This window comes from Antechinus flavipes, chromosome 2, assembly GCF_016432865.1.
Source record: "Antechinus flavipes isolate AdamAnt ecotype Samford, QLD, Australia chromosome 2, AdamAnt_v2, whole genome shotgun sequence".
NCBI lineage: Eukaryota > Metazoa > Chordata > Mammalia > Dasyuromorphia > Dasyuridae > Antechinus > Antechinus flavipes.
In genome coordinates this window covers 610,562,700-610,851,057 of record NC_067399.1, presented here as the reverse complement: position 1 = coordinate 610,851,057, position 288,358 = coordinate 610,562,700, and the positions used below count along the sequence as shown (strand labels likewise).

The window sequence follows — 288,358 nt, the reverse complement described above, 5'->3', positions numbered from 1 at the left end:
GTTGGGTCTTCAATTTTTCAGTTTTGGAAACTCAGTTTTATTTATTTGCCCAGGGATAATCAGATTCTGGAGAAACAAATTTCTACTAATCAAGTTTGGTAAATCATAATTTGAAAAATACTATTGCCAGCTAAAATATTCACTTTTATGGGTCAACTCAAAACTAAGCTAACATTGCTGAAATAGAACCTGAATAAAAAGAAGGGATATTAATATGATCAAGTCAGGACAACCTGATGCACCCTTATCTACTCTATGTCTATACCTGCCAGTATTCCATTTGAGATTACTCAAATTGTCAAGTCAAAGCACTTTTTCCCACCTTGCATCAGATAGGTAAATATTTAGAAATATTTACTTTCTAGTTCTCCTTGTCATTAAAATTCTGCCAATTTACAGTAGCCCTGGCAGCTTGCATCTGCACAGGGGTAGATATTCCCTCAGGTTCTGAGGTTCACCTTAGGGTGAAATTGCTTCTAAAACTGTAGCTCCTAAGAGTTTACCAGTGTGCTTCCTTAAATAAGCAGTAAATGCTTTATAGAAAAAGCATTTCCTCAAGTGATATGGCAAAATTGATAGTTAGAAAATATTTCCACCAACTTAGGGTGAACTCTCCCCAAAACATGCAGAGTCAGTAAGATAAGGAGAAGTGGCCATGAGCTTAGAATACAAGAGCAGTGAGGCACGTGTGAGGGAAATAGACATGGTCAAGACAACACAACTCTGGAACATCAGGACTTCAACGTCCTTTATATGTCCTTTATATTTCTCTTCTCACAAGAAGTTCACTTTGAGGTGAGTGTTGGTGAGGAATGAGTGACATCTCATTGCCCAGCTCTGTTTGCTCCTTGCAAGCAATGGATCATTTAGCTACATCTGGGCTGAACCACATAGCTTGTTCATTCACTGGTCACTTTGACCCTGGACAGCTGAGAGGGTCACTCTGCTCTTGGACAGCTCCTCAAACAGTGGTTGTGCTGTGATTTCCTTGGGTATCCCAGACAAATCCTTAGCCTGTGGGCTGTAAGCAAGGTATAACATCTCTGCCAAAAGGAGAAATCTGATAGGTTCTTTGTCACCTCCAGAATTTGGTTTGGCTGGGTATTATAGTATTAATGTGCTTTTCCAGCAAGGACATTAACCCTTCTCCTAAAAGGGGCAGATGTCCCCTTTCTGTAATTCAGTCCTGAAGCTTGTCATTTCCAGGGAGGAGGTGGGAGAGGCCTAGTTACAGTTCTTTCTGGCTCAGAAGTGGTTTTCCTCAGCTCAGGATCCTACCCTTAATTTTGGCAATCAGCCAGTTACACTTCTCAGATTCCTATTGGGGTATTTTACAGATTAGTAATTGGGGACAACAGTACAGATGCTTCCTTAACATTGTAAAAGGCATCCCCTTTATATTTCAATATGTCTAATTTTTGCCTCAGATTTTGTAAAGTTCTAATGGGACATTTCTTATAAGAGTATTTATCTCTATTTATGATTTTCCGGATTACAATTTATTCTACTTTATTTATCTTTTAAACTCATCTTTATGAGTTCAAATCTAGACTCAGATACTATATATGACTTTGGCAAAGTCACTTAACCCTGTTTGACTCATTTTCTTTATGTGGTAAATGAGCTGGAGAGGAAAATGGCAAACTATCCCAAAATCTTTGTTTAAAAAACCCAAATGTGGGGTCACAAAGAGTTGGACATGATTGAGATGACTGAAATGACTGAATAACAATTTCTTTTTAGATGGTTTGCTTTCTGAGTCCTTAATTTGCTTAGTAAGCTATCTCCAAATAACAATGGAAGGATGGTTCTTGCAGATTTCCAGTCTCTTGGCATAATGAATAAAATACTGCCCTTGGAGACAAAACTTGGTTTGAAATCCAGATTTTAACACTTGCTAACTCTGTGGTAAGAGCAGTTATTTATCCTCTCTGGGCCTCAGTTTTCTTATCTTTAAAAATCAGAGGTAATAATACTGTCACTACCCATTGTTCAGGGTTGTTGTGAAAGAAGCACTTTATCAGACTGAAAATCCCCTAGGAAGCTAAGTTGTTATTATTACATGGTGTTATTATAGGTATATTCTTTTTAGGAGGGAATTTTTAAAGTTTATTCTTCAAATTTATTTTTCAAGGTTTATTATATCTTTTGGCCACTTTTCCCCACCACAGAACAATTTCAAAAACCAGAGCCAAACCCTCAAAACAAATATTCAAAATCCAGCAAAAAAATTTTCATATTGACTATGTCCAAATGTGAATGTTTCATTCTGTATTTTAAGTTCCCCAACTTTCTTCATTCTTGTTAGCATTTATAGAATCATATAGTTACATTTGAAAGACAGGAAGAAAGGGAAGGGAATAAGTATTTACCAAGTTTCTACTATGTGCCAGACACATGCTAAGTACTTCAAAAATATTATTTCTGATAATATTTATTATATATAATATATAATATTTATTATTTGGTAGTAAATAAGTATTTACTTAGTTTCTACTGTGTACCAGACACATTCTAAGTACTTCACAAAAATCTCATTTGATCTTTATAACAACTCTGAGAAGTAGCTTCTGCTATTGTTACCATTTTACAATTGAGGAAACTGAGGCAGACAGTGGTGAAGTAACTTGTTTTACTAAGTGTCTAGGGCCAGATTTGAATTCTGGTTTTCCTGATTCTAGCCCCTGTACTCTAGTCACTGTGCCACTGATTTAGCTAGATTTAGATCTGAAATGGAACACAAAGTGAGCTAACCCAAATTTTTCTTTTATACATGAGGCATTAAGGCCAAGAGTGGTTAAGTGACTTGCCCAAGATCACATAGTAAGGTAAGAAACAGCTCTTCTGACTCCAAATCTAAATTTTTTGGGGCAGCAATTGGGATTAAGTGACTTGCCCAGCATCACACAGCTAGGAAGTGTTAAGTGTCTGAGGCTATATTTGAACTCAGATCCTTCTGACTCCAGGATTGGGGCTCCATCTGCTGGGCCATCTAGCTGCCCCTCTAGAACTCTTTTTAACATACCATACTTCTGGACTTGTCCCTTTTTCTTGAATTTGCTTCTGGGGTATGCAGTGTTTGAAGATCTGTGCATCTCTCCACATGACTGCAGTGTCTCCGGAGTCTTTGAGCATAAATATTTAACAATAATGACTGCAATAAGGAATAGAAGGAACAAATTGAACTGAGAAGATACTCCAGAACTCCTGAGAGGGCAGGGATTAGGAAGCCTTCTCAACTCCTCAAATCCAACTTCTCTGATCTCCTCCTTTCCTGAATGCAAAGAACATATTGAAGGCTAGTCCTTTGGAATTCTAGGGCTATTATCTGCAGCCATGTCTCAGTTACTTTTTGGCTTGGCAAGAGCCATAGCTTGATTGCTCCTATGACCCTTCCAGGTGCATGAATGTAGGTTTGGCTGTCTCTCTGTATAAACGTGTTGTGTAATTCCCCAAGGAGTACTCTAAAGGGATACGGTTACCACACATGCTCTCTCTTCTCCACTGCCGAGATGCCTCTGAGCAGATGGATGTGTACAAAATTTTTTTACACTTCACCCCCACACAAGTTTCAGTATTGTGAAAGAGGATGTCTGGCATCCACTGAATTTATCAAGATATTCTCAGCATTGGACATCATGTATTTTATTATGAGGGTAAAGTAATAATAATAATTTACATTTATAGAGTGTTTTGAGATTGTCCTTACAACAACCCCAAGTTGTTGTAACCCAAGAAATAAGTTACATGAGTGTTATTATTCCTATTTTGTGAGAAATGAGAAAAGACTGGGAAATGAGTAAACTGAGGCCCTGGCTAAACTACTGACCTGAGGGTCATATAGCTAATAAGTGTCTGAACTGAGATTCAAGCCTATATTATCCTAACTTCAAGTCTAATATCTAAGGACAAAGGAATGATCACAGACTGTTACTGAGGGAAATTTATGGATTCTGCTGACCATTTCAAATGTGGTTGAGCTATTCAAATTTCAGATTCTTTCTAAATTAATCTAAATTTTTATATGCTATTATGTATTGATCTGAGGATAGTGGGGTAGAGAGAATATTATCTCTATTCAATAATCAAAATAGTTATTGTGACTAAAATTTAACACTGGACTCTGAAAGTATTAATTCTGGTGATCTCAGGAAGATTATGTACCTCTCTGTATGACCTGAGTTCCCTTATCTGTAAGATAAACAGATTAGACAAGATGACCTTGAAGGCCTTTTTTAGCCTTAAATCTATGATCCTGTGATTTTTCTGCCATCTCAGTTGTCTAGTACCTTAAAGCAATCATGTTATTGATTTCAATAGTGTGATAAACTGGAAAGAGCAAAGATTAGAGTGTCAGGAAGTCTATGTTCTAGATCTGTTATCACTTGCTATATTACCATGGGCTAATCACTCTATGCATCTGAACCTTAGTTTTCTTCTCTGAAAAACTGTGGGCTAGTTACTAGATGATTTCTAACATCCTTTCCAACTCTGTGAGTCAAAGTTCTGTGTTCTATTAGAAAACATTTCTAGTACATAAAACTTTAGTACAAAATGTGTCAAATGTGTGTGGGTGTGTGCATGAGCCAACAGAAAGAGCCAATTCAGAGCCCCGTCATGCTGTCTTCTAAGAGACATGGAAGGGGGTGTATTTTTCAAGCTTTGTGGTGAAAACAAGTGCAAATATAACTTCATGATAAATGGAGAAGGAACAGTTTTTGCAATTGGTCTTGATAAGAATATTAAGCTTATTCTCAATGCAGAGGACAGACCTTGTGAATTCTAGCTCCATTTGGTATAGTAAAAAGCCATTACCACTGAACATCAGCATATCAAATCCTGCTTGAATATCCTCAACTTAAACCTGCATAAAATGCTATTCTTCAAAGGGTTACTCACATTTACACTCTATAAATGATATTTCCACTCCCTCCCACTACCCTACTGGTGATCTTTTCTCTCTGAAATTACTTTCTATTAACACTAGATATGTCTTGTATGTATAATACTCTGCATATGATCTCCCTGATTAAAATGTGAACTCCTAACTGGTATATGCAATGATCCATGTTCTTGGGATCTAACAGCTGATGTTGTTAGATGGCTTAGGTTTGGGAGTTTTAGGACTAAAGCCAATGAGGAGTTCACACTGGGTCCAGTGCCAAGATGTTGGTACTGGAAGGCTTACACAACATTATGCATCATCTACTGTATCCCTTTATGGGAAGGGCAGAGATTTTTGTGGTTCCAAGTCACATTCAGCTCATGAGGAAGGTGAGAAATGGGTCATGAAGAGAAATTGCCTTAGTAGCTGCACCCCTGACCAGCTGTTGGGAAATGAAACTTGTCTAATATTAATACAATGTTGGACCAAAGAAAAAAAAGATGAATTCAATGTGGTTTATTAAAGCTACCTCTCCCTCACTCTATTTTGTTTGATTTTCACAGGCTACCTATAACAAATCATAGTGGGTAATGGGATATCCTACAGAAAAGCTAAGTCAGGAAAAACCTGTTTACAAATGAGTTTCTAAGATTTCCCTCTGCAATTTCAACCTCAAGGTGAGTAGGACAAAAGATTGCTGACACTGCCCTTGCTTGATGAAGATCAGTCAGAAATTAAAATATGTTCTGAAGAAGACAGGAAAATGATTGAAGGATGTCAGTTTTATTCCCTTTGGGACATGGGGCCATAGAATCAGTCAGTGGTAGCAAGCACTTAGGGAAATGTCTAATTTTAAAACAAGGTGACATCAGTTTAAATATTTTAAAACAGGATATGTCTGAGAAGACAACTTAAAATGTACATAGAAAACGTTGCAGTTACTATTTGTTAATAATGGATGAGAATGGAAAAATATATCTTGTCAAATGTCAAACATGATTCAGGGAAACTCTTTCAGGTTGACTTGGTTCACTTTGGTAAGAAGCAATAAATTTTAAAAATACTTAAGTCTTTAGCACAAATTCTTAAATGTGGTCCTGATGCCAGAAATCTGCGAGATGAAAGGTACAGCTTTACCTTGAGCCCCTAATAAGAAACTTGAGAAAACCTTTGTACTAGAAACCGTGTCAGTTGGTATATTTCAGTAGATCAAGATAACAGTGTGGTGAAGTGGAAAGAATGCTAGATTTAAATCAGAGAAACTGGGTTTCAATTCTGACTAACTATTTATTACTGATGGGATTGTGGGCAAGTTGTCTTGGAGCTTCAGTTTGCTTAATTGTAAACAGAGGAGGTTGAACTAGTTGATCTCTGTATTAATATCCCAACTCTATATGTGTGATGTTAACCTATTACCAGTGTGCCCTTGGCCAACACCCTTTGGCCTTAATATCCTTATCTATAAAACAAAGTGGTTGCACCTCTAACCTCTGTTCTAGCTCTAAATTCATGATCACAGAAGCATATAATATTATAAGTGAAAAAAAAACTCTTGGTCATTATCTAATCCAACCAAAAAGGTTCATTGTAAGAAGTTTACTTGCCCAAGATCACATGGCATGTTAATGATGGAGCAGAAGCTAGAATCTAGGCGTTTGAGTCCACTGGAACCCCGTGTTTGTACTGTGCACTAAGAAAAATCAACACAATTTTCATATTCTGTAACAGGTAAGTCACAGTAGTCTAACAAATTAGGACATCCCTTGTACCTTTCTCTATTGGTATAAAAATCATTCAAGAGACTGATACTTCACCTAAAAAGGGGGTCTTTTTCAGGCAAGTTATCACTTTGTTTTATAGTTAACATCATAGATATAGAGTTGGATATTGAGCTCAGAGGCCAACTAATTCAACCTCCTTCTTTTACAGTTGAGGAAACAGACCCAAAGACAATGGACTTGGCCACAGTAATAAGTAACATAATCAGAATTGAAACCCAGTTTCTCTAATTTTAAAATAAGAGTTCTATGGGTCTTAGTTTCCCAACAGTAATAAGGCCCTTTCCTGCAACTTTTTGCTTGTAGTACAGTATTGAAACTTAGTAGGATAATACTAAAAGTAGATATTATTGAAATATTGGTCCTGTGGACACTGAGAAGTTCACAGATAGTATGTACATAGTAGGGGCTCTTCTGGAGAGAAGAGGAGAAATCGCTGAATTTCAGATTTGGAAGGGTTGAATACTGGAAAATGTACCAATAAATAGATGGCTATCTATTCTTTGCTTAAAGGCCTCTTAGAGGGAAAATCTATCATGTCCTTAGGTAGCCAGTCCTATTTTGGGATGAGCCTGATTATTAAGAATTACTATTTCATTAATCATTAAGAATGATTTTTTATCACAAGAAGCCCAAGTTTAACTCTTTATAATTTGAACTATTGCCTCTAATTCTTCCCTCTGGGAACAAACTAAACAAATCTAATCTTACTTGCACAAGACAGCCCTTCAAATACTTATTCATTCTGCATCTTCTTTTCTCCAGGATAAAAATCCCTTTCATTGGAACTTTATACACCATGATCTCAAGGTTCTTTACCATCTTGGTTGAATCTCTTCTGGATGCTCTTCAGTTGTTTGATTTCCTTCCTAAACTGTGGCATCCAGAGCAAGGTATAATGGAATGACCCTATTCCTGAAAGTTGTGCCTCTTATGATGCAATACAAGACTGCATTAAATTTTTCAGTTGCCAAATCAGTCTTATTTCACATTAAGTCTGCAAGTCCACTAAAATCTTCAGATTTTTTCCCCAGACAAATTGCCATGTATCATGTATTCTTATCCCTGAATTGTACTTGTGAAGTCAATTTTTTTTTGAAGTGCAAGTCTATCACTTTAAAATTATTCCTATTAAATTTCATATTATTAGAACTGTCCCAGTGTTTTTAGACTTGAGATCTCTCTGTCTCAATATGTCTAATTGATAATAAATCAAACACTAGAACTCACTAGTTCTTTTTTTGCTACTCTTGAAATAAGACTGCTTGAGATATTCTTCAGCAAGTAAATCAAGAGAGCTTAAAAAGTCACACCATCCCTTGGTTTCTTAATGTCTCCCTTGCCTTTTATTGCATTATGTAAGAAGTACCGTCCAATAGTTTGATCACATCTGAGAGTATTTTGTTCATCTCTAACTAACAAATGTTAGTCCTGGAAAAGCCTTATTGTCTCATTGAGTCCAATCTCATTTTATAGGTGGAAAAGCTGAAGTTGAGAGACAGAAAGTAATTAGCCAAATAGAGCTCTTTTCCATCCAATACATTTAGGTGTGTCTCTAAGATTTGTATCATAGGCAAATTTCACAGTTGTTACTAGATAATGCCTAGTTTCAGGTGTTTTAGAAACAAGAGACAGAGCCAATGATGCAGAGAGATAAACCTGACTCTTATTCTTTACTGCTGCTGAGAGTTACAAGAACATACTGGGGAGAAAGTAAACTCCTGGTGCCATTCCTTTTCTAGGGAGTTTACTTAAAGCAATATTGAGTCAAGAGAAGAGTACAGTTCCTTTAAAAGATGGAAGCCTACAAATGAGGGGAATAGAGTTATCTTGTCTATTCATAAATTTGTCTGTGATTCTTTTGTGTGACATATTTTCTTTCAGATCAAATAAAACTTGTCTTGTATTAGGCATATTGTCAGCCTGAGCAACTGTCTGGGAATTGAGGACTTCTTTTACATATCTTGCAAAGAATTAGAGACAAGCTGTTATTTCTTAGGCAGAGCTTCAGGGTAAAACAAGCTGAATTCCAGTATTTTCTCCTTTTGGTTTTTTGGTAAAGTTTGCCACTCTAGATTCAAGTTTGTCTATTTTGCTGATTATTTCTGCTATTCAGAATTTAAATTCGATTTTACAATTCTTAGTTCCCTTTTAAAACCTTCAGACATTTGGAAATTCAGAAGATTCTTGTTTTATTGTTTGTAGATTCATTTCCTCAACTTGTTTAATTGATCTGAACTTGTTTAGCTGAACTACATATTCACTTCTGTTATTAACATTTTCCTTGTTAGTCATCTGCATATGTCTTTTTAACTGAGTTTCCTTCCTCCTGAATCTTTAGTAATTTAGTGATTTTTGTTTTTTATATTCCACTCTCCTATCATTCATTTTCTTACTCATTCCCCTTAAAAACTATTAGCCTGATGTCTGAAACTCAAAGCCAATGTCACATTCTAGCAGTTCCCCGGATAAACTCTGTTGCAGTGCAATTCCAGAGCAAACTTCTCTGCCTTTTGGTTTTTCATTGCATAGGGAATAGGGGTGAGAAGTGGGGAAGGGCAGGATTGAGTTCTGCTCTAAGTACTGGGGTCAATTGTGCAGTATAGCTATGGGGGAAGAAGTGCTGAGTGAGTGATTCAGGATTTAGAGATTTACTTTCTCCACTGTTGTAATTGCCCATGTGGTTATGAAAATAAAGATATATTGTACAACTATGTATTGGAGGTAAATGTAAGCACTAAATACAACTAGTTATGGCAGGTCTGGACTCTCAAAAAGAACAGAAATTATAGAAATGACTAAAAGTTGCGACAAGAACACCAAAGAAAGGATTTTAAATATTACTACAGGCTCTTTGGGAGAGTGTAAGTAAGGTACTAAGAGATGTATTTGGGAAATAGAAAAAAAATTGCTTCATTGAATTAGCTACCTTATACTGTGAAGTCTTCCAAGATTCACAAAGAGAGTTCCAGAATATGGAATATAGCCAATGTGTGCCTTGAAGCTTCCTGTTATAACTTGTCAGGACAGAGAATTTCTAACTGGAAGTATAATATAGAAGGTGTTCAGAAATTAATCAGATTAAAGGACAAAGCCTTTGTTCTGGAACTGATGATGTTTCCTTGCTCACCTATGTACATTCCGGTTGATACCGCTTTTGAGGATTTGTTATAGTATTGATGATTTCTCTTGATGTGAAATAAACCCTCTTTGTCCCTTCATGCTTCTTCATGATTTATTTATTGTTATAATATTATTTATTATCTAGGTCACCTTCTGTGGTCCTTTACTATTAGAGATAGCCCAACCTGCCTTCCTACCTGGAAGCATTTTTGGTATCAGCTGAATCAGGGCTTGTATTATATATTACAAGCTTTGTTCTTCTGTAGCTTGTGACATTGAACTCTAAACAACCTAGAGCTATTCTTAAGTTATTGATAACCCATGTTGCTATTTTTATCTTAGAGCTCAATATTAATACCAGAAACACCTGATAAAATATAGCCCTACGGCATGAATATTTCTTCAACATGGCACTGATTTAATGTTTCATTCATTCATTCAACACATTTTTTTTGAGCAACTGCTATGTGAGAGACACTAGAATCTCCATAAATCTTGTAAATAATTACATTTGGAATGTGAAAGAGAAAATGTAAACATTTTATTTGGCAGTTGTTTCTGAACACATGAATAAATAAACAGAAAAGTACATATTAATATTTCTTCTCATAATAACAGATGCCATTGCACACATATTTACACATTGTCAAGGCAAAGACCAGTTAAACAATTTAAATCTGTCATGTAAAAGGTAACTTCCAACACCACTAGACCTGACAGTTAAAGATGAAGATACTGGTAATGCTTGGCTCTAGCAATCTCGACTTTTGAAAGGCATTCATTTGGAAGTATGATTAGAGAAGTCACCATGCATTTAGCTCATCCTGTCCACTTAACTGGAGAGAGTTTTTGACTGCAGCCACAGAGCTGAATATGTCATGCGCTTAAATCAACTATGACATGTGTGTAGATCTGTGTACGTCCCTTAAAACTGGAAGCAAAGAGAAAATTATGCTTATTAATAGATACATGAGTAAAGGATCTTGGTGCCTGTATATTTAACTCTTGAAATTTCACAAACTTTGCTTTCTCTGCATCCCAGTTATACACTTGAGTGAAGGAATAATCACTTCCAAGAATTGCATATTGGTAATTATTTATCTGAAGAGGTTGGAATACCATGGATCCTCGGGATGGCATCCTTTGTACATCCACAAATGAAGATCCTCCCCATTTCATTACTTTGGAATCACCGATGAATCTTGTCAGACAGATATACACATCACCTTTGACTGTGAAGTGCTTCACTGCGTACACATCTTCCATGTTAGGGATGTCAGTTTGATTAGCAAATAATTTTGTGCTTTTGTTCCATTGGTAGATTACAGGACGTTGGGAACTACTGGATAGAATTAAATGAGGTGTTCTGACTGTTTGAGGTGTCCTGGCTATTTCCAGGTATTCCACATCAGTATCTCTGTACCACTGGTGTAATGACTGATGAGAGTAAAATCCATTCCCATTCCACTTGTAAACCGTAGTGAAACCGGCTTTTGAACTGTCAGCAACCACAAAGTACCAGTTGTTTTCAATCTTGAAGGTTTCAATATCATTTGGCTTTCGGATTTTGAGGATTTCAATATCCTGAATTTTTATGAATTTGTTTGCAAAACTGTCTCTCTTATAAATGTGAGACCCTCCAAACAGCTGGGCCACAATAACATAGAGTTGAGTTTCAATGACTATAGGCTTGCATACTACAGTAGATGTTCCTGGGGAAAAGATAAATAAAGGATTAGTACTGTCTTTGGAACCAAGGGATAGATGAACTTTGCCTCTATAGCTATGACCAAATAAGATGTGACTGGGAGACTTTGTTAGCCTTATTTTCCATGCTCTATCACTATAGCACTATATCAGTGGGACCTAAAGCTCTCAGTCCTGCCACACAAAAGGCCCTTTTGTTAACAAACAAGTCTTTCCATCACATCCAATTTGTACAAACACAGATATGGTGGGAGCTTTAGTCTTCTGTATTTTGAAGAGAGAGAATGGCTAAAAGCTGTATTCCAAGAAGTTACCTACATTCCTGTTGCTATTTGTTTGTTCATTTATTGATTGATAGGTTTTTATTTCAATCATTAGAAGCATGACTCATGTTGAAATATGAGTTCATCTGTCAATCTCATAACCTGTCATTCAATTTAAGTGCCTAAAACATCAGTGAATGGCTTCTAGAGTCACACTAAAAGTTCCAATCAATTAGATGGGTCTATAATCACTGCAAAATAGCTACTCAAGATTTAGTCTAGTCTCCTGGGCAATAGTAGTAATTTCCAACCTTTTTGTGAGGATGAAGTTTCCATTTACCTCAAACTGAACTTCCTGGCTTAATCTCATTACATGGAATATTCTATAGGATAGTTCTTCATGGACTCTTCTATAGCTGCATAGATTTACAGCTTAGGAAAAAACCTAGTGAGAACTGCTTAGAACCCTTCTAGAGTCTACTTCTAGAATCCTACTAGTGTCTCTATAGAGAGAAAACTACATATAGAGTTAGTCTCATATTCATAAGGAGAAGTTAGTTAGAGGGACATACAGCTAGTTTCCTTAAGAAAAGAAAAGAAGGAACTTATGGGAAATATCCAAGTTAAAGAAAGATCACTTAAAATGAGACATTAATGAATTGTTGGAGTTGTGAATTGATTCAACCATTCTTTAGAGCAATGTGGAACTATGTCCAAAGTGCTATAAAATCATAGCCTTTGATCTAGCAATACCATTACTAGGTCTGTATCCAAAAGAGATAAAAACAAACAGGAAAAGTGCCTTTACATACAAAAATATTTATGGCTCTTTTTGGGGGGCAAAGAATTAAAAATTGAATGAATGAAATCCTATCAATTGGGGGATGGCTGAACAAATTGTGCTATGTGATTATGATAGAATATTACTGTGCTATAAGAAATGATGGGCAGGATGTTCCCAGAAAAATCTGGAAAGACTTACATGAGCAAAGGGAAATGTACTGTGTACAAACTAACAGCAATATTCTAAGGTGATCAGCTATACATGACTTAGCTATTCTCAGCAATACAATGGTCCAAGACAACTTTGATGGACTTATTGAAAAATACTATCCATCCCCAGAGAAAGAACTGATGGTGTCTGAATACAGATTTTTAAACTTTGTTTTTCTTTATGGTTTTTTTGGAGGTATGTTTTCTTTTACAACATGACTACTAGAGAAATGTTTTGCATGACTATACATGTATAACCTATATCAGTTTACTTGGCTTTTCAATGAAAGGGCTGGAAAGGGAGGGTGAGAGCCAAATTTGGAACTCAAAGTTTTAAAAATGAAAAATTAAAAATTATTTTTACAATGTTATTACCCATAAAGAACTACCCTAAGCCCCTAGGACAGTCCCATAGGCACTCAAAGCTGTATGGGGATTTGGGGAAGAGCAACAAGCCAATTGATTTGGGGATTAGCATGCCCATGACTGTGCAACTTGCTTCAGGTGGCTGGAGCCAGAGAGATTTAGATACTCCTAGAAACAGAAAAGAAAATAGAACCTTTGGAAGAGTATTTAAGCACATTCCAGTGAAATCATACATACAATAAAATTCAGTGAAAGCTTCTTGATGGCAAATAGTATTTAAATTTCTTCCTTTGCATTCCCCAACTCTTAGCATAATGCCTGGCACAGAGTAGTTGCTTAAAATAATATGCACTGAACTAAATCGAATTGAACTGGACTTAGGTATCTAAATATGCTGTTCGAAATATGGGAAAACTTAACATACCTGTAATGTTGTCATAATTCCTGAAGGTTTTTTCTACATGATCCCATTCAAGAAAAATGCATTTTCCAGTAAAAGGCTGAGCAATAACTACATACTCATCATTCATATAAGTAAAAGTGTCTATGGACAGAGATTGGTAGGGCAGGAGTTGAGATGTTGCAAATTCTGCAAAAATATATAAATAGGGTTGTAAGTAAAGGCCTGGGAAAGTTATTAATTCTGCAGAACAAAGAAGCACAAGTGGAAATATATTTATTTATTTTAAAGGAATGCATTTAATTGGTAATCTTATTTTTTCCTTTAAACTAAATGGAGAATATCAGTTGGTCTTCAATTCAGGAGCAAAGACTTCGAGTCCCAATTCTGCTACTAATGGACCTTGAGCCAGTCATTTAAATCTTTGAGCTGCAGTTTCTTCATCTATAAAAAAGAGAGAACCTGACTCCTAGAATTATAGTGAGAATTAAATGAATGGTAAAACTCCTTAAAAGCATGTAGAAACCTCAATTATCATTATTATTTTTGATTAAAAATTTGTTTATTTAACTTTCACCTTAGGGGGAAAAACCAACCCCTGTCTGGAAAAAAAATGTGGCCTTGGTATTTATCTGATGAGATGTGATGATTTCAGATATATTACCTGTAATAATGCAATCAAAATCCTTTGAGGACAGGCTACGGATTTTGCGCTTCTTATATTCTGGTGGATTTTCACAATAGATTTCTTCAACTGTTGCATTGGTGGTATCTAGCCATTCCACTAACCATTTAAGTTTGCAGTCACAATTGAATGAATTTCCTCTTAGGTCTCTGAAAAACAAATTTCAGTTGCAGTTGCTGTACCAGAACACTACCTCCATTGGGATTAATTATACTTCTACTCAGGACTTGCACAGGATATCTCTATCCTGGGTTAGTTAGATCTTTCACTTGGCCTGAGAGGCAGTGAATAAAGGTCTGGCCCTGGTTACAGGAACCTGGATTCAGGTCCTACTTCTGATACATTCTGACTCTGGGCAAATCATTTAGCATTTTACTACCTCCAAGGAACTCTCCAAGACTAAGTCATAGCCCAGTTACCAATTTACATTAATAGTGAGAATTTCCTTGCCATGAACCCTTTAAACTGATGAAATCAAACATTCAGAAACAAATAATCAAAATTAACCTGGATGTTACTGAATCTCTTTGAACTTGATTCTCTCCTTCTGGGCTCAAAATGCATGAATGGAATCCCCTGAGCTATTGTTTGGGGAGTACAGCCTTCCTTCTTGATTATATGTAACCCTCCCATTATATTGTTAAAGAATGTAACAAATATCGTTGCACATTGTTACATGATTTATTTGTTAATTCTTTTTTCTTTGTTCTCTTTGGTCTTGTAGATATACACATTTAATCATGTCATGAGGCAATGTAGTCTTACGGTCTAATGGGAATTTTCTTCCACACAACTGCCCTGCTAATGAAGCGATAGGATAGCTCAGGTTTTTTTCAATTATATAACAGAATCTTATATGTAGTTCCAGTCGTTTGAATTTATGGTATATCTAGATCACTTTTGGCTCAGAGATCACATTTAAGTTTTTAAAATCTTATCTATCTTTCACAGCAAAACTCAAAAATCTACCTTTTTGTGAGGTCTCAACTGATTAGCCCAGCTAAAAGTGATCTTTCATTCTCTGAGCACCCATGACATGTTGTCAGCTGCCCTCATAGGGTACTACCTCTTATCCTATTTATTTGTGTTTATATCTTATTTCTCTTGCTCAACTGTAAATTAAAAGAGGGAAAGAAATGTGTCTTATTCATATTTTTACCCTCACAATCCTAGTCCACAGGGGCTATTGACCTTTTTTCTGTCATAGACCATTTTGACAATCTGGTAAAAACTTAGGGACTCCTCAAAATAGTGATTTTAAATGCATAATATATATAATGCATTTAAAATCACTATTTTTATATATAAAATTACAAAGGAAGCCAATGATACTGAAATATAGTTTTCACAATATTAATAAGATTAAGTGTATTATGTTCATGGTTACTGAAAGGCTGTGCCAATGGCACACCAGTAAGACATAGGCACTGGGAACAGAGCAAGAGTACTTAACCTGTGTCCAAGCTCTGGAAGTTCTGGAAGGTCCCATCAAGCTTCCGAGATATTTAGTTCAGATTTAGCAACAGACTGTATTATAGTCTGTCTTCTGAGGACCACCCAAGCTAAATTTGCAAAGATTCATCCAAGCATCAGAGAAGGAATTTTTTAAACAGTCACTCATGTAGACATGAAGAGTTTATGAGCTGTGTTGGGGCGGAAATATCCACAATAATGAGGCAGTGGGTCCTTAAAGTATTCTTGGCAATATTCTGTATATTAAATGATTTTTTAAGGGAAAGAGAAAAGGAAGTAGACCCCTCAAGATGGGAATGTGGGGATGGGGCTAAAATAAACATGGTATAAGCCATACATGAAAGTGGGAAACAAAATAAGCATGTTGTATAGTGGAAAGAACACTGACTTGGGAATTAGAAAAATCTGATTTTGAATTCTACTTTATGACAATTTCTAATGATATGATCCTGGGGAAATGTTTTAACTTATTTACCCTATTTTCTCAGCTTTAAAAGGAAAGGGTTAGAATTCAGTGATCTCTAAGCTCTCAATCTATGATCCTATGATCCTAGGTCTGGAGATGAAGTAGACAGCAAGGTCAGGACTGGATTTCCAGACTGAATGTTTCTAAACACACACATATATCTATCTGTATATCTGTATATGTATATATGTATGTAAATATGTTCTGATGATTTCCATTGCTGATTAATATGATTAGATTAGGTTCAGTTTGCAGGTCAAAATATGATCCTTCCCTTTGGATTACATTTAAAATTTTTTTGCTTCATATAACTTGACAATTTCTAAATCATTTGTAATTTTGAGGTATTGTAAAAAGTGCCTTCCCATAGAATTTAGAATGCCACAATTATTTTCATTATTATAGTATAATCATTTAAACATTATTTCTGGCAGAGCCAAGATGTTAGAAAAAAACTAACTAGCAGCTAAAATCTCCATGTTAGTAGGAAGAGGTTCTGATGAACCCCCTGCTCCAAATAATTCTTTCATAAATATTATTTTTTTCACTGGTAACATCAAAATCAAATATACTAGTTTAGAGTATTGATCACAAAAAAGGCTAGGTTGGTCAGTTGTGGTCTAGAGAATAAAAGATTAGTTCAATTTTTCTGAGGCCTTAGCACTTAGGAGCTAAACAAGGTACTCTGGTACCTCTTTATTGCAGCTATTCCATAATGAAGCAAATATTCACAGTACCTTCCCCCTTTCCCCAAGACTAACTCAAGCTTTGGGCTAGTCCCAAAGATATAAGCCTAAATTATAGTGACCCCATGAGATCTCATTCATCACCTTACTCATTCCTAGTCAGACAACTTGATTTCAAACTTTCACTTGGATCTGTTCCAGGGTTAGACAGAATATTTAAATTTATCCAGACTCCCAGGTCCAGCATGTGAATCAGTTTCCAACTATTAAACTATCTCTAACACCAACCCAGCCTTCTAAAAATTCTGTGGTTCAGAGGTAGCCTGATTGGGATCAATATGAACCAGAGTTAATTACAATAACCTAAATGTTTGGACCAAAATCTTAGAGATGACTTAGGACTGAAGCAGACCTAAGAATAGTAACAGTAGAAAGGGATTAATGTGGGTGTTGTCACTAGCTTGCCAATACATTATTAGTAAATTTATGATGAAATGTCTTACCACTATATTTAGTGAAGTAAAAATTGGTTTCATATTCTAAAGGTCTTGAGTAATCTCAGAAGATCATAGAGTCATAGTATTTTTAAGTAGATTATTATGGCCTCAGATACTGTTATGCTCGTTTTAATATTATGTTTTATTTATATTGCAAAAATTAATATTTTTTACTGAATTCCAATACTTCAGAAACTACACCTTTTGTCATTATTATTATTATTATTATTTAAAGTTTTATCTTCTTAGTGCAAAAGCTTCTTATTCTGAAGTTTTGTTTTGTTTTAAAAACAAGGTCCAGGATAGAATTCTTTGTCTAGAGTTTAAGTCAAATTGCTGAGATTTTCTTCTAAACAGAAAGTTACTTTCTCCTCAACCCCTCCCTCCACAACTATTTTTACATCAAATAACTGGTAGCTTTAGCTTTTCCTCACAAAGATATCAGTTTCCCAAAATCCCTTAAGTTTTTTCTGTCCATCTTTTTGGATCTCTCATGAGGGAGAAAAAAAAATCTTTATTTTAGACCAGCTGAATTCATTCCTTTATAGGTTTACTAAATTAAAAGAATGCTTTTATGTTATATATTCAGAGTTCCTGGCAATAAGGAACATTAATACTATGGAGTATTCCTTCAAAAAAAAAGTCAGACTAAACACTGTAGTACAACACAAATGCCATTATGTAAACCATCAGTCGCTAATTCTCTCATTATTGTTTTAAAATTAGTAATTGCTGATGTCTTACACATTTGTTAAAGAGTCCAGGCCTTTGAAAATATCTTTGGGGAGTGTTTGGAGATTGTTGTTTGCAAGACTCCTGGGGGAAAAAAGAAAAAATTCCAATCAGGTTGAATAAATGCAATATTCAAATGATATATCATTATAAAGATGAAATGCTATGAATGCAAAAAGTCTATTATGATCATTATCATATTAATTTTTTCCATTATTCATATGTTGATTTGCAATAGATCTTTCCTGCTATGATAAATCTACTATTGCATTTTCAATTCCTGCCCTCTTTATTTCACCAGACTCACCATTTCTAGCACTTATGTAAGATGGTAGAAAACGATTATTGGATATGATCATCCTATAGAAAAAAGAATAATAATAATAACAATAATAATGATAGCTAGCATTTATGTAGCATTTTAAGGTTTATAATACTTTATAAATATTATCTCATTTGATCTCTACAGTATCTCTGGAAGATGGTTTCTATTACTATCCCCATTTTATAGATGAGGAAGATAGAAGTTGTAACTAGCTGAAAGTCACACAGCTAATAAATGGCTAAGCTCAATTTGAACTCAGGTTTTTCTAACTCCAGTTCCAGGCATCTATTCACTATGTCACCTCAAATATGATATAGATTTGAATATAAGAATATATTCCTGGAACAAATTCCATGATCTCATTTTGAGATTCTTGAGTGTTTTCTAGTATAGCTCTTTCTGAAATTATAAATACCTACCTTTTGAGTATCCCTACCTAGATTATTTTGTCTCCATATGTAGAAAATTAACTTCTGGAAATTAAGAGAACAGAAATGGAAATATCCATTCTAAAAACAGTCCATCCCAACAAATTGTTGTGAATTTAGTAGGAACTGATGAAATGCCTCAAGATAAGAAAGCAGTTTAGGCTGGAAGAGGGCAATGTGAGAATTCTCTGGACTGGTATCAATACCTGTTTACAAGTACAGGAAATTATCTAACCCAAGATCTTTTTCATACCACTTTTATTCTTTTAAAAATTTAATTTTATATTTGAAATGATTAATTATTAATTTCTCCTCCCTCCAAGGCAATCCAAATAAACTGGATAGAAAACCATCTGAATCCAGAAAAAAGAATTATGGAGATTGAATGTAAATCAATACATGCAATGTGCACTTCTTTTTTCTGTTTTTTTTTTTCCCTCTTCCATGGTTTTTCCCTTTTTTTCCCCTGATTTTTCTCTCCCAACATGATTCATAAAGCAATGTAAATTTAAAAATTCAAAGAAAAAAATCAAGCCAAAAAACATTTCTCTTCCCCACCTTGCTCCACTCCTGCTAGAGGAAAAAAAAAACAATAACAACCTGGTAATAAAATAAATATAATCAAAGCAAATTCTCATCTTGCCATGACCAAACGCATCTCATTCTGCATGTTAGTTTATCACCTCTCTATCAGGAGGATACCACCTCCTTTTTTCTTCCTTGAAGCTTCTGAATATCTTATCTAAGATAATCATTCTTTTTATGAATTCAATTACTTATATTAGATAATTTCTTCTCACATTTATTGAACCTATGTCCTCCTTCTCTTGTCATAAGGAAAAATATCTGATTTTCTTTCCATTTGTGAACCCACTCCTTCAAAAACCCTCATCATGACTGTTAAATAAAGAATGCTTATAAGATATCTATATCAAGGCAAAGAAAGTGAAAAATTCTGAGGAGAAGCTGGACAGGACAAAGAACTAAAGTTTGCCCTTGAAAATGGCCTGAAGTTCCCTGTGTAATATCCATAAAAATCTTATTTCCTTATCTTCTTCTAAATAAATCTTTTCTATCATGTATCAACACACAAATAAACAAAATTGTTGCTTATTCAGGCTTACAATTTAATTTTAGTTGCATCACTATTATTTTCTATAAATTTTTTTTCAGTAGGCTTTTTGGGCTACCTACCCACCTACTATTTATAATGTTATTTTTAGGAGAAAATAATTCTCTGAGCTTCAAACAACTACTTTATAGACAAACCAAGAACACAACTCATTTCTAAGTTGGAGATTGACTGCACCTGTCAAAGTAATACTAGATCACCTATCCATTCTGAAAACAGTCCCAATAAATTGCCTTAACTTTAATAGCCATTGATAAAATGCCTACTAAATGAATAACTGCATGAAGGTTTTTCTACAAGTTAAAAAAGTGTTGGGTTTGAAAAAAAATCATTTTCTTAATATGCATGCATGCTTTGGAATAAACAGATTTTCTTGGAGTTTTGATCAAGGGTGGTGGATTTAGCTATTGTCCTTTGCTGTTTAGAAATTGCTGGAACTCCATATGAAGGCATTTATCTAGCTAAGACAAGACAAAAAGGACCTAGATATATATGATCTCTGTGGAAGACAGGTAGGTGCCTACAGAATATTGAGTGTAGCAAGTTGAGAGAACTCTACTAAAAATATCTCCATTGTTATTAAAACGTTTAGCATTAAAATTGTACAGTCTGACCCTGGACGTTCTCAGCCCCCCATGGATTTTTTTCACTTTGGTTTGCATACTTTTTTTTTTTTTTTGCTCCAGAAACTTTTTGCTTCTGGCCCTTCACCTCCATAACCTATATCCTAGGTAGCACCTTGGGGTCTTTTCCATAATGCTTCTTTCTGATCCCCTACCTTACACAGGGCTTTCTCATTGCAGCTGGAAGGCTACTATTAGCAACATGATACTCCCCTCGTCTTAGTCTATGACTTCTTCTGCTCCTGCGTAGGGCTGAAAGAATAGTATAGATATTAATACTATGTGGGCAGCAATTTATTGGGTTTTCTCCAGCCAGGGATCACCAAGGTATCCCACATAAACCATAACTGGTAATCTGGAGGCAACTAGCTGTTGTGATCATTTTTTACATAGGTTCAAACCCTCATACTGGGAAATATCAATATAACAAGTCAGTCTTAGGCTTAAAGAGGGAGATGTGAGAATTCCCTGAACAGGACTTGCAAAAATACTAAGACCTATAAAAGTTCTAGGTTTCTGAGATTCAAGATAGAGAATCATCAAGAACAAAATTACTATGGACATTATGCCCAACTGATGGGAAACATGAACCCCCTACTGTGGCCTTTTGCTATTCTTAAGATAAAACATTTTTTGCCCTTCCAGCAAAAACTGTGAATGTAAAAAGATCCAATCACTGTTCTGACCTCACTTGAGACACCTGATATTTGAAAAAGAGTCTAATGGATATGGTATCTTATTTACTCATCTAGATTTTCCAACTCCGTCTCTGTTAGGCCATTAGAAAGTCAAATACTCAAACTGCATTATCTCAGCTCCTTGAAGAAATACCTTCACTAAGTTGTCATTTAATGTTCTGCCATCTGCTCTTCTAAGCAGTCCAGTCAATATAAAACCCTTGGTGCTGAACAGCATTTCTTCAGCTTTTGTGAAATTGGGTTGAAGACATTATTCATTATGCTAGCTATTTGGTATCCTTTGTTCTAAGACCCGTTCCTCCTTTAAGAAAACATTTGCCTCTGAAGATGAGTTTTCATGCTTTCTCTTGTCAGAAAGCAAAAATGATGTAAATCAATGTTTTTTATTTTGCCTTAGCTGCCAGAAAACTTTATGATAATCCATCATTCTGATGTTATATTCTGCTAAACTAAAGATCCTGAAGAAATCTATCTCTTCAGTTTCCTTTCCACTTATCTTTAAAAGCTTTATGCTATGCTGTATTTAAGTTGATAAGCAGCTTAAAACCATTTTGGATGTGGATGAAACCTTCTAAATATTTCCATTTTTTCTTATTAAATACATTAAAAAGTGATCTGCACTTTGGAATAAGTTAGGCACTTGTGGCAGCTGCACTAATGGTTTCAGCTCATGAAATTACCATTAATAAATAATCATTTCAGTACATTAAGCAGTATCCTAGCAACCCAAGACAGTTAACATAGCTTCCAAAGGTATCTAACCAGTACATTAAACAGTATCCTAGCAACCTAAGACAGTTAATGTAGCTTTGAAAGGTGTCTAACTCTCTAGCAGGGAGGAATTTACATACTGTGAGATTTCATCTCATAGACTTTAAATCAACAAGTATTATAGAATAGTCTCTTAAGTGCTTAACTGGAGGTTAAATTCTGTAGAGCACACAAAGAAGCACCAGGAAAGCTATATACATATAAAGAATTAAATAATAAATACCAAACAGGATTTCATTTCATTTCCAAATGAACAGTACTCACAAAAATGAAGATCGGTAATTCCATGAGTCTCACACTGAGAGAGTCACTCCTTTTTTATCCAATTAAAATAAAATACTATAGGGAGAGGTGATGCTATAAAACTTATTTTCATGGGAAGAGTTTTGTTAGGTTTTTATTGAGAGGAGGGGAGAGAATACTAGGGCTTCTGGATGCTTGAGAAAGAGGAAAATGGGAAAAGGGCACTGCTGAGAGGCAGAAGTTTGCTAATTTCATAATTTTGTTAACTTTTTCTTAAACTTAACAAAACCAGGTAAAATGATCATTTCCAAAATCATTGTACAGAAAAATATGAAGATGAAATATATTATGTATCACTTGCTTTTTAAAAAAATATATAGAAATTCAACATATCACTCTTTTTTCTGTTAAAATTTATCTAGTATTTTATTTTTCTCTACTTACATGTAAAAAATTCTTTTAGCATTTGTTTTTAAAATTCTGAGTTCCAAATTCTCTCCCATACTTCTTTCCTACCCCCCTTCATTGAGAAGGCAAGAAATTTGATACAAGTTATACATGTGTAGTCATGCAAGACATATTTCCATATTAGTCATGTTGTGAAACAAAACATAGACCAGAAAAAAAAACCTCAAGAAAAATAAAGTAAACAAAATGTGCTTTAATCTGTATTCAAACATCATAAGTTCTTTCTCTGGGGATGGATAGCATTTTTCATCATAAGTCCTTCAGAGTTATTTTATTCTATTGTTGAGAATAGTTAAGTCATTCAGAGCTGACCATCTTACAATATTGTTGTTGCTTTGAACACAGTCCATTTCACTTTTCATAAACTCATGTTAAGTCTTTCCAGGTTTTCTTATAGCACAATAGTAACCTATCACAATTACATAGTACAATTTGTTTAGACATTCCTAAATTGATGGGCATCCTCCCAATTTCCAAAATTCTCTGTCACTAGAAAAGAGCTGCTATAAATATTTCTGAAAATATAGATCCTTTTCCCTTTTGTTTTTTATCTCTTTGGGGATTCAGAACAAGTAATGGCATTGCTGGATGAAAGGGTATACAAAGTTTTATAGATCTTTGTGCTTTAAGGAATGGTCCTATCAGTTCACAACTCCACCAATAATGCATTAATTGTTGCCTCATTCCCTCCAACATTTATCATTCTCCTTTTCTGTCCTATTAGCCAATCTAAGATGTATGAGGGTGTACCTCAGAATCATTTCAATTTGCATGCCTCCAATAAATAGTGATTTAGTGGCCATAGATTGCCATATGAAAACTATACCTATCTCTTGATCATTTATCAATTGGGGAATGGCACCAATTTTTATGAATTTGACTCAGTTCTCTGTATATTTAAGAAACTTTTATCAGAGAAACTTGCTTCAAGTGTTTTTTTTTTTTTTTTGGTAATTATTATTGTTTAATGTATTTCCCTGTATCCTATGATTGTTAATTTTATTTTCTCTCTCCTTTCACCCTGACTTTCATCAAAAGTGCTTTGATTCTGACTACTACTTCTCCCACTCTGAATCTCCCTTCTGTTACCCACTCTTCTTTTAGCTCCCTCTGCTGCTACTTTCCTGCAAAGAAAGATAAATTTCTATATCCAATTGAATGTATATATTATTCCCTCTTTGAGCTAATTATGATGAGATTATTCACTCTCCCTCCAACCTCCTCCATCTTTCCCTCCATTGTAAAAGTTTTTTCTTGCCTCTTTTATGTGAGATAATTTACCCGATTCTACCTTTCCTTTTCCTGTCTCCTAGAGCATTACTCTTTCTCACCTCTAAATTTGATGCTCTAAAGCACTATTGATTAGAGAAATGCAAATTAAAATGACTTCAAAGTACCACCTCACACCTCTTAGATTGATTAAGACAATAGTAAAAGATAATGATAAATGCTGAAGGGCATGTGAGAAAACTAGGGACACTAATACATTGTTGGGGGAATGGTGAAATGATCCAACCATTCTGGAGATCAATAACTATGCCCCAAAATCTATCAAACTGTGCACTTCCTTTGATCCAACAGTATCTCTATAGAATCTTATCCCAAAGAAATCATAAAAGTGGAGAAAGAACTCACATGTGCAAGAATGTTTGTAGCAGTTCTTTTTGTGTTGGCAAAGAATAGGAAAATGAGTATATGCCTATCGATTGGGGAATAGCTGTATAAATTATGGTATATTAAAGTAATGGAATATTATTGTTTTATAAAAAAATGATGATTAGGCTGATTTTAGAAAGGTCTAGAAAGATTTATATGAACTGATGCTGAGCAAAACAAGCATAAATAGGAAACTATTGTACACAGCAACAGCAAGATTGTACAATGATCAATTATGATGGACTTGATTCTTCTCAGAAGTTCAGTGATCCAAGACAATCTTAATAAACTTTGGATGGAAAATGCCATCCAAATACAGAAGGAGAACCATGGACACTGAATGTAGATCAACACATGCTAGGTTCACTTTTTTCCCTTTTTCTTCTGTTTTTTTTTTTTCTCTCTCTCATGGCTTTTCCCTTTTGTTTTTATTTTTCTCTCCTAACATGATTCATGAGGAAATATGTAAAAACATGAATATACATATATAACAAAAAAGTTGTTTCTACATGTAACTGGGGAAAATAAAAAATTTTTAAATAAAAAAATTTACAAATGATTTTCATTTCTAATGTTTTTCTTGAGTCTTGTATTTGAAAGTCATATTTCCTATTCAGCTCTGGTCTTTTCATCAAGAATGTTCAAAAGTCCTCTATTTCATTGAATATTCATTTCCCCCCAGAAGGCTTCTCCTCAGTTTTTCTGGGTAGGTGTTGCATGATTATAAACCTAGTTCCTTTGCCTTCTGGAATATTATATTCTAAACCTTTTAATCCTTTAAGGTAGAAGCTGCTAAATTTTGTGTTATCCTTACTGTAGCTCCACAATACTCGAATTTTTTTTTTGTTTTGATTTGCAATATTCTCTTCTTAACCTGGGAGCTCTGGGATTTGGGTATAATTATCCTGGAAGTTTTCATTTTGAGATCTCTTTCAGGAAATGATAAGTGAATACTTTCCATTTTTATTTTACCCTCTGGTTCTAAGATATTTGGATAATTTCTTTGAAAAGATGACATCTGGCTCTTTTTAAAATTATGGCTTTAAGGTAGTCTAAGAATGTTTAAATGAGCTCTCCTTGATCTATTTTCCAGGTCAGTTGTTTTTCCAATGGCATATTTTATATTGGTTTTTTTTTCATTCTTCTGATTTTATTTTATTTCTCAGAAAGTCATTAGCTTCCACTTGCTCAATTCTAATTTTTAAGAAATTATTTTCTTCAGGAAGCTTTTGTACTTTCTTTTCTATCTAGCCATTTTTACTACTTAAGGAGTTTTGTCTTCAATAAATTTTTGTGCCCCTTTTCCCATCTGCCCATTTGTTTTTCTAGGTATTTTTCTCCCCATTGGCTTTTTGTACCTCTTTTACCATGTAGCCTAGTCTGCTTTTTAAAGTGTTATTTTCTTTAGTATTTTTGTGTATCTCCTTTACCAAGCTATTGACTTGCTTTTTACTATTTTCTTGAACCACTCTCATTTCTCTTCCCAATTTTTCCTTTACTTCTCTTGCTTGATTTTCAAAATCCTTTTTGAGCTTTTCCATGGCCTGAGACCAATTCACATTTTTCTTGGAGACTTTAAATGTTGGACCTTTGACTTTTTTATCTTCTTCTGAGTTTGTGTTTTGATCTTCCTTGTCAACATAGTAACTTTCTATTTCTATGATTAGAATACTTTTCTGATTTTATTTTTTCCTTCATTTTCCCAGTTTATTTCTTGACTTTTAACTCTTTGTTAAAATAGGGTTCTGCTTCCAGGGTAAAGGGCATACTGTCCCAAGTTTCAGGGGATTTGTGCAGCTGTTTTCAGGGATATTTTTAGGGACCTGTAAGTTTTCAGTTTTTCTAAAGTGGTATGATTTAATGAAGGATGTGTTTATTACTCTCCTGGCCTGTGCTCTGGTCTGTTAATGATCACAAGTATTCTTTTCTGCTATGGAACTGTGAACAATATGGCAAAACAATAAAGTCCTGCCTTCAGTGAGACCCCTATAATCTTCTTTTGATCTGTTGTCCTACTCTCTTACCATCTAGGGGCTAAAAGCTCCAGAAACAGCTGTTGCATCTGTGGCTGATTCAATTGGCTTCCAAGGTGTGTTCCTAGTTTGCAATGCCTGCATTTTCAAGGATTTTGAAAATCAAGCAAGAGAAGTAAAGGAAAAAATGGGAAGAGAAATGAGAGTGGTTCAAGAAAATAGTAAAAAGCAAGTCAATAGCTTGGTAAAGGAGATACACAAAAATACTAAAGAAAATGACACTTTAAAAAGCAGACTAGGCTACATGGTAAAAGAGGTACAAAAAGCCAATGGGGAGAAAAATACCTAGAAAAACAAATGGGCAGATGGGAAAAGGGGCACAAAAATTTATTGAAGACAAACAGGTCTGTACTGGTTTGGCCTGTGTGTTGGACTGTGTTCCACTATCACCCAGACAGACCTTTCCTGACAACCTTCTAAGTTGTCTTTGGCTGGAAAATTATTTCACTCCATCCTTTCGTGGGATTCTGCTGCTTCAAGGATTGTTTTACAGAATTATTTAAAGGTGTTCAGAGGGGTTTGGAGGCAACTCAAGTGTCACTGTCTTTTCTCTGCCATCTTGGCTCTACTTCTCAACATGTAACTTTCAAAGTTGTGCTGTTTATTTTTTTGTCTTTCCTTCTGTTCTCTTCCTTCCTTCCTTCCTTCTTTTCTTCCTTCCTTCCTTCTTTCTTTCCTTTCTTATCTCTCACTATTTTTTGGTATGTTACCCTATTCCCACCTACTGTCTCTCCTTTGTGTTCCTCCTACTCACCTTGGGAAAAGAAGAATGAAAAACAAAATTCTCTGTAACAGATATTCAATTGAGCAAAACAAATTCTCACATTAGCCATGTCTGAAAAATTTTCTAAGACTGCATCTTGAGTCAACCATCTATTGGTCAGAATGTAAATACCATGCTGGAATCTGGAATTGTAGTTTAACTCATAATTTTGTCCAATCTTTCAGAGATACTATGGATAGTTCCTAGGGTTGGGTATTCAGTAGGTGCTCATTATCTACAAATTGACTAACAGATTGTTTGAACCGCCAAGGAATCCAGGAGAGATAAATCACAGAAACACAGGAGGTTCCAGAAAGAACCTTAAAGATTATCTAATCCAATCCTTTCATTTTGCAGAAGAGCCTAAGGTCCAGAGAAGTGAGATAACTTTCATAGACTCAAACACTGAATTAGTAGGAGATCCGGGACTGACTTTTTTAGGATGGTGTAATTAGCGTCACATGGCCTCCAAAGTGAATTAATATTGCCTCTATTTCTTTTCATAAAATCATAAATAAAGAGATGGAAGAAACCTTAGAAATCATTTAGTTCAGCCATGCAATTTTACAAATATTGAAGTGAAGCCAAAAAGACTAATTAATATTTTTAGTAATAATTACCAAGTCACACAAGTAGTTAGTAGAAGATCTGGGATTTGAACTCAGGAGCTATGATTTTAAATCTAGGTCTCATTCCATTGTTCCACATACAACCCCCTCCCTTGCCTCTTTCCCTATACTCTATAGATCAGTTGCTGCATCCAGGGCCATCTCCAGTCATCCTGATCTATATTTGGCCACTGGACCAGAGAGTTTTGGAGGAGAAAGTGAGGCTGGTGACTTTGTACAGCCCTTTGTCACTTAAACCCAATTCATGAGCAAATCATGACACCACTTCCCTGAAGTCATGATTATTTTGAGAACAAAGAATAAACAACAAAGACAACAAACCTCCTCCCTTACCTCTTGTCCTATCTCCATAAATCAGTTGCTATATAAAATAATCTTCTGTCCTTTCCCTATTTTAGCCCTTATAGATAAAGCTATTATATTTCTAGGCAGCCTGTGTAGATTAAGTGTATAGAACAAGCCAGCTTCTAAGCCTGCTCCACATCCTGAGAGAGTAGAGAGTGGCTCTTTTGGGTCATTTATGATTCAGTCTCACCATTTTCCTAATAGAGATTGCTAACTTTTGTATAGCTGTTAGCATCTATTTTAGGAACATGGCGGTATTTTTTACATGTTCAGAGTTTTGTTTAATTCAGTGACATGTCTAAGTTAGTTTGTTTAAATAAATTGAGCAAATAATAATTTAAAAAATGATTCACTCTCCCTTGTTCTCTCTGTTTTAGAACTGCTAGGCCAAATAAAAAGATGCTCTTTTCTGCCTTAAATTGCTCTTGGTGTCCAAGATGGAGAGACCCAGTTATGAATTACAAAGCATGTTGTCATGAAGGAAAAAATGCTGTACCAAAAATGCTGTCCCAGCTCTATTGCTTCCTAAGTTATCTTGGGCAAATGCTTTCATCTCTCTGGACTTGAGTTACCTCATCTATAAACCAAAAGAAAAGGACTAAGTGACCTGTAAGTTCCCTTAAGCTCCAGAAAAACCTAGAGTGTTCGGTGAGTTCTTATTCAAAATAAATTGATGATTATACAAGATTATAATTGATTAATTATCAATTAGTATATTACAATTTAGAAAGCATATATATCAACTTAGCTTGTACCTGGCTATTCTAAAGGAACAATACACTTTGCTTGTGACTGCTGTTAATATCATATGAGCTCTAAAGCAGTACCATATGAAACATGTTTATCTGACAAAAGGATGTACTATAAATTAAAATGTAAGTTCCTCATGGGTAGGGCTAAATCACTTTTGTGTTTGCGTTTCTGGTGCTTGCACAGTAGTTGGCATAAAGTTAATATTTAATAAAAGCCTGTTGATTGAAAGATACAAAACGAGGACTGTCTCTAGATTGGACATTTGATTATTTTGTTTATTTAAGACTTAAATTCATTGTTGGAGTAGAACTGCCAAATATCCACAGACAGATAGCCTTTGCTTTCAAATAGGAGTCAGGGTAATTCCTTCTATTTTAGTATTTTCTTTGTTTACATGAGAAAAAAACATCATCCAGATCTGAAAATGGGACCAGCTGTATCCCTTTCCCCACCCCCAGAACAGAACAGACCAGCTCAAATGGTACGGTTTCCCAAAATGTACTGTCAGGGCTATTGGGTTCTGTTGTTAAGAAAGTACCGCCCACAACCATATGTGCAGGCCTGTTCTTCCCTGCATTGTAGATCCAATTTTTTGTCGTCCTCATTTTTATCTCACAGAATCAGTATTTCTTAAAGAGCAATCTTTCAAAATTCCAAAACATTTTTAAAATGCATAACCTCTCTAAGTTATCATTTTGATATTAGAGCAGCAGAAATGGTTATTAAAATCCTCATTTGAAAAAAAATAAAAGACTCGAGCAGGTTCTTTGCAGGTAGCTATTTATATTCAGCTCTGTTTAAGTTCACACAGCATGTCGTAGTAGATAGAAGCCTGGACTTGGAGTCAGAAAGGATGTTCCTGTCTTGCTTCTGCCTTATACTAAAAATAGTTGCTCCCAGGCAAGTCTCTAAAACCATCAGTTACAAATACAACCTGCATCTGTGGAGAGCATTTTCTCACTGGGGAGGTCCCCACATAGATTAAAATCATAGATGAGGAGAAGATGGGGAGAAGGAGAAGAATATGGCCAAATGGAAAGAACTGTGGACTTAGGGTCATAACACCTATGTTTTAATCCTAGTTCTGACACTTAGTTGGGTAAATCATCTTAACTCTCTGAGGCTGTTTCTTGATCTATAAAATGGAAATAATCATCTTTACATTTTACCCCCTTTTCCTCACCCAGGGCTGTTGTGTGGCTCAAATAAAGTAATATATACCTCTCAGATTATCTAAGAGACAGAAAAAGATAATGATGAATGTTGGAGAGGATGAGAGAAAACTGGGACACTGCTACATTGTTGGTGGAACTGTGAATGGATCCAACAATTCTGGAGAGCAATTTGGAACTATGCTCAAAAAAGTTATCAAACTGTGCATACCCCTTGATCCAACAGTGTTACTACTGGGCCTATGTCCCAAAGAGATCTTAAAGGAGAGAAAGGAACTCACATGTGCAAAAATGTTTGTGGCAGCCCTGTTTGTAGTGGCAAGAAACTGGATATTGACTGGATGCTCATCAGCTGGAGAATGGCTAAATAAATTATGGTGTATGAATGTTGTGGAATATTATTGTTCTATAAGAAATGATCAGCGGGATGATTTCAGAGAGGCCTAGAGAGACTTACATGAACTGATGCTAAGTGAAATGAGCAGAACCAGGAGATGATTATACATGGTAACAACAAGACTATATGATGATAAATATGATCAATTCTGACGGACATGGATCTCTTCAACAACGAGAGGATTCAAACCAGTTCCAATTGTTCAGTGATGAAGAGAGCCATCTATACACAGAGAGAGGACTGTGGGAACTGAGTATAAACCACAACATAGCATTTTCACTCTTTCTGTTATTGTTTGCTTGCATTTTTGTTTTCCTTCTCAGATTTTTTTTCTTTCTTTCTAGATCCAATTTTTCTTGTGCAGCAAGATAACTGTATAAATATGTATACATATATTGGATTTAATACATATTTTAACACATTTAACATGTATTAGACTACCTGCCATCTAGGGGAAGGGGTGGGAGAAGGAAGGGAAAATTTGGAACAGAAAGTTTTGCAAGGGTCAATGTTGAAAAAATTACCCATGAATATGTTTTGTAAATAAAAAGCTATAATAAAAATGTAATAAAAAATAAAGTTATGTATGAGGTAATATATGCAAAGCATTTTGTTATCCTTAAAGCAATATATGAACATAAGCTATTAAGGGATTAACAGTGAGATAATAAGTATTTTATGAGGAAAACTTCTTATATGTCCTCTAACATTCACTGTAGTGCTAGATATGTTGTGAGGGCTCTGGAAATACTTGGAAAGTGATAAAAATTCTTCCTACACGTTACATGTAGACATATACCAACAGTAACTAATTCCAACCCAGAGTATTGCACCAAAGTCTACCCTAAGGGATAGTATGGCCTAGTAGATAGGGAATGGCTGGGAATAGCTTGGTTCAAATTCCAACTATAATGTACACTGTGCTTTAGCTCTCTAAGAAACTCTCTAAGACTATCAGTTGCAAAGAAGATGCTAACCTGCACTGGGAGAGGGAGATAGATCTATCTCTATATCATTGCATCTATATCATTTCTCTAGTTACATAGGTTGAAACTTAAATTTATAAAGAAACATAAATCAGTTCCTAAAACAAGTTGACATTGATCTTGAAATACATGATCAGAAGGAGTATAATGAAGGAACACTAAACCTGACGCCTAAAACTTCAGAAATTTCCTCATCTATAAAATGAGAGGGCTCATTTCCAAGGTCCTTTCCAGCCCTAATGCTGGAATTCTTTGATTAGTATTAAGCTTGAAGTAGAAAGCCAGGAAGGGTATTTGGGTTCCAAAATGCCAAGAGAATTCAAAATATTCTTCAGTAAGTAGGGTTTTCATGTATTGGCCTAAAGGAGAAACTGGAAAGGCATAAAAAAAAAATCTCATCTAGTTTTCAGTAAATTCTCATGAAGGCAGATTACTGGCTTGGAAAGATAAGTTAATGATCCCTTCACATTCAGAACTACCTAAAATCAGGCAAGTGGAACCAGTCCGTAGATTTATTAGCCAGTCCAAAAATGTAAAAATAAAGAACAAAGCAAAAAGCCAACTGAAATCTCTCTTTAAAAGCCAGTAAGAACAAAGAATCAAACAACAAGGAAAATGCAGAATGAGAAACTGAACTGTGCTGATCTTTGAAGGTGGTTCCTTAGTGCCTTTTCTATTCCTAGAAATTCTAACTGGGAGAGGGAGGGTCTCTAGGTTAGCAAGCAGCTGTTGATAACCTTTCAAAAGTCTTTACATGCAGTTTTTTTTAAAGGCATGATCATTCTCATCAATTAGTAACTGTGTTTCTAGCCCAAGATAATACAGTGTAAGTTAAATTCAAAGCTAGAATGTCCAGCTCATTTGATTTTCCTGATGACTAGACTCAGTTACTTTTCTTCCTTTTTAATTAAATCATCACCAGTGATTTAATATCCTCAGGTATGTACATGCAAGTGTTGTATACAGTACATGGTAACTGAGATCTGGAGTCTTTGCCCTTCTCTCCCTCCTGCCATCTTCTGAATCAAGCTCAGTGGCAGCAATATGCTGATGATAAACTTAGTATCAGCTTACTAGTAATGGAACTTAAAAGTGCAGAAGGAGACACAATTTGCAGGACTACCCTTATTTGTATAATATTCTGTCCCTAACTGGTGGCAGGTGTCATTGCTGACACTTGCTCTGCTGTCCCTTATTTCCAAGACTAAAGTGCTGATACAAATGACCTTACTCTATTAAATGATTCCAAATAATAAAACTAATGAGAAATTATACTGCTAGAAGGACCTCTCCTAAAGCCCAGAACAAAACTCTGAATTTTGGCCAAATTTATGTTTAATTCCAATCTCTTTTAGTATTTCACCCCTTATTTCTATTTGCCATAGAAATGCCAATACCCTGACTGTCCTTGTAGAACTGATTTCTTCCCTCTACCTTCTGGTCCCCTCAACAGGGCACCCCTACCTTTTCATCTCTCATTTGGCCTCATTTTGGCCAAAAGAAAATCAACCAAACTCCTTAGCCTAATCCTCTAACCAGCTTCATTTTGTCCTACTCCCCTCCATGTGTATTATTGTTTCAGCCACACTGGACTGCAGTCATCCTATGCTGTCCCACCTCCATGCCTTCATTCATGCTTCTCCTTATAGAGGAAATGCTCTCTGCATGTTCAACCTCCCCTTGAAATTCCCCCCATCCTTCAAAGCTTAACTCGAGCATCCTATCCTGATTGTCCTAATAAGTAATAATCCTTCATCCTTTGGACCTTGCATAGTGCTTGATATATTTCTCTTGAGTAATTTTGTATTTTACTTATTTGTATCCTTCTAAATTTTCAGAAATTTAAACCAGAAAGAACTTTAGAAACTATCTAATTCAACCTCTTTATTTGACAGCTGAGGTAACTGGTATCCATAGAAGTTAAATAATTTACATTCGTACACAAATATGGTAACTGCAAATATAGCCTTCTTTCAACTCCCTGTATTCCTCTATAAGACCTGGAGATTAATTGGCAAGGAGAACTGCGTTTTATTTAACCTTTTATGAATTTAATTGAATCTTACCTAGTGCTTAGCACAGTTCTCAATACATAACAAATGCTTAACAAATATTTATTGAAGTTTTTATTTCCTACTGTAACTTATCTGCAGAGCAGCCTGATGGCACAATGGATAGAGTATTATCTCTGGAATGAAGAGCACCCAAGTTCAAATCCAACCTCAGATATTTATTTGCTGTGTAATCCTAGGCAAGTCACCAAACTTATTTGCCCTGTGTCTCATTCACTCAAAGCTATATCTGTCTTCTAAGGAATCAGAGAGTCACAGAATATTAGATCTGGAAGATATTTTTGATATCCTCTAAATCAATCCCAGGAAATAAACCCAGAAGGGCAAAATAGCTAACCAGAGTCATACAGCTAGCTAAAATGAGATTATGTTATAAAGAGAAGAAGTCTTTGTCCTACTTTGGGTTCCTACCATGAGATAATTGTAAAGACTCCTTTTTCTCCAATAACCATGGCAAAGTCCTAGTTTCCCAACATGCTACCACTGCTCATGTTATATAGCCGCCTTTCTTCTACTCACTGCCCTCACTGCTGCTTCCAAAGAAACCCGGGCTCCCTTTGGCCACAGAACTGAGCATCCCAGTCTCCAACCAGGTGGCTGTGCTAATATTGAATAACAGAAGGCAGAACCACTGGTGGGTGAATGTACCCTATCAGGATTTGGTCTTCTCCCAGAAAAGCTCATTGTGAACTAGTACTATCCGGGGAGTACAGAAAATTGGGACAACTGTTCCGTGTCCTGGCTGTAGGGCTGGGTAGTGACTCAGGAAAGCAACCAGTGCGGGGGTGAGGGAGTGGCAAATCAATGACAGAGAGATATGTGCCGAGATAGTTCTAAAAAAAAATGACTTATACTTGAACTGCAACTTCTCTCAACACTAAGGCAAAAGAATAAATGTGTAGATTAGTGAGGGAAACACTTAGCATGGAAAACAGGAATCCTGGGGTTCTAGTGCCAGCTGTCCAATACATCATCACTATGTGACCTTTCTATTGATCTGAGTTTTGTCACCATGGATTAGAATATCTATGAGGTTCCTTCTAGCCATAACAATCTATGATTCTGCAATTGCCTTCCCCTCCCATAGTCTTTTCATGACTCTTCCCCTTCCAAGAGATCCCTTAAAGAATTCTAGCGATTTGGGAAAAATACTTTGTCAATCTAGTTCATCATATTTTAGTCTGCATGAAATATGTGTCGAGAATAAAGGAAATTTGTTTAATCTCTTCTTTGGGATTTAAAAAAGGCAATTCTTGCTTCAGGGGAGAATTAAACTAGGTTATTTCTTGATTTTCTTCCTACTCTAAGGTTAAATTTGTAATCTCCTTGAGGTCAGGAATTGTGTTTTATTATCTGAGCACATGGGACACATATTTGGAGATGGTAGCAGCTCCACAATGTTTGTTAAATAAAATGGAATTATATTTCACAAAAAGTTGGGGAGTTGGAGGATGAGTAGAGTCTCATCTTATATACTACTCTCTACCTTGCCTTACCATTAGATGGATAGCCTTTGTCATGATACAAATTTATTATTCATTTTGATAATAATAATAATAAAGGAATAGACATGTACAATGTTGACAGGTACAAGTGGCTGATTTTGATGTGTTGTAAATAACCATTATCAATGCTCTTTAGTGAAGAGGGTTGAAAAAGAATCCCTTCTCATTTGTGAAGGGAAGCCTGGGTAAAGGGCTGAGGAGGAAGAGGAGAAACATCCAGAGCCTGTCCTCCATGTAGGCAGAGTGAATGGGAACCTCCACAGTGATCTTGACTCATGTACTCACCATGGGGCTTCAGATTCACCCCCTACCCAGTCACTCTCTAATTAGGTTATGAGCTCCTGGAGAGCAGGAACTATCTTGTATTTTTGTCCTATTTGTTGAATAAATAGTTGGCTCTTGTTAAATACTTGTTGAGTTAGATTGAATGTGTTCCCAGTTAAGGTCATAAAATTCCATCCATTCAAGGCTGTAGTCTTTTTAAAGAATTTGGGACACTGCTTCATTTATTAAGGGATGTTCAGGGCCCAGCTGGAGCCATCCCCAGCTTTCCCCTTCATGTCTCCCCAACCCTCCATTCCCACTACCATAGTGAGCAAAGGCAGGAGACACTACGGAGCAGTGTGAAGATTCTCTAGCCTCCATTGTTAGTCAGTTATTTCCAGAATAGCAGTTGAGTTCTTGACATTTTCAGAGTGCAACAAGACTTTTTCTTTGTACTGAATCAGACTAGGGAAAGAAATATATATATATATGTTTAAAACATAAATCTATGTATCTAAAATATATTTACATATATTATAGATATATCTAATATATATTATACATAATATATATTTTATATATTATATATTTATATTTTTATATTATATAAATATATATTTTATAAATATATTATGTATTTATATATAAATATTATATGTTTATATTTATATATATAATATTATATATTATATATAATATATTTCTAAAAATATCATTAATGGCTTCCAGTATTACTGCTTCATTTATCATCAGCTTGCTTAGTTATTCTCAGACCAATAGCTAAGGTACAAAGATTACATGTGACTCATAGTTCTATCTAGGGTCCCATTTAATTCAATCAGAAATAATTAATAAGTATCTACTGTGTACAAGGTACTAACTAGGTGTTAGAGATAAAAATTATAATTAGCATTTATATAGCACATTAAGGTATTACAAACATTATCTCATTTGATCCTCAAACAACCCTGAGAGGTAGTCACTATTATTTTCCTATTTTATTGAAGGAAACTGAGGCAGAAGAAGTTAACTGATATGTCTAGGGACACAGCTGGTATACCCCGAGGCTGGATTTTAATTCAGGTCTTCTTGACTCCATGCCAAGCACTCTCTTCACTGAGCCATCTAACTGCCTCAAGAAATTCTATTTACTCTCAAGAATTATATATTGTTTGCATTAGTAAAGAATTCATAAATGATGACCTTGTTAGCATTTTTACTTTTAAATATTGTTTTTGAATTTATCTCAAAATATAAACTTTTAACATGTTGGGTCTTAAGTTATTTTTTTTCTGCTTGGGTTCCTAGATTCTTCCTGAAGAGATAATTGGCCATAATAATAATAATAATAATAATATAATAATAATAAATCAATAGACAAGATCAGGAAGACTTGAATCTGAAACCTGATTCTGACATTTTCCAGATGTGTGACTATGGGCAAGTCATTTAATCTAAGCATCAATTTTCTCATTTCTAAAAAGAGGACAATGGCCAGAGGACTTACCTAACAGATTGTGATGATCAAAGGAAAACACTGGATGGAAAGCATTTTGCTTTAAAGCAGTATAAGAATATCATCTCTCATTAGTGTCTGTACATGAGGAGACTGGACCAGCCCATCTATAAGGTCCTTCTTTGCTCTAAAACCCTGTATTCCAGAATGAAGTTCAAGGATTATGTGACTTAATAATTAATTCACTTAGGAAGTATTTGTGAGGGAGGTTTCATTACAAATTCTACTCAGGACAAGTTGTTTGGCATTGTTCAGAAAAAACAACCATGAAGACGAATTGATTTTGTACTTTTCCAACCTCGTATTTACTTGTCATATAGACATGTGCTGAAGCTACATTTTTATATGAGTTGATACCAAGTTCAGGTTTACACAAATAGGAGAATAATGATGAAATCAAAGATTTAAACAGTCCTCAATCATCCATCCTTTTGGAGATGGGCAGTGATTTTGGCAACCCAAAATAATTTTTTTCCTCATGATTTCTTTATAAGATACTGCTTTCCAGATCACATTTTAGGCTTATATTCAAAGTATTAATTTTTAATCACTTGAGAACACACCATTGGATGCATGATAGATGTAAGGGAAGATAGGGGATGGATCAGATTTTAAAATAACTCATAATTTCCTGGATGATCCCTACACAAATAATCAAGAGTTGACTGAATATTCAATCAGCAAGAAGAAGAAGAGGTAACATACAACCTCTGTACTTACAGGTGGATTAAAGACTTTAGGCCCCGAAAACTATGTCTTGAGATTGACTTGATGTTGTTGTTTTCTATGAATCTGCAACAGGTTATAACTTTTTAGTCAAACAACGACAGCAGCTGGGAAGCTCGTGTACTGAATTGTGAGGAGAAACCCAAGAGGCTCACTTACAGGTACTCAAGGTGAGGAAGGCCAATGAACGCGTCATCGCTGATTACATCAAAGGAATTTGATGTGAACAACCTGCAGAGAAGAAATATGGCTTGAAATTTGTAACCGAAAGTGGCAACAATCACCAGGTTCTCTGCCTCCAATTCCTGTTCTGGGGGAAGCTCAGTATGGAAAACACCTGCTGGCTGCCTAATATGATGTGTTCCTTTGGGTAATTTCTGAAGCTGTAACCTCAAATTGTCTAGCTATAAAAAGCTTGGAGCACATGTGCTGATCCATCTTCCTACCATCACACACACACACACACACACACACACACACACACACACACACACCACTGTGTGTCTCTGTCTCTGTGTCTCTATCTGTCTCTGTCCATCTGTTTCTGTATCTCTCTGTCTCTATTTCTGTCTGCCTGCCTATCTCTGTCTCTGTTACTCTCTGTCTCTGTCTAGCTCTCTGTTTCTGTCTCTCTATGTCTCCATCTCTGTCTCTGTGTGTGTATCTTTCTCTGAGTGTCTCTGTCTCTATCTCTCTGTATCTGTCTTTTTCTGTTTATCTCTGTCTCTTCCTCCTTCTCCTCCCTTCCCCCTCCTCTTCTCTGTCTTTCACACACACACACACACACACACACACACACGCCACACACACACATTTGATAGCCTTTAATGCATAGAGACATTTATCCTTATGCTTAAAAGTTACAGTTAAAGTTATATTTGAGGCAAGCAAGACCAGTCAAAGAGCAAAACCAATATCTTCGAGGAGAAAATTATTCCAGAAATTCCTCTGCTTGGGATTTCCAACAAGCAGAGCAACATCTGACCAGTCAGTGGGGTACCTGACCAATTGGCCAGGAATGAACCAGTAAGGTCGCATGTTAAGTGGTGAGGTGAGAAGATAAGTAGCCAAGCCATCTGCACCAGTTAAATAAGGAATAATTAAACATTTTTGAGAGGGAAGTCAAGTACAAAATGCAGGATAAAGCAAAAACCATAAGTCCATTTTCTTCTTAAACAATGCAAGCAATACTGGCATTTTGACAAACTGACATCCACATTCAGAATCAGCAGGAAACATTTTAAAAGCCTCTTATGAAATGTAATATACACTGTCAACCACAATACAATGGTGAGCTCTTCAAAGACTATTTCAGATATTCTGAAGTGAAAACTTGAAGTAAAAAAGGGGCTATTTTTGCATAGTAATAGTATTAATCTGGAATAAGCTACATGGCATAAAAATAAAGAGCAGACCTCCAAATCAAGACGCTCTGGATTCAAATCCCACTTCTGACATATACTGGCTGTGTAGCACTAGATGAGTCACTTAACTTTTCAACACTCTGAACTTCTTATGACTGCCTCTAAATTGTTCAACAAGTGCCTCTCTATGTGGAGAGGGAATTTCCTCATTAGTAGTTCCTTAGCAATTAAGTTACAGTTTCTTTAAAAAATAATAAGTCACATTTCTATGTTGGTTTAAGTTTTATAGAGGACTTTCCATACAACACTATGAGTTAAGAACTTAGTAAGTTTCTGGAACTTATACCCCTAAAAATGATATAGGCTGAAAATACAGCTTCAAAAAAATTTTAGTTAAACTAATAGATGATCTGATGGTTTCAAATAGAAGCGAGAACATTTGGGGAGCGTCAACCTTTGAGGCAATTATTAAGAAAGACAATAATAATCTTCCCCAGGATGTTCTTGGGTGTCCTTACTGGAAATAGGATGTGATTGGAGTGAACTGTGGGTCTTTTTCTTTCTGTCAATTCTTATGTCAAATTAATTAGCTCAGTTAGTAGAGCTTTAGGTTCAGAGTTGTGACTGAGTCTCAGTTTCCTTCTCTGTAAAACTGAGAGATGTGCCACATGATCTCCTAATGTTTCTCTAGCTCTAAGATTCTGTGATGCTTATGTCCTTTCCTTAAAGTGTTTTGATTAATCTTCCAGCTTCCCTCCCCTGCCATCTGGTCCCCATCTACTTTTCCCCATGGTTTTAAGTCCAAGGGCTCCATCATTATCTGAAAAAGAAATAAACACAAAAGAACAACAACAGGGCAATGAAGCATTTCTAGTGGGTTATGGGGTAAGACTGAGAACATTTCAATAAACCATAAATTCTTATTAGTGGCTTGAGGGGCTCCACCCTCATGAGAGTATGGGGGTGGAGAGTGGCCTAAATGAGTATAATGATACTAGACCCTAAAAAGAGAAAACGATTGGATTCCTAGCTGAAGACTAGGAACAGTGGCCAGTCTCTACAAGCTCTTTGATTTGTCTGTCACCTTAATTTAGCCAATAGTGGAGGCTTAAGGGTGGATACACTTGGGATTATAAATTCAGGACAAGGGAGAAAGAACATTTTGGAGAAGCATTTGTAGGAGGAAGGTCAGATTTAGGAATCTTTCTTGGCCATGCCTATATGTCAATAGTTGTCAAGGGTTGAACCAACTGAAAGATGTTCCAGAGACTGAGCAGAGCTGGAGATGGGCAAGAAAAGGTGAGCTGTTTTAGCTGGAATCAGATCAAAAAAGTTCTAGGGCAGGGGAAAGGAGAGAACAAACTCAGAGGAGACAGAACTTTGGAAACAGATAAGGAATGCTCATTTCTTGTTGGGATTTTGGTGGGGATGGGCAAATATACTAAAAGCTTTCAGTATCCTTAGCCAGTGGGCTAAGGGTGAAGTGATGCAAAATGACAGAGCCAGGCAGCTGAGAAAAAAAGTATTTGCCTAAGAGCAGACTTCTGTGTGCCATATTGAAACCTGGGGCAGCAAAATTACAGAAGTCTATGAAGGGCAACCAAATTTCATCATCAGGGAATTAAACTTGAGTTACCATAGAACCCAAGAATCATTTAAAGAGTGACATTGATAAATTGGAGAATGTACAGAGAAGGGAATTCAGGATGGCTAAAGTCATGTTATAAGAGGAAAAGCATGGAGCCATTTTACCACCGAAGAAAAGATGTAGTAGTGATCTTGGCCAAATTTAAATGGGGGAGGATTAGAGGTACTCATTCTCAAAATTCTTAAGTGCTATCATATAATGTATGATTCCCCAAATGAGAAAATTAGAAACGTTGGGGAGTAAATATAACAGAATTTGTCTCAGCCTAAAGAAGAATTCCCATATCATTACAGCTATCTAAAAATGGAACTGGTTGTCTAATGAGATAGTGAGTTTTCCATCATTAGAGATGTCCAAGGAGAAGCTGAATGATTGACTCTTTATCCAGTTATTTTTTGGAAAGAGCATTAATTAACTGGGGAAGATGACCATCAATTTATAGGAGTCATTCCAAGATGAGAGGTTCTATGAATCTAATTTGGTTCATAATTCGATCATTACTGTTACAAATACTACAGGGAAACAGTGGCAATATAAACACTTCCCAGAAACAATGAAACAATGAACAAAATCTGTTTTCTCTTTTAGTGTTTTCATCCCCCTTATCACAAAGCAGAGATTTTAATCATTTGGAATTCTCTAACACAAATACCCTATCCCTTCCAGTGTCTGAAAAGGGGCTTTGTTTCCTCCTGGTTCCATTTGACAACTGGAGAGGGCCATTCCTTACTCTTTGGAAGGGAGGAGGGTAAATTGATTTGGGCCATTTATTTAGCAGCTTATTTAACAGCCTTAAAGTAGAGCTCTCTGGCTATTAGGGGTATCTCTTCTCAGAGAATTCTTAGCATTAGACTGATGTAGTCTCTCTTAGCTTTACAGTATCATTCTAGCATTGTCATTCCTTCCTTTCTTTAACTCAGATTTCCTTCTTGCCTGATCTAATGGAAAGAACCTCGGATTGGGATGTAAGAGGCTGGATTCAGATATCAACTCTATCTAGTGACAGACAAATGACAATCTCTCTGGGTCTCAATTTACTTATCAGTAATTCATGAACTAGACTGAAGTTTTAAAATCTTATGACCTAAAGGAGATTTTAGGCAGGAGGGTTTGAGGTAGAGTTATAAATGTCATTAGTTAACAGAGAAACAAGATTAAACTATAAAACCTTTGTGAACTGTTAGCTGTTTTCACCTAAAACTGTACCCTTTTACTACTTTGTATAATTTGATTCTTTAAAATGTTTCTGAGTCATTTCCCCTTAAATATGTAAAAAGTTGATATGCTGTTATCAGAAAGCAGGGGAAAGGACAGAATGAATAAAACTGTGCTCTATTCTCTAGTGGGGGGATAAGATTTAGGGGAACAAGGCAAAGTGATTACATAAATTTTTTTTGGTCTACTTCCCCCTGGTTTTTTGTTGAATGTAATTTTCATTGCATCGTGGTCTGAAAAGGATGCATTTACTATTTCTGCCTTACTGCATTTGAGTTTGAGGTTTTTATGTCCTAATATATGGTCAATTTTTGTGTAGGTTCCATGAACTGCTGAAAAGAAAGTGTATTCCGTGATTACATAAATTTGAAACCTGCAGAGAACATTAATGAGCCAAGACCTGGCTTGCTGATATATGAGGGTGGGAAAGAAGAGGAAGATAGTTTACAAAGTACAAGAAATGCCTCTACCCCTGTGGCAACATAAACAGTAGCCCCTGTTTTAGCTTCAAAGTTGTGAGGGGAAAAATTGAAAGGATTTTTTTGGGGGTGAATTTATTATTAATAATTTCTCATTTTACATGATAAAATTTCATTGTTTCAGGTGACCAGGATTTCATCAGTGTGAGACTGCTTCCTCTGGCACAGATTACAATCTCTCTATGCCTTTGCAGACAGTTCTTTGTAAGTGTCACTGAAAGTATTCTTCATCCATGGCAAAGAGCCACGGGGATAGCTCTACCAGGTTTTCCCAAGTTAGAAAGACTAAGTACAAGCTCAATATCTGTTCTCTAAAGACTATCCCAGTTAAAATCTTAGTTCATGGTTTAAGAAAATGGCAAGACTGCTCACCAGTGACTGACATCAAAGTGTTCCATTGTAACCATCTCTAATAGCTTTCTGTAGTTGGGGACCTTTGGTCTTTCTGATGTTGACACATTCTCCAGTGGTCAAGATGGAGGAGGAAAAGATAAAGACACGCATGGAAACTGTTCCCAATCCTGCTATTGTGCAAAATTGCCCAAGAGTATGTCAGTAATTTCAAATCAGACATTCCAAGTTGCCAGAGTAAACAGCTCCCATTACGTGTTCTACTTCTGCCCAATCAGTTCTCAAAAAAACTGACAGATTGGATATCTGTGGGCAGAATTTGACCTAAATATTTACACGATAATAAAACAAACATTACATTCAAGTCTTGGGAGATTATATGGATGATGTCCACTGGATAAAGAAGCAAGAAGCATGACAGTCTTTAAACTCTACATTTGGAGTTAAGAAATACTCACAAGTTATATATCTACAGCATTTGATGTTGTACACTATGAAAACAAATTCAAGGTCTCTCTATCTTGCCCAAGCTGGAAGTTTTGTAGCCATACACAGGGCCAATTCTAATATAAGTCATCATAGAAGATTTAACTCATTTTATGTTTCTGATCTTGGCTATATTGTCACTCTTTAGGGAACATGGCCCCTAGAGGCTCCCCAAATTGGTGTGGACTTAGTTTAGCTTTACTTGGTTCAGAAGTCTTGAGTTCAAGAGAACGACCAGCTTTAACCTTTTCAGCAACAGAGACTACAGGCCTATATTAACCATGTCTAGCCATTCTGTACATTTTCTAAATAATATTTTATATATTATCCTCTGTAGACATAAAGAGTACAGTATATAAATTTACATAAATTGAATAAAATTATTGTTCATTTTTAGTTATCTTCTTTCAAGATATTCTAAAGCTCTTCAAAACCTGGTTCCAACCCACCTTTCCAAGCTTATAGATCACTCTCTTCCACTTGCTCTATACTTCAATCAAACTGGACTTCTTGCTGTATCTCACACATAGCATTCATGGCCTATCTCCTGTGCCTTTCTTCTGCTTCTTAGAATCCATAGTTTCCTCCAAAATTTAGCACAAGCCCACCATCCTCTCCGTGAGACCGCTTCCTAATTCCCTTAGTTGCTGATGTCTCCCCCTTGAAATTTGGACTGTACTTGTATAAGTACATCCCATTTCCCCTCACTGGATGCAAGTTCCTTGAGAACTGGGAAGTTTTATTTTTGTCTTTGTATCCCAAGCAGCTAGAAATGTGCCTGGTACATAGTGAGTACTTATGGAATTTTTTTTTTGTTGTTCAGTCATTTTCAGTCATGTCCAATTCTCCATGATCCCATTTAGAGTTTTCTTGGCAGAGATACTGGAGAATTTTGCTGTTTCTTTCTCCAGTTCATTTTATAGATGGGGAAACTGAGGCAAATGGGATAAAGTGACTTGCACAATTAATCACACCGTTAGTAAGTCTGAAAGATTTAAAACTCAGGGATTCCTGACTTCAGGCTTAGCATTTTATTCACTGTATCACCTACCTGTCCCTCTGCCACAGAGAGGATACTTAATATATATGCCTGTTGATTGATATAACAAGGGCCTGTTGTAATACATATTATTACAATATATGGATTTAGAAATATGTCAGATCATGACTTTCAAATATAATGATATCAAAAAAGCTTGATCTAACATTGTTGACATTACCAAAACATTTTGGTATTGTCATCTGACATCTATATCCTCATATATTTCTATTCTATACTAATACTATACAAATGAGCTTCCTTTTCTAACTCACAGAGCAAAAAATTATTTTTGTAATGCTACAAAGACAAGTCTCAATGGGTTGCTATAGATTCTGAACTCCAAGAGAACAGGGACTATCTTCTCTTTTTATCTGTGCACTTAATATAGTATCTGATGCATAGTAAACATTTAAATGTTTTCTGGCTGACTATAAGAATAGAGATAGAATTTTTGTTCTATGCTCTAAAGGAGCATAGAGTTCTATGCTCTGCTAAAGTATTTTGACTGAGGAAAAATTCAGAATAGTTCAGAGCTGAGGTGGCTGGGTGAGGAGTGAGAAAATTAATGGGCAAAGAAAGGACTGGAAGACAGAGAGGTCAGAGATCTGTCCAGCATAGAGGCCAATTTAGGATGGAGGAGTAGTTAGAGAGTTCCATCCAGTTCTAGGCCAGGATCAAAGGTAAGGGAAACTTTGTGGAGGAATTCAGAGCTGTTTCAGAAAATCGTGTTTTCACTAAATGTATGGGTTCTTTTAAAAATATATAAGCTGTAGAAATAAGAGTAGTGAGTTTTGATATGCCACAGCTCCTCTGCCTACCCTTCTCTAAAGTCAAATGGAAGATTAAATTGCTCCTTCTAGCCCCTCTTTTTCATTGCTGTCATCCTTTAAAAGCTAATAGATGTTCACACTGTGCCAAGCAATGCACTAGAATGTCAAAACCTTGAGCTGTCATCCAGAAGATGATGTTTTATTAAGGGAACATAGGTTTAAAAAAAAGATGAGCTTTTAAGTCACTCCCCCTTCCACATTTTTCTAATTTACTTAGATATAAGCTTTTGGAAATCATGAGTTATATTTTTGAATATTCTCTACTTGATTCATGTCTTGACTAATGAATCAATCTGAAGAATTGGCACTGCTGTATATATAATTCACCAAAATAGCTCCTTTTCCTTCAATTATCTAGTTTATTTTAGGCAAGAGAAGGTTTTGTGTCACTTACCACTTCACTTTGCTAGAATAGGTCTTAAATAATTAGTCATAAGCTCCATTTCATAATCAGCAAGCTATTGAGATCTTGTTTTTATAGGACCATCATATCTACTACCTATTAATATATATACATTATATATATATACATATATGTGTATGATGTTTGTATGAGAGAGACAGAGAAAAACAGTCAGAGAGAGAGAGAGAGAGAGAGAGAGAGAGAGAGAGAGAGAGAGAGAGAGAGAGAGAAAGAGAGAGAGAATGACCTCATGCATATGTATCAGATCATTCCATTGGCCAATGAATCACCTGAACTTGTTCTAGATATCACTGGAAGGTGCTTCCTAGAGAAGAAAGGAATGACTTATGCATCTGTTTTTCCATTGATTATATTCCTTCAAATACCTAATTCCTTCTACTTCTACAATTTTGTTTTTGTTTTCTGGGTTTTTTTTTTTTTTTTTTTTTGCAACTCATCAATAAACATGTATTAAGAACTTATGTGTCAGATACTGTTCTAAGAGTTAGAGATGTAAAGAAAAGCAAAAATAGTTCCTGTTCTTAAAGAGTTCACAATTCAAGAAGAGAAACAATATACCAACAATTATGTACAAACAAGGTAGAGATAGGATAAATTGGAGGTAATCTGATAAGGAAGTATTAGTATTCAGGAGGACCAGAAAAGGCTTCTGGTAGAAGAGATTTGGATTGATGTGAAGAAAGTCAAAGCAAATCAGGAAGGGAAGATGAGGAAAGAAAGATTTCCAGACACTGGAAAAGCCAATAAAATTGCAAAATGTTGGGAGAGGGAATGTCTTTTAGTAGAAATAGCAAAGAAATTCTTTAAGGCTTATAAACAATGTGACATTCATTTGCTATGTATCTAGTGGCCAAATAAATCTCACAGGTATTAATATTATTTAGCTCTGTTCTCTCTTTGCATTTAAAGAATGGAATTAAACTAAATGATAATTAACAATGGAATAGCAATTCACTTATATGTCAATGTTAAAACAAGCACATTTTAAGTAAATGTGTTATATGAATCATTAAAAAAATTAAAAATATGTATTCAATCCATTTAAATATTAAAACATGAAACAACACATAACAAAATTATTTTACACATTAGAAAAAATTGTCATTGAAAAATATAGTTTTCTTTGTAATTTGGCCAGGAAAACAAATATAATGTAACTTTATATATCTAGACCACAAATTATAAACTTGAGGTCCACAAATTGGCAAGGAATTCATGGAAAGAGTTTAGAGGAACCATGAACTTAAATGAGAAAAAAAATCATTATTTTTACTCACTTCTAACTGAAATTCGTTATTTGCTTTAATCATTTATAGCCATTAATCTTAGAAGGGGCAACTAGGGTGGCACAGTGGATAGGCCACCAGACCTGGAGTCAGAAAGACCTGAGTTCAAATCCAGCCTTAGATCTTACTAGTTATGTAATCCTGAACAAATTATTTGATCCTGTTTACCTCAGTTTTTCATCTGTAAAATGAGCTGGAGAAGAAAATGGCAAATCACTCTAGTATTTTTGCCAAGAAAACTCCAAATATGGTCATGGAGAATTAAACATGACTGAAAACACTCAACAACAATTCTAAGAAAGGATTTATTGAGTTCACTAGACTTCAAGAAGGGTCCATGACACAAAATTGGTAAAGAAACCCTGATCTAAATCTAGAACAATTCAGACCAACCTTAATCCTGCTCTATAATTATCCAAAAGTCTAGCAAAGAATATAGTGACCTAGCTCTCATGAAATCACATATAATATATCAATACCAACAAAACATTTTAAATGTTTGCTGGGACATGGGCATATCTGTTCTATGGAATAAGGTTTATGATGATATCTATTAAGATTTACTCTGTATTTGTAAAGTAGGAGTGTAAAATAATGAGACTGAATTTCTAGTGAATAGACCAGAACTTAAGCATCTAAGTATTGTCTCCAACTTTAGGAAAACGTGATACTATTCCAAAGTTTCTGCCTTTATTCAGAACATTTTTGGAATTGTTATTTGGAAATTTCATTCAAAGCCTTTGGAACATTCTTTCTTATCCCTTCCATGCTGGCAAATATCTATATTTTGAAGGAGAAAATAATTTTTGCAAGTATCAAAATTCATTCTAAAGTTGACTCATTAGGTTGGCAAATATCTATGGAGTATTTGTGTGTGTGTATGTGTGTGTGTGTGTGTGTGTGTGTGTGTGTGTGTGTTTATGAAAATGAGGTATAGATATTGAGGTTCTTTATCTCATGAGTTGGAAATTTCCAAAAAGAAATTTTTATTTCAATTGTATTTTATTTTTTCAAATACTTGTAAATATAGTTTCTAGTATTCTTTTTTGTAAGACTGTGTTCCAGATTTTTCTCCCTCCCTCTCTTCTCTCCTCCTTCCCAAGACCATAACCAATCTGATATTGTATAATCCTTTTTAAACACATAAAAATTATTTTAAGGGGAAAAATTTCATTACTTTAAGTCATAGTAAAACATTTTGTACAATATCTTATATGTAAATAATCAAGAGAATTAGCCCTTCTTCCATAGGTCACAGTTTCTGTGTGAAATGACATTGAAGAGAGGCTGGGTCAGCTTTCATACCTGTTCTATTTTCTGTAAATTATAATATACAGTTCTCTTTGAAAAGTGTCTTCTCATGTTCTATCCAATGGCTACAATTTTGCTGCTGTGGACGTGGATTAATAATATTGATTATTGAAAATAATAAATATAACTATAATATTGATTATTGAAATGAAGGAGAATGAATTGAAGTAAGAAAAACATGTAAATTGAGATATATTAAGTAAATTGTAAAGAACCACAGTATAGATTTATACGAGTGAGAGAGAGAGAGAGAAAGAAAGTATATGTGTAGAGAAGTAGAAGTAAGAGGAAAGGGAAAGATTATACAGGGGGAGGCAATAAGGTTAGAACATAACTTTTAGTCTTTTGTCAAACTTTGATTTAGAATCTGTCCTATAGGATATTATAAAGTACTCTTTTACTATTCCAAATCTTACAAAATGCTTAATATCCCCCAGAGCTACACTTCTGTGAAAGTTGGCAAATAAATAACTTGGAACCTTGCTCTTAGAAAAAAAAAAGATGAAGGATTCTTAAGTGTTTGTATTAGAGCAAAACATCAGAGCTAGATCTCAGCTATGGAGAAGGATGATCAGTTTAGTTGTTTTGATTAAAGACAGGTGTTAAAGCATTAAGCATCAAGAGAAAGAGAAAGAGAATCTCCTGTTTATATAGTAATTTATATCTTCTAAGCATTTGGCATGAATTGGAAGGAGTGAGAGAAATGAGAAAAGTTAATGGGATTTGAAATAGTTGAATAATGGAGAGGAAGAAATTAATGAAACATAAATCAGGACCAGAGACAAATGAATTTCAGTTAGAGCTAAAACAATGAATCAAAATGATAAAATTAAGTAAATAATCAAATTTGTAAATGGAATGATAATTTTGTAGCTGAGACTAATAATTTTTTTTTTAGGTGAGCTGAGAGGAACCCTTCAAAGTGAGCATTTAGAGATTTCCAGGGTCAGCCAAGGAAAAAGTGAACCATCTCATATCAGAAGGAAAGATGAAGGAAAAAAGCAAAAATATTCTGGTTAATAATTTGGAAGAGTCAGATAGAAAGGGTCTCAAAAAGGAGAAGCAAGGGAGAATAATATCAAGTGGAAACTCTTGAAGAGTTACCAACCCAAGGAGGGTTTAGGTGGACAGACAGTCTTAAATGAAACAGTAAATTCTGTTTGGAGAAGTAACAGGAAGATGATGTGGGGGAGAAGGTAAGTAAGGTTTAAAAAAAAGATTATTATAAACCAGGGCTAGATGAGATCTAACTTCACTAGCTATTGAGAAACAGCAAAAGAAGAAAGTAGGTGTAGCCAGAAAATTCTTAAGGTCTTAGAGGGAAATGAGAAAAGTAAGAAGTAAAGAGATGGAAGCCCAGGATAAATTAGAGTTTATAAACAAAGTAGAGGCTTCATGCAGTGCCATTGGAATCCTTGAGGAAGGAAAAATTGTCATTTTTTTAATTTGGGGAAGGGGCTGCAAATTAAACATTTTAAATTAAGATATTAATTTTAGATTTAAAAATTAAGAATTGGCATACTTTTAACATAATGTTACAATTAAGTCATCAAAACTCTGAGAATCTTGGCCCCAGAACTCTTTTTTACTTTTTTCCAAGTTCAATGTATTTAGTCATTTTCCCAAATGTCAGGTGCAGAGATCATCAGGGAAATTATATTTTGCTAAAATGTACCATAAACAATGAAGTAATTTTTAAAAATTTCACAGTGAGTTGCTCTGAAAATGGCCTTATTCCTCAAATATATAGGAAACAGTGTCAAATGTATAAAAAATAAGAGACGTCCTCCAATTGATAAATAGTCAAAAAACATGAAAAAAGGCAATATTCAGAAGTCAAAACTATCTATAGTCACATGACAAACATGCACTAAATCACTTGATTAGAGAAATATAAATTAAAACAACTCTGAGGTACCACTTCACACTTGTCAGAAATGATATATGCTGGAGAGTATGAGGTAAAATACAAATACTAATAAATCGTTGGTGGAGATGTGAATTGGTCCAACCATTCTGAAGAACAATTTGAAACTATACCCAAAGGATTATAAAACTCTCTCTCTCTCTCTCTCTCTCTCTCTCTCTCTCTCTCTCTCTCTCTCTCTCTCTCTCTCTCTCTCTTTCTCTCTCTGTATATATATATATACATATATATATATACCCAACAATATCACTACCATGTCTGTATGCCAAAGAGATCAAAGGAAAGGGATCTATTTTTAAACATATATTTGTAGCAGCTCTTTTCCCCCACACTTAATAGAATTTTTTTTTCCAATTACATGAAAAAAGTTTTCAATATTCATTTCATAAGATTTTGAGTTCCAAATTTCCCCTCCTCAATCTTTCCCTCCCGAAGATGGCAAGCAATCTGATATGGGTTATATATGTATAATCTTAATAAACATATTCCACATTAGTCATGTTGTGAAAGGAGAATCATAACAAAAGGGAAAAACCACAAGAAAGAAAAAGCAAAAAAAGTTATAATAGTATGCTTCAATTTGTATTAAGACTCCTTAATTCTTTCTCTGAATATAGATAAAATTTTCTGTCATGAATCTTTTGGAATTATCTTGGATCACTGTATTGCTGAGAAGAGCCAAGTCTATCATAGTTGATCATTATGCAATGTTGCTGTTATTATGTACAATGCTCTCCTGGTATTGCTCACTTCACTCAGCATTAGTTCATCTAAGTCTTTACAGGTTTTGCTGAAATCCACCTGCACGTCATTTTTATAGCACAATAGTATTCCATTACATTCATATACCACAATTCGTTCAGCCATTCCCCAATCGATGGGTATTCACTCAATTTCCAATCCTTTGCCACCACGAAAATAACTGAGATATATATATATATAATATATATATATATATATATATATATATATATATATGTATATATATAATGTATATATATATACATTTATATATGTGGAAGTTTTTTCATTTTTATGATCTTTTTGGGAAATATGCTGAATAGTGGTATTGCTAGATCAAAGGATATGCACGGTTTTATAATTCTTTGGGAATAGTTCCAAATTGTTCTCCAGAATAGTTGAATCAGTTCACAACTTCACCAACAATGCATTAGTATTCCAATTTTCCCACACATCTCCAACATTTATCATTTTCCTTTTCTGTCATATTAGCCAATCCAATAGATATGACATGGACCTCAGAGTTGTTTTAATTTGAATTTCTCTAATCAACAGTGATTTAGAGCATTCTTTCATATGACTTTATATGACATAGGTTTAATTTCCTGAGCTGAAAATTGCCTGTTCATATCCTTTGATAATTTATCAATTGGGGAATGACTTGTATTTTTATTAACTTGACAGTTCTCTATATATTTTAGAAATGAGACTTTATTAGAAATACTGGCAGTAAAAATTGTTTCTCAGACTTCTGCTTTCCTTTTAATCTTGGTTGCATTAACTTATCCATTTTGTATATCATAATGTACTCTATTTCTTCTTTGATCACAAATTCTTCTTTTCTCCATAGATCTGATGGGTAAACTATTCATTATTCTTCTCTCCTATTTTGGCAAGTTTTTTTATGGTAGTAAAAATTTGGAAATTGAAGGAAATGGCTGAATAAACTGTGGTATGTGGTTGTGATGGAGTACAATTTTATTATGAGAAATGACGAGGGGGATGGTTTCATAAAAAAACATGGGAAGACCTGTATGAACTGATGCACAGTGAAATCAGCAGAAGCAGGAAATCATTGTACAGAGTAGCAGCAATATTTTAATGATAATCAATTGTAAAAAGCTTAGTTACTCTGATCAAAAAAAGACCCAAGAAAATTCCAAAGGATTCAAGATGAAAAAAAAAATACTGTCTACCTCCAAAAAGAGAACTAATAAATCCTGGATGCAAACTGAAGTACAATTTTCTCACTTTCTTAGTTTTTTGGCAATATGGCTAAAATAGAAATATATTTTCCATGATTTCATATGTAATTGATATCATATTGCTAGCCTTTAAGTGGCTGGAAAAGAGAGAGGGAGAGAATTTGGAACTTAAAAATTGTTTGAAAAAAATGCTAAAAATAAATGAAGAAAAGAGAAAAAAAAAGTAAGGTACTTTACCTTTGGGGTTTGGACAGTTTTTATTGCTGTTTAAAGGGGTACAAACATAAACAGTTTAGAGGGGAAATCTGCATAAAGTTCTCTTAAAGAAAAATGTTTGGAGAGCCATAATTCTGGGAAGTCCTGAGAGAAAGCATTATTCAGAAAGAAAAAAAAAAAGATTTGCTGAAGGTAAAGATAACCAAGTATCTTGTTTCTCAGCAGATAATTATGTATGATTATCATGAGGACTTTGAAATTTATACCTGGGATATGCTGATAACTTTAACTTTTACTGACTATGAGAGAATTATACATTGCCTGTTTATGATGTATATGATAGAAAGTAAATTTTGTTTTTTCACCTTAAGGTAGAGGTGAGTCATTTCACCCAAGGAGACAATAATTTGAAGCAAGAAGAGAAGAAGCAGAGTGGGTACAAGAGAAACAAAAAAGTTAGAAGCTAAAGGAATAGAGAAAGAATACAGAAATATAGGTTGTTTCTTACCCTCACCTTCCACTTTATGCACTAAGAGAGTCAGATCCAACAAAGTCTCCTGAGTAGATGGCTCATAAAAAATGGAGCTAAACTGAGAATGGAGAGCTCAGAGAGCTTAGAATCTCCTGCTGAGTTGCCTGGAGGAAGACAGACTGTTACTAGGAGTTGCTGATCAGAAAAACAATTTTACTACTGGAAAAGAGTGGAGGAAGAAGAAATTGTTGCTATCAACAGAAAGGAAAAACAAAGACTTGTCAGCATTTCCCCTCATAGCCATCTATGACTTAAAAAGCAGAAATCCCTTAGAACCCACTCAAGAGTGAAGGCATGAAAAGCTTTGCAGATTCAACATATAAGGGAACTGTTTTTGCTAAAAGAACATAATACTTTGTTAGATCCCAGTCAAAGAATAGGCTGACAAGTCTTATATATCTCTATGCTAAATTTCTGTTTAATTTTTATCTCCTCTCTCCTATAAACATTGAGTACATTGGTGGGTAAGTATGACCCAGGTTTATGAATTTACTATTATATTACAGTTATTTTTGCTTTGCATTCTGCTTGATAAATGTTTAATGATTAAGAGCCAATGATATAATGAGAGCTAGTTTGTTTAAATGGGAAGACCATTATTTGGGGCTCAAGAGGTACAGTTGGAAGTAGTAGATATATAGTTCACCTATGCCAGGGATTACCTCTAGGATCCTGAGAATGAATTGTAGCAGTTCAACAACTGCCTGTGGCAACCTCCTCTATCTTCCAAAGTCACTGTAAACTGGGCAAGGAAACCATCCCATAAAGGAAGAAAAAAGAATAGTTGGTGATTGTGTGTTATGTCCATGAGCCATACTCTTCCTACACATCCCTTGAGCCCCAAGGAATGTATCAATTAATACACCATACTTGTCACAAATTCAATAGTGAAAGCAATAATGTTAAGTACTGAGAAGAAATGAATAATAGAATCATCCTTTGCTTCCAGATGTGTAGTTATCTGCAGAATCAAAGGAGATTATAATCTAATATCCCTTAATGCCTATAGAATCCCCTGCTCCATCATATTGAGAGAGGGACATAGTCATTTCTGAACCCTTGATCCAGCGGCTAAATCATAGGGTTGAATGTTGTCTATCTAATGGAGTTCCACAGAATGAGAAAGGATAAAAAACTTTGAAGCCTCTTATCTAAGCTCTAGGGTTGTTAGAATTCCTTCAGGAAGTTTGTATTAATGTCTTCTAGCTCTGATCATAGACTCCAACTTTCCTCCCTACCCATTGTCTCTCCCTTGCATATCCCTAGAATTGATCCACTTCTCCTCTCCCTCTCTTCCAGAGGACTTCTTTCCTATTTTCTTTCTCTAAGTCTTATATAATTTCCATTTTCATGTTCAAGGGGCCATAGGATTGCCATATCTTGGAATTTTCTCCTATGAAGAAATTCCTTTGACTTGTTATTGTAGGCACTTAAAATCACAGTAGAGAGGTTACATATTACAATTAAAAAATAACAAACTTCCTTACTTTTTTTGCATGTGTTAAAAGTCATCAAAATTAACCAATAGAACTGGAAAAATCCTAAGATAAGAACTACAGATAAACAATTTTTTCAGTGCTCTACCTAAATGTTCAGGCTGTTTGTGGTCCTCATTATTGAAGATTGACAAAACAAACAAATAAAATCTTACTTTTCCTTATGGCAAATCAGAGATGCCCCTCAACTGAACAATCCGACTGATTTATTCTCTAGCTAATTCAACATCAAATCAAATTTTGTGGCTTCTCTCCTCCATCCCACCAGTACAACATCCTCAAGAATTTTCCATTCTTTCCTATTAGTTTGTACTGCATCTTAATGGTGCCCACAAATGTCCCACTGTACATTGCCCTGATCAGACCCATCTGGAAGGTTGTGTTCAGTTCTCAGCGTCACATTTACAGTAGATATTGGCACGCTGGGACATTACCAGAGCGGTGAAAACATTTCAAGCCTTGATTTTGATGAATTTGTTGGAAGGACAAGGAATGTTTACTCTGATAAAAAGAAGACTAAGGGGAGACATGATGTCTTTAAGTATTTGAAGGGCTGCCATGGAGGAAGGATTAGATTTGTTTTACTTGGCCCCCAGAAAACAGAATTAAGAGCAGGGATAAAAGATGTAGAGATGTAGATTTAAACCCCATCAAAGGAAGAACTTCCTATAGTTGCAATAATCTAGAAATAGTCTAAACTTTGTGCTGTAGTCAATTCCTGAAATTAAGTTTTTCTCAGGAAGACTCTTAACATTGAACTTTAACGTATCCTGCCTTGAGTGTTTCATTTTAGTGCAAATCTTCTGTGAAAGATCTCTGGAGTCCTATCTACATATAGGAGATAGCTGTATATAGTTGTTTTTCTATAGAAGTAGAGACTAAAGTTCATCACTGAATAGGAATCCCTTCTATGTCATATAATAGTCATCTGGCCTTTGTGTGAAGACTTTTTAAAGGAGATCCCAGTAACTTATAAGGCACACATTCTACTGTTAGAAAGTTTTTTCCTTTATGCCCAAAAAATTATCAAATTGTGCATACCCTTTGATCCAGCAGTGTTTCTATTGGGCTTATATCCCAAAGAAATACTAAAGAAGGGAAAGGGACTTGTATGTGCCAAAATGTTTGTGGCAGCCCTGTTTGTAGTGTCTAGAAACTGGAAAATGAATGGATGCCCATCAATTGGAGAATGGCTGGGTAAATTATGGTATATGAATGTTATGGAATATTATTGTTCTGTAAGAAATGACCAGCAGGATGAATACAGAGAGGCTTGGAGAGACTTACATGAACTGATGCTAAGTGAGATGAGCAGAACCAGGAGATCATTATACACTTCGACAACGATATTGTATGAGGACATATTTTGATGGAAGGGGATTTCTTTGACAAAGAGACCTGAGTTTCAATTGATAAATGACGGACAAAAGCAGCTACACCCAAAGAAAGAACACTGGGAAACGAATGTGAACTATCTGCATTTTTGTTTTTCTTCCTGGGTTATTTATACCTTCTGAATCCAATTCTCCCTATGCAACAAGAGAACTGTTCAGTTCTGCAAACATATATTGTATCTAGGATATACTGCAACATATCCAACATATAAAGGACTGCTTGCCATCTAGGGGAGGGGGTGGAGGGAGGGAGGGAAAAATAATTGGAACAGAAACGAGTGTCAATATAAAGTAATTATTAAATAAAAATTTAAAAAAAAAGAAAGTTTTTTCCTGATATTAAATCTTAATTTGCCTTTTTGCAGCTTCTACCTGGATCTAAATTCTAAATAATACAAATCTAGACACTTATCCCTCTTATAGTGTTCCTGATAATCAAAGATAATTATAGTGTTATGTAAAGTATTTTTTAGGCTAAATGTTCCCAATTCTTTCAACCATTTCTCACATGATGTAAGGTTGAGTCCCTTCTTCAACCTGGTCTCCCTTCTTGAGATCTTGTTTAGCTTATTAGAGTTCTTCCTAAAATGTGGTATCCCAAATTGAACATAATATTCCAGATGTGGTCTGGCTAAGGGAGAGTATAATAAAATTTTTATATCCCTAGTCATGGATACTTGGATATCCTTCCTAATGCAACTTAGAATAGCATTATTCATTTAGTCTACATCTTTCCATTTTTCTACAAGAATAGTATGAGCAGCTGATAAATACATTGATAGGACATCTTCGATCTAACAGTCTAATTGTTTTTGTTGAGCCATTTTTTCAGTGGTGTCTGATTCATTGTGACCCCATTTGAGGTTTTCTTGGCAAAGATCTTAAAGTGGTTTTCCATTTCCTTTTCCAATCTAGTAATATTGTCAAAAAAGTAAATGAGGTTATTCTGGCATGACTTCTTCTAAAGGAAGCTGTGCTTGCCCTTTATAGTTACTACTTCCTTTTTTAAATGTTATCCAATCATTCCTTTAGTAATAAGTTGTATAATTTTTCCAATATTCAAATCAAGATTTTTGACCTATGGTTTGTAAACTCTAATCTCTTCTCTTATTCGAAAATCATTCCTAGTGTTTGCCTTTCTCCAGTACATGCTACTCCCTTCCCTCTATGTGTGTGATATAGTGGAAAGAATACTGGGTTTGAAGTACGAAAGACCAGGATCTGAATTCCAATCCTGACACTTACTACCTTTTTGACCTTGGGCAAGACTTTGATCTCTTTAATTCTCATCTTTCCTTATCTGTAAAATGGGGCAGTTGAACTAGATAACCTGTGAGATCTCTTTCAATTATTATTCTATGTTCTTTTGAGCCCATTTTTCATAGAGCTAAAAAAAAAAAAAAAAGATTACTGGCAGTGGTTCAGGTATCCATCTGCCAAAGTCTTTCAGTAGCCAAGGATGTGGTCTATCCAGGTCTGGTTATGAACTTATCAAGCACAATTTGATACTCTCTTCTCTCCCTATTGTCTTGGATAGCAACACTCTAGGAGCCATTTTTGTTCTCTTCTTTCCAGATCAAAGATCGTTTTCCTTGAAAGAGGAAACAAATAAAATAATAATTGAGCAGCTCTTTCCTTTCTCCATCCTCCATTAGAATTACTCCATTTGTCTTGAGCAGTGGACCCATCCCTTCTTTGTTCCTTATCTTTTCTGTAATATAACTACAGACCATATATATATTTTTTATTATCCTTAGCTTACTTCTTCAATCTTAACTCATTGTGAGCATTAGCACCATTTTATATTCCTGTGGAATAGTGCTTCTCTTTTTATTTATATTCTACTATCTGTCCTCGGTTCTATTATCTGCACTCATTTTTCATCAAATCTAAGTTGGCTAGTGAGTTCCCTGGCAACCACATCTTTTTAGAAAACTTCCACTTTTCTTTCTCATCAGAACTGTTTTTCTTTTATGTTTTACCTAAGAACTCCATTCTTGACAGCTTCTCATCCTTACTGATTTTATTAATGTGGGCATTATTTCTCCTTCTTCAGGTTTACACTTAGCTTTCATCACATCATGGATGTTTTGAAGATTTTGTCATAAAACAAAAGCTATAGATGTTCTTCCATTATGGTAAGGTTTTGAACATAGCCTTGGCTATAATTAGAGTTCATTTGCTCACCTAGCTAAGTATTGAGAAGTAGGCTGCCCATTTGGTGATGGGTGCTTTGGTCATAGCAATCTATAGAACAATGAAAAATATAAAACTGTTCAAAATTCTCTGCGCTACATTTCTGTTGGGAAAATGGAAGAAAATGAGGTCTAGAATGCTGAGAATCACAGAGTTTGAGACCATTTCTAAATATTAACCCAGTTATTGATATCCTAAATGAGAAATCATTCCCAACATGCATAGTCATCTTGACATCCTCACTAAAAACAAGACGAGAAGACAAAAGAAAGATGTAGATAAATGGAAAGATGGTAAATAAGTTCTTGCAGAGGCAAATAAAGAGGGACGCTGAGGATAAAAATGAAGAGAAATTCTACAAAGGACTTGATGAAGCCCTAAATAAGTAAATCAAAATATACTTTGGTGCACAGTATTTTCCATACAAGGATGAAAACACAAAAAGCGTGGTGGAAAATATAGTTCAGAAGTAATGAGGAAGAGAGGACAACAGCTTATAGATCACACATAAGCCTTATACATTGTGAATGAGACAAAAATCAGGAGACACTATGACAGCCATCAAATAAGGTCACAAAAAATGAAATTGCTTTTATTTTACCAAGCAAGAATTGACTCATTATTGATGTGGGAGTCATTACTTATTGATCTGTCTTGTATAGTCAGCCCACTAATTTGTTAGAGAAAAAAATCAAAGTTAATTAAAAAACTAGAAGACTAGAAACAAGAGAAATCTATCACATGAAGTTAAAAATAACTCCACCTTGAACTACTTAGATACATTACCAATAATGAGAAATAAAATATGGGTAGTGGAAAACCCAACACCAATTATAAGAATTTCACGTGTAAGTTTAAGTATTATAAATCTCAATTGTTATTACATGAAGATCAAAAGAGCCTAGAAATTACCTCAGTCAATTGTGAGTACTTCCTGATAAAGTAAGAAGTAATGATAGAAAAAAAATTTAAAGAAAATTTGGGAAAATGCTCAACAAAGTCTTCTGAGGATACTTAAGGGTAAAACTTGGAAGAAAACAACAAACAATAATTAGAGAAGATTTATAAATATTTTCATAACACCATCAAAGATAGTAGAGGCACCATATTTGGACTCTAATATCTGTGTCCCAGATGCTTATTTTGATGAAATAAAAATAATCCTAAGAAAATAAAGATGGGTAAACCAATGAGACTATTCCAAGTATATACAGAGCAAGTCTGTGCTGGAAGTGACACAGTTTTGAGGGTACTGAAGAATTGATTCTTAAACTATTTGAAGGAAAAGAAAATTTTAGGGACTTGGAAAAAAATCTTAGACCTCATTATAACTAGAATTAATAACAAACAACCTATGCACATACTTTCCATTCTTAACTAAAGTTTAGTGAGAATAATCTACCCACATATTGTGGATATCTTTTTCTTTTGCAAGACAATTGGGATTAAGTGATTTGCCCATGAAGTCACATAGGTAGGAAATGTTAATTGTCTGAGGTTGTATTTGAGCTCAGATTCTCCTGATTCCAGAGCTGGTGCTTTCTCTGCTGTATAATCTAGCTGCCCCATATTGTGTGGATATTCTTAAAGAAGATATTAGAAGGATTTTCACAAGTAACATTACACATTTTTACCAGTACACAATTGACTAGAAGATGTAAAGAATAAAATATTCCATTGTGATTGTTTCTGAATTATAAAAAAGCAGGATAACAAAACTCTCCCTTAAAGGTCCTCCTCCAATAAGATGTCTCTATACATATCAAAACTATGCAAGATTCTTTTTAGAGAAGATAATCTTGTTCAATTACCCTTTGACTATTTATATCAAGCAAAGCATAAAAAGAGGGAAATGGCTGCTTGTCAAAGGTAGTTGTCACTGTCCTGGAGGAGATCCAGAGCACAGCCCAAGTTGATATCATGTTGTTGGTAAGGTCTTCCATACCATGCTTTTGTTTGCCAATAACACTGTATCAATTGCATCAAGCCCGAAATATTGTGAAGCCTTTTAAATGAGATCCATTATCATTCAAAAGCATTTGGCTTCACTATCCACACAGGAAAAACTAAATGGATGAAGAATGCATATTTTCAGACTATGTTATTCAGTTCAATGAACAATGTCTAGAGCTTATGTATCTGTATTTTTAGTCTTTGTGATTCTGTTCTTTCTTTCTATTACTTTCTGCCTCTATTTAAGTAAGAAGGAATTTGCAAAAGGATATGAACTGGGTCCAGAATTGAACAGAAAGAAGAGAGTGAGGAAATCAGCTTAGGAAATAGCAAAGCTTTTTTAATCACTACAAGCTTCTTCTTGAAACACACAGCTATTTAAAAAATACCATTATGGCAACAAGACATGGAACATTTCAGATCTCAAAGAATTGAGCACTGAGTCTAAAGTGATCATAAGCACATTGCAACACATTTCAAACCAGGAATTAGGCAGAAGTGGCTTAAGAAATGCCATCAAATGGAAGTGGATCTCTTTGATAAAGAGAACTAATTCAGTTTCAGTTGATCAAGGATGGACAGAAGCAGCTACACCCAAAGAAAGAACACTGGGAAATGAATATAAACTGCTTGCATTTTTGTTTTTCTTCCCGGGTTATTTATACCTTCTGAATCCAATTCTCCCTGTGCAACAAGAGAACTGTTCGGTTCTGCACACACATATTGTATCTAGGATATACTGTAACCTATTTAACATGTTAAGGACTGCTTGCCATCTGGGGGAGGGGGTGGAGGGAGGGAGGGGAAAAATCAGAACAGAAGTGAGTCAAGGGATAATGCTGTAAAAAATTACCCTGGCATGGGTTCTGTCAATAAAAAGTTATTTTAAAAAAAAGAAATTCCATCAAATAAAATTATGAGGGGGCCACACATGTGGTGAGAGTAAAAGATAACCAATGGAAAGTCTTCACAATGTTGAAAATTCATGAAATATACCCACCATTTTGTATAGATCTCCCCTGGAGAACTTAGCCAGGTACATGAATACCAGTTACATGGAAAGGTTGTGAGCCGTATCATTGAAGAAAATATTATTGATTATTGATCTCATTGGGGAACCTTCTACCAATATAGTTTAAGCTATAAATTTCATTCTACCTTGGAACAGATGTTCTACATGAGTTGGTATTATGAAAAAAAAGCCTAACAAAGCAAAACTTCACTTAGCATCTGATATTAAACTTTTCCAAACTTAGGCTGGTCTTCACACAAGAGATATCTATTCAGACAACAGACACCTAAGCTATTACTGATATATACTAAAGTGTTACCACTTTTAAGGAAACTCTGTTGATACAACCTATGATGACTAAGCTAGAATCATCTTCATGCCATTATGAAGCAATGAAACAGACCATTAGTGGAAGATGGGATCATGTAGAAAAGGACAAAAAAAAAAGATTGCTTCCATGTGTATGCACTAGCTATGTTTGAATTAGATGACTACTGAAAAATTTTTTAATCCCCCAATCTGCGTGACCCTCCCTATTTAATGAGTGTGGTTTAGTTCCTTTAGGGAAGTTGATACTGGATGAAAAAGGAGTAAGTGGAAATAGACTAGAAATAGTGTGAGAAAGACTCACACTAAAAAGTGTATTAAATATGGGCAGGGTTAAATGGAAACCCCATTCATTTAAAAAAAAAAAAAACTTGGGAAGCTGAGAATTACTTCTAAAGTTCATATTTTTATTTGTCATCTACTTTGAGATTATTTATCTCTGCCAATTTGTTGGTCCATTTGTAGATTCAAGAAAAGATCAAAGAGATAAATGTTTCTAGATTTTCCATGGGGACCAATTGTGCAGCCCTTATATAGCCAGAATTTCACTGTAATAAATAGAAGTTTTGCCTATTCACACCACCTCCTTTTATTTCTAGTTTTTGAAGCCTGATAATACATTCCAACCCGAGATGCACTCTGTACTTAGAGAATTCTCCTAGGAGCTGGAAGCCTTTAAGTGCATTAAAACATCTCACAAACTAATGGTGATTTAGTCACACATCACCCTCTACAAATTAGAGTTAAGTTCCAGCTACTAGTCCCTCCCTTTAGGGGATTTCAGAAAAGAAGAAAAAAAACAGCCCATATCCAAGAAGAAAAGGGGCCATATTATCATTAAAAAAAACCCCACAGTGCTCAAAATTGTGTTCACTCATGAAATCTCCTTATCCACGAGGCTTAGAGGGGGAACATATTCTCAATGATTATATTTCATCATTGACTGTCATAAAAAACATGACTATAGATAGATGAATTTGCTTGGCCAAATCTTGTTAACTACAATCTTACATGGAGACATCACTTTGAATAATTCTTGTACTGCCAATCTGTTTAATTCTCTGTTTGATCTTTCTATTATTCCCATTGGCAGATTTTTCCTTTCTCCTTTTCCAAAAGTGTGGATTTTTTTTTTTTTTTTTGCTCTTCAAAACAAACTGGCAGTCTCGGGCTCACATGATTCTTTCTCCACACATTGCCTAGAACTTAAGGAGGAACTGAGCCTATTTTCCTTGGTACTCCAGCTTGACATTTAAAAAAGACTTTCCCTTCTTGACTTCTCTACTCAAAAATGCCAGAAAGTCTGCAAAAGCATTTGGTTCCACAAGTATAAAAAAAAAATGTCAGATTGCTGTAAGAGGTGATAGAAATAGGTTGTTTCTTTCCTTCTTTCCCCCGTAGCACAATAGAGAGCAGTTAATTGCCTCTGCATCTCAATAAAGTGATTTGATGCTAGCATGCTTCTATTCACAGGATATGACATGCCACCTAATTTGTTCTGTAACCTATGCTAGCAAATTAACAGCTTTTCCTCGAATTAATTGCAAATTATAGATAATAGCTAGTATATTCCACACTTCTCATCCTGCTGACAATGTAGCCAAACATTGCTAGAGCTTTGGCTAGTATGAACTAATCAGTTGCTGTTTTATATATTGGAGGAAGTAATAACTGTCCTGCTAGTGTGCTTTCAAGATTCCAGAGGGTCTTCTTACAAGCCTCCCCCCACCTTCCACTTAATGCCTTTCTAATCAATTTTTCTCATGGCTGAAATTGCACCCTTAGCATTTTATTTATTTATTTGCTTAAGGCTTTGTTCTCTATTAAAGTGCAAATACCTCTGGGAAGAACAACCCTTTGAATCTTATCATTTATTAACACCTTAGTGAGAATGAATTGATCACATACTTTTTTTTTTTTTTTTTTTTTTTTTTTTTTTTTGCTAAGAGGGAGAAAATAGGAGAGGATTGATATTTAACAGGGAACATGGCAGAGGAAGACAAAGTTGGAGGAGGAAGAAGGAAAAGGACACTGGATCAAGAATAAATTGTGCCTACTTTGCAATGTCAAAGAGTATCAGCTCTGGTACCAATCTACCATTTTGACGCATGTCAGCGTGAGTTAGCTGAGGGCATAGAACAAGAGTTACTTGTCCTTTTGTTGTTTCTGAAATCTGAACTGCTTGTAGAAATAAGGGCTGGAATGTTCCATAGGAACTCAGAGCATGGAACACTGAAGCATGGCACATTCTCCAAGTAGGCTATTTAAAAACAAGTCACTTGGCTTCCCCCTGTGATTCTAAATAAGTGTAATTGCATTATCTGAGCAGCCACAGTAACTATTTCCATAATGTTCTACCACATCTGTGCCTTCCAAGGCTAGGTCTACACAGGAAGAAATGGACTAGAGATTTGGTAACTGGTTTATTTGATCAGTTTCAGCTGTCTATGTCACAGCTAATATCCATCAAAAATAAGGAAAAGAGAAGGTTGGACCTGGGTTGAAGCTTCTATTTTAAACTTTACCACTTGATTAACTATCCTCTTTAGGGGATTTTAGAACCATAAAATAGTACTTTAAAAATTTCCATTTCCCCACTAACAGCTTTTGGGGCAAAAGAGTAACCAGAAGCACAATTGCCAGCAGTGTAAAAAAAATCTATTATTGTTCCTAAAGAAGTAATTCTTTCATTGGATGGGAGGTGATACAAGATGACCTTCCAACTCTAAGATTCTTTGTCAAGTAAATTTGTCACTCACAGAAGGACATTAGTAGGTTGATATCTAAGCAACATCAAAACAACTAATCTGTTTAAATACTTGGGTGAAAATCTTATTCAAGCCAGGTTTTTGATAACATATAGACAAAGTGATGGGTTGGTTAATTTTTTATTTTTATTTTTTTATCTTTTATAGTGGTTAGAAGGTCCTGAGCAGATAAGCATCTAAAAACCTTAGGCATCAAAACCAATCAATGTTTTCAGGCCCAAAGCATCCCTTTTGGACTCTTCATTATCCAATTAAGCCAACTAAATTATCAGGAGTCATATGATCATAATATTTTCCTTTATTCTATACAGACAAACCCTGAGTATTATTTTAAATGCAAATTATAGAGAGGATGAGCTTAATAATGTCAGTTCCCTCCCAAATGTTACAATTCAGAATAAATAACCAGCTAAATCACTACCCAGAAAGCTGATTTCTTGGTCAAATGTCATTTTTTGAAATGTTCTCAGACATAAACTTGAATATGTTGGTCCCTGGTGGCCAACTCAAAAACACGCAGCCAAGGCAGCCAATTCTTTAAATTGCTAAAGATTGGCTAATGAGAAAAAAAAAATCCAAACCCAAACAAAAACAAAACAAAACAAAAATAAATAAAAATAAAAATAACCACCAAAAAAATAAAAACAATCCTGTCAATTGAGAATTCTTTACAATGTCTTTAATTACCCAAACAGAGGCAGGTAAAATTTGTCTTTTTTCACATAGTAAATCCCTTATAGCAACTGCGTGCTTAAATCTCCCTGAGAGTCAACATCTTGAGTACATATGTTGTCATGATTAGGTCTGTATTGACTAATTCAAGACGAAAGGGCAGAATTACCAAAAACTCAAAGTCAAAAATGAAAGTGAAATAGTGGAATGAAATTGAGAGAAATGTTGTAATGGTCAACCAACTTCAGCAATTGCCATTCAAGTCCCCTGTGGAACAGGTTAACAAATATGCCATCATCCTAGCCCCGCTGTGCATTCTGTTTCCAGTGGAAGATGACAAAACCCATATCTTTCTTATTTTGTCTATCTGTGCACATAGACAGGTTATGAAACACTTCCCTGTCTCTCTTAAAACTAATACTCAGCTTTTTAGGGACATGCAATCAATAAGATATAATAAATAATCATGATATAAATATTTCTCACAGGAGCTGCAGAGACGGTGTGAGTATAAAACTCCCTTCTAAGATTTCAGTAAAACCAGATCTCACAAAGGATCTGAAAGAAAAAGAAAAAGAAGCTTATGTTAATCTAGTTTAGCATAACAGTCGCTATATTAAAGACTATTTAATGTGACACAATACTGTTCTTTTCCAGATGAAGTCACAGGCAAGAATTCGCTACAGGTTTCTCATAACAATGAACCGAATAATCTAAAGCGGGTTTAAGATCAGCTAGGAGAGGAGGAGAATCGGGATTTTAAAATGCAGCCGGACTGTAACAAACACTGTCAGAAGGCTTGGCATGCAGGAGGAATTTTCCTCCCCAGATCATCCTTCTGTCGGCATGTACAAAATCCCCAATGCACTGGTTTATGTTTTAAGAAAAAATAACATAAATGAAAGAACAAAATGCTTACGGGCCTTACAGTGAGATAACATCAGGAGGAACGCTGCGTGGAATAGATCTGGCATTTTCACATAAAGCGTTATCTTTGGTGCAAGTACACAAGGCAGGACATTTTGGCTTCGTTGATTTCTTCCCTTCAGTCAGCAAAAGCACAGATAAAAAGCATAGGAAATAGGCAATTCTTTTCAGGGGGATGCTGGCACTGCTGGCACTTTCCATCCTTTTGATCTTTTCTGGTTCCATCCAGTTGAAAAAATATCCCCAAACATGAACAGAACGCTTCTGGATTCAGAGGGTGATTGTCTTGCTCTCAGGCCAAGTCCAGAATCCGTCCACCCTTTTCTCTTTGCCTCTGTGCCTGTTTTTAAAAACAGGGACCTGCAGCTGATTCGTGAGCTGCTTCTCACTCAGGCAGTGCACAGCTCCGAGGGAGAGACCTGTGAGGTGCTCTAAGATGGGGAGAATCCAACTGGCTGGAAGAGAAAACAGACTTGCATCACAGCGACAACACTGAGCCCCACACAGCATTGGAGGGCAAAGTGATGTAAGAGAAAATAAACAGCTTTCTGCTTTCACAGGGAGGCCCTTTAATTGTTACCAAAAATAGGGCAGCATTATGGCTTATTAGTGGGTGGGTGGGTGGGTGGGTGGGAGCAATCATTTTGCACCGAATCTCGCTGCGATCTCAGAAGAAATCTTGGGGGAATTTTCTTTCCCCAAGGCAAGCAAACTCAGAAGTGAAGCTATATTTAAAACTGACACCCGCTGGAAAATGAAGTTAGACCAAACTCTCCCCATTATTGGAAAGCCTTTTGATGTTTTCTTTATTCTACCTTAGTCGAGTTCTCCTACCAAGAAAAATAAACCCAAGGGAAATAATGATCACGAAGTATCATACATGTTTGCTGATCAATAGCAGGGGGTAAGAATGCATTATTACCGAGGAGGGGGTTGGGAGGGAGACTGGATGCATTACAGGTATGTCTCACTTTACCCAAGCAAAAGGGTTTCCTGAAAAGTTTCCTCTAAATTAGATTTTTTTTTTTTTTTGTAAATTGAATCTTGTTTTAAATGCAGGAGTGAAGCTTGCTATAGAAAAGAATCATCTGAGGAATCAGATTGTAGAAGTGAAAACTCCCTTTATGTTACAAATAAAGCACTTTCTAGAAGTGAGGTATAGTAGAAAAGGACCCGTTTTTGAGCCAGAAGATTTGGATTCGAATTAGGACTCCAATGCCATGTGACTGTGAGTCAGAACCTTCATTTCCTCATCTGTAAAACTGGGACAATGATGCTTCTTTTACCCATCTTGCTGGATTATCGTGAGTATTTTGAACACACTAGGGCTCTACTCAGCCAGTCCCCTTCACTGCCTGGGAAGACCCCGTACTCTTCTCCCATACCCCACCTACTCTCATCCTAATTCTGAGGAAAGTTCTTTATAAATCATAAAACATCCATAATAATCACCATAATAAATGACATTAAATGACTTGTCAACGGTCACATAACTGAGATTTGAATTCAGATCTTCCTGAGTCCATCCACTAAATCAAACTGCTTCTTACAAATATGAATTCATATTATTTATTTTGAAAGTGACTAAGAACTAAGAGCAAGTACCTTCTCTTTTTTGTGCCCTAATTTCCTCACTTCTAAAATGAAAAGGTTGAATTAAATGATTCCCCCAAGATAAGGTTGTTCCAGGTCTACCAACCATATAGCATAGCCATGAAAATATGTATTCAAAAGAGGGATTTTGGTTGCAAGGAGTAGCTTGAGAAAAAAGGTAGTATAGTTTTCCAAGTGCATCCAGCCTACTGTTTTCCTTTTATTCAATTTTGGATCCCATTTATAATCAGTTTCCAGCATTTGTCTAAGTTAAATGCACTATCTCAATGATTTATCTATAATTCAGCCAATAGATATCCCTCCTCTACCAGGGATTTCACTTTGGCTATGCATGGATTAATGCCCCAGTCATTTGCTTTAAGTGGCTAAAAATCTCATTAAGAAAGTCCTCTAGTGTTAGGGGCTTAATGAAATCTACAAGCAGGAAATATCCCTTTTGAGAGGGAATCTCTTTTTCACTTGTATTTTATGTAGGACATTCTCCATGATTGTACTGAATACCGTCAGTGAGCTTCTATCTCCCAGTTTTATAACTCACTTGATACTGGTAACCAGGAGATTGCTGGACCTCTCTTGGGTGCCATCTGTCAAGGAATCTTGTACAATCTTAATGTAGGTATAGGAAACACCTTACTTGAAAACCACCTCTTAAAACTGCATTTCCCCTATTGAGATAAATGCCAAAAAATAATAAACATAGTGGAGTTGTATATTCCTTATAAGAACATCTAAAGTATATTCTCTATATGCATCTATACATGTTTATTTCCTTCCCTCTCCCTTCTCTCTACACTATGGCATTAAGAACCCATGAAACTGTATTTCAGAGAATTATCTGCCAAACTCTTGCTATTCTGTTCCTATGTTTTCAACAAGGATATCCTCAAAAGTAAACCACGCTAATAAAGATGGGATAGAATAGGTAGGAGACTTTTGGTCTAGTGATTGGTGAAAAGAGTTCTGAGTGAGGAACTTCTTGTACCAACTGATGTCAGCACCTTCTCAGCAACTTTTAGCCTTAGGGAATTATCTAGGGCACTGAGAGGTTACAGGACTTGCCTCTTGTCACATAGCCAGCATGTGTCAGGGATAGAAGTACAACCCAAGTTCTATCCACTATACACTGCTGCCTCTTAAAGATTTTAAAGAGATAAGAAAAAAGGCATGTGGATCAATTGTTAGTTAATACTACCATCTTCTTCATACCTTTCAAATCTTTCTCTCTTTGAGATATCTTGAAGGTTGATCCCTGCAGGCTAATTGTCATCTTCAGTGCAGATTTTCTGTTAGGTCAAACTGTGCTTCCTAATTTTATTTTGTTGAGGGCTATTTCCATTTTTTTTCAAGTGGCACATTAGGTCCTAAGGAATTCCCAGTCGAAATGCAGCAGTTATTGTCATCTATAATGAAATAAATTGTTATGGAAATGATGGTAGATCTGTTGCACTTTATAGCTATTTGTTATTTTCCTTCCAACTTCATCTTTAAGCCTTCTCAGGATTAGCTGGCTCAGTTAACTCTCATGCCAAAATTTTTATAAGGTTCATTTTCTCTTTTTCTATTTTTCCTTGTTTTTGGAGGCAATTCTGTTCATAATCTTCCATAATCTTGTTCTAAAATGTTTTGCAAGTAAATTTGTATTCTAAACCAGTGTTGCCTTTGGCTGTTGTGTTTTTTTCAAGTGTCTCATAATCATCTTTGAGAATGGAAAAGTGGGAAGTACTACTGGTTGTGTCCCTCTCTCCTTCCAAGTTCCAATATGGGAACATATATGAGGGAGAGTGCCATGAGCATGGGCATGGGCAGATAATTCTCTGAAGTACAGCTTCATGGCTTCTTAATGCCATTTTGTAGAGAGAAGGGAGAGGTAAAGAAATAAACATTTATAGATGCATACAGAGACTATAATTTATACATTCTTATAAGGAATATACAATACCACTGTTTATTATTTTTTGGTTACACAAAAGCATTTGACTCAATAGAGGAAAGAGTTTTCCTCTTTCTTTCCTCTTTCCTGAGGAAAACACTAGTGAAGTATCTCCTAGACCTACATTAAGATTGAGAGAAGGTATACTCAAGGGGTATAGCTTGATAACTCTCAGAATGAGATCTACTGGTAGTCCTTATCTGCTGGATGAGAAATTCTTGTGTGAAAGGAATTTAGTATTGATGGAGGTATATATTTTAAAATATGTAAAAGATGAAAAGGTGGAGCCTTTTTTTGTGCCCTAATTTCCTTGCCTCTAAAATGAAAAGGTTGAATTAAATGATTCCCCCAAGATAAGGCTGTTCCAGGTCTACCAACCATATAGCATAGTCATGAAAATATGTATTCAAAAGAGGGATTTTGGCTGCAAGGAGTAGCTTGAGAAAAAAAGGTAGTACAGTTTTCCAAGTGCACCCAGCCTAATGTTTTCCTTTTATTCAATTCTGGATCCCAGAGCCTGACAATGGACTAGAATCCAGGATTCCTGACCTGTGTCAGGTTTGTGTTATATAGATAGATAGATAGATAGATATAGATATAGATATATAAAACAGTGTGCTGTTATCACTGATACACGCTACTTTAATATATTTTTATACAAAGGCAATTATATGACAAAATCCAAATTCCTTAGTTTGTCATTCAAGGCCTTTCACAAAATATCTTTAAGAAATCTTTTCTGCCTTATCTTAAAGCACCCTCTTCATATATTCTATATCACAACCAAATTACTCGCTATCCTCTAAACATATCCTACATTCTCATGCCTCTAAATGTATGCATATATATGTGTCTGTGTTTGAGACCCTTTTTTTACGATTTCCAATTAGTAAAATCCTGTCCATAAAATACCACCTTTTCCAGGAAGCCTTTTTGAATTTCTTAATTGTAAGTATTTTCTTCTTCGAATTCTTTAGAATATTGGATTTATAGCTCTTTTACAGATCTGTGGATTGCTATGATATTTGTGGATATTCTGTTTTGTATTTTATATGTCTCACTTCCTTATTCAGTAAATAACTCTTAACTTGTGTATTCTGTGCTAAGCACAGAGTAGGCAAATGTTAAATCAGATTGGATCAAATTGATGGAATTCTGGAGCTGAAATCAGGAAGACCTTGGTTGAAATCTGACTCTGAATCTTGCTAGCTTTATGATCATGGATATTATGATCCATGGACATGGACATTAGGAATTTCTTTGTCTTTTGGTTTCTCTCTCTATAAAAGGAACATTAACAAACCCTGTAGTGACTACTTTACAAGAATGTTGGAAGATTCAAATGAGATATAAGTTTGTAAAGGGCTATGAAAAATTTCAAGCACAACATCAGTTACTAATATCATAGATACTGAGACTATAAAAGGCCAAAATCAAATAGCCCTGCCTTAAAGAATTTACAGTTTAACATGTGGGATAGGATGTGCTAGATTAAGCATGATAAAATGCAGAATGTGAAAAATGCAGTGGAAAGGAGGCTTTAAGAAAATTTGTATTAGGAGATACTACGTTTGATTATGGATTACCTGAGCTAGATCTTTTGGGAAGAGAAGGATTAAAATGGGTGAAGACTCAAGTCTTTAACTAGAGGCATATTTAGTTCAACTAATACACAAGATAGGAGGAGTTATAGTAATCTAGTTTGACTAGAACGGAGGGTATGGAGAGAATAGACGTGAGGTGATACAATGGTAGGAAAGTACTTTGGACTTAAACTGGAGGGCCTTAAATGCCAAACCTAAGAGTTTGTATTTTGTCCTATGGACAATAGGGAACCATGGAAAGCTTTTGAGATGGGGAGAATGAATTGTTGTGTTACTAGGAAGGTTTTTTTGGCAGCTAGATTATTGAAGAGAGAAGACCAATTAGCACCTTTGATATTATCAAAATAATCCTCTCTCTCTCTCTCTCTCTCTCTCTCTCTCTCTCTCTCTCTCTCTCTCTCTCTCTTTCTCTCTTTCCCTCTCCCTATCTCTCTGTCTCTGTCTCTCCCTTTGTCTCTCTTTCTCTCTCCCTCTCCATATCTCTCTGTTTCTCTCTCTCTCTCTCTCTCTCTCTCTCTCTCTCTCTCTCTCTCTCTCTCTCTCTCCTTATTTCTCTGTCTCTGTCTCTGTCTTTCTCTCTCTGTCTCTCTCTTTCTTTCTCTCTCTCTCTCTCTCTCTCTCTCTCTCTCTCTCTCTCACACACACACACACACACACACACACACACACACATCACAGGGTTTCTTTTTGCAGAGCACTATAGAAATCTACTAAGTAGGAAGACTTATCTGTGAAGGGGAAAGAGAAAGGAAGGGAAAAAGCATTTATATATTGCCTACTATGGACCAAGCACTGTGCTAAGTGCTTTTTATAAATATCTCATTTGATCCTTACAACAATCCTGAAAAATAGGAGCTATTATCATTCCCATTTCACATTTGGGGAAATGGAGGCAAGCACATATATTTTGAGTGTCTGAGCCCATATTGAATTCAGGTCAATCAAAGTAATGTCTTATACTCATTATGACCACATTATGGTCCCCAGTTTTGCAAATTTCAATTCTCATGAACTCCGATGATTTAATTTGATGGGAACTCAGTAAAGATGATATGTTAACTTTATTACTTAAATTACTTTCATAATATCTTGCTATTTAGCAAGATATTATGAAAGTAATTTAATTCATAAAGGACTAAGTAACATCATAACTGTCTTTCATTATTTGAAGGCTTATCACAAAGAAGAATGAGACTGTCTGCTCAGACTCAGAGGGAAGGACTAGGGGCAGTGAGCAAAAGCTGAAAGTGTGGGCTTGACATTAGGAGGCACTTTCTAATGATTAGAGCCATCCTCAAATTAAATAGGCTGCTTTATGAGTTTGTCCTCTTACTTGAGATTTTCACCCTAAAAGGCTGGATGCCATTCCTTGGGAATGTTAAAGAAGAGACGCTTTCTGATTTTCCATCTCTGAGGCTGTGACCCAGTAACATGATCAATACCAATGGCAGATTCAAGGAAAGTGGAACAATGGAAGAATTAGACAGGCAAGAAATTGTGATCAGAAAGGGGAAATTCTGAAACTTAGAATTGGGACAGTACTCATGCTTTGTAGTCTACATATAAATGGGGCAGTGTCTCTAAATGTTACCTCAATGTGGTTAGAGCTGTGCTTGGACCAAGCCTCTCAAACTTGAACTCATTTTCAAAGAGAAATGTCTACAAATAGCCACCCTTCATGAACTGCATTAGAACGTGTCTTATGTCAGCAGCAACTAGCCCTTGGGTTTTAGACATTCCTGGTTCTGCTTTCCTCTGTTATAATTCTTTCCTACTTTCTTTTCTTTCTTTCTCTTTCCTTTGCAACTCCTTTTTTTCCTATCTTTCTTCCTCTTCTTTATCTCATTTTCTCATTCCTCTCCCACTTTTTTTCAAGTCAGAAAGCACCTGACCTTATCTTTCTGGAACCTAGTACATCTCTGCTTACTGGTGATAGGGGCAGAGGAGTATCTGTCAGAATGCCATTAATGCTGTGGCAGGAGGAAGCAAGATGAAGATGGGATGTAGGAAAGGATTTACAGAATATTAGGAAGGACTGATTCAGAGATTCAGACATGCTCCAAACAAGCATGCTCAGTTCAGAGGTACTCCAGGAGATCTGCAGTTGTGTAGACAGAGAACATCAATTGATTTAAATATTAGCCTATCTTAGGATATAAGAAAAATTTAAGGAAATAAACGTGTTATAAAGAGAGTAATGAATAGAATGTGTTCCAAAGGCCAACAGAAAGAGAGAATAGCTATTCCATGACTGAGATACCATGATCAGCTAGCATGGCCTTCCAGAGAAGGCAGACCAATCTAACTAAGAAACTATGGAAAATTCAAACATTAATATGTATCTTCAAAGCGAAGCGACATATAACTCTCCTGCTTACAGCATTTACATATTGGCCCTCAGGATGGACAAGTCTTCAAAGAGAAATTCCCTGAGGGTTTACAGGAAAATGGAAGAGATGGAAGCAGTTCTACTTTCCTAGGTGCTGTTCCTGGAAGGCAAGTAAAGGAAGGCCTGAATTCATTTAAAAAAGAAAACTACTCATTGTCCTTCTTACAGAGTACAGAATGAATGTATAATGAATGGCATTGGGCCCTTAGGTGAACTAGGTATTTCAGACTTTTTGGTCTGGCCCAAAGAAAATGAAGCTTTCCTCTCTCCTTTCCCAAATCTCTGCTGCTTCAGGTGAACAATCTGAGACTTACTGCTTCAGCATCAGAGGACCTGGATTCTAATTTTGGCTCTGGCACTCACTCTGGATAACCTTTTACAAGTCACAACTTCATAAAAGATCAGAGATCTGAGTTCTAGTCCTGACTCTGATAACTCATATTGTGAAACTAGGAAAGTCACAACCACTCCTGGTTGCAGTTTCTTGTCCTGAAAAATGATGAGGTTAAATTAGATGGCTGCTAGGGCACTTCTTGCTCAGATTGCTAATGAGATAATTCACACAAAGGTGTTAATTGATGATAGGAAACTCCAGAGTATTTTAGGTTTTAACTTTTTTTTTTTTTTTCTCAGCAGAGTGGCAATGAATCCAAAAGAATGAAACTCCATTGTAAAATTGCATTTGTCGGTAAGGGAAATATTTGAGATCAAAGGGGTATTGATGTTTCAGGCAAAGGAAACATATTAAATTACCAGAAAAAAAAGACAAGAATCAGAGCTGGAAAGAGAAGTTAGAGGGTCTAGCTGGTAAGTGATAAATAGTAGTCCCCTCCTCCTTTTCCTCATCCTAACCACATAACCACAAATGTGGCTGCTGTTCAGAAGAAGAATTTGTGTCTTGTAGAACAAGGACAAAGGAGAAAAAGAAGAGTGGACAAGTTGCTAGAAGGAATCCAGAAAGCCTTAGGCTCTGCTTTGGCTAAAAAGAGAAACTGAGGCCCAGAGAAGTAAATGTTTGACAATGACGCATAATAAGTTGGCAGAATCAGGAGCAGAAAACAGGCATCCTGGTTCCCACTTATTACCAAGGTTCTTTCTACTGATCTTTGTGGTGATGTTGATGGTGATCAGTTTACTTTTGAACCTTTGATTTCATCAGTGGAAAGAACTCCCAGTTGTAGAAACTGCCTTCCCCAATTCAGAGCTTGAACTTATCTGCAATTTGTAGTCTTTGACAATTGAATGGGGGTACTGAGCGGTAGCTTCCCATGCAGTCACATTGTCAAAGTGTGTTCCTGGCAAGATTGGAAACCAGAGTTTCCTTATTCTAAAGCTTACCCACCACTACTGACTGCCACAGAGAGCAAGGGGTCAGAGGGTCACTTCATATTGAGAAGACCCTGTATGGGAACATTAGGAACATCTTTGGGAAATTCCCGTGCATTAATCAATAACCCATTAGCTAAAACCAGCTGAAAGCTGTCCATGCTGAGTCCAGGATAAACCAGATGGTTTTTCTCTGGCAAGAATCTTGGTGAGTTCACCTCCAGGAAAGGGAAAATGTCATGCAGAACTCACTAGCAGCATTTTTGAGTTCCCCCTTTTTAAGAAATAAAATCAAATCATAGGTTTAGAACTGAAAAGTCCCCTTATTTTATAATTGAGGACAGGAAGGACTTGCCTAGGGGGCACACAGGTAAGAAGAGCAGATCTAGATTGACTCAAGGTCCTTTAACTCTAAATCTGATGCACTTCTCACTGTACTGTGATTTGCATGACGTAAATGTACTATCTCCTACGGAAATGTTTCTAAGTTATAATATGTATATGTATAATATGTAGACACACACACACACACACACACATATATATGTATGTGTCTACAAAGCTATAATGGAAAATATGTGTTCATATATATGGAAGTTATAATGTGCTATATATGGAAAAAAAGGACACTGTGATCCCCAAATCTTCTCTATAAAATATCATTTCAGCTATTTAGCAGAAAGAGATAAATGTGATCATGGTGCTGACCCTGTATCTGGCTGCCCTTTCTATACCTTTGGTTTTTGTTCAGGCAATGTCAGTGGTAACTCTTTGTTGATCTCATTTGCAGTTTTCTTGGCAAAGATACTGGGGTGGTTTGCCATTCCCTTCTCCTGCTCATTTTACAGATGAAGAAACTGAGGCAAACAGGGTTAAGTGACTTACCCAGAGTCACACAGAAAATAAGTGTCTGAGGAAGGGGAATCTTCCTGACTCTGTGTCCATGGCATCACCTACTCATCTTTTCTATAGTTAAGGGGTATATTTCAGTCAATCCACAGGCATTTATTAGGCACTTACTATATACTAGCCACTGTGCTAAACACTAGGAATACCAAGAAATGCAAAAACACGGTCTTTGCACACAAGAAACTCACATTCTAAAGGGGGAGACAACATGCAGATAACTGTGTACATACTGTTTGTTTGAAACAAAGTAATCTCGGAGGAAGGACACTAGCAGTAGGAGGTACCTGGAGAAATGTGGTGTTTTTCTTCTTTAAAATATAATAGTTCTCTCTGGGAGAAAGGTTTCTGGGGGAGGTTTTCTGGAGGCCACCTTGGTTTTCAGTTAAAAGTAATAATCACCCAAAATGTAGCCAGCTGGTAAAAATGCAAACGTTTATTTTCTCCTTCCAAAAAAGCCCAGTTAGTTTTGTTAGAGGCCTCTCTCTCTCCTTGGTTCTAAGAGCTCTTGCAGCTTGTCCTTTGCCTCTGCTTTCTTCTGCCTCCAGCCAGCACAAAGGTGGAATGGATCTCTTGTCTCCTTCACTTGGGCTCGGCTAGCTTTCTGGAGAGTTTCAGACCAGCTTGGTCTCAGTCGGGGAAGTGCAGGAGCCCAGCCACCACAGTGGTGTGAGATGAAGATGAGTCTGATTGTGCCTCTGAGAGAGTGCTTCTCCTCAATTGAACTGATGCTCCCTTTCAATCTTCAGCTGAACTCCCTTGACTGGGTTCAATGCAGCTCTATTTATGCTCCTTCGAGAGATAGGGACTGTGGGATGCGAGAGAGTGGGATTATTTCCTCCCAAAGTGCTCTCTGGCCCGAAGAGCTTCAAGGGAGGCGTGAATTCGGATATCTCATACTAAACCCTGAAATCTCCCCAACATGTGAACTCCAATGAGTACTTAAATACTTCTTGCTTATAGGAGCTCTCTAAAGGTGTGAACACAAACATTGTATCAATTAGTTCTACTTAGTACCTTGTTTCAGGTTCTGGCCCCAAACATCTCCTTGTAAGATCAGATCAATGATACTAAACCATGCTAAATTAGATAATGATTGTTTCTATCAACTCTAATGACTTAACAGTTTGTAAAGATTCCAACAGAGAAACTTTTGGCAAAAGGTGAGATTTGAGGTAAGTCTTGAAGTCAGGAATGGGAGGAGAGGAAGGAGGCATTTCAGGCTTGGGGAACAGCCACTGCAAAGACTGCAGTGGGGAAATGGAACATCCTCCAAGAGGGGCAGCCTATTGGCTGCAGGAAGCTGAAGGTCCAATTGACTCCTTACATTACAGAGAGTGCTTGAATTACAGACTACAGACGTTTCTAGGTCAGGTGCAGGTCTCTTTAGTCTGCCAGAGTCACCCCATTGTTATCCCCTGCATCTCCCCTCCTTCTCACCTGGTCTGCCCCATCCCATTCCTTGCATTTCATCACTTAGAAGCAAACACCTCAAAGTTTAATTTTATAGAAACAAAACCAAAAAAAGTAGTTTTGTGACTTACAATATGCTTCCCATTGTAACATTTGAATCTCACAATAACTCTGTGAGATAGACAGGGTGGGTGCTATTAGAACCATTCTACATATGAGGAAACTGAGGCTCCAGAAGACGGAGTGAGTCCCTCAAGATCACAGAGCTTTAAAATAGCAGGGTTGAGGCTCTAATTTTATTCTCTGAACTCTTCAGTCCACTCTTCTTCCCACTTTGTCTTTCTAGGATAATACTATGAAACAAATAGAAACACTTAGAGTAATAATTATAATAATGAGTATATAAGACAGTGTGCTAAATGCTTTACAAAAATTATTTCATTTGATCCTCATAACAACCTAGGAGGTAGATGCTATTATTATCCCCATTTTACAGATGAGGAAACAGAAGTTAAAATAACATGATATGAGTTATACAGCTAATAAGTGGATTCGAATGCAGTTTTTCTGATTCAAGGCCTAGCATTCTATCAACTATACCATCTAGGGCCTGGTTGACAAAATTATATCTCTCCCTTCCAGCTTTCTTCTTGAAGGAAATATATTCTAGTATACAATTTTATTTATTTTTTTACTCAAAATGAATTTCATCCTCTGTTTTAATAACTAACATTGTCAAATCCAGAGTAAAAGAGAGTAATTAATTTCTTCTCTAATTGCTCTTTTTTCATTACTGTTACTTTCTAACTTTCTAATAACCTCCTATACCTTTAACAAAAAAAGGAGCTAAACAAAATGGACATTGCTTATGTCTAATGGTACATGCAACATTTAGCATGCTTATTTCTACCTTTCAAATTTCCACCCTCCAACCAAGAGAAAGGAAGTATTTTTAATCATCAGGTTTTTGGAATTGAATTCTACTTGATTTATTCTGTCTTTGGCAGACTTCTGAATTCTTTCAGTGTTACTTTGCTTAATTTTGGTGTGTTGTCTTATAAATTGTTTGCCCTTTTCTGTTTACTTTGTTCTGCATGTAGTTACATAGGTCTTCTCGGTTTGTCTGAATTCCTTGTAATCATCATTACTTACATACAATAATAGTGTATCATATTAACAGATTACAATTCATTCAGATATTCCCCAATCAAAAGGCAATTACTTTATTTGTAAAGGTATATATTTTCCTCCTCAATCAATAGCAAGCATTTATTAAGCTCCTACTGTGAACTAGATACTGTGCTAAATTTGGGGGATTCAAAGAAATATAAAAACAGTACCATCCTTCAAGTAGCTCATGATCTAACAGAGGAGACAAATGAATAAGTAGGTACCTAGAAATATAGATATGTCACTTCAGACACTGTTGAGGGGCTGGGGAAAGACTACTAAATAAAATGAGAATTGAGCTGAGATATGAAGGAAGCAACCAGAGGTAAGAATGAAGAGCATTCAGAGTACAGTGATTTTTTTTATATATATTTATGGGATCTTTGTTCTCTGCCTTTGGTTTCCTTGGAATAAATACTTAGAAGTAGGATCAATGGGTCCAAATACATCTTCAAATTAGTAAATTTTCTAGTAAAATTTTGAAAAGTTCAATTTTCCATAAAGATACATTCCTAAAGGGACCCAGATAAATGAAGTATTATAGTACTTAATGCAACCAACCACACATTTCAAAACACTTGTTCTAAAACCAGTTCAAGTGGGAGATTTATTTTCCTTAGAATACTGCTAGCTTTTTGTCATTATTAGTATGTATGCTTCTCTGTTTCTCCCTAAAGAAAAACTGACAACTTTCATTTGTCTGTGTGAACCTTATTGGTTTTGGAAATGAGAAGTAAGTAATTTTTAATATGAAAATATGTTGTCTGTCTTATCCAAATTATTCCCAGCTTACCTTCCCATTATTGCCTGAAAATGTATAGTCAGAAAATATGAGCCAAATTAAATATTAGACTAAACAAACTTTAGGGAAGTTACTTTGTTGCAAAGATAATAATGAGATGGATGTAATCCAAAACTAAATAGAAAGAATTTGGAATTACTTTATGTTTTGGAAAATCTGTCACCTTACCCTTTTCCATTAGCATAAGTATTTATTTTAGTGTTTTAGGAATTTATGATTTAATCTATGTAAATGCTTACTGATGCTGCCTCAGTCCCTCTTTGTTGCTTACTTAGGAACAGGCAGCTTAATAGGTTGCCATAATGGAACAAAAATCATTCCTGGTGGCCAGTCTTGTAGTGATAAGCACTTTGAACTTAGCTAGGTTAGTTCTTGAACGATTTAAGCTAATCCATGGAGGTCTTTGCCTCCTGGTAAAATATCAATTCGTTAATAAGCAGTTGTTAAGCATTTACCAGGTGCCATGTAGTCTGCTATGTGACAGAAATACAAATATATACATGTATAAGATCCTCAGGAAGCTTGAATTTTCTTTTGTTCTTGGATGTCATTCAGTCATTTTGGTTTTTTTGTTTTGTTTTGTTTTGTTTTGTTTTGTTTTTGATTCTTCATGATTTCATTTGGTGTTTTTTGGTGAAGATACTGGAGTGGTTTGTCTTATGTGCTGTTAACATTGACTTTGATACTTAAGGTCCTTTTTATGTCTTAGTGAGATATAATAGCAGGATTTTAGAGAAGTCACAGATAACTTGTAATTATCTGTTAGAATGAATTACACATATCACCATAGAATATTTCTTATAGAACAAACCTTTTATTATTGATAACAGAAAATATCAAGTTGCCCCAAGTTTCTGCCAGGAATGATTGCAGTCATTTAAAGATTGTTTGGCTGGAACCTGGGAAACTCGGAGATCAGGAAACCGGAAAAAGGCAATGGAAGGTATTGTGGCAGTGATATAGAACAAAGAGTAACGGATGTGACAGTTTGAGTTGTAGAAACCATCAGTGACATACCAACATGTGTAATCAGCCTTCATACCATGAGGTCCCATCCAAGAACTTTTAGTCACTTCTTTAGTATATTCTAGAAAAGCCTAGCTTCTTCAAAAAGTTAATAAAAATGTATTAAACACCTAATACCAGAAGCAGTTAGATGGCATAGTAGATAGAGTTTGGGGCTTGAACTCATGAAGTTTCATCTCCCTGAGTTCAAATCTGACCTCAGACATTAGCTTTATGAGTCTGAGCAAGTCACTTAATACTCAGTTCCTCATCTATAAAATTGAACTGGAGAAGGAAATAGCAAATCATTTCGGTATCTCTGCCAAGAGAACTCCAAATGGGGTCATGGAGAGTTGTGCATAACTGAACAATTATGAACAATATTACTCACCAAGTATTATGCTAAGCACAGCAAATACAAAGAAAGGCAAAAACATTCCTTCCATCAAGAAATTAGCCTATATTCTTAAGGAGGAGACAGTATGTAAATAACTAGATATACTTTATATGTGTGTATATATACATAATTGTACATGTGGCAATGATTGCATATATTTATATACATACATACATACTATATATATATATGTTACACATATAGAATAGATGAAAGGTGATATGAGAGGGGAAGCATCTGGGAAGTTGGATTTTCTCTGAGTTTTGAAGGAAACCAGGAAAACTAAGAGGGGAAACTTCATTCCAGTTCTGGGGACAGTCAATGCAAATTCATGGAGAGAATGGGAACATCATGTTTCAGGAATTCTTAAGTAGGTGAGTGTCGTTGGATTGCGGAATATGTGGAAGAGAATGAAGTATAATGCTAGAAAAGTAGGAAGGGACCAGATTAGGAAGGTCTTTAACACAACTGAGAAGTTTTATATTGGATTCTAAATGCAATGAGGCCCAGTGGGTGGGTGGGGGGTGAAATGTTCAGACTTATGTTTTAGTGAGGAAGATGGATGGGAGAGAGGAGATACTTGAACAAGGAAGCTTATTGCAGCTGTTTAGGCAAGGAGTGATGAGGATCTGAATCAGGGTTTTGTCAGAGGCAAGTGGAGAAAAAGGGATATATATGAGAGAAGCTCTGAAGGTAGAAATGATAAGATCTAGCAATGGATTATATAAATGGAGTGAGGAAGAGTGAAGAGTCCATGATGATAGCAAAAGCAACCTGAGATGGCTGGGAGATGAACAGTAATGAGGAAAAGGAGAATGGATGATTTTTTTGGATATGTGGACTTTGAATTGTCCGTGGGACTTCCAATTCCAGATGTTCAAAGAACAGCTGGGTATATGTGACTAGCCCAAGAGAGATACTAAGGCTGGGTATATATATTTGGAAATTATTTGCACAGAGATGAGAGTAGAATCCATGAGCACTGAGGAGATTACCAAGAGAAATGGTACAGAGCCAAAACAGAAAAGGGCCAGGGCAAAGACAATTGTGAGAGATAGATGCTATTGTTATCCCCCATTTTACAGTTCAAGAAACAGGCAAAAAAAGAGACTTAAATGACTTTCCTAGGGCCACAGAGCTAGTAAATGTTTGATTTAGAGTCAGTTCTTCCTGATTATGGGTCCAGTTCTCCCTCTACTGCATCACCTTCTCCTCTTACATACTATTCTCTCTGAGCTTTCATAACACAGCTCTCTTCTGGTTCTACTTCTATCTGTCTGACCACTTATTTTCTGTCTTTTTTTGCTACTTATATACAAATCACACACTCCAGCAATAGATGTCCCCACCCCACCCCTACCCCCCAAGGAAGGAAGAAAGGAAGAGAAAGAACAAAAGAAAAATGAAAGAATGAATGAATGAAAGAAAAAGAGAGAGAGGGAGGGAGGAAGTGAAGGAGGGAAGAAGGAAGGAGGAAGGAAGAAAGAAAGAAAGAAAGAAAGGAAGGAAAGAAGGAAGGAACAAAGGAAGGAAGGAAGGAAGGAAGGAAGGAAGGAAGGAAGGAAGGAAGGAAGGAAGGAAGAAAAATTAAAGTAATAACAGCATTCTCCAGAAAAGCTAGTGTGAATAATATTTTAGGGCAACAGAACTTTTCCATAATTCCTTAAACCAAGATGCAAGAAAGGCCACTATAAACAGAGCTAGTTATTATTAACTATAGGGTATTGGTTTATATATTTAGTTGTATGTTATACTCCTTTTATCACACTTTTCTTTCCTCAGTATTTTAGTTAAAATCTGGAAATATAAAAATGCACAAGAATTTTTTTTAACATTTTCTTTGGTAGAGCTGTTTGTGTGGCTCACTCATGGCAGCTCATTAAATAATTCAACCCCTACCATCATACTATTCAGACTAGGGAAAAAAAAAGCTAAAATGGAGCTGCTCAGAAGGATGGCAATTGGAATGCTTCACACATCGGACTCATTTCAGAACCATTATCATGTTAATAGAAATGCTGCCCCCTCCCCCACACCAATACATGGCATGCTTTTAGAAGGACAGAGTTAAAAGAAAAGCGTGAAATTAATTTTAAGATCTGACTTCAAAATAAAGGCAAACAACCCAGAAGTGAATTAATATTGTGTCAAATGGGAGAAATCATTGTTTAAATTAAAATGGGAGGGAAAAAAGTCCAGGTATCTAAAACAGAGGCTGTTCTCAAAGGTAGTATATCATATATTTTTTTTTTTTTGCATTACTTTTGTAAACAGTGCCTCTTGGGATGGTAATAAAGGTATACCTGATAACCAAAAGAATACATTCTGCCATCCCATCATCCCACCATGAACAAAGTGATTTCATGTGGTTTCCTCATGCATTATACTTTGTCTAAGTAAGGTATATCCTAGACCTGCTACGTAAGTCCCTAATATGTTCTGAAAATGTTGAGGGATTCAGCTTCATCTTATAAAATGAAGACAAAGAATCGTACCAAAAAAAAGTATTTTCTGAGGAGGAGTTGAGGTAGTATGGTTCAGTAAATTGCAAGCTGGATTTGGAATAAGAGAGACTAAGGTACAAATTCCAAACTTATATTTATTACCTTTGTGACCTTAAGTAAATTATCCCTTTGGGCTTCAGTTTCCTCATCTATAGAATGAACTATTTGGAGATGACAATCACTGAGTTCCCTTGAAGTTCCAAATCTGTGAATTGAGGAGTGGAGGGAGTCTTTTCCAGTGCCAGAGTTTTATTTATTATCTACTTATTATTATTCATTATCATTCATTATCATTATCCCTAAAGGAATGTGTTAGGTCACAAGAATTAGAAGATACAAGCTGGATTTACCTAATATATTCCAGGACTGGTATAGTCATCCTGGAAATGTCTACTATTCTCAAGGACTGAGAAATGCTTGTTAGGTGAGGATGGATCATAATATATTCTCACCCCTCCCCACTTTGGCCAAATGAGTATTGGGTAAGCTCACTTGGAATCCTTTTGTCTGGTAGAGGGCTCTGATTTTATACTGTAGTATGAATAGCTTCACATGTTTACAAATATACACATGTATGTATTAAATGTGCCTACATTGTGTGTATATTTTATTGTATCCATTTACATATATGTTTGTGCATATATTTATAGATGTATATAAATATTTATATGTATGTGTGTGTGTGTGTGTGTATTTCCCCTCTGGAATCCTTCTCCACATTATGGTCACAAGTTCTAGGATTTCCCTGTGTAAAGCTAACCTTTTAGAATTATAATTCACAAGTTTTCAGTAGTCTGCTTCCCATTAATAGTCAGCCAATAGCTATGAATGGGGCAGCTAAGTGGTACAATGGATAGAAGGCTGGGACTGAAGTTAGGAATACTTATCTCCCTGGGTTCAAATCTGGTCTCAAATGCTTAATAACTGCATGACCCTGGATAAGTCACTTAATCCTGTTTGATTCCATTTCCTCTTCTGCAAAATGAGCTGGAGAAGGAATTGGTCAACCATTCTAGTACCTTTACCAAAGAAAACCACAAAGATTTGGACGAGACTAAAACGACTCAACAACAATAGATATGTCTTAGAAAAGTCATTTATTTAAGATGTCATAGGAAGAATAGTAGCTAGCTATAAAATATTCCTTTTCCCCAACTTCCATCTAAACTTGAGGTACATTAGCCCACAAATGCAGTGTCCATAGAAAAAGTGAACTTAGACCTAAAAGAAAACGTTAGTGAGGTACATATGTTGAATACAAATTTGGCAAAAATAGCACATAACTACTGGTACTCTGGGTCCTGAAAGAGCATTCTCTTTTTATAAAGTCTTCATATAATTTCCTGTGGGTAGGTTGCTCAACTTCTGCACCAGAGCCTGTTCCTTTCTATAATTCCACTTTGAATTATAAACCCATCTCTTAATTATAAGCTGACTCTCAATACTGCTATCAGGGATTCATAAAGCAGCCATTGAAGTCTAAAATGCATATAAATAGCAATTGTTTTCTGTTCTAGCCAGAAATTTTGAGGGTCTTCCTTTTAATATTTTTGTGATAGCAAATTAGTTCATCTTTTGTCTTAATCTAACCCTTTGTCATTGAATGGGTGTTGGCTTCAGACAAACTAAGATCTGAGAAAGACCTTAATTTAATTTAATTTAGAAAAGCCAAGGTTTCCCACTGCATTCTGAGCCATCTATGCCATGGATTTCCAAGACTCTGGAGAAAAGAATGAGACTTAAGACTGTCCAGCTTTGCCTTATCTAAATCTAATTCTTGAGCAAGTTAAGGCATCTTCCTTTCAATGTCATTAGTCCTCTTCAAGAATGAAAGAAGAACAATTTCTTCCTTTAGTTACTAATTATATCCACATCTGTTTGGAGCATGAATCTCTGTTTCCTGCTGGATGCAAATATCTCCTGCAGATTGAGAAGTTCCATTTCAAAGCAACATGGACAATGGGCAGTGGAGTTGGTGGGGAGGAAGAAAAACCCTTTCTTTCCCTCCCCTGAAACTATTTCAGAGTTGGGTTCCTGCTTCATTTCTGGCTTTCTGCTTGATCTAAGCAACATTACTCATAAAATCTTGGCCCCCTTCTTTATTGTGGTTGCATCTGCTTACACCTCAGTTTTCCCAGCTCTGCACAAATTTCTTATGGATTCCCTTTCTCCACTTTCTATTCATTCCATCAGAATTATGTTCCTCTTCTAGTCTGTCTCCTACACTTATTGAATTGTCACCTAAGTCACCTAAAGGATGGCTACTCATTCTTCATAGCTTGGCTTTTCTTCCATTCTGATTCAATCAAAGGACCCATTTGAATTTCAAAAAGGATCCCCCTGGCATAACTGTATTTTTACAATTATTTTAATACTTCATTATTTGGCCCCCTTTCTGTGATTAGGTTTGTAAAAAACCAAAGCCTAGCCATAAAGATAATTAATACCTTACATTTGCAGAGGGCTTTAAACTTTTCTAAGTAGTTTCACATCTTATTCTCTCCTCATGACAACAAAATGCTCACAATATTCTAGAAAAACTTGAAGACATTTGTCTGCTAGTTTATATTTATACAAAGCAACCTGTCTTTAATTAATCTCTGTGGTTCTTCTCTAAAAGCATAGAAGTCTTCCTTTTAGAAATCTGATATACTTCTCCCTGAGATGGAGTAGTCTGCCACTTAACAGTGGTCCTCAGGTCAGTGAAGCTGATTGCTATGGTTACATGGGTTCTTACATTATTTCAGATTCTGTATGGTGGAAATGTAGAAAGCATTTCTATATTCAGGTAAATGTTACTTACCCTGACTGTATCTTCTTCAAAAAGCCCAAGTTAAAAATCAATATGATGGTGCATGTATGTTTGGACAATGAAGGGTATTTTTTCCTCAAAAAACATAGCAACAAATCTAAATAAAGCAGTATTGGGTTTCTTGGCGGGGGTGGGGAGGTGATGGTGGATGAAGGATGAAGCAGGTGCTTATTTAATTGCTGCAGCTGGTAATGAACGTTTGTCTTCATTCTTCACTTCATTTCCAATTATTGGCTCTGGTATTCATTAACTTTTTATTTGACACATTTTAGGAGAGCCCAAAACAATTCCTCATTTCTTGCCCATCCTTTTAGAGGAAAATAAGGAGGCAGTACTTTGCTTTGGTATAGTTTTTGAAAATGACAAGTTAAATTATAGGCCTTTTCTCCTCTCAACAAAAAGGCTCCTTGAAAAAAAGAAAACTGACCTAGATGCAACTAGACATTTAATTGAATTCTGCCCAAATTACCATGAGCCAAATTTCAGAATCTGTTTCAAAAGACAACTTGGTAAAACTCATCCAGTTCTATATAAGTGAATGAACAAAGTAGTGAATAATTTGATTTGAGGCTATAACTTTCTAAATCCTTAAAAATATTACAGGTCCCCAAATAGATATGTTAAATAAAAATACATAAAAACAGTAAAAATAAACAATGTCATTAGTTTATTGTCCTTTTTAAGGGCTGGAGTACACTTTTTAAAACCACTTAGTTTTTAAAATGAAATCTAATTTAATTTAATAATGTTCCTAAAAATACAAATAAACAGAATATGAGGTTTATCCCCTAATAAAATTATAGAATCTGAACTTTACATTTAGATTTAAACAATAAATATATATTTATATTATATATGATAGATTTTATTTAAGAAACTCTGAAATGTTGACTATATAAGCCCCAGAACAGTATCATCCATAAACAGGAGGATATGGAGAGATTCACTGCTTGTAGGAAATCCCTCTTCCATTTGGTCTCTCTTGGACAGCCTCCATGATGGCCGCAAAAATCTTTGGCAAGCTTGCATCTTCCTGTCTTGTGCTTGCTTCATATTCATTGATTGGAAGATTGTTGAACAAAGGCATCTCTTTTGTGACATCTCTTGAGGAATCTCATAAAATTTTTGACATGTAGAGGAGGCATCTTGTTGTAGGACAATCTATAAGATGGCATTATATATATAATGCTCCAAAAGTTATCAAACTGTGCATACCCTTTGATCTACAGGGCTACCACTGGGCTTAAATCTCAAAGAAATACTAAAGAAGGAAAAGGACCCATATGTACCAAAATACATATGGTATGTTTGTGGCAGCCCTTTTTGTAGTAGCCAGAAACTGGAAATTGAATGGATACCCATCAACTGGAGAATGGTTGAGTAGATTGCGGTATATGAACATTATGGAATATTATTGTTCTATAAGAAATGACCAGCAGGATGAATACAGAGAGGCTTGGAGAGACTTACATGAACTGATGCTGAGTGAAATGAGCAGAACCAGGAGATCATTATATACCTCAACAATGATACTGTTTGAGGATGTATTCTGATGGAAGTGGATTTCTTTGACAAAGAGAAGATCTAATTCAGTTCCAATTGTTCCAATGATGGACAGAATCAGCTACACCCAGAGAAGGAACACTGGGAAATGAGTGTAAACTGTTTGCATTTTTGTTTTTCTTCCCAAGTTATTTTTACCTTCTGAATCCAATTCTTCCTCTACAATAAGAGAACTATTCGGTTCTGCACACATATATTGTATCTAGGATATACTATAACACATTTAACATGTATAAGACTGCCTGCTATCTACGGGAAGGGGTAGAGGGAGGGAAGGGAAAAGTCAGAACAGAAATGAGTGCAAAGGATAATGTTGTAAAAAAATTACCCATGCATATGTACTGTCAATAAAAAGTTATAATTTAAAAAATAAATAAAGAAATAAATATAGCCTTAGTCCATGTAAATATTGTTTAAATAAATTCTGTCTTTGTTCTGTTTAACACCATATAGCTTTCCTTATGTCTTTATAGTCTTCATATTTGTTATTTTTTAGACTAATAATATTGCTTTATATTGATCCACCAAAACATAATCATTTATTGGCTAATGTATGTTGTTTTTAGGATTTAAAAAATAAATACAATTATTTCTATATAGGTATGTCCACTTTTTTATTATAACAATGTCCCTATTATTTAATCTGAGCATTGGGTTAAAGAGTATGGACAGTTTTGTGATTTTTGCCCATAGTTCTAAATTGTTGTCCAAAAAGTTGCTAATAATTTCCATTTCCAATTAATATCCTTTACAATCTGGCTTCAACTTTTCTTTCTAGACTGATCTCTTATGTGTGAATATTGTGTGCATACTTTATTGTATCTATATACATTTATGTTTATGCATGTATATATAGATGTATGTAAGTATTTATATGTGTATATATGTGTGTGTGTATTTCCCCTCTCTGTAGAATGCTTATTTTCTAGCCAAACTGGTTTTACTTGGTACTTCCTATATAAGCTATTCCATCTCCTTCTACGTCTTTGTCCAGATTCCTTCATGCCTATAATGTACTGCCAACTGCTTCCTAGACAGTTTGAATTATATGTTCCATAGATACTTCAAACTCAACATGTCTAAAAAAGAACTCATTATCCTTCCTGCTAAAGTCATTCTTCTCTGCCTTTCCCGTTTTTGTAGAGGACATCACCATCCTTCTGGTCATAAGGGATGACAACTTTGAATTCATTCTTGATTCTGTACTATCCCTCGCTTCACATAAGTAATCAGGTGCCAAATTCATGTCATTTATATCTCTTATTCCACGTTTCCCCTTTTCCCTGGTCACCACTCTGAGTTTAGGCCCTCATCACCACATAGCTGAACTATAATAATAGCTTCCTAATTGATTCCCCTATGTCAAACCTTTCCCCTTTCCCATCCACTTTCCACATAGCTTTTTACCATTTTTGTCATACCTAGGTCTGACATTACTCGCCTGCCCAATAAATGTCAATTGTTTTCTATTCTGACTAAGATCAAATATAGACCCCTCTGTCATTTAAAGCCCTTCACGACCATAATTAACCCTACTTTTCTAGCCTCATTATACATCATTGCCCTTTGTACACTCCAAATTTTGGCCAAACTGGCCTTCTTGCTGGTCATCTCTAAACCTTTGCAAATGATATCCTTCATGTTTAGCAGATACTCTTTATCTTATCTTATCACTTTAACCTCACCAAATCATATCATGCATTTATATAATACTTTAATTAGAAACATCTCATTTTATTCTTTAACAATCCTGAGAAGCAGGTGCTATTATTATTTCCACTTAACAGTTGAGGAAACAGGTTAAGTAACTTGTCCAACGTTACACAGTTAGTTAGTGTCTGAGCCTGGATTTTGAACTCAGATCTTCCTGATCTAGACTGGGAACTCTATCCACTGTGCCACTTAGCTATCTCTGAATTCTTACTTTCTTTCAAAGCTCATTTCATGCTACATGAAGGTTTTCCGGATCTTTTAAGCTATAAATATCTTCCTTCCCATGTGACCTTAATATTACCTCATATTTGGTTTATATATATTATATATTTGAGATCATAATATACATACATACACATATACAAACATATATACATACATATTTATGTCATACCCCTCCACCTACATAATGTTTTCTTACCCAATAGAATGGGAACTCCGTGAAAGTTATTTTGCTTCTGTCTTTCTATCTCCAAAGCAATTACACATTCTACAATTCTTATCCCAACTTCTTGTAGACTGGGTACATTTTCTCTTCAGTGTTTTAAAGATACTTCTAAAGAATCAGGAAAGTATTTATAATGCTGTTGGCTTGGGTTACCATTCTATTGTGCTATCTCTAATATCAATCACCAGTTAGAGTTAGTATCTCCTATAGAGCATGGGCTAACCTAGTGATTAGTACCCCACTTTTAATTATTAATTTTAACCTGATTTTTTAACTACTATAAATTCAAGTTGGAGGAGAAAATGGTAAACCACTCCAATATGTTAGCTATGAAAACTCTAAATGAGGTCATGAATTCAGATAACAGTTGATATGACTGAGAACATTAATTTAACTACTTAACTCAGTTTTTGCAATGGGTCATTTATTGGAGTACTAAGGGAAAAACAGAAGTATTTTTTTAAATAACTCACATTTTCCCAAAATTAAAGATGATCTCTCTCTCTCTCTTCCACCTCAGTCTCTGGGTGGTTGCTACATAGTATTCATTTTACCAAATTTACTCCTAAATTCAGCCTAGGATTTTGTATGATTTGCTCCTTGACTATAGGAAGACAGTTCAGTGTCCAGAAGGACCTTGTTCTCAGCAGAATAGACACCATGAGAATGGTCAAGAATAGAGTCTAGATTCTTTATTCTGATCCAGTCTTATTCTTAGTGCAGGAGGCATGAGAGCTACCATGAGGGTGGTCAAAGATAGAATGTCTTTCTTCCAGTCTTTCTTACTCCTTATATACCTTATTGTAATTACATCATTACAGCATACAGATTATGTGTGAACTTAAGAGAAACATTACATATATATATATATATATACATATATACATATATGTATATATATATATTCATCTTATGTACTAAGTATATATGTGAACTAGAGAATCATTATCATCTCATCAATTCCACTGAGTTAACACCTTGTTTCAAATATACTTCTCCAGAGTTCCAGCCCTCTACATTTCAGCATAAATCTACTTCTGATCTCAGCTAGACAAATTCACTCATTGGCAAATTCTAGAGTGGACTCTAGTGCCCATATCTCCAAGTAGCTCAATCCTCTGATCTTTTGAGTCTCACAAAATTTTATTTGTCTCTAATTTGTGTCCACCCAAGAACAGGAAAGAATAAGGACAGAACAACAGTAGAATCTTGTATTTAAAACCACAGTCCAGGTGTGAAAATAAAGACTGAGGCCTCTAAACTCATCTGGTGACTTTTAGCATTTTATTCTTTCCTGTTCTTGGGTGGACACAAACAGACAGACAGACAGACACACACACACACACACACACAGAGTGAGAGAGAGAGAAAGAGTGTGTGGGAAAGAGAATGAGGGAAAGAGGGAGGGAAGGAAGGGAGGAGGGGAGAGAGACAGAGAAAGAGACAGAGACAGAGAGAAAGGACAGATAGAGACAGAGAAACAGGAAGGAAGGAGAGAAGAAAGGAGGGAGGGAGGGAGATAGAGATAGAAATAGAGACAGAGAGCATTTTGACCAGTTACTGCTCGACAATCCATCAAAAGGCCTCAAAATGATAGTAAGCAGACAAGAAACAATCAGAATATGGAACATTCTTCAGAGTAGAGATCAGGAACCTCTGATTTGGAGCAGGGGAGAGAGAGAGAGAGAGAGAGAGAGAGAGAGAGAGAGAGAGAGAGAGAGAGAAGGAGGAGGAGGAGGAGGAGGAGGAGGAGAAGAAGAAGAAGAAGAAGAAGAAGAAGAAGAACAAGAACAAGAACAAGAAGAACAAGAAGAACAAGAACAAGAACAAGAAGAACAAGAAGAAGAACAAGAAGAAGAAGAACAAGAACAAGAAGAAGAAGAACAAGAACAAGAAGAAAGGAGGGAGGGAGGGAGGGAGGAAAGAAAAAAGGGAGGGAGGGAGGGAGGGAGGGAGGAAGGGAGAGAGAATTTAAATAGTGGATAGATGAACAAATAGATAGACAGAAACAGCCAGAGAGACAGACAGATAGACAGATAGATGGATAGATAGAGACAGAAACAGATGAGAGAGACAAATAGATGATAAACAGAATAAAATACTCTGATATGTATATATTTATGTGCCTAGAAGAAGCTCACTAAACACACACTTGGAAAGTTCCAGCAGGCAGTGCACACTGTGCCCATTACTAAGGAATCTTCTCATTGGCCAGTTCCCCTTTATACTTAGATCTTCTAGCTCCCTTTGGTTCTCAGCTCAAATATCATTTCCTACAAAATGTCCCTTCCTGGTTTCCTAAATTGTTATTGTTCCATCCCTTCCTCCACTATTACTTTGCATTTATTTCACATGTTTTGTTTATTTATCTATGTACATGACATTCCCCTCCCCCCCCCAGTGGAATTTAAGTTCCTTGTGAACAGGATTGTTTTGTTTTTCTCTTTGACAGTCTCTGACACATAACAGGTGCTTCATAAATATTTGTTGAGTTCAACTGAATTCCCAACAAAACGTCTTAAAATTCCAGCTTCCTCATTTCATCAACATTGAATTTTATTATATTTAGTTATTTACATATATTTTATCCTGTGGAAAGTTTTCTCATTAATAAAATGTATTCCTTATTTTTCTCTCATAATGTAGTTCTTAAACCAATTTTTGCTCAGGGCACAGTGTTTGATCTGAGAAATTAAAACATATAATGTTCAAGTTGGTGACAAAGGATTTTTGAGGATTCAAGCCTCCTTATTGTCTGGGCTCTATGATTTTTCTGTTTTTTTTTCCTTTCCCCTCCTCATCCTCTACTTTCCTTTCTTGCCCAGGACCCCCTGTGAGGAATCAGCTTTACACCTACACAGATAGGACTTCTATCATGACTTACCTGAAGCCAAGATTGGAAAAACAGGCTGCAAACTGCAGCTGGAGCTGGTGGCTGGGGATTTCTAGGCACGTTCAGGCAAACTCACAGCCACACCATTTTAGAACCATTGTCTTCACAGCATGGCAGCAATTCCCGGAAAGTGTTTTCAAGAGAAATAGCACATATTGACTGTGAGTCAAATCACTTAGCCTCCTAGGGTCCCAGGCAACTCAAAAATATAAATAGCAAAGATGGTAGTGACTGAAATTGGCAAAGAAAATTTCTCCCAGGGGATGCCCTACACTCAAATTACCCAAATTCTCAGAAATATTCCTAAAATTCGTATAATGTTGCTATGTTTTTCTCTACTTTTATTTTGAATAGTATATATTATCCATGTTCACTTAATGCAGCATTTTATTACAGGTTTTAAAATGCTGTGGTTTGGCTTCAATTTTGTTTCAGTTTTCCATCTGATGTCTTACATTTTTGTTGTGAGAGAATGATGAGTAATTCCACACAATTAGAATCCATAGCTGAGAAGAGACAGGGCAAATATAGGGGGAAGGGAGGTGATGTGAAGAGGGCATCCCTCTTAAATACCAAATTACCTTGTAGGCAGTTAAGTGGTACATGGAGAAAGTGCTTAACCTGAAAATCTGAGAGTTCAAATCTGATCTTAGATACTCACTAGCTGTATACCTCAGACAAATCATTTAGGTTCTGCTTATCTTAATTTCTTCCACTGCAAAATGGGGCTAATAACAGCATTTACTTTGCAGAGTTGTTGTGAGGACCAAATAAGATATTATATGTAAAAGGCTCTTAAACAGTGCCTGACACATAGTAGACACAATATAAATGCTTATTCCTGAAAATTGAAGAGATGTACATAAAATGGGGAATGACTCAACAAGTTATGGTGTATAATTATGATCAAATATGATTATGCTATAAGAAATGGTGAGCAAGATGCTCTCAGAAAAACCTGAAAGACATATACAGATTGATGCAAAATGCAAAATGAAGGGAACAGAACCAGGAAAACATTGTACACAATAACTGCAATACCATATAATGATCCACTGTAAATGATTTAGTTTTCTCAGCAATACAAGAATTTAAGACAAAGGACTTATGATGAAAAATGCTATCCTCTTCCAGAAAAACAAAATGACAGGGTGAATGCAGTTAGCAGCATATTAGTTTTCATTTTATTTTTTTCACATTTTTTTCTTTTAGTCTGTGTCTTTTTTACAACACAACTAATATGGAAATATGGTTAACTTTTATCAAATTTCTTATTGTCTGAGGAAGTGAGAAAATTTAGAACCCAAAATTTAAGCAAAATGAATGGTAAAGGGCAGCTAAGTGATACAGTGTATAGAGTACTAGCTCTGGAATCAGTAGGAACTGAGTTCAAAGCCAGTCTCAGATACTTGACACTAACTAATTATGTGATCCTGGGCAAGTCACTTAATGCTACCTTGTCCCCCCCAAAAGGAAAAAAAAAGTAAAAGGTGTAATTGGGAAATAAAATATAATTTTTGAAAATAAATGCTTGTTCCCTTCCACTTCTTGTAGAAAACTATCAGTATGCATAATCCTGCTCTGAGTGGGTTTGATTTATTTTAGATATAAAAGAGACATTAAACCCAAAGGGAAGGTAAACTAGCAAGGAAAAATTTATGAGCTGGTTTACACTGTACTTAGTAGTAAATGAAAATAAACCATCCGAGATATGTGGAGTTTGTTCTCATAAGACTAGCAGAAGTGACAGTGGATGAAGTGTAGAATGTAGCTATAAGTTCAACAGTAGGAAGAACAATATTCCTCTTTCCCTTCCTTTGTCTTCATTCCCATAGCCACCATATATCCATATTTTTAAATGATAACTTTATTATGTTAATAATACTATGATAAGAATTACTTGAAAACACTGAAAAAATCATTTAAATAGTCAACAAAGGGGAAGTTAACAAGTAAGAAAGCATGTCAGGCTTTCACCACCTTATGCCTCCAAAGGAGGTCCTCTTCTGTCATTCTTAATTTACTTTACTTGTCAGGAATCATTTCCTTCAGACACCATTTTCTTATCATGTCACTTTCATACTTAAGCAGCTATCATGGGTCTTTATTGCTTACCATATCCAGTCTAAACTCTTTAGTTGGGAATTTAAAGTTCCCTGCCAGTGAGGTAGCAAAGGGAAAAGGTCACTGTCCTCAGAGGAGACATATGGTGTTTTTGCCCCTATCTTACCTGTATAATCGTAGTAAAATCACTTTACATCTCTTAACTTCAGTTTCCTCGTTTATAAATTGAGATTGGGCTCCATGATTTTTAAAAAATTTAATTAAAGCTTTTTAATTTTCAAAAGATATGCAAGGATAATTTTTCAACATTCATGATTTTCAGGGTCCTTTTATTTCTAAAATTCTATGCTCTTGGGCATCTAGGTGGTGTAGTAGATAGAACACCAGCCTTGAAATCAAGAGGATCTGAGTTCAAATCTGGTTTCAGATACTTATCATTAAGTGTGACCCTGGGCAAGTCACAACTCCGATTGCCTCAGCAAAATAAATAAAATAAAATTCTATGCTCCATAAACTGATCCAGGTAGGTGAATGTTATCTCAAACACAGATGCAGTTAGTAGCTTGTGGATGATACTCCAGACTGCAAGTCAGGGATATCTGAATTTAAAATCTAGCCTCAGATATTTATAACTTGTGTGACCTTGGATAAGCCGGTTAATGTTTGTCTTGGTTTTCCCATCTATAAGATGGAGGTAATAGTACCCACCACCTAGAGCTATTGTGAGGGTAAAATGAGATAAGACTAGAAGCACTTGGCACATAGGAGGTGCTAGACCCCATTATTGTTATTTGCCCCGCCCTAATCCCCTCTCTGTTTTTTTCCCCCTTTAGTGGCATCCTCTATATTCCTTCCTATATTCCTATATGCCCTTCAGGCATTTAAGTCTACTGGGTAGGCCATTCAACCAGGCTCCCAGTTTCTGCCTCTGTCTTGAGTCCATGTCTAGTCTTCTCTGCTGTAAGGAGCTGAAGGGAAGGTCACTCTTCTTGAAAATGTTCACTTCTTCAGGTGACCATCTCTGAATCTATGGCCATCTTTGGATATATGTGCCTCAGGCTCCTGGCTGGAGATAGTTCTGATGATACAGCAGATGAGGCATCAGGAGGAGACCAAGTTTCCTCCTCTTCCCACCCTACTCCCAACCCCCAGGGATCTCCTACACAAAATGTTCCAGAGCCTGGATTCCTCAACTTTCAAAATTGGAACTCAAACTGGGAATTCATCCAAGCTATTTAAAGTTCCTAGAGTTGAGGCTAGTGCATTTTCTTAGCCAATCTTGCTCCTCTCTTCTTATTTAATCAAAAGAATCACTAGAAGTAGATGCATTTTATTTACATTACTGTTGCTGTTCAGTCCTAGTGGATGTGACTCCATTTGGGATTTTCTTGGCAGAGAAAGTGCTTTTCCAGAGCTTTTCCAGCTCATTTTACAAATGAGGAACTGAGGCAAACAGGGTCAAGGGACTTATTTACCTAAGGTCACACATCTAGTAAGTGTCTGAATTCAGATTTGAACTCAGGAAAATGAGTCTTTCTGACTCCAGATTCAGCACTTTATTCATCTTAACATGGTTGTCCTTGAATCAAACAACAAAAAAATTAGAAGAAATTTTACTTACAAGAGGCAAAATAGGCAGCCACTTGAACGGCATAATTTTAGAATCTCCAAGAATATTTTTCTAACTAACTACTCAAAAACCTTTCCAACCTGTTCTCTTAGTCTGAAATTGTTTTAATGGTTGACAAAGCTTTTTGTTCCAAAATTAGAGTTTTTAAAAAAGAAAAACTGACAAATTCATTCACAATAAAGTACAAATGACTGAAAAGGCTGGTTCTGATGACAGAAAGGGGATAAAAAACTGTGAGAGCATAAATAGCAGAAAATTTTTTTCTTTACAAACTTGTATAATGGACACTTTCCCTTGAATCAATCCGTCTATTTATTTATTTATTATTTTTTACTGAGGCAGTTGGGGGTTAAGTGACTTGTCCAGGGTCACATAGCTAGGAAGTATTAAGTGTCTGAAACCAGATTTGAACTCAGGTTCTCCTGACTTCAGGGCTGGTACTCTATCCACTGTGCCACCTAGCTGCCCCTATTTATTTTATTTTTAAAATAAGTTTAATTAAGTTTATTAAGCACTTATTATTTGCCAGACACTAGTGCAAAGCACTTGGTACATAAAGACAAAACAAAAATCATCTCTGTCCTCAAATAGCTAAAATTCTAATGGGAGAACTAACATATATATAAATCAATGCCTACAAGACACATACAGAATAGCCTTAAAGTCACCAGCAACTGAAACATGCTAGCAAAAATGTAAACTAGGAAAGGCCTGGAGGAGGGGTCTCAATATCAAGTTAAATGCATGTCAGAAGAAAACTGACTTTCACACCAGTTTCTCTTCTCAATTACCCACTTTTCTTAGTGGTAGTATTATTCTTTCTGTCTCTAGACCAGAATCTTCATGATCTTTTCCTATATAACCTAGAACTTTGAAGAATAAGTTACCAAATCATGTCATTTTCTTTGCTGAAATAATTCTTGTAATTCATTCCTTTCCTCTCGGTGTCTAACACCTCATATTTGGATCATTGCCACAATCTTCTAGCTCCACTGTTTCTCTACCCCCTTCCCAACATCTTGCATTATTGATGTAAGAACAATCTTTCTAAATGATCACTTTGCAAGTCCTCCCCCTCCTCAAAACCTTTAATGGTATCCTACTATCTACAAAATAGTCTAAATCACTTCAGCTGGCATTCACCATCTGGCTCTCCTACCTAATGTATCTGCCTCTTCAACCTTATTTTTCTATTTCTCTCATTTAGCACTTAAGTGCCTACCAACTGCTTAATGTGCTTCCTACCATTGTATTTATCTTCTCAAACACGATTTCTTGGCTTCAGCCAAATTCAGTTACTTATTTTATTGTTGTTGTTTGATATCCAATCTCTATAATCCCACTTGGGGTTTTCTTGGCAAAGATACTAGACTGGCTTGCTATTTGCTTCTCAAGCTCATTTTACAGATGAGGAAACTGAGGTAAACAAAGTAAGTGTCTTGATCAGTAAATGTCTGATTTTAGTAAATATCTCAGGCCAGATATGAACTCTGGAAGAGGAGTCTTCCAGGCCCAGAACTCGCTACACTGTGACATCTAGTTGCATTTATTGTTTCCCAAATAAATCCTACACAGATCTGCAACTCTCCTCACTACCTCCACTCTTTTCTCCCACCAAATGCTCTCACTTTCTCCAGAAAGCCTTCGTAGACCTTGTCAATCCTGGGTATTCATTTTCTCCTTTGAATTCAGGAAGTAATTCTTGTCTGTAACAGTTTTTTGGCAAATGGATAACAATACAAGATAGCATATACCATCTTTTTAAGCATATGTATTGTCTATCGAATGAGATTTTAAGTCCCTAAGCAGAAATCATGGTTATTACTTCTTTGTATACTCAATGTCCATCATAATTCTGCCTAAATAGTAGATAATATTTTATTTGTTGTGCATTTAAAATGGCTAAATTTACAAAATATTCATTATATAAAATATTTATGTTTATTTATAAAATTTATAAAATATTTATTAATTTTAAAAGAAGGACTTAAAACTTTTAAGAATATCTTCTCACTTTCTCTTAGAAGTAATCAATACCCAATGACATCTTAGGTATTCTCCAGAGAGAACTTTAAAGGCTAAACTTTACAAGAAAAATTTCATAATCTATTTCAAAATGACATATTATATATATATATATATACACACACACACACATATTTGTATATAGACATCTATTTCCATATATATGGGTATACATTTATATATTTTTCCATTTCATTGTATATATCCAGAACATAGAGCCAGAATTTTAAAAAAATTATTTCTATATCCTTTAAAAAAGATATGTATATGAAAAAGTAAAAATTTTCAAAGTTTTATCTTTAGGCAAATCCCTGGCCTTTAAAGTTCACTCCAGAAAGCACCTAAGATTTTATTGGCATTTAGTTACTGCTTTTGTTCAAAGAGAAAAAGAGAGAATCTCAGTGATTTGTCTTTCTTTTAAAGTTCATTACACAATACATATGATAAAAATATGCATATTTAAAGAAAAAGGTATGAATTGAATTGAATATATGTACATACATATATATTTATAATATGTGTTTGCATACACACATATATATGTAACACAAATATGTGTGATTCCTCTCTTTCTAGGATATATTATAAAAGAGATAGTGTGGTGTATTATAAAAAAGTAGCAGAATCTCCATGTCAGAAGGGACTTCAGAAGTCCTTTCCAACTTCCTAACTTGTCTGCCCTGTGGAACCACATAAAACAATTCTGTTCCCATTTCTACGTGAAAACCTGTTAGTTGTTAAATACTTTCACTCTCTCTAAAACTTCTCTTCTCTGGACTATATTCCCCAGCCACTTTAATCAATAAATCAATAAACAAACATTTATTAGGTATTGCTATGTGCCAGGTACTGTGCTAAGCACTAGGGATACAACAGGAAAGACAACTGGTAAACAACTATATACAAAGCAAGTGAAATACAAGATAAGTAGGAAGTAATTATCAGAGGAGAGGCAATAATATTAAGAGGGGTTGGGAAGATCTTTCTTTAAAAGATGAAATTTTACTAATGTGGAGGGGAGCATTTATAAAATGCTACTGCAAGTCAGGCAGTTGACAAGTATTATCTTATTTGATCCTCATGACAACATTGGGAGGTAGGTATGATTATTATAATTATCCCCATTTTAAAGTTGAGAACCTGAGGCAAGGAGAGATTACTGACTTACCCAAGGTCACACAGCCAGCAAATGATTTCAGAAGCCCAGCTCTCCATCCACTGAGACACCTGGCTGCTTCAGATGAGACATTTGCTGAGCAAGCTGTGCTTACATTGAGCTTCAACCCACTACTTTAACAAATGCGGCGCTCTTATTTCAGGCCTTTGAAGCCGAGCAGAATAACTCAAGTCTTTGTTTAATATGATAATCCTTCAAATCTTTGAGATTAGAAATCATATTCTATCTCTACACCAAACTCCCCTCCCACAATTTCTTCAAATGATCTTTAAAAGTCCTGGTTTTAATGTCCCTCCCAATCTTCGTTGCATAATTGAATGAAAATACATTTAAATGTTTAATTAGTACTGAATTCCCGGCTGAGTGCTAAGATACAAATAAAAATGTTGATACTGTCCTTAGTCTCAAGGAGCTAATACTCTAGGGGGAAAATAGTAAAGTTTAGCTTCAAGGCAGAAGTTCTGGGTTAGAAAGGGATAGAAAGGCCTCCTCTGGCCTGTCAGTCAATGTACTTCCTATAATGTGGTACTTGATGAACGCAATTCTCATTCCACATGGGGTTTGACCAGGGCAGAGTACAGCAGTATTCTGCCACCTGCTGTGTTCTGGACACCCATACTTAATGAACCCTGATCCTACATCAGCTTTTTTTTTTTTTTTTTCTTTTCCTTCTTTTTGGCTGCAATGTGGCATTGTTGACTCATCCTGAGCTACTAAAATACTCAGATCTATTCCAGACAAACTGCTGTGCAGTCATGTCTCAATCATCTTCCAATTTGTGAAGTTGATTTTTTGGATTGGATATGTGTTTATATGTATAATACATATTTTCACAGTGCTTTAAGATTTTCAGGAAGTAAAGTTACTGGCCCCACAACTAATATTAGAGACTAGATTAAACTTTCTCCAATAATTCACCTAGTGCTTTAAGCCTTTGCAAAAGACTTTCCTCAACTTGTTTCATTATCTGAAGGATCTGCGATACCATTGATGGGTGCAATCCCTCTTCTAGTCCTGAATTATAACTCCTTTATGAGCCATTTTTCCAAATTTAAAAAGACTGGTTGAATCAAATCAAAAAGAATTTATTGACTACCTACTATGTGCTAGTCATTGTGCCTTCCGTAGGGATAAAACATACTCTTTCCTCAAGGAATTCTCAATCTAATGGGGAAGACAATAATTATGCATAAATCATATCTATGAGTGTATGTATATATATATATATATATGTATACATTTTTATATATAGACACACAAATGTATAAATATATGTATTATACATATATACACATAGCATACATATACACATTTATTAAGGATTTGCTATGCAAAAGGAAGTAAAAGATAGTCCCTGCCTCAAAGAGCTTAAAATCTGATGGGATCTGACATGCAAACAAATATATATATATATATAAAATATGCAAAACAAATTATATGCAGGAGAAATAGGAAATTATCAGAGGGAAGGCACTAGAATTACAGGGATTGGAGAAGGTTTCTTGTAAAAGATAAGATTCTACTTGGGACTTAAATGAAGCTGGGGAAGTCAGTAGGTAAAGTTGAGGAGGGAAAGAGTTCAGATATGGGGAACAACTAGAGAAAATGTACAGAGATGGAATATCTTGTTCATGGAACAGTCAGTCACTGGATCAGAATATGTTTTTGAGAGTAAAAAGACTAAAAAGGTTGAAGGGGATCAGTTATAAAGAACTTCAAATGCCAAACAGCTTTTTGTATTTGATCCTGATAGTGATAGGGAGCTACTGGAATTTGAGTAGGAAGGTGACATGATCAGGTCTTCATTTTAGGAAAATCATGTTGGTGGCTAAATAAAGCATGGCTTTTGAATTGGAGATACCAGAAGCAAGCAGAATCAGCAGCGGGCTATTACAATAGTTCAGATTACAAATAGTCCTATTTTATAATAGGGATGATGTCAGAGAGGAGAAAGCTTATTGAAGAGATGCTGCAAAGGTGAAATTGACAACTCTTGACAACAGCTTGGATGTGGAAGGTGAGAGGAGGTGAGGAATTGAGGCTGCCTTTAGTTTGTGACCCTGACAGATGGGAGGATGATATTGTTCTCTACAGTACATTAACATGGGTTCTGTAATGACTATACTATATAGTAGAACTTCCCTTCTTCACAGGGGAGCAAGGCAATAGAGTTCCATAGCAATCATTCAATTGTTATCCTGGTGATCCTTTGCAAGTGAACTCTAGCTGAATTTGATGATGGCTGTAGCTGCCTGAAGCCACAGAACCAGGCTCGTTCAAGACCTTGCTAAGGAATTTCTAAACATGTTGTTCCCTGACTTATGTCTATAGATGTCTTTTCCTTTAGCCTTCTCCCTCCTGCACAAAAGCCTTTAGACACTGTAATATCCTCTTTTCCCACCACCCTTTGAGCAACTGAAGGCTTCTTTCTCGTCTGCTCCCTTATAGGATTTTCTGTAGCACAAGCCTTTTTTCAGGCAATAAATGATTTTATGATATATTGGATTCAGTTTAATTTCCCATTCCTTTATGGGTCTGGGAGGTCATTTGTTAATAAATAATAGGGATGGTGGGAAGTGGAGTAGAAGGGTTAAATAAAAATTTGACATCTGGAATCTTTGATGGAAAGAATTCCAAACATTGGGGATAGGGAAAATTAAAGATGGGAGACACAGTGTCTGTCCTCAGATAACAGTTATATACTCCATCCTGTCAAAGCTTACATTTCACTGGCACAGCCTTTGAGAACCCAGGACTGACTCCACACCATTAAGATTTTAGTGCAATTTCTTCATAAGGATCCTATTAAATTTCATTGCCTAAGATTTGATCCAATGATCTAACATGTCAAGATTTTTTTAGATCCTAATTCTTTTATCCACTATATTAACCAACTCTCCAAGCTTGTCATTTGTAAATTTGACATTTTCTTTTTTTAATTAGCATTTTTTTAATTTTTAAAGCTTTTTATTTTCAAAACATATGCACAGATAACTGACAAAATTGACCCTTGCATAGCCTTGTGTTTCAGATTTTCTCCTCCTTTTCCCTCTCCCACTCCTAGATGGCAAGCAATCCAATATATTTTAAACATATTAAAATATATGTTAAATCCAATATATATAAATCTATTTATACAATTCTCTTGCTGCACAAGAACAATCAGATCAAAAAAGAAAGTAAATAAGTAAAAACTCAGATCTGTAGAGAAGGAAGGAATTTGTGTCCAAAGAACTGGAACTCATAATTGAACATCAGATAGATAATTTTGATTATATTAAGTTAAAAAGTTTTTGTACAAACAAAACTAATGCAGACAAGATCAGAAAGGAAGCAATAAATTGGAAAATCATTTCTTATATAGAAAAGTGACACACATTTATGGGAATTCAAGCCATTATCCAATTGATAGTCAAAGAATATGAACAATTTTCAGATGAGGAAATTAAAACCATTTCTAATCATATGAGAAAGTGCTTTAAATCACTATTGATCAGAGAAGTGCAAATTAAGAAAATTGATATACCACTACATACCTCTCATCAGCTAAGATGACAAGAAAAGATAATGAGAAATGTTGGAGGGGATGTGGGAAAAGTGGGACACTAATATGTTGTTGGCGGAACTGTGAACAAATTCAGCCATTCTGGAGAGCAATTTGGAGCAATGGTCAAAAAAGTTATCAAACTGTGCATACCCTTTGATTCAGCAGTGTTTCTACTGGGCCTACGTCCCAAAGAGATCTTAAAAGGGAAAGGGACCCATATGTGCAAGAATGTTTATGGCAGCCCTCTTTATAGTGGCCAGAAACTGGAAACTGAGTGGATGCCCATCAGTTGGGGCATGGCTGAATAAGTTATGGGATATGAATGTTATAGACAATATGTTTTCAATGCAGTCTTCTTACTAGGTGGTGGTGTCAGGAAAAGCTGAGTTCAAATCCACTCTCAGATACTTACAAGTTGCATGTCTGTAGGCAAGCCATTTAGTTTCCCGGGAGGTAAAATGGGCATGATAATAGCACCAAACATGTAACTGACATATGTACCATGTAATATAGATACTATATTTGTAATATAGCACTATACGGATGTTAGTTATTACCTAAATCAGAAGTGAAAAATAGCAGTTAAATAGGATAGCTCACAGGCTCTCCTTGGAGAGGTAAATAGAGAAGTAGGGCCCGTCATACACTTAAAAGCAAAGAAACAAAATTTGACGAAACATTTGGGGGAACGGGTGTGGGAAGGTAATAAGCATTTATTAAGCATGCACTATGTGTCAGGGGGCTGTATTAAGGGCTTTGTAAATCTCTCTCTTAGAAATGTTTTTTTTATGGGCAGCACTCATGATTAAGTGTTTGTAAATAAATCGCCAAGGCAATAATTTCAGTTTGTTGCAACAAATTGCAGATGGGGGTGATGGGCATGTCTGGCGGGAAGCAGGGATAACAGGGGGGAGAAGAAAGAGGGGAAAAGGAAGGGAGAAGGGAAAAAGAAAAGGGAGGAGAAAGGAAGGGAAAAGAAAATGGGGGAGGGGAGGAAGCCGAAGGGAGGGGTGAGAGAAAAGGAAAAGAGGAAGTGGGAGAATAAGACAATTTGTGTCTGTTTATGTAAGTCAGAGCTTGTTCTAAAACGGCTTTTCTAAGCAAAGCATCCTCTTAGGCTGTGGGCTGCTGGGTGAAGGATCACGTTTATTTCTCAGGGTTCCGGCGTTCCCGATAGGTCTAGGCCGTCCCTTCCGGCACCCTGGTTTCCGACCGGTTCCTTTAGACTGCAGGACACGGCGGCAGCCTTTTTTTGTTTTGTTTTGTGTTTTGCGGGAGCCGGGGCCGGTGCTTTTCCCTAGTGACACCAGTAGAGGAGAGGATAAGCGGAAGAAGCCCTTGAGATCCGGGGTCCGCAAGAGTGTGAGCTGGAGGGGGCGATTCCCGTGAGGCTCTGCGGCTGCCGACCATGGAACCGGCCCAGCAGCGGCTCTCTCAGGCGGTGCGTGGTCGCTGCAGCATCGGGGGCGGGGCCGGGGTGTATGAGCATAGAGGGGGACAGGGAAGCGGGGAACCGGGAAACCTGGCCGCGAGCTGCGGACCGCTGCGGGGCCCGAATCTGGAGGCTTCACCCTCCGGGCCTGGGAGGTCTTTTATCTTCCTCATAGCCTGGGGTCTCTAGAAGCCGGGACTTGACGCTGGACCCGGCCGCGGGGTTGGAAGGGAAGGCACCTGAGGAGTTGCCCGGGATTGGAGCCCCTTTCCGAAAAGTCGCCCGGCTCAAGCCGGCACTCGTCGCGGTACCGAGACCCTCGAAGTCCTGCCTGCTTTCAAGGAGCTTCCTCCGGATTGTGGCGTGGGGGCGGGGGCGGGGAGTGTCAGTGGGGTGCAAATCGAAGTGCGCACGCGCTAGGGGCAGTGACGTCATGGATGGAAAGCCGGCCTGGGTACTTCGGTGGGAGTGAGGGGACAGAGAACATCCCAGAGTCTACCTCCTAGGCTTGTTGGCAAGAAAGTGCTGTTTTAGCCAAAAACCCTTACGGTCTTCCATTCTGCCTCATTTTTTACCTACCCTTAATCATTGTTTGAGTTTTGCCTCAGTCAAACTGAGATCTATTGATCTCAGTCTCCCATTGCGTCCAGGATCTTCTCCAGTCGTTCTCAGACTCAGATAGTTCTGGAGGAGAAAGTGAGGCAGGGGGTCTTGCACAGGCCTCCCTCACTTCATTCCAATTCACTTGCATGTCATGGCATCCCCTCCCTGATTCCATGGGCCTCTTTGAAGCCAAGGACAAACAACAACAATAGCTTTATAAGCCTCAAGGTGCTATAGAAATATTAGCTATTGTTAAGAATCTAAAAAATAATTTAAATTTTGAAGATAAAATCAGATTCTACCATGGAGTCCTCCAGGAGTTAGGAGTGTAAAAAAAGCGTTGATTTTTATGCCTCAGTTACTTTTTTGTAACTTTTTCTTTTTACACTGCATTTTCCTTGAAATATAAAAACAAAGAAAAGAAAAGAAAAAAGTCCATTTCTTGAGTTTAGTTTGCCTCTTCCAACAATCAGCCTTACTAATGTCTGTTACTAGTCAAATAGCTGAGGGCATGAGGGTAAGGACCATTTTAGGGTATAAGGGTATAAGTTGCTCAGTAATTATTCATTGACTTGAGATGTGTGTATAATTAGAGCATTAACTATCATCACTGAAAGCTGAATTGAAAAAGAGCATGTCTTTGTTAAAACAACAATACATTCATGCAGTGAAGTATGTAGTTGAAAGCTGCTTTGTCATTTTGACAAAATATCACACATTCATTTAATGTTAGCATCAGCTTTTGTGAAAATAAGCAGTTCCTACATTGGTACTCATTCATCCACATATCCAATCCTATCTGCATAAAGATTCATAGATTTGTAGCTTGTTAGAACTGAAAGGGATCTTATTGATAGATCATCATGATTAGGTGTTTTGATAAAAAAAATTATGTCCATTTTAATCAAGTAAGGCGGAAGGTTCCAGAAGAAGGGTTTAAAATTTTTAAAATGGTAGGTAAAAGATTAGCTAGCACTTTAATCTTGATCATATTGGATAATATAGAAATTATTACATAGGATGATAACTATTTCACTGACTACACAATTGAAAAAAAAATAGACCAAATTGCAACTGTAGAAGTTTAAGGTAGATAATTTGGAAATTTTCTGAGTTCTAAGTAAAGGGTTACTGAAAGAGTATGTGAAAATCCCTTCTGGAGATGTTTAAAAGAACAGACTAGCTGGAGTGAAACATCCTTGAATATAAGCCTTAGTTTCTAAAGTAATCTTAAGTTTTCTGTTGTTTTTTGAAGTAAATGTCAGTAAATCACCTTAATAGTTCCTAGGGAAGATAGTAACAATAACTCTAAGTCCACCCAGCCTTGGAAGTGACGTTGTTAGAAATGATGTTTTTCTTCCTTAGGCTATTCTGCCCCAGTTTACTGTATATGACCAGAATACTGAAGCCACAAATAGTGCTGGCTGTTAGATAACAACCTGGTGGTCAGTGATAACAAGGTTATTTCTGAAACTGATGAACAACAGTAATGAGGTGCTTGAAGATGACACAAGTACAGAACAAAATTGGGCTCTACCACTTGACCTAGTGACATTTTTGGCCTAAAAACACACTTCTAGAAGGTTTCCCATGAGCTCTTCCCAGAAAACTATGGCTACTTCATCTGCATACAAAGTCAAAACCAGACCACTCCTCAACTCTATCTCTAAGCTGTAAAATTAGCATATCAGTAACATGAAGCATCTGATTTTCTCTAACTTTTCTTTATAAATTTTATCTTCTTGCTCCTGGTTCTTTGCTAGCTTGTTTTGGAATTCAGCCCGCTATAAGTGGTGTTACAATTATAATAAACTGCCTTTTGACTTTGAGATGGGGCTGAGTCTGCACTTTTTTTTTTTTTTTTTTTTTTGAGATACCTAGCTATGCTGGTTTGGAACCTGAACATTTTTGGAGTTCCCCTGAACCTCAGCAGTCTGGGCTTCAATTTCCTCATCTAAAAAACAAGAGTTAGATGTCACTAACTAGTACACAAGATCTAACCTCATCCCCAGTTGCTAGTGTTCTTTTCTGGGAATTACTTTATGCTGATTTAATTGTGTATGCTTTGTTTGCCCATTTTAAATTCCAAGTACCTATTATGATACCTGGTTGGTAGTAGATGCTGAATAAATGAATGAATGAAGACTAGCTGACTAGTGTGATCAGACCACTGATTCGGAGTTAGAGATTTAATTCCCAGCCCTGGCACTGAACGTTTCACTTTGAGCAAGTTATCCTAAACCTCATTTCCCTCTTCTATAAAATAATATTGATGAGGTCTTCAGTATTGAGTGTGGTCAGCAGAGAAAAACTGAAGAACTGACAAAATTGTTTCCCTGGGACAGGAGCGAGAAAGCACAGATAGAGATCTACTAAGGTCCTGGTAACACCTTCTGGGGAGGTTGTCCAGTAAGAAATCCAAGTTATATCAAACCCCCAAAGTCCATTCATCTATAGGGGTCTTGGGCAGCCTCACTTTGCCATGTCCTGTCCCAGTCATGTCCCTGAGGTTAAATTTTCCCTATAAATCTACTTTGGGCCCATGGCTTTGCCGCTGTTCTCCTTTGGGTCAGTCTCCTACAGCACTGTCTCATGGTGTTTTTTCTCCTTAGCACTCCCCCATGCCACTGGCCTCTCCTAACCCCACCATGCCTTATGGTGTCTCTCCTAACCCCACTTCTTATAGCTGAATAACTCCATTGGGTCACTAAGTCCCTCTCAGGATTTAGTCTGACAGCTAAGGCATGCCTCATTGTTAACATTTGTTCTCTCCATTCCCTCATTTCTTCTTTCTTTTCTCCCCTTATCATATGGCTTCCAACTTCACCAATTAACTGAAGCTATTCTTTACACAGTTACCAGTGATTTCTTTCTAAATCTGATGATCTTTTTCTTAACCATTAACTTTCCTGATCTTTCTGCAGCATTTGACATTGTTGACTCCTCTCTCCTGAATCCACATCCTTCTTTGGGTTTTTGTGGTAGTGATCTTTCTTTGTTCTCTTAATTGATAGGATATTTCCTTTCTTCTGGTGAATGGCAAATTCCACTAGAGAACTTGCCATTTCCATCATTAATTATTAAAACCCCTTTCTATGCTCTCACATCCCTATTTCATATTTACCATTCCTGGTGTCTATTGCATCCCTTCATTTTATCTGTAACCTATTCCCCTAAATCTTCCTTTTGCCAAAGAGACTGGCTATTGTGAATTCTTCACAATTCAAACTTATTCTGTAAAAATTATCTAAAGCTAAATTTTATATATTTCATTTCATGAAATTTTATTTCAGTTACTGTTTCAAATGTTAGTTCATGCTATTAAATAATCTGCAGTCAGTTCTTTGTAGTGAGGTTATAGTCAATCAATTTCTCTATTTCTTTTCAGATACATGACCATGGAAGCTATGACTCTGATTTTAGTGATGATGAAAACTATGGAGAACCTAAGAAAAGAAAAAGGTACCTAATGCTTCTCTTAAATTTTGTGCAGATTATTTGCATGCCCTCTGCAAATGATTGTATTTCTAATGAATAAAATTTCTTTAAAGTGAACTGTGATGCCTTGACTCAAATGCTGAGAAGTGTTTTGAAAAATTAGGAAAATAATGTTGGTGCTATAGGATGGATTTGTTGGCAGTGTATGTTTTTCAGAAAACAGAAGGAAAAAAGATCAAAGCTGTTAGGTCCATCTGTTGCATATATTATTCATTTATGAAATGTGCTTTGCTTAAAATTTTGTTAACTCTAAGAATTTGCCTGATCCATTTTCTTTCCTAATGCTTTGCTGAAAAATGAAAGCCAAGAGTATAAGGCCAACTTCAAATAGCAACTTGGATGAATGGACTGAGCCTTTAATTGTAATTAAGATGGGTAGAGACAATTTAGCTGATTAATTCAACTGGGCCTTTTGGGTGGCTGTACTTTGGCAAGATCACTATGTTCCAGGGTCCCTTAGCTTTTGTAGTTTGGGAAATTTGACTTTATAAATTTTTCCAGAGGTGATCAAGCTTTAAAGGACTGATTCACATTAACCAAACTCAGAAGAATCTGATTTAGATCATTAATTTATTAATGCATAATGTAAAAATATGCTTGTTCTAGTAATTGGGATCTGCGTTCTCTCTCTTATCTGTGTGTGTGTGTGTGTGTGTGTGTGTGTGTACATAGTCATACATACATACATATATATATATGTCTATGTATACATACACACACACACATACACACACAATACTCCTGATTGATATATTCACTAATAACATATTATAGCTAAAAAAGTTATTTATTGAGAATGGAATTTAAGACAAAGGGAGTGTGATGTTCTTCAAGGAGCATTTCTGTCACACTGTGGTAGCTTGGTGAATTGCTTTTTATCAGTTCAGGAATTTTCTATATAATAAAATAGCATTTATTGTCTAGAATCCTGGAGGTTTTTTTTTTTTTTTTCCTTTGGATTGTACTATTAAAACACTATAAACATTCTTTACTAGCCAACTATTGATGTTATTTCTGGTTTTACCTTAACTTATAGTTTGCCAGATTGCATCATAATGTAGTTGAAAGAGCACTAGTTTTAGATTCAGAAGACCTGGGCAGAGTTGTATTTCTGACACATCTTTGTTATGTGACCATGAGTATGTCAAATTCTTTAAACCTCAGTTTTCTCATCTATAAAATAGGGAAAGTGGTGCACACATTTATATTAGTGTTTGATATCTTTACTCTCTACCTTAAGGGGTCAATTAAAGTGCTCTGTAAATCTTAAAATACTGTTTCAAAGTGAATTACTGTTATGAATTACATTTCAGAATATTGTTTTCTTAGTAAGATTTCAGGTACATACCTTCTCAATACCTAATCAGAATTTCTTATGATATTTAATTTCTGGCAAGATTTTCACAGATAATATATCAATTTATTTAAATTATTCTTAATTTAGTCAGTTTGTTCCACTAAGAAATTATGTCATGCAATGTCAATTCACTCTCTCTATGTCTTGGTTCCTATTCTGCTGTGTACAAACATGCCCATGTCTCCTTCATTCTCAGACAGCTCTCATTAGTCCCTTCCATCTCCCCAATCTATCGTTTTTTTTTAAAACCTGTCTTTCCTTTCATAGTCAACAGTCCAGAAAAAGCTGCTGACATTTGTTGTCTCCATTCCCTCTTTTATTTTCTTCTTCTTCCCTTATCATATGGCTTCTACTTCTGACTTTCTCCTTAACCATTTTGAGTCCTTTTCTCATCTCCCAAAGGTCATCATTGACCTAATTATCAAATCTGATGGCCTTTTTTGGGTTCTTATAATCCTTTTTCTATCAGCAGCTTCTGACATAGTTGATTATTCCCTCTCCTGGATACTTTCTAATCTTTTAACTTCATTGAATCTATCATCTTTTCCTACTTTCTTTTTTCTAAAATTCTTTCTTTTTCTTTATTGGATCCTCATTGTCATTCCAAATTATTTGTGTGAATATTAAATTCTCATATCTTGAGTAATGAAAAAATTAGTTAGATTTTAACATTTCTTAACTTTCAATTGAAGTACTATATTATGTGATATATATAACATTAATATATGAAAAATATAACTAGTAATTGAAAGTAGTACAACAAGGCTCATGTCAGCAGCAAAATATCAAAATCACAAGTTAAAAACATGCCAAAACTTTATTTTTAAAAAGCTTTTTGTTTTCAAAATATATACATATTTTTTAACATTCACCCTTGCAAAGCCTTGTGTTTCAATATTTTTTCCTCCCTCCCTCAGGTGGCAAGTAATCCAATAATATATGTTAAACATGTGCAGTTCTTCTATTCATATTTCCACAATTATCATGCTGCAGAAGAAAAATCAGATCAAAAAGGGAAAAAAATGAGAAAAAACAAAAAGCAAGAACAACAACAAAACAGTGAAAACTTTCAAAGAATAGATGTTAGAATTACTAAATTGTTCACAATTTTAAAAATATTTTTGATACTGTTTATGCACTGTTCATTCTAAATGCAGCGTATTGCATATAGTACTCAAATTTGCTGAATTGGTTTTAGTTTATATATTGGTCAGTTAGTTTGTTTAAGGTGGTAATATAGAAGAAAGGAACTAAATGAAATGGAAGTAAAGAATCTGATGATTGGAAGGGACTTGGTCATCTAGTCTAGCCTCAACAAGATTCTCTTCTATAACATCCCTACCAAGGGTTGGTTCTGCCTTTGTTTGGAAATCTCTAACCCATTCTACTTATAAGCATCTTTAGTTACTGGGAAGTCCTTCCTCACATCAAGCATGTCTGAAAAAAAAAAAAAAGAAAAAGAAAAAAAAAAGCATGTCTGTCTTTTTTTTACATATCCACTCACTACTTCCTAGTTCTGATTCTGGAGCGAAGCAAAATGAATGTCTTCCCTTTTTCTCTTCATAACCTTTAGATAATCATAGACAGCTACTTTGTTCTTTTTAAGTCTATTCTTTTCTAGATGAAAAAAAGTAGTAGTTTCTTCATCTGATTCATTTATGGCATGTTCTTTTATTTTCTTGCCATTTTTGATAAAAAACAAGAAAAACTTGTTTTTATTCTAAATCTGATTGTGACTCCCTTGTTAGGAGGAACTACTTTATTTATCTTTGAGGGCTCCTATGCCTTTTTGTGTCAATAATCAGTTCCTTATAGTTTGTCAATATCAACTTGAGATTACTAATCCTTCCTGATTTCTCTTTCCATCTTTGAACAATAAAAATATTAAGGCAGGCCACAAATTTTTAGCTCCTCTGTTTTTGGTAGTGAGAAAGTTCCAGCAGATGTTTGAATAATGTAAGCCATATATCACACAATATCATGCTTTTATGCTGATTTTGTGATGTTTTCCAAACTCTTCATTGGATTTTTCCTTCTATTCACATAATATACATAGTATATCTCTGCAACAGTATCACTTTTCATTTTCCCCGTTATTGTTCCTAACCTAAATAGTTTCTACCATAAGTCTCTCTTCTGGCTAATGGATTTCTTCACAGGAGCTTATTTCATTAATATACATTATTACTTTACCTCCTTTAATTTATTCTGTTCCTTTTAAATAATTCATATTCTTGTAAAGCCATTGTCCTGAGTTCCTTTCTATCAAGTGCCTATGAGGTCAGATTTTCCTCCTTGTATTAAGATCTTAAGTTGACCTTGTTTATTACCCCATGCTTTGTGCATTTGTATTTAGACATCTGAGTCATGAATTTTCTTGCTGACCTTCTGCTTGAATATTGTCTTCTGTGAATAGCTGATCTTTTCTTTTGGTATTCCCAGAATTACAGGTTTATAGAAGTTTTTTAGGAACCTCACAATCTTAAAAACCCATACATAGAAGTAAACCTAACATGTACTTAGCCTTTCCTTGTCTTTAGCTAGTGGAGAGAACCCAGGTCCTCTAGAGGCAGCCCATTTCACTTTTGGATAGCTTAGCATGTTAGGAAGTTTTTCCTCATACCAAGTCTAAATTTACCTTGTTATAACTTCCACCCACTGGCCATCTGGGGCCAGACAGAATAAATCTAATCCCTTTTCCACATGACAATCTTTCAGGTTCTTGAAAATAGCGCTCATGTACCCCTTGAGTCTTTGTTCGCCACATTAAACATCCTCAGTTCCTTCAGTGGATCCTGATGTGGAGTGGACTTTTCATCACTCTAGTCATCTCTGAATTCTCACCATCTTAAAATGTGGTAATCGAATTAAACCAATACTACTGGACACTTTCCCTACCTTAATGCAATCCAATATTGCATTAGTTTTTTAAAAGGCTGACATATCATATTATTGAATGAATTATTAAATGAATGAGTAAAAAAAAAATTGTAACTACATACCATGTACATACTTTGCTAGGAGCTAAGGATAGCTATATGAAAGTGAAATAATTCTTGCTCTCAAGGAGCTTACATTCTAATAGGGCAACAAACACATATCAGGAAGAAATGACCAAAGAAGGCAGGGAGAGAAATCTCATCTCTGTTGACATAGGAATTGGGATTAGGGCCAAAGGGTAGTCAATTGTCACTTCCTTTTTGATAGCAGTGGTAGCACTGATTTTTTTTTTCTTTTTACTATTCTCAGAGGAAGAGATGAAAAGTGCATAAAATATACCTATTCTTTTTAACTCTTTAAACTCTACTTTCCCCAAATTTATAGTGTATGTCAGATTATGGCCTCACTTCTGTTGGCACGAATTCTGTAAACGAGTGGTCAGTTCACAGCATTTCCAGTCTGCAAGTCTATTCTTTTCTCTTGGTGAGAATCAGAACCAGAACTCTATTCTGGAATTCCCTTGTCATTTCTCTTCCTGTTTTATACCTGTTATTCTGCATGAAACTAGACTTTTCAGATCTCTGAACTATTTTTCCGTTTCCTCCCCCTTTTTAGTTTAAAGCTGGCTTTTAGAAAATAGGCTTATTTTAAGCCATGGTTTAGAAATGAAAATACTATTCTTGGACATTATCATTTTACTTTGTTCTTCACTTTTTCAGTTTTTCATGTTCCTTCTGAGTCTTCTACCTAAAAGCATCAGAAATGACTTAAAAAACCTCTCAACACAACAACTTCATATACTTCCAGAGTCTTTAGTTTTATTGACTATGACTTAAAAATTCTTAGCTTTTAAAAAGGACAAAATGTGATAAGTATCATAAGGGAGATAAAACAGTGCTTCACAGGAAGAAACAACAAATGATTAGGATATCAGGGAATGCTTCATGAAATATGTGATATGATTCATCATACAAGGTTAAACAGTCACATAAACAATTAAGAAATTCTGAAGTTTTGAGAAATTCTTTATGACAAAAATGGAATGAATTATACCTTAGTGATCAGCTTCTTTACCATGATAGGTTTTTGCACAATAGGCATCCTTTTGGTGTTGATACAGCATGGCATTATTAACAGTGAGCTGCCATACTGGAGATTTAAGCAATTATTATTTGTGTCTATTAGGCCTACTCCTACTTTGTACCTCTCATTCAGTTTCATCAGTATCCTCTCTCTACTAGACATAAATCACAAGGCAAATTTATTAATGATGAGTTCCTAGGATATAGCCAGTCTGTTGACATTGAAACAAAGTTTAACCTAGCAATCTCCTTGCCATTGACTGTATACAGAAAATGTATGATATAATACCCAAAAGCAATTGAATGGCAAATGAAATAGGGTATCCCACAAACAAGGAAGACAAAATGCTTTAAAATAATAAGACTGATATTAAAAATGTGTAGTATAACATTACCATTTACAAATAGCATATGGAGTTTCTTGGTGAACACAGTATTTGGATATGGGGAAGTTCTTTGTCTTAATAATCAATGATTTAATTGTGAATCTGTAACAAGCTCTTTAAATTTAAATATAAAAATAGTCTTCATGTGTATAATATAAAGATTACTGACAAAATTTTGTCTTCATTGTACCTGCAAATATAGTACACAGCAATCATTATCAATAAAATAATCTTTTAAAATGATGGTGGTATGTTTATAACTACAAAAAATGGGCTTTTTTTCTCTGACTTCAGTAAAAATCATCTTATATTTAAAGAGGAAAAGGAAAAGAAAATGAGTTTGTCATTTAACAAGAATTAGGGTAGACATGAACAGCTAGAGTGTTGCACAGATGTCAGGAGAAAGTGAGGAAAACTTCTGGTGCTCAGCTGGTATACAGAACTTCTTAGGGAATCTAGGGAGGACATGCACAAAAGCACTCTGGAGAAGTGGATAGAGATGGTTTTTAGTCTGTGCATGTAGAAGGATCAGAGGGATCACAGAGAGTACATGCAACTTACACAGGAAGAAAAAATTTCCTTAAAATCCTGATTATTATTACAACTGCTACTAATGAAGCCACTATCCTACTGGCTAGAAAGCCAATCCCAGAGCTAGGAAGACCAGAGTTCAAGCCCTGTTTCTAAAGTGATGGAAGCTCCCCGTGTCTAGGCCATTCTCTAATACTGTGATTTGCAGAGAAGGTGCTGGCCTGCGTTAGTAGGAGTTTTCTCATCTAGCAGTTCTCTTGTATATCACGTGCTTCCAAGGTGCTAGGGACTGAGAAGATATTTTTTGAGTATTTGAGGATATAAATAGAAGTGAAAAAGACAACCCTTGTCTTTAAGGTGTTTACATGCTAATGTGGGAAGACACACATAAAAGAGAGCTTAAAGTGGGAGTGTAGAAAAGGGGAATAACACTTTTGGAGAGCAAAAAAGCTGATCCAGAAGTAGAATGATGGCACTCTTCTTCATAATGGAAGTTTTCTGGGAGGAACACCCATGGGAAAAGGGAACTGCCCAAGCAGAAAGATGCTCCAGATTAATAACAATAGATTCTGACAACTTCCAGAGTGGGAAGGCAGCTGAGGTCTGGGCAGAGCTAGAAGGGAAAGCATAGCTGCACTTTGTCTCTCCAAATATATTATTGAGAAAATGGAATCCTAGACTGAGGCCAGTTAAATAATCTTGCCCTGATGTAATGCATCTCTATGAAAGAATTACAAATGCCCAAAGGAAGCTCATTATCCTAACATGATAGAATTTGAGAGCCAGAAGAACCTTCTAACGATTTTTATTTATCTATATGAACTCCTGTGAAGAAGGAATGTGGTAATTTTTTTTTCATTTTAGAGGGATGAAAATTCAAAATATAGAGATAGGAATTTATTATTTCAAGGTCAGTTGATTTCATTTTGGGGCCAAACATCGAACTCGTATCATATTTATTTGAAATTTAGTGCTGAATGTCCTAAAATGTTACCCAATTGATAGATATAAAATGCCATGAAAACTATTAACTAGAAACATTTATTCTTTTTTCCCTTTCTTTAATGAACTATCAATGAAGAACAATTAATGAAGACTCATTGCTCAAAAAGCCATTTCAGAAGGAAAAATACACAAAAGTAGCTCATAGGCATGTTGCAGCAGAAGAGCTGGATCGGTAAGATATCTTATTGCAAATTTTTGAGTTTATAAATTTTTTAAATGGTTTATATAATGTTTATGTAAATACAGGGGATTTTATGAAAATTTTAGAAATCTGAATGTTGTTAAAATTTATTTTAACAGGGAAGAAGCAAGAAATAGGAGATTTCATCTAATAGCTATGAATGCTGTATCCTTTTCTTTAGTAAACAGTAGAACATTGAAAAATCTTTTAATTTCTTTGTGTCAATGAAATCTTCTCCAAACATTTGGAGGTTTATTTTTCATTATTGAATATATATAGAAGTCTTTTTTGAACAAAAATTTTCCCATTTATTCTAATGGATATTTTCTGTTTTGTCACTGTCTTAACCTAAAGTTATGACAGGGACAAAAAGAACAAAACATTTCTGACGACTTAGAGAGAAATTTAAGAAATTTACCAGCTTCAATAAATTTTTCTTGCCTTTTCTACCTCATTTTGTATGATCTCTAATGAACTTTTTACTCTTGACCATTCACATTTAAGATCTCTGCAGAATCTCTGCCAGAAGGCTTTAGTTAGATCAGTTTCTGCTATGTTCCTAGGCCTGCTGTGATTTTCAGACTCTAAATAACCTCTTAAAGTTTCCTGCTCCTTATAAACATCATTGCTGACTACTGGTCAATTCATATTACTGTTGAAAATCGTGGGAGATGAAAAGAAACTGATTGAAACATGATATGGATCAGGCCAACTATTGTTCTAGCCAGGGATGGAAAAAGCCAGTGTTATTTAGATGTTTTGTTTTCCCTCTCTTCTCTTTTATTACTTCCCCTAAGTCACTTCCCACTTGCAGGAGGTGGAAGAATTGGGGAAGAGGATGAACTGATACATAAACTAATGAATGAATGAATGAATGACTGTCCATGCTTTGAGAAGTGATTCATCTATTAAAGATTTTTATTGATTTTTCCCACTGTATTATAGTACTACTTAAATGTGAGTAACTATTATTTATGAATTTTATTTTAAAAGGCTTATGCAGAAGATATTTCCATTTATGAAACTGAATGGATGACCACTGTTAGGGAGGTGTGTAGGATTTATGTTTCAGGCAAATTGTATTAGATGTCTTCTGAGTTCCTTCCTAAAGTAAAATTCTGTGACTCTAAGTTAAAGATTATAATCATATTTTAAAATTTTTAGTGAATGTTCCATCTTATTGATTTATAAGCTTTATGTATGATGTATCTTTTAAGAGCACTTTTAATGACACTATTCTGAAAACAATTTTGCTTTTGTCTATTTAAAGTAGATTTTTTAATTTTACAAACTTAAGTGATATTTTTTTTCTTTACTTCAGTTTATTTTATTGTCAGTTCCAAAGCTTCTCTCTCCCATCCTCTTCCCCTCCCTCACTCATTGAGAAAGCAGGAAGAACAAAACTTACCACAAATTTGTTTAATTACATTTCCATATTAGCTATGTCTAAAAAAAAAGGATAAATCTGCATTCTAAATCTATCTACCTTATCTGTCTGGAGGTGGATAGCATGTTTCATCCTAAGTCCTCTGGAATTAGTTCCATTGTGTTGATCAGAATTCTTAAATGTACGATTTCGTTTTTAAAATTATAGCTTATCCTTTCCAATGTTGAATTGTGCCAGGTTGGCTGAATCTTATTTTCAATATTTTTATTTCAGTAGAGTCTGAAATTCACAGTAGGCCTAGGAACATAACACAAACTGACCCAACTAAAGCCTTCTGGTACAGGTTCTACAGAGGTCTTAAATGTAAATGGTCATGAATTGGAAGTTCATTACAAACCAGACAAAATGAGATATAAAAGGCAAGAAAAACTAAATAAGGCAGCCTAACCGTCTCAGAACTAAAACTGTATTATAAAGTGGGAAATTTAGTGGATGCCCTTCAGTTGGGGAATGGCCGATATAATAATTTAAGGCATATGAATATAATAGAATATTATTATTGTATAAGAAATAATGAACAGATTGATTTCAGAAAGTCCTGGAGAGACATACATGAACTGATGCTCTGATGCTGAGTGAAGTGAGCTTCAACAAGAGACCACTGTACACAGTAGCAACAAGATTATGTGATGATTAACTCTGATGGATTTGACAATGAAGTGATTTAAGGCAATTCTAATAGACTTGGGTGGAAAGAGCTATTTACATCCAGAGAGAGAACTATGGAAACTGAGTGTAGATCAAGGCTTTTTTTTTTTGGTTGTTGCTGTTTGTTTATTTGAGTTTTTGTGTGCATCTTTTTCTCGTTTGACCTTATTTTCTTGTACTGCTTTATAATATAGTTTTAGGTCTGCTCTAGCTAAGTCATTTTTATTGCAGAGATTAATATTGAAAGCTATCTTTGCATGCATTTGGAAAAATAAAATACCATTAAATTTTTTTTTTCAAAAAGAAAGACAAAATTGAAAAGAAATGAGAAACCAAATTGCATCATTTGGTTACTGGAATGAATGGCATTTATGAAGCAGTTCTTAATGCAGTAACAAGAACTTTTAAGGGTAAAAATTCCTTAATTTTCATATTTCAGTATGAAAGACATAAGAAGCTAGTGAATGACTATATTTTATATTATGGTGGTAAAAAAGAAGATTTCAGACGTTCAGGGTAAGTATCATAATGATACATTTATGTAAATTAGAAGTATATAACTTATATGTTCTTGCTGAAGGTTATATGAATTAAAGGGATAGCATTTCTTAGTTTCATTGCTTTGAGGATGTGTTTTTATTGGTATCTATCTTGGTTCTTCAGTTCTGATAGGTGAACTTTGCTTTATCTTACTGGAGCCCAGGCCTCCTTGTCATTTCTCTGTTTGTTCCCTTATTGTGGTCCTACGCTTCTTCCATCTTCATCATACCAGAAATTTGTCTTTAGCTCTAGATTCCTAGTTCTGATAGGTAAACTCTTTGCCTTATTTTGTTGAGATCCAAATCTCCAGGCTATTTTCAGCTGTCTTCCCATTTCCCAATTAGCACATAGTAAATGCTTAATAAATGCTTTATTTCTTTCTTGATTTGTTAGTCATCATGAATGTAAAGTTTGGTATAGTGAAGATTTTATATATGCATAAAGATCTATATAATACACTACAATTTCTATTCCAGGAACAACTTTTTGGACTCCTCTTTTTTTCTCTGACTAAGTAGCATTTCACCAGAAAGTATTTACAATTGACTGTACATATCTATGATTGTAATGTCTGCTGAATGGACTCCTTGGGATAAATTCAGTGCTGATGAATCTGTGCATGTGCTTTTATTTGAAATTACATTTAAATTAAATAATTCATAAAACATCTTTTCTAGGGAAAATGACAAGACAGACTTGGATGTTATAAGAGAAAATCATAGATTCCTCTGGAATGAAGAAGATGAAATAGACATGACTTGGTAATTTTTATTGTACAGGGACACATTATGTTGAGATTCTTTGATGGTTTATTTTTAGATTTATATTGTTCCCTTGTTTGGAAAAGTACGAAGGAAAATGCAAAGAAATGATTCAAACTCTTCAACAATTTGGTTTATAAAAACTTTACTAATTTGGAATATTGAGGAAGTAATGCCCGGGAGGTAAGGTTATTATAGTAGAAAGAGGTAGGCCAGGAATGAGGAGATATGTATTCAAGTCCTAGTTCTAATTAGTCATGTAACTTTGAACAATTGTCCTCACTTTTCTTAATTATCCTCCCTGGTGAAGTGAAGGGCCACCCATGAGGGATATGCATAATAAATTAAAAGCAACAAATTACTATATAAATGGGCCAGTATTTTATTGAACCTCTTAAATGTTAAAAACACAGCCTTAAAAATGCACTGAGATCATTATTTGGGGCAAGAAAATGGTTAAAATAATATGGTTACAAGAGATGATATAGATGCAGCTTTTATAAGGTCTGAGGATTTTTATCCCAAATCACGTTAATTTCTGATGGGGAAAGCCCAGGATCTCTAGAGCTTATAGCATTATCTCAGAAAGTCCACAGCTTACAGCATTGTGTCTTTCATCGGAACAGTAGCCAGTCATGAAAGAACTACAGTAAGAGCTTTGCTTTGGCTTGTTAGGGCCTTTTGAACCTTCTCACCCCTACCCCAGATCTAGCTCCCTAGAAAATCAAAAAGATCTTTCTTTACCATCACAGTGTGCCTGTACATTCTTCGAATCAAAAAGTTAGCTTCCTTCCTTTACATGTCACCTGATGTCTTTTTGGAATCAGTATCCCATCTCTTTTATATGGGGGACACTGCTTACCAATCCAAAGCTGAATGAATTGACCTGTTGAATGGGGTTAAATAGTTAAATAATTAAATAGTGATGAACATCTTTAAAATAACATTACTTTAGTTATGGTATAATTGCTTTTGTGTTGCTCTAATAACTAGCCATCAGACCCAACTACTTCTTGAAACTTCTCCTAGGCAAAGATTAGCATATTCCTGGGATAGGGGAGTGTTTCTTGATAATTCCTGGCAATTTTATTTAAATTCTCATTTATTTGACTTGTATCTTTATGAAATAGATTTCTCAATAAGTTTCTTCTTCTGATACACTTCCATATATCTCTTTTAAATTCAGTAATTGTATTTGCTGTTTATGTTGTTTTATTTGATCTTGCTTCCAAGTAATACCTGTGGTTGAATTTCTAAAATTGTAATATGTGTATATTTCTGGCTCCAGGGAGAAGAGACTTGCAAAGAAGTACTATGATAAATTATTCAAAGAATACTGCATAGCGGATCTTAGTAGATACAAAGATAACAAGGTATAGCTCCAAAATTTACCATTATTATGAATCATTTTTCTAAAGTTGATTCTTATTTGAATAAAAGGTAAATTTTTATTTTATTAACTTTTAAAAATCCATTTTAAAATTAATCTTGGAAAATTCTGATTCTACCTAAAGTGACTTTACATTTCTGAGGATCCACATGGAACATGCAAATTATAGCAGTGGAATGTATAATGTATTTTTGAGATGGAGTACTTTCTAGTGGGATTGTATAGAAGCCTACAGCTGAATGGCTCAGGCAGTAGTTTGTTCCTGTGATGTGATTTCTTTTTTTCTTTCTCCAGTGACATTGGGAAGTAGAAGTTATTTTACAAATTAAAGTCATATGATTTCTTCTGTTGCACAGGAGCTTATTCAGATAGAATTAGCTCTTGATTCTTTGTGCTAAATAGTAATGATAGATTTTCTTCCTTATGTTACATTCTACATATAGTAATTTAAAAATTAGTTTATATTCTTTAAATTAACATTTTACTGCCAAAGAAATTTGTTAAAAATCATGTCATTTTATTATTGTTTAATTTATTTCTCTCTAACTCTCCAGAAGAGTAGTATAAGATATTCTATCAAAAGCTTTCCTGATATCTAGGAAAACTATAAGAAACTAGAGAAACCTTTCTTTGCCTCTATTAATTTTGAAATCTTTTTTTTTTTTTAATTTCTCGATGAAGACTCAATTTGATATATTTTCTAGAAATTTGTGGAGGAGTTTTGGGGGCGAACTTCCCTGATCTTTCTTACCATTCTATCATCTTCCCAAGCAATATTTTTGGAGCCTAGGTCTTTTCATTCCCCCTCAATAACTCCAAGGGCTCTCTATTCCAGAAGCAAATATGAAATTTCCTGTTTTATCTAAAGCTTTTCATAACTTAACTCCTTCCTGTCTTTCCAGTTTCCTTACATTATACTCCCCTCCACACATTCTGTGATCCAGCTCCACTGGCCTACCTGACTCTCTGTCTTCTGTCTCTGTGCCTTTTCTTGCCTATTCTCTTTGATTGGAATTCATTCTCTCCTGTCCTCTGGCTCTTAGTTTCCTTGGATTCCTTCAAGATTGAGCACAAATCTCACCTTCTACAGAAGGTTTTTCCTGGTCCCATCAGTTGTTGGTTCTTCCCTTAAGATTATCTTTTTCTTTTTCTTTCTCTCTCTCTCTCTCTCTCTCTCTCTCCCTTTCTCCCTTCCCTCCTTCCTTCCTTACTTACTTCTTTCCCTCCCTCCCTCTCTCCTTCCTTCCCTCCTTCCTTCTTTATCCTTTCTTCTTTCTTTTGATTTTTGTATCTAGTTATTTACATATCGACTCCTCTATGTAAATGGAAATTCCCTTTGGGCAAAGATCATTTTTTTCTTTTGATCCTCAATAAAAGCTTGTTGAAATTGGATATGGAGACCAGCCTCTATTCCCTGCTACCAAGGAAACTGAGGCTAGTGAATCTTTGCACTTAGTTGGGCATTAATAAGGTGAGCTTGGTGGTACTGGTGATTAGGTGTCCTAAAAGATTGCCTAAGGAGGCATGAATTATAATATATTAGGAATAAACTGTAGCTGTGTTGATCAGAACCTTGTATAGCCTCATGCACTTCCAACTTGGGCAAGACTGGAAGACTTAGTGGATTTTTTTAGAGAAATTCTTGTTGATTTTACTGACTGGCTAATAGAAATGGCCCAAGACCATGAATTAGTCAACAGTGGAGAATTATTTTTGGATTTAAAATTTGCTGTGGAAAATCTACATATACTTAATTTGAAATCAGTTATATTGGAAGGCAATCTATTGACTGCCTGAGCTTTGCTTATTTTGAAAGTCATTTTTTATTTGTTCAAGTGATAATTAGATTTTCATTGGAATTATACTTAAGTGAAACTGTGGTTTAACAATAAATATTTATACTGCCTAATTGGAATTTCCCCTCTGACAAGGAAAATGATCTTCAGTTTGGAAGGAACCAAATAAAAACAGGGACTAGAAAAGTAGAGAAATGGTTTGAGAATACTTACTTTCCCAAATTCAAGTCTCCAATCCCAAGTATATTACATCACAAGTACTTAAAAAAAATTGTCCAGTGTGATCGCTAATTCACTGCTACTATCTCTAAAATATTGGGCAGAATAGTAGAGTTATAACCTCAATGTATGACAAAAGTATTATATAATTGCCAAAAAGACTAACATAATATTATGTCTTATTAAGAGAGGTGGAATGTCAAGGCTAGTTCCATTGTGCTCTCTCTTGATCATGTCACATCTGGAATATTGTGTTCAGTTCCAGGCACTACATTTTTAAAAAGACACTGATAATCTAGACAGTGTCTTGCAGAGAGCAAACTGGTGGTAAATATCTTTGCTCATGAATATTATTACATGAATTTCAGTTAAAAGAACCAACCAGTCTAAACTGAGCAACACTTCAGTAGCTTGTTTTATACTAGATCTCAGCATAAATGTAACACATCAGTAGCAGCTGAGCTCCTAAGTACACTTATAATACATTCATTCTGTAAAGATGTTTGTTCTAAACATCTACAATGTGGTTTCATTCTGTCAGGCACTGCGTAATATTACAAAGCTTACAATCTAGTTAAAAATACGTGTTTTTGCAAGGGAGCAGACTGTCTTTCATACAATGCCAAATATAAGGAGGCAGACTATCCTGAAAAATAAATTAATAAATAAATTTAGAAAAGCAAGCATACACCAATTTTTTGCCAAGATGGATTCCGCGGTGCCAAGTGGATTATTTTAAAGCAGATCATATTTTTTTCACAGGAATAAGGGATAGTATTCTGAAGTAAGAATTCAATATCAACTTATGTTATAAGGTCAAAGATGATTAATTTGAAATTTTGAAGAATCTCATTTCTTCAGCATATTAATACAAATTGTAATCTTTTCATGACATCTTATCCTATGTGATTCTTGCATATGTTTTTATGATGATAGACATATTCTCCAAGTTGGAATAGAATTTTAAAGTTGAAGCGATTTTAGAGAATGTCTTGTCTAAACTAGCATTTTAATGTTGAGAGAATTGAGACACTGCACTGGGTCCTGAGGATGCAAAGATAAAAACAAAACTTTTTCCCCTCTAGGAGCTAATGCTTTCTGAAGGGAAATGATATGTACACTTGAGTAATTACACAAGGTAATTTCAATGAAGGTGGGAAGAAGCACTAGCAGCTGGGAGGAATAAGTAAAGGCCTCATAGATCAGGTAGCCTTGAGCTGAACTTTTGACAGAAGCAAGGATTCCAAAAGTTAGATGTAAGGATAGATATAGGGAATAGCTTTACTGAGAGAGAAGGAGAGAGAGGGAGAGAGTAAGTTTGGGAAAGAGCTGAGTGTATGAAAAGAAGTGATAAATCATTCTGGAAAGATGGGTGAGAACTACTTTGGGGAATGCTTTAAGCAAGTCTGAAGAGTTTGCCTTTTATTCTGGTATTTAGCCTAGATTTTATTGATTTTATTTTTCTTGGGATTTAGTTTACACATTAATTTTTTTTTTACTTTATTTTCTTCAGTAACTTTTAACACAAAAAGTATATAGATTGCTTACTATGTAGTAGGCATTGTGCTAACCTATAGGAATACATATACAAGCAGAAAAATAACCCCTATCCCCAGAAAAAAAAAAAATTCAGATGGGGAAGACAGCCATAAAACAGAGCTCAGGGAGAAAGGAGTTTAAATGAAGTTATCCATAATCGGGACAAGATATAGATAGTTCTGTAAAGAATTAAGAGTGCATTCTGAAGAAGAATGATGATAGGATTAACCTGGGCTGCCTCCTTAAAATGATGTTCTTGAAGGAATCAGCCAGAATTAGACAGTCAAAAGAAGGCTCAAGGATAGCAGGGTACTTCTAATGTGCAGAAGTAGTATAGGTTTGGTATGAGCTTCCAGAAGAATTTTCTAAGGTACAAAAAGTCCTGTGGGGAGACAGGAGTAAAGTCTGGAGAGAAAGCACTATTAGCATACAAATGAAACAAGATAGTCCCTGTCCTCAAAGAGCTAGGATTCTAATGCGGGAAGACAATATATAAGCAGGAGGTGGAAGAGGGAGGAGAGATATAGCAGAAAGTTGGTGAGTGTTGTGGAGTTCCTAGCCAAATTTACAGAGTAGAAAAGTTCCGAGTAGGAAGATAGACCACTTGCTAAAATTATAATCAAAATGCCATCTGAATGTTGTAGTTCTTGACTTGGAGAGGAAAACTTCAGTAGCTTTTGAGGTTAGGATGGGGAATATCACTTTTTCTCCAGGAGTCCAAGCATGCTTTACTTCTTAATCCTGACCATATTTGACCCAGCCTTATATAATAGTAAGATTGCTATTGCTTAGACCAGGAGTTTAATCTGAACTTTTTAATTTTAAAAATACTCTCTTGGTAGAGTGTCAGTTGTTTATTTGTCTTTATTTGGTCACCTTGATTATCATCAAAGTGCCAACATTTATTTCTATATTAGAAACATTGAAAAATACATATTCACCAATTCCATAGATGGCATGAACTGGTACTTATTAACAATTGTAAACCCCTGTTTTTACCTTCTGAATCCAATTCTCCCTGTGCAACAAGAGAACTGTTCAGTTCTGCAAACATATATTGTATCTAGGATATACTGCAACATATCTAACATATGACTGCTTGCCATCTAGGGGAGGGGGTGGAGAAAGGGAGGGGAAAAGTCGGAACAGAAGCAAGTGCAAGGGATAATGTTGTAAAAAAATTACCCAGGCATGGATTCTGTCAATATAAAGTTATTATAAAATAAAATAAAATATATTTTTTAAAAAATTGTAAACCCTAATAGCTTCAATGTTGAGTTCAAGTAAATAGAATAAATGAGAAATAATAAGTTGATAATTTATTCTCCTCATTTCACAAAAGAGGGAATATTGTAGCTTTTTTGATGAAAGTTGTTTTTTAAAATTAGATTGTAGTGTCTCATTCTAAATCCAGATCTCAAGTTTGATTTGATTTTAAAATATTAAAATGTATTTAACTTTTAATGGTATTTTTTTCTTGTTAGTTTGGATTTCGATGGCGAGTAGAAAAAGAAGTAGTTTCAGGAAAAGGTAATTTATTTTCGTTTTAACACACAGGCTATTTGTTATGCATATTAGTGAAGGTTATTTCTGGGCTTAGTATCTATATTAAAAGATCTATAAAAGATATGTTATTTTTAGTTCTTTCTGATTTTGTGACCTTTGTGGGGGGAGTTTTGGCAAAGATGCTCAAGTGGTTTGCCATTTCCTTCTCTAGTCCATTTCGCAGATGAGGAAACTGAAGCAAATAGGGTTAAATGACTTGCTAGTCAATGAGCTCAGTCTTCCTCACTTCAGGCCCTGTGCTCTATCCATTGCGCCACCTAGCTGTCCCATATAAAAAATATTCATGCAACATGAGCAAATGAGTGTAAAATGATTTCACTTTCAGCAAAAATGTAATGAGTTTATTGGATAAGTAAGTAAAATGCTTACTTTAATAATTCCTTATCAGATAGCTTCTAAATGTTTATCTAAATATAATTTTCAAATATTTAAATAACTGTTTATTCTAAATATTAAATTTAAACATTTATTAAATAAAATTTATTATAAAATTTTCTCTAATATGACATTTTATAGCATTGGTATTATTCCTAGGTTCTTAATTGATTGCTTTATCTAATTCCAAATGTCATTTTCTTGATCGTATACGTTTTGTATATTTGTTTTTTTCTAATCTTGGAAATTTTTAGAACCTGTAGTTAAGGGATTTAGACGCTACCTTAAGAAATATACTTCAGTTCTTCTGTTGTATTCTTATATATCTTCTAGGGACAAAGTTTGTTTTTTGTAGTTTAACAACTTCCATTTTCAGTAATTTTATGATTGCTCTTTCCATCTACATTGTTGTAATTGTATATTTTATTTTCCTGGCTTTTCTTATTTTACTTTGCATTAGTTCCTGTCTTTTAATTCTTCTCTATATTTATCATGTTTGTCTTCTTAAAATCACAGTAACATTTAATTACATTCATATACACAATGTATTTAGCCCTTCCCCAGTTGATTGGTATCTACTGAAAGCCAGAATTTTCAGTTATTTTCCACAGAAAGTGTTCCTGTAAGATTATTATCATTTCTTAAAGTGTTTTAACCAACCATAGGATCTCAGTCTTGAAAGAGATCCAAGAAATCATCTTAATTCCACTTGTTCTTGAATGCAAAGCTCCTCTATAATATACCTAACAAATGGACATCCAGTCTTTGCTTGGAGCTCTCCACTGAGACACAATCCATTTTCTCCCAAAGTATCTCATTCTCCTTAAATAATCAAAATTTTTTTCTTTGAATCAGACTTCAGTGGAGGTTCCATTAATTAATCTTAGTTCTGTGCGTCAATATTTGAAGGCAATGATCATGTTTCCCTTTACTTTTCCTCTTTTCACAAACTAAACATCCCTTATTATTTCAGTTCTCATGCACAATTAAATTGAAACCCTTTTGATTTTGCAAACTCCCATAGTTTTTTAGTGTTCTCAATATAACTGAGTAGAATACTCAAGATGTGATCCAACCAGGGTAGGCTGAATCTAAAATGGACAATATTTTTCCTAATGCTATCTAAATTTGCATTAGCGTTTTTGGTTTCTTTTTCAAACAAACTACTGCATAGTTATTATCTCCCCAATCTTGTATTTATGAGTTGAGTTCTTTAATTTCAAGTAACTGTTAAACTTTACATTTGTCACATTAATTTCATATTATTTGGTTTGGAACAGTGTTCTAGTCTCTCAAGATTTTTTGGATCCTATCATCCAGTGTGTTAGCTATCCCATCTAACTTTATGTCACAATGCCATTAATAACTTTCATCAAGACTTCATTAAATATTTTATACAACAAAGTTAAGCACAAATCCCTAAGACACTGCCTTAGAGATCTTATTCCAAGTTGACATTGAATCATTTATGATCACCCTTTAGACCTGGTATGTCAACTGGTTTCTCTTATTTTAATTTAAATATTTTTATTGAGCTCTTATTTTTACATCTTAATTTTTGTGTACATTCCTTTCTCCCCTCTTCAGAGTGCCATGCCATATTAACAAAAACATTAAAAGGAAAGCGGCTCACCTTGGCAAAAAGAGAAGATGGTATATTTTCTCATGTTTTTTGGAATGGAAGAGGGACAACCTTGCTCATTATAATTATACTTATTATAATTATATAGCATTCAGTTTGAGGTATTTTTAGTGTTGTTGCTCTTTATTCCATTTGCATTATTTGTATTGTTTTCCAGTTTTGTTTATTTGATTCTGCATCAGTAAATTTGTCTCCCTAAACTTTTCTCTTTTCTTCATCTACCTTATTTCCAATTTTTTTGATCCTATAAAAATGTTGCCATAAATATTTTCTTTCTATATGGGACTTTTCTTTCTGTCTCTGATCTCTGTGGTATAATTGCCTAGCAATGATATCTCTGTGTTTGAGGATAGTATAGACAATTTTGTCACTTATATACCATAATTAACAAAATAGTTGAACCAGTTCACAGCTTCACTAGTAGTATATTAGTGTGCCTTTCTTTCCATAGTTCCTCTTAACTTAGCACTATCATTTAGTTCATATTTTCCTTCTCCCCACCTCCTCAAGAATATCAGGAAAGACTACCTAATAATTTTGCTAAAATCTAGGTAAATTTTCTCTAATAATCTAGTAGTTTAATAATTCAGTTCAGTCCAGTAACTCTGTCAAAAAAAGGAATTAACATTATTCTAGTTTGTTCTTGATAAAGCCAGAATTACTTGGTAATTAACCATACTTTTTAATAATATGTTATAGAACTTTGTCAGGAATTGAAGTCAGATTGATTAGCTAGTAGCTTACTGACTTTGTTATTTTTCCTTTTTTTAAAGTCAGTATATTTGCTTTCTAATTCTGTCATACCTCTTCCATTCTCCCCGTTCTTTCAAAGATTGCTGCTAGAGATTTGACGGTCATATGCACTAGTTTTTTTTCATTGCCCTAGATATTGCTATTTGGGCCTAGTATCCTGAAGATGTATTGGTTCTTTCTTATTGTCTCCCTAAATATCATTTTTATTAGTTCCCTGTGAGCTATTTTCCCCCTGTTTTTTCTAGTTCATGGATCATTTTCCTTAGCAGAGAAGACAGAAACAAAATAATTGCATAAGCAAGATAACTGTATAAATATGTATACATATATTGGATTTAACATATATTTTAACATGTTTAACATGTATTGGACTACCTGCTATCTAGGGGAGAGGATGGGGGGAAGGAGGGGATAATTTAGAACAGAAGGCTTTGCAAGGGTCAGTGTTGAAAAATTACCCATGCATATATTTTGTAAATAAAAAGCTTTAATGAATAAAAAAGAAATTAAAAATTTGAGAGCTGGGAAAAAATAATTGCATAGCTATTCTTTTGTATTATCCATCACCACCATCCTATCCCTTCTTTGATCCACTTTTCCCTTCCCCCACCCTAATTGCTAAAAAATAAAACACTTTCTTAGCCTAAGATATATATATTTTTTTCCATTCTTAATTTTCTTTGATGGCCATAGCACATTTTGAGCTTTAATTTTCCTACCACTCACTCTTTAGTGGTTACCATATTTTAATCTGTCCTTCTATATGCACCTTTATTTTATTTTATTGTTTTTTAAATTTAAATTGTTTGATTAATTCACTTTGTATTCATATCATTCTCTTTAGACAACTTCTTTTTCCTTATTGGAATTGTTTCTCTTAGTGAGTTCAGAATTTCCATCTTTAGTATTGCTAATCTTTAATGCTGACTTCCCTTATAGAAGTCCATATATATATATATATATATATATGTATATATATACATATATACATATATATATATATATATATATATATATATATATATATATATAGTCCATAAGATTCTAGCCAAAAAAAAAAAAATCGCACCCTTTATAATTTGCTCTTCTAAAGTATATCAAACTATGCCTGTCATTCCTCTTGTTTTGTCAAATTTAAGATGGAGCAATTACTCCCTTTATGGTTTCAATTACTTCCACTCTAGCAACCAGGGTTGTCATTGAAATCAAATCCAGTACAGAAGTTCCCCTGGTTAATTCCTTACTTTTTGAAGGATGAAGTTATCATTAAAGCAAGTCAGGAAGATGTTAGCTGTTCCAATTTCAGCCATAAGTGAAAATGTTTGAGTAATTGGAAGTCTCCCGTCATTTACTATTATCATGTCTCTGTGCTAGGCTTTTGATTTGTTCTCTAATCTTATGTATTTCATTTTTCTGCCCTGATGGCCTGTATAATATACTGATGACAGTATTGGTTCTATGCCTATTTCTACTGAGTTTCACTCAATATTTGCCCTTATAGTTCCCTTTTGTGGTTCTTGGATTTTTTCATAAAAGTGTGTTCTCTTAAAGAATATTACTCTGCCATACCAGCATTTCCTATCAGCTATATTGTTATTTGTGAATGATATATAACCTAACAGAGCCATATTTTAGTAATTGTTTTCATTTTGCCACGTTTTAATGTTACAGTTTCCTTTTCTTTCACTATGAATGCTAGATAATCTTGCTTGTTAAGCATTTGTTTATACAATATGCATTTGTTTATATACATCGAAGACTTTGGTAAATTTTTTTTTTTTGGCATTTCATTTTCTGTGAATTTCTGATCATCATCATTTCATTTTTCTACATGGTCATTACTGCCTATGATATCCAGCTTGGTGAACCTGCTGAGACAGTTTTTGTCCTGTCTTCTTTTTCATTTTAAATCCATTGATGTTTCAAGCTATGGTCTAGAAATCCAAATCTTGTTCTCAGATGCTTTGTTCTTCCTCTTTTTGATCTGGTGGTTTATCATATTTTATTGTTTATCTTATTTTATCTTTTTGTTTGTTTTTGCATCACCTTTATTTTCAGATATAACCATGTTCCTACCCAATGAGCCGTCCATTATAAATAATTTTAAAAAGAGCAAAAATGTTTTTTTTTTGGCAGCACATGCAATAATCCACATCCATAATCCCCAAGTTTAGCAAATGGGAAGGAAGTACACTCATCCAATTCTCTCAGGACAAACTTGATCATTATAATTATACACCATTCACTTTATTTGTTCTTTGCATTGTTTCAGTCATTGTGTATATTGTTTTCCTTAGATCTTTTAAGCCTTCTCATGCTAGCCTGAATTTTTCATATTCATTTTTTTAAAAGCTCAGTAATATTCCATTACAATTATGTGCCACAGTTTGGCTGTTACCCAATCACATCACAATAACTTTTTTTCTCCTCTAAAACTCTCACCTTTGATCAGTGGCTGCAGTGAAAATACCACCTATGTCCTTTGTTTTTTCTTTTTTTCCCTGAATGCTATCTTCTATTTAGAAGTGTTTTTGAAATTCTTTTTGGTGTCAAGTATAACCATGAGAATTGCTAGAGGTGAGTGAGTAGAAGTGATTTGGTTTGACAGTTCTTAGGAGAAGCTCTGTCTCATGTTGGATACATGCCCCAGGAAGACAGACAAACCGGCTTTCATTCCAAAAGACAGCTGCCTCTTAGTCTCTCTTAGCCTGGCATCATGGGCCACCACTCCTTATCTCTTCTTGTGATCAGGATGGGTTGCAGCTCAGCCAAGCCCTGCCAGCTTCCTCTTCAATCAGGGGTTTGTAGAGATCAAAGATGTTGTTCTTCTTTGTCTTCAGTGCAGGATGTTCTCCTCCCAAAATAATGCAAGATTCCCTTTTGCTTCTTCATGCCTTTTCCTTTCTTAGACTCATGTTGTTTTAGTGAGCAGAGATAACACTGGCTGTGTTAGAAACACAAAGGTTATACCTTCTATACAAGTCCAGTTTTGCCTCAACAGAAAACTATGCCTTTTTCAGTAGTACTTTTATATCTCCTTAGAATCTTTTTAACCCCTTTATCTTCTCATGTCTTCTGGATGCACCTTGTCTTCCTGTCTGCTTCAGTGACCTGTTCTTGCCAGACTTTCGCCCTGCTTCCCAGAGTCCTCTTGTTTCTTTCTGCTTCTCAGGTCCTTCTTTGCTTGCTCTCAGTTCTAAACCTTCCCTTTCCTTTGGCTTGAGCCCTTCTCTTTAAACTTCTCTAGGTTTCCCAACTTTGGTCTATAGTTCTCTTAAATCCAAAACTAAATCTCCTCTTCAAATTCTTCTCCCTTCTCTGTTTAATCTAGAGCCAGATCAAATGCAAACTTTACTATCTAGGATTTAAACACTCTAACTTTGTAACTTTGTTTCATATTATTGCTTTTCATGAACTCTACTTTCTAGCCATATTGGACTATTTGAGAAACCATAAATTCTAGTCCATCTGTATTTCATTACAGCAAACTTACTCAGAATCTGTTCTGTGCCTATTTTCTTATTAAGTGTTGGATTATGAAGACAGAAGTTGAAACCATTCTTACCAAACTAATTGGGATTGGATAGAATAACAGGTACTCATATAAATCACTATCTGCATTGGCCCCTGCTTGGAGTGTTGCTTCCTCTCCATTTTTTCCCTCAGAATACTTTTTCATTTCAGATCAGCTCAGGTGTCCCTTCCTGAGATATCTCCACTTATGTCCCTCTCTCTCTGCATTATGTTCCCAGAGTAATTTATATTCTTAGGCAACTTGAGAGCAGTAAATCATTTCCATTTTATTTTTATATCTTTAGCTCATACAAGCTTTTGACAGAATAAGTAAAGTTTAATTGATGTGAATAAATACTCAAACTCAGAGACAACAGCCTCACTGATGAAGATCCTGGCACATTAGATGCTATTTTAGTTTGTAGTTTTTGCTATTTTCATAATGTGCTATTCCCCCCTCCTCTGTTTTTGGACGTCCTGGTATGCACTACTATGCTACCACCTCTTTTCCCCTCTTAATAATTTCTATCAACAAAGTATGTTAATGGGTCCTATTTACTCCACTAATAGAAGTATTGATAGTCAAGTATATATTGTGAAAATAAAAAATAAATATTACTGTGATACTAATGGATCTTCTAGACTGACTCCCATTATTTAATTATTCTAAATATACTTCATCTGTGGAGGAACAATTAGGCTCTTCATCACCAATTGTTCCCCTAACGGTTATATCAGCATAGTGTTTCAAATAGTTAATAATTAGAAAAAAATATTTCTACTTTACAATTATATCAAGATATTTTAACATCTCTAGTAATAACTTATATTTGCATAGTGGTTTTCATGATATCTCTATGTAAAAATATATAGAAACTTTTGTAATGTTTTGAAAAATTATTTTTGTTAAATTTAAAATCCAGGTTAAAAATTTAAACAAGTTGTTTTTATTTATCCTCTATGCTTTAGTGCCTGTTTATATTGTCCAAAGTTAAGTCTATGAAGTAAATGTATTACTTGTGTCAAATATGAAATTAACTGTATAATTGAAAAGCAGGTAATCATTTAATATCAGTATTTATCTTGCTAAGGGATTGAGGAATCTAACTGAATTTTTTTTTTTTTTTTTTTGCTTTTTAGTTGGTAATTTTGATATTGTTGATGTTGCATTTTTTTTTTGTCTATGGGAGCAATCTAGACCTGTAATTTAATTGGGGTAGAGAATTCTCAGAAAGAATCCCTTCCACTAGTGCAGTTTAGTATTTCTTCCCCAATTTTACCTTAGAAAATTGCCTAGGGAATTGAAAGGTTAAGTGACTTACTTTGGAGAGAGCCCTACAGTCAGAATGTGTCAGGAGCAGAACTTAAATCCAGATTTCCTAACCTCAAGGCCACCACTTTATCTTAGACTTCCACAGCATTAAGAACTAGTAATATTTGACTTAACATAGATAGTTTTGTATATTTTTTTTTTTTGGAAAATTGACTTTATGTTGCCTAGAATCTGTTTTTATTTCAAATCTAGATATATCTGAACTGTTTTTAGATCTGTATTTTAGGTTTAGATAAGCTAATATTACATCTTGCTAGAGGAAAGAAATGGCAAACCATTCCAGTATCTTTGCCAAGAAAAACCCAAAATGGGATCATGAAGACTTGGACATGACCAAAACAACTGAACAACAACAATGCTACATTGTACAGGTCAGAAATGAAATGTAGGTTCAGTATTTTAACTAAAGACTTAAGGAAAATTTTTTTTATGATTCTTGTTCAGGTCAGTTTTTCTGTGGAAATAAACGATGTGATGAAAAGGAAGGATTAAAGAGTTGGGAAGTGAATTTTGGCTACATTGAGCATGGTGAAAAGAGAAATGCACTTGTGAAATTAAGTAAGTTGATTTGGAAAGAATTGTTTTTAATTTAACATGACATTGATCTAGAACTACTTCTTAAAACAATGTTCATTAGCAGATAAGGCAAAATTGGAAATCATATGTCAGTTATAGAAAATTAATTGTCTTAATTACAAGTTAAAATTAAGCAGCTCTCTAAAAACTGCCCTTTGCCTCCTAATTACCAATGGGACTTTTCTGTTCAAGAAGCTTTAGTGCTTTTCTTTCTGCTGGCTCCCATTGCTTTTAAGTTAAAACACAATTTTCTTGTGTTTAAATCTCTGCACAGTCTGGCCCTAACTTGTCTTTCCAGGTTTATTATCTTTTAATTCATATCTTTATGAACCCCATACTCCAGCAAAATTGGTCTACTTGCTGTTCTCCATTCATAACATCTATTATTGAATCAAGAGCAAGCAGCCAAGATAATTAAGCACCTAAAAATGGAGCTTTAGCTATATTTGTAAGCTCATTGGTGTCTTAAGAGTAAATATATACATATATATGTACATATATATGTATATATATATATATATCAGCAACCTGTGTTCATTTGTTAATTGAATATACTGATCACTCTTTTTCCTTTCTTCCCCTTCAAATAATGATATATTTTTTAATTAACTGGATATGCTTATGTGAATTTCTTCCCTGACCCCTCTTTGGTTATGCTTATGAAAAAATTTACTACTTTCTTTTTTAAATTATAGCTTTTTATTTTCAAAATATATGCAAAGATAGTTTTCAACATTCACCCTTCCAAAATCTTGTGTTCCAAATTTTTCTCCCTCCCTTCCCTCTACCCTAGACAGAGAGTAATCCAATATATGTTAAACATGTGAAATTCTTCTATACATATTTCCACATTTATCATGCTGAACAGGAAAAAATCAAATCAAAAAAGAAAAATAATAAGAAAGAAAAAAATAGCAAGCGAACAACAAAAAAGGTGAAAATTCTATTTGGGATCCACATTCAGTTCCCATAGTTCTCTCTGGATGGATAGCTCTTTCCATCACAAATCTATTGGATTGGCCTGAATTACCTTACTGTTGAAAAGAGCCACATCCATCAGAGTTGATCACCATATTTCTGTATTGTGTTCATTATTTCTACAACAGATTATTTCTATTAATACTACTTATGAAAGAACATTTGGGAAAAAAGGATAATTTGCAAAGTTGAAAATTGGATAATTTGTTTATACAAATTCACTGAAATAAATTTTACTATATATATGTCTTTTAGGACTATGCCAAGAATGTTCCTTCCAATTAAATTTTCATCACAGGTAATGTAATCATTAAAATAAATTTCAAATTTCAAGTAACAAGTCTATTACTGGACCATTACTCTTGAAATAAGTGTATATTTGCTTACATTAGGTACTAAATATTGATTGGAGGGTTGTTTTACTTGACCAAATGGTTGGGATAGACATGGAGAATATCATGACTCCTTTATATCCTCTTATGAACCAGGAGTGTGGTGCTTGCTCATCATCTATTCTTAATAGTCTTTCAGCAAACATTTATAAGTACCTATGAATACCAGGGACGGTGCTAAGTATTTTAAGTATATATAATCCTTTGGTTGACAATCTTTTTTCAGATACTACAATAGAGAGTTCCAATTTTTTGGTTCAGTGCATTTCAGCAAATTGTCATAAAATATCTCCTTATATAACAATCTACATTTTCCTGTAGAAACGATGTTACAGTGAGGTGTTGTGTTTTTGATCAAGGATTTAGCCTCAGATCACAGATAACAACCAATGATATGTCCTAAAATAAAAGACAAAAACACTGTAAAATTCAATAGTCACTTAACATAGTAAAATTATGGACAGAGTCCTGTAAAATGAGTATAAATGTACTGTACACATTGATTAAATAATCTCAGCATATTATAAAGAATTCAGATTGCACATAAAAATAATAGTATTCTTGGAGTAGCTAGATGGCATAGTAGATAGAGTGCTGGCCCTGGAGTCAGGAGGCCTGAGTTCATATCTGGCTTTAAACACTTAATACTTTCTAGTTGTGTGACTCTGGACAAATCATTTAATCCCAAATGCCTTGCCAAATATACATACATATATATTATTATATGTCATAAATATATACATATATATTCTTGTGTGTCATAAATTTATACATACATATTCTTGTATGTCATAAATTTGACTTATCTCCAGTTGTCAAATATGATGGAGGCCCATTTATAAACATCAACAGTGATTTTACTTGATACTTTGAAGTTTATTAGTACCTTTGGTGAAATTTTAGATGGACTAATCTCTTAAAAAGCCATCAGTGAAATTGTGAAGTACTTTTTCTTTCCCTTTTGACAAATTTGCCAGCAATAAGCTGTGACATTCAAAATAATTACATTGACATTGGAGATCAAAGCCAAATATCAAAATATTTGGAGTCTTCATTAAATATTTTACTTGTCAATAGTTTGGGAAAAAAAGAATTTCTTCAGTCTAGTCTTCTTATTTATTCTTCCCTACACCACCCCAATTGCTGTGTCTCCTGCTCTCAGAGGCAGTCTAGAAAGAAAAATAAAGAAGGGGGAATGAGGGTAGGTCATAATGTTTTTCACTTTCAACTCAACGGTGTTGCCCATTTCCAATAGCATAGTTTCTGTGATAGAAATCTTTTAAATTAACATTAAAATATGACTATATTAATGATGTTCCATTATTTCATTTACATTTCTACAAAAAGCAACTATTCCTTGGTGGCATAAGGGATATATGCTGGATTTATAGTCAGAAAGACCAGAGTTCAGTTGTTGCCTCAGATACTTAACTAACTATGAATCTAGCACTTAGACTCTATGTTCTAGTTTTTTCCTCTCTAAAATGGAGAAGTGATAACACCTGTCTCATAGGATTGCTATGAATACTGAATGAAATAACATACGTAAAGCATTTTGAAAACTCTAAAGCAATATATAAATGGTGGTGTTGTTATTTCTGTCATCATCATCAGTATTCCTAATGCTTAATTGACTTTTTCATATATTACTTTTTGTTAGAAAAATTAACATAAAGTATCCTTTTTGTTTAATTTTTAACATAAAGAAAAAAAGAAGTCAAACCAAAAAAGATAAGGGATAAAACTGAAGGAGATTGTGAAGACTCATCACATAAAAAATCCAAATTATCTTCTTCAAAAATGCAGACTTCCAAGAAAAAGAAGAGAAAAGGTATAAAGAAATCAACATGTAATTTATTTTAAAAATTTTAAATGATTAAATATAAAATGTATAAAATTTATTTATAAATATAAAATTGAACCTGACTTCTGTTCTTCAGATATAAATGCAAAAGATGTAAGGGAAAGTTCCAAATGTTTTTACTCTTTCCAAAGTTGGATTATAGAATGGATTATAGAATGACAGAATAACCTGTCATTGGGTAGAAAGCCAAGAGAATTGAATCCTGATATCTCACCTTTGCTTCTTTCTGTATGATTGGGAAGAGTCACACATCAAATGAGAGAGTTAGAGCACATACTATCTGAGTTTATTCCCAAGTCTAAAAGTTGAAGTCTACCTTTGAAAATTTAGATGAGTTATATTTGTGTTACTCGAAAATGACTTCTTTTTGTTCAATTGGCCCAAATTGAGTTTAAGTTCACTAAATTTCCTATGATTATAATGAATAATCAATAGAAGAAACAGACAACTTGGAAAGTTAATGTCTTATGAATTTGATCCAGTCCCATGCTAATGTAGAAATTTCTTTTTTTATTTTTGTTGAAGTTTTTTTTTATTTTCAAAACATATGTAAGGATAATTTTTCAGCACTGACCCTTGCAAAACCTTGTGTTCCAATTTCCCCCTTTTCCCCTACTCTCTCCCCTAAATGGCAAGTAATACAATATATGTTAAACATGGTTAAAATATATGTAAATCCACTATAGGCATATGTATTTATACAATTATTTTGCTGCACAAGAAGAATCAGATCAAAAAGGGAGAAAAAATGAGAAAGAAAATAAAATTCAAGCAAACAACAACAAAAAGAGTGAGAATGCTATGTTGTGGTCCCACACTGAATTCCCACAGTACTCTCTCTGGGTGTAGATGGCTGTCATCACAAGATCCTAATTTGGAAATTTCGAAGCTGAAGCTAAATTATATCTTTCGACAGGAGAGGGCTGTCTTGTTCCACTTATGGAACTATGCATACTGTATTTTTCCTCTTTTATTTCATGGTGAAGTGTAGTAGTCTGAAAGCCAGGTTTGAATTTAGGAAGTCCTGATGGTATGTTCTACCTCAGAGTCATAATAATGAGGTCATCTCACACAAATATCATTGACAACTCTCTCAGGCTCTCAGTTACAGAGATGTTGCTTGTCTACATCAGTAAAGGGAATTTTCCCATTGTGAATTCCCCACACAAGTGAAATCACAGATTTGGACCAAAAAATCAAATAACCAAATTATTAATGCTGTTTCATATATTTTGACTTAGGTTTAGCTTTGACAGAGTCATCTAAATTATAGAGAAAACATTCCTTTCATATTGGGATAAGAAATAGAGCTTAGTGAGAATTAGAGAAATTTCTAGAGCAGCATTCTCACTTTGTCTTTTGTCTCATAAATTAAAAATAATGATAGGAATTATAAATATTCATTCAATATGAATACTAACATTACAATTTTTAATAAAAATTTTAAGTGTTTTAATTTGGAGTAATCAGTTAGTTCTTTATTGTATTATTATAAAAGTTAAATTTTTATTAGTTTTGGCTATTTTATGTTAGGGTTAATACTAAGTATTCATGTGCACATGTCCTCATTATTCTACATACTACATTTTTTAGAGCCCCATCTGCCTTGTAAGATCATCTATAATACCCATAAGATGTTATTCAACATGATACAAACATTTTAGATCTCTCTAAGATCTAACATAAAGAAAGGTAGATTATTGTCCCCAGATGCCAGTCTAGTTCTGGAAATAAAAAACTAGGTGAGAATTTATCTGTGAAGTTTGTCCCAAACCTTGTCTAGGTTTGGGTGGGGGGAAGAATGTAAGTAGAATGTATTCTAGGGTCATTTCTGGGATTCAGATTTATTTTGCTTACTGAAGTAGTATGTGAAGTCAGTGATTTTTAAGACCTAAATATGTAATCAATGAGGTTGGACTTTTTTGTGTTTTTCCACATCAAATTACCTTGACCCAAACTTATAATATACTTATGTACTTGTTAAATGAATAAATCTCGTTATTAGGTTGTTGCCAAGTGTTTAGCTACTTTTTATTATTTTCTTATTCATATAAGATGAATAGGAGAAAATGAATAGTAAAAGCATTTGTTTGGCTCTTGGCAGAGCAAGCCATACCTGCCTTACAATTTGGCATTTCTGCCTGTTAGTTCTTTCATTCAACCTTAAAGAGGCCATGCCTGGTGAGTTTTGGCTTTTAGAGCATCCACTTGGAATAAAAGGTGATTGGGGAAAGCAGAACTGTGCTCAGTAGTATGGAGAGATCTGGCTCTTTGCCTTTGGTGCTATCCAGAATTAGTTTTGTTTGCTTAAGTAGCCTAGACATAGGGCTTCTTAAACTCTTTCTATTCATAACATCTTTTTACCCAAGAAATTTTTATGTGATTCTGGATATATGGTTATATAATGTAGCCAAACATTTCAGACAAATCAAACCTTTACTGATAATTTCATGGCTCCCACATTCATATATGAGACCCTTATGAGGTCGGGAACTACAATTTAAGAAGCTGGACCTAGAGTAACATAGGATAGCTAGATAGCTCATTGTATAGAGTGCTGGCTCTGGAGTCAGGGAAGACTCCTCTTCCTGAGTTCAAATTCAGCCTCAGACACTTACTAGCTGTGTGAACTCTAGGTAAGTTACTTAAACCTCTTTACCTCAATTTTTTATCTGTAAAATGAGCTGGGAAAGGAAATGGCAAACCATTCCATTCTACTTTGAATATTAATGACTGTCCAGCTTCCTCATTCATCCATACTTCTGCTTCTGAGAATAGATACGTTGATTCTTGAATAGTGTCTAATACGCTGACAATTTGGCAATTTCCTGATCACATCCTGTGATGTGTTATTATCTTAAATATTACAATCTGATTTCACACGTATGTAGTAGATGAAGAAACAGGAGATTAAACTATCTACTAATCTACTTTAGTTTAATTAGTGGAGCTATTAATTCACTGCCCAATCTAATCAATAAGTGTTTGGGATATGCCTGACTAAATTCTGAGAGATGTATTTCTCAAACAATGGTTTAAAGAGATTTATATTCTAATAGGAAAGACACAACTGACAAATTTGAAACATTTAGAGAACAAAGAACCTAAAGTTTGTGGCACTGCTTATCAGTATCATAGCATGTTATTGTATAAGTGTTATATAGTAAAGCTTTAATGAATGGGCAATTTTTTTTTTTCAGATCATTCACCCTCAGAAAAATCAGAAGAATCAGATAATGGTAAGTATTAGATTTGTATTATTCCCATGGAATCCTGAGGATTTTAAACCTATGGGTTAATAAGAGGCATCTTAGAATGCCAATTTAGAAGGCTCCACTTGCTCTAAGAAAGACTTCAATTGAAATTCTTCCTTTGACACTTACTGGCTGAGTGACTAAATCTTGGTCACGTGACTAAATCTCTTTATACCAGAAGTGGCATTCTAGATCTGATAGGTCATAATTGGGTCATCCTCATCTCCCCCCGTTTCTCATCTTCCATATCCCAGATTTTGCCAACGCCTGTGGATTTTATCTTTTAGTCTGTCTTTATAGCTCTCCATATTTGTATATTTCTTGAATATGCCTCCATTTCTTCTTTGATTCAGCCATCATTCTGCTGCAGATCTTAACACTTCATGCCTTACTGATAGGTCTACTTGCCTGAAATTTCTCCTCACTCCAGTCCATCCTTCAATGAGCCCCCAAATTAATTTTCCTAAAACTCAGGTTTGACCATGTCACCTACCCTATTCAATAAACTCCAGTGCCTCTAGGAACAAATATAAAAGGCATTCATAGCCTATCTGCCTTCTACCTTTCCTGTCTTCTTATATCTTACTTCCCTAATAGTTTTTCTTTGATGCACTGACACTGATCTCTTGGCTATTCCAGGAACAAAATATTGCATCTCTTGGCTCTGGGCATTTTCTTTGGCTATTTCTTATCCCTGAAATACTTTTTCTCCAAATCTTATCTTTTATAAGAAGCCTTCCTCAATTCCTCTTAATTCTAGTGCCCTTCCTTTTGTTTTTTATTTCCTATTTATCCTTCTTATAACTTTCTTTGTATATGTCTTCTCCCATTAGATTGTGGGCCCCTTGCAGGTAGAGACGTTTCTTTTGTTTCCAACCCTTAGCCCCTGATTTATGCCTGACATATAGTACATGCTTTATAAATTTTTATTGATTGACTGTGTTACCCCACTAGAAAATATCTTTTTATCAACTAAGGTCACAAAAATACTCCATAAAGGATAAAAACTAACTTTTGATATTAAGTATTAGAATAATAAAATCTAGCACTTGTGGCATATAATTTTAATACTGATAATTATTTTACTGCTATGGAAATCTATTGCTAGTATTCTTGCTTCAATAGGTATCTCCCCACTCTTGACAAATTTTTGATCTCTCTTTTCTTAGTTGATTGTGTTATTTCAGTTTGGTATTTGAGTCTACCAAATCTACATTGTCCTCTAAATCACAAAAAATCAGATTGTTCTATATCTATATCCATTTATCTATCTATGCCATCTTCTAACAACAGAGGACATGATGATTTCTTCTAATGTGCTTAAATTTTAGCACATTATATAAAAACTTATACCTCTTCCAAACGTCTTTCAAAAAAAAATGTGGTCTCTAGGAATTCAGAGCTGAGTGACTTAGATCCTCCCAGGCATGTTCTTTGGAGGCCTACTATGGATGCTTGAATAGAACGACTGGCAGCATGGGATGGAACCAGTATCACTGGTTTTGTTAATCATCTCTCCAATCTACACTTCATTATTTTTCATGTATTATTAATGTGATTGTTGATTTGTTGATTTCCTTTATCCCTGAAAATTTCCTTATGGTTGAACTTTGGAACAGAATTATCAACTTTTCTCTATACCAATAAACCATTACCATATAGTAATGAAAACAATAACTATGTTATATTCAACTAAAACTGTATGAAGGTTCAGTGTTCCATTTTTCATAACTCTTTTTTGATGGGAACCAGATGGAAGCTTAGAGATCTTCTAGTCAAATCTTTTCATTTAAAAATAAAGAAAATAATCCCTGGAGAGGCATGTCATCACCAAGATCACAGGTCATCACCTTTAGAGCAGAGATTCAAACCCATTTGTTCTGATTCCAGAGCTAGTGCTATTTCTACTATGTCATATTTTCTTTTTGAGCCTTAAGAGATATAAGGAACCAAAGGAGATTTTGTGGTTCAGCTTCTTCCTTTCTATATGACGTTACCCTCACTTTGCACAAGATTATCAACTAAGATAGGGCAAAAAAGAGAGGGCAATTTTTAAAGAAGTTTGTAAGGCAAAGTGGTTGGCAACTGGGGAGTCAGAGAGCCATCAGAACTTCACAGTAACCCTTCTTTACCATATTGAATCTCATTCAATAGGAAAAAAAAAAAGATAATAAGGATGGTGATGATGATAATAATGCTGCAGTATCTTAACCTTATTGGAAACCAAAGAAATTCCTTTGAAAACTGAAATTTCACAGACATATTGAATGAGTTTTTTAAGGAGAGAAAAATCCAATTTGAGTATTTTTTTCTGACTCCAGAATTTACAAATTGCAAAAATGTTAAGAGTAGCAATACTATTAAAGAAAAATAGTTTAATGGTTGAAAACAATTTGGTTTTTTTGTGTAACAGACAACTACAACAATAGTAACATTTATATGATACTGTGTGCCAAGCACTTTACAATTATTTTGTCATTTATTCTTCATAGCAACTCTGGGAAGTTGGTGCTATTATTATCCTATTTTGTAGATGAGAAACTAAGGCAAACAGAATAAGTGACTTGCCATGGGTCATGCAGCTAGCAAGTATTTGAGGCCAGATTTGAAATCAAATCTTTTTGTATCTAGGCTTTGCTCTCTACTCAGTGTACCACCCAGTTTTATATTTATTGTATCTTTATATTCACTCACTTGACTAAAAGTCATAGAGAATATAAGATCCTCTTTTACTTTTTTTTTTAACCATAAGAAAACATTTGATTTGTTCAGAGCAGGAGTTTGCCTTTAAAAACTCTTAAAAAGATGTTATCTATGCATATGTCAAAATCATACACAATATTCCTTGAAAGATAATAAAACAGAGCTAATTTTGTTCATTAATCCTTTGATTATTAAATCAAGTGAGGCACAGTATTGGGAGATGTATTTGTCATATATGTTTGCTATTAAATGCATAAAGGACATTCAGTAACTTCCCAAATGATAGTGAAGTCCTCTAGATGTATGTTTGTGGAGTATAATTTTCTAGTGATTACATCAAGCCCTGCAACATTGCAGAGTCCTCTTAAATGAGGAGAGTTTTTTGAAAATTGCATTGAATTTTTAATGACCCTAAGATTTTCTCTATGCAAAGCTCCATCTTTGTTTTCTTTTTTTTTACATTTAAAATTTTTTTAATGTTTTGTTTTATTTTGAGTTCCAAACTTTTTCCCTTCTTCTATCCCCTTCCCTATCCATTGAGAAGGCAAAGCAATATGATGCCCATTTTTATGTGAAATAATGCAAAGAATATTTCCTTTTTAAAGAGATGTATTATTTACTTAATTTTAGCATTCTTTAAAATTTTTTTTAATTTCAAAAAATCTTTCCCTTTTGCCCCTCCCAACCCCATTGAGAAGGTGAAAAATGAATGTATCACTTATGCATGTAAAATCATGGAATGTTTTCATATTAACCAGGTTGCCAAAAAAAAGCAAGAAAAATAAAATGGAAAAATTATATCTCAAGTTACATTTCAGAATTTATCAGTTCTTTATCTGGAGGTTAGATAGCATTTTCATCATGAATTCCTTGGGGTTGTCTTGGCTTTCTTAGATTGTACTAATCAGAGTATCTAAATCTTTCACAGTTAGTCATCATTACAATATTGCTATACTATGTACAGTGTTCTCTTGATTCTGCTCACTTCACTTGTGTCAGTTTATGTATGTCTTCCCATGCCTTTCTGAACCTACTACCCTTTGTTATTTTGTATAGCCCTATAATATTTCATCATAATCATATACATAACTTTTTCAGCCACATCCCAAGTGACCCAATTTTCAGTTCTTTGCCATCACAAATAGAGTTGCAATAAATACTTTTGAACATATAGATTCTTTTACTTTTTTTGATATTTTTGAAATACAGGCTTACTAGCAATATTTCTGGGTTAAAGATTATGCAAAATTTTATAGCCCTTTGGGCATAATTCCAAATAGTTCTCCAGAATGGTTGAATCAGTTTGGAATTTTACCAATTGTACATCAGTGCCCCTATCTTTCTGTATCTCCTTCAGCATTTGTTATTTTCTTTTTCTGTCATATCAGCCAATCTGATGGGTATGAAGTAGTATCTCAGAGCTGATTTAATTTCAACTTCTCTAATTATAACTATTAATAGCTTTGATTTCTTTTTCTGAAAACTCTCTGTTTATATCATTTGACCATTAATCAATTGGCAAATGGCTCTTAATTTTTTTATATATTAGGTCTAGTTCCCTATTATATTTGAGAAGTGAAAACTTTATCAGGGAAAGTAACTATACATTTCCCCCAGTTTCCTACTTTTTTTTTTTCTAATTTTGACTACATTGATTTTGTTTGTTCAAAACCTTTATAATCAAAATTATCCATTTAACCTTTTGTGATCCTGTCTGTCTCTTGTTTGATCATAAATTCTTCCTTTATCCATAAACCTGACAGGTAAACTTTCCCATACTCTCTTAATTTACTTCTTTTATTACCCTTTATGCATTAAAATATATCTATTTTGGTTTTCTCTTGGTATGTGATGTTTAGTTTCTGCCAATCTGCTTTCTAGTTTTCCTATCTTTTTTACTGAATAATGAGTTCTTTCCCCAAAAGCTTATATTTTTAAATTTATCAAACACTAGATTACTATGATTATTTACTTCTATATATTTGTGTATCTAATATGTGCCACCAATTAACTACTCTGTTTCTTAGCCAGGATCAATACCAGAGCAGACATCCTTGTATCACCCCTTACTTACTAGGAAGGGGGTGGTTTATTATTATTGTTTGTCCTTCATTCTTGAAGAAGACTAATGACATCAGGAGTGATATCTTGACAGTTATGTGAATTAGATTTAAATGAGGCAGTGTTGTGAGGAGTTGTCAACCTCACTCTCTCTCCTAGAATCCTGAAAGTACAATGGCAAGACAAAAGTCAAAAAGGCTAGCAGAGCTCTAAGAATTCCACAGTGCCAGCTTTAGCCACTTCTGTGGCCATTGGAGCAAACTGTGCTCATCTGCCCATCCAGCTGGGGAATATCTTCACATTTGGGATAGACATCCCCCCCAACTCACTGACCAGCCCATCAGGTATCTTCAACCTGGTTTAGCTATCTGCCAAGGTCGTTTACCAGAGAGTGGCCACTGTGTATACTACAGCTTCTTGGAGCCATAGGTGAGAGTTGAGTGCCAAATAGACACTAAAGGTGGACAAACAGCCTTCAACCCCTGTTGGCAGAGACCTTTTCACCAGAGATAGCAGTCCTTGAATATCCTATACAAGTATTCAAGATAATGCTTGCCCTTGGTTTTAGATAGATTTTGATGAATTTGTTGTTGTTTACTTGTTTCAATCATGTCCAACTCTTCCTGAGCCCATTTGGAGTTTTCTTGGCATAGATACTGGAATACTTTGCCATTTTCTTCTCTAAAACATTTTACAGATAAAGAAACTGAGGCAAACAGGGCTAAGTAACTTGTCTAGCATCACACAGCTAGTATATGTCTTAGGTCAGATTTGAAATCAGAAAGATGAATCTTCCTAACTTCAGACTCATCACTCTGTGTATTATGGTGCCTCCTAGGTGGCCCAATTTGATGGTACTGCTTTGCAATATAATTTGAAATCTGGTACTGCTAAGCCACTTTTCTTCACATTAAAAAAAAAAAATTGATTCCTTTGATAATTCTTGACCTTTTGTTCTTCTGGATCAGTTTCGTTAGTTTTTTCTAGCTCCATAAAATAATTGTTTAGTTGTTTGATTTATAAAAAGCTAAGTAAGTTAATTTTATAGAATTTTTTTTATTATGTTGGCATGGCTGACCTATGAGCAATTAATATTTTTCTACTTGTTTAGATCTATCTTTATTTGTGTGAAAATAGTTTTGTAATTGTGTTCACATAATTGCTGGGTTTGTCTTGTCAGGTAGAGTTCCAAGTATTTCTCCAGTTGTTATTTGTGTAAAAACAGTTTTGTAATTGTGTTCACATAGTTCCTGGGTTTGTCTTGGCAGGTAGAGTTCCAAGTATTTCTCCTGTTCTTTAGATCTATCTTTATTTATGTGAAAACAGTTTTGTAATCATGTTCACATGGTTTCTGGGTTTGTCTTGACAGTTAGAATTAGGGTTAGAGTTAGGGTTGTCTGCAGTTATTTTAAATAGAATTTCTCTTTCTTCTCCTCCTGCTGAGTTTTGTTGGTAATATGTAGAAATGCTGATGATTTGTGTGATTTTTATTTTATATACTGTAACTTTGCTAAAATTGTTAATTGATTCAATTAATTTTTAGTTAATTTCCTAGAGTCCTCTAGATATATCGCCATATTGTGGCCTGTTCTTAGTCTTCACTTTCTTTTTCTTTTCTTATGTTATAGTGGTGGAGATTATTATTATAATATGGTTGGGATAATAATAGAGGGGATAAAGTATATCCTTGTTTCACTTGTGATCTTATTGGAAAAGCTTTTCGTATTAGAAGGCTCTCATTACAGATAATACTTGCTCTTTGTTTTATATGAATACTGTTTATCATATTAAGCAAAGCTTTTTTATTTACTCCTTTGCTTTCTAGTATTTTGAATACAAATTGATATTGTATTTTGTCAAAAGCCTTTTCTGCATCTATTGATAATAATCATATGGTTTTTGTTGTTTATGCCAATTATGATTTTAGTTTTTCTGGTATATAAATCCCATCTGATTATAATGTATAATCTTTGTGAGTATACATTATATATATATATGTATCTGTGCATACATACACACACACACACACACACACACACACACACACACACACACACATGCGTATGTTGCTGCCCTCTCCTTGCTAGTATTTTATTTAAGATTTTTGATCAATATTGGTGAAATTTCCCTGGATGAATTTTAGTATGTGTAATTGAAGGAAGTACTTAAAACTGATGAAATCATAGAAATCATGTCCTATTTATTTTGCTTGGTCTCCAAGAAGAGAATTTGGAGCAATTGCTGGAAATTACAAAAAAGTATTTTAGTTGATTTAATTGTAAAAATGAAAAACATTCTTATAGTTAGAGCCAGTCAAAAGTATAGTAGTTTGCCTTAGAAAAATTCCCCATCATTGATAGTCTTCAGTGGAAGCCATAGGACCACTTGTTGGAAATGTTGCAGCAGGAATTCTTTTTGAGGTATGATGGCCCTTGAGGGCTCTCTCACCAGTGAGGTTCTTTCTGCCCAAGATAGCACAGCTAGGAAGCTGAAGAGCTCAGGCTCAAGCTTGGCTCTTCTGAACTAAGCAAGTCTTGGAGCTCTGTCAGTCAGCTGAGGTGAGCTCACCAATTGCTTACCTCATCTAACACATTCCCTCTTTGGTCACACATGTGCGTGTTAAACTCATTTATGATTGTAGAAATATTTCCTTAGTTGTAGTTGTTTTAGTAATTGTGTAAAACCCATCATATCAGCATGCTGTAGGCATCAGTCATAGAGACATCTTTTGCTCAAATTTTCTTGAACAAATTTTGTTTTGTTTTGTTTTGTTTTTTACCAGTAGTTACAAAGTAGTAGTAGTAGAAGGAGGAAGAGGAGAAGGTTCTCTTCATCAAACAAGAATTTATTAAGTCCTTACTATGTGCTAATATGTTGTAATTAACACTGCAAAAAAAAGGATATAAAACAAAACAGTCCTTGCCTTCTCGGAGCTTACAATCTACAGGGGGTGTAATAACAAAGACAACCCGATGGAATGGTATTTGTTTAAATGCTAAACTGGGAGCCAGGAAGAACTGAGTTTAGATCTTGTCTCAGACACTTAGCTATGAAACTTATACAGGTCACTTAACCTTTAGTTTCCTTATTTATAAAATAGGGATAATATAATAGCAACTGCATCATAGGGCTATTGTAGAAATCAAATAATATTATATCTATATAGGTGCCTTTTGCATAGATGTGTATGAGCTATTCTTATTCTCCATGTCTCTCTTTTTTTCTGACACCTCATTCTGTTCAGAGAGCAGCACTATTCCATACTTTGGTCATGGAAGGAGTACTTGATCTCTCAAAGAGGATTGCCATTCTCAGATTGCATCATTCTTATGTGGCAAATGACATAATTTTAATAGCTTGCCCCCTCCCCAAATCCTCACAAAATGATTTCAAATGCATCCATTTATCAGAGGTCAGACCAAGAACTCACTCATTGTTATTTGCTAATATATTATTAACTGGATATTTTAGTAATTTTTTCACTTAGAATTAAAACATTTTCATTTAGGTTTCATTTTAATATCTGAAACTGGCCAGGTATATTTATATTTACCAATAATTACCGAACAGTTTTGAAATTGGAACATGAATCCTGCTTTGAACTGAACATTCTCTAGCTATTGTTTCTATGGTAGCATTATTCTCAACTTCAACAGATAGCAGCAGGCATTATTGTGATTACTTAAAGCCATTATAATTTTTGAGTAAATATATTTTTTGATAACTTGATTCTTTGAAGGTACTTAGCAGTGTCTTGTGTTTATAGCCTTTCACAGGGAAGGAATTGTCTTAAACTAAACTAACGTCTGCTTAATATCCTTTTTAACTCAGATTGTGTGATTCCTCTCTTCCCCTAAGACAAACTGATACAGAGTCTGCATTTAGAGAGGTTGCCTGAAAAGCTTGTAGAGAGATGGAGCAGTCGGGTTATTATTAGCCCATTGAAAGTTGGTTCGACCACTTTGTAGAATTCCCAATCCCTCTATTTTTGTTTGCCTGCATTTTTGATTTCCTTCACAGGCTAATTGTACACTATTTCAAAGTCCGATTCTTTTTGTACAGCAAAGTAACTATATGGACACGTATACATATATTTTATTTAACTCATACTTTGACATATATAATATGTATTGGTCAATCTGCCATCTGGGGGAGGGGGTGAGGGAGGGAGGGGAAAAACTGTAACAAAAGGTTTTACTATTGTCACTGCTGAAAAATTACCCATGCATATATCTTGTAAATAAAAAAAAAAAGAAAGTTGGTTTGAGAACTTTGGGCATGGGCGCTTTCAAAAGTTTTATAACTCTTATCCCAGGGGTCCTCAAAGTGTAGTCCAAAGAATTGTTGGGGTCTCTAAAACCCTTTCAGAGGGTCTACAAATTTAAAATTATTTTTTATTTCTAATATAGTAAATAGCTATAAATATAACCCATGTGAACAAAAACTCTTTGAACAGATCCTCAATAGTTTTTTAACATGAAGATACTGAGAACAAAAGTTTTGAGAACTACTGCCTTACCTTTCTTAGAATCAGCAGAATGCCTCCAGAGTGATTGTTTGACTAAAGAACAAATTCCTAAATAATTACCTTTTTCTTTGTTTCCTTCATTGCAGTGAGCTTTAGTAGAAATGGAACAAGTGGATTTTATGCTTTCTTTTCATGTAGTTCAAATTCACATTTAAATGTTTGTTATTGAGCCTGAGGTTGATTATTTATTCTCAAACTTTTATTACACTGCTTTCTTTGCATTTATATCATCAGGATGTTCAGAGGCTCTTTTTCCTATCTTTTTTGTTGTTGTTGGCATTCTGTGCCAGAATAGACTAGGTTAGGCCAAAGTTCAGATACTCATGTTGATATAAGGATCGGAGTCCAACACATTTAGGGCCACTATGACAAATCAATACTACATTGTTTTCACAGTGTACTAAACTAAGTAACATTGTAATTAAAAATCAGAATTCTTGTTGATTCTTTTCTTTCCTTTTTTTAAAAAAACATAAATGGTTGTTATTGACAGGAAGTCATTTGCTAATTATTGCTTTGTGTAGACATAATTTTAATGCTAGATGATATAGTACCTAACATTTTGTATTACTATTTAACATAGAAAAGAACATTTAAAATTAGTTGTGAAATACATTTTTTTGGAAATATATTTTTATATATTTAAAAAATATATTATTGTAATAAACTATGGTAATTTTCTTTTAGAGCTAGAAGTTTTCATTACAGCCAAGACAATTAAGTCCCTTAAATTTTAATCCTGCTTTAAACACAAAACCTAAAGAAGTAATCATTTAGAGCATATATATATATATATATATATATTATATATATATATATATATATATATATATATATATATATATATATATAACTAATAGAAGTAAAGCCATAACTATAAAATGGAAACATTTTTTGTACATGGCAGATAGATTGCCATCCCCCAAAGTTCATTAGTAAGATCATTATAATAAGATGAAGTTACTTTAACTCAGTGAAACTTGAAGAAACATTTCATAAATTATTAAATCTTTGATTTTTCTGCTGAGAATTTCAGTGGAAGAACTAATTAGTATATATCTCTTGTTTTACTCAGTTTTTAAAAAGCTACTTAATGTTTATTGGCTAATGTAATTAAGTTTGCAAGATGTTACAATGTAGAAGTCAAGTTTCAGTTAATTCAAAGTTAATTTAATGTGTTGGTGGTATGAATATTGAACTTATTAGTTGCTCAAAATGTGTGGGTTTTTAAAATAACTTTCAATTTTTTAATTTCCTTAGAAAACTGTGAGGAGGAGGAAGAAGGTACTTCAGAAGCAGAATTGTGGAAAGGTCCCCTGCAGGAAACAGATGAAAAATCACAGTAAGTTTTGCTATTGATAGGCAATGCAACAAAGTTAAAAGACTGATCTGAAATTTATCATCCTATCCTTTCTTTAGCAACCCAATGCCAAGGTGCAACATCAGAAATGACTGGTTTTTATGGTAGAGATGAAATAGGTTAAGAGAGACCAGAATCTATTCTATATTAGTTATCAGTAGCCACAAAGCGGTAAAACAGAGAATGATGCCAGCTTCTGATGTTAAAGGCATCACTTAGCTACAGAGGTTATGTATAGTAGTAGTGTCACAAAAAAATAGACAGTTGTGTAAAAGAACTCTGGAGTCCTAAAGCTAAAAAGACTCTAGCAGTAGCCATCCATTCACTTCTTAAATGTCTCTAGTATATGCTTAAATAGTGCATAAATAATATGTACTTTAAAACTTGTAGTACAACTTGTACCATGTGGAAAGAAAGAGTAATGGTCACCTTCGTCTTACATTTCATAGATTAAAAAATCAGATTATCTTAAATCTTTCTAGAGAAATCTCTCATCTTTTTTTTTTTTTTCTTTTAACAGGGAAGAAGAGTTTGATGAATATTTTCAAGATTTATTTCTGTGAAACATCCAGGATAGAGCCTTTATTTCTTTATGTGAAAGTCTTTCTTGAACCTTTTTTAAATTATATTTTTATGTTTTCTCTACAAAGTCAAAATTTGAGTAGTTTCTCTTTAGAAATAACTAATCATCCAGCTACATCTGATAGTAATGTACTTTATATAGCACATGAACTCTTACAGAGTGCAGTTCTGCATAACTTGTAGAGCTAATTATTTCTGTAGAGGCTTAATTCACTTGGCCACAGAGTCAGTTTTATCACTGGTAAAATTTGGACAATTTTCAAGATGAGGTGTGATTTATTTCATTTTTGCTCACAAAGAAGTACTGTTCACATGTAGAAAGGAAAAAAACAATCTTTCTTTTCTTACTTTTTCCCAAAATTTCCTCCTCAAGTCTAGTTTATGTTTGACTATATAAAATACTTTTTATTTTGTTGCTATTTCTGTGATACTTGGAAATCCAAATGAAGAAATCATATAATTAGGTTTGGAAGTTTGCTGAAGAGAACCATAAGAAGCATACTGATCTCCTTACCTCTATCATTTTTTTTATATATTCCTAAGTGGAATTTCTTTTGCTAAGGAACAGAGGAGCCTACTGGTTCTACACTCTGTGGTACCTCTACTTGAGTTAAAGAGAGAGAAGTAGGAGGTAGGTGTTATGAAGGGATATTGACAAGGTAGGCCTTCCCTCCTATTGTTAAATTTAGAGAGGATTATCCTTAAAAAATCAATTTTGGTATGTGTTTTGTCCTTGCTGTTAGCATATTCTTTGTTTAAATTACTAACTAGAAGTGAGGCAATTTTAAATATGTTATAGGTAAGGTCCTTTTCTAAGGAATATCATTACCATGAAGTGTGGCTTCACGGCCTAGAGTACTTAAGAGAGTTGGCCTCTTTTTTTAGCAGAAAAATATGGGTTCACGTCACATACTGGCCTTCTGATAGGAACAAGTCATTTAATCTTTCAGTGCCTCTACATAAATTTCTTAAGACTCATGTTACAAGCAGATAGCAATCTGAATTAGTAGAGGGTTTCCCTATACTAATGAAATCACATATCTAGAGTTTACTATACTAGGAGACTCTGTATTATGAAACTATGGGGAAGGCCTTTACTAAGTGTTTTTGCTGGTTTGGTTTATTGCCTACAAAAATATCTTACTACAAAAATACTTCCTTTTATTTCTCTTTCCATGAAATGGTCATTTTCTATAAAAGCTGATTTTATTCTGTTTATGGGGAAGAGGAAAAGAGAGGTAAGCAATTACTTTTAGTCCTTCTTTTCGTTCCTACTTAAGTTCCCAAATCATTTACTTCAATAAAATGTAACACAAAAAATTTTACAAGCTTGGAGGTGGGGTGAAGAAATTTGAATGGTTCTCTTCACTTAGTAATTTATTTTGGAGAATCAGAATCTATACCAAAACAATATTAATTCATGTTACATAATTCTGGTGTATTTACCAAGTATTTTGTCACAAAATCCCATTGATGAATGTTATAGGAACAACATGGTTCTACTACAACTACTAAAATATTATATATGCATATATATTTTATCAATTCAGACTGGTTTTCTCCTGTTGTAGTTACTCCAAATTATAAAAGTTTTATTGAAGCAAAATTAGGAAGTAAGTCAAGTTTGTCTTCTCCACACCTCACCTTGTTTCATTTTTCATGATTCATACCCTCATAATTTTGGCATCCTCTTTTAGGCAACTATTTCTGTACAGATCTAGCAATCTCCCACTTTTGGCTCACCTTTTCTTGCCTGACATTCTCACTGTGTCTTTCCAAACTAGTACTAAGTGGAATTTGTTGCAATAGAATTTAGCTTATTAAAGTCACAGGACACTGGGATCCCATGCACAAAATTATTGCAGTTATATATTTCAAACATTAACTGTAGTCTTGGCCTCCAAGAGTCTGTGTGCTTTCCAAAGTTCTTGCCTCTGAGAAGACCATTTATATACACTGAGGGAATTTAACTGAATAAGTTATATATAAACACATTTTTGGATATAGTAATACAATTAACCTGTAAAAAAGAGGAAGTTAGTAAATAATTTATGGATAGTAATGGGGAAATAGGTTAGAAGTGATCACAGAATTCAGATAGTTTTATTGAAACCTATATTGATACAGTAACTTTTAAAGATAATTTTATAGAATTGATTAGTTATTATGATATTAAACCATAAAATATGTAATAAAATCTTTTTTTAATAGTCACTGTAGATATTTATTTAATCATCAAGGTACTGTGGAGGAGAATAACATGAATTATGCAATTTGTTCTATGCCATTCAGAAGAAGTAAATACTCCATTCTTGGGTTAATTACTGTAGCATGTGGTCTATGTTGTGTTAAATGAATTCTCTATTTAAATTACTAATGATCATAATGATAAATATCATAATGATAAAAATGTGGTTTTTGAGAATGGAAAGGATGTGACAGATTTGTAAATAATAGGAATAAGCTATAAATAGTTGAATATATACAATAAAAATATTTTCATAAGATTATTTTCATTCCTTATATCTTACGTACTGAAAAAGAGAACAAAATTCCTATAGTAACTAATTGAAAAGCATAATGGAAAAGATGATTTTATTTTATTTTTTTGATTTGTATAAACCATTTATTTGCTCTGTCCTCCATTTTTATTTTATTTTTATTTTTTTTAAATTTTTAAAATAACTTTTTATTGATAGAACGCATGCCAGAGTAATTTTTTACAGCATTATCCCTTGCATTCACTTCTGTTCCGATTTTTCCCCTCCCTCCCTTTACCCCTTCCCCCAGATGGCAAGAGTCCTTTACATGTTGAATGGGTTGCAGTATATCCTAGATACAATATATGTGTGCAGAATCGAACAGTTTTCTTGTTGCACAAGGAGAATTGAATTCAGAAGGTATAAATAACCCGGGAAGAAAAACAAAAATGCAAGCAGTTTATATTCATTTCCCAGTGTTCTTTCTCTGGGTGTAGCTGCTTCTGTCCATCTTTGATCAATTAAGGCTCTCTTTATCGAAGAGGTCCACTTCGATCAGAATACATTCTCAAACAGAATCATTGTTGAGGTATATAATGATCTCCTGGTTCTGCTCATTTCACTCAGCATCAGTTCATGTAAGTCTCGCCAGTCCTCTCTGTATTCATCCTGCTGGTCATTCCTTACAGAACAATAATATTCCATGGAAAAGATGATTTTAATAAATTGTGTGTCATAGGTATAGTTTTTAAATGAAAAATATTTAGATTTGGAAATAAATTTAATGTTAATTAGATAAGGAGGTGGAGCCAAAGTGGCAGAGTAGGAAGAAACAATGCTGAGTTCCTATTCACAAAACTACTTAGAATAGATCTAGAAAATACACCAAATTGAATCCTGAGAGGAAATTCCAAAAAAGGTAGCCCTTGAGTCCATCACAGGAAGAAAGACAAGTCTATGGATACAGTGAATGGATCAGTCAAAGAACTCAAAATGCATGGAACACTACAGCACTCAGAAAGAGGCTGTATACCATGGCAAAAAGAGATTCAAGACTCATTATCCATGTACCCCCAGATTCAAATTAAGTTGTTAAAATGGAAACAGTGCCAACTGATACATTTGTCACTTACAAGCAAATCTGGATCATAGATCCCTGCTCTGAGGGGGCATTCTTTGATGGATAGGCCCTGGGTGGTTTGTTGAGAAAGAATATTTAGAAAGGAGCAGCAGCTATATAGCTCGGTCCATAGGATACAGCAGGATCTTAGGCCTGCATCTAACCCAGCTTTCAGAGGTTTAAGTAGGACAAGAATCCCAGGCCAATTCAGCATTCATTTCTACCACTTTGAACCAGAAGAACTTCTAATTAATAAGCCTGAGTCTTTCATTCTACTGTTATTTGGGAACTAAAACTCAAGCCTAGGAAGTAGCAGACTTTGTCCTGAATCAGAGCATCTTAGGAACATTAAAAGCTTGCAATTTCCCAGCATGTCCCTTAGGTCCTGGAATAACACAACCCTGCCAAAAACAAACAAACAAACAAATATCAAAAAGAACAGACCAAACCTCTCCATAAGTGCTACAAAGCCCAGTCTTAACACCAAATCTAAAGTCAGAAAGTAGGCTGGAAGAATAGGCAAACAAACAAAAGAATCCCACTATAGAAACTTATTGTGGTGGTAGGGATGCTTAAGACCCAAATGCAGAAAACTCCAAAACATCTACAATCCAAGCCTCAAAGAAAACAACTTGAGTACAAAAACTAAAATTAAGAAACATTTGGAAAAGGAATTTCTTTTTTTTTTTTTTAATAATTATAACTTTTTATTGACAGAACCCATACCAGGATAATTTTTTACAACATTATCCCTTGCACTCACTTCTGTTCTGATTTCCACCCCCCTTCCCTCCACCCTCTCTCCCAGATGGCAAGCAGTCCTATATATGTTAAATATGTCACAATATATCCTAGATACAATATATGTGTGCAGAACCAAACAGTTTTCTTGTTGCACAGGAAGAATTGGATTCAGAAGGTATAAATAACCCAGAAAGAAAAACAAAAATGTAAGCAGTTTACATTCATTTTCCAGTGTTTCTTCTCTGGATGTAGCTGGTTCTGTCCATCATTGATCAATTGGAACTGAATTAGATCTTCTCTTTGTCAAAGAAATCCACTTCCATTAGAATACATCCTCATATAGTATCGTTGCTGAAGTATATAATGATCTCCTGGTTCTGCTCATTTCACTCAGCATCAGTTCATGTAAGTCTCTCTAAGCCTCTCTGTATTCATCCTGCTGGTCATTTCTTACAGAGCAATAATATTCCATAACATTCATATACCACAATTTACCCAACCATTCTCCAATTGATGGGCATCCATTCATTTTCCAGTTTCTAGCCACTACAAACAGGGCTGCTACAAACATTTTGGCACATACAGGTCCCTTTCCCTTCTTTAGTATTTCTTTGGGATATAAGCCCAATAGAAACACTGCTGGATCAAAGGGTATGCACAGTTTGATAACTTTTCGGGCAGAATTCCAGATCGCTCTCCAGAATGGTTGGATTCGTTCACAACTCCACCAACAATGCATCAGTGTCCAATTTTCCCGCATCCCCTCCAACATTCATCATTATTTTTTCCTGTCATCTTAGCCAATCTGACAGGTGTGTAGTGGTATCTCAGAGTTGTCTTAATTTACATTTCTCTGATCAATAGTGATTTGGAACACTTTCATATGAGTGGAAATAGTTTCAATTTGATCATCTGAAAATTGTCTGTTCATATTCTTTGACCATTTATCAATTGGAGAATGGCTTGATTTCTTATAAATTAGAGTCAATTCTCTAAATATTTTGGAAATGAGGCCTTTATCAGAACCTTTAACTGTGAAGATGTTTTCCCAGTTTGTTGCTTCCCTTCTAATCTTGTTTGCATTAGTTTTGTTTATACAAAGACTTTTTAATTTGATGTAATCAAAATTTTCTATTTTGTGATCAAAAATGGTCTCTAGTTCATCTTTGGTCACAAATTCCTTCCTCCTCCACAAGTCTGAGAGATAAACTATTCTATGTTCTTCCAATTTACTTATAATCTCGTTCTTTTATGCCTAAATCATGGACCCATTTTGATCTTATCTTGGTATACGGTGTTAAGTGTGGGTCCATGCCTAATTTCTGCCATACTAATTTTCAGTTATCCCAGCAGTTTTTGTCAAATAATGAATTTTTATCCCAAAAGTTAGGATCTTTGGGTTTGTCAAACACTAGATTGCCATAGTTGACTATTTTGTCTTGTGAATCTAACCTATGCCACTGATCAACTTGTCTATTTCTTAGCCAATATCAAATGGCTTTGGTGACTGCTGCTTTATAATATAGTTTTAGATCAGGTACAGCTAGACCACCTTCATTTGATTTTTTTGGAAAAGGAATTTCTTTTTGAACTACAGCCACCATCTTTTCAGGTTTATTTCATATTTCTTTCTTTTACATACTCTTTTTTCCCAAAAAATTTAAAAAATATTTTTATTTAAAAGTTTTGAGTTACAAATTCTCTCTTCTTCATTTCCTCTCCCCATTTCTGAAACAGTAAGCAATCAGATATAGGTTATACATGTGCAAATATGTAAAACATTTCTATGTTATTCATTTTGTACAAAAAGACTAGAATAAAAGAAAAATAAAGTGAAAAATAGCATCCTTCAGTCTATTCAAACAATATCAGTTCTTTCTTTGGAGGTTGATAATATGTTTCATCATTAGTCCTTTGGTATTGTCTTGAATAATATATTGCTGAGGATAACTAAGTCATTCACAATTCTTCATCAAAGAATATTGCTGTTACTAGGTACAATGTTCCCCTAACTTTGTTTATTATGCATCAATTCATGTGAATCTTTCCAGGTTTTTCTGAAATCATTCTGCTTGTCATTTCTTACAGCATAATAATATTTCATTATAGTCATATACCAAAGCTTGTTTAGCCATTCCCCAATTGATGGATAGTCCTTTGAATTCCAGTTCTTAGCCACTACCAAAAAAAGCTTCTATAAGTGTTTTTGTACAAGTAGGTCCACTTTTTGGGGATGTCTTTGGGATAAGACCTATCAGTGGTATTGCTGGATCAAAGAGTATGCAGCTTTATAGCCCTTTGGGCAGAGTTCCAAATTATTTTCCAAATGATTGGTTCACTTCACAACTCATTGAGTGCATAAGTATCCCAGTTTTTTCACATCTCTTCCAACCTCCAACATTTTCCTTACAGCCACTCTTAGAGTCATGAAGTGGTACTTCAGAATTGTTTTAATTTACCTTTTTCTGATCTATAGTAATTTACAGAATTTTTCAGATGACTCTAGGTGGCTTTAATTTCTTCATCTGAAAACTGCCAGTTAATATCCTTTAACCATTTACCTATTGGGGAATAACTTATATTTTTATAAGGATATATATTATATATTTGGACCACCTGAAAGCCAGGACCAAAAACTTGAGCCTAACCATCCTATTTCAAGAAATTTTGAAATGACAACAACAAAAACTACTCAAATTTGTTAGAACCAAAGGGAAAAATGGAAACAATCCACAAGTCACTTCCTGAAAGACATCCCTAAATGAAAATTCTGAGGAATAGCATAGCCAAACTCTAGAGTTTCCAGGTCAAAGGGAAAAAAATGCTTCAAGTAGCCAGAAAGAAAATTTAAGAACCAAGGAACTGGTCGGGATTGCATATGATTTAGCAGCCACAATTATAAAGGAGTAGAGAGCTTGGAATATCACATTCCAGGAAGCAAAGGATATAGGTCTACTGCCAAGGAAAAAAACCTAAATATAATTATATAAGGGGGAAATGGACATTTAATGAACTAGGATTGTACATAAGTAGTTAAGAGCAAGGAAAATTTTAAGTTATGTTTAAATAATAGAGAAAATATATTTAAAGAAGCCTTTTTAAAGTAAAGTAATAGATTTAAAGGTTAATTCTTTGTTATCACAGTTTTACTAGGGGTTAATCCAGTTGCTAGAAGTCAGTTTATCAGTGACTTTATGAAGACTTTGGAATTTGTTGCTATTTTTTGCTACAAAATATATAATCTGAATCCTTTGAGACAGAGTGAGGATAAAACCAGGAAACCTTTTACAGTACTGCTGCACACTCAATACTCCATTTCAAAATGGACATTTAAAAATATTTATTGAAGGCAATAGCAAAGTTATAATTTGGAATTGCCTTCAGAGAATGTCACATGATTTTCTGAATATCCCCAGTGGTAGCAAACTTTTGTACTTTGAAAATTAAAGTCAGCATGGTGTTATAGAAAACACTCTAGGCTTACACTACTTGATTTTGATTTCTGATGGTAATTTATTAGAAGTTTAATCTTAAGCCTGACACTTTACCATTTTCTATTCTCTTTATTTATAAAATGAAGTAGTTAGATTAGAAGGCCTCTAAAGTCTCTTCCCGCTCAAGATATAAATGTGATTTGACTTCTGGAAACAACCATGAATAGGGTGGTGAATCAAGCTAATCAACATTAATTTGGATCAAAATGAGATACAATTATAAATAGATTGAGTTTGTCATTAGCTGACTTTGAAAGCAATTCTGGAAAACCTTCCAAATGAATACTTTACAGGAAAACAATCCATATACATCCTGTGTTTGCATAAAAAAAGAAATCAGTTTTGTTACTTTATATTTATTTTATTCATTGATGTGCCATTGAGTAGAGGAAAGAAACATTTTAGACTATTAGTTTCTTATACTTCAGTAATTTAATCATTAGTATCATTATCATTAGTATGACTACACCCTATTATACCAGTACATTTTGCCACTCCTGTTTATCTTGTGCATTTTTTATATCCAAGACTTTTGATAAATTCACTGCAGAGAATCTCCCCAGTTTGAAGAAGACTTTAAAAAAAATATTTTATGAATACAAGTTTACTGAATCTATTTCCTACTCTATACATGATCTTCTTTCCTATCCAGTCATACATGTCTTTTAGGATTCCTATATCAAAGGATATTAGATGGAATTTATCTATAAACTTAATTTTGTTATTTAAAGTGAAACAATTGGTGCAGAGTAGAATATATTTACATACATTTTTAAAAATAAAAGAGTTCTCCAAATGTCTTGAATTGTGATTAGTCTATCCTAATTTAGAAATCTTTTTTTCTGTTTCACTCTAAAGTAGATTTTTTTTCTGTTTATTTTTGTTTTAACTTACTGTGGACTCAAATATTTATGATATGTTCAAAATAATGTTTCCCCAATTTTATTTGTCAAAATAATACTTTTTAAATGTGAAATAATTCCAGAAATATTAAAAACTTTATATAAATGCACATGTGTATGATGCTCAAGAGGTGATTTTTTTTGGTGGTGATGTGAACTTTTTTTAGTTTAAAATATTGTCACAAAGGTTCAGGCAACAGCAAAAATATTGGCACAAAACTATGATTTATTATAAACTTCTGAGAAGTGATTAATCTAGACAAAATATTAAGTGAGAAATATGGAGGGGAAAAAAAAGATGATTTTTTTTTCCAGATGGAGGAAATCTTGAGCAGCAAACTCTCTTCATTTTGTATTTCTTCTTTCTTATATTCCAACCTTTGTTGACTTGAAGGATTTTGACTCTGGAAGTTGGCTTCAGGTATTAAAAGGAAACTGATTTCTAACAGTTTATTAAAAGTTTTGTGGATAGTATATGGATTATACATGATTTAACTTAAAAATCAAAAGGTTGTACTCATTCTTTGTACTTTTGCTATTTTGATGGTTCTTTTGCTTTATTGTTCTGTAGTTAAAATCCAAACTCTTTAGTCATTTTAAGTTTTTCTCCATCAGCAGAAAATCTTTGTGACTTGGTCCCACTGAATTGCATTACAAAATATCACACGTTTTGGACTTTTTGTCATCACCACTTTTTGTAGTATTTCCTACATCTTCTTCAGCTAGTAAAAAAAACAGAGCAAAAATGTTGTTAGTTTATATTTATCCTTTAAATGTTAATAACCTTTTAGTTTTTGCTTTCTAAGTATTAACTTTAATATCTTACTTAGTAATTTCATTTTGAGGAACCACAGTATTTGATCATTCAAATTTGACCAAACTGAATTCAAGTTTACTGGTTATACATTTTTAAAAATGGATTAATTGGATAGAAGACTCCCATTAAAGGATGATGTATTAATTGAAATCTTCATTTTTTTCAAAAGACAAACATACTGAACCATCCATATTGGAAGAGTATAATAGGCGAAATGCTTAATTTGGCATTTCAAAAAAAGGTGATAAGTAAATGTTTATTTTTAAAATAATTATTCAAGAGTTTGTGTGTATTGTGTGTATATGTGTATAAATGTGGTGAAACTTGAGAAGAGAATTAAATTAAAAGATACAGAGGCATCACTCCCAAAAGACAAAAATGAAACAAGAAAACTTAAAACTAAAAAGAAAAAAGTAAATACTTGGCATAAAGTAATGTGACCTGCTTATTGACTAGAGAATTTTGAAAATTCATTTTTCTAAAAAATTATATTGTGTGTTACTACTAAAACACCCCATTTAAAAGTTTAGCAAATATACTTTTTCTAACTTAACATTTCCAGAATGATTCCACAGATTTTATTTTATTGGTCTTATTTATGTTCTTTTCAGTGGAAATTGATAATGTCAGCTGCATTTACGTTAACATTAGCAATATCAGAATTAAAACTTACATTTGAAAGCTGTGGATCACCATGTTAATAGGTTATTTTCGACCCTTTCCACCTGCATTAAAACATGTCACATGATCAGTCTCCTACTTTGGGAAATATTTGGCTATATTTCACAGAATGAATAAAACTGGTTAATTCTAATTTAGCTTTTCCATGTATGTTGAACTTTCCATTGAAGTAGTTCAGCCAAAAAGTAGACCAAGATAATGAAAGCTAAGTGGATGTTTCCATTCATTTCCATGAGCTAATTTTTGTGTGTTTTAAACATTTTTAAAAATAAATATTCATTTAAAAATTAGGCCTCAATTATCTCAGTGGCTTTCAATCTTGGTCTTGTAACATCACAGAGTACCTTCAGTTACTTCAAAGGCCATTGTGAAATTTTCAAAAAATTGCCTTTTATCTTTTTAAAAAATGATTTTGCTATTCTGTAGCATGTTGTGTATATGTATGTCTACATCTGTAGTGAGATTTGAGGAGTGCTAAAACAGAGAGAGGTATTACTACCATGATTCTTACCAACCATCATAGATGCCATCATAAAACTGATTGCGTTTTCTTTTAAAATAGTTTTTATAACAACCTATTTATGTGCAATAAAACAGTTTAGCACATGATGGAACAAGTAACATAAAAAGCCTGATTCTTATTATTCCATAATCCATGGTGAGGGTAGTAGAACAAATACTTCTTAAGCACTTACTATGTGCCAAGAACTGTGCTAAGCCTTTAACAAATATCTCATGAGATAGCCTTCACAACAAGCCTGGGATATAGGTGCTATAATATTATCCTCATCTTACAGTTGAGGAAACCGAGGCAAACAGCATAAATTACTTTTCCAGGGTCACACAGCTAAAAAGTGTCTGAATTCAAATTTGGACACAGATCTTCCTTATTCCAGGACCATTGCTCTATCCTCTATACCGAACTACTTCAATGGATCTTGGCTAATTCAAATTCTTGCTTATTTTAATCTTTTAATTACTTTAAATACTTAACCATGCAAAGTATTGTATTAAATGCTATAGGGGAGTATAAAAACCTATAAAACACAGTCTCTGTCTTCTGTATTTTGTAATTTAGTTGAAAAGATGCAAAAAACCTGTACAATATATGAAAAAATATCATTTGAGCACTATAGAGATCTTTGAGGAGAGAAAAATAATTTCTGATTATGATAATCAGGAAAAGCTTCATGGAACAGAGTAGTATATTTGGACCTGACTCAGAAAGAGAGATGGGATGTTTATTTCAACAAAGAGTAGACAAGAGAGGGTCTGTATATGTCTAGGATGTTTGTGTGTAGTAGCTGTAGTAGTTGTAATAGTAGTAGTAGCAGCAGCATGAACAATGGCATAGAATCATAAAAAGTAATAAATACAAATATGATTAGCTCGTTCTGTCAATACAATTACCATGTGAGGATAATTTTTTAAAACTAAAATATTGGTTTATAAAGTGTCTAAAGAATGGCAAGTAGGCCAGTTTTGATTAAAGAGTTCATTTAGGAAATGGGAGTAAAAATAGGTGAGTTTGGAGTCATTAAGTGTTTTTAATAAGAGGGGGGATGTGACCAGTAAATTTTTTGGAAAATTAATCTGGCAGCAGTATTTAAAATGGATTAACTAGAAGAGAGACTGGATATGGGGAAACCAGTTAAAAAGCTATTGGAATAATCCAGGCCTAAGATATAAAAGTTTGAAATCCTGAGATGGTACTGGTCATGAAAAAGAAAAGAATACAAGAAACATTGTTTTATGAAGAATCATCAGAAATTAAGAACTAATGTTTAAAAAAAAAGATGTTAGACTATCATAGAAAGGAAGTACACCTCCTCATTCCCCTCAAAAATAGCAATAATAGTATTCAGATTAAGAAGAGTCCAAAAGCTATCAAAAATATAATAGAAGAAACATTTAGTAGAAGAAAAAAATTAGGTAAAAATACTAGAAGAGAGACATGCTGAAAATTATCATTAGAAACAAAGCAAGAGATTCCTTATGGTGCAATAAATTGACTAGAATATACAATAAGGAAATTAAAAGATGAGAGGGAAAAGAGAAGGACAACGTGCAGCTAAGAAATCTTCAATGATAAACCTTAGGAACTTAGAAATCAACACTAAAAATAGAGAATTGACAGCAGAAGCAGTGAAAAAAATATGTTGGAAAGTAGATTGGTAAAAGATACGTTGGAAAGAGAAGTATGCCCAAAAATAACTGGCGAAAGACTGGAAAATATTACAAATGTAAGTGACTAAATATGGAGAAAGATTAAGAAATGGGAAGTTTAGGATTGTTAAAGTTCTGTAAAATTTTGAAGAAAAATAATTTGACCAATATATTTTAGAAAATTGTAAAAGAAAACTTCCTGGAAATATTAAAAAACAAAACAATAGAATTATAATACTAAGAAAGAACTCCAGATTAATTTCAGGCAGGCATGTCATTGATAAATTTCAAAATTACACTGGCAAAGAAAAAAGAAATTTTAAAAATTACCAGTATATGGGCTTATATCTCAAAGAGATACTAAAGAAGGGAAAGGGACCTGTATGTGCCAAAATGTTTGTGGCAGCCCTGTTTGTAGTGGCTAGAAGCTGGAAAATGAATGGATGCCTATCAATTGGAGAATGGTTGAGTAAATTGTGGTATATGAACGTTATGGAATATTATTGTTCTGTAAAAAATGACCAGCAGGATGAATACAGAGAGGACTGGCAAGACTTACATGAACTGATGCTAAGTGAAATGAGCAGAACCAGGAGATCATTATATACCTCAACAACGATACTGTTTGAGGATGTATTCTGATGGAAGTGGATCTCTTCGATAAAGAGAGCTAATTCAGCTTCAATTGATCAAGGATGGACAGAAGCAACTATACCCAAAGAAAGAACACTGGAAATGAATATAAACTGCTTGCATTTTTGTTTTTCTTTCCGGGTTATTTATACCTTCTGAATCCAATTCTCCCTGTGCAACAAGAGAACTGTTCGGTTCTGCAAACATATATTGTATCTAGGATATATTGTAACCTATTTAACATGTAAAGGACTGCTTGCCAACTGGGGGAGGGGGTGGAGGGAGGGAGGGGAAAAATCGGAGCAGAAGTGAGTGCAAGGGATAATGCTGTAAAAAATTACCTTGGCATGGGTTAAAAAAAAAAAAATAAATCAATTAATTAATTTTTTTTTTTAAAAAAGAAAATATTATCAAAACTAAAAAAAAAAAAAAAAATTACCAGTATAGTGCCACCAGAATTGAGATCGCAAAATAAATGGTTGAATTTTTAAGAATAAGAGTAACTGCAATGCACCTGGAATATAACATGCACAGACTAGGAATTGTTAGCTAAAAATCAAAAAGTTACCAAATTACCTATTAAATGAATGGAAGAAATTGCTAGAGACAAAATAGATCTATTAGAATATAATAACAGTTATTTTTGTACAACAAAAGCAGTGTATCTAAACTAAAAATAAAAACAAGATTTTGGAGAGAGAAATCTTTACAATAAATCCATCTAATAATAATCTGACATCCACTATACACTTAGTTATCTCAATGGATTTTGGCTAATTCAAATTCTTATTTTAATCAAAAGAAGAGGAACAGAGAAGTGTTTATTTTAAGTGTGTATGTATGTGCATGCATACATATATTCTTTCAATTTAGCAAATAGTTTGGAGTTTATAATTTCATAATTATTTTTTAAATTTGCATATTTTGTTGACAATGTTTGGAAATTTAAAATTTTTGTTTTAGACTGGACTTGTGATTTCATTGGTATTAAGGCAGCTAACTGACACAGTTCATGGAACTTGAATACCCTGAATTCAAATCCAGCCTCAGATGCTTATTAGCTGTGTGATTAGTGTCCTCAGCTGCAAAAATGGGGATAATAATAGCACCTACCTTCCAAGTGTTGTTGTGAGAATCAAATGATATAATAATAAAGCATCTAGCATAGTATCTGGCACATGGTAAGCACTATATAAATGTAAGCTATTATGATGATTGAAAATCTTGGATGAGCAAACTCTTCCAATGCAGATAGCCATCTGTTTTTATAACTTCTAGTCTTAACAAGTTGCCTGAGAGTTTAATCAATTTGTATGTGTCACTTTGGTTCTTTAGCTACACTGTTGCCCCTCAAAATTTATGCATGTGAATTGTAATCATAAAAATGGACACAGCTCAAGCAAAAAGTCTCTGGTCTAGAATCAAAGGCCAAAATTTCATTTGTTAGCACCAGCCTTCTTGGGACACTGTCCTACTTGGACCCAGACGGTAGGATAAGAACACCGGAAAGAAGTTGCAAAGGGACAAATTTAGCCTTAATCAGAGGATCACAGATTGAGAAAACTGGAAGGGACCTTAAAGGCCAAGTCCAACCCTATTATTTAAGGAAACTAAGGAAACTGAGGTCCAAAGAGTTTAAGCACATTTCCCAGGGATACAAATATCTGATACAGAATTTGAGCCCAGGGCTTTCTAATGCCCAGTCCCATGACCTCTCTGCTACACTGCCTCTCAATGTAAGGAAGAAGTTCTTATTTGGAGACTGGATTCCTCTTCACTGTAAATCCTAATGATCACTTGTAAAGTATGTTGTTGACAGAAGTATATCAGTCATGGGCCAGGCATATTGGCACACTGGGGACCTAGCGCTACCTTAAAAGAAGGCAGAAGGAATATTTGAGAGAAATCAGAAAATCTTGAAATGGTAAAGCATCCCAGAACCATAGGGTAGCTAGGTGACAGGGTAGATAGAGCATTGGACTTGGAATGAGGAAGATTGATCTTCATGAGTTTGAATCTGATCTCCAAAACTTATTACCTGTGTGACCCTGGACAAGTCCCTTAACCCTGTTTGCCTCAGTTTCCACATTTGTAAAATAAGCTGGAGAAGGAAATGTTGAACCATTACAGTATCTCTGCCAAGAAAACCCCAAAACATGTTGGTCATGACAGAAAATGACTGAACAACAATAAAAATTGTGGGCTGAGGAATTCTGGCCTATTTGACCCCTGCTAAACTACAGTTTAGGATTATAGAGGGGTTCTCTTCTTCAGTTATGATTGGAACTAAATAGCCTCTGAGATTCCTTCCAAGGCTCAAATCCAATACTCATTTTTCTATGACTTTATTTACTTTCCCAGATCCTGAACTCTGCTTTCCTTTTCGGATCCAGTCTACTTTTTCATTATTTCTTCCCTTGATATCCTGGCTTTCTTTCCTACTCACACCTATGGCATGCTTTTAATGCATACATGAAAATCATTCCTCTGCTGTTAACTCTTTGTATGCAGTCATCTATGAAATTTGAAGTTTGGCTTATCCTCCATATTCTAATGTCAGATATTCTGCTTTGTCCTTTGCTATTCACCAAATAAATATTTTGGTATTCATTCATTCATTCACACTGGTGGAACCTTCCCCAACAACTTATACCATTAGGTAGCTAGGTGATACAGGGGATCTAACTCTTAGGCTGTGGGTGGGTCACTTAAACCCATTAAGGTTTGCCTTAGTTTCCTCAACTGTAAAAAATGGGGATAATACAATAGTTACCTCCTAGAATTGCCAAGAGGATCAAGTGAGCTAATATTTGTAAAGTGCTTAGTATAGTGTGGTTCATGGTAGGTGCTATATAAATATTAGCTGTTATTATTAATCCTTTTTTCTCTTTTAGATGGCTTTCTAAGAGTTTAGTTAGAGGCATATAAGATGATAGCCAGTGTGGACTGATGAATAAAGTTAGTGTTTTTTAAATTTGTAGGCAGTAGGGAAGCAGCCAGTATATAGGGAAGGATTTAAAATTAGTAAGAGAATAGGAGTGATAGAACAAGCAATTTGGTAGAAGAAAAGATGGGATGTCATGTAGAAGGATTTACTTTGGCAATGAGAAGGGCCACTCCTCATGAGAACGAAGTAAAGGAGGTGATAATAGAAGAAGGCATCTATGTGATGTAAGATGAAGGAAAAGCAAACTCTTGGTGAATGGCCTCCATTTTTTCAGCAAAATGAAAGACAAGATTCTCAAGTGAGAAGGTAAGAAGGTACAGAGGAAAGATGAAAAGTTTGAGGAGAAATGAAAAGAGCAGGAAAAAATATATGATCAGTAGGATAGAAATTTTCATTTATTTATATATATACATACATAGATAGAGATTTCATTAATGCCTTGCTGCAGAAAGATCCCACTTAAAATTTTGAGGGTCTGGACTTTCAGGAAATGAGAAAAGATGATGTTGATTTAATTAAGCTGAAATTCCCTATAAGTAAGCAAATTAACATCTCAGAAATTTATCAGAAATTTTTAAGTGCCTTGACTTACAGATTTATGTACAATACCCAATTCAGCTAAATTCTGAACAAGTATCTCTCACTGTCACAGGACACTGCAGCTCATATAAATTGAAGAGGCATTCAAAATTCTTTGCTAAAAAACCAAAATTAATCTTACAACACTGGACTAATATGTTTGTTTTGTCAGCAGTTAAACTTAGTACAGTCATCAACATCATCCTACTTCCTCACTGCCCTCATCACGTCAGCACTTGACATAATGATCACGTGGGGAACATGATGACCTACTTGCTCTAAGGTCGGGTCACATCAAAATCCTATTTAGACTATTGGGCTAATGTCTAGCAGGAAAAAATAAAGAATATATTTACTACTTAATAGTCTATTTACCTTTCTGTTTCAGCTCTAATCATTAGCTCAGCATAAGCTCTCTAGCCTTCACCAGGATTATTATTGCAAGGCAGTAAATCATAACCTTCGAATTCTACTAATTAACATTCTACCCACTTTGTATTTCCTGTAGGTTCCTTCAATATTTTAAATGAGTGATACTTCTAAAGGAAGCATTAGATCTCTACTAAAAGGAATAAATCTTTATCCATCAATGAATTATACACATAACTCCAATTCATGAATGAAATGAATGTGTCAGTTTATTAGCCATATTTGGTTTTTTAACAATAATGTATAGGCTTCTGTATTCTGAAAAATGCCTGCCATATAAATGATAACCTTAAAATTTCATTGTTTTAAACTGATATTGAAACATGGAATATGATTTTTAATTATTTCTTCAATGAATAAATATTTATTTTCTCTTTAGTCAATAATCAGTCAGTTTATATACATACCTACTATATGCCAAGCATGTGCTAACTACTGAAGATCTAAAAAGAACAAAAGACATTCTTTGCCCTCAGGTAACTCATAATCCAGTGGGGGAGACAAGAAGCAAACAAATCTGTACCAATAAGCTATGTGCAGGAAAAGTAGGAAAAAGCAGGAAAAGAGACAAGGTACTAGAATTAAAAGAGATTGAAAAAAGCTTCCTGTAGAAGATGGGATTTTAATTGAGACTTAAAGAAGCCAGGGGAGTCAGAAGATGAAGATGAATAGGGAGAGCAATCTAGGAATGGGGAACAGCCAAAGAAAATACCTGAAGCTAAGTTGGAGTATCTTGTTTGTAGAACAGAAAAATGGCGAGTATCATTGGATCAAAGAGAACAGAGTGGTATGTAGGGTGTAAAGGGACTAGAAAAGTAGAAGGGGAGTAGGTTATGATGGGCTTTGAATATCCAATCGAGGATTTCATATTTGATCCTAGAGGCAAAAGGGAACCGTTGGAATATGGTGGGAGGTGGGGAGAAAGGGAGATGATATGGTCAAATCTGAATCTTAGGAAAATCACTTGGCTGAAATGAGGATAGATAGGGCAGGATCTGCCCTAAAATGAAGGAAAGACTTGATTGCAGTAATCCTGAAGGCCTGCACTAGAATGATGGCAATCTCAGAGGAGAGATATTACACAAGTGATTTTGACAGTTCTTAGAAACAGATTTGTGGGGACAGAGAGAGTGAGGGGTTGAAGATGATGCCTAAGTTTTGAGTGACAGTAATAGGGAAGTTAAGGGATGGAGAGGATGGTTTTGGGGGAAAGATAATTTCAATTTTGGACATGTTGAGTTTAATGTCTATTGGATTTCCAGTTTAAGGTGTTTGAAAGGTACTTGGGAGATCTGACACTGGAGGTCAGAAGAGAAGTTAGCGCAGGAAACGTAGAGATAAGATACAAATAGAACATAAAAATGGTAATTAAACTCATGGAAGCTGATGAAATCAAGTGACATAGTATAGAGGGAAAAGAGAAGAGGGACATCTCTGGCATTTGGAAGAGGATCCAGCAAAACAGACAGAGGAGTGGTCGGATTGAAGGAAGAAAATTGGGAGAGAATGGTACCCCAAAATCTTAAAGAGAAGAGTATCAAGGAGAAGAGAGTGATCAAGGAAGTCAAAGGCTTCAAAGAGGTTAAGAAGAATGAGGATTCAAAAGAAGCCATTGGGTTTTACAATAAAGAGATCCTTGGTAACTTTGGAGAGAACAATGTCAGTGGAATGATGAAGTCTGAAGACAGAATGTAAAGGGTTAAGAAAAGAGTGAGAGGAAAGAAAATGGAGGTAACTATTGCAGAAGGCTTTTTGAGGGGTTTAGATATAGGTCAGAAGATATATAGGAAAGTAATGGGGATCAAGGGTCAAGTGAGGGTTTTCTTCTCAGGATAAGAGAGAAGAGCACATTTGTAGGCAATAGGAAATGAACCACTAGAGAAGGAGAGATTGAAAATAAATGAAATAGTGGAGATGATAGAACAATTTGGAGGAGAAAGGGTGAAATAGGATCACTTGAAAAAGTGAGTTATTAGCCTCAGCAGCTAGGTAACTGGACATGGAATTGGGAAGACTCATCTTCCTGAGTTCAAATATGTGACCCTGAACAAGTCATTTAACAGTGTTTGTCTCATTTAAAATGAAATGGGAAAGGAAATGGCAAATCACTTCAGTATCTTTGCCAAGAAAAACTTAAATGGGGTCGTGAAGAGTCAGGCACAACTGAAAAAAATGACTTAAAAAAGGAATGAGACAAGCATGAAGGAGGGGAGAGTGGCAAAAGATATCTTAGTGATAGGAGATAAGAGATGAGAAAAGGGAGTTCACTGTGAATGTCCTCAAATATTTTTCTGTAAAATATGAGTCAACTGAAAAAATAGGGGAAGAGGAAGTCATGGAAGATTTGAAGAGTGATAAAAAGATTGGAAGAATGACTGAGGAGAATAGGATAGAGGGTTGATAAGGGAATTATGGTAGGATTGCCTAGCCCAAATTCTCCATGTTGGTCATTGACTGAGGAGAATGAGTGAAGGTACAGCTAATACTGGACAGTGTTAGGTGTCAGTAAGAACTAGTAGATTAAAGAAGTGAGAAAGGAACAGGTTTAAGATGAAGGGAAATTTGTTGCCTATGGAACAGGCATTCCAAAAGGTACAGTGGAAGGTCTGGATGATGTTTGAGGGACATTGGGACAATTGAGGGGGATGGGAATGAGGAATTGGGTGATAGTGAGGAATTGCTTTGGATGATGATCTACAGAAATTCAGAATTATTATGATATGCATGACTAGGTGTGAAAATGTTCATTGTTGAGTAAAGGGAATTACTCCCTCAGAGGATAAATGCAGCAGAAAATAGGAAGCCTAAAGTTGAAAGGAGGGCTGCTCTTTTTGTACAAAGAGGGTTATCTACATTCCAACTGGGAGGCTGGGCTGATAGCAGAAGGGGGCAGATGCCTTGTGCTGGCACAGATGGAAGGGCATTCTTTGGGGCATATGTTAAGTAGCTAGCCTGGCCCTAAGCAGCCTTTCTTAGGGGACACCTCTCAGAAAATGGAAGGCTCAGAGCACATCTCACCTGAGAAATCAGGGTGAATGAAATCATTTGTGCATATAGAAGCATTAGCCTAGTTAAGGAATAAGTTGTTTCATGTGAGACAAGGGTGAAGGAGAAGAAAGTGGCTTAGCTTAGTAGATGGCCTGGGAGGTAACTCGGGAGTCAAGGGATTAGAGGTCATGGTATAAATAAAAACTAGGACTTGATAAGGGAAGTCAGAGAAATAGGTGGGGAACCAACAGATATTGTTTACTGAATATGGAAGTGGTATATCTGTGGTGTGGAGTGGAGGTGTGATGGAAGGGTAGGTCATGGTAAATAAGCAGGTTGAAGAACTGAGTGATTAAGGCATTTGAGGAAAAGTCAATGTGTATGTTGAAGTTCCCCAGTAGGAAAGCAACTGTTGGGAAAAAAAAAAAAAGAGACAAATTGTGAGCCAAACTTAGTGAGGAAAGAAGGGGAGTGATCTGGATGTCTGTAGTCAATAACTACAAGAATTTTGATTGATCAGCAGATATAAAATACATGAACCTCAAAGGAGGAAAGTGATAGAGATAGCGGGAAAACCTGAAAGTGGCAATTAGGAGCACACATTTTTCTAACCTTTCCTCCCTCTGCTCCCTATCTTCAACCAATGAGCAATGGTGTAGCCAGTAGTGGAAATGGTGGCCAAGTAGGCGGAATCATCATAGAAGACAGATTGGGAAAGGAAATCAAGACAAAAAGAAGTTTGTTATCTATGGAATGGGTATTCTACAAGGCACAGTGGAAGAGGTAAGTGACATTAAATTGCAACGTTGGGGTGAGAGGATTGAGGGGAATAAGGGATTGAGTGAAGGAGGATGGGGAATGGGATTTGGGTGGTGATGTTCAGGGGTTCAGAACTACACACAGTCAGATGTCACATTGGAGATACCATTTACTACTTCTCTTTCTTCCAAAGACTGGAAAGGAACCAGAAAATGGTCTAGCAGAAGTTGGAAGTTCTTGCTTCCCATTAGCTTCCCTTTTCCTCTACTCTCAAGGGTCTGCTACACATAGAAATCACTCTGCTGGATTCTAGATCCTTCAAGGGATGTGCACACAAAAAATGGAAGGCTTGGGGTCAAAGGAAGGTCTTGTTCCTCTTCTTACCCATGGCTGAATATGAGGCAGGTACAGCAGGAAGTGAAATTTTTCTGGTGCAGGGGAAGTCACTTGGGATAGATAGAAGTCACTTAGCTGGGCCCACTGCTGCCTTCCCTCAGTGGACATGCAAAGCTGCATCCTTCCCATCTTGGACAGTTTAATTGGGCTGGGAGTTTTTCCTATCATTTGGAATTACTTCATATTTCTTAGTCTACAGTTATTTTAAATGGAATTTTTCTCTCTTGTTGATGGGCTTTGTCAGTTATATATATATATATATATATATATATATATATATATACTGATAATTTGTGTGAGTTTATTTTATATCCATAATTTGTGTGAGTTTATTTTATATCCTGCAATTTTGCTAACACTGTGAATTGTTTCAAGTAGGTTTTAGATAATTTTCTAGGATTTTCTAAGTATATCATCATATCATCTGTAAAGAGAAGTAGTTTTATTTCCTCATTGCCTATTCTAATTCCTTTCATTTCTTTTTCCTTTTTTTTGTTGCTAAAGCCAACATTTCTAGTTCGATGTTGAATAATAGAAGCCATAATAATGGGCATCCTTGTTTTACCCCTGATCTCACTGGGAATGAGTCCAGCTTCTCTCCATTGCAAATAATACTTTCTGTTGGCTTTAGATAGATACTTCTTATTATTTTAAGGAAAGCTCCCTTTATTTCTATGCTCTCTAGTGTTTTAAATAGGAATGGGTGCTGTATTTTGTCAAAAGTTTTTTCTGCATCTTTGAGGTTATTAAATGATTTCTGTTGCTTTTGTTATTAATTTGGTCAATAATAGTAATAAATTTCCGAATATTGAACCAGTTCTGCATTCCTGGTATAAATCCCACTTGATCATAGTTTATTATCCTTCTAAAAAGTTGCTATAATTTCTTTGCTAATATTTTATTTAAAATTTTTGCATCAATATTCATTTAGATGTCAGTACCATATTTGTGTCTTAGAAGAAATTTGGCAGGATTCCTTTACCTATTTTTTCAAATAGTTTACATAGTTTTGGAATTACTCTCCATATTTTTAAAATAATTTTTTTGTTTATTTTTGCACCACATATACTTCCTGAAGAGGGGATATATCCCTTCTAATACAGATTTTTTAATGGAAAGAAGAAAAAAAGTTCTGCAAAACTAATCAATATAGCAAACTAGTCTGATGTTATATGCACTATCCCCCTCTTATGGTCCCCTACTCCTGCAAAAAAAGAGATATCTTCTCATATTTGTAAGCTTGGGCTATTCAATCTTGTTAATTTTATTTCATATTACTTTCTTACACAGAGAAACTAAACTGCTCTTGGCCTGAATATCCTCTCTTCTCCTCCTTCCCTGTTGACTTCCTAACCATCTCTTAAAGCCCACTTCATATGCATTTTCCATGAAAATTTCCCCTGATGATTCCCTTTGTTCTTAATAACCTTTTTCCTCAGACCTCAGCCAGCAATGTAGTTTTTCAAGTCTCTAATAGTTAATTATTTTGTGGTTTGTGTCTTATTTTCCCTTTCTTCTACCACCACACCCCTTTTCTCACTGCCTTAGATTATAAACCAGAGATTATGTGTCTTGTTGAAACTTTATTTTTTGGGCTTCTGCAAACTTCTGTTAAGAAGCATTTAAAGATCAATAAACCAGTGTGCCACAATGTCCTTTTAAGCCATCTATCCAAAAAAACAGTAATTTTAGCTCTGATTGTTTAAGAGTTCAGTTAAAAATACTTCCATGTTGGATAGTAAATAATTGACCTTTTCTGGTATCGTTCCAGATAGATAACAGTTGCATTTTTTCAAGAAACTGTTGGCATGACTCCAGAAACATGGAGCAGAATACAAGGTAATATGGAAGGAATTGAATTAAATTAAATGTTACTCTTTCTGAAAAGCTTCCCAGATACAGGTTCATTGGGCAAGGGGAGCTGTAAATTCAAGAATCAAAGTTGAAATTTTCTATGGTGCTTTTAAACTCTGTCCCCTTCAGATTCTGTAATTCTTAATATGAGTCTCTCTCCAGCTGTCTCTCTCTTTCTTTGTTTCATTGTCTCACTCTGTGTTTCTGTCTCTTCTCTCTCTGTCCTCTCTCTCCCTCTCTTTCCTTTTGCTTTCCTTTTCCATATATATGAATGTGTGTGTGTGTGTGTGTGTGTGTGTGTGTGTGTGTATACAAAGAGAGAAAGAGCAAAGTGCATCTCAATATAACTGATTTTCTTTATAAACCTATGTATTTTAATTTATTCCTTTGAAAGCATTATTTGGAAAGTGATTCCATAGTTTTCATCAGATTGTTAAAGTGGTCTGTGACATAAAAATATTCAAGAAACTCCCCCACTCCCAAAGTATTGCAGAATTTTGACAAATGATTCTTAAGAAAAAAAATTCATTTTCTTTAGGTATTTGATTAAAAGACAAACAAAGCCAGCCTTTAATAAAGGTGATTTATATCTAACCAGATTAGATGCTCTATGACATCCAGGGACAAATGTAAGGATTTTTCTAAAAAGAGTTTTTTTATGTTTACAGATTTGCAATCTGGGCTTTGCCCAATTTGCAGACTTCTGCTCAATAGATAATTTGGGTCACTGCTTTACCAAAAAAAAAAAAAAAAAAAAAAAGCTTTAGCACAGAATCAATTCAATAGCCACTTTTTACATGATTTCAGTGTGGCCACCAATGGTTTGAGGAACAATGTTTTTTACTACCTTTCCATGTCATTTCCAGGAAATGTTTTTATGAAATAGAAACCTAACTTTTTAAATACTCAGCCCTTGTTGATCTATGGAATATTTATAACCCATTGTAAACAGTCTTTTTCCTCTCTCCACTCTGTATTATCCCTTTTAAAAATCGTTAATATCAAAGGATTCATCTTCACTGCAGTCATGAATTGGGACAACAGCTTTTAGGGATCTACATCTGTCAAAAAGACTTCTAGGATTTAAGAGAAGGGATTTTCTAAGAAATAATTGAAGGAAAAACTCTAATAATCCTTTCATTAAAGTAAAGTTTGGAGACAAGTATGGCGAGAAAAGACCTTTGCTTCACCCATTGGTCATTACAGATTACTTCTGAAAAGGAACAAGAAATCTCTACTTTTCTTCTGATAGAGAATTCAATTCTATTTTTGCTAGTCTTTGCTAAATCTCTAACAGCATTTAGCCAGGGACTTCTAAGAAAATTTCTGTTTTTTCCCTTAAAACTTTTAAAATGCTATTATGAAGAATAATTTTAAATAATGTTATAGAAAGTTATTTTGATTACTATTCAATATGGGCCATATCTTCTTTCTGAAACTGAGAAATCTTCATCAGCCTTGAGTGCTGAATTTGTAAGCCCAAATATAAAGCAGCAACGGTTGTCACATTTCCCATGATGTCATTTGGCATGGATGATAAAACGAAACTCATTTTCTTCATAGCTACTTTTGACTTGTAATCTGACATATTGATTCTTCTGTTAAGAATTTATGGTCAGGTAAGCAAAAGATGGCACCATGATAAGCTAATGTAGGAGAAATATCTTAGTACTAATAGAACGTGGCAAAAACCTTTCAATCACACAGAATCACAAAATATTTTCCTTCTTTCCTTCCTTCCTTCCTTTCACCCATTCTTCCTTCCTTCCTTTTTTCCCTTCTCTCTCTCTTCCTCCTTTCCTTCTCCTCATTCTCCTTTCCTCTTCTTCCTCCTCTTCTTCTTCTTCCTCCTCCTCTCTTCTTCTTCTTTCTCACTCTTCTCTTTTTCACTCTTCCTCTTCCTCCTCATTCTCTTTTCCTTATCTTCCTCCTCCTCCTCCTCCTCTTCTTCTTTCTTCTTTTTCTTTGTTCTTCTTTCTTTCTTTTTTTTATTCTCTTCTTCTCTCTTTCTCTCTAGTTCTCTCTTTTTTCTTTTTAACTATCTTGTCCAGAATAAGCACAACAGAAACCAAGTCCTGTTTGTTTAATACAGGCTATTCCCCCAAATCTGATGCAATATTAAACTTTATTTACTTAAAGCTTTTTTTAAAGCTTAAATCTGCATCTAAGCTTTGGATGCAGTTTATCCTAGTGATTAGAAAAGAGAAGTTTCATATGAATTTTTTTTGAAAGTCTCACCTTTTGGAGCTGTGTTGGCTTCTTCCTGTTTTTTCTTTTCTTCTTCTATCACCTTCATTTTTTCATCATATTCATCAGCTCGGGATTTCCACTCTACTCTGTTGTTTTGAAGACCATTTAACATTGGTGTAATTTCTTTGTGAAACCGGGAGAATTCCTAAAGAAATAATTGTCAGTGGGAAATGTATGATTCGAATCTGAAGCTTTAGTTTTGCTTTAGAATGACAGGTATCCCTTGAGAGTTAATAAGCCAGAGCTCAGGGCTGACATATCAAGGCTGACAGAGGTATGGCAAATTTTGCTTTTCTATACAAAGGAAGGATAACATATGGAACGAACAAGAACTAGGTTCAAATTCCTAACTTCTTTAGATCTTGGTTACTGAATAGTCTTTTAAGCTCTTGAGTCCCAATTTCCTTATTTGTAAGGAGAGGATATTAATACTTGCATATAAAACACAATATTCCAAAAGTATTAGTGCAGTCTAAATCTTATTGTTGCTTAAAACTGCACTAAGATGTTTGAGATAGTCTATAAAAAGGAAAGCTGTTCTTTTTTCTTTAAACATAGTAATAGAAGGCTAATTGAATTGTCAACTGGGCATCTAGGTGACTCAGTGGAACAGTGCTGGGCCTGGAGGCAATTCAAATCTGGCCTCAGATACATACTAGCTGTGTAGTCCTGGGCAAATTATTTCATTCTATTGTTTCCTCAAATGTAAAATAAACTGAAGAAGAAAATGGTAAACTGCTTCAGTGTCTTTTCCAAGAAAACCCCAAACGGTGTCACAGAAGGCTGGACATAATTGAAACAAAACCTCAGCAACAAACTGTCAACAGGTTAAATATTGTATCTGTTCACCCTCCCCCTAGATAATAGATTTTTTTGGTTTTTTGGTTTGTTTTTTTGGTTTTTTTTTTTTGGTTCTTTTCAAAAATGAAGGACAACAACAAGATAATGGATTAAGATGGAATAGCTAGTATTAATCATTGTCATGATTATATAGTACCTTAAGGTTTATGCTATGACTACAAATATTATATCAATTTATCCTCTCAACAATCCTGGGGAATAGGTGCTATTATTAGCTCCACTTTATAAATGATGAAATTGAGGCAAACACAAGTTAAATCCTCTCCCAGGTTCATACAGAAAGTAAACATCTGAGACTGGATTTGAACTCAATTCTTCCTGAATCCAGATGTAGTGCTTTATCCACTGTGCCACCAGCTGCTTCTGAATAATTTTAGAAGCTTTCTTAAAAATAAGACAGTTGCCAAAATAGTCTAGGTCATTCGGTGCTCAAGTAATGTCTTCCTGGGTGTACCTTTGAAAGATCTCTTCATTTTAGCTGAAGCCTTGCATGAAGAAATTACCTTTCCAACAATGATAATCTGAACAAAAGAATCAAATCAGGTTTTCTTACCTTGTATACAAAAGTACACACAAAATCGATGAAACCAACTTGGAGCTTGGGTAGTTCATCTCCTTTTTCTCTGTCCATCATAGGCTAGAAAGGAAGAAATTCCCATATTTGCTATTTCTAACTTTTTCATCCACAAAGAGACTGTTATTACAACTGTATTTTGAAGAATCTGATGCTGTAATACTTTATCTGTTATTCATTGTGGAGTTCCCTTTTCCACCCACTTCCTCTGTTCCTTAGCAAAAAGGTCCCTGAGAGCTGATGTGGCTAAAAAGCTCATCTCTCTCTGATGCTGTGGCCAGCCTGAGGTTGTGCCTGTCTGAACTCGGACAGAGTTAGGCAGACATACTGTCCATCACCAAAGTGGTTCTCACCCTCCAGCTAGCTAGGATCCGGCAGAGATGATGCTTTGCTGGCAGTTTTGGAGTGCCCAAACTCTCCACTATACTGAGATAAGGCATCAGAGTAGGCTATTAGTGAAGACTTTCATACTGATTTTAGGTTTTTATAGAATATCAATGCTGGTTAATATATCAAACCTCTTACAATTGGTTTTTGTTGCAATACTGTTCTCTCCAGGTCTCCTTGTTCCCAAAATTCATTTGCAACCATGAGGGCTACCTGCAAATAAGAAAGAGTTTATTTACCAAAAATTGATTATTAACAAAAAAATATCAATTGTAAAGGCTGGGCTTGAGCACAGATTTTTGAGACTCCAAGAAACTTCTATATTTTGTTTCCAGTTCTATCTTCCAAGACTACTTAGAACAAATGTAATTTCTTTTCCACTCATGAGGAAAATAAGCTTCTTGAGGGCAGGAAAGACACGTGATTTATAGTTGCATCTTATCAGTAATTTGTAATGATTTGATATAACAATTTGATAAATAATTATTAAATGCCTCATTTAAAGTGTTCACTTTAACATGTAGATCAATGTGTCTATCTGGATATCTGGTGTTTATCTTGTTATTTAAATGCTTTCCCCCCTCCTTTTTAGAATGTAAGTTCTTTGAAAGCAGGAACTTGTTTTTGGTTCTTTTTGTATCCCCAGTGCTTTGCACAGTGCCTAGCACATAATTAGCACTTAAAAATTTGTTGACTGATGGGTGCCTTGAATCTTTTGGCTAGACTGCTCAGAAAATCTGCGTAGGGGTGGGTGTGGGAAACAACCTGTCAAATTAAAATTTAGGTACTAAAAATAACTAAAATTTTTCCATTAGTCCTTATAATCTTCTCTATATAGGATTATATTTCCATATTTATTTAGAATTAAATACATATATTTTATTATGTCACATATAAATTAAATATCCCTCCTTTAACCCAATAACAACCATAAATATTACTTAATAGTCATGGCCATCATAGATCAGTTCCCACAAAAGGAACATAGAATCCTACCCAGCTCTGGAACTCCTTGCTACCAGGGTTCTATGTGATTGTTTAGATAAACATATCTGTGCAAATATAGTTTTTTAATGTCCAGTTTCAGTTGTTCCTGACTCTTTGTGACCCCATTTGAAGGTTTTCTTGGCAGAAATACTGGAGTGGTCTTCCATCCCCTTTTCCAGCTCATTTTAGAGTAAACTTGAGGCAAACAGGAGTAAATGACATGCTGAGGATCACACAGCTAATAAGTATCTGAGTCCAGATTTGAACTTAGGAAGATGAGTGAGTCTTTCTGACTTCAACCTGGCACTCTGTGCATTATGCACCACCCAGCTGCCCAAATTAGCAGCTAAAATATAGGTACAGGTTCTGAATGCATATGTGCACTGAAAAGAACACGTCCCTGTAAAGATTTTAATTTAAAAAAAATAATGTTTGAATTAGAACACACACAGTATTTTTTGTTTATTCACATTATTCATTTTACGAGAAGCCTCACTATCTGGGTCTCTCATCCTAGCAGAGTTAAAATAATGGTGAGCTAGAAGGTGAATAACCATGAAAAGCTCCATAAGACTCATAATTGTCAACATTTATATGGTGTTATAAGATTTGCAAAGCACTTTACACATTTTACTTCATTTCATTCTGACAGTTCCCTTTAGTGTAGGTGTAATTATTGACTTCATTTTAGAGATGAGGAAATTGAGCCAGAGGTTGTTTCTGAGATGGGATTGAAACTTCTGACTCCAAGTTCAGTGCTATTTCCACACCATCAAGCTATGTAGTAACAAGCCTTTGATATCATCTTGGCTGGAAAGGTGAGTCTACCTCCCTTCTTAGCCCCTTCAACCATCATATTCCTGAGACACCCCCACACAAAAATACTCTGAGGCATAAAATTTTTAAAAAGGAAAGAAGAAAACATCTTGTGTCCTAAAACACAGGAAAGTCCAAAGCAGAGATGATGGATGTTCTGAGAGAACCACACCCCCCTCCAAAAAAAAAATAGACCTCTTTTTATCCTCGATGAATTCAAGTGAAATGGCTGAGATGAACTGTTATCTAGGGCACTGAAGGAAGTAGTCTTTTGATTTTAATATCTGAAAGATTATAGAAAATAAGAGTAGGGACATAGAACTGTGGAAGAACAAATGTCTCACTTTCCAAAAAAGAGAGAGAGAGAGAAAATGGAGTTGGCCAATTATAGACCAGTGAATTTGACTCTACTTACTGAGAACATTTTAGAAAGGTCATTTAAAAAATAATGAACATCTAGAAAAGGAAGTAGTGATTACAAGAAATGACCAGACTAACCTCATTTCTTTTTTTTTTTTTGACAAGGTTACTAAACACTCAGATTGAAAGAATGCTTTAAATATAGATTACCAGAATTTTAGCAAAGCATTTGCCAGAGTATTTACATTATCTTTGTAGGAAAGTTCAAATCTGATGTCAGTTATGTAGTAACTGTGTGAACCCACACAAGTTACTTACCCCTGTTTACCTCAGTTTCCTTAAATATAAAGAGAACTAGAGAAGGAAATGTCAAACCACCTCAGTATCTTTGCCAAGAAAACCCCCCCCCAAAAGAGAGTTGGACGCACCTGGAACAGCTGAATAACAACAACCACAAAGAAGTAGGGGTAGCTACTCAGCACAGTATTTAGAACTGTGGGCCTGGAATCTGGAAAACTTAGATGCTTACTAGTTGAATGACCCTGAAAAAGTCATTTAACTTCTGTTTGCCTCAGTTTCCTCATCCATAAAATCGGATACCTCCCAGTGTTGTGAAGATTAAACAAGATAATAATTAAAAAGTATCTGGTGCATAGTAAGCACTATATAGATACTAGTTCTCAGCATCATCATTAGAAAATATAGAGCAATATGAGGAAATGTAATACATTGGGTAGACCTGTTGGTATAAGCTCTCCAGTAGAGTACCTCAGGGATGCAAAGTGCCCCACATTGTTTTGCACATTAGATTTGCAAATAGCACAAAGTTGGGAGAGTTTCTTAATGCATCAGAGGACAGAAAAAATCTGAAGTGTTCCCAAAACACTGAAGTGGATAAAATGAAATTCAGTTGGGCTAAAAGTAGTCATATGCTTTGGTTTAAAAAAATACCAATATCAAAAGTGAAAGCTGATGATTTAGGGATATCAGTAACTGCAAACTCAATATGAGAATGACATGAATGTGACATGGTGGTCAAAAATACGAACGTGATCTTTAACCACACTGAGAGGCCCAACTTCCAGGAATAAGAAAGTGCTAATTCCCCTTTCCTCTGCCCGAGACCCCATGTCGAGTACTGCCTTCTGTTCTGAGCTCCATGATTTAAGGAGCGTATTGATAAATTCAAGAATGTTCAGAGGAGAGCAAGTAGGATGGGGAAGGGTCTCAAGTCCAGTATCAGCTGAAGGAACTGGAGAGCTTTTTGTTTATTTATTTTTTAAGAGAAAATTCAGAGAAAAGACATGATAGTTAGAATATGTTCAAAGTGAAGACCTGACTTCAGTCCTTCCCTCTCCCTGACCTCGAAGCCCACCTGGGCTGTCTGAGCATTCACAAGGCTTGGATGAGATGGGAGTCACCAGTTCTATTCCTTCACATGAGACAGAAAGCCTCCAGGCTTTACTGAATACCCTGCTGAAGAACTTTCTTTTATATGTAGTCTTTCCCAATTAAAGTGTGAACTCCTTAATAGAAAAAATTGTCTCAAATTTTCTATTTGTACCCAAGTGATAATACTGTCTTGGGATATAATAAGTACTTAATCAATAAATCAATAAACATTTATTATTAAGCACCTATTTTGTGCCAGGCACTGTACTAAATCTCTAGGATATAAAAAGAGGCAAAAGACAGTCTGTATTGCCTCAAGGCGCACATAATTTAATGGAGAAGATAAGCAATATATATATATGCATGCATATATATATATAATATACACAAGCAAGCTATATGCAAGATAAATAGGAAATAATTAATAGAGAAAAGCCACTAGAACTTAGAGAGGTTGGGAAAGCCTTCCTATAAATAATGGAATTTTAGTTGGGACAGGTAGAATTGAGGAAAGAGAGTGGATAGAGATCAGCTAAAGAGAATGCTCAGAGTTGAGAGATGGAGTGTCTCATTCATGGAATAGCCAAGAAGACCAGTGTCACTGGATTGAAAATACTATGTTAGACAGTAAAATGTAAGAAGAATGAAAATGTAGGAGAAGGCTGTGTATGAAGGGCTTTGAATGCCAAACTGAATGTTTAATAAATGTCTTTTCATTGATCATCATCATTATCATTCATCATCATTATCAGCATTCATTAGGAGCTATAGCAGCATTCATCATCATCATCATCATCATTAGAGATGCAATGGAAAAAGGTCTCCTGGGAATCAGGAGACCAGAGTTCTTGGCTTAACTCAGTTACTAAAATAGTAAGTGATCTTGGACTTTAGTTTTCTTGTTTTGTAGAATGAGGACTTGGACTTGGACGATCTCAGAGATCCATTTTGGCTCTGATTCTGAGAAGCAGCATGGAGGAAGATATTGCTTTCCATCTCTGCCTATTCTTGGCCCAATGTAACTACTCCTCCCAAACAACTCTGAAATTCCCTGAATGCATTTCAAATACATTTTTACAATCTGTTCCATCATTGGTAATGCTTTCAGATAAGCTTTTATGATTGTTATCTAGGTTACCCAGGGAACTAACTTTCCCTCCTATTTGTCTTGGCTAGGATCTGACCTGATGACCAGTTGTCTCCTTGGTGCTTGAAACCATCTCAATGTTCTTTCACATTTTGCACTCACTGAGGCACGATAGGAAAAAATAGGTATGTATGTATATGTGTGTGTGTGTATATATATATATATAAATCTTCTTTCAAACTATATCTTATTTATTTGTTTCCCTCTTCTTCCTCCAAATAGCCAGGTAAAGGGAAATTATCTCTATAGTATAGTCCCCATAAAAGACAAATGTGATTAAAATGGTTTGGAACGGTCAGATCCCTTTAGATGAGGCTTGAGCTGTAGCTGAATGTCACAGAAAAGATGATGTGACAAGAGGGAGAGATAGACTCACCTGGCTTTGGATCTCCCAAGGCTTGGTTATAGCAGAGAGGTCACACCCTGTCATCATCATTGCCCTTGTGAACAAAGCAAAGGAGGGCTGAGCAAAACCATGAAAAATATAGATTTGTATATAACAGTTTGGAATTAAAGGACAACCACCTACATGATAACCTCTTTTTTGGTTGGGTCAATGGATATATACTTAATGACCTCCTCTTCAGTTTCCATTTTTTCACAAGTGTCAATAATCTTCTGAAACATGGTTCTTTTCCTACAAAAGACACAAACATTTAGATATGATAACTGAGACAAACAGGAAGAATTATTTTGTATTCTTGAGCATCATTCTTCACAGTAATACACACACATAAAATAGTAATAACAAATAATAACTACCATTTATATAGTGTTTAGTATGTGTTAAGCCTTCTGCTAAGCACTTTACAATTATTACCTTGTTTTTGTTACCACAGTCCTAGAAGGAAGGTGCAATTATTATTCTCATTTCAGAGCTAAGGAAACTGAGACAAATAAATGTTAAATGACTTGCCCAGAGTCACACAGCTAGTGAATGCCAGTTTGGATTTAAACTCAGGTCTTCCTAATTCTAGAACTTTATCCAGCATATCACCTAGCTGCCTTATGTGTAACCTTAGCACTGGCACATCCATGGCTGGGAAGAGTTTCAAATCCTTAGGGGCTCCCAAAAGGAAAAGAGGATCTAAGAGGGAGATAAAATAGAAAAGATGAAAGATGAAGAGTGGTTGGAGATTTGTGACATGAGCAAGGTAGCATTATAGATATAGAAAAGTAGGGAAATGTACCACATCAATTTAGAGCAAAGTGTCAGGATTCAAAATGTCATTGCAACTAACATTCCCATCAGATTCCACACCTCTTTGTTGCAACTCTCCTATTGTTATGTTATATATTGTAATGAATGTTTATACTTATATCTTATTTTTCTGTTAGGTTGAAAAACTTCACAAGGGCAAAATCAGTATCTTATGAAACTTTTAATCTTCCCTAGAACCTACCACAGTGCTCTGTTCACAGTAGGCACTAAATAAGTGATTGTTGGATGAATGGTCTTACTATTAGTTCATTGTATGTGTATCCAATCAGTACCAATGTGTAAGGTGATTTTGCCATGTAACCTATTGGTCTACCAAGCTGCTCCTAAAAAAAGCCTACCTAAACTGGAAGTGAATTAAAGATTTCCACTGGCTAGTCACCATGGAGGGTGTTCCTAGCCAATTCCCTTCATTTAGCCAGGTGTTAAATGGAACAGGCACTAAGAAAAGAGCCAAGAAAATCTTTTTTTAATCTGGTTTGGCTTAAGAAGAGATCAGTAACCTAATCAAAAAGTCAAGAGTTATTTGGTATCACCCTGCCCTATGTTGGGATTTTGAAATATTTACCATATTAAGTCATTCTCTTAGAGGACTGAAGGAGAAGATTAAGCTAATTCCTACTTAATGGAAAGTTTCATTCATTATTCTGAAAATGCAGTCTTGTGTTATAGTTTAATGGTCTCAATCTGTTCTAGTATAGCTTTATTTTCATTGCCCCACTTACACAATTATTTTGCCTCTTCTTGTGAGGGTTTAGATGTGGGGTTCTTATTCTTTTGTGAATCATGGACAACTTTGGGAATCTGCTGAAAGCCTAGGAACTCCTTACAATAATATTTTTAAAAGCAAAAAATAGAATAAACAGAATTAACAAGAAAACTAACTATATTGAAATATAGTTATCAAAAATTTCAAAGAACAAGTTCATGAACGCTGTGTTAAATGTCCATTATTTTAGTTAATTTCAAATGGTACAAAAAAGAAAAAGGATCTTTTTTTGGGGGGGTGTTAATATGAGAAGTTGGACCTGTTCTTTCTTTTTCAGGATAGAATATTCAGAAAATAGGAAACCCTATTTTTGGTACTCAGGGCCAAGCTGGATTTTTATACCTTTGTTTATTAGTTAAAATCTCATTTAAAGGACCTTATACTTTACTGGGATTAAATGCAAATGAAAATTGTCTTTAATTATGTAAAGATTTGTCCAGTAGAAGAGAGATTAGGTCTGACAGCTCCAAAGGGCAGATTTTGGCGACAATTTAAGGCTGTCCAAAGCAGAAAGAAATACTTTACAGAGAAGTCAGGAGGAAAATAAACAGGTCTATTTGCTTCAAAATAATGACTTTGTAAACAGCAGCTCTACAAACATCTCAGGGAAGAAAAATCTTTAAACTGAAAAACATGTCAGTCTCAGAGAGATGTGCAGGTAAACTTGGAGAGAACTAGAGACTTACTTGAAATATAAAGCCAGGTCAGTTGCTATTATTGCCACTTCAAATAGATGAATAACGGTTTCAAACTGGCGCTTATTGAGGTTCTGGAAAATGTTTAAACTCTGTAAGATGAAAGGTCACAATACAATGTGGTCAGTCATGTGTCTTCAGTTCTTCAAACCAAACCAATTAATGATAGTAGCTGATATTACCACAATGCTCTCAGACTGGCAGAATACTTTGCATACGTGATTTACATACATTCATGCATGGAACAGCCCTAACAGGTAGGCAGGATTGAGTGGATTTGGTTAACCCACTCAATAGTGTCAGTATCTCTATTTTATGAGTAATGACCTTTTACAGGTCAAACGGATGACAAGGGGCAATGATGGGACTCTGATTCAGGCCCACTTGGCATCCAAATCACTCTATATTGTCAACTGATGATTAATTTGATCATCAATTTTTATGGTTGTCGAGTCATTTTAGTCAAGTTCATTCTTTGTGACCCCCTTTGGGGTTTTCTTGGCAGAGATACTAGAGTGGTTTTCTGTTTCCTTCTCCAGTTTATTTTACAGATGAGGAAACTGAGGCAGAGTTAAGTGACCTAGCCAGAGTCACACAGCTAGTAAGTGTCTAAAGTTAAATTTGAACTCAGACCTTCCTGACTCTAGGCCTGGCACTCTACTGCACCTCCTAGCTACTCATAAATTATTCTATAAATTCTTAATAAAAGTTTGTTAATTGGTCAATTAGGGCAGTGAGGTGGCAATGCATAGAACACTGAACCTGGAGTCACCCTCAAACATTAACCAGCTATGTGACCCCAGGCAAGCCACTGTTTGCCTCAGTTTCCTCATCTGTAAAATGAGCTGGAGAAGGAAACAGCAAACCACTCCAGTATCTCTACCAAGAAAACTCCAAAGAGGGGTCACAAAGAGTTGAACTTGCCAGAAATGACTTGACAACCACAAAAATTGGCTGACAAAATAGTTCTTGTGACAGTCTAGAGAAGAACAAGCTCACCTCTTTGGTGAGATTTGGCATTTCCCCTGAGGAATGAATCAGAACATCCCTGCACTTCATCAGTGTCTTAATTTACACTTTCAAAGAATGAGGTTATGAAAGTCAAGTGAGCCAGTAATCTGTGGGTCCTAACTAAAAATAGGTTATTTCCCAGAATGAAGGTGTCTGCACACGCAGTTACATAACATTACCATTAATGGGGTGTAGAGCACAGCAAACCTGAAGCCAGAAAGGCCTGAATTCAAGTTCCACTGCTAATCCAGATTGTGTGATGCTGGGCAAGTCTTTTGACCTCTAAGTGTCCCAGACAACTCTAAAACTTGTAAGTTGCTAAGCAAGTGTTGATCTGCTTGGGCAGGAGGCTGGTCTTCACCTGGAAATCATTTGTACCAGGGAAACCACAGGTGCATTCTCTTTCCCCATGCTAACGTATCACCAGCCCTGGGACTAAAGTCACAGCCTTGGATGAGCAAATAATAATTGTTTACATATAGTACTTTAAGGTTTGCAAGGTATTTCCTAGCAGTTTAATTTGAAGATGAGATAAGATGGTCTCCTAAGGGCCTCCTTGCCTCCTCTTTCCCCAGCCTCCAGCGTCCTGCCAGTGTAGATCAGGCATTCTCCTTCCCATTCAACAACTTTAGAATTTCTCGATTGCTTTAATGATAAAATACGAACTTTGGTTGTGAAAGTCTTCACAACCTGGTTCCAACCCATGTTTTCAGTCTCACTGATCCTGCTCCTTTGACTTTTGATTTAGCAAAACCATCCTCCCCAGTCATCATAACACAACGCTCTATTTCCCATCTCCCACCTCCATGTCTTTGTATCTATCATCCATCTGACATGTAGTCTCCTCATCTCTGCCTCACAAAACCCTTCTCTTTCCTTCAAGACACAGCTCAAACACCACTTTCTATGTGAAATCTTTTCTGATTCCCCCAACTGCTGGTGCTCTTACTCCTTGAGAATTTGTAGTTAACCAATGTATAGTTTTTCTCTCTTCTCTTTATATTCTGTGTACACTTATATGTCCTTATTGTCTTCCTTGTCAGAATGTGAGATTAATTTTCAACATTTACCTTTATGATATTTTGATTTTCATTTTTTCCCTCTCTCCCCACCTCCTCCCATTACTCTTTCTTCCCCAAGACAGCAATCAATCTGGTACAGGATATATGTGTACAATATATTAAACATATTTCCATAATCATCATGTAGAAGGTGAAATCTTTGAGAATGGTAATTTCTAGTCTTAGAGTTGAGTGAGTTGTACAAGATTATGAAAAGCAGTTGGGCAGCTAGGTGGAAATGGCAAACTACTGCAGTATCTCTGCCAAGAAAACTCCAAATGGGGTCATGAAGAATCAGACTGGATTGAAAAATGATTGAACCATGGGAGCCAGTAGGTTTCCCTGGGCCTTAAATCCCGGTTTTATTGAGTCTGAGATGAGCTCTCTATCTACTGTCCTAAATTGCCTTTCATATATATTTTGTGTAAGCAAAATATAAACACGGTAATTAGAAGAGGGAGGACACTTTGAGAGGAAGTGGTAATTCCAAAAGGTACATGAGAGGAAGAGATAGGAAGCAGTAGAAAGGTGATAGAGAGCCTGTGCAAAGGCCCCAGAAAGACTGGAGAAGGCTGACATATACAGAAAACAGCAAATAGATCAGTCTGTTAAAGCAGACAGAGTTTGTGAGGGGGAATCATGGGAAAAGGCACAGGCAGCTTGGTCTAGTGAACAAAGGGCTTGCCTGGCAGTCCAAGGCCTGGGGTTTGAGTCCTGCTTTAGCCAAACACCAGACAGATGGTGGGAGGGCAAGGAGACTCACCCTGGTGGGTCCCAGATTGCCCTGCCAGATGAGAACGTTGGACAAGATGATCTCTCACCCTGGATCAGAGACCATGACATGGTCGGCCACAGACCAGCTCCCCCGCTGGACCCAGACACTAACTTACCTGCGTGGGGGAGATCAGGTGAGACTGCCCCCTGACTGTCAGACCCTACCCAGATCTGTAGGTATGTAAGTCAACCCTTGCACAGCTTTCCATGCTGGATCACCTTTGTCAAATGACCCAAGCCTCTCTCCATATGGATGTCTGTAAGTATGTGTGCATACATGTATATATCTACTGGTATATGCAAATACAAATGAGTGTATATCTGCATCTTTATATATGTTAATACAAACACATTTCATGTTTGCATATTCCTATATATGGATGCAAGTACATGTACTTGTTTGCACTGCAATATATGTGTGTATGTGTGCATGTAATTGTATGTATGTATATAAATGTGTGTGTGTGTTTGTGTGTGCGCGCGCGCGTGCACAGAGCTCAATTTCCCATCTTTGGGAAGATTGTCTAGAAGTAGAAAACTTGGTGGGGAAGATGCAACAGAGCTGGCTGGTGTGGAGGTGGGTTTGACTGGGCTTGCTACCTAATATGAAGAGAGATGGAAAAGGAGGAGTCCAGCATCATTCCAAACAGGGCACAATGAATCACCACTCTGTCCCTGACAGAAAGAAGGCATTTATTATAGTTAAAGAATACCCAAAGGCAAACCCAGGTTCACTGCTTCTAATTAAGAACTCTCTAGATCCAACAATTAGCTATTTGTTTACTCAGTTAATGGAAGAATCACAAAGATCAAAGTATTAAATTATAACCTTCCACTTCATGTGAGAACCCTGATTATACATTTATTTTTCTAACATAAGTACTTGTCACTTCAAGAAATCAGATTATAGTTATAAAACTTGGAAAACAAAATCCAGCTTTATAAAAATCTATCAAGTGGAGGTGATTTATCTTCCTTATAAATTTTATACCTTTCTTTATATAAGAATTTGTCACTTTTTTTTAAATGTTTCCAAAGCAAAAAAGAAAGCAGATTCTCAGATGGGACAGATTTAGAAGTAGAAGACAATAGTAGCAGTATAGAAAAATGAGATTACGGATCTTTTTGACTGTTTCATTTGAAAGTTTACATTTTTATGCTTTATGTTGCTGTGTAATTTTTGTACTCTTGGTGGCTAGTTTTTTTGTCTAAAAATCTTTTTGGAGTATTGTTTAATGTTTTGATTTTATAATAGTGAAGCTTGTATTTAGTGTTTTACCAATTAATATTATAGCTTGTGATGAAAGCAAAAGAGAAAGCTCAAAAAAAGTTCCCAGAATCACAGAATATGAAAGTTGGAAAAGATCTCAGCTTTACATCCAACCCATATATGAAAAAGAAACTTTTCCTTAACATTGGATCATTATTTTTAATGATGGCCAAACAGTTGGGTGTGCAGCTTCTGCTTAAAGATCTCCATAGGAGAACCCAACATTTCTCAAAGTAGTCCTTTCCATTTTTTAACAGTTTTGCTTGTTAATAATAATGATATCAATAATAATAGTTATAATTCACATTTATATAACACTTATTCTGGGCCAGATCCTGTGCTAAGCCCTTTACAATTATTATCTCATTTTATTGTTACAGCAACTCTGGGATATATTTTCCACATTTTGCGGATGAGGAAATAGCATCAGAAGTTGAGGTAGGTGTTCTCATTATCTCCATTTTACATGTTAGGAAACTGAAGCAAACAGGGGTTAAGTGACTTGCCCGGATTACACAACTGTTAAGTCTCTGAGGCTTGATTTGAGCTGTTCTAGCCTCTGGATTACCAGCTGCCCTCCAGTTTTCCATCACATCCAGGCTAAGCTGGTCTCTTTGTAACTTCCACCCATTGCTCCTGGTTTTTCCCTCTGACTCCAAATATACATTAGAGCCTTTAAACAAACAATATAGCTTTCATGTCCCCTTTTCTTTGGGCTACAGAGGACCAGTTTCATCAACTGATTCTCATAAGACACAGAATCAAGAGCCTGCTCTGGACATCCTCCAACTTCTCAATGTCTTTTCTTAATCTGTGGGCTCCAGAAAGGAACACAACTAGGGTCACACAATTGATAAGTGTCTGAGGCTGCATTTGAACTCATGACAATGAGTCTTCCTGATTCCAGCATTCTCTATTCTCCATCCAGCTGTCCCATTTTATCTTATTAGATTCAGCCTAATAAATCCTGATTAAGATTTTGGGTCCTGACCCTATTATCTAAGGATGTAATCTTCTTTGTTTCTCATATATAACACAATAGACATACCTTCCAAGTTTGAATCCCCTGAAAAGGTGATTCCCTTGCCCATCTGTGCTTTTATCCAAGTCACTGGTAAGACTGTTAAACACTCTAGGCTTTCTGGACCAAGCACAAATCCCTGAGGGACTCTGCTGGACATCTCTTTCCATAATAACATAGAACCATTAACATTTTTCTCTTGAGTCTGTCTGTCCAATCATTCTGAATCATATGATTTTATTTTCTCTGATCCATTTCTCTCCATCTTCTCTACAACCACAGCATAAAATACTTTAATACAAACTTTGTTAAAATCTAGGTATGTCACATTCATAGGGCATATCATATCATATCTATAAGATTCCCTCATCTACTGGCTTAGCTCTCTTGGAGGTTCAATTTACCAAAAAGGAAAAAGTTATCATTTTTGGAGATTGCTTTATATATTATCAGAAGACTTTCTGATTTCTTTTTTCTGCCAAAGCTCTTCTTTTTCTGCCTATCTATAGCAAACAGGCCCAAGTGTCTTTTTTTGTTTAATACTGGTTCCTCTTAGAGAAGATGAGACTGTCCTCTTAGCCTAAAAAAGTATTTGAAACAATTTGGAGAGAAAGTAGCATATTTCCACATATACCCAGTGATGTTTGTATATACTCATATATATCACATGATGACTTTTTTCTGTTCCACTTAGTGATTTTCTCAATAATTTGGATGAAGGTACAGATCCATATACAGATGACATGACACCAGGAGGAAATGGTCTGTATAACAGGGGACCAAATTAGAATTCAAAACTCAAAATTCAGACTGGAATGTGTGCTAGGTCAAAAGCAATAAGTTGAAATTTCCTGGGGAGAAATACAAAGTTTTGTATTGTAGCCTCCTGCCTTTCCAGCCTTCTTGCACCATCTACACATCAGTCCAGGGGCACTGGCCTCCTGACTGTTCCCTGAATCAGACTCTCCGTCTCTCAGTTCTGAGTATTTTCTTTGGCAGGAATCTCATTCCTGGAATTCTCATCTTCCTCAAGACTTCCGTGGCAACCTTTAAGTTCCAACTAAAAATCACATCTTCTGTAGGAAGCTTTTCCCAACCCCTTTTAATTCTAGTGCATTTCCTCTGTTAATTATTTCCTGTCATCCTGCATGTAACTTGTTTGCATATATTTGTATGTTGTTTCCTCCATGATTATAAGCTCTTTGAGGGCAGAAATGTTGTCTTTTGCTTCTTTTTGTTTCCCTGTCACTTACACTGAATGGTAGATAGTAAGTGCTTAATAAACATTTATTGATTAATTGATTTACTTAGGTTTAAAAGCTAATTATGTAAATACAAAACAGGAAGAGATCTATTTTGATAATAGTGTTATGTGAAAAAAGACCTGGGGGTTTTAAGTTGACCAAAAGCTCGATATAATAACTCAGATAATACAGATACTATAAAATCAAAATCATTTTGAGCTTCATTAATAAAACATCCAGGTCAAAGAAGATTACAACTCTTTTGGCCTTCAAAAGACTGCTCTTTTAGAAATGATATTTGGTTTATAGTCAAACCACAGTTATAGGATAATCTTCAGTTCTAAGCATCATAAGCATCATATAATTTGCACAGCAATCACAAACTGGAGGAAGTCTAGAAAAGGGTGGTGAAGAGTCATGTAAGTAGGTCACATAAAGAATACTTGAAGGAACAGGAGATATTTTAACTGGAGAAAAAAATACTCTAATTGCTAACCCTAATTGCCCAAAAAGAAATGATAAATATTAGATCATCTCTTTAGCCATTGGTTATGCCGTGGATAGAATACCAAGCCTGGAATCCAGAATATCCAAGTTCAGATCTAGCTTCAGACACATACTAGCTGTGTCACTTAATCCTGTTTGCCTCAGTTTCCTTTTCTGTAAAAGCTGGAGAAGGAAATAGTAAACTACTCCAGTATCTTTATCAAGAAAACTCCCAAAAGGTGTCATAGAGAGTTGGACATTGGGACAGCTAGGTGACTCAGTGGATAGAGCACCAGCCCTGAAGTCACGAGGACCTGAATTCACATTTGATCTCAGATACTTAACACTTTGTAGCTGTGTGACCCAGGGCAAGTCACTTAACCCCAATTGCCTTAGAAGAAAAAAAAAGTTGGACATGACTGAAAAAAAAAGTCTGAACAACAATATAACCAATTTCTTCAAATACTTAAAAAAAATTATGACCATAGACAAAAATTTATCAGCTATTGGTCAGTCTATAGCTGGTGATCTCCAAATTGGCACTTAGCTGGTTGGGCTGTATTTCAGAGAGGCTCTGCCAAAGTTGTTATGGATTATTGATGGGCAATATTCCTTTTTAGGGAAGACAATTAAGCCATTATATGTCCATTGGAGCCAGTTCAGACTCCTTTAGCAGCAAACAGTCTGTCATTGTCCTTGGTAGGACCTCCTGCCAGACCTCCTGGTCTTGTCTTCATAACCACAAGGTGACCATGGTAGTGACCATGGTCATGCTATAGTGAGACACTTGAGAAAACTCTGGTCAGGCTGTGGCTATATCCCTGACATTTCAATGATCTAAGAGATACCAATGCAAAGAACTTGGAGACTTCTGGTTGCAAATGTTAAGCTTTTATACTTACATACTTTTATACTTGTTTTATACAAACAAACAAAAATTACCCATGTAATTAAAGTACATTTCATCCATGACTGCATCCATCCTAAGAATTTACCTTTATTTTTGTTTGTTTTTTGAGAGGTAATTTGGGTTAACTGACTTGCCTCGAGTGATACAGCTAGTAAGTGTTAAGTTTCTGACACCTGTCCGTGATCTATCCACTGCACTATCTAGCTGCCTCAGTTTTCCTTTATTTTTAAAAACAAAGCCTGACAAGCATAAACCAGATGCATTGTCTTTGTAACGTTAAAAAAAAATTGTTTACCAAAAAATGTAGCAGGACTATTCAATAACTAAAAACTTTAAAGTAGTTCAGTATTCAAATTTACTCCATCCATGGCAATAAGCTCTGAATGAGCCCAGTGCCTGGCAACATTGTTGACAATAATCTCCAAATTGGCACTTAGCTGGTTGGGCTGTATTTCAGAGAGGCTCTGCTAAAGGTGTTATGGATTATTGATGGGCAATGTTCCTTTTTAGGGAAGACAATTAAGCCATTATATGTCCACAGGAGCCAGTTCAGACTCCTGAGTAAATAATCTGAACAAATGAAACACTTTTAAAACCTCCTTAATCCCATTATAAACTCTTAGACCCCAGAATGGGTGCATGAAAGATGCTTGTTCTGCTGATTCCATCCTGCTATGTCAACCACTCAGTACTAGACTATTGAGCTGACTGTAGTTTTAATACAAAGCCAAATACATGTATACTATAAGAGAAGTGATATGGGTAATTTTTGTGAATCAAAATGAAAGGATTTTACAGGGGTCCTCAAACTACGGCCCGCGGGAGAGATGAGGCAGCTGAGGACATTTATCTCCCTCACCCAGGACTATGAAGTTTCTTTATTTAAAGATCCACAAAATAAAGTTTTTGTTTTTACTATAATCTGGCCCTCCAACAGTCTGAAGGACAGTGAACTGGCCCCCTATTTAAAAGTTTGAGGATCCCTTAAATCATCAAGGAATTGATTCTCCACAAAGCATTAGGCAAGGATTTATGTGACTAAGGGCAATACACATGAGCACAGTATTTTATACTTAAAAAGAACTTCCATATGTATTCCCATCTTTAATGTTCCACAACCTGGCAAGGTAGGTAGAACAGGATTGATTATTATCATTTTACAGAAAAAAAAAAAAAGAAACAACCAAAGTGCTAGAAGAATCCAGATATCCTATGAATATTAAGTGGTAAGAATGACTACACTGGGGCAAATTTTTGGTCCATTGACAATTACCCCATCTCCTTCCTTACCTTGACTCTTTTTATCCATTAGTAACTAATTCTAGAGCTGTCTTCTATGATTCAGTGGACAAAGAACTGTTCCCAAGTCCAAATATCCTAGATTCAAAGGCTGCCTCTTATACAGACCAGCCATCTGTCGCAAGGCAAGCCTCAGGTCCTTGGGGATAAAGAAAGGAGGTTGGATAGGATGGGGTCCAGTGTCTTCTGCTTTAAATGCATAATCCATGCTCCTGTCACCTTTTTGAAAGTATAATATTTTCAACTAGCACCACTTCCCTAAGGCAATAATTTCCATGAGTTTTACTACCCATTATGTAAAATCATGCTTCCTTTAATTTGTCCCACATTTCCCTATTTCAAACTGCAGGATGTACATTTCCTCATTCTAGTGTTTCAAGGTCTAATAAACAAGTCCATATTCACCTTAACCATTCCCTTTGCAATTTTCTAGACTTGATCATATTTCTTCTGTGCCTTAATCTTTCCAGATGGAAAAATTCTCATCCCTTTTTCATCTGGCCTCCCATGTACCTTTTCAGCATCCTTCCTATCATTTCAACTGCCGAATTTGGACCTCCACTAGCATTAAAAATAATAGCTAGAATTCATATAGTGTATTAAGGTTTATAAAGCATTTTATAAATACTTTATCAACACAACAATCCTGTGAGATAGGTGTTATTAACAGATCCATTTTATATTATGGGGAAACTGAGGCTTACAGAGGTTAAGTGATTTGCCAAAAATTTCACACTAATAAATGCATGAAGCAAGATTTGAACATAAGAGTTTCCTGTCTTCAGTTCTAGTATTATATCTACTTTCTCAAGATCTGTGCATAGAATTCTAGGTTAATATGCACTGAAACAATGAAGGATAGATAGCAAGATATTATTTTCAGTTTTGTTCTCACATCTTCTAATGATGTCTTGAGTGTTGCTGGCCTTTTGAAGCCACACAGAAAGACAGTATGGTATAGTGGAGAGTGTTTTGACTTGACTCCACCCATATGATCATGGATAAGGCTCTCTCTGAGCCTCAGATAGTTCTCTAAAATTTATCAGTTAAGATCATAACTGGGCTCTGATTTTTCTTTAATAGAGAGAATTCACACTGGTGATTGCTTGGTATATGCTGATGGGAAGAAGCACATTGAAAAATTGGGATAGAGATAAATACATAGTTGACAATCATAATTATGAATTTGAATGGGATGACCTCACCCATAAAATAGAAGCAGATGGCAGAATGGATTAGAAATCAGAATCAAACAATATGTTGTTTACAAGAGACACACTTGAAACAGAAAGACACATATAGAGTTAAAATAAAGGGCTGGAGCAGAATTTAATATACTTCAATTGAAGTTTAAAAAAAAAAAGGCAGGAATAGTGATTTTGATCATAGACAAAGCAACCCCCCCAAAAAAATCAATAAAAGAGGTACTCAGAGAAATTACATTTGGCTTAAAAGACAATGAAGCAAAATAATAAATATATATATATATAGCAAGTTTTTCCCAGTATAGAACTGAGTCAGTTTTATAAAAATAAGGGCCAATCCCCAATTGCTGAATAGTTAAAGGATATAAATAGGAAGTTTGCCAAAGAAGAAATCAAAGCTATCTATAATCTAGGAAAACAATGCCCTAAATCATTACAACAGTATTAGACTAGTGAAAGGCAAATTAAAATAACTCTGAGGACTACCTCACACCTATCAGAATTGATAAAAGCTGGAAGGGATGAGAGAAGATAGGCATGTTAATGAGTTGAGACATGTTAATGAGTTGTTGGTAGAATAGTGAATTGGAAAACTATGGAAAACAATTTGCAACTAGACCCAGAGGATTGTAAAAGCTATAGATGCATTGACCCAACAATACTACTTCTATTTCTGTATCCCAAAGAGATCAAAGAAAAAGGAAAAGGACTTATAAAAATATTTATAGTAACACTTTTTGAAATGGAAAAGAATTGGAAATTGAGTGGATGTTCCACCAATTGAGGAATGATTGAACAAGTTGTGGTATATGATCATGATGGAGTACTATTGTACTATATGAAGTGATGAGGGGAGGATTTCAGGAAAAAACATGGCAAGACCTATATGAACTGATGCAAAGTGAAGTGAAGAGAACTAGGAAATCATTGTGCACAATAACAGCAATGTTGCAATGAGAATCAACTGTGAAAGACATGATTGCTCTGATCAATACAATGATCCAAGACAATTCCAAAGGAATATTGAAAAATATTGAAAAAATGCTATCACCTCCAGAGAGTTCTCTCTGATGAATTCTGAATGCAAATTGAAATATAATTTCTTACTTTATTTTTCTTGCTTTTTTTTTTTTTGCAATATGGCTACTATGGAAATGTGATTTGTATCACATTTCATATGATATAATTGATAATATATTGCTTGCCTTTTCAATGGATGGGAGAGAGGAAGGAAAGAAAGAATCTGGAACTCAAAAGTTTTTAATGTTAAAAATAAATTATATGTTAAAATGTTAATTTTTTAATGTTAAGGAGACATTAGACAGGTAGAAGGAGTACCAAGAAAAGATTATATGAGAAAAACCCAGAACAGAAAGAGGATCCAAGAGAAGTTGCTGGTCAACAATGTATAGTGAAGAGAGTTTTAGATCAGGAACTGGAGGTTGTGAGTATGAACACCATATTTGTGACTTGGAGACAAGACATACCCTCCCTCTGGTCTTTAGGTTCCTCTTCTGTAAAATGAGGCCATTTGACTAGGTGACCTCTGAATAAGAATGACATATATTCTTATAAATTTGAATCAATTCTCTATTTTAGAAATGAGGCCTAAATTTATCAAAAATGCTAGTTATAGAAATTGTTTTCCAGCTTTCTGCTTTCCTTCTGATATTGGTTGCATTGGCTTTGTTTGTGCAAAAGTATGACTTATTCTTATAGAAACTATTGCATTTCCCATAGGAAATATGTCTGTATAATTATTCCTTAATTATCTCTCAGTGGTTTCTCTACTTTCATCCCAAATCCTCAAAACTAAGTGAAGAGATACTTGCCTCTTGTATTTCATGAAGGAAGGCACTTTTCTTAAGTTTATATACAAAGTGATTCTAAGGCAGATAGAAGTTACCTTTAAATTGTGGAACAACACAACTAATACAGAAATGTGTATCTACATGATTGAATATTCATATATATATGCATAAAGGATAAGGTATAGATCGTGGCAGAAATATGGGTTGGTCTCCAAGTTCTCCAGAACACCACGTTAGGGCGGGTTGGAAACGAGAAATTCTCTACACAAAAGGCTGTGATAAGAAAAGGCTTTTTATTAAAGACACCAAGATATTTTCTCAGTGGCAATAGCAAAAGATTGCCCAGAGACATTTTCTAAGGGCTTACTTTATACAGGAACAAAACAATAGAAAGCCATTTAAGTTTTTTGAATCCAAAGAGGAGCATACTTTGGATAAACTTTCTTCCTGCTTCCAGAGGATGTGGGAAAAGAGTTTTTCTCAGGGTTTTTTCTCAGAGAATGTAAATGCACTTAAGTTGTTCTGGGCGAGGCCGTCGGTATTGTCCTCATCATCTATCTATAAAACATATGAAATTGCTCACCAACTTAAAAAGGGATGGGAAGAAGGGAAAAAGAAAATTTGGAACTCAAAATATTACTTTAAAAATATTTTAAAATTATCTTTATGTGTCATTAGAAAAAATAAAATACTACATAGAAGAAAAAAAATTATTTAAAAATTTGAATTATGGAAGTGCAGAAGAGTGACTGCTGAATCTGAGTCCCACTAGAACTTTCTCCTAGACGGTGGGGTTTAATAAAAAATATGCTAGATTTGAAGTCAAAAGACAGTATTGAATTTCAGCTCCCTATTAACCAATTCCTTCTCTAAAGTCCCTTGCAGCTCAGATCTTACAACATTACTGGACATTAAAATTTCAGGCAAATCATTAATTGATATGTTCACATTTTAATATTTGCTTTATGGGTTTGTTTTAGGTATATTCATTAACCTAAAGCCATCTCAGGAGAAAGATAAAAGATTTGCTCCAGAATCTCAGATTTTTCTACTGGAGCAGAATTTCCATACCTCATCATGGAGCAGAGTCTTACTGAACTCCAAGTGGTGTCTCTCCAAAATGGAAGAGCCATGAAGTTTGGCTAAGGGGGATGCAGATCTAGGAAGAAAACAATGTGCCACAAATTACCCTTGTGCAAAATTACATCTACATTCTACTCTACAGGAATATCAGATGCCTAAGACATTTTTCTAAGCATGTCTGAAACCATTCTTAGTTACACCAGATAAAGTGAGTAGAACCGTAGAATAATTTTGGAGTTGGAAAGATACCTCAATGGCCATCTAGTCTAATATCACCTACCTTTCCCCTCAAAAATGATTTCCTCTGCAATATATCCAATAATGGTCAATCAACCTTCATTTGAAGACTCTAAAATGAGGAGGAACTTAACAAAGCAGACCTCTTCTATGGATAGCTCTACTTAGTTTTCTAACAAGTTGACATTAATTTTAAATTCACATTTTTGCAAGGAGATAAAGAGGTTATTTGAAAACAACATGACCTAATAAGATCATTGTATCGAGAGTCAAAAAACTTGGCTTCATATTCTGGTACTGTTATAAATTGTAGCAACCCTGGTCAAGTTGGGGGTGGAGGGCTGCTTTGTAACTAAGGGCATGACTAAATGTCTCTACTCATCTGTAAATGGTTTATATTTCCTGAAACCTCCTTCCTTCATTCATTCATTCAATTAACAAATATAAATTGAATACTTGTTAGCATCACATCTTTGTGCTAGCTATTGTGGGAAATACAGAGAATGAAACAGGATTTCTGGACCTTATCATGGAATCAGGAGTGATAAAGTATATGCATCAGATACTGTGAGGCTAGTATAATAAGAAAGATAGACAAATCATTAGCATTCGATCTTTAAAGTAAACTATTGCATTGGTTCTTTGTTTTCTTTGAAGTCTGAAAGGAAAAGGTACCCAGGAATACAGAAGCCTGACAAAAAATGTTAGAAAGAAAAGAAAGAAGGGAAAAGACTTCCTACTATAGATTTGGGTGTAGATCCTAGCTCTGACATGTAATATGGGAATTATCACTTAACTTCTCCAAGCCTCAGTTTCCCCATCTGTAAAATGGGAATGATAATAGCTGTTTTATATATATATAAGTTTACATTATCCCATTTGATCCTCTTAATAGCTCTGAGAAGCAGGTGCTATTATTATCACCATTTTATAGATGAAGAAACTCCAATTTCAGCAGTCTCCACTAAGTCATCCTGCTTCTCATAAGATAATAATCCTATCACTACCTACACTGCTGTGTTATTGTCAGGAAAGAGTTATATAAGTCTTAAACAACTCTAAAATTATAAGTCATAAGAAATTGTTGAACTGCATTGGTAGAGAGAGTTCCCTCATTGATTCTCTAGACCAGTGGTGGGGTCACAAATCATAGGTCTGGTCTTTATTCATATCCCTTTGTGTTAGTATAGGGACAGTCTGGTTTAGTGGATAGACAGCTGAGCTTACCCTCATATCTGGATTCAGATTCCACCTACAGTGTGATCCTGGACAAGTTTCAACTTCTATGTTTCTCAGGGATTCCCTAGGACCTATTTCCTGAGTCATTTGAATCACAGGTTTAGAATTGGAAGAGACCTCTGACTCCATCTTACAGGTGAGGAAAGTAAGAACCAGAGAAGTTAAATAATTTGCCCAAAGTTATCCAAGAGGTAGGTTTAGAAAGACTGAGGTTCAAGAAAGCAAAAGGTATGGATAGAGAATTGTAGATGACAAGACAAAATCAGGACCATGGAGAGCTAAGGGGTAGGTTCCTCTAGCTTTACCAGAAGCTAGAATCATCCCTTCTTGTTTGGAATTCTAGCATGTGAGGAGCCAAGAGGGACAAGTAGATGCTTCAATGGGTAAAGCAGAAGTCCTGGAGTCAGGACAATCTGAGTTCAAGTCTAACCTCAGATTCTTGACACTTTGGGCAAGTCACTTAATCCTAATTGCCTCTAATAATAAATAATAAGAAACCCTCATTTTAGGAGAAGAGTTTTGTCAGGGCCAGTTCTGTATAGGTTCATCTGATGATTCTGATTCAAATATTTAGAATAAAGATGAAAGCATGTCTGTACAAAGAACAATGAATCTAAAGCCCATAAAAACTGGTTTTGATTCCTAGCTCTGTCCCTTATCTGTTTGACTTTGGGAGAATTATTTCTCTAAGCTTCATTTTCTTCTCTCTATCATCACTTTTACAATCCTACATTTTTGTGAAAACACATCCCTCTTAAAAATCTTATCAGGTAGATAGTTACAAGTAGTATTGTCCCCATTTTACAAATGAGGAAACTGAGGATCAAAGATCATATACCTTATCCATCATCACATGACTAATGTCAGAGCTGAGTTTCAATCCAGAGTCCTTTTTATACCAGTACAAATGTTCTTTCCATTACACTACATTCTGCCTCTCAAAAAAGATGCTGGTTCCAAAAACTTTTGATCCCATGTCTTAGATTACAGACTTTGAAGTATTTTTGAGATCTTGCAGGACTTCTTCAAGGGCCACTGTTGGTACCTCCAGATCATCCTTTGGTTCTCTCAAACTGAGGTCCAGGACAATGATTTATTTTATCACTTAATGCATGATTACTTTAAAAGTATGGAAAAGAGTAACTACAAAACCATGATGCTGATTTTTTAAAAAAATGAATAGACCAAAATTTAGATAGCCTAATGAATACAATACCTTTCAAAGGAATCATCACTGGCTGCCATGTGTTTATTGTAGTAATGTTCCTATTCCTGAACTCTTCTTTGTTTACCATTGACAGACAAAAGACAATCATCCTCATTTTGTAAAAAGCATGCCTGATTTTTTAAACCCCAAATGGTATTTTCACCAGAATTGACTTTGAAATACTTTTAACTCCTCTGAAAATTCAAATCTTTATCTTTTGCTATGTTTTCAAAGGAGAGTTCTACACATGCTTTGAGAAGCAACAGAATTACAGGAATAAGCTTCACTAAAATACTATATTGAAAGAGACACTTTATGCTTTGAATTTCACCTATTGGATGGTTTCCAAAACACCTATGCTTCATTTCTTCCCCATTTATCTGTTTGTTTATTCCATTGGTGTCAGAAAGGATTAACTTCAGTTTGAAATCTAAATAAATTGTAAATAGCCTAAAATGAGCTGATTTTCACTTACTGACTTTCTGATTCATTTTCAATAAATATGCTGTTTGAAAATATGAAGAATGTTTGTAGAAAATCTAGTGTTTTTACTTGAAGAATAGTTATGTCTCACAAAAGAGAAATCAACATTGAGACTGTACATTCATTGAGAACAATCTAGCTAGTGCTGAGTACCTATTAAGGTAGTTGAATACATGAAAGATCTAGGATTTCTTCTTCCACCTGCAGATCACAGCTCACTGTGGTAGAATGCAACAGAATATTAGATTTGGAATCAGAAGTTGTTGTTCAGTCATGCCCTACTCCTTATGTCCCCATTTGGAATGTTCTTGGCAAAAATACTTTAATGGTTTGCCCTTTTCTTCTCAAGAACATTTTACAGATGAGGAAACTGAGGTAAACAAGGTTAAGTGACTTATTCAGGGTCACATAGCTACTAAGTGTCTTGAGATCACATTTGAACTCATGTCCTCCTGACTTCAGGGCTGGTGATCTATCCACAGCACCAACTAGTTAGCCCAAAATTGTTCTTTCTTAAGCACAGGTCTATGTTACGCCCAATGAACAAATTCTAGTGCTCCAAATCAAAAATAAACCCCTCTGTTTGGATTTTAGAACTCTTCATAACCTGATTCCTTTTATTTTCCAGTGTTCTTACACCTTACTCTACTCCATATACTCTACAATCTGGTGATACTTTGCTGCTCCGCACATAAGATACTCCATCGCCCTATCTTAGACATTTTCATTAATTGGCCCTCCCTACCTGGAACTCTTCCTCTCCCTCTCTGCCTCCTGACTTCCAAGTTTTCTTCAGCTACAGAGCAATTTCTGCAAGAAGACTTTCCCAATACTCCTTAATCTTGGTGCTTTCCTTCTAAGATTATCTCCATTTTATCTTCTATATATCTATATATCTTTATCACATATATATTTGTCTCTAATTGTTTATATGTATATATTTTTGTACATAATTTCTGTCGTCACTGCCATTAGACTGGGAGTTCCTTGAGGTCAGAAACTGGTTTTTTTTGCCTTTCTTTATATTCTTTATGCTTAGCACAGTACCTGGCACACAGTAGTCATTTAATAAATGCTTATTAACCAACTAGTGCTGATACATAACTCAGTGAGGGAGGGAGTATTTGATGGATAAGCAAAAGTCCTTGATTTGGTCCTGGATTCTAGCAGGATATGTCAGCCTTATCCTGGTATGCTAACCTGTCATTGCAAAAGAATTGATCTCAGAGAAGTCATAGCTCTGCTATCTGTATGACTATGAATAAGCCAAAAAAAAACTATCTATAAAATAAAATATAAAAAATAATAATCTTTGCCCTTATGAAGATCAAATTACCCAATCTATAAATATATATAATGTCACTATGTTATTATTGAAGCAATTCCTTTTAATTCTAATGCCTTCGTTAATTATTTCCTATTTATCTTGCATAGATTATATTTGTTTGCTTGTTATAATTGTGAGCTCCTAGAGGACAGGGACTGACTTTTGCCTCTTTTTGTATCCCACCACTTAGCACAGTGCCCTGGCCCATAGTAGGTGCTTAATACATATTGATCAATTAATTGAAGCAATGTGGTACAGTAGGGAGATTACTGGTCTGGAACTTAGTCCCAATGCTGCTAACTAACTAAATTCCGATCATAGGGTTACATTGAGAGGCAGCATGATGTTGAATTTAGTGTCTGGCTTCAAATCCTAGCCATGCAATTTACTACCTGTATAATCTCAGTCCAATCATTTAACCTCCGTGCCCTTAGTTTTCTCATCTGTAAAACAGGGGGATTGTCCTAGATGATCTCTGAGATCCCTTCCAGCTCTAGTATTCATTTATTTTAAGACTCTAATAATAACAGTAATAATTATCAATAAGAGAAATAGAGGAGTTGAAAAGAAAGGATTTCTATTTTCTTAGCACTGGTATATCTTGGTTTCAAGAGTACAGCAATATAGGTCAACATGTTATTTGCACTTACTTCATCTGAAACAAATTGTTGGTGCCTCTGTGATCAATATCATGGCAGAAAGCAGCTGCAATCATAGCAAAGGCTTCCAGATCGGTATAATATTTCTTCAGTTTTCCTGTCTGTTTAAGGAAACAGAGATGGATTAATAGAAATAGCCTAGTGTAGTAGAAAGAACACTGGCCTAAAGAGTCAGGAGATTGAGATCTCCAAATCAGCTTTGATACATACATAGAATTCCCAATCCCTATATTTTTGTCCACCTGCGTTTTTGATTTCCTTCACAGGCTAATAGTACACTATTTCAAAGTCTGATTCTTTCTGTACAGCAAAATAACTGTTAAGACATGTATACTTACATTGTATTTAATTTATACTTTAACATATTTAACATGTATTGGTCAACCTGCCATCTGGGGGAGGGGATGGGGGGGAAGGAGGGGGAAAATTGGAACAAAAGGTTTGGCAATTGTCAATGCTGTAAAATTACCCATGCATATAACTTGTAAATAAAAAGCTATAAATTTTTTAAGTTGATTTAAGCGTGTGTTTTGTATTTGCTTCACAAGTGCTCATTATAGTTCTATCTGATATATAAGAGAGTTATAAAATCTGTAGATTAATGATTCTAACCTTTTTGAGGATGAGATCTGCTTTCTAGTGTCAACAAAATTGTCATATCCTCTTACATTAGTATGTACAATTATTAGTTAGTACTGTTAGAATCTAATGATTGTGCCAGATTGCTGAAGTTCTGGCAGAGTCAGAAAGAAATTGGAAAGCCTTGAAACGCTGTAGAAATGTAGTGTCATAATATGGAAATGTTTTGTACATATATAATCTATATCAAATTGCTTACCTTTTCAAGGATGGGGGAGGAAAGAAGGGAATTTGGAACTCAAAATCATAAAAAATGAATGTTAAAAATTTTTATTTCATGTAATTGAGAAAAATAATTAATAAAAATTAATGATTGAAAATTGAATTTTCAATTATTTTATGCTATTATTCATAATGGTATCTACATCCATTTAAAAATAATAATTCATAAGATTATAGAATTAAAGATAGGAAAGAACCTAAGTTCAACTTAATTATCTTAGAAATGAAAAAATTGAGGCCCAAAGAGGTTTTATCTTACCCAGGATCAGAATCTGGGACAGAATATAAACCTAAGTTAGTTTTCCTAACCTCAGTTCTAGCGCTGTATCCTCTACATCATACTGCTGTGTGAATCATACTTATGAAGAGGCAGCCTAACATGCTGAGTAGCATTCAAGATACAAGATACAAGAACTGGATTCAAATTCCTCCTCTGATATTTATTAGCTTTCTAAACTTGGGTAATGCATCACTCTTCTCTGGGCCTCAGTTCCCCTTTCAGTAAAATAAAGGAACTGGACTAGAAAATCTTTAAGATTCCTCCCAGCTTGAAATCTATAATCACTGTGGCTCCACTGATGATTTCTTCCATCAAGTTTTCCTTCATGCTGAAGTTCTGGCAGAGTCAGAAAGAAATTGGAAAGCCTTGAAACGCTGTAGAAATGTATTGTCATAATTATTATTAATATATCATCATCATCAATGCCATCACCATCACCACCATCATCATCTTCCTCATGTTTTACAATTATCTGTAAAGTTCCTGAACCCACCATTAGTAGGGTAAACATTGTCTGTCCCACATTGAATCCATGCCTCCAGTTGTGATAGGTGACAGATCGGTAACCTTTTCTCACTGTGTACATCCATCTTGTAAGAACCTGTAGCCAAAAAAAAAAAAAAAAAAAAAGGAAGGGAGGAAAGGAAGAAAGAAGAAGAAAGAGGAAGAAAGAAAGAAAGGAAGATAGAAAGAAAGAGAGAGAAAAAGAAAGAGAGGAAGAGAGAAAGGGAGAGAGAAAGAAAGAAAGGGAGACAAAGGAAGGAAGGAAGGAAGGAAGGAAGGAAGGAAGGAAGGAAGGAAGGAAGGAAGGAAGGAAGGAAGGAAGGAAGGAAGGAAGGAAGGAAGGAAGGAAGGAAGGAAGGAAGGAAGAAAGGAAGGAAGGAAGGAAGGAAGGAAGGAAGGAAGGAAGGAAGGAAGGAAGGAAGGAAGGAAAAGAAGAAGGGAGTAAAAGATTTTTCAGACTTTGGAATCTAATTCCCAAAGGCTAAAAAGGTCTGGGATGGTGTAATTGACAATCTATCTTATCTAAAGAAGGTCACTTGGTCTTGTTTAGGTAGTTTTTCACAGAAATATTTGCAAAGTTACTAATAATTCTTCTCGGTCAAAACCCAAACAGAAAATGCACTATTTCTAAACACCGAAGACATTTAGTTTGAGAACTCTAAAAACTGCTATTCCTAATAATCAAGTAAATATCATCTGACCTCCACAGGCACTTTGAACTTTTCCACGGCTTTTATTTCAAAAAATAATTGGATCCCACATTTTATCAACCCATGCTCTGTAATAGGAAAGTCACTGAAGTGGAACTCATAAAGTTCTACATCCATTGGGTTCGGCAGCTCCTCTTTCTGTTTAAAAAAAAAAAGAATGATATGGTCCAGATGAAAATGACCTTTCAGTACATTTTATACTCACAGACCTCAAACATTCACAGAGTGATGGAGGGCTGGTCAATGGGACTCTCATCCAGATATGGAGTAAAGAAGGGGCCCTCCGTTACAAATGTCTAGAACCTGGCTAAGTCTCCACTTGGTACATGACAGCAGGCCTAATACTGCATGGTCAGAGGATGGGGCTCCCATTGTCTAGTCCTCTGTTAAAAACAGCAAATCAAGTTGCTTGGACAAAATATCTAAAGTTGTTAACAGCTAGTAAGTGCCAATTTTTCTTTCTCCAGCCCCCCACCTTTTCCTATAGTTCCATTGTTAATTAGAGAATAAACACTACTGAATTCAACTCAATTATTTATAATGTACTTAGGATGGGTCAAGCACTGAACTGCTATAAAGAGTTAATATAAAGGGCACAGATGAATAGTCCAAACCATCTAAAACAGTTCTTAATCTGGTGTGTGAAACTTATCTTTATACATACATATACACACACATGTATGTTATGTATTGTGTACATATACATAACACAAATTTATGTATTATATATACACATGTATTATTATATTTGTGTATATATAACGGTATTTTAATTTGATTTTTTGTAATACTCTGATTTACTTTATGTATTTAAAAGCCTTATTTTGAAAAGGTGCTCATACATGATTGATGCCAATTCCAATGATTTTGTGATGAAGAGAGCTATCTATACCCAGAGAGGACTGTGGGAACTGAGGGTGGTTCACAACATAGCATTTTCACTCTTACTGTTGTTGTTTGCTTGCATTTTGTTTTCTTACTTGTTTACTTTCTTTTTTGATCTGATTTTTCTTGTGCAGCAGGAGAATTGTATAAATATGTTTATACATATTGGATTTAATATATATATTTAACATGTTTAACATATATTGGATTGCTTGCCATCTAGGGGAGAAGGTAGAGGGGAGGAGGAGAAAATCCGAAATACAAGGCTATGCAAGGGCCAATCTTGTCAAATTATCTATGCATATGTTTTGAAAATAAAAAGCTTTATTTTAAAAAAATTTTTAAAAAAAGAAAAGTTGCTCATAGACTTTATCAGATTGTCACAAAGGTCCATAATACACAAGAGGTGAGAAACCCCAGTTCTAGGAACTCACATTCTATTGGGTAAAAATAACTGGTAACACAACATATTTATAAAGTAAATAGGAAGCAATTTGAAGGCAAAAGAGCAAAAAGATTTTAGGTAGGTCTTGCTTGATCTGAACTTTGAAAAGAGTTAGGGACAACAACAAAAAATGCTTACTATGTGAGTACAGTATTAGGCATTTCTATGATCCAATCTCAGTCATATCTTTCTCCTTGAGAGCACATATCTCTTGTGTCCCCATTAATTCTCCATAAGAAGTCTTCTCATCAATCTAGTGCCCCTTTTCTAGTTCTCCTGACATCATATGGATACCCCTGGAAGAGAAACACCTGGGGTGCTCATGCTCATTCTTGCTAAGTGGCTAGTATATTTTTTTTCAGTCATACACTTCCCTGATGACCTCCTTTAAGTGATTTCTCTTGTGCAAATTCTTCATTGCTATTGTTTTGCTGCTGACTAATGCTGATATAGTTTTTAAAGACATTTTCCAATGATGCTTAAAAGACATGTAAGCAAAACCAGATTTGAAAACTGTTAGATAAGTGGAGAAATAAGCTGGAGATTTTCAAGCAGAAATTACATGTGAAAAAAGCCAGAACAGAATGAGGAGGCACTGGAATAAGAAAAGGAACATTGAAGCTGAGGTCATTATAAGGCTTAACCCTTTTCCCAAATAGATTTACATTTATTTATGTAAAATAACCATAGAGGGGTAGCATGATCTAAAATGATTAAGGACTACCAGCCTGGGTGTCAAGAAGATCCAAATTCAAGTCCTGCCTATGACCCATACTAGCTATGTGAACATGGGGAAAAGTCACTTAACCAATACAAGCTATTCAATTATGGATGAACTTCTGAGATGCATTAGAAAAGGGAATTCCTATACCTGGAAGTTTCTTACATGAGGAAAAAAAAATCACAGTTTTGAATTTTAAAAAAATCCTAACCAAGTTGGGAATAGGGTTGTGGGATTTGAGATGAGGACCAGGACTGGCAAGATAGAGGAAGAAAAAACAGAGGAGGAAAATCCCTCAAGATAGGATAGAAATCTCAGCCTATATTATTACATTAGCTTCAAATATATCATCAGTGTCAAAGGACTAAGCCATTGGCAAATTGCAAAGTACCATGTTACTATGTGTATGACTTTGGAGAAGTCATTTAACCTTCTCTCCTTAAATTTTTTATATTAAAATGAGAATGGATTAGATGCAGTAGGAGATAACCTTCCACATCTAAATTTACTAGTAAGTTTGAATTCCAGGTCAAAAGAATATGGTCTAGACCCTGTTTCCTGTAAAAACTGGAGTTAATTGCCATTGACAAATCTGTGCTTCTTTTCAGTGGGTCAGAAATGGCCAAAGACCTGGGAAAGGAAGGGTGTCTGCTTTCAGGTGCCATTAATCCTATTAGACAAGTGGATCTCATGTTCTTTGACTCATTTGAAAAGCCATCTGGTTGAGATGTTACTTTCCTGAAGTCACAAAATCACCCAAGAAATTGAGATATTTCAGAGCTTTCAGGGTTTTGTTGAGTTGATTCGATTTCCAAGTCCAGCCTAATAACATGGATTAGGAGTTATGTGTCAAAAGACAAAAAGTGTACTTGTTACGTAAGTATAATGGGAAATTCCTTAAACCACTGGATATGGCAGTGAGTTGTTCATTCCTTGAAGGAAAACCTTAGAGCCATTATTTGCTAGTTTTCCTCATTGTGTGACAAAGCTAAAGAAATCATCTGGGCTAAACTAGTTTCCTAAATGTGGCTGGAGGAGTTAATCAGTAAGGAGTCATAACGTGGAAGCTTTTATCAGCATGTAGAAGATTTACTAGATTGGACAGGGCAAAGCTTGGTAATTCCATTCTTAATTCTCAGGAACAGAGTAAACATCTATAAGGAGAATCTTCACTAGAATGACTCCTTAAGAACACAGCTTGAGACACAATGGGGGTGGGAAGTAAGGGAGGGCTGAGTTTGAGGATCCAGGAATCATTCTCCAATTCCCCCATGGGGTGAACTGATTGGTAAAATTTTCATAATGAGCATTTGAACCATGCAAATCGGCAAACACTATAAATCAGAATCTAGTTTATTGTTCAGACATGAGAGAAAAAGAAAATATTTATAATGCAAATTAAACTTCAAAGTGTCTTGAATATATTTCTTGCTCCCTCTCTGATGAAGCCCATTGGTACCTTTGGCTATTAGTGCACTTTGGAATAAGGTGGGATGGGCTAGAGAATTAAGGAAAGGTAGGTGGGAATTTTTCTTTTCAGGAGGTTGTGACGTAAACCTACGTGCAAAGATATATATATATATTATGCAGGAAAATTGGTGTGCTTCTAGCAAGTCTATTTGCCATGTGACATGAGATGGGCCAAGTGTTAGTAGAACTATAGATATTTTTGAGTACATATTCAGAGCATATGCATTTAACTTCCATTTGTTTTCACTTGGGCCTCTTTTTGCTTCTAAAAAAAGAATGATTTGGAATAGGCATATACAAAATGTTAGTTGGTTGTTTGATATTTTATATATAAACAATATTTAGGTTCTTGATCATTCCTACAAAATTTGTCTTACTTACAACATAATATATAATATAAAATAAATATAATTTAAATGATCTATAATATTATTTAGTGCCATAGAACCAAACTAGGAAAAATTATGGCCATTCTTAAATTATCAGCCATGAAGTGTGGTGTTCTCTTCTTTTTTATGAAATATGATAGCTCTCTGGGAGCAGGTTTCTTGGGGAGGTTTTCTGGAGGCAGCCTTAATTTCAATTCAAATCAATAATCACCTCAAATGCAGCCAGCTGATAAAATCCAAACGTTTGTTTTCTCCTTCCAAGTCTTATCTCTTTCCTTGGGCCCAGTTAGCTTTCTTAGAGGCCTATCTCCCTCCTTGATTCCAAGTATATATATTTTTGTAGCTTGTCTTTTAGCTCATCCAGCTTCTGCCTCTAGCTCAATTCCAACTCGTGGCTTCTCAATCTCCAATTGACGCTCCCCTCTCAATCTTTTCAACTCACTCTCCTGACTGAGCTCAGCTGTTTTTATGCTCTTTTAGAGGTGTAAACTCAAAGGTTGACTCCTTCTCTGAGAGTGAGATTATGGGAGGTGTGAATTTGGATATCTCATACTGACCTTGAAATCTCCCAAACATGTGAACTAATGTGTGAGCTAATGTGTGAACTCTCAAAGGTGTTAACTTAAGCATTGTTTCTGTCAATATTAGTGACTTAACACCTTGTAAGGATTTGCTCTAATGTGTGAACCAATAAGCATTGTATCAATTCCATTGAGTTAACACTAGGATTCTAACAACGAAGGACAAATCAAATACAAAAATAAGTATGTTTGCCAGTTTGTGACAAGTAGTTGAACTTCATCATTGTTGTTGTATAACAAGTCATTGAAGTTCATTGAATTTGTTCATCAATACACATATTTTGGACAGATAGAGAATATGAACAATGTTCTGGAACTAGAACTAAGTAGGAGCAAAGTGAGAATGCATTTGAGAAATTTTGCCATGGGTGCTTTCCATGATCACAAACTAGACCTTGCCACAAAAGCTAATCTTACAACACCAATATTGCCTTAGGCATCTCAGTGCTCCATTGTGGCATGCAGGTAACTACATTTTCTCAAAGGCTCTTCCAGCAAGCTACAAATTCAGGATAGTTCTATTTTGCTAAATAAATATATAATATGATAATGACATAATATAATATAATAAATATTAAAAAGCTTTAAGTATAGTTCTGCTAAAATAGGGATAGATATGAACAGCCCCCATGGGAGCTAATATTTCCTCACATGGAGGTTTCTAGGAGAAATTCACCCTCTGAAGCAGGAAGACTTGTATTTATAATCCTGGAACTTAACAGACTATCCAACTCATAGTAAATCCTTAATAAATGCTTTATTAATGTAATCTATTTGCTATTCTATTATATTCTCTCTTTTGCCTCTCATGCCAGGAATGTGCTTTTTTACCTCCATTCTATAGAGTCCATAACTTGTTTCAAGAAAGGTAAAAGTACCATCCATCTTTTATAGGATGCTATTATGAGTTGGCCTTTCCCCAAAGACATTATTTGTATATATTTTGTGTTTACTTGTCTCTGTACATGTTTGCTCCATCTGTAAATTATAAGCTCCCTGAAGGCAGAGACTGTTTTATTTTTGTCTTTGTTCATAGGATTTTTTTTATTCATATATTTTGTTCATAGATTCATAGTATTTGCCTAATTCATAGTAGAGACTAAAATAAGTATTGAACTGAAGAAGTTAATAATTGAGTGAGTCCTGGGCACAAACAATTAGTGTAAACTGTATCATTATATTCCTAAACTGCATATAGAGTTAGTTGGCTCAGTGGATAGAGGGTCTGGCTTGAAATCAGGATGACCTGTGGTCAGATCTAGCCCTAGACACTTACCAGCAGGTTCAGTTTTTGATTAATAAGGATATTCTCACATTTTGGGTGATAGGTCATCTGAGGAACTAGCAAATGATAATGGGAGCTATTTCTCTTAACATACAACATACAAGAGTAGCCTTTTTGCCTCATGAAGCCACTAAACATAATTTGAGAGTACTTACCAAAATCTGGATGAGTTGCTTTTCTTCACAATCGTCAATAATGTTTGTATTCAACTTTTCTTTGTATTTCTAAAATGTAAAATCAATTGAGATAGTAAATTTCTCTGAAGCAGAAATTAACCCTGACTGAATTCTTCTAATATTAGATTATTATTATTATATTAATAATATTATTAATTTTTAAATGTTTGTGCGTTTTTAAGAGGGAGCCCAGCTTTGCAAGTTTCTGGAAGATGGGCTTTTAAAAAGAAAAAAAAAACCTATTATTTTTTCACCCTGAAAGAAATTTGAGGAATCAGTCCATTGGAAGCATTTCTTTTTGTGATCTTACAATATCATAGATTGATTGGATAGAACTGAAGCCAAATGTAAAAGGGTGTAATTTTAAGTATTTCATCATCCTCCTGAGGTTGCCATTTTTATCCACTTTGTCTCAGAGTATTCATCTTCCCTTTCTTCTCTTGACCTTCATTCACATTCTTCCACTATTAGCAGAGAGCAATTATTTGGCATGCTGACATCTAAAGCAATAATTCTTAATATATGTTCTATGAATAACTAGTGCTCCCCAAGAGTCTTCCAGTTATCATCTGAGCTGGTTCCTTATAAGAAGAATATTTCTCTTCTAAATCTTCATCATAAAGTCATCTTTATAGACCATGATATAAAAATGTCATATGTTTATTCTATGTTATCTTTTAGATTTCCTTTAAGTAAGAGGGAGAAGTGAGGAAAAATAAAGAAGTAAGAAATAAGAGAGAAAAGATTTGGGCTCTTGCCCCTAAAATTAATTTATTTAAATTATTGGTATTGACACAGAAGACATGATGACTTGCTAGTTATGGAGTCAGAAATCTGGGTATGAATATTATAACTTAGACATGTTATTCCCTACCCCAGCATGAGTTCTAGACAATTTGGCAACCCTCTAGTTCTAGGAAATTTGGGGGAATTCCAGGGAAAACAAGTAGGTATAAGTTATCTAAGATAACCTTAGAGATTATCTAATGTAGTCTTTTCATTTTACTTCTGAGAAAGTGGAAAAGACTTGCCAAGATCACATAACAAATTCAATGCTCTATTAACATCATCATTTGGTTACTGGCTATGTGATCTTGAATAGGTTTTCTGACATCTCTATTTTCCAGTTGTCCTATTTGTAAAATGAAAATATAACTATTTTCCCTGTCAGGGTTATTTTAAGGATCATGTATAGTTATATATATATATATATATATATATATATATATATATATACATATATATATATACATATATACATATATATATATATATACACACATACATGTATATATATGTATATATAAACATTTTGAAAAATATAAATTGCTATATAAATATGTTTTTTCATCCTATTTTATTTTATTTTTTTTTTTTGCTGAAGCAATTGGGGTTAAGTGATTATTGCATAGGACTTGTGTATTTCTCTATTTTATTCTTATTCTTATTCTTGTCAAAGCTCTATTCACCAAAAAAGTAAGCTCAGCTTATATAGGTTTTGATTGCATCATCTAGATCAATAGGAGATGATCTTCTATGTGTCAATACACTAAAGACCTGTGATTTTGTCTATGGATCTCAACACAGAGCACCTTCTATCTGTGACAACCCTTTAAGAGAACATAAGTTCTTTGAGAGTAGTGGGTGATTTCCTAGCGCCTAAGACTGTGCCTAGCATATACCAGAATCTTAATAGATGCTTGTTGATTGATTGACATGACTTAGTAGATCAGTCTCAAAGCTGTGTGAAGTTTAGAGAGATTAAATGATTTGCTTATGACCACAGAAGTTAGAAATCAACACAGATCTTTTACAAGTCTGACATTCTATCCATTACTCCATACTAGTTCTCATTTATAGCATAGTCTCATAAATTTAGATCTGTTTTACAGATGAGGTCCTGAGATGTCAAATCACAAACTGAAGGTCAATTACTAAAATTATTACTTTTTAGCCCAACCATTATATATGCCAATTTTTCCTAGTCAATTAAAAAAATCCACACTACTTTTTCATGAGTTGGGTGGCCACTCTAGGCAGCCATATTATTTGTACTCTCAGGTGTTTAAATTATTGGTAATGATGCAGGAGGCATGATGATTTGCTAGTTATAGAGTCAGAAATCTGGGTTTGAATATTACATCTTTGTGTACTGCAGCTTATCGCTTCCTTCTTTGATTTCTACTTCCTCTTTATATAATGAGAAGGTAAAGCTATTCATAGGTTCCCATCTAGCTCCATGTTCTCTTTATTCCTCTGATGGGGCTAGGAAGAGTAAAGGGTTAAAGGTGGTCTGTCCATTGAAGTCCCTTTTTTACTCTGTGAGACGTCATTCTTTTTACTCTCCAATGAACTTCAATGGATCTTGGCATTGCTATGTTTGATCTCCAGTTCCTGATGCCTAAGACTATAACATTTCACTGTGTTTAATGAAATTCCATTATAAAAATTCTGGGTGGTCTGATGAATTTATAATATAAGGATTTTTATCTGGTATAAATTTCATCTTGACCAGGTTAGCTCCTCTTATCTTCATCTTGGAGAGAAATTACAACCTAGACATGTTATTCCCCACCCCAGCATGAATATACCACCCTCTAGTTCTAGGCAATTTGGGGGAATTCCAGGGAAAACAAGTAGGTAGTAAGCTGGAAAATTAAACTATACACTTACCAAAATAGACTCAATTTCACCAGCAGTAGCTTTGGTCTGATACATGAGCATTTCATAAGCAATGTCCCTTCTGTTTTCAAGTTTATTCATTTTATCATAAGTGTCAGTATTTAAAAGAGACCAACCAAGAAACTGTGTGAGAATCTGAAATAAAAGAAAATAGTCTGTTCCTTGAAGGTAAATAAGAAATAATGATTCTATATCAAAAACATTGTGGCTCCCAATCAGTCAATGTTCTTATTCTCAACCACCTGGTTTCTTATTTTAATCAAGCAAAAACAATATTAATAATTATAACAGTAATTAGGATCAATCTTGATTGTAGATTGGAAGCAATCGGGTGGTGCAGTGTATAGAACTCCAGGTCTGGAGACAAGAAAATCTGAATTCAAATCCAACTTTAGACATTTACTAGCTGTATGATCCTGGGCAAGGCACTTAATCTCTGTCTTGTTTTTTCATCTCCAAAGGAAGGATAATAATAGAACCTGTTTCTCAGGATTGTTGTAAGAATAGAATGAGATATAATTTATAAAGTAGGTTATATATTTTAAATGCTGTATAAATTCTAGCTATTGTTAATCAGTGAGTCTATGACTGTAAATTCAGGAGTGGTATATTTCCAACTCCAAATTCTTTTCCACCTGCTGTTTGTTGCCAGAAGTTCCACCACTAACACTGAGCAACATTCACCTTTATTTTAAGACTTTGATCTTTCTTAGACTAAAAATACTCCTAGAAAGAGAGATGTAAGTCATATAAGCCTGAATGAATTAAGAATATGAGATCAAGTTTTGTTAGAGAAGATTCTGGATACATGGGAAGACCTGGAAATTTGGAGAGGATACCCTGAAATTTAGGGAAAGAGGAGGGAAAAGTGGAGGAGGAGTCATTGACCACCACCTTGACCTATTTTATAAATAAACATTTATATTAAGTCTGCCCCCAATGGTAATATCATAATATATTGAAAGTGAAAGCTACAAAGGAATTTTTATCCATTCTTCTGAAAGGGAATTTACTTTATAAGTCTGCTCTTAGTAATATAATTTGGAATATGTGATAAATAATCAATTCAATTGAAAGAATATTTATTAATCCTATGCAAGGCATTGTTCTAGGTATATACAAATAAAATAAACCTCAAGAAAGTTGCAATGGGATAATTGTTAAATATCTATGTACTAAGGAAATTATACTAGAGGTATTGACGTCTGTTTCGAGTGAGGTGAAACAGCAGGAGAGGTCAGCAAGAAAAGGAGGAAGAAAGGAGGAGGGAAAACCAAAGGATTATGTATCTCTATGTGGTAAGGATCTTCAGGGTCTTCCAATCCAACTCCCTCATAAAGCAGATGAGGAAACACAGTTTTCTTAAAAATGAGAAAACAAGAAAGTAGTATGATAATGGAACTACAGGAAAGAGAGTGAAATAATAAGAAAGAACAGAATGAATATTGTGTGGAGGCCAGTATTTAATTTTCCTGCGTCACAAGAAAAGGTAGAGCTCTCTTTTCTCCAATACCTAATTTGGGGAAACATCCTGGCAGGCACACATTTTAAATTCTGATGACAAAATGTACCGTAGGCTGGACACAGAAGTAACAATCTGGAGAGGTGGCTATTTTGAGCCTCTGTGAATCACTACATAATGAAGCTTTCAAAGGAAATTTGAGCACACCAAAGCAGTAATTGGGCATTTATCCCACATTATTACATGAAACTCACCTCAGTGATTTGCTCATCATATTCATCAAAGGGCTTTGCGTCTTTTCGATTGTAGAATGTCACGACTCCCACAATGTCTTCCTTCTTGTTGACTATGGGTAGGGAGAGGACATTTTGAATGACCCAGCCTGTTTCATCAACGGGTCCTTTCTATAAAGAATAAGAACTGTCGTCATTTATTGACACAGAGGATGGAGAAGGATTCAGGTGTGGCTGGGGGAGAGCTGCTGCCCTGTCCTGAAGGGCCTTAAAGTGGTAGGGATTTTTTGGGAGACAAGGTCATTTGTTTGAATAAGAACCACCTATGACAGACACTAAAAATGGAGTGTTGAATGCTTCAAGGAAAGCAGAAATCCATTCCTTTCCAATTCTGTTCATTGGGGGTGTGACAATACTCAGAGCAATCACTGCCATCTCAGTGTGAATGAGTCTGATGGAGATGGGGCTACCAAAAAACCCAAACAACCCCCCCCCAAAAAAAAAAACAAAAACCCACAACTCTGGACTGACAATCAAGTATTTTAGCCCCAGTTTTTTGGGTTTTTTTGTTTGTTTTTGAAATTCAAAGTGTTTTTAATAGAGGGCATCAATGTGACACCATTCTCATTACATGACTCACTTCTCATTTTAGCCCCAGTTTTGCTGCTAAGTGCATGACCTTCATCTCTGAGCTTCAGCTTCCTCATATGTAAAATTAGATACTAAATTACCTGAAGCAGCTGTCTGGTATAATAGATGGAGTAGGAGACTTGGAGACAGGAGTTCAAATCTTGTCTCGGGCGTTTACTGTCTCTGTAAACTTGAACAAGTCATAATTTCTCTGTGCCTCAGTTTGTGCATTTTTAACATGGAGATAATAACCTGTTTCATAGGATGTCTATATATTTAAGTCTATTATACTATAGGCTTAAAAAGAAAAAAAACTGTTTATAAAGATTTATGGTTTTATATATAATTCTCTTTTCCTGTTTTTTTATATAAACATATATGGAAATCCTTATTTATTGTTATTTGCTAAATTTGGAATAAAAAATAATATATAATATGTAATAATACATAATAATATATAATTATATTTAAATACATGATATATCATAATTATATATGTATTAGATATTATTTTATTCCAAATGTAATATTTATATTTATATATATTTATATTATATATATAAATGCTATATTCCAGACTGAGAAGATTATATTTTATCCTAAAGATAAATAAGATATCTGAATACAAGAGTGACATAGTCAAGCTTTTGCCATAGGAACATTATTTTATCCATGTGCATTATGTTCTTGCCAAGTACACACCTAGGCTAAGTATGTGTATTTCTGTGTATGTGTCTGTGAGTTCATATGCATATGTAAATTTAGCTTCCTAGATATCCTAATCTAGTGACAGTCCCAAGTTTTACCTTCCTGCCTTGGGAGCTGTTAGTCCCTAATTCTATCTGAGAAAGGATCTTCTAACTCTAGCCAGAAGCTTGTGAAGCATAAAACAATAAATCCCAGCTAGAACAAGAAATCTTCCCACATCAGTGTCAACCATGCCTCTGACGGATCCAGTGGATCTGTGAGGTCAGCCACGATGAGAAGAAAGGAGACTTGTAAGCTGAGATATTTCACCAGCTCCATGACTGAGATTTTGGGTTGTTGTGAGCGGGGAGGGGTTGAAGTAGGTTCCTAAGGCCATGTCCATCCATGAAAATAATGGTAGAAGAAATAAGAGGAAGATGATGGCAGGAGGTAGGGTAAGAATTAGCATTCCAAGACAACCCTGGATGTAGTGAGACCCTAAATGGGGGAGCTATCCTAAGGCAGGCAAGATGATGAATAGCATGAAATGGCACAGCATCAGGCAATGGAAGCCATATTTTGGGAAATCTGACAACAGCAGACTCTCAATTAGCACAACAAAAATTAAGCAATTTGAATGCAACTGAAGTGAACTGATTTCATGATCAAGGAGGCATATTTCTACCACTGGGAGTAGGAAAGAATGTCACTGTGGTAAGAACACAACCCCTTTCTAGGTTGCAAGGTCCTGGGTGCTAGAATGAAGAAGCTATCTCCTTCCTTTCTCTCTCTCTTCTTCCTTCTTTTTACCTTCTTCCTCCTCTTAAGTACCTATATCTATAGCAACTGAGGAAAGAAACTAATTTTTACTTTTGAATCCTCATCATTATGCTTTTTTATTAGTAAGTGCTTAATAATTGTTGATCAGTTGTCAAGAATGAAACTAATTTCTAGTTATATTGCTAAACTTGTCACTCACTCTATGACCAACCAATAAAATTGTCGTGCCAACAACAAAATTATACAATGATCAATTCTGATGGTTCCTTCCAACAATGAAATGATTCAGACCAGGGCTCATGTGATGTCCTCTTTCTGGACCTCATTTTCCTTCTCTCTAAAAGGAAGGGGTTGAACTAGAAGATCTCTGCTCTAAATCTTATAATCTATTGAGAAGAATATGTATCTTATCGTGCTCTGGGACAGAGGTGGAGGAAGAAAAAGAAGGGGAGGAAGGGGATGATGGAACTGGAGTCTTCCTTACCTGAAATGTGAAATATTCATCTGCTGGTGCATTCATCATATTACAAATCTGCAGAGAAAATAAAATATACTCAGAAATAGTGGAACTGATAATAATAAGCGGTAATAAAACTCAGGTCAAATACAGCAAATAGCATTGGTACCATCACTTTCAAAATTAAAACATTTTATGTTAATAATTGGTCAATTAACAACAAAGAAAGTGATATACATTAATAATCAAAACCAATAGTAAGGATTTTGCTTAGGGTATTTTGATGATTTTGTTTTGGTGTTTCAATACAATTGATGTTTCAATACAAAATTATTAGTTAAAATTTAAATTTAATTTAAAATAATTGAAATAAAATTATTAATTAAAAACAAAATGTATTTTAAAAGTCATGGACCATTCACATCTTCCCAGCTTTGTGGAAACTGAAGCCCATTCATTTTCTTCAGAGTACATGAGAGATCTTGTAGACTTTTTAATGGGGTTACTTCTTAAGGAACCAGACAAATATTTCAAATAGCAGCTTATCAATGGCAAATGATCATTGACTTCTTAATGACATTAACATTTATGCTGCTTAATTAAGTCACTTGTTGAAATTTAATATTATCTCTCTTGACCCATACCTCTAGATGCAAATTGATTTGTAAGTAATTTAAAACCAAAGCATTTTATTTCTCCTATCTAAGCAAAACAAGGAAAGAGAAAGTGAAGTGACGTGTGTGTGTGTGTGTGTGTGTGTGTGTGTGTGTGTGTTTGTGTGTGTGTGTTGGGCTTGGGGAATGGGGTACAGTGGCTTAGTGTGGGGTAGGATAGGGGAAAGAAGGTGGAAAGAAACCTTACTTAAACGAGTGGTTTGTATGAGGGGATGCTGGAGATTATATTTGCAATACAGAGTGGAATTAGGGGAAGAGGAAGTTAGGGAAAGACTAAGAAACTAGAGAGTTTCTCAGCTCCTTCTGAATAAGGTTTTCACAGAGTGACTTCATTATTTTAAATGTTGTAAATTCTCAGAACATTAGACATATTTTTATTTAAATGTATGCACAAGATGACATTCCATTCCATGCTATTTTTGGTTCCCAAATAGCAGATAATGGAGCTGTTACTCAGCTTCGAGTCCGTAATTACTTGCAAATTTCCTTTCCTCCTCTTCTCTCTCTGATCCTATTCATTCTTCTAGTCTGTGCTACCCTCCCACTTCCTCTCTCTGGTTCTCTCCAATTTTCCCCTCTCATCTTTTTTCACCTCTTTTTCTTTCTCTTCTTTTTGTTCCCTGTTCTTTCCTTCTTTCTCTCTTTCCCTCTCCCTTCCCTTTCTTCACTTCTATTCATTCTTCCACCTTCTTTTCCCTTCTTCCTTTCCCTTCTTCTTTCTATCCCATCTTCTCTTTCTTCCCCTTTACTTTCCTTTCTCTACTAGTCCCTCCATTCTCTTCCTTTTCTTATCTTCTCCTCTCCTTTCTCCCCTTTTCTCCCCTTCCCCATTTCTCCCTCCCTTTTTTCCTTCTTCCTTTTCATAACTTATTAAAGCCACACTCCAAACATAGAAAACTTACCCACAGAAGAAAAATATCACAAGGTCTAGATTCTAAATAGGTTCACACTGACTGCTTTGTAAATCTTCATGAGTCATTATGACTCACTGAGACTCTCAGCCCAGGTGGTCAAAACTTAATGGATGCTGCTAAAGGTGTAGAGAAAATGTTAGAGGAAAAGGAGAAATCGTGCAAGTAAGCACAGCAAAAACACACTTCAGGTGTTGGACTGTGAAGGGAAGAAGAGAATCCATGGTAACCAAAGGAAAAATCTGACTCTGGTGAACATGTTTTGAAAATGTACAGGCTCTAAGGTAGATGAATGAGGAGTCAGAAGCCAGGAGAGTAGGAATGAACAGGAATAGGGCGACCTATGACAAAGACAGAATGATTCGGGGAGGCTGAGTTAGGCAAGATATTCAATGAGAAGAAGAAACAAAGGGTCCTTAAAAGACTGGGCAGTGTGACATATCCGGTACAACTGTGAACCAGATCTGGATTCTCCTGATTTTGCCTTTAACTTATTGAATATCCTTGGACAAACTCATTTCATTTCTCTGAGATATTTTTCCCATTTTAATAATACAACAACACAATAGTGTTTGATCATATGGTTTCTGACTTCTGTGATTCTACATAAACAATGTTGCCATGAGAGAGCCCTGATACTATTTGGCACTAGTCAGCACAGATGGAGGTATTTAACATGGGAGAAATTGGTGCAGATTTCAGGTTTCCAAAGTGCTCAGGGAATCAAAGAATTTTGGAGCTAGAACAAAGTGCAGAAGGAAATTGAAAATTCATCTTTCATTGGCTGTTAAGTACATAGAAGAGATAATACATTTGGTAATTCATAAATATCTAGTATGGGGTGGGGGGAGAAGAAGAAAAGAGAAGAGCAAGGAAATTACAGAAGGAGACTTATGAAAGAAGAAAAACCTGAAACTGAATTCTATATAATTATGATGACAAGTTTGGTCCCAAAAAAGAAATGAGACGGTAGCTCTTTGCAGAGATAGGGGACTATGAGTATGAAATAGTATTTATATTATCAGACATGAATAATAAGGTTTTATTGTAAAGAAGGAAAGTAAGATTGGAAAAGAGATGTCAGAAAATCAAGATTTAAACACTTTTTAAAAGAATAATATAATAAGGAGGCCATTTCTAGGACATCACAGTGTAATGGAAAGGATCCTTTTGGAACCTAGAGTCCAAAGACCTAAGTTCTAAGCTTGGTTATATGACTGGGCATCTCTTTAGTATTCTTCCAATAACATAGAGTTTAGAGTTAGAAGTCTTTAAGTAGTTTTATGGCATATGCCACCTTGTCTCACAGTTGAAAGAAGGATCTGTTCCAAGGCTAATTGATATGGTTCTTCCCTGATGTATTATTTTCAATCCTTTAGCTAATATCAACTGGAATCAACATAAATAATGATAGCAGAGAAACTTACAAATCCATGTTCAGCAACATATGCTGGCAACCCACTAACAAGAGACCAGTGGTCTGTAGGAGGCGTCCTGTAGGTTTAGAAAAAAAAAAGGAAATTATGAGGCAGATAAATATAAAGTATATGAAGTCAGTCATTCATACAGCAATGTCATTCATAAAAATACTCACTGGATGACTTTGATCTCTTCTTTTCCATGCAGAATATAATCAATAATCTTATAAAAGATAATTTCCTAAATGAAAGGGACAGATTAAGAATGAGTCAGAATGAACAAAGAAGTCTCCTTAGAAGAAAGCCATAGTTTGAGAAATAATTTTTCATAAGAACACTTTAAAGCAGCTGGTCCATCATCTTTTCTACCAATCCACTTTCCCAACATACCTTTTCTTTCTGATGTAAGTCTTATTCTATGGATTAAGGTTGTAGTAAAAATAAATAGTATATCACTATCTAGTTAGCTACACAGTAAATCTTTTTTGACCAAATTTATATCTCCAATACTTAGCACAGTGCTTGACACATAATAAGTATTCAATAAATGCTTTTTCAGGTAAATATGACTTCTTGAGACCCAAGTTTAAATCCCTATCAGACTATTTCTATATTACAATGGCAGAGATAAATGAATCATGGTACTCTTAGTGGGGAACTCAACTTTCTCCAGTGCTCTGAGAATCATAGAATATTTTAGTTAAAAGAAAGTGAGGGAGGAACTTAAAGATGAACTTCGAATTGACTGTTGAACTGAGCTGGAAGTAAGAGAAGTTTACAAAGCCCTATTTGAAGTTATAAGGTGGTTATTAAAGTTGAAAAGAAAGGTAGCTTGAGAATAGTGAAATCGAGTATGGCTGGTATATTTCAGATAATAAATCAAAAGCTAAAGTTCCAATCAGGACAGTGGGCCCCAGAGTGTTTTCCCCCCAGAATCCAGCATAGGGCTTTACCCACAATTTGTTTTGTGGGATAGATGAATACATGAATGAATGAATGGATGGATGCATGGATGATTGGATGGATGGATGTAAGATTGGATTAATGGATAGATGGATGTGTCTTCCAATCTATATTTGTGTAGAGCTTTCTCCCTCCCCCAAATGAAAGTAAGACCTAGGATTTTCTTCCATCCAGCACAACATGGAGTGAGCCAAGGAAAGACTTTCTTTAAACTTACTCTGCCATCTGGTGTCTTTGGACCTTTGTAGGGCTCTACTTCTCCAAGTTTGATCGGCCATTCATCATAGAACTCCTACAGACAATTAGGTTTGAATGTTATTCAATAAAATATTTCACAAATCCATTCACTCTAGGTACATCTTGTATAGTTGTTAGTTCAGTGTATTTCACAATATTTCTTGTTTATAGATACTGAATTATCTAGATTACTTTAGAAGTTCTCTACTGCAACAACTTTACCTTACAGATAAAGAAACAAGAAAAGCGATTGAATGACTAGCTAATTAGCAGAAATAGGATCAAAATTCAGGGTAATGTTCTTTCTGTACCATCATACTTCTTCTCTTATGTCACTTCAAATCTCAAAGACATTAAGAAAAAAAGATTTGTTATTAGTATTATAATGAATGAAACTTCTTGAGAGATAGTTTTCAGGTAAATTTCTTATTTAGGTTGGCCAATAATCAATAAATTGATGGTCAATGGTTTCTCTCAGTAACCAAAGACCCAAAAGGAGACTCAATTACTTTAAATCCCTTCTGAAAGAGAACTCCCAGGACAAGTGGAACTTTAACACTGATTGTTAGATATTAAATAAGGAGATGCAAATCTTCAGCTCCTCCTACTGAGAAAGTGACTTGATCATGAGATTCACCAGCAAGATATCAGGGCAAGGGAAGCCTCCATCCATATCTCTAGCTAATTTTCTCCTTCATGAGCTGAACACACCTAACCGCTAATGGAGAGGATCAAGAACTGGGGGCTCTTTCCTCAGGCAAAGGCTTGCCCAGACTGTATTTTGTTTATACTCTGAACAGAAATTAAGTTTTCAGTTGGGTGTGGTCAGACCCAACCTAGATAATAAGCATGTACTTTGGAGGCTAGGAGCAATCTCATCACTCAGCCAAGTATTTCAGAAACTGAGTGACCTTTTCAGATGTTGGGCTTTAATAGAAAAAGCAAGATAAAAGGGTGGATCACAAATTAATAATTAGTTACTTAAATAATATTATAATATTAATTTCTCTCAGTAGATACAGGATTTAATTATTATAGATCACAAACAGGTGACAACAAGTTCTTTATACTTTACCAAAAGCCCTCACAGATCCTATTTTAAGTTTTTTTAATCAAACGCTAAGAGCTGCAATTTCATTTGAGACAATTAGTTGCACTCTATTTTTAGTTATTTATTTAAATAGTTCAGGTGAATCATGACGCTAATCGCATTTTCTATAATGAGTGTGTGATTCACTGGAGACTGTAGGTGGGAAAAAAAATCAATGGAATGATGAAGACCTTTTCTTTGGTCATGTCCAGTAGGCCGATGGAGTATCTTTCACAGTTCATATAGACTCTAATGGTATATAGGGCTTTATGAAATTGCCGCTCAATATCTGTAAGTTCTTCAAATACTTTGTTGGCTGACCATAAAAGGACCTGTGAATAGTTGTAAGAAAAAGAGAGTAAAATATACAGTCCTTAGATAAAACATTACAAAGATTAAGTAATATTATTTTTGTTGATATTTTATGAATGTATATCCAACAGGCTCCCAATGTACCTAATTTTCCCTAAAATAGGAGTGAGAGTGAATAATTAAAAATATATTGAAGGGACATCCTTCATGAATTGACCAAGAAAGGGACACAGTATTCTAACAAGCAGAACCGTGCCTACTGAAAATTTGAATCTATAAATTTCCGAATATACATCATAAAGTAAGGGCAAGGTGAATTAGTAAGTGTCTAAGGCCAGATTTGAACTTAGCTGTCCTGACCCCACAATTGGTACTCTATACATGTGCCATCTAGCCACACCAATTCTACCCCCCTGCTCTAAAGTAAATGGTGGGTAAAATAGCCCATCATAGTTTCAAAAAGAATAGATCATAGCAAACTAACTTTTTTGCATTTATATACAGCAGGTAAATCAGAAGAATGTTGCAAATATGAATTTACTTCTACTTTAGCAAAGCCTTTGATAAACTCTCTCATGCTACTTCATGGAAAATGTGGAGAATGGTAGACAAGATGATAGGACAATTAGGAAGATTCCGAAACAGTTGAATAGATGAACTCAAAGAATTGTTATTAATGATTCATTATCAGCTTAGAAAGAGGTCTCTCATAGATGATCCCAGAAATCTGTACTTGGCCATACATAATTTACAATTTTTATTCATGGTTTAGTTAAAGGCATAAATGGCATATTTGTCAAATTTGCATCAGATACATAGCTGAGAGAATTAAGTTGTCCAAAAAAAAAAAGATTTTGACAAGATTGAGCATTGGGTTGACTCTGATAAGATATAGTTATATCATTATAAATGTAAAATTTTACTCTTGGGTTCAAAAAATTAATTTCCCAAGTACACAAAAAAGGAGGACAGCAAAATAAGAGTTTGAAAAAGATCTTAGAGTTTTAGTGGATTATAAGTTCAATAGTATTAGATGGATAAGCAAAAGGTTCAAACTCAGAATATATGAAGAGAGGCATAGTATTTAGGACTGGGTAATAATAATATTATTAATAATAATCTAACATTCATATAGTACTTCAAGGTGTACAAAGCAATTTCCATAGATTATTTCATTTATAATAAACTTAATGTACTCTATCCAATGAGAGATAATATCTAGAATATTGTGTTTGGTTCTGGATATAAAATTCCAGAAAGATTATAAGTTTGTATTGTTAGAAACATTTATTAAGCACCTGGTATGTTCCAGACATGTGTTAAAAAATGGATCTTCAAAGGCAAAAACAAAAAAGTTTCTACCCTCAGACAACTCACATCCTATTGATACAGAAAAAATATATATATATATATATATATATATATATATATATATATATATATATATACACACACACACAAAAGATGTACAAAATAAATCCAAGGTTATTTTGAGGGATGGAAGAGGTTGTAATTGCCAGGGGATCAGAAAAGGTCTCATGTAAGAAATTGCATTTGAGTTGAGCTTTGAAAAAAAGTAGACATTCTAAGAGATAAACATGAGCATAGGTGTTCCAAGGAAGAGGAAACAGTCTGGGAGCAAGCTTTGGTGACTTCCTACTTTAATGAGCCTTTGACAGTGATTACATAAACACACATACTCACATGTATGGACTCTGGATTCCCTCATTCCCTTCTTCCCTTTCTCTTTTTTCAGTTGAATACAACTTTTAGTTTCAGAACTGTTCTTATCAAGTCTGTCTGCATTTTGTCACCATAATCCTTAAAACTAAAATCATAATAAGGAAAGAGCACCAGAATCAAACACAAACTCAATCTTAAGGTTTGAAGCACCAGCAGAGGAAGTCAGCCATGGTACCCATCTCTATATGTTCCCATTTCTATGTGATATACCAGTGCTTGGTACAGTGCCTAGCACACAGTGGACACTTGAAAATGTTAATTGACTATTTATATTCAAAAGCTTCTCATTTATTCAAAAAGCCCAAGAGACTAGACTTCAGACCCCGAATCAGACCATAATCAACAAAACCAAGTCTGGGAAGGGGAATAGACAGACTGCTTATTGCACTTACTGCACAGCTAAATCTTATCTACAAGGGTATAAACCTGCTTCAGGGATCTTAGTCTTAATACCTATGTTTATCCCCAAATTAAGTCTTGTCTCTGGGATTTTGGAGGAATTGAAGCTCATTGTCCTTTGTTCTTCAAAATTGTTAGCAAAATATTGGTGACCGGTTTCATGATTCCTTTACCTGAGTTTTTCGAGTTTCAATACTGTGAAGGTATGATAGGTGGTTCTGCCTTAGAACAAAAGAAACAAAACTGAGGTATTTGGAAAAAACCTACAAAGAAAAAAAAAAAGAAAAAAAATGTGAGTAGCCATTAGATTTATCTTTTTTCTTGGAAGGGTAGGAAAGATGGTCCACATATTATAGGCAATGTAGGTCCAATAAAGGAATTCCCTAAGTGGAAACTTTCTCCATTGAACATTTTTTCAATTGTGTCCAACTCTTCATGGCACCATTTGGAGCTTTCTTAACAAAGATATTGAAATGATTTGCCATTTCCTTCTCCAGATCATTTTATAAATGAGGAAACTGTAGCAAATAGGGTTAAGTGACTTGCCCACAGTCACATAACTACTGTCTGAAACTAGATTTTTATTTATGAAAGTGAGTCCACTATACCACCCAGCTGCCCTACATAAACCATTACTTATCTTTTTTCCTTTTTTGAAATAATTTTTTGAATTACAAATAAAAACAATTTTAAACATTCATTTAAATTTTTTTTTGAGTTTCAAATTCTTTTCCACCCTCCCTTCCATTACTTCTTCCTGAGATGGTAAATGATTTGATATAGGTTATTCATATGCAATCATACAAATGTATTTCCATGTTAGTCATGTTATAAAAGAAAATACAGACCAAATTTTTAAAAACACATACAAAATTTTAAAATTGAAAAATAGTATGCTTCAAGTTGCATTCATACTCCATCAATTCTTTCTCTGGAGATGGATAGCATTTTTCATCACAAGTCTTAAAAGTGTCTTGGATTATTATATTACTAAGAAGAAACAAGTCATTCACAGATGATCATTGTACAAATACTGTTATTACTTTGTACAATATTCTCTTGATTCTGCTTACTTTACTTTGTATCAGTGCATATAAACTTCTCCAGGTTTTTCTGAAATCAGCCTGCTCATCATTTCTTATAGGATTATTGTGTATTCCATTATATAGCACAACTTGTTTAACCATTCCTCAACTAATGGGCATTCCCTCAATTTCTAATTCTATGCCAACACAAAAAATTGCTGCTGTGAATATTTTTTACATGTGGGTCATTTCCCCTTTTAAAAAATCTCTTTGGGATACAGACCTAGAAGTGATATTACTGGACCAAAGGGTATGGAGAGTTTGATAGTCCTTTGGGCACAGTAGACTGCCACTCATCTGTAACTTTTAGGGTTAGAACTGCCTGGGATTCTGAGAAATGAAATGTCTTGCCCATGAACATGTGGCAAAATCAGAACTCAAACTCAGGCCTTCCTGATCCCCAGCCTGACTCTTGCCATGCTGCCTTCCATCTTGAAAAAAGAAGAATCAACTGAGAATAAAATCCTATTTCTAATTCCTTTCGATTAGAAATGGAACCTATACCTGTTTCTTGTCCCCATGCCCATCATTACCTCTTCATCCTGCTTAGTAAACTCAGGCTCATTGATTTTGTTGATAGCCATCATAACAGCAAGAACCTCCTTGCCCATCACGATAGGCATTGCCAGCATGTTCTTAGTGGTGTAACCAGTTTGCTTATCCAGAAGGTCTGAAAAATGGCTGTTCTGAAATTTAAAAAAAAAATCATTCATTATTAAAGTTGTTCACTCAGACCCATCCCTTACCTAAGGGCATTAATTAGTTCTGTGAAAACTTGAAATTAGGTGTCTAATAATAGAAGAAATAATAGTGAGCTAATTTGTCACTCATCTCCTTCCACAACCCTTGATGAGTGGAAGTTACTCTCCCTTTGGGTGAGATTGTTTTTTTTTTTTTTTAACCACTCAGTTCCTCAACCTCTCTTCATTTGGAAGAATAGTTTTCTTTTTAAATTAGAGTCTGAGAAACAATGGGAAGAAATATAGGAAGGCCTCACTTCCAACCCCATCCCAAGCCAGTCAAAGCCCATCTTTTTCTTCCACTGATGATACATTTATTCACTTGCCTAGAGATATCCTGGTACAAGTTTTGCTTTCTAACCTGGGGAGTTAAAAAAAAAAAAGTTCCTTTTTCAATTCTGATTCCCCACTCATTAAGTAACTGGTTTTTAAAAAATTCTGCAAAAAAAAAATTGCATTTTTAAATTTATTGCTCCTCCTAAATGCCCCCTAATTTCTCCTCTTCTATTCAATTCAGCAACAACACACATAGATTAGCAGGTTCTCACCTGCTCCTTTCCCCAAGAAGGCATGAGAGGAGCCAAAGAAATGCGAAAAGAAAAAAAGAGAAGGAAGAATAACTACCTTGGAGTCTGTAGTGAGGATTGAGGATAGGGCTGGTTAGCAATTCAGCCTCTTCCAACATGCCACAGACAACATCCATTTGCTCAGTCTAGTCCTGGAGTTTGGTTTTGCTGATCTCCTAGATCTGCCCCCCACTTTCCTATGGGATGACTCCTTCTCTGCCCCTGCCCCATGATTACCAGCTTCTCTGATATCCTTCCCCATAATCACTCAGAGTGGAAGGAGCTATTAACCAAAGTTTGGTCCCATTAGTCACAAGGTCAGGGACAAATTCTCCAGAAGACCAAAAAGGGTGCTTTTTGCCTGAGATCACCATCATCTTATTCTCCTTGGCAACAAGACAGTGCCACAAGTGAAATCATTTATAAAGGGGTGAGGGGACTAATTTTCTAAATGGCTAATTGGCTAAATGAAGTTAGAGTTAGATTTTGCAGGTGGGTTTGAGGGCTAACTGATACAGAGCATATGTGCTCCATGGATATTCTTTGTGGTGAAATTATGAAAGGACATGAGCAAAAGTCTTATGGGATAAATAAATTTTACTGACTGTGATTTGCATGATGAGTTTTGGTTATAAAGGATTGTGGGGAAGCTCAAATGAGAAAAATGGGGGATAGGCTTGCCTTGCAAGCCTCAAAACTTTGTATAAAGGCCAGTTATTATTATTATGATATCTGATATCAAATCTAATTGTCTTGTCAATGCACCAAGCTGTCTATATGTAACATTTCTTGTACAGCTGTGAGCACCAATCACATTCTAAGTAGCTATTTTTCATTGACCTAAAAATTTCTTTAGTATTAATAATCATCAATTTCAGAAAGGGTTAAATGGGAGCCATTCAAAATAATTCTCTAGTAAAAGAAGGAGGAAAACTTGTAGGAGGCCATTCTAAGACCTGTCTATATTACCAGGATTTTCTTTTTTCCATGCCCTATTCTTCCTGTGCTCTCTTTTTGTGCTCCTTAGAGGTAGAATATATGTAGCTCTGCATTAGAAATATGTCATAATTCACATTAAGATCTCTGGCCTCTCTGGGTCTCAGAGAATAACAATAAAGAAATAAAATCATGAGACATCATTAGCAAATAGTTTTGAAGTCTGAGTTATTGATACAATAAGGGTTAGAGACTAGATCTGTGATTTCATTAGTCTAGGGAACTCGTGATTGAAGAGACTTTCTCTATAGTATACTCTCTATATAGTATATTCTCTATAATATATCTTATTTTATTGTATTTGTAGATACTATTTATTTATTTATTCATTTTTACAAATTGAAGGTTTGTGTCACTCCTGCATTGAGTATGATTACTGGCCCCATTTTTCCAACATATGTTCACATCATATTTCTGTGTCATATTTTGGTAATTTTCACAATATCTCAAATTTTTTCATCATTCTATTTATTATGGTAATTGGTGATCAATGATCTTTGATACTACTGTAATTGTCTGGAATACCATGAAGTACACCCACATAAGATGGTAAGTTTAATTGTAGTGTTCTGACTTGTTCCACTGACTGCTTGTTCATTTTTCTCTCTTTCCTGGAGCCTCCCTATTCCCTGAGACACAACAATACTGAAATTAGGCTACATAAAAGCTCTACAATGCCCTCTAAACAAGTGAAAGGAAGAATCAATGAATGTAGCAAATTTCATTGTTGTCTTATTTTAAGAAATTTCCACACACCAATTCCAACTTTCTACAACCACCACCCTGATCTGTTGGCACCCAACAACTCAAGACAAGACCCTCCACTGACAAAAGGATTACAACTTGTTGAAAGCTCAGGTGATGATTAGCATTTTTTTTAGCATATAAAGTATTTTTAATTATGTTTCTTTTCTGTTGTGTCACCATATTTTATTTGTCCCCACACCATGTAATCCTCTGATGTTGAAATGACACTTTTTTAACAGTGGAAATTTGAAAAGAATAAAATATAGGAGCCCTTTAACAGGAATTGTATTGAGGGGTGAGGGAGGATGGGGAACAGGAATAATGTCTACTATTAAGCTAACCAAGATTATAAATTTGATTACACATATTGTTTTTTTCATATATTATTATTTTTGAGAGGCAGAATAGCATAGTGGGTAGTGACAGAGCTGGCCTCTGATCCAGAAATACCTGGTTTCAAGTCCTATTCTAAGTATCTACTGGGTGGTGTTTCTCTAGTTAAGTCACTTAACAGATTAGTGTTCCTGGGCACCTTGGTAAATTTGCATAAAATGCAGAACAGTTGCTAATCTGAATTAGTAGAGAGAGTTTCCTCTTTAGAAGCTTCTTATGCCAGTGAAGAGACAGGTCTGGTCCAAACTATTTTCTTTGGAGACACGTGGTTTGATATATCATATAGGCATTCTCCATTAGAATGGCTTTCAGACATCTATATATGGAGCCTTCAGCATCTGTCTCTAGAATAGGCAGTTTATGGCATCTGTATAAAATTAACTGTAATATTTTGTAGGTTTCATAGTAATTTTTATAGTAATGTAGTGAATAGAGGGCCAGTCTGGGGAATTCAGGTCTTACCTTTGACAGAGACTAGTTAAATTCCCAGTTCCCCATGCAATTCTCTAATATAGTTGCTAATCTGCCTTGGTATTGGCTAACTTACACAAGGCATTCCCTACACTGAAGGGCTTGGATCCTTGCCCACTCCCCCAAAAAACCATCTACCTTGTTAACATTGACGAATCAGTGAAACATCAGGTTCCTAATCTGTTGAATGAAAGGGCTTGGACTAAGTCATCTATGGATCTTTTCTACTTTTAAGATTTTATTTTTTATTTTGAGCCCAATAACATAGTATACTCCTCAATAAAAGATTTAGAATCATGGGATAATATAAGGAAGAAGGGGGACATTTCTGAGCCTCAGTTTCCTTGTCTGTCAGAAAAGAAGTTAGAACAAATACTTTTAAAGGCCATCCCGGTGAGAATTGTCTGTAGTTACACATCATTCTCTGTACCACCTGCTGTTCTGGTGGGCTGACGAGTGACCCAGGACAGAGGAATCCTAGACTGCAAAATGTGCTGACCATTCCCACTGCACTTGTTCCCTGAACTTGAGAAACCACAGCCATTCATTATATAAAGGCAGCAGAAAGAAATAAATCAGTGTTAAACAATAGTTCCTTTTTTTCTTATTGAAAATTAAAGGAACCAAAAATCTTTTGACTTAGTGTTTACTTAATGGTCCAATGTCCTATTAATTGTGAGCAGTAATTCAGCTAGAGATGTTATAACTCATGTGAAAATGTTCAGGATTTTCTTTTCTACATAATGACACCGAGCAATAAATAAATAAATAAATAAAAGGACACTTTCTTGGGTCAGCTTCACCAGAGAGAAGGATATGAAAGGAATCATCCATGTGGCACTTTTCTTGATCTCTGCAGTCTTTTCCCAGGTAATCAGCTTCATGAATTTAGAAGGATTATCCTTGCAGCCTGCATGTCAGAGGCAGCCCAACAGAAAAAGCATTTTTAATAGAAGTCCAGCACAAAGTAGTCCAGAAATAGCAATCCTTTTTACAAGATATTTTCTTCCTATATCATCTTAATGTACAATGCTAATGACAGTTTGTATTTATGTTGATTATTTTCTTAAAGAAGTTTTAATTGTATTATATATGTTATATGTTATTATTCCCTATAACACTGAGAAGAAAGGTAGCTGACTTTGGAATTAGGAAAACCTATCAAAATTGGAATCTATATTAAAATAAACTATGTAGTATTTTATAGATTTCATAGTAGTTTTTATGGTAGTATCATGGATAGAGGGCCAATCTGGGGATTGGGAAAGTTTATATTAAATGTGTGACAACAGGCAAAGTCTTTTAACCTCTCAGTGCCTCCATAATGTCTATTCCATATTGAGAAAAGATTTTTCTATGACTGGAAATTCCCCCAGGCCAACAAAATAATATAACCAGATCCCTTTCTCTTCTTTCTCTAATAAAAATTCCTGTGATATAGAGAAGTTTCAAACAAAATCATTTTTTTTAGTTTTGTTCTAAATTCCATATGAAAATGATGAGAAAATGAAAACCCTGAACCTTTACTTAACATCTCACCATGGAACTTATTTTGAAATTCCATGTGCTCTAAGTAGTCTGTAGACAGAAGAACAGTGTTCATGAGTGAATATATTCAATTAGACTGAAGGGAAGACTTCAGTGTTGGAGAAATATAAAAACAATTTCAGAAGCATTAATAAAGAGCAAATAAGTAAATGTGTTTAAAAAGAAAAGGAAGAAAGAAAAGGAGAATAGGAACCATTTTGATTGTTCAGTCACATCTGACTCATCATAACTCCATTTGGGGTTTTCTTAGCAGTGATACTAGAGTGCTTTGCCATTTCCTACTCCAGCTTATTTTTCAGATGAGAAAATTGAAATAAACATGATTAAGTGATTTACTCAAGGTCACCCAGCTAGTATCAGTAGCCAGATTTCAACTCAGGAAGATGAGTCTTCCTAACTCCAGACTCAGAACACTATTCATTGCATCACTTCAATACCCTTACTAGGAGTCACAGACCTCACTTATAAGTCCCAGTGTACTAGGGGACTTTGGAAAAACTGCTCAAATTTCTTTGAGCCTCCACATCTGCAAAATGGGGCAGTAGACTAAATGATCTCAAAGTCCCTTCAACTTCTTCATTCTATGGTTTTGTTAAAATTTACATCTCTAAAAATAAATAACTTTTTAGTATTTCTTAATATTTAATTCTTAGTTGTTGTTGTTTGTCCTTAGTTCTCAAAGAGGACCATAAAGTCTGGGGAGGTGATTCCATGACATGCAAGTGAATTGGATTTAAGTGATGGAAGGCTGTGTAAGGTCACCTGCCTCATGTTCCCCTTCAGAGCCATCTGGGTCCAGTTGCCAGACATAGATTAGGGTGACTGGAGCTGGCCCTGGATGAAATGGCCTTTTTAACCCAAGATCTTGCACAGGTCTCAGTTTGACTGAGCCTGCACCCATTCAGTTATTAAGGCTGGGGAGCAATTGAGACAAAGAATCTCCTTTTTCGTGTAGTTCAAAAAACAAACAAATAAACAAAAAGCCCTAAACTAACTAAATAAATGAATCTGGGAGGGGAAGATTCTCTGGCCAAAACAGAAATGTCTGAGTCAATCAGGACTACATAGGGCTTGGCCTAGGACTATTGGTGGCTAATTAGAATCAGGTTGATTTTGGTTTAAAGCTGGTTTTTAAGAAAGAAATCTAACCATTAAACCCCAGCATTTTTTAGTACTCAACCTAGGATTCTTGAACTGTAAAGAAAAAGAAGGTAATACCTAGACCAGGACTTCTTAAGCTTTTTCCACTTGTGACCCTTTTTTGTCCAAGAAATTTTTTTTTGTTTTTTGTTTTTGCTGAGACAATTGAAGTTAAATGACTTGCCCAGGGTCACACAGCCAAGAAGTGTTAAGTGTCGCAGGTCAAATTTGAACTCAGGTCCTCCTGACGTCAGGGCTGGTGCTCTATTCACTGCGCCACCTAGCTGCCCCATTCAAGAAATTTTTAAGCAGCTCTTTCTCAAAACTGAGTTAAGCAACAGCATTCTGGTGGCATTTGTTGGCATTGCCTGGCATTCATGCATTGCACAGTACAAAGTGCACATGTTGCATGTGAAGTGAAAATCTCTCATAACTACTGACTAAAGTAGATCAAGCCTGCAGGCCTAAGTTTCGGTTTCTTAAAAATGATGTGATGGGGGGAAAGAAAGATTTATAGCCTCAGTTCCTAATCAGGAAACACAACCTATATAACCAATCAGAATGTATATAAGGGGTATTGGGGATGGGTCTGGGCTTTTTCTTGGGATACTCTGTATAAAAGTTGCAAGTGCCCACTGGATGGGTCTCTCCTGGCTCTGACCACATCCCTTTTGCTCGGAATTTGGATGACCACCCTGCTCTTGCAAGGTCCTAATAAAGCTTTTTTTCTATACCTTGAAACGCCCCTGAGAAATTAATTTTGGATAAAATTGTCTCACACACATGTTTAGAACCAAACCTGCAGGGAAGTGGGGGGATACAATATGCGCAAGCACTGCCAGAAACACCTTGTACTCATTAAGTGTTTGATTTTGAATTAATTATTGATCATTGCACATTCAGAAAACTTTTACTATTGCCAAATTTTTCTCAACCCCCACATTTACGGTTTAAGAACCTTTGATCTAGACCATCCTCTTGGTAGCCATCACAAGCAAAGTTAAGCCCTTCATTCACTTTGGGAACACACTCTAATTTAGAGATTCCCTGTCACAAAGGCAAACTTCTCTGACACTGGGGAAATTTTTCTACTTGCCTATCCCAACATTCTCCTTTGCAGAATTCTACCTCCATCTCACAAAAGACTGTCTCACTTCAAGAATTTTTTCTACCAGAATCATGTTCACAGATCAGAACCAATGCTGGCTACATTTTCCACAAGCACCAGAGACAATCTTCTCTCTTAGAAGAGTGTTCTTTTTCTCGGGGAAAAAAAAACCCAAACAACTCAGATTTGTTTTTTGAGACATCTTTCGTCTTCATTGGATAACATATTCTTAGCTTGCCCCATGAAATCCCCAGTCTGGCATCATGGAGGATTTCATAAAGCAAACAACCAATCACTTTATTCTCGACCCTGAGGAAAAATAAGTGAATAAATTTCACTAGGAAGAACTGCTAATACATTTGGAGGAAACAATCTGCCAACCACAGAAGCGATGGGATGTGGGCTGAATAAACCCTCAACAGGCTCCATGTTACTACCTATCAGATAATAGCAAAAGGATGTAGCAAATATAAGAGGAGGTATCAGTTACCGGCCACATCCCTACTCATGTCCAGCTTGAACCCCAGCTTGGGGTTCGTCCTGCAAGAACTACTTTATGACTAGTAGGAATGAGTCCCTAATCTGTTAAATTTTGTTTTTCTACAAGACCTTTTTCCTGAAAACAAGTACTCTTCCCCTACTGAGCATACACTCTATGCTCAGGTCACCTACCTTGGTTACATCCGGAATATTAAAGGATTTTTTAGTATGAGCAACCCAACCCACAATCCCGTTATCTAGAGGAAAAACAACTTCTTTGTCAGGAGACACAAGGTTGTCTTCTAGCTTAGAGGTCGGGGTGACATCGAGCAGCCGTGACGCCACCTCTGGAATTCCGTTGCGCGATCGGCAAATGAACATGCTACAGCGGTCGGCGGAAAGCAATTGGGATAGCCTCTGTAGATTCTTGTGCACCACTGCCTCCATGCTGGCTGCTTCATCTTGGACGTTCTGCAGCAACTCAAAGAGCAAAGCTGATTCCTCGACGTGTGTCATCTCACTGAAGGAGGCATTCTCCTTGATGGGGACTGGGCAGTTTTTGAAGACTTCTCCCAGCACCTCCGCCCTCAGCTTCTTGTCAAAATACTCCTTTGCAAACTGAGGGTTGTTTCCTAAGTATTTCTCCACTTCTTCCTTGGTGATCTCACCCATTTTGTCTTTGCTTTTTTTCTTCTTGCCTCTTAAGAATCGAATTGAATATGAAACAGTAACAACGAGGGGGTAACAAATAGTAACAACTACTGAGGAAGGGATGAAAGATATGTACCACTTCCCAGGGGAGACATCTTGCAGCAGCTCCCCAATCTTCTGAAAGCCCAGAGCAGTGACAGAAGGTCCTAGCTTAGTGTACTCTTAGCAGCGTAGCTGGAAGCTTGACTTTGTCGTTCGGGACACTAAGCCCTATAAGCACAATTAGCTCCTAAATCCTGCGAATCGTTTGAGCATCTTAGACCAATCCGTTTTTAGACATCAAATAACAAGTGAATATGGAACAAGCAATGGTCTAGCACTGGTTAATATCTTCAGCAAAAACAAAAACATAGAGTAAGTTTCACAAACTGTATTTATTCAGCATTCTCTTTGCAAACTGTCTGCCTTTTCATTAAAGCAAAAACGACTTTTAGTTTTAAACTGCTAATAAGGGAAACGACATGGATTTCAGAAATGTGTTTTAAGTTATTGTCACACTACTTCAGGGTTTGGCAGGTTATTCCAAGTGCCCTTAATTCTAAACAAGGAAGAAGACTATTTTTTGAACAAAGTCTATTAATAATTTGACTGTGAAATTAAGTTATGATAGAATAATAATATAGGATGTGAGTGGTACCCAGTAGAATTCAGCAGTGTATGTGTTTAAATAAATATTTATGATATATCGATATTATGGTTAGTTATATAATACAAAATAATACCCACAGTAGGGAAGAAATATGAGTAAATACATTGTGATTTTGTTTGCAATTATATTGTAAACATGATTTTCTTTACTTTCCATATTTTAAGAAGATATCTATTGCTCTGGTCATGAATGGCAGGCATAATCCATGTTAATTCCTTAATCAAAATTAAGCTCAGTGCATGGCATATATAATAGATCCTTAATAAATGCATGGTAATTGAATGATTGAATTTGTATATGTTTTGCATTAATTAATTTGTGGACATATTTTATTCTCCTAGGTGGCTGCAAGCCTTGTGAAATAAGGGATAATTAAAAAGCTTCACAAATTTCAGGTCGTTAATAAACATCTGTTAAATGAATAAAGTATTCTACTTAGACTTTGTGCAGGATATCATCCATGACATTGGTAAGTACCTCTGAAGATTATTTGATTCTTTGACTTTGAATTTTAGAATATTATTGAACAAAATTATTACTGCGGTCTATGTGGGATATTAACACACACATATAGTGTGAAGAGAATTTTTAAGGGTACATTCTGCTCTCCTTAGCCAAATGCTTTTGGGAGTAATTAATAAAGGATAAACATGATGGGTTTTTGTATTTTGATTATATCATAAGAGCAAAGGGTGGGCTGATCACAAAATCTTTTGATATTGGGTTAGTTTCTTGTCTTTCCAAACTAGGAAGAACCACAAATCTCATAAAGTCTTATGGCCAGGTGATTACAATTATATTCTCTATAACAATGTTTTCTATAACTGTCAATTGCATAAATATGAAGTTTGGTTTATTATAAACATATATGCTCACACACAAAATAAAAACCAACCAAAAAAAACCAATCTGTCTATAAAAGTCTTCTTGTTCTCTTCTAGTATTTTTTATTTAAAATGCCTTTATTACATTAACAGACCATTCTCATAAACTTTATAAAGAAAGTAAAATAGCTATTTAGGTTATTAAGGCATCGTCATGACTCAGTTCTGGAAGCCAAACCAAGTCAACATAAGCGTTAGCCGGTCTTACCAAGCTGGAAAGACTTCAAGTATAATTCCAAAAGTGTCTCTCATTTGAGGATCAGCCTCCTTAAACAGAAAGAGCCTCTTACCACAAGATGGACACATGATGATGAATTTTTAGCCATAATGACCTGAAAAACTGTTTAGAGCAAAGGTAAAAATTAGAAGAAAGGATAAAGACTTGTGTACAAGTACAAAAGCATTATCTAGAACTATTTAAACAAGCCATTGAATCTTCAAAGTGGGAAATGGATAAAAGTAAAGAAATAGACTCTTATTATTACTAATTCTTAGAGAAATTTATAGAGTAGTTGCCACAATGAAAATGGTAAAAGAAATTAGAAACTCTTGATCTTGTCATAACTAGAGGGATGAAGTAATCACAATTTTCCTTGAATACTTTGCCTTAATTTTTCCTTGTCTTATACTTATCTATGTGTTATATATCTCATAATACCCCCAGAAAGAAATCAATTCCTAAGGAAAAACCTTGTCACATTTTATTTTTGTATTCCCAACACACTGCTTAATACATAGCATACATCTTTAACAAATACTTGATGAATCAAAATGAATCAAAACCTTTTTTTAGAATACAGGCTCATTTGCTAAATATTGCATAGGATGGTGATTAAGCATATGAAGTGTGTCACTTTACAAAACAGCAAAAATCAGTGAAGGGCAAAATGACTCGGAAGTCTCACTTGGCAGAAATGGAAAATGCCATCCACAACCAGGGAGAGAACTATGGAGTCTAAATGCAAATAAAAGCAGACCATTTTCTTTGGGGGAGGGGGCAGGGAGGTTCACCATGTTTTTTCCCTTTTGTTCTGTTTCTTCTTTCACAACATGATTAATGTGGAAATATATTTAACATAATTGCACATGTATAACCTATATCAGATTGCTTGCCATATTGGGGAAAGGAAAGGAAAGGAAAGGAAGGGAAAGAGAAAAAATCTTATAAAAAACTAATGTTTAAAACTATCTTAACATATAATTGGAAAGAAATAAAATACTATTTTTGAAAAGAAAAAAAGAAAGAAAAAGAAAGTTTGGCATGAGCCTAAATCAGACCATTCCAAGAGCATTTATAGTTGAAACTGGGAATAACACCAGAAATCAATATCAAATGTAATAGATTGGCCAGCAGCCAAATAGCATCATTAATGGTAGTAAAATCAACATATCTGGATTCTAATATCTGATACCCTGGTATATAATGTGAGGAGGTTGAAGAAAAAAGAAATGAAATTGGGTAAGAGCAGTAACTCTTGACCATACACATACAGATGAAAACCATTCTTGAAGCTATGCAATTTGGAAGGCACTCAGATCCATTTTCAAGATATTTTAAAAAGAGAGAAAGATCCCAAGGGAATGGAAAAGTTGTCGTTTATAGCAATACCAAAAAGTGACCACAAAATCATCAGTATTATTGACTCCTATTTCTACTTTCTCTATAAAATCTTTATGAAAATTATCAATATCTGCATGTAACTGCAATATTTCATACTGCTTAAGGCTTGTGAAGTGCTATTCTATGAGATATCTAACATAAACACAATTATCTCCATTCTGTAGACAAAGAAACAGATTCAGAGATGATATAATTTGCCTGGGATTATTTGTCCAAACTGGGATTTGAACCCTGTTTTCTTGGCTCTGAGTGTAACCTACTTTTAGTATGAACATACTGAACACAATAGAACATCCTGCTTTGTAATGATAGATGTTTTTGTTTTTATTTTTTTCTCTGATAATAGAGGTGTTTAGATAAAATTATCCATGTTTGTTTACTCTGCCTCCCTTGTGACCACGTATTTTTACAAATTACCTGCTTAAAGTTAGGTCAAATAGTATGACCAGGTCAGTTTCTTCATGTTGAAAACTACCCAGGTCACCAGAGAGTAAACTGATGACCCTATGATCTCATTACCATCATACCCTTAGCCTGGGACAGAAATATATTGCAGACATGTGTACTCTCAAATCCATTGCCTGAGAAGTGGCAATGAGGGGCAGTGGATGGAGCTTCTCAACCACGTGGCCCCAGGACAACTTCTAACCCGAGTTCCTAGACCTTATATTCCTAGAACCAGCTGTACAGAGGCACTGGCGTAATCTTGTAGCCAAAGAGATGGTAAACAAGAAGAAAAGAACCTTTTAACTAAGTGGTAGGAGCTTCTAAAACCCCAGCCTTTGAGTGGAGGTCAAGAATTCCTGTACTAGCATGTGGTCCTGGGAGTGAACCACAAAAGAAAGGAATACCAGAACTCAAAAGAGCCCACAGCAAGCAAGCAAGGCTAAAAACAACAAAAAGAGTTGCTCTTGTTTTGATGTGGTTGTTAGAGCTGTGTTGAGGCAAAAACAAAGAGGATCAAAGAGAAAATAGACCTGCTGTTTGAGACAATAATCACTGACCACAGAGGGAAGAAAGCTGCCCAATTCTCATTTTGCTTCATTTCCTTTGCCAAAGAGAAACTCTTTTTCCTGGAAGAGACAGAATAAAGATGGATAATATGGTATTGATGCCCATGCTTCGCGCACCTGCTTTCCCTTGATCAATTCATGTCATCAGGTCCAGAAGAGTTGCATCCTCAGGTACTGAAAGAGCTGGCAGATGTGATTGTGATTCTGAAGATACAGTCAATGATCTTTGAAGATGTGGGGAGCAGCAAATGTGTTCTGGGAAGGGCAAAGGTTGATTTAATTTTCAAAAAAGGGAAGAGAAGTGAGTCCAGTGAGCTTGGCTTTGATTCCTGGGGAAATTTTAGAACAGATAATTAAAGAGCTAGTGCCTGGCACGCAGTAAGCATTTAACAAATGTTTGTTGATTGATTTACATTGAACATCTTGGAAAGGAAGCAATTATTACAAGAGCCATCATGGCTCCATCAAGAGTTGACCAAAACAGGCTAAACACTTACTTCCTTTTTTTGATAGCGTTACCAAACTGATAGTAACAGGGAAAGGCTATAGATAGAGTTTACTTAAGAAGTCATAAGCATAGTGGATAAAAAACTGACTTCCATGTAAGAAAGACTTGGGTTTAAATCCTAACTCTAATAGCTATTCATTTACCTTCTTAGTGCTCCAGGTATTGATAATCTAAAATAATATAAGTTTTTTTTAAACAACATATCCTTATAGTTTGCCTAGATTTTAGCAATATTTTTGGTAAAGTATCTTAGAATCTTCTTGGGAAATAATATGGAGATATTGAGCTAGAAGATAATAAAATTAGATGAATTTGGAAGTGGTTGAATGTCAGGATTCAAAGATTAGTCTTTAGTTGTTCAATATCAAGTGTCTTAGAAACTTGGGTTTGTCTTTGCAATGTGTAATTTTTTTGGTTTATCAGTAATTTGGATAAAGGCATAGCTAGCACACTTATCAACTTTGTAGATGTTCTTGATGCTGCTGTTGATGTTATTTTTTATTAGTCCTTCATTTTATTTTATTTTTTCTTTTCTTTTCTTTTCTATCCATTATTGTAATTGCATTGGGTCATTGAACCACAATGCACAATCTTGCTGTTACTGTGTATAATGTATTCCTGGTTCTACTTGTTTCACTCACATTAATTCATGTAAATCTTCCTAAGGCTTTTTAAAATCAGCTTGCTCATCATTTTTATAAAACAATAATTTCCATTTCTTCCATATACCATAACTTATTTAGCCATTATCCAATTAATGGGCATCTATTCATTTTACAATTCTTTGATCAAAATCAATCAATAACATAAAAATTGGGAGGAATAGTTCACATACTAATGAAAGACTTGGAATCTAAAAAGTCTTCTTGATATGGTCAAATGTTGGGCTAAATTTAACAAGATAGATTTTATTTGAGATAAATGTAAAACCTTTGACTTCAGTTCAAAAATAAGTTTTGGAAATAAAGAAAGAAGAGAATGTGCCTAAATTATAGTTTGTATGAAAAAGATCTAGGGGTTTTGATGCAAGCTCAGTGTGAATCAATAGTGTGATGTGGATACTTTATCTTACTTTATCTTATTGCTGAGCAGTATAAGAGCTTCCAAGAATAAGGTGACAAGTCTGCCCTGGTTAAACCCTATCCAGAATATTATGTTCACTTCTGGACAAAAAGGAATGACCAGGATTATAAAAGGTCTAGAATCCAAGTCATATGACAATCAGTTTGAAGGAACAAGTGATGCTTTAGCCCAGAGAAGAGAAGACTTGGAAGGTCATGACAACTATGTGCAAGAATTTGAAGAGCCATCATGTGAAAGAAGAATTAAATTACTTCTGTTTAGCTCCAAAAGACAGAAACACAAGTGGATGAAAATTGCAAAGTTGGGTTTTATATAAGGGGAAAAAAACTATTAAAGTTGTCTGAAAAATAGAAAGTATCTTGTTCCATTTTTAAGACAACTTTAATTATAGAATAGCTGCTAATCTCCATGGCCAAGAGGGAGTTTCTTCATTAGAAGTTCTCCATGCCAATTAAATCACACATCTACTCAAAAAAAAAAAAAAAAAGGAAATGGAAGGATAACTTGAATGTTGTACTAGTACCCATGAAGTATTAATTGACCTAGATGAAATCTACAACATGTTGAGTAGATTCTCGATGGAAGATTTTGGGGGGGAAATGTGGAAGTCAAGAAGTAATTATGAAGTACTTACTTTGTATCAGACACATGCTAAATGTTGAAGATACAAATAAAGGCAAAAGTAGTCTTTGCCTTTGAGGAACTGAGACAACATGTAAAATACTACATTTAAATAAAATATATACATGTTAATTTGGAGATAATCTTAGAAGGGAAGTATTATCATTCAAGGGGACTAAGAAAGTTTCCTAGTAGAAAATGAGATTTTAGCTGAGCTTTGAAGGAATCCAAGAGTTGCAGACAAAAATCAAGAGCATTCTAGGAGGGACAGCCGGTGAAAATGTATGGTGTTGGAAGATGGAGCAGGTTTTGTAATGAAGAGCAAGTATTCCAGGGACACTGTAACTCAGAATATGTGAAGGAAAGAAAGGTGGGATAAGGCATTTTATAAAGGGTTTTAGAAGCCAAATAAAAATTTTTGTACTTAATCTTGGAGGCAATAGTGATCTATTGGAATTTATTGAATAGTGGAGGGTAGGGATAAGGTTTGGATGGTATGTGATGTGAACAGACTCATTTTTTAGGATGATTACTTTGAAAGCTGATTGGAGACCATTCTGGAGAGCAATTCTGAACTATGTCCGAAGAGCTATCTAAATGTGCATACCCTTCGATCTGGGCTTATATCCCAAAGAGATCCTAAAGGAGGAAAGGGGACCCATATGTACAAAAATATTTGTGGCAGCTTTTTTTATAGTGTCAAGAAATTGGAAACTGAGCCGATGCCCATCAGTTGGAGAATGGATGAATAAGTTATGGTATGTGAATATTATGGAATATTATTGTTTTATAAGAAATGATCAGCAGGAGGATTTCAGAAAAGCCTGGAGAGACTGACATGAATGGATGCTAAGTGAAATGAGCAGAACTAGGAGATCATTGTACATGGCAACAACAAGATTATACCATAATCAATTCTAATGGTCATGGCTCTTTTCAACAATGAGATGATTCAGGCCAGTTCCAATGATCTTGTGATGAAAAGAGCCATCTACACCCAGAGAGAGGATTGTCGGAACTAACTGTGGATCACAAAATAGCATTTTCACTCTTTTTGTTGTAGTTTGCTTGCATTTTATTTTCTTTCTCATTTTTTCCTTTTTGATTTGATTTTTCTTGTGCAGTAAGATAATTGTATAAAAATGTATGCATATATTGGTTAACATATATTTTACCATATTTAACATATATTGGATTATTTGCCTAAGGGAGGAAGGGAGAAGGGAGGAAATTGGAGGGTTAATGTTGAAAAATTATCCATGCATATGTTTTGAAAATAAAAAGCTTTAATTTAAAAAATCTGATTGGAGGATGGACTGGAATAGGGAAAAAGCAGAAACAGGGAATCTAATCAGAAATCCATTGTAATAGTCCAAGAATGAGATGAACCTGTATTAGAGTGGTGGAATTATCAGACAAGAAAAAGGGGAGCATATGAAATGTTAAGAAAGTAGATATAACAGAATTTGGTAACAGATTGGATATGGGAAGTAAGAAAAAGTGAGGAACTACACATGACATTTAGGTTGTGAACCTGGATGACTGGGAAGATACTTCTGCAGTCATTAACAATTTAGGAAAAGGGCTCTGAGAGAAAATAAATGCTCAATTTTGAACATGTTGAATTTGAGATGTCTAAGAGGCATTTGAAAATGTGAGTCTGAAGATCAGGAGAGAAGGGAAGATGAAAGGATAACCCATTATGATTAGCTAAAGGAATTTCATAATTTATAAACATGGAGGTGGAGCAAGGTCAAGGTTATGATCATCTTGTGTATAGCTGAAGTAGGATGGAAATGGGAAATGGAAAATGTGTCAGTTGAGGAACTGGGAAGTTAATGTTTGAGGGATTATCAGCATATATATTGAAGTTTTTAAAATGAGAGCAGGAGAAAGGAAGGAGAGAGAGAACGATGAAACATTGTCATTAAGGAAGGAAGAAGAATATCAGTCAGTGATAGTTACTAGAATCTTGATATAGTCAGAAATGGAGTGAATGAACCTCAAAGGAGAAAAAGATCACACAGTGATTATAGTAGAAGAGTCTAGAAATGACAGTGAGGAGCAAGGAGTATTCCTACTCACTCACTATGACAAGTGAGTCATAAATTTGAGTGAAAATGCAACCAAAATGGAATCAGGAAGGAGCCAGGTCTCAGTGAGTACAAGATAGAAGGAGTGAAAAAGAAAACAATTTAAGATGAATCAAGGATCACATAAGAAGAGTTGAAAGAGTGCAAGCTGCATCAATGAAAGAAATGAAACACATTCATGAGATCATGGATCTCTTGAGGTATACAAAAGCCAATTTCAGAAAGGGAAGAATCAAATCAAAATATTTATTAAAACTCAAAACATTCTCAGAGAGGTTTCAGAACATAGAGAAAAGGTTGGTCTTGAAATACAATGTAAGATTCTTGGTGGAATTGTGAATACATCTAGCCATTCTGGAGAGCAATTTGGAACTATGCTCAAAAAGCTATTAAACTGTGCATACCTTTGATCCAGCAGTGTCACTACTGGGCTTATATCCCAAAGAAATACTAAAGAAGGGAAAGAGACCTGTATGAGCCCTCTTTGTAGTGGCCAGAAACTGGAAACTGAGTATATGCCATCAATTGGAGAATGGCTGAATAAATAGTGGTATATGAATATTATGGAATATTATTGTTCTGTAAGAAATGACCAGCAGGATGATTTCAGAAAGGCCTGGAGAGTTACATGAACTGATGCTGAGTGAAATGAGCAGGACCAGAGGATCATTATATACTTCAACAACAATACTATATGATGATCAATTCTGATGGATGTGGCTCTCTTCAACAATGAGATGAACCAAATCAGTTCCAATGGAGCAGTAATGAACTGAACCAGCTACACCCAGCGAGAGAACTCTGGGAGATGATTATGAACCACTACATAGAATTCCCAATCCCTCTATTTTTGTCCACCTGCATTTTTTATTTCCTTCACAGGCTAATTGCACACTATTTCAAAGTTTGACTCTTTTTTTCTACAGTAAAATAACTGTTTGGACATGTGTACATATATTGTATTTAACTTATACTTTAACATATTTAACATGTATTGGTCAACCTGCCATCTGGGGGAAGGGGTGGAAGGGAGGGAAAAAGTTGGAACAAAAAGATTTGTCGATGCTGAAAAATTACCTATGCATATATCTTGTAAATAAAAAGCTATAATAATTAAAATAAAAGAAAGAAAGAAAGAAAAAGGAATTAAAGGAATTACAATAAGCAAAAAGAAAGAAAGAAAAAGAAATACAATGTAGGTTCAAAGCTTTCCTCTGACACAAACATTTAACTTCTTAATGTCCTGAGCAATTCTCTAAGATGATGTTACAATTTGTGGCAAGTGGAGAGAGTTTTTATACCAGAAGTTTCCTAAACTGAAACATAAAATGCTCAGGAGATACAAAATGATATGTGAGAGGCTACTTGTCCATTGCAAAGTATGGTTAAAAAAAAAAAAACCTCACTTTTTAATGTGACACATTGAGTGTCACATGAGAAAGGGACAGGGACAAGGCCTGAACCCTTTAATTTCATTGATATGGAGGAAACAACTACTAATTCCCTAAACTAATAACCAACTTCCTTTCCAGGCCTTGGAGAGTTATCTAGAACAACAGAAGTTAGAGATAGAAGGACTGAAAATTTACTTAAATTGTCTTTCATTTACGTAAGAATGAGAATCAATCTAAGACTATTTCATGGGGCTAAATCTCAGTGTGGTTCAACCTTATTTTACCCACCAAAGCTCAACTAGAGTTGACCTATATACAAGTATTTGTAATCATGAAGAAATCTGAGTAAGTGTGCCAAAATCAACTCTTAATTTCATCAGGACCAACTAAAAAACACACGAATAAAGAAGATTAAGTACCTCTTTCCTGGGTAACTAAGAAATACAAACATTTTGTTGTAAAAAAAAAATCACATCAAAATGATTAGATTTGAAAACTAGCCCACTTTTTCAAACTTCATGTCAATAACTTGATTTATTCAAATGAGTCCTTTTATTATTACAGATTTAGTCCACGTCAATAATGTTGGCAGCATATGGGGAAGAAGGGAGCTTATGAAACTCTCAAAAACCTCATTTCTTGGTCATTTGGACAATTCTCTTCCTTTCAGTCAAAGGCTGTGATTTCCTGGGACATTCTAAATAAGCTAGCTGATTCCTTGGCTGTCCCTAGATAAAGCCAAAGCAAACTATTCTAGATTCAAAATATCCAGTCAATCTGACTGTATACTATTGTGTAGACATTGTGTAGACCCATTGGCTCAGGACATGGGTCCTTATTTATCCCAGTTAACTCCAGATGCTTCCCAGGATCAGTAATTTTGAAAAAACCAAAACAAATTCCTGTTGAACTTTAAAATGGTTAACTCCCCTTGCTGATAGTGTTATGGAGTCGGAGGTCATCCCTGTAATTACTGAAAGTTTTCCTCTGCTGTCTAGGGTTGCACTGCTAGAGAATATTTAACAGGGGTTTTAGTGTTTCTACAGATGTTGAAAGGCCCTGACAAATATTGACCTAGGGGCACCACCACTTGCCTGAAGGGGAGAAAAATAAATCCTTTATGTAATAAAGAGCTCTTTTGCTGAAATTCTTCTAATATCCTTCATAATTTACCCTCCAGTGGGAGAAGGAAAACCTTTCACAATATTAGCTCCATGGTTACTAATATAATGAGGACCACACTGATTTCCACAGGGTCTCTAAAGATGTAATGCTCTGAGGAATCGTTTTTTCTTCTGCAAGGGTTGCAAAGGGTCTTCTACCACTAAAGTCAAGACCCTGCAGATACAGACCAGGTTATGATTGAGCATAATTGTTGAAAAACTGAACTTGGGGTCTTTAGGCTATTGCTGGGCTGCTTCCTATTCTTCCCCTCCTCTTCTCCCCCCACCCCTTTCAGTTTTAGCAGCAGCCTCGAGGTTCCAGCCTCAGGATTGAGGAGGTTTGACGTCCTTCCCGAACACCCTTGTGTGTGGCCTGGTCCCAGAGATCCGAGGGACTGTGCCCCCCAGAAGGCGGCGGCAGACAGAGGACTGTTACATAGGCTCAATCTCCGCGAGCCCCCTACCACCTGTTGGGCAGGACTGTGCGCGCCCCCTCCCCCAACTCCCGGGTCGCTCAGTCGGTCGGTCTTTCACCCTGCAAAGTTACGAAAGAGCGGCCCACCCCGGTGCTATAAAAGGGGCGGCGAGCCGCGCGCCTCCGCTTTGGCTCTGCAGTCGGCCACAGCAACCTCGAGAACCAGCCGGACGCTCCCACTGAGCCGCGCAGCATCTGAGTGAGTCTATTTCCGAGCCAGCCCCTGCGCTCGCCTCCCGAGAATCAGGCAGGCAGGAGGAGGGCACAGCCGTTCTGCTGACGCCCCCTTTCCCCTGTGCCCCCCAGGACGGACCTCAGGAGCAGGAGGATGCAGCGGGCCTCGGTTCTCCTGCTGCTGCTGGCGCTGGGCGCCTGCAGAGCGGAGCGCGATTGCCGCGTGGACAGCTTCCGAGTGATGGAAAACTTCGACAAGGCCCGAGTAGGTATCAGCACCGCCCCTGAGCCCAGCCCGCCCGGGACCCCGTTCAGAGCTGGGCCAGGCTCAGCGAGTGCTCTTTCTCCCTCTCTGCCCCCTCCCCTTCTCCTTTACAGTTCTCCGGAACTTGGTACGCAATGGCCAAAAAGGACCCTGAGGGGCTCTTCCTTCAGGACAACATCGTCACCACTTTCTCTGTGGAACCCGAGACTGGCAAGATGAAAGCCACGGCCAGAGGCAGAGTCCGCCTTCTCAAGTTAGTCTCCCAAGAATAGCTTTGCACTCTCCCTTGGCGGGGTCCGAGCTCTGTGCTCTGCGCGCCAGCGAGTCCTGCGCGGGTCTGGACACTGAGCCCCGCGCTCCGAGCCCTGCGCCCTGCGCCCTGCGCTCTGGCCGGCGTTGCGGGCAGGGCACGCTTGTCCTAGGCATCTGCCCCGCGATCTCTCCGCCCTGGTGCTGGACGGTGGGTGGTGGTGAGGAGGTGCTGGGGTGGGCGGAGAAGGGACCCAGAAAGGAGAGTGCGCCGATCAATCTTGATTCACTCTCCCTTTCTGTCTCCTTTGCAGTGACTGGAACGTGTGCGCAGATATGGTGGGCACCTTCACGGATACAGAAGACTCTGCCAAGTTCAAAATGAAGTATTGGGGAATGGCGTCTTTTCTCCAGAGAGGAAGTGAGTATTGAAGTGGTTTGACAGCCAAAGATCCAGGATTTGTGGGGCAAGGATTCAGCACTCTGAATATTAATATTACTCCTCGGGGAAAGAGTTAATGATGAGCCTGAGATTGGAAGTGGATGGGAAACTTGAGAAGAGGGATTGGCATGATTTCTTGGGAGTGCTGTCAGGTTTTTGGATTATTCAGACCGTTTCCAGAACCCTTAATCCCACACCAAGATACAGTTGCAGGTGGGAGACTGCTGGCCAGTCGTCTTCCTCATCCACTACATCTTTAAATATGGAGAAAGCACAAGTTTACCTGCTTTTCTTGGAATATCATGCTAGTTTAAGGAGTCACCCAACAGTGTCTCAGAATGATGCCTTAAACTGTATTTATTTTGACTATTCACATTTACTAAATGAATTCTACATATCATCCTATTTGATGATTCCACGAGGTACTTCAAACAGGTATTATTCCCATTTTATAGATTTATAAAGTGAGGCTTCTAAGGATTAAAAGAGCATTCCTAAATCACACAGCTGGGAAGTAGCAAAGCTAGGATCCTAGCTCCTACCTTTTGATTCCAAGCTGAATAATCTTTATGTGGGAGCATCTCTACCAGCCACTTACTAATATTCTCATTCCCCTACTTCTTGCCTAGGCTGGCCACTGAGTTAGTGATACAGGGAAAGGACACTGGAAGGTATCATTATCTTATCTTTGTTTTTTTCTATAAGTGATCACTTTTTAAAAATAGGCTTCATGTTATCATAGCTGCATTCTCTTTAATGTATTTTTCTGTATACTGTTATCAGTGGATCTTGAATTTAGGGTTGAATTAGTGTGCCTTGCTCAGTACTGAATGGAAAATCACAAAATCATAGACTTTTTGAATAGGAAATGATCATAATGATTATCTAAAGCAAATAATATGTTCATTCATCCAGGGATATGGGGGATAGACCCCTGAGTCTGGAGTCAGGAAGGTGTTTTTCAGAAATATCCAACTCTTCAAGGACCCCATTTTGAGGGGGTTTCTTGGCAAAAATACTGGAATTGTATTTCCATTTCCTTCTCCAGCTCATTTGGCAGATGAGGAAACTGAAGCAGACTTAGAGAACTTGCCCAGCATCACACAAGTGTCTGAGGTCAGATGTGAAGAAGGTCTTCTTGACCTGATTTTAGCTGTTTGATAGGTGCCCCAGGCTGTATTAACCCTGTTTTCTTGACAATTCTTGGACATTATCTTCTGGATGGATCTGCCTCTTACATTTTCATGTCTTGTCCTTTTTTATAAAATGGAGATTCATCTAGATGGCATAGTGAATAGAGCACTGGGTCCCCAGCAGGACTTGAGTTCAAATTCAGTCTCAAACACTTACTAGCTTCAATTAAACTCAATTGTAAAATGTTGTTAATATACAACACTTACCTTGGGGGATTGTTGTGAGAATCAATTAAGATAATTCTTGTAAAGCCTTTAGTACAGTGCTTGGCACATGATGGGTGCCATATTTCCTTTCCTATTTAGTATCATCCCAGTATTCTAAAGTTACTTTCCAGAATAAATGCATTTGGAATCTGTTTTATAACTTACTATATAGTAAGGTGAAAAAAGTGCTGGCTTTAGAATCCAAGTACCTGAGTTTGAATCCCAGCTTTGTCACTTACTACCTGTTTCTCTCTGTGCCTCAGTTTCTCTTCTATAAATGAAGGGGGTTGGACTAGAAAGCCCCTGGAGTCCCTTTCAGTTTTAAATCTGTGCTCCTTAGGTGTCCATCAATCCATCCATTAGACAAGTTCCTAAAAAGTTATGTGTTTGATGAAAATATATATATATGTATATATATATAAATTAATTTTAGCAGTATTTTACATTTTTAAAAAAGAAATGCATTCCCCAAGGGAAAGAAATTTCATCTTAAGAAATAATGGAAGCACATTAAATAAAGTAGGAAAACTTTAAAAATAATTCATCTAGGAAATATATTTAAAATGACTATACATATCTAACCTATATCAGATTGTTTGATATCTTAGGGAAGGGGGAGGTAAAGAAAGGAAGGGGAAAATTTGATATTCAAAATCTTACAAAGATGAATGTTGAAGATTATCTTTACATGGAAATAGAGAACATAAAATACTATTAAGTGAAAAAAATTATACATATAAGGAAAATTAAATTTTCTAATAAAAATGAATTATGACTAAAATTCAGCTGAGAAAGTCTGAAATGAGAAACATAATACTATTGCAAAAGTTATGCAATTCGAATGACTTAATCATTAATTCCTCCTGATATTAGTAAGATACCACTAGGCACCAGAAAATATTAAAAATGTAGAATCACAGATTGATAAAACTGACAGGGACTTTAAAGATCATCTTTTGTGTTCAATTTCATCATTTTTACAAAGGATGAAACCAAGGTCCAGAGAATTTTTAAAAATTATTTCAAGACCACACAACTTATTAATAGCATATGTTAGTATAATCTTAAACCTGAGGTTGGTGAACTTGGTTTTTTTTTTTTAATTTTTTATAACCATTTCAATATAATAGATTTCCTTTGTAATTCTATGTGTTTATGTATTTAGCAACATTATCCTGCTAAAAGCTCCAGAAGGTTCACCAGATTGTCAGAAACAAAAAAGTTAAGAAGCCCTATAGTGGCACTTGAGTCCTAGAATTTGAATTCATTCTTTATATAGATGGTTCCCCTATTTTCAAGCTGAATGAAACCCCCTAATGAACTTTTGTGTGTTTTTGCTTTCACCCCCATGGGTTTTGTTAGGTTTGTATTGTCTCAAACACTTTGTTTTTCTCCTTAGTGAAGAGAGGACTAGACTTGGTGTCAGAAAGACCTAGACTTGAGGCACCAGCTTAGCAATCTTGGGGAGATTACTTAATGGGGCTTAGTTTTTTTCATCAGTAAAATAGGCATTAAGCATGTTTGCCCACTTTGCCTCATAGGATTTCTATGAGGAGCAAATGAAATAAAATCTATAAAATGCTTTGTAAATCATAAAGCTCTATAAAAATGTGAGGGACTTTTTTTATATGGTTTATTTCTTTTACTTATTTATTTTTCCTTAGGTAGGATGTTATGGTGTGGGAAGAGTGCTGGATCTGAAGCCAGATAACCTAGATTTAAATCCTGGCTCTCATACTTGCAGTTTGACCTTTGGTAAATCAAGGCCTTTAACTTTTAGCTTATCATGCTTGGCCTCTGACCTTTTGTTTAACAGAGCCTTAATTTATCTATCATCAAATTGGGGGAAGGGTATTGACCTAGATGATCTCTAATAACTCTTTTCATATTTAAATTCTGTAATTCCCAAGACATTTAAAGAAGGAATATCTATATCACTGAAAAAATTCAAATACTATTATTCAATCCTAAAAATTAATTCATTTTTAAAGGTAAGATGCAAAATGCTCACCCCCCCCAAAATAATCTGGTTTGCAATTACATGTTTCCTTTAAATGAATACTCTGGCATTTTCCCCTCTGAGTTAAATGTCCTTCTATACATAGAGGACAAAGAACCTTCCTCTGTTCCTGTCCCAAAGACATCATGTTCCTATTGAGTTGTGGCTAGAGTTTTGAATGATGGGGGAAGGAGGTAGAAGGAGTATGAATTTCAACCCTTCAAACACTCCAGCCCAATTGATCTGGATAATTGGGTTCAAAGTATTTTCTTTGCATTTTCTAGTCAATGCTTTTTTAATTTTCTGAAATTTTTTTTTTTTTGTCTCTGTACACTCTGGAGTAAACCTGTTTGAGAAATCAGAAAAAATCTCAATCACACTGTTTGCTGGATTGACTTGACTAGTTTTTCTGGGAGAGCAAGAAAATGACAATCAGAATAGCTACACCAAATTGTGTATGAACCAGCTGATACTTTCCCTTTTTGGATCTAAGGAAACCAAGAAGCAGATTTTCCACCGTTCAGGCCTTATGTCATACCACCAATTGGGAATCAGCTCTCTGTATAGGAAAATATCATGTAGACTACTGGGACAGTACAGATAAGCATCTATAGATGAAGTTTCGATGGGTTATGCAGTCTGTTCTTCCTTGAATATCAGTAAGATTGTGGACTTGGTCTGTCAGTGGGCCATGAGCAATTCTTTGCATTGAGAACATTCTTATAAAGATGAGATTTTTACCAAAAGTTGTTACTCTGGCATTATTACTTAACACCATCACTGAGACATTAAACTGAAAAGAAATGGTCAGGGGCAGAGATGGGAAAGAACTCTCCCTCTTTTCTGTGGAATAGTAGGGAATATATTTAATATCAGACATAGGCATGCTATACTTGCTTTTTTCTTAGCCTTTTCTTGGTCATGTAGAAGCATTGTGTTGCAGTAGATGGAGTGAAAGCTTTGGAAAGCCTGGATTAAACTACTATTTCTGATACATACTGTCCATATGACCCCAATCAAATTAATTAACCTTTTAGTACTTCTGGAAACTCTAAGACTCCAAACTGCAGCGAAGACACTGATCTCTGTTGATAGGGGAAGTTCCCCATGTCATTGAAATCACATGTCTTGCACCTATCTTTTTTCCTTGTTTCAAGAGGAGGTTTCTTGGTTAGATAGCTGGATGGGGTGACATATCTAGAAATGACTATAGGGTAAAAACAAAAAAGCATCAATAATACTTAATTAAAAAAGAAAGGCTCATGAGGAATGTGGTGGAGGTAAACCAAATACCCTCTCTCCTTTTAAAGTCAAGAACAGTCATAAATTTGACATAACCAAATGTGAAAAATAAAGTATATTTTGGTCCCAGAATTTTGTATTTTCCAGGTTATTTGGGAAAGTTCACAAAGCACAGGTCTGCTGAGCTATTCAAGCTTGGAAAGTTTATCTAAATCAAATGTCAAAGAAAAATCTTTACCTCCATAAGAAAAATCATTCTCTTTTATGAATCATTCTAAGAAAGTCTTCAGGAGAGAACAAAGCAGAATTCTGTGGGGCATGGAAGGAAGTAAGACTCATGCTCATGCTTTCTATTTTTGACTCTGTGGCTTAATAACTAATTGTGTGATCATTGGTCATTTCACAGATATCTACCCGTTCCTCCATTAATAAAATGAAAGTAACTTTATTGAACAGAAAAGTTTGGGATTTTAGTTTAGAAAAAGTAGTCAAAAATATTTACTAAATGCCTAGTATTATATATGTCATGAAAGACATTCATTATTATAAAATAGAGCCTTTTAGTTCCAATAGACTTGTAATGGAAAGTGTCATCCATTTCCAGAGAGAGAACTATGGAGATTGAATATGGATCAAAGCAAAGCATTCACTTTTTTATTGTTATTGTTGTTTGTTTGTTTGCTTGCTTTTTTCCTTTATTGTGTTTTTTCTCTTTTGATCTGATTTTTCTTGCATAGCATGACAAATACAGAAATATGTTTAGAAGAATTGCACATGTTTTACCTAAATCAGATTGTTTGCCATCTTTGGGGAGAGGGGAGGAAGGAAGAGAGGGGGAAAAAATGTAATACAAGATTTTGCAAAAGTGAATATTGAAAACTATCTTTGCGTGTATTTGAAAAAATAAAGTACTAAAGATAAACTCAGGAAAGAAATTTTTAAAAAATAAAGTAGGGTCTTTAATGAAATTCTTTTTCCTTCCTTGTCTGGGATAGGAAGTATAAAAAGGTGGGCCTTGGAATTAAGTCCTGGCTCAGCCATGGGTTATTTCGTGACAATGGATTAGGATAAGACCACATTTTATGTCTAGAGGATTGCTATTTGCAGCTAAGGTACTTTCATGTAGGCCCAGATGGTCCCTAGTGTGTACAACCTGGGACAAAAATTAGGGACCATCTATGTAGATAACTCCCAAATCTATATATCCATCCCTAGTGGCTACCTGAGCTTCAGTCCTACATAACTCCCAGTTTCCCATTGAACATTGTAAACTGCCTGTGTCAGAGACATCTAAAACTCAACATATCCAAAACCTAATTTATTGTCTTTGCCTCCATATGCTCCCTTCTTCCAGATTTCCCCCTTTCTGCTCTATGCCTTAGCATTCTTTCAGTCTCCCATATTGGTGATGTTGGTATTATGCTTGACTCTTATTTTCTCTCACCCCCATCCCCCTCCAATCCTTTGCTAAATGTTACTTTTCTCCCTCCACAATATCTCTTGCATATGACCCCTTTTTTTCACTCCCACATCCACTATTTTAATTTAGTTTCTCATGAGAAACTAAATAATAATAATATTATTATTGCATTACATGAGAACCAACTCAGCAACAAGAGCAGCAACATAATGGAGTATCAATACTCAATGATCCACAAATAGGCCAGACATATTACTCATTTTCTACGGCAGATCCTGTTTGTAAGTTTTTATTGACCACCCATTCTACTTAGGTGTGAGGTAACACTGTGATCGTTATTAGTTTGTTTATTGCATCTAGTATATAGTCCTGCAAAAGCCTTTTAAAGTTATATACTTCAAGGCATTTAAAGTAAAATTCAATAGTTTTTAAATTGTGCTTCTTGGCCAAAAAACAAAAAGTGTGGGGCAAGGATAGCAAGTCTAGAGAAAGACAAATTCTACTGAGATTGGTAATTCACACTTAAAATGGGATGCTGATAGAGATCCTACATTTAGAGCCAGAAGGACCCTTAGGGGTCAACTAGTCCCAGATGAGGTCCAATACAAAGTCACACAAATAAGTGTCAGAGGTGGGATTCAAATCCAGTTCCTTTAATATGGGAAAGATAGGGGCCTTCAGGAACAAAATGGCATTCTTTCCCTTCCCATTCATTGTCAATATAATGTGGATGAGTCCAAAATGGTACCACAGAAGTAGGAAGAGGTATTAAATCAAGCTACTTAGTGTGGTTTTTTCTATATGAAATTGTGAATTCCTGGAAGATTGTATCAGTATTAAAATGTAAATACCAGACCACCCTAAACTGCCTTCTTTCCATCTCATGTCCTCCTACTATATCTGCTCTTATTGGTCTTGTTTCTTGGATGATCGAGCTGAATGAGCACTCTTATGTCTTACCAGATCAATTGACATTTCTTGCAACTATATGTAATTTTTTATACTTCTCTTTTTGGCTAAGATATTGACATTATCCAAAGGCAAATATCAAGTTTACACACACACACACACACACACACACACACACATCAACATTTGCTATTTATAATGTGAACATTTAAAGATCTTGCTCATCTGTGTTATAGGGCAACTTTATATAATAAATTGAAAATGGAAGAAGTTCATAGATAGACACTGAAGAAAATTCTTTGTTGTTTTAAGAAGCAAAATAAAATCATTTCCAGATTTTTTTCTACTCCGTAAAATTATTCTGAACTTTTTGTGGTCATAAAATTTTCTGAACTTATCTTGCTGACTTCTGAGCTAAATGAACCAAATCCCATTTAGATTCTCCTAAGCCATATTTGTATGCATCTGTAGAAGACTGCTGTTTCATTGTTAGGGTATCTTCTTCTTAACCTCACTGTTAAACTTGGTCCCTCACAAAAATATGACATCATCATTTCTTTGATCCTAGATGATGATCACTGGATTGTGGATACTGACTATGATACCTATGCACTGCAGTACTCCTGCCGCCTCCAAAACCCTGATGGTACCTGTGCTGACAGCTACTCTTTTGTGTTTTCTCGGAATCCTCATGGTTTACCCTTACGTGCTCAGAGAATAATTAGGCAAAGACAAGAAGAGCTTTGCTTAGGGAAGCAGTACCGAATGATTGTTCATGATGGTAAGTGTTTTTCCAACTTCCTCTGGATATATTCAGACAGTAACCAACATTAGCTTCAGAATTGTAGTACAGCATTTAACTTGGTGAATTATGATGAAACACTTGACTATTTCTATTAGACAGTGAGTTGGTAGTGAATCCTGTACAAATAAATGCAAGAAGAAAAATGGGGTTTTCTAAGCTCCCCAAAAATCTTAAATCTAAATTTAAGAATAGAGTTCATCGTGTTATTTTATATTCTCTATTGTCCTATCCTTGGAGGGGCTCAAGGGCTAGAAGGACACCAATACAATCAACTGAAATTTTTTTTAAAAATCAGGTTAGGATCTGAGATCACCATGGAGAGATAGCTTCAAATAGAAATGACTTTCCTTGGTCATTGTGGAGATTTTGTATATCAGAGTCCAAAAACAAGGCTATATTAATTTTTCTTAGTGTGCATCCCATGAGGACAAATATCCAAATAAAATGCAAAATAACTTTTTTTTGCATTATGTAAACAAGTGGTTCTCAGACTTTTTTTTTTTTTTTGCTTATGGCACAATATTTTTCTTAGGAATTATAGTGTACTGGGAGAATTAGGAGGCTTTCAGTCCAGGCAATTTTCAGCTTAAGCCAAAACTCCTCACAAAGTAGGGTGTCACAACATGCCCTGTGAGAGGCATTAATGGAAAAAGATCAAAATAAAGATTAAAGAATATCGTTTTGTAGGCAATTAACTCAGAATGTCATATACCTTTTAGTAATAACTTTTTTTTTTCTATTTCAGGCTACTGTGGTTAACACCGAGCAGTGGAAACTCATTTTATCACTACACCATAAATTTAGAGTTTCATTTCAAAATATCAGAAAACCCTCATTCAACCTTCAGATATATTTATCAGAGTTACCTAGTTTTGTTTCTGAAAAATAGAGAAACCTTTACCAAACATAAATTTATAAAGGAATGCATGTTAGTTGTAATAAAATGTATGTGTTTACTATCAGTTTCTTTTAAAACATTATTGAAGATAAAAATTTCAAAATGTCCCACTTATTCCTGTTTTGTTTTTTATTAATACTCAAATTAGAAGTGCTCACATCTCTTCTATGTAAGCACAGCATGGAAAGTATATTTTGATTCATGTAAAGAAATTCTTAAATTCTGAAATTTCTCAGCTAGAGACCTCCTGTGTGTGTCCCTCAGGACTGCTGAAGTTCCATACAAAATCCCACATGAAGCAGGGTTAATGGTTAATTTAAACACTAAACCTGGTATAGTCGAGTATTGCATTTATCTTTGGAAAACCTGATTTTCTCCACTACTTATTACCCTCTATGCAAGTTAATCAACTTCCATGGGCCTATTTGTTTACCACTAAAATGAAGGATTTGGAATACATTTCCAACTAACTCTTATGATTTTGGTCTGCTTCCATTTCCTAAAACAAGGTTTTCCTATAATTAAGCAACTGACCTTTAGCACTCCATAGGTGATTCTATGTTTCTGCCCAACTAGGAAGGCTGCCTCTTTAGTCTACATTAAGACCTTGGGCAGAATTCACTTACTCCCCTTCAATAGATTTGGAGATTTAGAATTGGAAGAAGCAATCTAGTTTACCTTACTCATTTTAAGGCTATGGAGACTGAATCCCAGAAAACTTAGGAGTTCAAGGTTACTAGTAGTATCAAAATTGAGCATCCAGCTCTTAACCCTAGAACCATTTCTTTTTCCATCATAAAAAGTAAATGAAAAACTTCCTCATTTCTCTCTCTTATTCAAGTAAACTCCCCCATATCCTCATGAACCCAGAGAACACACCTGTTGTGCCCTGATATGGAAGTGGGTACCAGACCAGACCAGAGAGTGGGGGAAAGGAATTGGTATTTGTATTAGATGTTTGTATAAAGATGAGAGGCACTCCACTCTTTCCTCTCTCCCTGGCATTATGATAAATAAAGGATGCCAGAAAGGGCTAGGGTTGGATTTCGGTGCTTTGGGGAAGAATATACTAAGGTGCTTAGATTAGTGCTTTGCTCAGGCAGATAGTACAGAGCTTTTGCCCTCCATGAGAGATGGTGAAAATTCTGCCTAAATCAAATTTCTGAGAGAATCTGCTAGACAGAAAAGCATGCCATGAGCTGATGTGCCAAAATTTGTAGAGGGCAGAACTCTGGAGAAGTATACTTGAAAGAAAGTGTTAACTCAATGGAACTGATGAGATTATCTAATTTACATATATTTAGTTCTTAGCATGGTAGTGTAATAGTTCTATAGTTGATGTAATTGTAATAGGGTATTTAAACTGGGGACAAAGTCAGCCACAGATATTCTATCTTTGACCAGTGGTGGCTCTCATGCCTTCTGCACTAAGATCAAGACTGGACCAGAATAAAGAATCTAGACTCTATTCTTGACTACTCTCGTGGTGATTATTCTGCTGAGACCGAGGCTAGTCCCAAGGCTCTCCAGAAAGCTAGCCCTGACATTACAAAAATCATCCAAGAATACTGAGGGGCCCACAAATGAGAAATACACCCAGTGATGATTTATGGTCATCACTGGTGCCATTTAACCTGCTTTCTGAAAGGAAGAACTGCCTGGGACAATCTGGAAGTATGGAAATTTTAATTTCTATACCATACCATTCTAAAAAAACACTAGTTAATTGTCTTCATGTAGATACCTCCAGATCACAAAAGAAAATGCATCAAACTTTTCACAAAACAGTTTTAATTTATATTCAACTACATTTCCCCAAAAATATTCCAATCTTTTTGTCATAAAATTTCATACCCACAATGACTGCAGGTCTTATTTCATTAGAAGTCTTTTATAAAGGAGAATCAATTAGAAAAATTCCTGGGGGACAGAGGAAGGGTGGGACCAAGGTGACATCATGGTGACTGCATCTGTCTTCTCAACTGTCAGCAAATTACAAATACCTATGGATGCCTAAGATCCAGTTGTACCTTATGTCTAGAACTTGGCTTTCTGGAGGCAACCACTAGTAAACAAAATCTAGTCATTTTACAGGCTGTCAATCCATATTCTCTGCCCTCCCTTTCCCTGAGTGCTGAATTTTGCATTAAAGTTAATTAAAATTCATAGAAAGTTTTGAAAAAACCAAAAACACCCTGAGATAATCACTGGATTGGGGGGAAAGTGGAAGAATGGTTGTCATGGAGAACTATGATATCCAGGGAAAGAATGGTTTTAGTTGGGTCTGAATTCAAGACTACTGAAGTGCATTACAAACTTGGTACAGCCAGGAAGCTATATCTTATTGAATTTAAAGTTGATAAAAATTGAAGAAATTATGCATTAATTAGATAGTTATACATAAATCACATTTTGGAAAACAATCTTATTTTTAGTGCTCCAGGCAAATCACAAGTTAAGGGGAAAATGTGATGGACCTTTTTGTTGAGCAAAAAAATATCTGTTATGGTGAATAAGCACCTACCCTCATTTAAGCATTTCTGTTAAAAAGAAAAAATCAACTTCCGTATAGCAAAATGTCTTAAAGGAGGGCACATCTGTAATGAGGGTCCTAGAATTCACTACCGCATGGAAAACCTTACCTAATGCACTCTCAGCCCCCAAACTAAGCCCACACTGGTGTAAACTACAGTCCCACAATATGCACATGGGTTAAAAAACCCACAACCAGTGAACTCATCAGCCTGTGACCACAGACAAGTCATTTCTTCTCACTGAAGTGTCCGTAGCCATGTTGTTCTTCTCAGGCAGCACAGAGCAGGAGAAAAGGACCCTCCACCACTCCTTCTGAAAGTGGGAGGCACTGTACAGAATGGGGTTGACTGCAGAGTTGGCAAATGTAAACACTACGATCCAGAAGAACAGGGATGGCCATATCACCAGGTCCTGCTGGAAGTTCTGGATCAAGATCAAGAAAACAGTGATGATGATGGGACTCCACATGATGAAAAATGAGACCATGAGCACGAGGAGAGTCCGGAACAGTTTGTAATCTTGTTGGGAGACCCGTATGTGGCGGTCTTCCGAATAGGCCAGATTGACGTTCAACCTTTTTCTGGAAGCTTTTGTAATCTGTAACATTAAAAACAAGGTGTCAGGGGATGTTGAGTAACATCTGAGTTCTTTTTACATTAAGGAATAGCCCCAAAGAACTGGCCTCTGAAAATCCTCTTGCCTATGACTGAGAAACATGACTTTCTTGAAGAGATCTAGGAGACTTACAACAGCCTGAAGAACTTAAAATGTCACTGTGGAATGTTTAACAAAATAAATAAACGTACACTACAACACACATAATGTTAATTTATGGTTTTTTAATTCAGGGCTTTTAAAACTCTTTCCTTTTCACACAAAAAATTTTTACACGCTGCCAGGAATATAAGTATGGACAATAAGTATAAGAAATCAACCATTTATTGAGAATAAATCATTACTGAATGACCCCCACATTCAGTTATGAGATCCCTGGAATTGCAAACCACAGTTTAAGAAACTGGATCAAGTCACCAAGCAGGACTGGCAGGGATCAGTTTCTCTCTGAGCCTGGCACACTTGTTTTACATCATAAATTAGTGATTCTGTTTATAGTGAAAGGGAAAGAGAAGAAAGGAAAAAGATGAGAAAAAAAGGGAAGAAAAGGAAAGGAAAGGAAGGAGTTCAAATTAGTAATAGGACATAGGGTTGAGTTAGTGAAAAAGAAAAAAGAAAGGTGAGATGGATCACTCAAGAAGAAAATCATCAGGTTATTTCAACTAAATAATATTTTAAATTGTATCAGAAGATTTCAAAACAGCATAGAAGAAAGGCAAGAATTCCACAATGGGAACTGAACTTGGGTTCAAATCCTGACTCCTCTATTAATTACCTTAAAATGTCACTGAGGAATGTTTAACAAAATAAATAAATGTATACTACTACACATATAATGTTAATTTATGGTTTTCTAAGTCAGGGCTTAGAACACTTATCAAGTCAATTAACCTGCCTAGGCCTTCTTAGCTGTAAAATGGGGAGTATTTGAGGCTAGAGTCCTTCAAAAGTACCTTCTACCTATGCTCTTGCAATGATCTGCAAAGTATATTACATCAGATCATTTCATGAGGTTTTCTCTCACCAAAAGCAAGGACAATAAAGGGGAAAAGGAAGGAATTCAGAGAATTCTGAATATCAACAGGTGGAAGTGGAATAAGCAGAATCAAAAGAATGGTACACAAGATTATAGCACTCTAAAGAAAATTGCTACTAAAGGAAACTGAATTAGGAGTCTCTAAAGAACTGATCATTTTTCAGAAGATAAGATCACAAAACAAAGCACCCTGCACTTTTAGCCCAGGGGCCAAAAAGAGAGATAGGAACAGAGATAGGAGAGAAACAGCTACAGAGAAAGAGAGATAAAGACAGAAACAAAGACATTGATGTAGAGACAAAGAGGTAGAGAGAAAGAAATAAAGAATACAGAGAAAATGAAAAAGAGACACACACAGAGAAAGAGAGGAGAAGGGAAAAAGAGAGGGAGGGAGAGAAATATCAACAACACCAGTTTGCTATTTATTCTCATATCCCTTGAGGTCTTAATAATGATGATAGCTCTTATTCATATAGAGTTCTATGGTTACAAAATACTTTAACATATCCTAATTCAACCACCTAACCATTCTAATGCATGACTAAGGCAAGAAAGAACTCACTATTTGACAAAAATTGCTGGGAAAATTGGACTTTCATGATTTACAGATAAGGGATGTGAGGCTATTAGAGACTTTACTTATTTCATAAACCTATTAATCAGCATGCTCTAAACCCTCTCTCTTCTATATATCATGGTATCTCCTAGTAGAATTAACTAGGCCAGGACTGCTGGGTTTTTTTTGTTGTTGTTGTTGTTGTTTTTTTTTTTTTTAAATAAAGCTTTTATTTTCAAAACACATACATGGATAGTTTTCACATTCACCCTTGCAAAACTTTGTGTTCCAAATTTTTTTTTCGCCCTCCTTTCTCCCCACTCTCTCCCCTAGATGGCAAGTAATCCAATATATGTTAAACATGTGCAATTCTTTTATACATATTTCCACAATTATCATGCTGCACAACAAAAATCAGATCAAAAAGGAAAAAAAATGAGAAAGAAAACAAAATGCAAGCAAACAACAAAATGAAAATACTATGTTGTGACCATTCAGTTTCCATAGTCCTCTTTCTGGATGCAGATGGCTTCTTCATCACAAGTTTATTGGAATTCACCTAAATCACCTCATTGTTGAAAGGAGCCATGTCCATCAAGTTGATTATCATATAATCTTGTTGCCATGTATAATGTTCTCTTGGTTCTACTCACTTTACTTAGCATCAGTTCACGTAAGTCTCTCCAAGCCTCTCTGAAATCATCCTGCTTATCATTTCTTTTTTTTTTTTAAATAATTTTTTATTGATAGAACACATGCCAGGGTAATTTTTACAGTATTATCCCTTGCATTCATTTCTGTTCCGATTTTACCCCTCCCTCCCTCCACCCCTTCCCCGAGATGGCAAGAGTCCTTTACATGTTGAATGGGTTGCAGTATATCCTAGATACAATATATGTGTGCAGAACCAAACAGTTTTCTTGTTGCACAGGAGAATTGGATTCAGAAGGTATAAATAACCCGGGAGGAAAAACATAAATGCAAGCAGTTTATATTCATCTGCTTATCATTTCTTACAAAACAATAATATTCCATAGCATTCACATATCATAACTTATTCAGCCATTCTCCAATTGATGGGCATCCATTCAGTTTCCAGTTTCTAGCAACTACAAAGAGGGCTGTCACAAACATTTTTGCATACGTGGGTCCCTTTCCTTTCTTTAAGATCTCTTTGGGATATAAGCCCAGTTATTCCATAAATTTGAGTCAATTCTCTATATATTTTAGAAATGAGGTCTTTATCAGAGCCCTTGGATGTACAAATTTTTCCCAGTTTAGTGCTTCCCTTTTAATCTTGTCTGCATTGGTTTTGTTTATACAAAAAACTTTTTAACTTAATATAATCAAAATTATCCATTTTGCATTCCATAATGTACTCTAATTCTTTTTTGGCCATAAATTCCTTCCTTATCCACAGATCTAAGAGGTAGATTTGTTCTTCTAATTTGCTTATAGTATCACTCTTTATGTCTAAATCATGAACCCTTTTTGACTTTATCTATAGGATGTTAGGTGTGAGTCAATGCCTAGTCTCTGACATACTACTTTCCAATTTTCCTAGCAACTTTTGTCAAATAGTGAGTTCTTGGGTTTATCAAATGCTAGATTGCTATAGTCATTGACTAATTTGTCTTGTGAACCTAACCTATTCCACTGATCAACTGTTCTATTTCTTAGCCAATACCAAATGGTTTTGATGACAGCTGCTTTATAATATGAAGTATGTAGACAAGGCCTTCTTAAACTTTTTCTCACTCATGATCCTTTTTTGTCTGAGAAATTTTTACTCAGCTCTGGATATATAGGCACATAAAATAGTTATAAAAACCAAACATTTACTGAAAACAAATTATAATTTCATGACTCTCACATTCAGTTATGCAATCCACAGTTTAAGAAGTTTTGAACTAGACTACAAGGGCTACTAAGTTGCCTAATGCTACTAGCAATCAGGTATAATAAATGTCACAGTGACTGGATCTGAATATGGATTGATTAACATGGTACAGCCTATCATAATACCCCACTTGGAATACCCTGAATTGAAATGTTTTTCACACATTTGATGGGTTTGAACGTGGAAAAGGGAATACTTGTCCTGCTTAAAACTAGGATCAACAGGTAGAAGTTCCAGGGAGGTAGATTTTGGCATTAGATGGGAAAATTTGCCACCAATGAAATCCATCCAAAAGTATACATAAGGGCTGCCTTAAATGTGATAGGCACAACATCTCTTTAGGAAAGCTGGGCTAGTTCTTTAAAGTGGCAAGGAGGCAAGTTTGCTTCCTGGGGTATAAAAGGCCCAAGTTGGAGGAAGCTAGAATAAGAAACTTTCTCTTATTATCCTTGTGGGATATCCTTATGGGAATGTTTTCCTGGTTTTTTGTTCAGTTGATACTGCAAGGAAAGCTAAGTATTATTTTAATTTTGTATTTTAAAAAAGTGTGTTCTTTTAATTTTATTTGGTAAAGAATTGGTTTTTCTAGTCCACAAGTGCTTATTAAAGCACATTTTAAAATTCTGAACTTGAGTTTTTGGACTAAATCTAATTTTAGCTTGATCCTGAAGACCAAGTTGCAAGTTCTCCATTTACAAAGGTCTTTAGGTGGAGACCGATGACCATTTGTAAGGGATGATGCATGTGGAGGGAATTCTTATGCAGGGAGACTCAGAGCCAGCATGCTACAGTGGGAAGAGCCCAGGCCCTGGAGTGAAGGATTTAAAACCCCCACTCATGTTTTTTACCTGTGTGGTCTATGCTAGCCATTCATATTCCCTTCCAAAATTGTGGTTTTCTCATGTACAAAATGAAAAATCAGAGGCAGCCTTTCAACTCCTTTCTGATTCTCTGGTCCTGTGATCCTTATCTATTCCAAGAAATTGGTAATATATAAGAACAACAAACATACCTGTAAGATTTTGGAGTAACTTATCACAATAACCAATCCCGGCACGAAAAAGTTCAAAATCGCAAACAACACATCCCAAGAGATTTCTCCTTGGATGCTGGGCCAGACCAATGTACAAATCTGAACTTCCTATTGAGAAAGAACATGGAGAAATTTCTAGATTAACTTATTGCTCTTAACCCACTAAAAGGTGGTAATTTGCAAATATTTTCTTTCTGTTCTTTATAATATACAGTAAATCACATTGTGACAGGTCTAGAAAGGATCTCAGAGATCACAATGTCCTTTCCCCTCATTTCAAAGAAGGGAAAACAGAGGTTTAGGGAGAATCTATTCTCCCTAATAGAACCTGGTAGAATATGCACACTGATAATGTCTGTGAAATTTATTTAATACTTTTGGACAAAAGATTTAACTACATTCCTAGTAGTCCGAAAAAGCAGATATACCTGCTAGGGAAAGAAAGTCCAGACAGGAAATAGCTTTGTGAAGGAATGTGACTCTAAGAAGCAGAGAAGAGAGCTGGCTATGGATTTAAGACAGAATAGATTCTGTCAGTTATGAGTTGAGCTGAAGAGATCAGATGATCAATCTACTCAGCAGAGACAGGATACCTTGTAGGAATCATATGAGGACATCACAAGAGGAGAAAGCTCATTGATTCTTACACTCCCTAAGCCATGAGTTGCTTTGGCAGTATGTATTTCCCAAGTGTGTTCCTTACATATTTATGTGTGCAACGATAAATGTGTTACAAGTATACGTTGGTATTCACTCTCCCCACTGATGCACCATGAATTTGTGGGAGAATGTGCCCCAGATTTATAGGTGGCAAGAGGGAACATTTTGTAGCTGTTCTTATTAAGCCATCTCCATAAACGCCTTGGCTTTGAGCTAATTGTGTCTATGAACTGACTGTTAAAGGAAGAAAACTGGTAGGGGTTCATAAGCTATAATAGAAGGCTAGAAGGCTAGATCAAAAAATCCTTGTAGGAGTAGTCATCCCTTTTGACCCAATCTGAAACATGCAAGTACCTAGAGTTGGGGAAGTATCCCCCAAAAGACTACTTTATAAAACACTTCCAATTCTACGCTACCACAAAAATTAATCAATCCTGCCCCAACAGAAGTTGTTATATAAAAGATAAATGATCACTTCTTGGGAATATTGTTGAGAAGATTATGACCTCTGAGTTCCATTAATTCTGAAGTTGGATTTTCTGAATGAGAGAAGCAGGAGTTTTCTGGGTTAAAAAAAATATCATTGGGCTAGAACAATGGGCTGAATCTAACAAGGTAAAAGCTAATAAGAATAAATGAAAGATCTAGATGTCAAGTTCAACAAATCAATTGAACAAATATAGTGTGGCATGTGGGAAGAACCTGTTTCAACAGGAATTGGGAATAGAGACAAGAAGTGGGAGTATTATGTGATCTGCATGCCCTGTGAGTCAACAGGATGATGGCTTCCTGAAAAAAAAAAATCAATATAACTTTAGACTCCAATGATAGAGAAGGTAATATGCCCGGGAAAAGAAAGATACTTTCTGTGAGAAATACCAAAAAGTTGGGTTTCCACAGTGTTATAAGTTTTGAGGTAGTGTGGGACCACGGACCAAGAGGTTTTCAGAATGTGAGAGGTTAAGGAAGATTAGTCTTCACAGAACAATTAAATGATCAATAAAAGTCTTAAGCAAACAAGAAATTGGGGGGCTAGGAAAGCACAGGGGGATTCAGCAAATCAGAAAGGGTCTTGTGGTTTCAAGAAAACCACAAACAAGATAATAGCCTATCAAGCCCAAACTAGTTGGGGTCAGTGATGGGACTTGACCAAATCACTACTGTGCCTGCTTAATAGGCTAATTGAATATTAAACAACACACTCCAGAGGAGGACTTTCCCACCATTTTTGAACATGAGATATATTGGGGGGAGGGACATGTTTTATACATATTATGGGGAAACATGTAGTGGACATATCAGAAAGACTGTAACATGGAAGAAAGGGACCAATCCATTCTCTGGAGGGAAAGGCTGCTTCACACTAGCAAATATATCTTCTGTACTCAATGCTCCCTCTTCCCCAAGAGAAGTCCGCTTTTGGCCAGAAACATTAAGATGATTCCTTAAGATTATTCTTTAATAAATTTTCCTTGATATTTCATTTTCAGTGAAAAGAGTGTTATTTTTTCTTTTTTTCCTCCCCTGAGGCAATTGGGGTTAAGTGACTTGCCCAGGGTCACATAACTAGGAAGTGTTAAATGTCGAGGCCAGATTTGAACTCAGGTCCTCCTGACTTCAGGGTTGGTGCTCTAACCACTGTACCACCTAGCTGCCTCAAGAGTATTATTTCTAACAATTCTGGAGCCCAACGTGGGGCTTCACTCGCAGACCTCAGGCGGAGTAGAATAAGACTCCTTGGGAAGAGCACTCCTGTTGATTTCAATAGTCCTGAAGGTCAAATCCTGTTCCTTTCAAACTTGGGACTTCAAACTATAAGCCTTGAGGTGGCCTGAGGAATCTTAGGGGAGCCAGCCAGCAGAAAACATAAATCAAACAAAGTCAAACAAAGGAAAGAAACACCTTTGTTGGCCAGGGACATTCCTTTCTAGTGGAAGGCTGAAGTGGGCAGCTTTGGGCTGCGCTGGCCTTGTAGAAACCATCTAGCAGAAATCCACGCAGAAGTCTCCAGCTAGCTCTAAAACTTGCTGGATTTGCAGATGGGAATAATGGGTTCTGGGCCTAGGGAAAGGGGAGTAATCCACGGGAAGGGATTAGGAGGACATTCCCAGGAGTAGGGGCAAGGAGGAGAAGAGCCACTCTGTGCTAAATAGAAGGAAAAAAGAATTTAAAAGCAGTTTGTGTTTGTTTTGTGTGTGTGTGAGAGAGACAGCCTGTGGTTTTGTCTTCTCTGTGTGTGATTTATAAAGGAAAAAGATCTGGCCATATTTAAAAGCATTTGTTTTGTACAAAATTGGATTTATGCAAATAGTTTTTAGCTAGAGAGAGGAAGGATTAGTTCTGAGAAAGGGAAAATTTTTAACTACTTCATCAAAAAGAAAAGAAAAAAAAAAAAACCTGACACATTTCTGTGGACATGAGACTGGCCAATTTGTATCTGCAGAAATAGTTAAGGTTATAGAACTATTAAAACATTTCAGCAGATTCTGGAGTTTATGTGACTAATCATTAAGTTGCTTGGCACTGTCTCTCAGTCTGCTCACTGGAGTTTGTCTACTATATTTTTAAGTAGACCTAATTTACATGACAAAGCCTCCAGAGAGCCAGAACTAGTGACTTATCAGAAAAAAAAAACAAAAACAAAAATTCCCTCTCTAAGAGAGGCTGGTGAAATCTATCCTAGCTAAGCTGACATCCCTCCCTGTCTATATATTTTTTTGGATTTTTGTACTGGTGCCCCAACATCTTCTACATGGCCCCCCTCTTTGGCATTTCTGGTCTGGAGGGTGGACCAGTCACTGTGCCACAGACCTGCAGCTAGACACCTGGGTCCAAATTTCTCCTATCCTCTCCCCCAGGGTCTTAAAGTCCTCCAATTTCTTAAAGCCCTGTTAGCGAACTTGAAAGAACTGTTTTTTACTATCTTAAATTTGGGGACTGTGTTTGGGGACATGAAAAAACATGTTTATTCTGGTATAAGATTTTAGATTTATGATTTTAGAAATATGTGTGCACTTATATTGAAGTATTGCTAGAAATTTAAATCTGTATTTGATTTGAAGTTTAAAAAATTGAGTACTGAAACAAAATTCTCTGGTTATTAATCTAAAAAGGTCACATATTTGTGTTTCCTAATTAGATGAAATATATTTAAGCTACCATGTTATTCTCTAAATTTTATATTGGGTAATTTGTAAAAATTGTATGGGCTATGCTATAATATTTTGTCAGCCTTGCTAGATATGTGGTATAAATTTTGTGAAATTTGGTCCAAAGTTATTTAGGATATTAATCTTAAGGTTTGTCTTACCTTCTCCTTTTAACACAAAAATAAAAGCAAGAAAATTTGGCATATAGGGATATGCATAATTGCAGAACAAAATGTACCTAAATATGGATTGGTAGAGACTAATAATTCTGATAATGAAACAACTATTTGGGGTGGAAATAAATAAAGTACTGTCACATTTTATTTGTCCCAGAAGAAATTTAATTTAATTCTTAAATAAGATCTAGAGATAAAAATGGTATAGGAATGATTGGCTGTTAGACTATATTTGGTAAGTACTGAAACCTATAAAGATATTAGACCAGAAGTTTGGGTAGGAGAAGGGAATCATGGGGGGGATGAAGGTTGATCCAATGGAAATTAAAGAATTCTCAGGCTGTTAGCCTGTGTTAGTATCCTATCCTGATGGAGGGAAGGAAAGGGCCACAAATGGTTATCGATCAACTATCAGAGGAAGAGCCAGAACAATTAGAATGGTTAAAAGAGAAGGAAAATATTTCAACAGACAAAAGTAGGTTCTGGTTATAGCCTCAGTATTGGCCTTGCCTACCCTTAACAAACCTTTCCATCCGTTTTTTACTATAGATAAAGGAACTGCTTTGGGGGTTTTAACTTCATTGTGGGCTAGAGAAAGGTAACCTGTTGCTTTCTTATCTGAAGTACTTATCCCAACTGCTCTCCAGGGTAGCTTGAGTGTATACAAGTAGTAGCCGCAACTACCTTGTGGGTAGCAGAAAGCTCAAAATTGACTTTTGAGGAACCATTGATAGTAAGTACCCCACATCAAGTTAGGATCATCCTAAACCAAAAGGCAGGTTGTTGGCTGACTGATTCAAGAATCTTAAAATATGAACCATTATTTCTGGGAAAAGATGACTTGGTTTTAAGCACTGAGAACTGTATCAATGCAGCCACCTTCCCACAGAAAAGTGAATCAAGTCAGGTAGAATCTGAACACGGTTGTCTGAATGTAATAGACTTCCAAACCAAAGTTAGATCGGGTGTGAGCAATATTAGAGGAGAATGATTGTTTATAGATGGCTGTCCATTAGTGTCTGAGGAAAGAGAAGGAATGGTTATGCAATCATAAATGGGAAAGATTGGTCAGTCCAAAGGTCTGGATCCCTGCCAAAGAACTGGTCAGCACAGACATGTGAACTCCGTGCTCTAAGTCAGGCCCTTAAGAAACTGAGTGGGAAAGAAGGAACTCTATATGCCTGTGGGGTAGTCCATACTTTTGGAAACATTTGAGAGGAATGGGGCCTCATAAATAGTAAAGGAAAGAATTTGGTCCATGGTGAACTAATCAAACAAATGTTAGAAAATTTGCTATTGCCATCAAAAATTGGGGTGATACACAAATAGTGGTGGTCACCAGAAAGAAAGCTCACTGGAAGTGAGGGGAAATAGACTTGCAGATGAGGAAGCAAGGCAAGCTGGTATAAGTGACAGAGGAAACCCCGTGTTAGTCTTAATGCTTCAAGGGATCATCCCAAAGTGATCCCTATCTTTAATCAAAGGGAAACAGAAGAGTTGTCTAAATTAGGCATTACTAAGGATGATGGGTACTCCCAAAATGTTAAGCAAAGGGATAACAAGAGAATTGATGGGAATTCTCCATAGGGGGAGTCATTGGGGAACCCAGGCACTGTGGGATATGATTCTTAAACAGTTTGAGTATATGGGATTTATACAGTAGCAAAACAAATCCCAGAAAGATGTGCAATATGGCAGAAGGTTAACAAAAAGATCATGAGGAAACGAAGTGGGGAAGGGAAATCTTGCTAAAACACTTCCAAAGAATTCAGGTGGAACTGAAAATGCCACTAATCAGGAAACATTTACTGGTAATTGTAGATCACTTAACTGGGTGGGTGGAAGCCTAACTCTGAGCTTAGCCACAGCAGCTAGGGTCAACAAAGTCCTCCTAGAACAGATCATTCCTCGGTTTCAGTTACTGGAAAGGATTGACTTGGACAATAGAACCCATTTTACTGCTAGGGTATTACAGGATGTCATGATGTGTTTAGAATTAAATGGGAATTCCATAGCCCTTGGCACCCACCTTCCCCAGGAAGAGCCAATAAATCAAACTTTGAAACAACGGATCATTAAACTGGGCATTGAAACAAGATTACCTTGGATGAGATATTTGCCACTAGTATTTCTCAGTCAGAATGTACCTTGGGCAGGATATTGGATTATCCCCCTTTGAAATGCGGTATGGAATCCTTAGGGGGAGAGGGGGAGAAAGAGAGGTCCCATCAAAAGGGGTCCACTTAAGAACATTCTAGGATGAATTTCTTGCTGTTATTAATGTAGGATTGTAAATACTTCTTTAGGATATATGATTCTTGAGAACTAAATTTATCTAAAGCTTTGATTGATGAGACTTGCTATTTGAGATAAATCTCTTGGGACTATAGCTGATATTGTTTAGAGTTGTGAATTCAGATATGATTGTCTAACAAAGTCATCAAGTCAGTAATCCACCATATGAGAAGAATGTGCCACAATCTACTCAGAGGAATGTAATCTTGAACTGTTACAGGTGGAGATTAATATCTGGGCAAAAGTTGGGAAGACAACTTTGGCCTCTGCTTAAGATAGGATCCTTCTGACTCAGTTTCCCAGGGGTGTTCCTTTCAATCAAAACCCATCAGATTATTCCTGAGTGGCTATAAGGTGGAATTGTTACTGTATAATTGGCTGTCAACTGTAAAACAGAGCTTAGGATGCTTTATCCTATCATGTATGTGTTCTGAGACAGAGTTCTGAAGGACCAGTTTTTCATTATTAATTATGTCACAGCTTTTTCCTCTTATGACAAGCTTCTTTAATCAGAGTAAATGATCAATAGAAATCATGAGTACAATACAAGTATGTAAGATCTTATAGTTTTCAATCTGAAAAATATGGTCATTATATCATAAATAAGTAGGTAAATGAATATTTGGCCTAGTCAATCTATATGTTGATAGATGCATAAATCTCTATGAAATAAGGTCCTTAAAGGTTTACCCTTTAAGATGATTCCGCTCTATGCACCTTTCCAGCTTGAAGTAGTCAGGATTCCTTTAGAAGACTGAGATCTCCATCTCTTGTCCCTAGAATTCCATCATCCCAAAAGACAGAAGGGGAATGATGGGCTCAAGCTGAGTATCTATTCAGAACCATGTACCTAATTAAGGATTGTGGAACATATTATTGTTTTATCTTCTTGTTTGGGCCAAGTTTATTGTATTCTTTTGTTAGTCTTATTCCTTTCAGGTGTTAGGATTCTTACAAGGTACTAAGACAGTGGAATTGATAGAAACAATAATTATCTAATTTAGCATGGTTCAGTATGACTGATTTCATCCTAAAAGGAGATGTTACATGTAAAGGGCTGAAACTCTTGAGTTGATGCTCTGAGGTCTGACAACTGAGCACTTAAGGCTAACTACTGATTGGACAATATTCTATTAGCATATGCTTGGAAAATGGCCCTTCCCACTATCCTGTGCTGGTTCAAATCTTTTGGTGTATACAGAGAATTGTGGGAAGGATTAGGGAGTGGAGTAAGACAAGCCAGAGTTACTTGGGCGGTGGAGGTGGAAAAGGAAGGTCTCGGAGATCCTGTGTCCATTCCCTTCACGTCTACCCCTAAAGACCAAGAATAAAAACCAAGGACTTTTGCTTATCCTGACTCTGGCTGATTCTAAGATATCTAGGATGCTAACTCGGCCTTCATATTTGGTGCCCAAAGTGTGGACCAAGGACCCTAATTTCATTGAAGAAGTCCCTGGTGACCAGGAAATAGAGTGAGTATTTTAATAGACAAACAAGGAACTTACTTTGTTAAGGGCTAAACTAGTAACTTTTTATAGCTGAAATGGGGCAGATATTAGGAAAAGATTCTCCCCCGTCTCCAGCCCCAGCCCCAGCCCCAGCCCTACCCCCACCCCCATCCCCACCCCAACAGGTGCTATAAAAAAACATATTTAAGTTGATCCAGGGACAAGGCTTAATTGTAACTTGGGAGCAGATGGCTAGACTCTTGGGTATATTAGAATGCATGTCCCCTTAGTTCTTAAAGGAAGAAGATATAGGGTCAGATAATTGGAAACTAGTAGGAGATCAACTATGTGAATACTACAATTATAAAGGTCCTGGTTCAATTTCCAAGGAAACATTCTATATATACAACATGATACAATTGGCCTTAAAGAAGCCTGTTAATTTATAGAAAAAAGAAAAGTTTTAAGAACAACCAGATGAGGAAGTGTGAAGAAAAAGAGGAAGACAAAGAACAGATTAATAGCAATATCACCAGAGGGCATGAGGAGGTAAGTAAGGATGAAGGGCATGGTGAGGGGTGTGGTGATTCTCACTCTCACAAAGCAGCTTCAACCCCGCCTACAGAGCAGATTATTGACATGCCCCCATCAACTCCACTTTCCAGGATGGAGGAAGGAGGAGGGGTGGGAGGAGCAGTAATATCACCAGCACCTCCCCCGCAGCAATCACCCCTTCCCATGACTAGATTGCAAAAGGCAGTACTTAAAGCCGCAGAAGAAGGGCAGGATTTAGCTGATTTGAAAATAGGAATGTATCCTGTGATTCAACAATTTAATTCTTCAGGTCAAGAAAGTAGAAGATACACTCCTTTTGATATAGAAATCCTCAAAGAACTGAAAAAGGCTTGTACTCTTTATGTGGCTGCAGCATCTTATGTTAAGATGTTATTACAGAATTTAGCTTATGAAGTCTTAACTCCTAGGCACTGGAAATCTATAGCAAGGACATGCTTAGAACCTGGACAAAACTTGCTGTGGCTCTTTGAATATAGTGAGCTCTGTAGGATACAAGCCCAACTAAATAGTCAAAGTGTAGTTAATCCTCCAATCACCTGTGACCAACTAACAGGTGTAGGTTCTTATGCAGACATCACAGTACAGATTAATTATCCCATAGCAGCACATAAGCAAATTGCTGCTGATGCTATCAAAGCATGGGCTTTTCTCCCTGGTGAAAACGACAAGGATGAGGCCTTCACAAAAATTACACAAGGGCCTTTGCTGATTTTGTGGGACATTTTCAGACAGCTATCATATGAACTAATGGTGAAAATGCAGTAACAGACATTATGATAAGGCAATTTGCTAAAGAAAATGCTAATGAGGTTTGTAGAATTATACTAGTACTATGCAAGGATGCTCCTTTAGAGGAGATCATAAGACGCTGTGCCACAGTGGGCACAAATACCTTTTACAACCAGGCTATGATGCAGACTTCCCAACATGGGAAGATAGGGTCCCTTTTGGCAAGAGACTTCCAGAGAAACTTGTCAATGCTTTCAGTGTGGTAAAGTAGGGCATCTGAAAGCTCAGTGTTGGCATAGAGACAGAGCGAGAAAACAGGATGGAAGAACAAGACCCAAAACCCTATGTCCAAAATGCAACAGAGGCTTCCATTGGGCAGCAGAATGTAGACTGATTCAGGGAAACAGGATGAGGGACCCAACCTCAGGGCCCCAGGCAAAAAACACTTGGGGCATGATGGCAGCTGATGGTACACCCAGAGAATACCTAGAAGTCCAATACCCAGACATGACCAATTAGCCGGAAAGCCATCTGATGGGAGTGAGGAATTACACAATCAATCAGCTAAGAAGCAACCTGATGGGAGAAAGGGATTACAATTGGGGAGAATAGAGTTGTATGCAGCTGGAACACCTGAGATATCCCCTGGAGAAACACTGTTCCTCTCTAGCCTATGGATCCCTTGCCTCCAGGCACAGTAGGCTTGACCATTTCACCTCCTGAGAGTATGTACAAAACAGTGTCAATCCATACACTGATGCGGGAAACTGGGGAATATGTAGATAATATCCCAGTCACTAATACAGGTAGACAATGTGTGACTTATCAACTAGGAGAAGTAGTAGCATCAGGTTTACTAATATAGACTCCTAATAAGCAATCTGGTGATAGCTGCCCAGATTCTGACTCCAAACAACAAAATCCAGGAATATTCTGGACTGTAGCAGTTACAGCTGACTGACCTATGCTCACTATCTATATAAATGGCATACCTTTAGAAGGATTGGTAGATACTGGTACAGATTGTACAGCCATTAGAAGTTCCAGCTGGCCTAGTCACTGGCCAAAGCTTAAGGCATAGGAAGATAAATAGCAGCTGAAGTTAGTGCTTCCCTTTGAGATGGATATTTGAAGGTGAAACAGGAGTTTTTACTCCTTTTATAGTTGAAAAAATCCCCATCAATCTATGGGGAAGAGACATTTTACAACAATTAGGATTAAAAATAAGTACTTCGGTTTTTTAGGCAGGGCTGCTGTTGAAGGCTTGTCAATACTTTCACCTGTTCCTATCCAATGGAAAACTAATGCACCAGTGTGGATAGAACAGTGACCCTTAGGTAGTGATAAAATTCAGGCCTTATTAGATATAGTACAGGAGCACCTTGACCAAGGACACTTACAACCTTCTCTAAGTCCTTGGAATTCCCCAGTATTTGTTGTAAGAAAGATATCTGGAAAATACAGGATGTTGACTGATTTAAGAAAAGTAAATGAACAGATGGAAACTGTGGGAACTCTTCAGCCTGGACTTCCATCTCCCATTCAATTGCCTAGAGAATGGCCTCTTTGGGTTATAGACATTAAGGCTTGTTTCTATTCTATCCCTCTAGATATGGAGGATATGAAAAGATTTGCCTTTTCAGTGCCCAGCGTTAACTTAGCTGAACCCTATAAAAGAGATGAATGAACAGTTTTGCCACAGGGAATGAAAAACAGCCCTACTATATGTCAAATGTATGTTGCTGCTGCTCTTACTCCAGTAAGAAAAGCATTTCCAAAAGTAATGTTATTACATTACATGGATGATATATTGGGATATGCACCTGAGGAACAAATGTTAGAAGTATGTCTACAAAAGACCATGGAAACACTAAAGAACTACAAATTGCACATAGCTCCAGAAAAAAATTCAAAGACATGCTCCTTTTCAATATTTAGGATATGAAGTATACCTTAAGGTGCTCACAGTACAAAAACTTTCCTTAAGAACAGAGAAGCTAAACACCTTAAATGATTTTCAGAAATTGATAGGAGATAGCCAATGGATGCATACAGTGTTAGGCTTGACTACCTATTAGTTGCAACCATTATATGACATTTTAAGGGAAGACACTGCTTTAAATGCACCACACCAGCTTACAAAAGAAACTCAAAAGGCTTTGAGAGAAGTTGAACTGGCTTTATCCAATGTGGTTGAAAGAGTCACTCAAAAACCCTTGGAAATATCAGTTTTTGCTACACAAGAGGCACTCACAGCAGTCCTTCATCAAGGAGACAGTGTGATAGAGTGGGTGAACCTCCAGGCACAATAAGAACAAAGCCTTACTCCTTACCCAGTGCTTGTGGCTAGAATTTTATTAAAGGCCATTAAGCGAGCAGTACAATTATTGGGATAAGACCTGATAAGATATACACCTTTTATACTAATGTACAAATTAGTATATGTTGTGAAACCATCCCAGAGTGGCAAATTTTATTAGCCATAGCTCCAAATTTTACACAAATTTTACACCGTTAAAGATAACCAGACTATTACATAATTGGCAATGGATTCTTAAAGAAAAAGTTTCTAAAGTTTCTCTTAAAGGACCAACTATCTTTACCGATGCATCCAAACAATATTTGTGCTGTATACTCTCGTGACTTAAGTATAAAGAAAGTAGTCAGAAGTCCTTTCAGAATGAATTGTATGCAATCATTCTAGCTCTTATTTATTATCCAGGAGATATAAATAAAATATCTCATTCAGCCTATTCAGTAGGTGTGGTACATAGTCAGAAGTCCTTTCAGAATGAATTGTATGCAATCATTCTAGCTCTTATTTATTATCCAGGAGATATAAATAAAATATCTCATTCAGCCTATTCAGTAGGTGTGGTACAAAGAATTGCCACAGCCCAAATAAAATTTGTAGTCTCTAATATATATCAGCTCTTTAAGGAACTTCAAGAGCAAGTGAGCAAGCATCCAGATAAGATTTATATGTTGCATGTCCACTCTCATAATGAACTTCCAGGTCCTATTTTTGATGGTAATTCAAAGGCAGATAGTCTTCTAACCATGTTAGCCAATACTCCTTTATTTTAAGAAGCCCAAGTATGTCATTCTAAATATCATTAGGCTGCTTGAGCTTTATGTTTACAATTTGGAATAACAAGAGAGGAAGCTAGGAGCATAGTAAAAGCCTCTATGGCTTGCATTCCTTTCCATGCTCCTACACTGCCTCCAGGGAAGAACCCTCATGGTTTGAGACCCAATGAAATTTGGCAAATGGATGTGACCCATTATAAATCTTTTGGTCATGTGTCTTTTTATATATGGTGTGGTAGACACTTTTTTTCAGGATTCACTTTTGCAATACCAGCAGCAAAAGAGACAGCCAGAGTGGTCACTGAATTCCTTGTACCAGCATTTGCAATCATAGGTGTGCCAGAAGCAATAAAAACAGATGATGGACCTGCATATACTTCTTAACATTTTGCACACGTTTGTGCACAGTATAAGATTTTACACACCACTGGCATACCCTTTAATTCTCAAGGACAGGCAATAGTAGAGAGGAGAAACAGAGACATTAAGACACTCCTCCAAAAACAAAAGAAAGGGGAAGCCACAGGTAACCCTAGAGAACTTCTAAATCTAGCTCTTTATATTATTAACTTCTTGATTTTTGACAAAAATGCACTGGTTCCAACAGACAGGTTTATAATCCACCAGAAGGGCAGTGTCCAGTGAGAACAGCTCCACTATCTTTAGATAATCGCCAGGTAATGTGGAGAGATCAGAAAGTGGTGAATGGAAGGGACCAGATAGGTTAACTGCTTGGGAGAGAGGGTTTGCTTGTATCTCTACTGATGGAGAAGGAATCAGATGGGTGCCAATGAGCTGTATTCCCCTTGTCCATTGGAGAGAGACGGAGCAGACCCTTGAAACGAAGGAGAAGACCCAAGAAACATCAGGTGGTTCTGTTGCTGATTGTGCTCATCACTGAAAAAGCAATGCAGGTATGGCGATTGACTCATGGACATCAAAAATTGTTGGACTTCAAAACCTTCAGGAATCATTGGAATCCCTGAGACATGAAAAGATTGTTGTAGGACTTGAAAACCCTCAGGAATCACCGGATTCTCTGAGACATGATAAGACTGTTGTAGGACTTGAAAACCCTCAGGAATCACTGCATTCTCTGAGACGTGATATGACTGTTGTAGGACTTGAAAACCCTCAGGAATCATTGGACTTTCTGAGAAATGATAAGACTGTTGCAGGACTTCAAAATCTGCTGGAATCACTGGATTCCCTAACACATAAAAGGACTGTTGCAGGACTTCAAAAACCTGGGGGGATCACTGGATTCCCTGACATGTGAAGCAATGGACAATAGATTGGTTTTGGACTATCTCTTGGCTGCTGAAGAAGGCATGTGTGTGACTGTTGTTTACATACCCTCCTTCTAGGACTTCTGGCAAGCTTTTACAACACCAGGTTGATTCATATTGTTTGTTATATCACTACTTGCATGTACAATTCATGTTTGTTACACCACATCGAGCCTGCACTGAGGGGAGAGTCACTACTAATAGGCTGTGCGTTATTGCTATGTGCTTGTATAATACCTCCCATGCTGATGGATTTGTGCGTACCTGTTTCTAATAAGACCCTTCAGCCCAGAAACCTACTAGCAACCCCCACTTCCCTTTGGTGCTTTTCACCTCCCTTCTTGAGAAGTTAGGGAGGGTGTGATCACCTCCTTTTTGGGGTTCTCACCTCGCTGAGAAGTCAGGCAGGGCATGATCACCTGTGTTCTAAAACAAAAGAAAGCAGGAGATGTAAAGGGCTGAAACTCTTGAGTTGATGCACTGAGGTTGGACAACCGAGCACTTAAGGCTAACTACCGATAGGACAATATTATTATATGCTTGGAAAATGCCACTATCCTATGCTGGTTCAATCTTTTGGTGTATGCAGAGAATTGTGGGAAGGATTAGGGGGTGGAGTAAGACAAGCCAGAGTCACTTGGGCAGTAGAGGTGGAAAAGGAAGGTCTCAGAGATCCTGTGTCCATTCCCTTCACTTTTACTTCATAAAGACCAAGAATAAAGACCAAGGACTTTTGTTTATCCTAACTCTGGCTGATTCTAAGGTATCTAGGGTACTAACTCGGTCTTCACAGTTATGGGCCAGAACTTGAAACGAGGTACTAAGTGGAATTGAGGAGACAGTTGTTAAATCTAGTTTAGCATTGATTTAATCCTACAACAAACAATGATTTCCTAGTGATATAGTGATTGGTTTATACTCAGTGTGGGGCATATAAGGAGGAGCTGTCAGGGCCAGAAAGGACAAGCCCACTAGAAGCTCTCGGAAAGAGAGTCAGATTCATTCCATCTTCTACCTTTGTGCTGGCTGGAGGCAGAAGCTGGCAGAGGCAAAGGACTAGTGGCAAGAGCTCTTGGAACCAAGGAGAGAGATAGGGCCCTAAGAAAGCTAACCGGGTCCAAGGAAAGAAACAAGACTTAGAAAGAGACAATAAAGGATTTGGACTTTAACTACTGGATGCATTCAGTTACACTGAACTGAAATGAAGGCTGCCTCCAGAAGTACCCCAAGAAACCTGCTCCCAGAGAACATTACATTTTAGAGGAGAACATTACATTCAGATTACAAGTTTGTACTTTAAAGAGAAAAGTTAAATTAGAATGGTTACTTTTGAGGAAGATTAAAATATAGATGAGGAATGTAAGATGTTAAAAGGATTGAAGAAGGGGCAACAGAAAAGATGTGGAAACCAAATCCTTATTATTTTTTTTTTTTTGCTGAGGTAATTGGAGTTAAGTGACTTGCCCAGGGTCATACAACGAGGAAGTGATAAGTGTCTGGGACCAGATTTGAACTCAGGTCCTCCTGATTTCAGGGATGATGTTCTACCCACTACACCAACTAGCTGCCCCAACCAAATCCTTATTAAAAAGGAAATGGGGAGATTAGGAGAAATGCTGAAAAGTTGGGTTTCCACAGTGTTGCAAGCTTTGAGGTAATATGGGATTGGGATAGTGGGTACCACTGACCAAGAGGTTGTCAGAATGTGAAAGGTTAAGGAAGGTTAGGATTCATAGAACAATTAAATGATCAATAGAAGCCTTGAGCAAACAACAATTAGGAGGGGGGCTAGGAAGGCACAGGAATCAGTCTATCAGAAAGAGTATTCTCATTCTGAGAAAACCACAAACAAGATAACAGCCCATTCTGCCCAAACTAATTGGGGTCAATGATAGGTCTTGACCAAATCACTACTGTGCCTGCTTAATAGGCTAATTGAATGTTAAACAACACACTCCAGAGGAGGAGTTTTTCACCATTTTTGAACATGGGATGTATTGGGGGAGGGACATGTTTTATACATATTGAGGGGAAACATGTAGTGGGTGTATCAGAAAGACTGTAACATGGATGAAACATTCATTCTCTGGAGGGAGGGGCTGTGTCACTCTAGCAAGTATAAAAGTTTTCCCACTTCTGTGATGAGGGCCTCCTCTTCCCAAAGAGAAGGGGGACCCGCTTTTGGCCAAAAACCTTAAGGCGATTCCTTAAGATTCTTCTTTAATAAGTTTTCCTCAACATCTGATTTTCAGCATCAAGAGTGTTATTTCTAAGACCACCAATCCCTGTCTTAGAGCACATCTGAAAGATCTGTTTTCGGTTCTAGGCAAGACATGCTAAAATAGCCACATGGAATATAGGGAGGAAGGCACAGATATAGTAGACAGGATACTGTTCTTGGAGTCAGGAAGACTTGTCCTGGATACTTATGAGTTATACGGCCCCCGGCAAGTGACCCAACCCCTGTTAGGCTGTTTTTCCTCCTGTAAAACAGCATGATACTAAAGGCTACATGTGTCATATAAACTTGCATCAAAGGCATGTTATGTATATCAAATGAGATAATATGGTCAAAATACTTTGCAAACTATAATCTATCAATGTTAGTTATTCTCCACATGAAGGAATAGATTTTATTCTGTGTAGTTCTAAAGGTCAGAAATAGGACAACTGGGTGGACATATTTTATCTCTATCACAGTTAAGAACTTATTAATAATTTTAGAGTTGTGAAAAAATGAAATGGGTTCCCAATGACTGGAGGTGTCAGATCTGAGACTCCATTACCTATCAGGGATGCTTTTGAAAGGATTCCTACACCTGACAGGAGGTAGATTAGACTAAATGACCTATAAGGTCCAATGCCATTCTAAAACTTTTTTGTGAGTGTATGGCTTAACTTCCTCATTATTGGAAGTACATTTCGTATATTTAAAGTATAATTTTTAGTATTTATTTCGTACGTATTTAGTACTTGTTTACTCTGTTTCTCTAATTTTTACTAAAGAGAATAATAACAATATGTACACTAAATTTAGTATATATTTAGAGTATATTTAGTATACTAAAGCATATTTAGAGCAAAGATATGTGTTAGGTTTTTTTCCCCTTAAGTTTATTATGGCACATGTAAATTATTGACCCAATACTATACAGGTCAATTTAAGGGGAAAAAAAAAAAAACACAACAAGCTGGACATGTAGAGAGAACAAAGGGTTAATAGTCAGGAAACTTGGGTCTTAGGCTTGGCCCATAACTAACTTCTCTCTGACTCTATTTCCTCATCTGGAAAATTCAGGAGTTCTCTACCTGACTCTGCAAACTCTGTTTTTACAAGTTTAATAACTATATTTCAATATAACCAGTTTCTCTTGCAATCTCATGTATTTAATTTATGTCTTTAAAAATTGAATTTGAGAAAAGGTTCACCAGACTGCCAACAGGGATCATGACCCAGAAAACGTTTAAGAAACATCTGGTATAGATGATCTGTTAGGTCTGCTTTACTTAAGGGTTACTAAAATTTCTCTGTTTTTATTAAGGAGAATAACAATAATTCCTTCTGATATGGCCCTTTAAAGTTGATAAAGCCCTTTTTTCACAAATATCATGAGACCTATTGGAGGCCTGACTTTTGACCTACCACTGGACTTTGATGACTCAGAAAGAGTGAGGCTGACAACTTTTGGGCAACTTTGCCTCACTTTAATCCAATTCACCCACAAGTCAAGATGTCACCTGTTATGTCATCGGTCTCTTCAAAAATGAAAGAGAAACACATGAGACCCTTTTAGGCAGACGAGAAAGATGGCCATGATCTGCCCAGAGCTAACAGTGTCTGAGACAGATATTTGAATTCATGTCTTCCTGACTCCAAGCTCAGCACTCTACTTACAGAAGCACCTAGTTGCCTTAATAAAGTTCATTGGCAGGACTTGAACCCAGTTCTCTCAAAGTTGAGTACCTTATCTATTATGCTACCTTATGAATAAAGCGAATCTGAGAAAAATCACATGATTGAGAAGCAAAGTATGTTATAAGAAAGATAAGACTAGTTAATTCACCTTGAGACAGAGGAGGAAACTGAAGTCCAGAAGATGATATGTTTTACCCAGTCACTCACACAATACAAAATCCATGGCAGAGCTAGTTAGCTTCAATTCAGATCAGATAATGGACAGTTAGGAAGAACCTGGTGTAGGATTCCCATCTGCATCTTCCAAACAGTACCTTTCCTCACCACCTCACTGCTCCTTTTTTCTTCTTGTTTGATCATGAAAACAAAGGCAGGGATCCCTCTTTCCCTTCCCTACTTCCTTTAGACTATTCTCCTTTTCCCCAAATCCTCCTTCCTTTCCTTTGAAAGACAAAGAAAGGAGAGGTATAGAATGAGATGAATGTGTCCCAAAAGGAGGGAGATGTCTTGAGTCTGAGATACCAACTGGATACCCAGGAGCTGATGCTCAGCAGATGGCCAATCTTAGGAGAATTAAAAGACAAAGATTTAGGAGTCACCATGACACAGACTATAGGAATCCTGGCATTCAAATGCCCTTCTGATATATTTCTTAGCTGTGGGACGAACTGCTCTGGGCTTCAGGTTTTTCATCAGCAAAAATAACATCCAATAATTACTTGTCTTACCTCATCTTTAAGAGGCAAGGACTGTTTTAGGGTTTTACTTTTTATCTTTTCATTTCTAAAGCCTAATCACTGGGTAGAGTGGCTAGCCCATAGTAGTCTTTTAATAAATGCTTGCTGAATAGAATTGCAAACTTTAGAGTGCTATTTAAATGTCAGGTGTTAAAATTATCTTCACAGGGAAGGGGCAGGTGAGATCACCATGGCAGCAGCAGATGAGCTCACCCAAGGAGTGTGAAGAGGGAGAAAAAAGAAGAAGGGGGCTTGGGACATTTGATCTTTAAATCTATCCAAGCACAATGGTTTGTACACAATAGAGACATAATAAATATTTGCTGAATGAATGAAAATCTGCATTTACCCAGGAGATAAGGCTTACAAACATTTGTCTAAAGTTAAAAGTCCAAAAAAAAAATGCCTCAAATGCCTTATCATTTTAAGAACTATTCTTAAAGAGCACACCCCAAAGAGGTAATTGTAATCCTAAACAGCACTTTTATTTCCTTAATACATTGGGGTGGGTGTAGGGAGCCTCAGAAGAAGGAAGCTCAAAAAATCACAGAAAAAAAGCACGAAATTAAGCATTTTATGAATCCATTTGATTTATCAATCAAAGGGGTACCGAAAATAATAGCTAGAATCTACAAAGTTGCTTTGAGGCTAAGAAAGTGCTTTTTACCTGTTAACTCCCCTGATTTAGAGGTCAGCCACGTAAATATCAATATGTAATTACAAGTGCCAGGCTCCAGACATTTCAGCCATATGTGGGGGAGGCCAAGATAAAACATACCAGAAATAGAGGGGGGTCTTAATTGTGAATTCAGGGACTTTTGGGGGAGAAGGGGAAAAGGGATCATCATATCTACCACGAAAAAAAAAATTAAAAATATTTCTTAGTTCCATTTCATATTTCCAGAAATTCAGACTCACTCTTAACTTGATCTGTTGTTAGAAATGGAACCCGCAAATAAGTGCATTGAGTTCGAAACTAGTTTAGATTGAGGTTCTCAATCTGGGCTCTATAAACAATGTTTTAATAATTGTATTTCAATATAATTGATTCCCTTTCACGCCTTTATTTTTTGTTTTGTGCACATGATCGTGAGAAGGGATTCATACATTTCACTGGATTGCCAAAGAGAGTCGGTAACAGAGAAAGTTTAGGGCTCTTGGTTTGGCTGAACACTCCATCAGCCCCCCTAAATCACTGGGACAGCCTTGCCAGCAGGTGTGTCCCTAAGTTCCTGATTCTCTCATCTATTTGCACAGGGCTCTGAACCTTCGCTGGCCCCGGGCAGGCAAGAATAGGGGACCAGACCATTCCCTCCACAAATGTTGACCTAGTAATAAGGACCAGGAAGACTGCAGCGGGAGCCTGGGCGCAGGATGGAAAGCGTGAACCTACAGGGGTCCTGCTCTGCCGATGGGCTCTGCCCCCAAAAGTGAGGGTGCTACCGTGTGCCGCGCGGTTCCCTCAAGAATCAGGAAGAAAAGGGGGGGCCTCTGGGGGAGAAGCCGAGCATAGGGGAGGGGGGCGAGACAGAGGGTCTGGGCGCGCTGAAACACCCAAGGCTGAGCGGGTCGCCTCGCTCGCCGCCTCGATTACACAAGAGAACGCGAGCGCGCAGAGGTGACCCGTTGCGAGCCACCCTCACGCAGGTGACATTCCAGAGGCAGGCTTCGCCCGTACGGGATCCGTGCACTGAAGCGGCCCTTCTGGGAGTCCGGGGCGGACCGCGCGGGCTGCAGCCCTGCCTCCCCGGACCCTCCTCGGCGGCCCCGGGGCGCAGCGGCGGCGGCGCGGCTCACCTGGCTGTGGCCGTCGAGCTGCAGGCGGCGCACGCTGAAGAAGATGCCGAGCGGCAGCGAGGACACGGCCGCGTAGAGCCAGATGGCAGCCAGCAGCGCGGCGCGGACGCGGGGCCCGGGGCCCTGCGCGCTGTGCTGCATCCGCACGATGCACACCATGCGCTCCAGGCTCACGGCGGCCAGAGACAGGATGGTGACGCTGCCGCTCAGGCTCATCACGTAGACGAGCAGATGGCAGGCGAGGTCGCCCAGCAGCCACTCCTGCGTCCAGCGCACGGCCAGCACCGGCGGGATGGCCGTGATGAAGAGCAGGTCGGCGCTGAAGAGGTTGAGCACCAGGCAGGCGGTGGTGCCCCGGCGCCGCTGCCGTGCCAGCAGCTGGATGGCGCACACATTGCCCACCAGGGACGCCGTGAAGATCAGGGCCAGCGCGACCGTCTCCACGACGCTCAGGGCCAGGCGCTGGTCCCCCTTGAACTCCGAGAAGAAAGGGAAGAAGGTCCGGTTAACCCCGTGCGGGCTCCGCGGCAAGGGAGGGGGCGGCGCCCCCCGAGCCGTCCCGGACCCCGCGGGGCTATCCAGGAGCTGCAGCATTGCGCCCCGGGCCGCCTGCCGGCCCGAGACGTTTGCCTGCGCGGGCTGCAATCATCTGGCAGGCTGAACCTGGCAGGAAAGAGGAAGGAGGCGGTTCTGACATCTCCCCTCCTGCCCCCTCCCAGGATCCAGGCGCTTTACTGCTCCCCGTGGGCCCGGGAACGAGGAAGTGACTGATGGGGGAGGGCTGGATACTCTCGGCCTGGGCGGGGAGCCGGCGCCAGCTTCCCAGCTGTGGGAGTGTTGGTGCCCGGGCGCAAGGGGCGGGGGATGCCCCTCCGAGCCCCACGGGCTTCCACGCCCCTGACCAGCCTCCCTTTTGGAAAGGCCTGGCTGGGCTGAGCCCTTCTGAGGTCCCTCCCCTCCCGAAGAGAGCCCTCCTGCTGTAGCCCAATTTCTGCCCCTGTGGGATAAAGTACACTAGTGGCTTCTGGCTTTGCACCGCTCCGGGGGCAGTTTGGGGGACCGAGGTTCAAATTCCACTTCGGATATTTACAGGCTGCGTGACCGGTGGGTGGAGGGAGCAAGTCTCTCAACCTCTCTTTTCCTATTTGTAAAATGGGGGTTATCTGTACTATTCACAGAATTGTTGAAATTCAAATGAATTAATGTCTGTAATAATGTTTGCAAACTTGAATGGATTTTTTTTTTCTCTCACAGCTGTTTTCACTGATTATCGACCAACTCTTCTACTTAACATTTAAAAATTTTAATTCATATTTATTCTGAATTTAACAAAAAGTATTCCCATATATTTGTAGAACCAGTGACAGAACCTGAAACTATTACCTACAGCTTGCTAGTATCTAATAAATGTAGCTGCTTCTTTGTGATTGTTTCTGACTTTCCTTCCATTCTCTTGTCTCTTGTGGGGAGGGTGGGAGGGGAAGGAGGCGGGAGAGCAGCTTTGGCTTTATAACAAAAACCTTTCTCTTCACTGAGCTTTCCATTCTTCCAAATCCTCATTTTCCCCATCTACTTCACTCTTCCAGGTCTGATTTTATCATTTACCGAGACTTATTCTTTCCTGTTTGCCCATCCTTTCCCTTCTATTTTTGAGTCTCCAAGTATGTGTGCATCTGTATAACAAGTGGGTGGATACGTCTGCCTGAACTATTTCTATGAGATTGTAACTGCGTTGTGGGCATGTTTATGACAGTGTTTGGTTTGACTCAGATTGGCATTTGGAAAATCCAGAACTGATTCCAGATGGAGATTATGTCAACAGTGGGTGGGCATTGAGGTGTTTGGGTCCAAAAGAGAGCCACTATGCTTCCTGACCCAGTTTAAACATAGAGACCTTGGAACAGCTCTTCCTCTGAGTATCTATCTGTGTATATGGGTGGTTATGTACATATTCTTGGGTGAAAGGTGTATGAGGGGATAGAATAATCATTGGGAACAGAGTAGATCCATTCAATATAAATATGTGGAGATCAAATCTGTCACATATATATGAATATATTAATGTAGGCACTTGTATTATTCATGTATTTACATGTGCGTGTTCATGTAAACGATGGCCAAAAAGAGTGGGTGTGGGTGTGGGTGGGTGGGTGTGGGTGTGTTTGTGTTTGTGTGTGTGTGTGTGTGTGTGTGTGTGTGTGTGTGTGTGTTTAGAATCACAAAAGGATGGCGGGAAAGTATTTCCATGAAGACTGAAAATATGTTTTCTAAAAGGTTGCCAAAACCAGTGTTCCACTAGGTTTGTTATGTTGGCTAATTGAAATTGTCTTCAGATGGATAGTTGAAATCTGGTCAATTCTATCTTCATAAATCTCCCATCCTCATCTGGACAATTTGAATATCCTCTTAACTGGCCTTTTTGCTTCCCTGCTTTCACCCCTAAAGCATTTCCTGTGTATCTTCCACTAGAAGGTAAATATCTTGAGGGAAGCTACTGTTCTATCTATCCCTAGTGTCCAGTTCAATGCTATTCACATAGCAAGCCCTGATGACAAAAAAAAATCCCAAATATTTTAGTTTTGTCTGCATATTTTCCCTCATGCTGTAACTTGTTTGTAATTTTAATGTAGATCACAGACTTCA

The 288,358-nt window shown here is 35.8% G+C and overlaps 5 protein-coding genes and 3 long non-coding RNA genes across 11 annotated transcripts; 5 read left to right on the top strand and 3 right to left on the bottom strand.

Moving 5' to 3' along the window:
- Positions 1-10,305: 10,305 nt before the first annotated feature.
- LGI1 (leucine rich glioma inactivated 1) lies at positions 10,306-65,873 on the bottom strand. 2 transcript variants are annotated; one of them, XM_051981686.1, is made up of 8 exons: positions 65,363-65,865; positions 64,921-64,992; positions 37,719-37,790; positions 37,554-37,625; positions 18,067-18,138; positions 14,180-14,349; positions 13,540-13,704; positions 10,306-11,498 (listed from the first exon to the last, which is right to left on the bottom strand). In XM_051981686.1, exons 1-8 carry the CDS (start codon positions 65,584-65,586, stop codon positions 10,663-10,665), a joined length of 1,683 nt encoding a protein of 560 aa, XP_051837646.1. In that variant the 5' UTR covers positions 65,587-65,865; the 3' UTR covers positions 10,306-10,662. The 2 variants fall into 2 exon arrangements, with proteins under 2 accessions (XP_051837646.1, XP_051837647.1); XM_051981687.1 differs by lacking the exon at positions 37,554-37,625 and having other exon boundaries at positions 65,363-65,873.
- A 35,767-nt stretch (positions 65,874-101,640) lies between these two features.
- Positions 101,641-153,638, top strand: LOC127551708 (protein FRA10AC1). 2 transcript variants are annotated; one of them, XM_051981678.1, is made up of 15 exons: positions 101,641-103,734; positions 107,717-107,790; positions 115,204-115,299; positions 115,428-115,473; positions 117,843-117,919; positions 118,621-118,704; positions 119,993-120,077; positions 125,133-125,178; positions 127,177-127,242; positions 133,275-133,388; positions 134,640-134,682; positions 136,483-136,607; positions 139,841-139,879; positions 150,447-150,528; positions 151,067-153,638. In XM_051981678.1, exons 1-15 carry the CDS (start codon positions 103,702-103,704, stop codon positions 151,107-151,109), a joined length of 1,053 nt encoding a protein of 350 aa, XP_051837638.1. In that variant the 5' UTR covers positions 101,641-103,701; the 3' UTR covers positions 151,110-153,638. The 2 variants fall into 2 exon arrangements, with proteins under 2 accessions (XP_051837638.1, XP_051837639.1); XM_051981679.1 differs by lacking the exon at positions 127,177-127,242 and having other exon boundaries at positions 101,651-103,734.
- Positions 153,639-160,207: 6,569 nt separating this feature from the next.
- Positions 160,208-236,832, bottom strand: PDE6C (phosphodiesterase 6C). Its single transcript, XM_051981677.1, has 22 exons — positions 236,353-236,832; positions 228,505-228,657; positions 227,060-227,149; positions 224,624-224,764; positions 223,323-223,397; positions 222,319-222,383; positions 222,152-222,218; positions 219,167-219,214; positions 216,607-216,756; positions 214,882-215,025; positions 212,188-212,256; positions 206,248-206,394; positions 205,536-205,643; positions 203,893-204,002; positions 198,738-198,825; positions 185,566-185,666; positions 183,421-183,528; positions 183,268-183,331; positions 178,328-178,402; positions 177,782-177,865; positions 176,356-176,512; positions 160,208-160,590 (listed from the first exon to the last, which is right to left on the bottom strand). Exons 1-22 carry the CDS (start codon positions 236,830-236,832, stop codon positions 160,520-160,522), a joined length of 2,595 nt encoding a protein of 864 aa, XP_051837637.1. The 3' UTR covers positions 160,208-160,519.
- LOC127551710 (uncharacterized) lies at positions 160,614-183,362 on the top strand. Its single transcript, XR_007951159.1, has 3 exons — positions 160,614-171,891; positions 174,035-174,102; positions 182,921-183,362. It is a non-coding gene; the product is annotated as an uncharacterized LOC127551710 (long non-coding RNA).
- Positions 186,461-203,899, top strand: LOC127551709 (uncharacterized). Its single transcript, XR_007951158.1, has 3 exons — positions 186,461-188,554; positions 190,071-190,128; positions 202,544-203,899. It is a non-coding gene; the product is annotated as an uncharacterized LOC127551709 (long non-coding RNA).
- Positions 236,833-248,461: 11,629 nt separating the features above from the next.
- Positions 248,462-258,292, top strand: RBP4 (retinol binding protein 4). Its single transcript, XM_051981676.1, has 6 exons — positions 248,462-248,574; positions 248,682-248,814; positions 248,928-249,067; positions 249,378-249,484; positions 257,044-257,256; positions 258,026-258,292. The coding sequence occupies exons 2-6, from the start codon at positions 248,704-248,706 to the stop codon at positions 258,037-258,039; spliced, it is 585 nt and encodes a 194-aa protein (XP_051837636.1). The 5' UTR covers positions 248,462-248,574; positions 248,682-248,703; the 3' UTR covers positions 258,040-258,292.
- On the top strand, positions 249,492-255,114 carry LOC127551706 (uncharacterized). Its single transcript, XR_007951157.1, has 2 exons — positions 249,492-250,176; positions 253,398-255,114. It is a non-coding gene; the product is annotated as an uncharacterized LOC127551706 (long non-coding RNA).
- Positions 258,293-259,952: 1,660 nt separating the features above from the next.
- Positions 259,953-286,409, bottom strand: FFAR4 (free fatty acid receptor 4). Of its 2 annotated transcripts, XM_051981674.1 has the most exons (3): positions 285,716-286,409; positions 265,833-265,961; positions 259,953-261,310 (listed from the first exon to the last, which is right to left on the bottom strand). In XM_051981674.1, exons 1-3 carry the CDS (start codon positions 286,307-286,309, stop codon positions 260,918-260,920), a joined length of 1,116 nt encoding a protein of 371 aa, XP_051837634.1. In that variant the 5' UTR covers positions 286,310-286,409; the 3' UTR covers positions 259,953-260,917. The 2 variants fall into 2 exon arrangements, with proteins under 2 accessions (XP_051837634.1, XP_051837635.1); XM_051981675.1 differs by lacking the exon at positions 265,833-265,961.
- Between the last annotated feature and the right edge of the window lie 1,949 nt (positions 286,410-288,358).

Bases quoted from the DNA above. Each gene is read 5' to 3' on its own strand.
- LGI1 (XM_051981686.1), bottom strand. From the start codon at position 65,586: ATGGAACCAGAAAAGATCAAAAGGATGGAAAGTGCCAGCAGTGCCAGC. The intron at 64,993-65,362 runs GTAAGGCCCGTA...TTTTTCTTTCAG, and splicing joins CCTCCTGATGTTATCTCACT to ATCCTTTGTGAGATCTGGTT. The intron at 37,791-64,920 runs GTGAGAAATATT...TCTTCTCTGCAG, and splicing joins ACACCGTCTCTGCAGCTCCT to GTTGTTCACATCAAATTCCT.
- LOC127551708 (XM_051981678.1), top strand. From the start codon at position 103,702: ATGGAACCGGCCCAGCAGCGGCTCTCTCAGGCG. The intron at 117,920-118,620 runs GTAAGTATCATA...CATCTTTTCTAG, and splicing joins GAAGATTTCAGACGTTCAGG to GGAAAATGACAAGACAGACT. The intron at 133,389-134,639 runs GTAAGTTGATTT...TATGTCTTTTAG, and splicing joins AAATGCACTTGTGAAATTAA to GACTATGCCAAGAATGTTCC.
- PDE6C (XM_051981677.1), bottom strand. From the start codon at position 236,832: ATGGGTGAGATCACCAAGGAAGAAGTGGAGAAATACTTAGGAAACAAC. The intron at 224,765-227,059 runs GTAAAGGAATCA...AACTATTCACAG, and splicing joins TTGAAACTCGAAAAACTCAG to GTCCTTTTATGGTCAGCCAA. The intron at 222,384-223,322 runs GTAAGTTTAAAG...CCTTTCATTTAG, and splicing joins CAAAGACACCAGATGGCAGA to GAAATTATCTTTTATAAGAT.
- RBP4 (XM_051981676.1), top strand. From the start codon at position 248,704: ATGCAGCGGGCCTCGGTTCTCCTGCTGCTGCTGGCGCTGGGCGCCTGC. The intron at 248,815-248,927 runs GTAGGTATCAGC...TCTCCTTTACAG, and splicing joins AAAACTTCGACAAGGCCCGA to TTCTCCGGAACTTGGTACGC. The intron at 249,485-257,043 runs GTGAGTATTGAA...CTTTGATCCTAG, and splicing joins GTCTTTTCTCCAGAGAGGAA to ATGATGATCACTGGATTGTG.
- FFAR4 (XM_051981674.1), bottom strand. From the start codon at position 286,309: ATGCTGCAGCTCCTGGATAGCCCCGCGGGGTCCGGGACGGCTCGGGGG. The intron at 265,962-285,715 runs GTGAGCCGCGCC...CTTTCTCAATAG, and splicing joins AGCTCGACGGCCACAGCCAG to GAAGTTCAGATTTGTACATT. The intron at 261,311-265,832 runs GTATGTTTGTTG...TTAATGTTACAG, and splicing joins GTTACTCCAAAATCTTACAG to ATTACAAAAGCTTCCAGAAA.